Here is a 262130-nt window from a genome sequence, read left to right on the forward strand (position 1 = left end):
AGGTTTACTCTGGGAAGGGCATGAATTTCTGTGAAATTCATAGAATTGATTTAGCTTCTTATGGAACCATACCACACACAATTTTTATACATACATACATGTAAATATACAGGCTACAAAGAAAAATGTGATTTTCTTCATATTTAAAAAAAGGATTCTTCTTTCATTATGTATTTTGTGACTAATAAAGAACAACAGGATTCTGTTGGACCTTTGCTGTGCTGCTCAATATGGTAGCTATATGTGGCTACTGAAATTTAAAATTAAATTGATTAAGATGAAATAAAATTAAGAATTCAGTTCCTCAGTTGCACTTGCTATATGTCCAATACTCAATAGTTTCGTGTACCCAGTGGCTACCATATTGAACATCACAGATATAGAACATTTCCATCATTCCAGAAAGTTCTATTGGACACTGCTATTTGAGAAGTACTTTGACTCTCAGAACTAAATGAGCCTTCCGGGTTTCATCACGGTATTTTCTTAGTGGAACAGTCACATAACTGGAACTGCATTTTTCTCCAGATTCTCATTCTAGCCTGGAGTGCCTACCTAAATTCCATGTGCTCAGATCCAACCATGAACTTCTGTCCTTTCCTGGATAGAGTGAAAAAAAATCCCTGGGTTATCCAAGCCCTGTTGCTAGTGCTCTGTGCCATTACTTAGATTTCTTATCTAAATTTTGCTCAGAATTTTGGAAAATCTTTGGTTCTTGACCCAACCAATTGTTGAGTTCTTACTCTATATTTTTCTAGTTGAGAGTTTATAAACCATACTGCCTGCTTTCCCAAACTCTTGGAGTCTTGCTTCAGTCTACACTGAATTCCTGCATCTGTCCTACTCAGGTCTGACCTTTCTGTACATGATCTGCAGTTAGAGATTCTCACAAGCAATCTGATCCCTTTAATTTGCGAATTAGGAAACAGACTTCCCTGAAGAAAAGTGCTGCACTGAGAATAGAACCAGTGTTTCTTACTTCTTGGTCCATTCAGTGTTCTTTCAATTATAGTATGAAAAACCATTGCAGCAGCTTTGCCTCCAATCTGGCTGTGAGCTTGATAAAGCCTAACATGACACAACAGAATTTTAATACACTGGGACTTCCCTGGTGGCGCAGTGGTTAAGAATCCACCTGCCAATGCAGGGGACATGGGTTCGATCCCTGGTCCGGGAAGATCCCACGTGCCGTGGAGCAACTAAGCCTGTGCACTGCAACTACTGAAGCCTGCGCACACTAGAGCCCACGTGCCACAACTATGGAGCCCACTTGCCACAACTACTGAAGCCCATGCACGTAGAGCCTGTGCTCTGAAACAAGAGAAGCCACCACAATGAGAAGTCTGTGCACCCCAATTAAGAGTAGCCCCGGCTTGCCACAACTAGAGAAAGCTCACACGTAGCAACGAAGACCCAACGCAGCCAAAAAAAAAAAAGAATTTTAATCACTATAGGCCTGTCGTTGTTTTGACACAAGGCAAGTCACAGCAGCAAGCCAAGATAAGACTTGGTGCATACTTGGGCAGCTGAGGGTGATTAGCCAGGTGTACTTATCAAAAAGGCATTTACTATAAAGGTAACATCAATAAATACCTTACAGAAAAATTTAGAAAATAATGAGAAAAAAATACTCAACTATCATCCCACATTATACAACCCTTCCTAGCATTTTGGCACTTTTCTTTCAATTTTTCCTCTCGCATTCTCTCTCCCTCTACACACACACAATCATAACCATACTGTAAATACATTTATTGTGTTTTTTATGTCAAGTATTTCTCCATTTTATAATCCTAACAACCAACATTTTAAACAGATGTTTCATTTTAAAATTAATATGCTATTAAATAGAATTCGGAAAATAGAGGAAAATAAGAAAAAATTTACTCACTTCTCTAACCCAACAGAAAAATCAGGTAATATTTTTGTTAATGTCAGTGTTTATGCATAGGTTTTACCCTCTACATAGTTATATATATACACTCTACTTTATGAATGTTTTCCTATGCTGTTATACACCCTTTGTAAAGATTTAAAATATATATTTTTTAGAATTTATTTTTGGCTGCATTGTGTCTTCATTGGTGCACGTGGGCTTTCTCTAGTTGCAGCGAGTGGGGGCTACTCTTCCTTGCGGTGCGCAGGAGGTGGCTTCTCTTGTTGCGGAGCTCTAGGCATGTGGGCTTTGGTAGTTGTGGCGTGCAGGCTCAGTAGCTGTGGCTCGTGGGCTCTAGAGCACAGGCTCAGTAGTTGTGGCACATGGCATTAGTTGCTCCGTGGCATGTGGGATCTTCCCGGACCAGGGATCGAACCCGTGTCCCCTGCATTGGCAGGTGGTTCTTAACCACTGTGCCACTAGGGAAGTACCAAGATTTTTTTTTTTTTGCTGTGCTGCACGGCTTGTGGGATCTTAGTTCCCTAACCAGGGATCAAACCCGAGCCCTCGGCAGTGAAAGCGCAGAGTCCCAACCACTGGAGCGCCAGGGAATTCCCAGGATTTTTATGACTACATAATATTTCTAAGCGGATACACCATGGTTTACTTAGCTCTGTTTTGGTATATTCAGGGTGTTTCCATTCCTTATTTCCTGCTTTTTCCATGTTTTGAATCATTTTGTCAGAATGAAATTCCAGAAGTAGGTCAAAGAGGTTTTCTTGGTTTTGTATTTTACAGCTCTTGCTAAGTTACTTTTCAAAAGTGTTAACCAATTATATTGCCACTCCAATTTTTGTAGTAATGATGCATCATTGAGAGCATTAGATTTTTTTCTTGAGAGGCATTGCACGCTTTTGACTTTCAAAATTCTAACTTCTTTATCCATAAACCTGAAAGGTTTCTTGTCATATTTTGTAACTTACCTGCATTAGATACCATGAAGATTAGTGAAAACATACATACTGGGAATATTTGAATTCTGATAAATGTGCCTGATCTCTAAATAAGGACATTATTATGGGTAAAATATTTTAATCACATAAACCCTAAAATAAAACCAAAGTCTATATACTCATGATGAAAGACGTCTTTGAAATGTCTTGGAACTCTCATCAGGGATGTCATAGAAAATGATATTTATTGTTACACGAAACGAGAAAGAATCTTAGCTAAATTGCTAGTTTACCCTAAGACAAAATTTAATACATTCTATTCCACATACTCAACAGGAGTTGAGCCTGTAACTCTATAATTTAATAGACCTCCTTAAACAGGAAAAGCTGTCAAATTGTAATCAGGGTATAATCAGCAACCCAATCTTAATATATATATTGCAAATAAAGAATGTCGAAACTATGCTTCAATTTAGTCAGTCATGAACAGCATTTCTTAAACAATGGAATAGAATAGAGAATATCAGAGTGTGTTATACATAGTAAAGGAAAGTATCATTTTGTGAAACTTTTTTTCTCTGTTGTATGCTAGAGTATGTGTACTTTTACTATTGGTTGCAGTAAAAAGCAGCTCAAGATAAGCATAGAAGGAAACTTATATCTTTAAATACTTACACAATAAAACAAGAAAGATCTAAAACGAGTGATCTCAGCTTCCATCTTAAGCTAGAAAAGGAAGAATAAATTAAACTTGGGCTAAGTAGGATGAAACAAATAATGATAAGAATAGAAATCAATAAAACTAAAAGTAGAGAGAGAAAATCAATAAAACCAAAACCTGTAAGATCAGTAAAATTGTTAAACTTTTACCCATACTGACCAAGATTTTTTTTAAAAAAGGCACAAATTACCAATATCAGAAATGAAAGATTATTATTACAGATCCTATATATATATATTAAAAGGATAGGGACTTCTCTGGTGGCGCAGTGGATAAGAATCCACCTGCCAATGCAAGGGACACAGGTTCGAGCCCTGGTCCGGGAAGATCCCACATGCCATGGAGCAGCTAAGCCCGTGCGCCACAACTACTGAGCCTGTGCTCTACAGCCTGCGAGCCACAGCTCCTGAGCCCTCGTGCCACAACTACTGAACCCGGTGCACCTAGAGCCTGTGCTCCACAACAAGAGAAGCCACGACAATGAGAAGCCTGTGCACCGCAATGAAGAGTAGTCCCCGCCCACCGCAACTAGAGAATGCCCACGCTCAGCAATGAAGACCCAATGCAGCCAAAAATAAATAATAATATTTTTAAAAAAAGGATAACAAGGGACTACTGTGAACAATTCTATGCCCACAAATTGAAAAACTTAGTTGTAGTGGACAAATTCATTGAAAAACACAAAATACCAAAACTGATTCAAGAAGAAATAGAAAACCTGAATAGCCCAAAAGCAACTAAATGCATTGAATTCATAATTTAAAACCTTCCCTAAAACAAACTTTGTTCCCAGATAGCTTTTCTGGTGAATTTCTATCTAAGGAAGCAATAATACTAATCCTTCCAGGAAAAAAAAAAGGAAGGGTCACTTCCCAACTCATTTTATGAGGCCAGCATTACCATATACCAAAAGCAGACAACAACATTGCAAGAAAAGAAAACTACAGACAAATATTTCTTATGAACATAGACACTAAAGTTGCAATGTTAACAAAATGTTGGCAATAGAATCCAGAAGTATATAAAAAGAATAATACATCATGACCAAATGGAGTTTATCCCAGGAATGCAAGTGTGGTTTAACATGAAAATGTAATACATCAAATTAACAGAATAAAGGAGAAAGACCATGTGATTATCTCAGTAGCTACTGAAAAACATTTTTTGACAAAATTGTACATCCATTCATGGTAAAAAAAAGCAAAAACAAAAAAAAACTGTCAGCAAACTAGGATTAGCAGGGGACTTACTCTACTTAATAAAGTTCTTTTTTAAAAAACCTACTACTGACACCAAAGTCACAGGCAAAAAGAGAAAAAATAGACAAACTGGATTTTGTGAAAATTGTAAAAATTTGTGCACGAAAAGACAATATTAAAAGAGTAAAGGGAATTCCCTGGTAGTCCAGTGGTTAGGACTCCGCACTTCCACTACAGGACTGCAGGGCAAACGTGTTCGAGAGTCATGGTTGGGGAACTAAGATCTCACGCTGCTCAGCCAAAAAATAAAAAAAGAAAGAAAAAAAAGCATAAAAAGACAACCCAGAATGGGAGAATATGTTTGCAAATCGTGTATTTGATGAGGGATTCAAAGCTAGAATATATAGAGAACTCCTAAAATTCAGCAACAAAAAAACAAACAACCTGATTCAAAAACAGGCAACAGACTTGAATAGACATTTCTCCAAAGAAGATATACAAATGGCCAGTCAGCAAATGAAAAGATGCTCAACATCACTATCATTAGAGAAATGCAAATCAAAACTACAGTGAGATACCACCTCACACCCACTAGGATGGCTACTATCAAAAAACAGAAAACAAATGTTTGAAAGGTTGTGGGCAAATTGAAACACTTGTACACTGTTGGTGGGAATGTAAAATGGTGCACCTACTATGGAAAACAGCGTGGTATTCCTCAAAAAATTGAAAACAATTACCATATTATCCAGCAGTTCCACTTCTGGATATATACCCAAACGAACTGAAAACCGAGTCTTGAAGAGATATTTGTTTCCCATGTTCATAACAGTATTATTAACAATTGCCAATAGGTGGAAGCAACCCAAGTGTCCATCAACAGATGAATGGATAAGCAAAATGTGGTATACACATACACATTCCTTCCTTAAAAAGGAAGGAAATTCTGCAATATGCTATGACATGGATGAAACTTAAGTACATTATGGTTAATGAAATAGCCAGTCACAAAAAATAAATATGAGGTATCTAGAGTAATCAAAATTATAGAGACAGAAAGTAGAATGGTGGTTGCTCGGGCTGGGAGAAAGAAGAAATGGAGAGTTATTGTTTGTAGACTTTCAATTTTGCAAGTTGAAAGAATTCTGGAGATTGATGGTTGCAATACAATATGAAGGTACTTCATACCAATGAACAGGACTTCCCTGGTGGCACAGTGGTTAAGAATCTCCCTGCCAAGGCAGGGGTCATGGGTTCGAGACTTGCTCTGGGAAGATCCCACATGCCGCGGACCAACTAAGCCCGTGCGCCACAACTACTGAAGCCTGCGTGCCTAGAGCCTGTGATCTGCAACAAGAGAAGCCACTGCAATGAGAAGCCCATGCACTGTAATGAAGAGTAGCCCCCGCTCGCTGTAACAAAGACCCAATGCAGCCAAAAATAAAATGTAAATAAATAAATTTATTTTTAAAAATACCAGTGAACAGCACATTTAAAAATGAATGAGATGGTAAATTTTATATGTGTTTTACCACAATTTTTTTTTTTTTTCTGTACACGGGCCTCTCACTGTTGTGGCCTCTCCCGTTGTGGAGCACAGGCTCTGGACGCGCAGACTCAGCGGCCATGGCTCACGGGCCTAGCCGCTCCACGGCACGTGGGATCTTCCCGGACCGGGGCACGAACCCGTGTCCCCTGCATCAGCAGGCGGACTCTCAACCACTGCGCCACCAGGGACGCCCCCACATTTTTTTAAATTGGGGGAAAAAACTGTTACTAACATCACACTTACAATGGTGAAAGTCTGAAAGTTTCCCCCATATAATAGAGAACAAGAAAAGATAATTGCTCTCACTACTTCAGTTCGAAATTGTACTATAGGTACTAACTAGTGGAATAAAGCCAGAAAACATAAAGAAAAAGCATACAGATTAGAAGTTTTAAAAGTAAAATTGTATTTTTACATGACGTGATAATGTGCATATAAAATCCTAAGGAATCTACAAAAAGCTACTAGAACCCATAAGTGAATTTAGCAATGTTACAGGGTATACTGCCAATATAAAAAAAATGTGAGTATACAAAAAATACTAGCAATGGTCAATCAGTAACTAAAATTTTTAAAAATATCATTTACAATAATGTCCAAAAACATGATATCCTTAAGGATATGCTCAATAAAATACGTGCAAGACTCATGTATTGAAAACTACAAAATATTTCTGAAAGAAACTAAAGAAGATGTAAATAAATGGGAATTATACCATGGAAAGCTCAGTATTGTTAAGATGTAAATTATCCCCAAATTGATGTATAGATTCATTACAATCACAGTCAAAATCCAAGCAGGCGGGACTTCCCTGGTGGTCCAGTGGTAAAGAATCCACCTTCCAAGGCAGGGGACACAGGTTCGATTCTTGGTCGGAGAACTAAGATTCCACATGATGCGGGGCAACTAAGCCTGCGCGCCGCAACTATTGAGCTCGCTCGCCTCAATGAGAGAGCCTGCATGCTGCAATCTACAGAGTCCACGTACTCTGGAGCCCATACGCCACAACTAGAGAAGAGAAAACCTGCACACCACAACTAGAGAGAAGCCCGAGCGCTGCAACGAAGAGACTGTGTACCATAACGAAAGATCCTTCATGCCTGAACGAAGACCCTGTGTGCCGCAACTAAGACACAACGCAGCCAAAAAAATAAGGAAATATATAAATAAAATAGATAAATATTTTTTTAAAATCCAAGCAGGCTTTTACGTAGAAATTGACAAGGTGATTCCAAAATTTATATGGAAATGCAAAGGACTTAGATTAGCTAGAACAATTTAGAAAAGGAAGAATAAAGTTGGAGAATTTTTACTACCTGATTTAAAGACTTTAAAGCAACAGTAATCAAAGCAGTATGGTATTAGTATAAGGTAGTCATGAGATTAATGGAACAGAATATTGAGCCCAGAAATAGAGCCACACATATTAAGTCCAATATTAATTGGCCAATATTTTTAATTTTTGACAAAGGTGTCAAGGTAAATTCAATGGAAGAAAAAACTGTCTTTTAAACAAATGGTTGCAGAACAGCTAGTTATCCATATGGAAAAAAAAAAAAAAAAGAAGCCAGTCCTTACTTTACGACATATAAAAAATGTACTCAAAACGAATCATATACCTAAATGTAAAAGCTAAAACTATAAAAAATTTCAAAGAAAACATATGAGAAAATCTTCATGACACTGAGATAGACAAAAGTTTCCTTCCTAGGATGCAAAAAGCACAAACCATAAAGAGAAAACCTATTAACTGGATATCATCAAAATTTTAAAGTTCTGCTCCTTGAAAGACACTTCAAAGAAAATGAAAAAGCAAGCCACAGACTGGGAGGAAATATTTGACATACATATATTCTGACAAAGGATTTGTATCCAATACATATAAAGAAATCTTATAACTTGGTAAGACAATACAATTTAAAAATGGGCAAAAAATTTCAATAGAAACATCATGAAAGAAGATATAAGAATGGCCAGTAAACACATGAAATAATGTTCAGTATTTTTTATCATGTGAATTAAAACCACAATGAGTTAACACCACACAATCACTGCAGTGGCTAAAATTAAAAAGACCAATACCAACAAATATAGGTAAGGATGTGGAGCAATCAGAACTCATACATAATTAGTGAAAATGTGAAATGGCACAACCAGTTTGGGAAAAGTTCTGGCTATTTCTTAAAAGTGTAATATTCACATATGATCCAGAAATTCAACTCCTCAGTATTTATGCATCAATAAAGTTGATTTTTTTCTAAGTTAAAAAAAAGACTGAAAATACCAAGTGTTGCAAAATGTGGAGCAACCAGAACTATAAAATGTACAACCCCTGGGACTTACCTGGTGGCACAGTGTTTAAGAATCTGCCTGCCAATGCAGGGGACACAGATTCGATCCCTGGTCCGGGAAGATCCCATATGCCGCGGAGCAAGTAAGTCCATGCACCACAACTACTGAGTCTGCGCTCTAGAGCCCGCGAACCACAACTACCGAAGCCCGCACTCCTAGAGCCCATGCTCCGCAACAAGAGAAGCCACCGCAATGAGAAGTCCGTGCACCGCAACGAAGAGTAGCCCCGGATCACCGCAACTAGAGAAAGCCCGCACGCAGCAACAAAAACCCAACACAGCCCAAAGTAAATAAATTAATTAATTAAAAAAGAAACTAAAAACCACCCTTTAAAGTAAAATAAAATGTACAACCACTATAGAAAACAGTTTGCCAGTTTCACCCCCACAATCCACTCCTAGGGATTTATTCCAAGAGTAATGAAAGCATATATCTACACAAAGACTTGGACACAAATGCTTACGATGACTTTATTCTTTTTTTTTTATTAATTAATTAATTTATTTTTGGCTGCGTTGTATCTTCGTTGCTGCACATGGGCTTTCTCTAGTTGCGGCAAGCAGAGGCTACTCTTCATTGTGTTGCTCGGGCTTCTCATTGCGGTGGCTTCTCTTGTTGCAGAGCACGGGCTCTAGGTGTGCAGGCTTCAGTAGTTTTGGCACACAGGCTCAGTAGTTGTGGTGCATGGGCCTAGTTGCTCCGTGGCATGTGGGATCTTTCCAGACCAGGGATGGAACCCGTGTCCCCTGCGTTGGCAGGTGGATTCTTAACCACTGCGCCACCAGGGAAGTCCCGACTTTATTCTTAATAGCCCTAAACTGGGATCCTAATTTCCAGCAACACGTGAATAGATAAACCAAAAGCAGTATATACATACAGCGGACTAGTACTAAGCAATAAAAAGGGACAAACTATCATGCACATAACATGGACAAATCTGAAAAACTTTTGCTGAGCAAAAGATGCCAGGTGCAAAAGAGTACATGCTGCATGATTCTATTATATGAAACTAGTAAAAACAAAACTAGTCTATGGTGACAGGAAAGCAGATGAGTGGTTGCTGGGGGCTAGGGAAAGGCGTTGGGGATTGACTGCAACAGGGCACAAGGGAATTTTTTTCAGGTGATATGAATGTTGTATATCTTGATTGTGGTGGTGGTTACACCAATGTATACATTTGTCAAAACTCATTGAAATGTACGTGCACTTTATTGTACATAGACTATGCCTCAATAAAGTTTATTTTAAAAACATTTGGAAGCCACTGGTCTACTGGGTATGGGGGAAATAATCATTAGAGTTGCAACATTTTGTTAAACGATATTGTTACCAAGGCTGTAGCCCCAGAATCATAACCCTGCCCCTCCCTTGAATAGAAACTAATTACTCTTACTAAAGTTTTCGGAGGAAGCTGCAAAGAGAAAAAACAAGAACTGGTTAGAACCACCTAGGCCCAAGATGGTGGAAGATTTGACTTCCAGTAGACCTTGAGCCTTATTATACACTCATTGTAATACATTAGCATGCTAAATGACACATCCACCAAAGCCATGACAGTTGACGACTGCCATGACCACAACCAGAGAAGCCCATACAAGGACTGAAAAGGAGAGTTGCATCAGTTCCAGGTCCAAACCACACCCCTGTTCTGGGATAACTCATGAATATTCCTCCCACTCTTTCCAATTCCCTCCTTTTTAACTTGACCTTCCTGTATATTTGATGTCTCCACAGAAATTGAGTTGAGAAGCTGCTTTGCAAACTAGGTTCTTTGCTTCTCCATTCTTTGGCCACTGAATAAAGCTTGTGCTGTTCCATCCTCAGCATCAGTTGCATTATTGGCTGCATGACTCCAATCAGAAAAAAAACCCACCTGGCTGAGACAGGGGGTCTCTGCCCAAGCTAGGACCCCAGTGCAGGTCCAGTTGACTAATTTTGTTAGGGGAACCACTGACCAAAACTGCCCGCCTTGGCCAGGCCCAATAATTACCACTCACATGAGTTATCTTACAACAGGAGGTCCTGGTAAGGAAGATGTAACTAACAAGCTACCACCAACTCGAAGAATTCGGGAAAGGTCAAAAGGAGAGAGGAGACACCAGTCCATATGTCCTACCAGCCTCCCAGAATCCTTCTCGCTAGAATCCATCTTGGTTGAGTGATGTGTGCAGAGCCAGAAAAGACCCTGAGTCAGGATGATCGGCCAGAGACAACCCGGAAACTAACTCCATCACCATAAATCCCGAGACTGTGACTATGTGTCATAGAAGTTCTCTTGGGTTCCTTTACCCTCCTGCTCTCCACCCGGGTGCCCCTTCCCAATAAAGTCTCTTGCTTTGTCAGCACCTGTGTCTCCTCAGACAATTCATTTCCGAGTGTTAGACGAGAGCCCACTCTCAGGCCCTGGAAGGGGTCCACCTTCCTGCAACAATTTGGTAACGATATCAATAGACAAAATAAGCAAATATGTGTTGCTAATATAGTCAGATAAAATTTAAACAAATTTAAAAAGAAACAGTAATATATGCACATGGTTATAAAATAAATGATAGAGAAAGGCTTATACTGAAAATAAATATCCCTGCCCCATCCTTTCCCGACCTTAGTACTTTTCCCCAGAGGCGTCCACTTTTTTTTTTTTTTTTTTTTTTTTTTTGCAGTACGCGGGCCTCTCTCTGTTGCGGCCTCTCCCGTTGTGGAGCACAGGCTCCGGACGCACAGGCTCAGCGGCCATGGCTCACGGGCCCACCCACCCTGCAGCATGTGGGATCTTCCTGGACCGGGGCACGAACCCGCATCCCCTGCATTGGCAGGCGGACCCCCAACCATTGCACCACCAGGGAAGCCCGGCATCCACTTTTAATATTTTATTTTCCCCTCTCTTTCCTCAATGAACTAGAGTGTAAACTGGTAGATATGGAGCAGTTGATGAAAAGCATTTAATTGTAATGTAAACCAGAAGAGCCAGTAACTTAAGCCCAATGCTGCTGATCTCTCCACATTGCAACAGTAGCCTCTCTGATTTATATGAGATATTTCCACATTCTGGAGTTCTCAAATTCCCCAAAGAGCATTACTGTTTATAACTTGAAAGGCACCTGATGGCTAAACCCTGAATGTTTTAAATAAAAGCTTTGTAATGGAAACACATTCTAAAGAAAACATTCCTTAAGAAGAGCCAAAATGGCAAGTTCCAGGAATGAGGGAGAAAAGAGAAAGAAATTCTCTTCATTATTGTGTAACTTGCTGGGATGCCATCCATAGTTTGCTTAATAATAGTTATGTTTAAGGTGTACCAGTGAATTGCTGGTGGGGGTTGGGATGAAGGAGGCAGAGTAGCCTTGGAGAGGAGATAGCACTTGCCCTTGCAACTGTGTTGTGTGTCAAAGGGCTTTGAAACAGGTAGGGAAAGGGTGCATTTTGGCTAAGAAACCTACAAGGAGTTCACTATTACAAGAGAGGAAAACATGTAGGGTGTATTATGAGAGATAAGGCTGGGAAATAGGGTCCATGTTTCTGTTACGGTTTTTTGGTCATAAGCAAAAAAACTGACTTGGCTAATGTAAACAAAAAGGATTTATTGGAAAGATGAGTGGCTCACAGGATTGATGGGAAAGCTGGAGAACTAGGCTTGGAAATAGGATCAAGGGCAGCTGCAGAACTCTAGGCAGCAGGAACTATTCAACTTTCTGTCAGAGTGACTGAGTGCCAGTACATTTTTTTTTCCATCCCTGCATAATTTGACTCAGGATTCAAAATTCTGAGAGGGCATAATTGACTTTATATCATAAACCCACCCATCCAGGGCACCTTGATTTATTATCCTACTGAGGCAGGCAACACTGTCCACAGTGGGGAAAAGGTAATTCCCAAAGGAATGTAAGTGCACTGAGGATATGTGTTGTTGAGTTTATGTTTTACCCTGTAGACTAAAGGAGACCACTGAAGAATTATGAATAAGAAACTAAGATGATCAGAAATGTAGATTTTAGATAATCCTGGTTTAAATTGGAGGATGGACTGAAAGGGGGCAAGAATAGTATGAGGGAGACTTATACAAAAACTCTTGCATTGATTTGGGGGAGGTGTTGAATGCTTGCATTTGACAGGGATATGGAAGTTGGTAATCTGAAGAGAAATACATTTTTGAAAGATATTTAGTAAGTAGAATGAATCAAAAGACCAACTGAATATGGGTGATAAAGAAGAGGAAGAGTCTTGGTTGATTCCCAGGTTTCTGTTTTGAACATCTGTTTGAAAGTTGGTGCCATTTATAGACAGATTGCACTGAGAGGTCAGTTAGAGTAACAGTGATTCCATAGGAAGTTGAATTTTACATGTTTCCCATTAAGGATACATTTGGAATTTTGAAATGGATGTATCTAATAGGCAGTTGGATATATGTGGATATAGAGCAAGAAAAAGATCTGAGCTAGAGAGATTTGGAATGTATCACTATGTAAATGGTCTTTGAAGTCATGGACATGTACCATATTTTCAAGGTTTTGAGTATGGAGTGTAAGAGAAAAGGAATGAGAATCACATTCCAAAAGGAGGGTATGGAGAAAGAGATACACACAGATACCAAGAAGGAGCAGACAAATAGGAAGAACATTCATGTAAACCAGAAGATAATTCACTGTGGTTTGATGAACACATTGTGAACATATCAACCACAAACTATTTTTAATAGCTTTACTAAGATATAATTGACATACCATACAATTCACCCATTTAAAAGTATACAATTCAGAGACTTCCCTGGCTGTCCAGTGGTTAAGAATCCAGGGGCCACAGGTTCGATCCTTGGGGAACTATAGGATCCCTCATGCTGTGCGGCCAAATAAATAAATATACAATTCAGGTTTTATTTAGTATATTCTCAGGGTTGTGAAACAACCACCACCATCTAATTATAGAACATCTTGTCTCTCCTGAAAGGAACACCATGCCCATTAGTTGTTACCCCTCACCTCCCTCATACCTCTCCCAGACCTAAACAACCAACAGTCTGAGTATTTCATTTAAATGGTATCATACACCACGTGTTATTTTGTGGCTGCCTTCTTTCACTTAGCATAAATTTTCAAGGGTCATACATGTTGTAGCATGTATCAGTACCTCATTCCTTTTTGTTGCTGTATCACATTGTATTATATAGATATCCCATATTTTATTTGTCTGTTCATCAGTTGATAGACATTTGGGTTGTTTCCACTTTTTGGCTACTATGAGTAAAGCTGCTATGAACATTTGTGTATAACTGCTATGAACATTTTGTGTGGACATGTCTTTATTACCTAAGTGTGGAATTGCGGGGTCATATGGTAACTATATGTTTGACTTTTTGAGGAAGTGCCAAACTGTTTTTCAAAGTGACTGCATCATTAACCACAAATTATTTTAAATATTTCTTTAGCTAATACTTTGGATGTGTAATTACTTTTAGGAGATATATATTTTTATAGCTTACTAAAATAAGGTGAACACTCTTTGAGAAACCACCCAGGTCATGCAGTAGGACTTTGCCTACCATCTCAAAAGATCCTTCACACACCCCAACTCCATCACAGTCCCTAGCTTCTCTCTAAAAGTAAGCACAATCCTGACAATAATATTATATCTGTATCTCTTCCACATAAAGAATTCTGGTTCTGAAGGATACAGAGGATGTTAGAATATCCTATAACTATTCCTTTGCTTTATCTACTTTATACATGCTGAAGTGTTATAATAGTGATAGTAGTAATCACTAGTAATCATCACCACCAAGTTATGATCACTGAAAAGAATTTTTTTCTGCATATATTGTCCCCATCCTCTCCACAATTTTTTAAAAAAATATTTATTTATTTATTTATTAGCCTGCACCGGGTATTAGTTGCAGCATGCAGGATCTTCGTTGTGGCATGCAGGATCCTTTGTTGCAGTGTGCAGGATCTTTTTTTTAGTTGTGGCATGCGGACTTCTCGGTTACGGCAGGCAGGGTCTAATTCCCCAACCAGGGATTGAACCCGGGCCCCCTGCATTGGGAGCGCGGAGTCCTACCCACTGGACCACCAGGGAAGTCCTGTCTCCATAGTTCTTGATAATCATATTATATCTGTATATTTTTGCTTTCTGCTTTCCTTGTTAGATCCTGACTGATATAGGGGTGTACCACATAGTTTTTATGTCCTAAGAGGGTACCTGTAGTGCTTACCGCAATCATCTGTGATTTCTCCCAGAGACAGAAAATTACATTGCATGGATTTGTGTGGTCTTATCTGTGTCCTGCCACCCATGTAATGCCTGGAGGTATAAGACAAACCTGTTTTTCAGAGATGCAGTTGGAATTAGATGAGGAAAACTTGCAAGGATGTTTTGGAAAATGGTATATTAATGAATTGTAACTGTAGGAAAGGAAGTGGTCTTTGGAGTAATATCTAATAAATAAAACTAGACAAAATTTGATAACCAGGGAGGAATTAGAAAATTAAAGTCAGGCAGATGACCGAAAAGCTGAATGTACATGGAAAATCTCCCTTCAGTAAGGGGGAGAAAAGGCCCAGTCACGATGAACTGCAAAGAGCAGTACTGTCGTATGACTCATTGCAAATGTTTAAAAAACAACATGGAGGGCTTCCCTGGTGGCACAGTGGTTGAGAGTCCACCTGCTGATGCAGGGGACATGGGTCGTGCCCCGGTCCGGGAGGATCCCGCATGCCGCGGAGCGGCTGGGCCCGTGAGCCATGGCCGCTGAGCCTGCGCGTCCGGAGCCTGTGCTCCACAACCGGAGAGGCCACAACAGTGAGAGGCCCACGTACCGCAAAAAAAAAAAAAAAAAAAAAGGAAATCAAAGCATTGTCCATTAATAGTGCTCCTCATTATATGGCATGGGTTAAATATTCTCTTTATTGTAATTTTTCTAAAATCTCAACAATATATCATTTTATTTTCATTCATCTCCATCTGTATTGCAGGCGCTGAATAAGTAATAGGAATTAGGGAAGAATGAGGAATAAATACATGAATTTCAAAAAATGTTCCTGGAAATCATCATGCAACTCTGATCTCAACCTTAAATAAAATAGTGGAATAAATATTTAAAAAGAAAAAATGTGTAAGCCTCTAAAGGATGAAGGAATTCTGACTAATCAACAGCAATGATAAATAATAAATAGTGGACCTTGCCAGATTGGCGTGAGTGGTTTTCTGGGGGGTTTTTGGATTTTAAATTCCAGGAACAAGAGAAGAAGAGAAGTATTAGATATTCTAGATTGGACTATCAGTAAAGCATTTTGAGCTAGCATCTTGTGAAATCTCAATTACGAGATTAATTTATAGTGATTTCCAGGTGAGAGTGGTAACTGGAAACTTTCAAAGAAGGCTTAGAGGAACAAATGAGCAATGACAGGGAATTTTTTAAAACTTTTTTTTGTTGTTGTGAAATATTCATAGACATGTATATAATGAAAATGCATTGTTTAAAGAAAACTCTAAAATGAACACCCAGTTCGAGAACTAAAGCATTGCCAGTAACATAGAACCTTACCTTGTATCATTTTCCGTCACAACTCCCTTCTACTTCCCCACCCCGAGAGATAACCATTATTCTGACTTTTATGGCAATCATGTCCTTGCTTTTCTTTACAGTGTCACCATCTACCTATGAATTCTCCAGCAGACGAGTAGCTTTGCCTGTTTTTGAACTTTATATACATGGAATCATACTGGATATATTCTTTTGTATATGGCTTTCTTTGTCCGTGCCACGTGGCTTGTGGGATCTCAGGGATTGAACTCCAGCCACTGCACTGAAAGCACTGAATCCTAACCACTAGACCACCAGGGAACTCCCATGTATCTGGCTTCTTTTTATTCAAAATTATTTTGTTGTTATATATATTGTGTGTGTATGTCTCATTTTCATTGCTATATGGTATCCCATTTTTGGTATATACCACAATTTATCTATCCCATTTTTGTGTATTAGTTTTGCTGCAGTAAACAACCCTTTAATCTCACTGGCTTACAGTAACAAACATTTGTTTCTTGCTCTTGATACTTGTAAACTGTATCAGCTTTGGTTCTTTTCCATGTGTTTTCTCATTCCAGGACACAGAGTAAAGGAGCAAACTCTGGGACATGACTTTTTGTGGAAGAGGTAGAAGCAATAGCTCTGACAGAAACTCATGGATATAATATATATTATGTCTACTCTGCCCACACTCTGTTGGCCAAAGCATATGTTATGGCCAAATCAAAAGCTAATTAGGTGGTATGTATACGCCTCCCCCAGGACGCATGACAAGTCACATGGTGGGGAAAGATATATAGTTCTTTGAAAAGGAAATGTGGTACAATTCATCACCACTATCAATGTTCCCATATTTGGTTGTCACAAACAGTGTTACTATGAGTTTCCTTGTATATGTAGCCTGGTGCAAATGTGCATGAATTTCTCCAGGAGTGGAATTGCTAGTTATGTGTGTTTTCAACTTTACTAGGCATGCCTACTGTTTTTCAAAATGGTTTTACATACCTACCAACAGTGTACAAGAGTTCCAAATGTGCCACATCCTTACTGACTCTAGGTAAAAGTTTTTGAATTTTAGGTAACATAATCTGGTAAGTAAATGGTTATAGCTCATTGTGGTTTTAATTTGCATTTCCCTAAATACTAATGAGATTGAACGCTGCTATACATACTAATTGACTAGGAATTTTTTTGTGCCTGTTCAGATCTTTTGCCCATTTTTCTCCTACTCTGTTGTTTCCTTTTTCGCTTATCAAGGTATCCTTCGATGAATAGAAGTTTTTAACTTTGATGATGTCCAGTATATCATTGTTTTCTTTCAGTTAGTGCTTTTTTGTCTTAAGAACGTTTTTACTCCAAGTTTCTGAAGATATTTCCATTGTTATATCCTTTTGGTTTTGCCACTCGCATTTAGGTCTATAATACACCCAGAATGACTTTTAATTTAATTTTATTATTTTTTCATAATTAAAATTTTTAAATTTATTTTATTTATTTATTTTTGGCTGCTTTGGGTCTTCATTGCTGCGCATGGGCTTTCTCTAGTTGCAGTGAGTGGGGGGCTACTCTTCCTTGTGGTGCTCTGGCCTCTCACTGTGGTGGCTTCTCTTGTTGCGGAGCACGGGCTCTAGGTGCGTGGGCTTCAGTAGTTGTAGCATGCAGGCTCAGTAGTTGTGGCTTTCAGGCTTTAGAGTGCAGGCTCAGTAGTTGTGGCACATGAGCTTAGTTGCTCCACGGCATGTGGGATCTTCCCGGACCAGGGCTTGAACCCATGTCTCCTGCATTGGCAGGCAGATTCTTAATCACTGTGCCACCAGGGAAGCCCCTGGGATTGACTTTTAAATATAATATGAGGTATGGATCCAATTTTACTGGGTTTTTTTATACAGATTCCTGATTATTTGGCACCATTTATTGGTAAGGCGCATTATTCCCACTATCTGATATCCAGCGTTGATATACTATGTGCATCCAATGTCAATGTTTGTTGCTGAGTTCTCTCTTCTGTTTATCGGGGATTTGTCTATCTTATGTCAATAACACACTGTCTTAATTATTATAGCTTTATAATAGATCTTGGTATTCCAAAACCACTCATTCTTGTTCTTCTTCAAAAGAATCTTTGCTCTTTTTGGCCTTTTGTATATCCATAAAAATGTTAAGATTGTAAGTGCCACAAAACTTTTAAGAGTGATGATTGGGATTGCATTGAATCTACAAATTGCTTTAGGGAGAATTGACATTGTTACTAAATAATAAATTCTAAACCATGAATTTGGCATACCTCTCTATTCAGGTTTTCTTTAACACCTCTCTAAAAAGGTTAATACTTCTTCCCATAGAAGTCCTACACATCTTTTGTATCTAGAAGATTATGTGGCCTATAAGAGGTACTCTGTGAATGTTTGTTGAATCAATGAATAGGTAGATCCATAGAGACAAAAAGTGGATTAGTGTTTGCCAGGGGCTCGTGGGGAAGAAGAATCAGAAATGACTGCTTATGGACACAGGGTTTCTTTTGGGGGTGATGAAAATGTTCAGGATTTAAATAGTGGTGATGATTGCACAACCTTGTGACTATACTAAAACCCACTGAATTATACATTGTAAAAGGGTGAATTTTATATATACATTATATCTAAAATTTTTAAAAAGGGGTCGCAAAAGAGAGTAAGAAGAAACAGCCTCAGTGAAAACATTTGAGAACTCAACAATAATATAAGAGGTATAAAGATGTTTGAGCCCTTTGGTTCTGTAATTCTACTTAAAAAAAATCAAATCTAAGAATTTAAACTGAAATGTAGGGCTTCCCTGGTGGCGTAGTGGTTAAGAATCCACCTGCCAATGCAGGGGACATGGGTTCGAGCCCTGGTCCAGGAAAATCCCACATGCCGCAGAGCAACTAAGCCTTTGAGCCACAACTACTGAGCCTGCGCTCTAGAGCCTGTGAGCCACAACTACTGAGCCCACGTGCCACAACTACTGAAGCCAGCACACCTAGAGCCCGTGCTCCACAATAAGAGAAGCTATGCCAATGAGAAGCCCGCGCACCGCAATGAAGAGTAGCCCCCGCTGGCCGCAACTAGAGAAAGCCCGCGTGCAGCAATGAAGACCCACCACAGTCAAAAATAAATTAATTAAAATAAATAAAATTTTTTTAAAAACTGAAATGTAGACACATGTGTTAACCACAGCATTATTTTTAATTATGAAAAAATTTAGAAATAGCTTAGGCATTATAAGAAGAGTTAAATTAATTATGGTAAATCTACATGATGCATCTGTTAAAATGCTTATGAAGAATTTTTAATAATGTGGAAAAATGCTCATACTACATGTTTTAGAAAGCAATAATCAGCATTACAAATTAAATTTGTTTTTGAAAATCTGTAGTAAAACAAGATGGGAAGAAAATGCACCCAAACACTATCAGTGGTCATCTCTGCATTGCGGGATTATGGCTGATTTTTTTTTTAAGCTCTTTATCCAATTTTCAGTAATGAACACATAATAATACTTTTTGAATTTGAAAAAGAGCAGTGTGTACTGAAAAAAAAATTCATGTCTCTTGCAGGTAGTGTTAAAACCTGGAAGGAAGTGTATAATGTCAAGTATGTATTCTTAGTTCCCCAGTTCATTACATTCCGAGAAGGAATTCTTAAGTCATTGTAGAGTATGTTCCAGAGAGACCTCGGGATTGGAATTGCAGCTGTTCTCTTCTACACTGAGGATGTTTATGATGGCTGATTTGCTAATGTTTTTCAGGCTGGTAAGTCTCTTTATCTGGGTTGATAGAACTGAGGTAGTTCTTGAGTGAGAGTGATATAGTCGGTTTTCTAAAGTGATTTCCCTGAGGAAGAGGGAGAACTGACAACTCCTACTCAGGTATTCTGTCCTTTAGGAGAACTCTGATGTCCTCCCCCATCACCACCCCAAATTGAGTTAGGAGTGTCACTTAGCTCCCCATGCTTATCACTATCTTTGCACTCACTGCATTGAGTCATACTGATCGGTTTTGAGGTCTGTCTTCCTCAAGCTGCAATCTTTAAGCAAGAACCAGATCTTGCTCAACTTTGTAGGCCAGTTGTCTGGTACATGGTCAATATTTGATATGTTTGATGAATAAAGGGGGAGCGAGTGAATGAATGAATGATGAACAGGTTGTAGGAGATGGCAGGCTGGTACAGTGGAACAGGATTTGACGCTATATCAGAGAGGGGATGTGGCAGGTGGTCACACTGGGGAGTTAAGGGAATGTGTACCAGATTTTAGAGGTGAGACTCTCAGATGGACCACATGACACAAGGGAAAGCATTCCTTGTGATGACGCCCGCCAAGAGGGAATGACAGGAATTTCTACGGGTGAAAAGGTAATGTCTCACGTCTGTGTTTTTCACAGTCTGCCCCAGCACTGCCAGCATCACAGCCACTGTGTGCAGATTTCTGGGCCTCCTTCAAGCCCCTCCAGTTTTCAGAGCTGGGCCTAAGGGATTTGCCTTTGAAAACCTCCCCAGCTGGTACCCTAAAGTGAGGGGGCTCTGGAGTCAGTGATTTAGTGCTAGCATCTGAGCCCCTGTAATAATTTGCTCTGTAAAACTGTGTGTGGAGCCCCTACCCATACAACAAACACTGTGACTTTACCCTCAGTGATTGCTCCTCAGTGAGTTTAGGGTGAATCCTGAGAATACATGTAGTTAAAAAGTAGGTGTAGGGACTCCCCTGGTGGCGCAGTGGTTAAGAATCCACCTGCCAGTGCAGGGGACACGGGTTTGATCCCTGGTCTGGGAAGATCCCACATGCCACGGAGCAACTAAGCCCGTGTGCTACAACCACTGAGCTTGCACTGTAGAGCCCGTGCTCCACAACAAGAGAAGCCACCGCAATGAGAAGCCCATGCATTGCAATGTAGAGTAGCCCCCGCTTGACACAACTAGAGAAAGCTAGCTCGCAGCAACGGAGACCCAACGCAACCAAAAATAAAATAAATAAATAAAAATTAAGAAAAAATAAGGTGTAGGACTTCCCTGGCAGTCCAGTGGTTAAGACTCTGTGCTTCCACTGCAGGGGCCGTGGGTTTGATCCCTGGTTGGGGAGCTAGGATTCCACATGCTGCACAGAGCGGCACACACACACAAAAAGTAGGTGCAAGCCCAGCAAGCACAGAATGTATTTGGACATACCTAGGTGTCCAGTTTGACTGGGGGTGAGAATTATTTTCCCAAGCAATTGATGAAAATATTCTCGGAACCCTCTCATTGGTTATATATTTTGGCCAGTCTGTGATTTATTTACTCTATGCAAAAAATGTGCTAAGTATTGTGAGAAATTAGACTTAGCTTTTACGTTAAAGGCTCTTATAGTTGGAAAAATAAGATGTGTGGAAATAATTGTTGTAATAACACAGCTCTCAGATTCACATGCTGGGACCTTCTAGTAAGGATCTAAGAATGGGGGAGATCAGGATCAAGCAGGGGATGCTGGGATGAAGCCCCATCATTGAGTCCAAAGAACATAATTTTGGGGTTGGTCTCTGAAGATCCCAAAGTGAGGGGTCAGGACATGGTTGCAGGATTTCTTATCAGTGCAGATACTGGCCAACAAGTAGAAAAGAGAGAATTATATGAGTCAGTGTAAGCAATACTGCAAGAAATGATCGTTTGAAACTGTGTAAGGGGTCAGAGCTCCGGCTGAGAAATACGCTCCAGGGGCAGGCTGCAACCCTGGCAGGAAACTGGAGTGAGAACCAGGGACCTAGGCCAGAAGTCTTTGTCTAGACTGCACATTGGAGGGGTAAACAGGAAGACTCAATTCAGTGTTCCTGCAGACATCCAAGACTGTTCACACAAGGCCGAAGGCAGAAGACACATCCCCATTGGAGGAAAAGGAACAGAAATTGTGCCAGGCAAGTTCCTCATTAGTTTGGGGCTGGTGGGGCAAAGTCTGCAAGTAGCAGGCTCTCAGCGCCTACAAATGTCCAGGACGGGCTGGAACAAGCAGGAAGCAGTTCATTTAAGAATGGGACTTTTACATAAGAGAGGTATAGATCCAATTTGACTGGAGTTAACAAGAGAGATGGGGGAATCAAAAAGAGTTTCACGGAGGAGTGAAAATTTGAAAAGAGCTTGAGAAATCAATGCTAAATTTGAAAAATGAAACTTACTGATCTGAGTTAACAAGGTCACATCTGGAGCCCTTCTTATGATTAAAATTATGTAGCAATTCTTCAGAATTGTGGCCTAGTGACAGAGTTAAATTATTTTCATTATTTGTATGCAATTGAATCCTAGAATTTTTCAAAAAGCTGAAACTGAGCAGGACCCCATGGGGCCCTCCTGGGTATAAATCCTGTGTTCCCCATTTCTTGTTGGAAATGGGCTTCAGCCCCCTAGACTTCCCTGAGTTCCAAAGGGCAGATTCAAACAATTGCTAATCATGGAAGTGAAGGGATGCAGAAACAAAGGAGGAGCAGTCAAGAAACAATAGTACACGATGGGGCAAGGTTGTGGTTCCTCCCAAACGAATATACCTAACAATATCTTTGAGTTCTGCAACAACTAAGGCCCCCACCCAGGTGGAGGATGGTAACTTCAGGCTGAGCACAAGACTCCTGGAACACCACCTTGTTACCTCACCACTAACCAATCAGAAGAAAGTCACACACACCCTGCAGCCCTCCCCTCAAATTTTGCCTATAAAAACTCCTCCCTGAAAACCACTGGAGGCGTTTAGGTTTTTTGGGCCTGAGCCAACCATTCTCCTTGCTTGGCCCTGCAATAAACTTTTCTCTGCTCCAAACTCAGTGTGGACAGTTTGTTTGGCCTCACTGTGTGACACAAACTTCTGTTTGGTAACAATTTCTGAATATGTACTGTTTTATTCTAGTGGCTTTTTTTTCCTGGTATAGAGACAGGAAGGAAGGGGGCAGGACACAACAGTTAAAAGAATGACACAGCTGGGGCTTCCCTGGTGGCGCAGTGGTTGAGAGTCCGCCTGCCGATGCAGGGGACACGGGTTTGTGCCCCGGTCCGGGAAGATCCCACATGCCGCGGAGCGGCTGGGCCCGTGAGCCATGGCCGCTGAGCCTGCGCGTCCGGAGCCTGTGCTCCGCAACGGGAGAGGCCACAACAGTGAGAGGGCCGCGTACGGCAAAAAAAAAAAAAAAAAAAAAAAGAATGACACAGCTGCTGAGAATATGACAAAAACTGGTTAGAACCAACTAGGCCCAAGATGGCAGAAGATTTGACTTCCAGTAGACCTTGAGACTCATTATACATTCATTGTAATATATTAGCATGCTAAATGACTCACCCACAGGTGCCATGACAGTTCCAAGGCTGACCATAAAAGGCCAAAAAGTGGGTGGTGGCCCAATTGCTGGAAATCCCTGCCCCTTCCCCAAAATAGTTAAAATAATCCTCCCACTCGTTACTGTATGAAATTGCCCAGCTCATAAAAACCAACAACCCCATACCCCAGGGCCCACTCTCACCTTCTGAGAGGGACCACATTCTGTCTATGGAATGTGTATCTCTCTAAATAAACTTGCTTTCACTTTACTCTGGCTCGCTCTTGAATTCTTTCCTATGTGAAGTCAAGCACACCCTCACTTGGTGGCCCATCCCAGGAACTCACCTGAGACTTGGGAAATAACCATTCTCTCGCTCCCCCTTCTCCTGTAATAGTATCTTACTATAAAAATATCAAACATACACAAAAGTTATTTTACAATGAATACTACATCCACTACCTAGATTCTACAACTGCCACCTTATATATATATATATATATATATATATTTTAAATTTATTTAATTTATTTATTTTTGGCTGCGTTGTGTCTTTGTTGCGGAGCACGGGCTGTAGGCACATGGGCTTCAGTAGTTGTGGCACATGGGCTCAGTAGTTGTGGCTCGCGGCTCTAGAGTGCAGGCTCAGTAATTGTGGCACATGGACTTTGTTGCTCCATGGCATGTGAGATCTTCCTGGACCAGGGCTCAAACCCGTGTCCCCTACATTGGCAGGCGAATTCTTCTCTTTTTTAAAAAATAAATTATTTATTTATTTATTTATTTATTTATTTATTTATTTTTGGCTTCATTGGGTCTTCATTGCTGCACATGGGCTTTCTCCAGTTGCAGCCAGCAGGGGCTACTCTTCGTTGTGGAGTGCCGGCTTCTCACTGTGGTGGCTTTTCTTGTTGCGGAGCACGGGCTCTAGGTGTGTGGGCTTCAGTAGTTGTGGCATGTGGGCTCAGTTGTTGTGGCTCACAGGCACTAGAGCACAGCCTCAGTAGTTGTGGCACACAGGCTTAGTTGCTTCGCGGCATGTGGGATCTTCCCGGACCAGGGCTCAAACCTGTGTCCCCTGCATTGGCAGGCAGATTCTTAACCACTGCGCCACCAGGGAAGCCTGCCACTTTATATTTTGATGGTTTTCAGAGTAAGTTAAAGACAACAGAACACTTCACCCCAAACACTTGAACATACATAATATTAAGCAGTGTTCAGTATTCGGTTATTTATTCATTTTTAGGTAAAATTTACATACCATGAAATGTACAATCATAAATGTACCATTTGATGAGTTACAGCAAATATTCACAACTATGCAACCAAAATCCTCTATCAAGATTCAGAAGAGGGCTTCCCTGGTGGCGCAGTGGTTGAGAGTCCGCCTGCTGATGCAGGGGACACGGGTTCGTGCCCCGGTCCGGGAAGATCCCACATGCCGCGGAGTGGCTGGGCCTGTGAGCCATGGCCGCTGAGCCTGTGCGTCCGGAGCCTGTGCTCCGCAACGGGAGAGGCCACAACAGTGAGAGGTCAGTGTACCGCAAAAAAAAAAAAAAAAAAGATTCAGAAGATCCATAGCATTAGTCCAGAAAGTTCCTTCATACACCTTCTCAGAAACATTGCCTCCACCTTCCAGAAGCAACCTCTATTCTGTTTCTTCCATCAGAGATTAGTTTTGCCTATCCTAGAACTTCATGGAAACATATCATACAACATGTGCTCTTTTTTTTTTTTAATGAATTTATTTTATTTATTTATTTTTTTGGCCACGTTGGGTCTTCATTGCTGCACACAGGCTTTCTCTAGTTGCGGTGAGCGGGGGCTACTCTTTATTGTGGTGCACGGGCTTCTCACTCTGGTGGCTTCTCTTGTTGCTGAGTACAGGCTCTAGGCGTGTGGGCTTCAGTAGTTGTGGCATGCAGGCTCAGTAGTTGTGGCTCATGGGCTCTAGAGCGCAGTCTCGGAAGTTGTGGCATGCAGGCTTAGTTGCTCCATGGCACGTGGGATCTTCCTGGACCAGGGCTCGAACCATGTTCCCTGCACTGGCAGGCGGATTCTTAACCACTGCGCCACCAGGGAAGCCCCAACATGTGCTCTTTTGTGTAAGGCTTCTTTCATTCAGTGTAATGTTTTTGAGATTTATACCCGTTGTCCTATGTAATTTGTTCCTTTTTGTGAAGAACAGCATTTCATTCTACGTTTATACAACAGCTTATATTTTTTGGTTTGAATGTTTTTTTATTTTGACATAATTTCAGATTATAGAAAAGTTGCAAGAATAGTACAAAGAATTCTAGATATCCCTCATCCAGATTTTCCAAATGTTAACATTTACCTATACTTGCTTTATCCTTCTCTTTCGTTCTCTTTTTTTCTGAATCATGTCAAGTTGCAGACATGACATCCCTTTACTCCTGAATACTTCAGTGTATATTACCTAAAAACAAACAAGAAATTCTCTCATATAACCAGAGTGCATTTAACAAAATCAGGAGATGATAGTAGTATAGTACTATTTTATAAGCTAAAGACTTTGTTCAAATTTTGCCAGTTGTCTCAGTAATATCTTTAATAGCAAAAGAAAATCTAAAAATGTGTGTAACATTTGTTATCATGTCTTTTTAGTCTTCATTCTGGAACAATTCCTGAGTCTTTCTTCATATTTCATGACATTGACAGTTCTTGAAGAATATAGGCAAGTTATTTTTTAAATTAGGCTTTTATTTTGAGATAATTGTAGAGTTGCATCAGTTGTAAGGCATAATACAAAGAGATCCCATATATCCTTTACCCATCTGGCCCAATGGTAACATCTTGCAAAACTATAGCACAATATCAAAACCCAGATATTGACACTGATACAGTCAAGAACATTTCCATCACCAGAAAGATCCCTCATGTTGCTCTTTTATAGCCACCCCCATTTCTCTCCCACCCCTAGCCTGATAAGCAGTAATCTGTTCTCCGTTTCTATAATTTCATCATTTCAATGAGGTTATATAAATAGAACTACTGTACATAGTATGCAGCCTTTTGGATTGGTCTTTTTCACACAGCATAGTTCTCTGGAGATTCATCCAGGTTGTTGTATCCATCAGTAGTTCCCTCTTGCTGAGTAGTGTTCCATGGTTTGGATCTACCACAGTTTGTTCAACCATTCACCTGTTGACAGACATCTGGGTGGTTTCCAATTTTTTTAATGTTATGAATAAAGCTGCTATAAACATTTGTGTTCAGGTTTTTATGTGAACACTAAGTCTTTACTTCTCTGGGATAAATGCCCAGGAGTGCAACTGCTGGGTCGTATGGCAATTACATATTTAGTTTTTTGGTTTTTTTTGACCGCACGGCATGTGGGATCTTAGTTCCCTGACCAGGGATCGAACCCGCACTCCTTGCATCGGAAGTGCGGAGTCTTAACCACTGGACCACCAGGGAAGTCCCACATATTTAGTTTTTGAAGAAACTGCCAGATTGTTGTTGAAAGTGGCTATACCATTTTGCTTTCCCAGCTGCAATGTATGAGTAATCCAAACTGTCAGTAACACTTGGTACGTACTGTCTGTAGTTTTTATTTTAGCAGTGTGAGTGGGGTGAGGTAGTACTTCATTGTGATTTTAGTTTGCACTTCCTTAATGGCTAGTGATGTTGGACACTGTTTTATGTGTTCATTTGCCATCTGTGTGACTTCTTGGTTGAAATGTCTCTTCATGTCTTTTGTCTGTGGATTGTTTGCTTTTTACTGTGGAGTTTGTTGTTGTAGGAAGAGCTAGCATTTTTTCTTTTGACTGGTAGATGTTTAGAATGATCCATTCAAGGAAGATTGTTTATTCCAGTTTGATGAAGTCCATATCCTTTGTGTACTGACGTAGACACTGGTGGGACACATGATATTTCCAGATCAAACCGCGCAGGTTTAGGGAGCCCGGCAGCAACAGTGAGAATCTTGACTGAATTTTCATATGTAACTCCAGTAGAACTGCTGCCGACACATCTTGTTTTCATGGATGCAACAAGACAAAAGGCTATTGGTGGGTTTTGAGAATTTTTTTTATGGTCTAGATACTTGTATTTGTTGGATATATGGTTTGTAAGTATTTTCTTACAGTCTGTAGCTTGTCTTTTCATCCTCTTAACAGGGTCTTTCATAGAGTAAAAGTTTTTCTTTTTTTTCTTTTTTTTTTTTTTTTTTGTGGTATGTGGGCCTCTCACTGTTGCGGCCTCTCCCGTTGCGGAGCACAGGCTCCGGACGCACAGGCTCAGCGGCCATGGCTCATGGGCCCAGCCGCTCCGCGGCACGTGGGATCTTCCCAGACTGGGGCACGAACCCGCGTCCCCTGCATCGGCAGGCGGACTCTCAACCACTGCGCCACCAGGGAAGCCCAAAGTTTTTCATTTTGATGAAGTAAAATTTAACAGTTTATTTTATGGATAACAATTTTGGTTTAAAGTCTAAAAACTCTTTGCTTTATTTTATATCCCAAAGATTGTCAGCAATATTTTTTCCTAAAAGTTGTATAGTTTTACAATTTACGTTTGAGGGACTTCCCTGGTGGTCCAGTGGGTAGGACTCTGCACTCCCAATGCAGGGGGCCCAGGTTCAATCCCTGGTTGGGGAACTAGATCCTGCACGCATGCCGCAATTAAGACCCAGCAAAGCCAAAATAAATAAATAATAAATATTTTTTAAAAAACCAATTTACATTTGAGTCCATGATATACTTTATGTTAATTCTTTATGTGACGTGAAACTTAGGTCAAGGCTCATTTTTCTACCTATGGATGTCTAGTTACACCAACACCATTTGTTGAAAAGACTCTTTCTTCCATTGATTTGCTTTTTGCAATTCAGTTGGTGTTTGTGATCTTGGATTAGGTAATGCTTGCCTAGATATCACACCAAAAGCACAAGCAACAAAAGAAAAAATATATAATAATTGGACTTTACCAAAATTAAAATCTTTTGTGTTTCATAGGATACAATGCTAGATTTACACCCAAGTATCTCTTTCTTTTTTTTTTTTTGAGTGGTTTAAATGGTATTGTATTTTAATTTCAGTGTCCATATGTTTATTGCTAGTATATAAAAATGCAGTTGATTTTTTTATGGTTTTCTTGTATCCTGAAACCTTGATGACCTCACATATTGCTTCTTAGATTTTTTTGGGGGGGGATTCTTTGGTTTTTCTATGTAGACAATCATGTCATCTCCAGTGGGACAGTTTTATGTATTCCTTTCCAATTGGAATGCCTTTTATTTTCATTACTTGCCTTATTGCATTTCTTGAACTTCCAGCACTCTGTTGTCTTATATATTTCCTCTACATATATTTAGAACATCAGACAGTGATTGTCTTAGCCCATTTGTGCTGCTGTAAAAAAATACCATAGACTGGGTGGCTTATAAACAACAGAAATTTATTTCTCACAGTTCTGGAAGCTGAAAGTCCAAGATCAGGGTGCCAGCATGGCTGGGTTCTGGTGAAGACCCTCCTCTGGGTTGCAGACACTGGTTTCTCACTGTGTCTTCCCATGGTGGAAGGGGCTAGGGAGCTCTGTGAAGTCTCTTTTATAAAGCTTTTTTTTTTTTTTAAGTATTTATTTATTTATTTAGGTTGTCTTAGTTGTGGCATGTGGGATCTTTTAAGTTGCAGCATGCAGACTTCTTAGTTGCAGCATGCGGGATCTAGTTCCCCGACCAGGGATCAGACCCAGGCCCCCTGCATTGGGAGTGTGGAGTCTTACCCACTGGACCACCAGAGAAGTCCCTATAAAGGTTTTTATAAAGCTCTTTTATTCACAAGAGCTCCCCCTCATGACCTAATCACCTTCTTCTGCTAGAGCCTAAAGACTCTACCTCCTAATACCATCAACTTGGGCATTAGGTTTTCAACATAAGAGTTTTGATAGTTTTATTTATTTATTTATTTATTTATTTATTTACTTGGCTGCTCCAGGTCTTAGTTGTGGCATGTGGGATCTTCGTTGGAGCACTCAGGATCTTTAGTTGAGGCATGCGGGATCTAGTTCCCTGACCAGGGATTGAACCTGGGCCCCCTGCACTGGGAGCTCAGAGTCTTAACCACTGGACCACCAGGGAAGTCCCTCAACTTAAGAATTTTGGGGAGACACAAACATTCAGCCCATAGCAGTGATATAATTTTTGCTTCAACTGTGAAACATAATCAAGAGGAATATGTATGACAAACATACAACAAAAACTGAGTCAAAATCAAGAGTAGAAAGAAAGCCTATTTTATTTACCTATGTTTTAAATTATCATAGTTTTTTTCTTTTTCTTTCTGAGTTTCCATGTTTCCTTCTTTTATAATTTCCTTTGTTTAGAGAACTCCTTTACTCATTCTTTTAGGATAGGTCTGGTGACTACAAATTCTCTTTTTGCAGATGAAGTTTTTCTTCATCTGACAATGTCTTGATTTCCACTTCATTCCTGAAGGGCATTTTCACTGGGTATAGGATTCCGGAGTTGTCAATCTTTCATCACTGGAAAAATATTGTACCACTTTCTTCTGGCCTCCACAGTTTCTGATAAGAAATCCACTCTTATTCGAATTATTTTTTTCTGAAAGGTAATGTGTCAACTCTGTCACCTTAGTGTTGGCTTCTATTGATTGTCTTTTTTCACTCAGTTTGAGATCTTCTTGGTTCTTGGTGATTCTCCACTGAAACCTGGACATTTTCATATTATGTCTTTAAATATGATTCTGGGTCTTATCTAAATGTATTTTTAAAAATTATTTATTTATTTATTTTTGGCTGTGTTGGGCCTTCGTTGCTGCGCGCAGGCTTTTCTCTAGCTGCGGCGAACAGACTCTTCGTTGTGGTGCACGGGCTTCTCGTTGAGGTGGCTTCTCTTGTTGCGGAACACAGGCTCTAGGCACGCAGGCTTCAGTAGTTGTGGCTCACAGGCTTAGTTGCTCTGCAGCATGTGGGATCTTCCTGGACCAGGGCTCGAACCCGTGTTCCCTGCACCGGCAGGCAGATTCTTAACCACTGTGCCACCAGGGAAGCCCTAAATCTATTTTAGTTGGCCTTCTCTGACACCACTCCAGCAAGGGAACGTAGGGGGTGCCATCTTGTTACCGCCAGGTGGAGGCAGAAATCCAGGTTCCTCACTTGGTTTCCATTGATATTAAATGAAGGGGCTCATCATTACTGCTGATTGGGGGACTGTAGTTCCAGATCTTCTCACGGTCTCCACTGATGCCTTGGGGTAGTGATCCTTGTTATTCCCAGATGGGGATGAAAGTCCTGGCTCCCTACTTGGCTTTCTCTGATGTCACCCTACAGGGTTGTTGAGGCACCTTGTTACAGGCTGCAAGGGTGGAAGTCTAGACTCCCTGCAGCCTTTGTTGGCAAGAATATAGGCCGGGCCACAGTTTTCTTCTGTGGTATTTGTCTGGAGTTAAATGGTTACTGCTTAAGAATTTTCAGTCTTGCTAGGTGGCCCCTTTCCTGGTCCTTTAGCTACGAAGCAGGCTTTTGTTGGGGATTTCTTATCTGCACCCATTTGTTTCACCGTTGCCAGCTTCTTCAGATCCAAGTCTTATCCATGAGACAAAAAGAAAATCCAGGGAACTTGCCAACATGTCATTCCTTGGGTCCTGAGGTTCTCTCCACGTTTTAGAATCTTATGTTTGTTTTATATATAGTGTTTAGGGGGTTTAGTTGTAATTAGTACAAGGAATAGGGAAATTTATCTATTCCACCTTTCTGGGAATCCAGTTATTTTGTGAGTTAATGTTTCTCTACCTGAGTTTCTCTGATATTCTCTCGTGATTAGATTTGGGTTACACTAATTTAGCCACAGTTCCACAGAAGTGCATCACAGCAGAAGGCACAGGCTGTCAATTAACATCGTTACCAGTGATACTAACTTTGTTAGCTTTGATCGGTTGGTTAAGGTGATGTTTGCCAGGCTTCTCCACTATGACATTACTTTTTTACTTTTTATAGTTATTAAGTATTTTGTAGGGAGATATTTTGAGACTGTGTAAATATCTTCTTATTCTTCAAACTTTCACCAGCCAGTCTGAAAAACATACATTGATGACACTTGCCTGAATCAATTATTATGATGGGTTTTTAAAAATGTTTATTGAGGGCTTGCCTGGTGGCGCAGTGGTTGAGAGTCTGCCTGCCGATGCAGGGAACACGGGTTCGTGCCCCGATCCGGGAAGATCCCACATGCCACGGAGCGGCTGGGCCCGTGAGCCATGGCCGCTGAGCCTGCGCGTCCGGAGCCTGTGCTCCGCAACGGGAGAGGCCACAACAGTGAGAGGCCCGCGTACGGCAAAAAAAAAAAAAATGTTTATTGAAAAATAGTGATTTAAAATGTGTTAGTTTCAGGTATACAGTAAAGTGATTCAGTTATACATATATATAAATATAAACATACACATATATTCTTTTTTACATTCTCTTCCATTATAGGTTATTATAGATATTGAGTATAGTTCCCTGTGCTATACAGTAGGTCCTTGTTGGTTATCTATTTTATATATAGTAGTGTGTAATGATAGGTTTCAAATGATGATTTTCCAATTCTATCATTCCTTCCTCACTTATTAATTTACATTTAACTAAAGAAAAGCTTTCCCTTCTCGACCATTCATTCACTCATTCCCTCATTTATCTATATATCCATTTATATCATCTTATTTATTCTTATATTGTAAATAATAATCTCTCACTATTATTATTTATTTTGATGCTCAAATCGTCCCATATTTGACCAGTGGGATCCCCCCTTTAGTTACCTTCTGTCTCTCTGCGACGTATCTTTATTCAAAGACAACATGATTGTCTATGTAGAAAATCCCAAAGAATCTACCAAAAAGCTACTAGAACTATAGGTGAATATTATAATGTTGTAGGACACAAGATTTATGTATAAAAATCAATCATATTTCTATATAATAGCAATAAGCAACTGGAAATTAAAATGTTAAAAATACCATTTACAATAGCAAAAAATCACAGAATACTTAGGGATAAAACTAAGAAAATATATACAAGATTGGTATTTTGAAACTACATTGATGACAGAAATTAAAGAAGACTTAAATAAATGGAGAGACATACTTTATGTATTGGAAGAGTCAGTATTGTTAAGCTGTTAATTCTTCCCAAATTTGTCTATTGATTCAACATAAACCCTATCAAAATCCCAGGAGCCTTTTGAGATAGAATTGGTAAGCTGACTCTAAAACTTAATATGAAAAAACAAAGGATCCAGAATATTGTGGAAACAATTGGAAATCCATATGCTACAAAATAAACCTTGACCCTTGCCTTGCAACAGATCAAAACAAACAAACAAACAATCTGATATTAAAAATGGGCAGAGGAGCTGAATAGACATTTTTCCAAAGAAGACATACAAATTATCAATAGGTGCATGAAAAGGTGCTCAGCATCACTAATTAGCAGGAAAATACAAATCAAAACCACAGCGAGAGGCTTCCCTGGTGGCGCAGTAGTTAAGAATCCACCTGTCAACACAGGGGACATGGGTTCGAGCCCTGGCCCGGGAAGATCCCACATGCCACGGAGCACCTAAGCCTGTGCGCCACAACTACTGAGCCTGCGCTCTAGAGCTCACGTGCCACAACTGCTGACCCCGCATGCCACAACTACTGAAGCCCGCGCACCTAGAGCCCGTGCTCTGCAACAAGAGAAGCCACTGCAATGAGAAGCCTGCGCACCGCAACGAAGAGTAGCCCCCGCTCACTGCAACCAGAGAAAGCCCGTGCACAGCAATGAAGACCCAACGCAGCCCAAAATAAAAATAAATAATAAAATTTAAAAAGTAAAAAAAAAACCCACAGTGAGATATTATCTTACACGTTAGAATGATTATTATAAAAAAGACAAGAGCTAACAAGTGCTGGTAAGGGTGTGGAGGAAAGGGAATATTTGTGCACTGCTGGTGGGATCAGAAATTGGTACTGCCACTAGGGAGGGGCTTCAAAAAATTAAAAATAGAACTATATTATCAGTAATCCCACTTCTGGGTATATTCCCTAGGGAAATGAAAATGGGATCTTGAAGAGATGTCTGCATTCCCATGTTCAGTGGCATTATTCATAATAGCCAAGATATGGAAACAACCTAAGTGTCCGTTTGATATTTCCTCTTAGTTAGCTTAGTAGTCAGCTTACGAGTAGACAGAGAAAACTTTAAATGCCTTGAACCTATAATCCGGACCTTTCCAAAGGGCTGTGTGTGTGTTTTGAGGTTTACCTCCAATGTTCCAGCTTGTTCTTCTGGCTTACATACTGTCACCGGCAAAGCCCATTAACAATTTCCAGGAAATAAAAATAGAATCTGGGTAATAAAATAAAACTAACTTTTTTTCCCTTTGTGCTTAGTCTAGTTTCACTTGCTCATTGTGTGCCATGTGCAGAGGCCTTCATAAAGGGGACGTATACCTGGATGAGCCCTCCTTCTCCATCAGGGACCTGCCTCAAAGGGAATCCTGGAAGGTTGTTGGACCCTGGCTTGGAATTTAGTCACACAAATACCACCAGATTCGACCCAAATAAGATTTCTGTTCGGGAGATTTGGAACCAGCCCCAAACTGTTAATGGATTGCTCAAAAGACCAAAATAGGAGCCATCCAAATGGTGCAGACTCTGATATAGCTGGGGGTCTGCCTTGAATTTGTAACAGCCTGTGCTTAAGACAGTCCCTCCTCAGTCAGAATATCCCGCAGGAGGTAAGACCGGACTGCCTCTGGTCCAGAGCAGCTTAGGCACATTAGTTCCTAACCAACTTGGTCTGTTAGGGAGTGGCACAGCTCTCTGAGTCAGGGGTCTTCCCTTTTCTCCTTTCAGCCAAAAAGGAGGTGTTTCAGACTTCCTACCAGGTGAGAGCTAAAAGCACGAGGGATTCCCATGGGGTACTCACCAGACCGCTGGGGCAGCCGGTATTCTGTGCTGATACCAGGAGGAGAGCTCATGGAACCTCAGTCGATAATCACCCAAGGTTCACCTCACAAGTTGAGTGGGGGGGGGCAGTGGGTGTTTCTTGTTCTGGCCAGCAGCTCACAGGTCTTCCAGATATTGAGGTTCCTGGTCTTACAAAGGGCTCACAGGGCTCCCCTGCCTACTTCAGAGAAACTAGCACCAGGCAGCAGGAAAAAAACCTGTCAATTGGAATAAGATAAAGGAAATCATCAGGAGCCAACAGAAGACCTTTCAGCATTCCTAGAGTGCCTCAGGCAATGCCTCCAAATCTATACCACCACTGACCCTGAGTCACTGGAAGGGAATGCAATCCTGAGGTCCTATTCAATTTCTCAAAGTGACCTGGACATGAGGCGTAAGCTTCAGAAACTGGAAATAGAACCAGATAGCCCTGCCTCTCGCCTGGTCGGGGTTGCCTACCAGGTGTTTAATAACCAAGATACAGAGGAGGAAAAATCAGAGGATAAAAAGGTCTGGAGGAAATTCCACTTGCTGGCTGTTGCCCTCCAATGTCAACTGGTCTGGACTAACTGCCCTCAGAAACTCTCAACTCCAGTGAGTGACTGCTAGCCCACACGGAGGGATAGCAAGGCAAGGAAAGCAGACCCAATCGGTGTGCCATATGTAAACAAGAGGGACACTGGAAGGGAGAATACCCTTGCCCCGCCCCGGAAAGCGATGGAAATGGCAGGTACCAGCTATTACCTTCGAAGGCAGATGATCCAAATAGGTGAAGAATGATGGGGCCAGGGGACTCCTAAGCTGGCACTCCAACTGACCCCTAAGGAACCCCTGCTGACATTGGACATAGGGAGAAAGCCCATCAACACCTGTGCCACTTACTTGATTCTGAACACCAGATCAGGCAAACTCAGTCACAAGATTTGTAAAATTATGGGGGTATCAGGGAAGGCCCAAGAATGAGCATTCATAGAACCATTCGAATGTAAAGTGGATGAACACATTCTCACTGATTCCTTCCTGTATGTCCCTGAATGCCCTATACCCCTGCTAGGAAGAGATGTCCTACATATGTTGGGGGCTAACTATCCACCTAATGGGAGACAAATGAGATGGGCGTTCCCCTAGACAGGGGCACAAGGTGATAATGGTAATGGCTGAGGAAAAATCTCCCTAGACAGAGCAAGCGACCTCCTTGGAGTAAATCCTGAGGTCTAGGCACAGGGATGGGTGGGACTAGCTGTAGGAGCCAGTCCCGTGATAGTCCATCTAAAACCCAGACACACACTGCTGTCCCAGATTTAGCTCAAATATCACAAACTAGGGTGTCCTACCTAGGCTTCATTCTCACAGGTCAGAGAAGCCTACCCTAGAAAAGAAAAGAAGCCCTTTGCAGCCTCACCCATCCTAAAACTGGAAGACAGCTTAGGGGTTTCCTGAGGATGGCTGGGTTTTGCTGCATCTGGATCCCTAAATATGGTCTAATAGTGAGGCCTCTGTATGAAGAGTTGAAAGGAAAGGATGATCCTTTTGAATGGAATTCAGAATGTAAAGGGGACTTTCAGGAATTGAAAAAGCAGTTACTTCAAGTCCCTGCCCTGGCCCTCCTAGATTTAACTAAACCCTTTGACCCTTACATTCAGGAGAGAAGGGGAATGGCCCTTGGGGTATTAGCTCAAAAACTGGGACCTCTTACTCAGGGTTGCATTTCTCTAAACAATCCAATCACTATATGGAAGTGCATTTGAACTCATGTGTAGTAGACCCCTTCGCCAAGCCTGAAAGGACACCTTAACTCCCTTGAAATGGAACAACTCAAGTATGCCCTCCAGGTAGGAGAAACCATGAAAGCTCTCTTGGAATATGGTAACCAGGTACTGTTCCTGCCCACCAGGAGACTAGGTGTATCTAAAAACCTGGAAAACTGGAAGCCTGCAAGATCAGCTCACTCCTGAGTGGAATGGACCCCATTTGGTGAGTCTGAGACAGGAGGAAAAGGGGCAGGACACAACAGCTAGATAAATGAAGAAGGGGCGCAGCTATTAGGATGCAATAAAAACTGGCTGGAACCAAGGTGACTTCGAGAATAGTCCGGTCATTGACCTTTAGCTCATTATACCTTCGTTGTAATACTAAAAAATCATACCCCCTTTTATGCCTTGAAAGTCCAAGGCAGACTATAAAAGGCCAAAAAGGGCTTCCCTGGTGGCGCAGTGGTTGAGAGTCCGCCTGCCAATGCAGGGGACACGGGTTCGTGCCCCGGTCCGGGAAGATCCCACATGCCGCTCAGCGGCTGGGCCCGTGAGCCATGGCCGCTGAGCCTGCGCGTCCGGAGCCTGTGCTCCGCAACGGGAGAGGCCACAACAGTGAGAGGCCCGCGTACCGCAAAAAAAAAAAAAAGGCCAAAAAGTGGGCAGTGGCCCAATTTCTCGGAAATCTCCACCCTTCCCTGAAATAGCAAGAATATTCCTCCCACTCATTAGCGTATGAAATTACTCAGCCCATAAAAACCAACAACCACATGCCCTGGGGCCACTCTTACTTTCTGAGACAGACTGCATTCAGCCTATGGAGTGTGTATCTAAGTAAACTTGCTTTCACTTTTCTTTGGCTCACTCTTGAATTCTTTCCTGTGTGATGCCAAGGACCCTCACTTGGTTGTCTGTCTTAAGGACTCTTGTGGGTCCCAGGACATGACATTTTCCTCTCCTGCAACAATGCTAACCACCCATTCTTTCCTGAAGTTGCAGGGGATCACACTGTGGTTACATCACCCTCAAGTAAAGAGGACCCCGGGCCCCAAACTCTGGAGAGACAACCTGGGGCAATGGACCCCTTTGGCTACTCATGTGAACTTCTCTCTGACCTGAAGCTTCTCTTCTGAAAAACAACAGAAGTGTTACCAGGGATATGCAGGTCACAGTAGTGTGCCTCAACATCAGGGCACACTTGCCTACAGGCAAAAGACCTAGATACCTGCATTTTTAGGAAAAATTTGCTCTTGCTAATACTTGAGCCATGTATCTTTAAATTATTTATTTATTTATTTTAATTGGGCCATGTATCTTAAATTGTCTGGTGTCCCTTGTCTACAAAAGGTTAGACAGGGAATTCCCTGGCAGTCCAGTGGTTAGGACTCAGTGTTTTCACTGCTGGGGCCCAGGTTCAATTCCTGGTCGGAGAACTAAGATCCCGAAAGCCGCGTGGCACGGCCAAAACAAAACAAGCAAACCCAAGGTTAGACAAATGGTGGTCACTCAGGGATATGCACAGTCAGGGCAAAGGCTTGGTGACAAACATATGTAAAGGTAGCTGGGGAGAAGTTCTGCTCCTCTACCCAGGGTTATGACGACTCCCCAGATCAGCAGAAAGAAGCTACAGAAGTCGGAACTTCTCCCCTCAGCACCCCTCAAGAATGAGGAGCAGGACAAAAATCAGAGGAGGGATTTGTCACTGGCAAAGACCATTAACAATGCTCAGGAAATAAAAATAGAGTCTGGGTAATAAAATAAAGTCTAACCTTTTTTCCCCATTTGTCTTTACTCTAGTTTCACTTGTTCATAGGCTGCCGCATGCAAAGGCATTGCACCTGGCATTTCAGACCAGAGTTCCTGGTGCCAGATGGCTTCGATGGGCGGGCTGTGAGCAGAAGCCCTTGCCTGCATGACACGGCAATTCAAGATGGTGGCAGCGGCAGCGGGCTGTGTGCAGAGACGCTGCACCTTACAAGTCTGGAGGCACAGCAGCGACCAACAGGAGAGAGCTCCGCAGCTTCCCTGCTGGCCAGAACCCTATAAAGCAGCCCCGCTCACGGCCTGCGGGGAGAGCCTGTGCTCTAGAGCAGAAGCTTGCACCTCTTCATTCTCTGATCAGAGAATAAAGCTCTCCTTTGCTTATGAACCAAACTCTGTCTTTTTCAATTGTCCCAAATGACACGGGGCAGGAGGACACTTTTTGGGGCCCGACTTGAAAGCATCGGTAATAATACCAGGTATGAAACAACTGACTGATGGTATTAACAAAATTGATCCCACTGAGCCACCCCACAGCCGGAAGATAAAATAGGAAATTGTTGAAGCCATTACCTATGCATAGTAAGAAAACTGGCTAAAACCCAGATCCAGTAGCATTTCTGGTTGAAGTGGGGACAAGTTGTCCTAGTCAAACTCTAACATGCCCTGGATCAAGGCATAGAAAGTCACCCATAAGGGCTCTCCACTGAAACAACACTGTTTGAAGCCTTGCGTTGCCTCTACAGCCGACTAGTCACGTTGACAATCCCTATGTCTTATCCTCCAGGGGAAGGGTGGATTGGTCCCATCACTGTAGGTTGAGTGAAGACTGAGTTTCCAAGAGCAGTCACACACAAGTAGAGTGTGCTGAAACATACCCGACAGTATTTTTTTCCATTTAAAAAAAACCTTTTCTACAAAAATAAACAAATGGGACCTAATGAAACTTAAAAGCTTTTGCAGAGCAAAGGAAACCATAAACAAGACGAAAAGACAACCCTCAGAATGGGAGAAAATATTTGTAAATGAAGCAACTGACAGAGGATTAATCTCCAAAATTTACAAGCAGCTCATGCAGCTCAATATCAAAAAATGAACAACCCAATCCAAAAATGGGCAGAAGACCTAAATAGATATTTCTCCAAAGAAGATATACAGATTGCCAACAAACACATGAAAGAATGCTCAACATCATTAATCATTAGAGAAATGCAAATCAAAACTACAATGAGATATCATCTCACACCGGTCAGAATGGCCATGATCAAAATATCTACAAACAACAAATGCTGGAGAGGGTGTGGAGAAAAGGGAACCCTATTGCACTGTTGGTGGGAATGTAAATTGATAGAGCCACTGTGGAGAACAGTATGGAGGTTCCTTAAAAAACTAAAAATAGAACTACTATATGACCCAGCAATCCCACTACTGGGCATATACCCTGAGTAAACCATAATTCAAGAAGAGTCATGTACCAAAATGTTCATTGCAGCTCTATTTACAATAGCCAGGACATGGAAGCAACCTAAGTGTCCATCAACAGATGAATGGATAAAGAAGATGTGGCATACATATACAATGGAATATTACTCAGCCATAAAAAGTAATGAAACTGGGTTATTTGTAGTGAGGTGGATGGACCTAGAGACTGTCATACAGAGTGAAGTAAGTCAGAAAGAGAAAAACAAATACCGTATGCTAACACATATATATGGAATCTAAAAAAAAAAAAAAAGGTCATGAAAAACCTAGGGGCAAGATGGGAATAAAGGTGCAGACCTACTAGAGAATGGACTTGAGGATACGAGGAGGGGGAAGGGTAAACTGGGACGAAGTGAGAGAGTGGCATGGACATATATACACTACCAAACATAAAATAGATAGCTAGTGGGAAGTAGCCACATAGCACAGGGAGATCAGCTCAGTGCTTTGTGACCACCTAGAGGGGTGGGATAGGGAGGGTGGAAGGGAGGGAGATGCAAGAGGGAAGAGATATGGGGACGTATGTATAACTGATTCACTTTGTTATAAAGCAGAAACTAACACACCATTGTAAAGCAATTATACTCCAATAAAGATGTTAAAAAATAAAAATAAAAACAATAAATTATGTTTGAAATTAAAAAATAAAAAAAATAAAAATAAATAAATAAAGTGCATAACCAACAAGGACCTACCGTATAGCACAGGAAACTCTGTTCAATGTTACGTGGCAGCCTGGATGGGAGGGGAGTCTGGGGGAGAATGGATACATATAATGTATGGCTGAGTCCCTTTGCTGTGTACCTGAAACTACCACAACATTGTTAATTGGCTATATTCCAATATAAAATTAAAAGTTAAAAAAACCTTTTTCTTAGGGAAAATTTCTAACATACTTAAAAGTGCAGAAAATAGTATAATAAACCCCCAGACATTACATCAACATTCTATCATTCTTGTTTCATCTATTCTTTTTTTTCTGAAGTATTTTAAAACAAATTCTAGACATCATATAATTTCCCCTGTAAATATTTCAGTGTATATCTCTAACAAATAAGGCCTTAAGAAAATAATCACACAGACTCTTCCATAGGACAAAGAAGACACTTCTAAATCATTTTGTGAGGGCAACATTACCCTGATATAAAAATCTGAAAAGGACATTTCAAGAAAAGAAAAATACAGACCAATATTCCAAGCTCACCAGTTTGCCCATTCCTCGAAATACTTAGTATTCACCATTATCAACAGCAATAATCAGAACAACAGTGTCCATCCAAAATGTTCCTGTAATCATGTTTTCTGTGAGGAGCCTGTGGTCCCTCAAATTTCATAAGGGAGATATTTATGATGATATCATGTTTACGTTCAGCCTTCAGTTTCAGGACTCAGGTGTCTTCCATCTCAGCAGCCTCCTCCAACGCTCAGTGGTTCCCTTCTTGATTTCACCACATTGTAATTCAAGTATGGTGGCCCTATCTGAATCTACCTTTCTTCTGACTTTGATGTTAATGTATTCTTTTCGTTTCCCATTTGTTTATTGGGTGGCAAACCCATGAGAAGAAAGACTCCTCTCATGAACTGGCTTAAATATCTCTCCTCTGGAAAGTTTTCTCTAAAGTCTGTTGACAGTTATTGATGCCTCCTGTCTGCTTCCTAAGTACTTTGTACATACTTCTTTTGTTGCACTTGTTATGTTGTGATTAATCTGATGGCTCCCTCATCAGACTAAATAACACATTGCTTGGCATAAAGCAGTTAGCTTAGTAGATGTCTGCTGAATGAAACAGTGAATAATAAAAATACAGAGCTAGAGTTAGTGTAGATTACTTAAGCCCAGAAGAGTGTGCCTCTATAAATAAAATGTCTTCTAACTTCAACACACATAGAAATCAGAAAGCTTCAAAGGCCCTTACAAAAGGATAGGTATATTTTATGATTTCATTTTTAATATAATCCTTTTAAATTATAAAGGTTAAGTAGATCCTTGTTAAAAAAAAAAAGACTCAAACAAATCAGACGCGTTAAAGTGAGAGGTAGGAGTTCTCTAAAAGGACGCTGCCAGTTTAGACTTCTTCATTAATGTATAGTGGTGTGTATGTCCCTTGGACACTGCCTGTACTAAGCTTAATCTTTGCCAATTTGGTAAGTGAAAAACACTATTTCAATTTGTTAAAAAAATGTATTTATTCTAAGTGAAGTTGAGAATATTTTAATATGTTTACTAAACTTTGATATTTATTTTTCTATGTTGTTTTTCTCAAAGCCACACCTCCAGTGCCTAGAACCATGCCTTGAATACACTAATCATTCAGTAAATACCTATTGAACAACCAAATTGATTTTCTCTTTTTCACCTCTTTTCCTATTGGGCTGTTAATTTTTAAATTTTGGTGTATAAGTGCTCTCTGTATATTAAAGAAATTGGCTTTTTTATGTGACTTATGGTGATTTTTAGGTTGTTACATTAACTGTTTCTGTTATATTTATCAGCCTTTTCCTTTATTTTATTTTATTTTATTTTATTTTATTTTTTTTTTCTTTATTTTATTTTTAAAAAATTCATATTTATCTGTTTATTTTTAGTGAACTTTTAATTCTGGAATAATTTTATTTATTTTATGTTATTATTATTTATTTTTTAAATTGAAGTATAGTTGATTTACAATCAGTCTTTTCCTTTATGACTTCTGGACTCTATGGCAGGCTCAAAAGGGATCTTTCACTCCAAGGTTAAAAAATAATCTATGTTTCTTCTAGTACTTTTATGATTTTATTTTTCCATTTGACACAGTTTTGCTGCTTTGGCTACCCAGAGGAACACCCCATCTTTTTGAAAATCTCCTTCCCCCTCTACAAGCCCATGTGCTGGTAGTGGATGTCTATCAGAATCCATTGTTCCAGTGACTTCCCTGGTGGTCCAGTGGCTAACACTCTGCACTCCCAATGCAGGGGGCCCAGGTTTGATCCCTGGTCAGGGAAATAGATCCCACATGCATGCTGCAGCTAAGAGTTCGAAGGCCACAACTAAAAGATCCCGCATGCAGCAACTAATACCCAGCGCAGCCTAAATAAATAAATATTAAAAAAAAAAAAGAATCCATTGTTCCAGTTCAGCCAGCTGGGGACCAGAAGATCCTGTACATATATAGGAAAAGTACCCTAGCATAACTATAGATACCCAGGAGTTTCCAGTCAGCTTCTGGGTTTCTCCCTGAATGCATTAATGTATACTTTAGCTATGTTTTTTTTTTTTTTTTTTTTTTGCTGTACGCGGGCCTCTCACTGTTGTGGCCTCTCCCGTTGCGGAGCACAGGCTCCGGACGCACAGGCTTAGCGGCCATGGCTCACGGGCCCAGCCGCTCCGCGGCATATGGGACCCTCCCAGACCGGGGCACGAACCCGTATCCCCTGCATCGGCAGGCGGACTCTCAACCACTGCGTCACCAGGGAGGCCCTAGCTATGTTTTAATGGTATAGCTTTGTTCTGCCTGTGTCAGAAGTCTTGAAAAATGAGAGTAAAGGTCTAAACCAAGGCTGCGCTGACCTTTCAGTCTGCTGGATAGCCCATTACCAGCATGAACTCAGTGTCTCCCTGTGCCTCTCACTCCAGACCTGGTTCTCATTGACTGACTCCTTTTCACTAACTTTCCCTCAAATTTACAAGTTGAGTCCAGAGGAAAGAAAACAGAGAACCACAGAACCACAGTTCCTAAGGAAAAAGATGGGACACACGATGCTTCCTTCTGGTTAATGTCCCCGTCCTCTGGGAACTCTGCTCCAATATGTTTTTACAATCCCAGAAATGGAGTTTGGTAGGGCAAAGGGTACTGTGGAAAGTGTGTTGTTGACTGAAATGGAACGAAGTGTCTCCTTGAGTGGCGAGGCCTAGCACTGCCATCTCTCTGGTGAAGGAAGAGCCTGAAAACCAGAAAGGACTTCTAAGAGTTGACTGTGGTGGAGAGGATGCTGGAAAACTGCCTGAATGTTTCATGCTTTTCACTTTTTTCTTTAAATTGAAGTATACTTGATTTACAATGCTGTACAGCATTGAAGTATAGTTAATTACTGCTGTACAGCAAAGTGATTCAGTTCTCTGTGCTATACAGTAGGACCTTGTTGTTTATTATGCTTTTCATAGAATGAGTGGACCGGTTAAGAGCTAGCTGGATTTCGTCCTCTTGGAGCAAGGGGTTTACTCTCCCTGGGACTTGGCTTGAGCACATATCAATGGGAGACAAGCACATGGAAGCTCTTCTAGACCCTGCCCAGTATGCTCCCGACATGGGGAAAGAAAATAGGCTGGTGGTAGAAACAACCTAGAACCCTTGACTGAGTTTGTCTCTTGCTTTAAAACTTGAGGGGAACCTGTCTTCTCCTTCAGAGTCCATTGTGCATACATGGTTCAGTTCCAGCCTTCTTTGTCATGTCACTTCTAGCACTGGCATGAAGTCAAACTGGTTTCTCCCCTTTGTTAGATCTGACACACAACATTCCCCAGGCATACATTGCCTGCAATGGCAAAGAGAAGAGATGATGAGTAGTTATTCATCCTGTCCCTGACATCTGTCCAGATATGATCCAGATTTATGGGGTATGAATTCAGATAAGGATAGGCCTGGGACATGTACAGGTACTCAAGGTTGCTAGGGACCAACTGAGGAATACTCTCTCAGCCTCACAGGACCTTTAGATTTGGGCTAGAACCAGCCTGGTCTCTGGGCTGTCCTATTATCACTTTCTATTTAAGTTCAGTGATAACCATGCTGGGATTATTCTGAACAGCTAAAATGTGGACACATCCACTAACAGATAAATTTAAGAACACCTCTAGTTTTTGTTTTTGTTTTTGTTTTCATTTTGTTTTGTTTTAAGCATTGTCTAAGAAAAAGAAGGGGGCCCTGGAGGATGCTGCTGGGGAGATCTGGTCTCTAAGTTCTTCATGCTGTTCCTTTTCTTTTCTATTTTACAGCTTTATTGAGATACATTCACATACCACACAATACATCAATTTAAAGTGTACAATTCAGCAGTTTTAGTACATTCACAGTTATATGCAACTATCACCACAATCAATTTTACTTATTTATTTATTTATTTATGGCCGCTCAGTGCCACATGCAAGAACTTAGTTCCCCAACTAAGGATCGAACCCGTGCCCCTTGCAGTGGAAGCGTGTAGTCTTAACCACTAGACCGCCAGGGAAATCCCCACAATCAATTTTAGAATATTTTCATCACCTAAAAAAAGAAACTCCGTACACTTTAGCTATTACCACCTCTTCCTACACCCGTCCCTGCCCTACGCTATCACTGATCTACTTTCTATCTCTATAGCTTTGCCTATTCTGGACATTTCACATGCATAGAATCATGTAATATGTGGTCTTTTGTGACTGACTTCTTTCAGTTAGCGTAATGCTTTCAAGGTTCATTCATGTTGCAGCATGTGCCAGTACTTCATTCCTTTCTATTGATGAATAATATTCCCTTGTATGGATATCCCACATTTGTTTACCCATTCATTGGTTGATGGACATTTAGGTATACCTTTGGCTATTATGAATAATGTTGCTATGAACATTTGTGTACAAGTTTTTGTGTGGACATATGTTTTCATTTCTCTTGTGTCTATACCTAGGAGTGGAGCGCTGGATCAAATGGTAGCAATGTACTTAACATTTTGAAGAACTGCCAGAATGTTTCCAGAGTGGCCCCACCATTTCACACTGTTATTGTCCTTTATTTCTTGTGTCCCACTTACCCACATGGTAGTTTTCATACTCTTCCGACTTCAAGGTAGAAACTGAGGCTACCACTTCAGATAAGATATATGAAAGCTCAAACTACATGGAAGATATTATCAGCATCAGAACTATCCGCTGCACCTACCTCTAAGGCAATATTAAAAATTATCCTGCTATAGATATTTGAACACATCCTCATAACAATCTAACTCTCCCTGTTATATCTTTCCTATTATGAAATAACCACAAAGGAGAAAAGAAGATAAATATGTAAAACTATTTGTAAAACTTTCTGTCAGTCATGTTTTATACACTCATGGCTAAATTTATTTATCCTTTTTACATCCTCCTTCTTGCCAGCCTTCTGACTCTAGCACCAACTTAAAAGGGGTCTGTTGTCATTACCATTAAATATATTGAATTTTTTTGGTACTTTGTTTTACCTACTGTCTTAAAATTCTGGCATGCCCTAAGGAGTTAAAAATCTTTGCATTGTGCCTCAGAGCTTTTCACCAGAATGCTCTGAATTTCTTTCACATACCTTGAGTCAAGTCCTGGATTTACTAATGGACTGGTTTTGTGATTTTAGACTTAATCTCCTTGAGGTTCTTTTCTGTCATCTATAAAGCGGAGATGTTCATACTATCACCTTTATAGTATCATATGAGATGATGAATATAAATGCAAATATATAACACTAATACCAGATATATGTGAAGTTTTTAAAAAATCTCTCCTTGCAATCAGTTTAGCTCTGCCTGTCTTATCTGTAGATGTTAAATGCTGAGAAACTTAATGTGGAAGATACTGTTTAGGAATAGTAGTTATTTGCTATTTCCCTTAACTTGGCCAGATTGCTTTTCTAGAAAGAAAATAAATACCTTTAGTAATGAGCTTCTCTAATTAATTCTTTATATTTCTCAAAGATTCTCCCACAGCTGCTTTGTTTTCCTTTTCAGAGGAAGGAGTTTCCTGATGACACTCATTCTAAAACTGTCAGGACATTCCATCCTCCACTCTGAATATGCCTCTCTTCCAGTATAACTTTGGCTGTACCATGATTACCATGTGGTAAAATTCATTTCACTATTTCAATTGGGATGGTTCCTTCATCAAATATTTCTTAAGTGTTCACTACCAACTTACATTTGTGTGGAGTTTTTTTGGCTGTTATTATTTAGAGCACTTTTAGTTGAAGACACATATACCCTATGACTCAACAATTTCAGTAGTAGGTATATACCCTAGAAAGGCTCCCGTAGGTGCACAAGAAAGATGTGCAATATAAAAGAGAAGACAACTCTTACAGTTTGTTTATTACTATATAAGTTTAAATAATATTTGAGAATGTCAAGTAATTAAGAATAAATCTAATGAAAGTGGTCTGAGGCTCCTACAGGAAAAACTATAAAATGTTATTAAGAGGTAATAAAGGGGATCTAAACAAAACTAATAAATGTAGAGTTACCATGTTCACAGATAGGAAGATTTAATATCATGAAATGTCAACGCTCTCTGAATTGATCTATGGATTCAATGAGATACAATAAAACTGCCAACCACATTTTTCATTAAAATTGATAAAATGATATTAAATTTAAATGGAAGAATAAAGGACCAAAAAATAGCTGAACATTTCTGAAGATGAAGGGAGAGTGACTTGCCTACCAAGTATCAGAACTTATTTTGAAACTGTACTAATTAAGACAATGTGACATTGGCACAGGGACAGACAAGTTGACCAATGGAATAGAATAAGTCCAGAAACAGACCATCATAATGTAGAACTTTAGTAAAAACAGAGACAGCATGTCAGAGCAGTGGGGAAGGAGGGACCAACATTTCAATAAATGGATTTGGAAAAAATGGATCTCTCTATGGAAAAAGATGAATTGGATATTTACTTTTCAACATATTAAAAAATTCCAGGATTAAAGATCTAAGTGTTAAAAAAAAAACTCTTAGTAGAATATACTGGTGGATTTCTTTTAGACTGTGGAATAGGGAAAGGTATCTTAAGCAAAACATTAAAAACATTTGATTTAGAAGAGAATATTGATAAATTTGGCTATTAGAATTGAGAACTTTTCTTTAAGGGACATTGAAGAAAGCAAAAAGATAAGTAGAAAACTGGAGAAAGGTATTCACAATAGGCAGAAATAGCAAAGGATTTGTATCAAGAATAAATTAAGAACTCTTTCAAATCAATAAGAAAAGTGCGCGCGCACACACACACCCAATAGAAACAGAGGCAAAAGACATGAACAGGGATTTCACAGAAGAGCAACACAAATGGCCAATAAACGTTTGAGGAGTTGTTTAACCTTATAAAATTTTGGAGATAGTAATCCACAATCTCTCTTTCTTATTGCTGGTGAGAGTGTATAATTGCACAACTACTTGGGAATATAGTTTCCAAATAGTTTTAATTATTTTCTTTACTGGAGCACTTGCATATTCATGATCCTGTAAGTCTACTATTATGTATATGCCAAAGAAAACATCTTGGACATGCATGCGCAAGACAGGACAGATACAAGACTGTTCAGACCGACGCTATTCATAACAGTGAAAACCAGGAAAACAACCCAAATGCCCATCAGTGGGAGAGTGGGTAAATAAACTATGATATAAACAAGGTAATATTATACAACAGTAAAAATTAATTAAATAATCTATAGAGACAGAAAGGTTAAGTGGTTACATGGGTGGAGGTGGGGCTTGGGGATGGGGAGTGAAGCTCATGGGGATGGGCATTTCTTCTCCGGGAAAGGAAAATGTTCTAAAATTAGATTATGATGATGGTTGCACAACTCTGTGAAGATACTAAAAAACACTGGATTATACACATTTCAGTGGGTGCAGTTTTGGGTATGTGAATGAAATCCCAATAAAGCTGTTTTAAAAACTACCAGCTCCAGTGACACGTAACAGTTTTATCAACATTAAGTGGAAAAGGTAAGTCCCAAAAGACTACATATAACAGGATACCCAGACTTCCCTGGTGGCGCAGTGGTTACGAATCTGCCTGCCAATGCAAGAGACACACATTCGGGCCCTGGTCCAGGAAGATCCCACATGCCACGGACCAACTAAGCCCGTGCACCACAACTACTGAGCCTGCGCGCTAGAGCCCACGAGCCACAACTACTGAGCCCGTGTGCCTAGAGCCTGTGCTTTGCAACAAGAGAAGCCACCACAGTGAGAAGCCCATGCACTGCAACGAAGAGTAGCCCCCGCTCACGGCAACTAGAGAAAGCCCGTGCACAGCAACGAAAACCTAATGCAGCCAAAATAATAAAATTTTTTAAAAAATTAAAAAAAAAGTAAACTAAATAGAAAGAAGCCAATGACAGACTTCTGATGCATCATGAACCAAAGATTATGATAAATCTGTTTTTGTGAATCTGAAGTACCCCCAAATTAAAAAAAAATAAAAATATAAAATAAATTAAAGCTATACATATTAACATGGATAAACCTCAAAAACATAATGTTGACTGAAAAGAGCAAGTGAAGATATATATAATTTTTTTTTTTTTTTTTTTTTGCGGTACATGGGCCTCTCACTGTTATGGCCTCTCCCCTTGCGGAGCACAGGCTCCGGACGTGCAGGCTCAGCAGCCATGGCTCACGGGCCCAGCCGCTCCACGGCATGTGGGATCTTCCCAGACCGGGGCACGAACCTGTGTCCCCTGCATCGGCAGGCGGACTCTCAACCACTGCACCACTAGGGAAGCCCAGATATATATAATTTTTATGAAGATATATATATATATATAAAACATGGATGGGTATTGTTAATAACAAATTCAGGATAGTGGTTATCTCTGGGAGTGGTGAGAGAGGAGAAAGGGAATAAAAAGGGCTACCTATGGCATCAGCTATATTTGTAATGTTTTATTAATAAAAACAAATATGACAAAATATTAAGATTTGACAAATCTGGTGGTGGGTACACAAATGTTTGTTATATTTTTCCCTGTATTTTTCTTTGTGCTGGTATATATTTCATAATTTTAAAATAAACGAGTGATAGCATCAAAGATTACAGGTAGACAACCAAGTCAGTAAAGCAAATTAAAATGATAAGAGCGATGTTTGGTATAGTGTAAGAATACAGAACTTGGCCTCTGAAGACCTGGGTTTGAGTCCCTGCTTTATCACTTACTATCTGTGTGAGCTTGAACAAGTTACTTAATTATTACCTAATCAAGTTAAGCCTCAGTTCCCTTTTCACAAAATGGAAATAAAGGGCTTTCATGAAGGCTAAATGTGTATTGCTCCTAGAGCACTGCCTATAGGTGCTGACAAAATGTTAGCTATTATTATGTTTATGTGCTTTCAAAACAGCATTTACTCACCCATGCTAATTAGAACAAATCAGCAAGAGTGACAAATTCAAACAAATAAAAATCTTTTATTGTAGGAACTGCAAGCTCAAATATCTGCAGAAGTTGGGCAGTTGTGGAAACAGTGTCAGTGGATTGGGTTTAAGTAGTGTCACCAGTAGTAATAGGGACTCTGGTGAACAGGAAAGCATATACCATGCTTAAAGGGAGAAGCTACAGTTCACTTCCATTCAGCTATTGGACCAGTGTTGTTAGATATTCTTAGTTTTCAAAAAGAAACTCAAACAAAACCAAACACACACCTGGAGGCCGGTTATGGCCAAAGACCACCAGTTTCTGGCCCTTGCTTTAATGTTTAAAGTGTGTATGCTGCAGATACCAGGCAGAATGCACTTGCTCTTCACCTCCCTGTTTTCCCTGGAATTCCAGAGAGCAGTCAGGACGGTGGGAACTCTCCCTTTTCCGGATGGAGCTGATGGTTGGTGGGGGCAGTTTCACGGTTATTACTGCTCATATAGTGGCCATCTCCGCTACATCTGAGAAAAGGTAACGTTGATACTTCTGGCTCCTCTCAAGTGAAGTCCCCCTATGTCTCCTGTGATTTCAAGTTAGCTAAGGAATTTGAGAAGAGTGTGTCTTAAGATAGTTTTGTACTCTCATGTAAGTTCCTGCATATCCCTAATTTTGTCAAGACCAGAATCCATGAACCAGTGGACTAGTTGCTGTGGTTATAAAAAACTGTCCAAAGTGAAGAAGAAAACCAGGAGAACATTGTGATTCCAAAGTTAAGGGAAGACGGTATTTCAAGAATGGAGATGAGGGCTTCCCTGGTAGCGCAGTGGTTGAGAGTCCGCCTGCCGATGCAGGGGACATGGGTTCATGCCCCGGTCTGGGAAGATCCCACATGCCGCGGAGCGGCTGGGCCTGTGAGCCATGGCCGCTGAGCCTGTGCGTCCGGAGCCTGTGCTCCGCAAGGGGAGAGACCACAGCAGTGAGAGGCCCGCGTACCGCAAAAAAAAAGATGAATACAGTTGAAAAGTTAAGTGGAATTAAAAAAAATTTTAACTTTTTATTTTGAACTAATGTTAGGCTTACAGAGAAGGTGCAAAAAAGATTTCCTGTATTATTTTTCACCCAGCTTCCCCAACGTTAACATCTTACATAAAGTATCGTTATCGAAACAAGGGAATTAACATTAGTACAATATTACAAACTAAATTAGAGACCTTATACAAATGTCAGCAGTTTTCCCACCAATGCCCCTTTTTCTTTACAGGATCCTTTCCAGGACTCCACATTAGATTTACTTGTTATTTCTTCCCACTCTCTAGCAGTCTGCAGCTGTCTTCAGGTCTTTCCTTGTCTTTCATCATCTTGACAGTTTTGAAGAGTATTGATCAATTCTCTTTTGGAAAGTCCCCCAATTTCAGATTGTCTAATGCTTTTTTCATGATTGGAATGAGATTATACATTTTCAGCAAGAATACCACAGAAATGATACTGTGTCCTTCTCAATGCAAAATATCAAGGGGTTCATGATGTAAATATGTCTTGTTACTGATGATGTTTATCTTGATCACTTGGTTAAGGTGGTTTGCTGAGTTTCATCATTATTTTTTTTAATTAATTAATTAATTACTTTTTTTGCTGCTCTGGGTCTTCGTTGCTGTGCGCGAGCTTTCTCTAGTTGCGGTGAGCGGGGTTTACTCTTTGTTGCGGTGTGTGGGCTTCTCATTGTGGTGGCTCCTCTTGTTGAGAAGCACAGGCTCTAGGTGCACGGGCTTCAGTAGTTGGGGCACACAGCCTCAGTAGTTGTGGCTCGTGGGCTCTAGAGTACAGGCTCGGTAGTTGTGGCGCATGGGCTTAACTGCTCCGTGGCATGTGGGATCTTCCCAGACCAGGGATCAAACCCATTTCCCCTTCGTTGGCAGGTGGATTCTTAACCACTGTGCCACCAGGGAAGTCCCTCACCATTATTAAGTTACTATCTTCCCCTTTGTGCTAAAATGTATCTTGGGTGAAACACTTTGAATCTATGTAAATCCTGTTTCTCCTCAAATTTTCACCTACTAATTTAGCATCCATCTGTGGATCGTGTCTGCAAGTTATTACTGCAATGTTTGCCTAGTGGTGATTTTTGTTATCTCTCTTTCCTTCTCCATTTATTAATTGGAATTCTACTCTAAGAAAGAGTTGTCCCTTCTCTCCCATCCATTTAAATAACCAATTATTTGTTTGTATCAGTATGGATGCATGAATACTAAAAATAAATACCTATGGGTCCATGGGTCATAATGCAATATTGTCATTATTTATTTTGTTGCTTTGGCCATTAGGAGCTCTTTCAGGTCGGCTGCTGTGTTCTTGTGACACCCTTTTTTAAGCATTATTTCCTGGCACCACAATATATTCTCATATATGCTCATCTGGTAGTTTCCCTGCCTTAGCCTAGGAATCAGTTATTTCTCCAAGGTTCTCCTTGTTCTTTTTATTGGAAAATGATGTTTAGAAATCAAGATCTGGGTGCTAGGTATCCTCATTGCTTCTAAATACTCTCAGCAGACAGAACTAGGAAATATGTTTATTAATTCACACATACACACCAATCTATATTTTTGTACCTATTTTACATATATTAAAAACCATGAGTTTATACAGATACCTCAGAATCCAATCCAACACCACAGGCTTCATTTTAGCTTTCCCCTCTTCCTTACAGTGAGAAACACAGCTCATGATCTACAATATATTTGCTTAATTCTAACAGTGAGAAACACAGCTCATGATCTACAATATACTTGCTTAATTCTAACATGCATACTGGAGAGAAATACTTACGATGTGGATCACAGAATTTATGTACAGTTCAGTTGGTTTATTCTTAGGTATCCAGTCAAGATACTGTTTCCCTCAGTACTTAGGTTCTTTTCCTCCCCACCCCCTGTAGAGTCGCTGTGTTACTCATCTGTAAAACAGTTAAGTTCGTTCCTTAGTGTTTATATTCAGTTTGGGGTCTGTCCTCTACCCTGACACATAGTGGGTTTTGTTTTTGTTTATTGCTTTATTATTGGAAATAAAATACATATCCTAAATTGACTGCACAGTTTCCTCAAAATTATCATTAAATGATCTGTTTTCTTTATTTTCTAATGTATTTTAAACATTACCCTAATAAAATTAAATACTACATATTGAATGATTTTTCTTAATATTATGAACAGTTTTTAAAGAAAGCCAAAGAGATTCCTTTATTTGGATAGAAAACAGAAAATGTTACAATGAACTGTAAAATAAAATCAAGATATTTCTGGAAAACATTAAATCTCAATTTAAATCCAAATTACAAAGAAATTGTGGATTAAATTTTATGTGAGGTACTAAATCTCTGAGGCAAAGAATGTACAGAGACTTCCAATCAATAATGCAAGATCAGGGAATTCCCTGGCACTCCAGTGGTTAGGACTCCGAGCTTCCATTGCAGAAGGCCCGGGTTTGATCCCTGGTTGGGGAATTAGGATCCCACAAGCCGCGCAGCAAGGCCAAAAAAAAAAAGAAAGAAAAAAAGAATGAAAGACTGTATTAGAGATTAGAAAAAACTGGACTTTAATGTGAAAGTCATAGATGAAGGATGAGAGTTGTACATCAAAAGTTCTAGAACAGGGCTTCCCTGGTGGCGCAGTGGTTGAGAGTCCGCCTGCCGACGCAGGGGGCACGGGTTCGTGCCCCGGTCCAGCGAGATCCCACGTGCCGCGGAGCGGCTAGGCCCGTGAGCCATGGCCGCTGAGCCTGCACGTCCGGAGCCTGTGCTCCGCAACGGGAGAGGCCACAACAGTGAGAGGCCCGCGTACAGCAAAAAAAAAAAAAAAAAAAAAAAAAAGTTCTAGAACAGAACTGGGGGGGGCAAGCAGAATAATAGCCTTCCCCCAAGGATGTCCACAAAATCTGTGAATATATTAGGTTACAGACAAAGGGGGATTAAGGTTGCAGGTGAGCTAAAAGTTGCTTATCAGTTGATTTTAAAATAGGGAGCTTATCCTAGATTATCTGGGGGGCCTGTTGTAGTCACAAGGATCCTTAAAAGGGTAAGAGTTGGTCAGATATGACATGAGAAGGACCCAACCTACCATTGCCGGCTTTGAGATGGAAGAAGGGAGCCAGAAGCCAAGGAATCCAAGTAGCCTCTGGAAGCTGGAAAAGGTAACAAATTCTTCCCTTGGGTCCCCAGAAAGTAAGGCAGCCCTGTCAACACCTTGATTTTAGCCCAGTTTGAGACCCGAGTCAGACTTCTGACTTACAGAATTGTAAGATAGTTAGTTTGTGTTAAGCCACTATATTTGTGGTAATTTGTTAGCACAGCAATAGAAAACAAATACAACAGACAACCTATACGTCTGAACTTTAAAGGACCCTACAACTTGGTCCCTCCACAGCTCACTGACTTTTCCCCCTTTATTCTTTTCCTTTTGATTTATGCTCCAATCAGCTGGTTGTTACTCAAATATTATCGTAGCTGGTTTTAGGTGTCTGTTTTTGGGTATGTGAAACATATGGTTCTAAGAGACAGTCCTATATAAAAATATCTGCCGCTCCTTTGTCAATCCTGCTACCTTGTTCCAAACCTCCCCTTCTTGCCACCCTTCTCATATAGGACATCATTCACCTTAACTTCTGGTTTATCCCTCCCCTGACAAATGAGCAGGTAATTTGTGTGTTTTATGGCCCCTTCTTTCTTTCACAAAGGGTGTATATTATACTTTTGCCTTTAAGCAAAATTAACTTTTCAAAGTCCAGCGAATTTGGCACAAGAAGACTTAGTGACCTTAAGCAAATGCTGTTCTGCTCACATGCTAAGGGCCAGGCTGAAATGAATTAAAACATGAGACATGAAGGAACAGAAATAGAATAGTTAACTTTCAGTAAGTTCTTCTAATCCTTATCTGCAGTTAGGCTCTACACTAGGTACTTCTCATCACAGATGCTGGTAATTGAATTGCATTAACTTTAGTAAATGTGGGTAGTAGGGGGCGCAAACTATGGAGTTGGCACAGACAAGTCAAATTATTCCCTTTTCAGAGGCTCATTGGGTGTTAGAATAGGGAGGCATTTCTGATGACAGGTCTGTGCGTTCCCAAGTGCTTGAATCCTAAAGCCTTCACCATGGCGCCTTGCCCAAATATGCCACAGCATCGCAGTCTTGGTCGCTGAGCCTAAATTGGAGCCCCAAACTACTGTTATGAGAGGTTCTACAGAGCAGGCACTTCCCCACAGTATACAACCCCACCCAAAGGGGCCAAAAACAGGATAAAATATCACACCCGAGCCTATACTTTCCCTCAAGTGAACTCAGCAGTGTTTGGTAGCCCCTAACAAACTAATCACAAGCACCCCCCCAAACTCCTGCCTGCGGGAACGAATATTCCCAGGATCCCGGGCCGTTTCGACTGACGTTACTTCCGGGAACAGTAACCTTTCTTTGGCGGTTGCAGACCTGGAGAGGTCTCGCGACATTTGCTCCCGCGAGATCTGCTTGCTCACTCTAGCGATGACATCCTCCTCCTCCTCCCCGCCGCCTTTCGGCAATCTTCGGCAGTACCAGCCCCGACCAATCTGCACTCAGATGGCATGGATCAGGATCTCCCCCCGAACCCCGGTCCGCGCGGGCCGTCAGGCTGTAGCGGCGGGGTGCGAGCTGCACGAGGCCGACCGCAGCGGCACTGCGGACGGCCACGGGCTGGCGACGAGCAGTGAGCGTGGGCGGGGCAGGGGTAAGCCCGCTGAGTAGCGGCTCGATTGTTCTGGCCTGGCTATGGCGCCTCTCCTCCCCCCCGCCATGGCTCCCCGTGTCCCTGCTCCGCTCCTCTCAGTGAGTGAAAGTGGCCGCCGCCGCCGCCGGCCCAGCGCCCGCAGCCGCCTCAGCGCCGCCGCCATCTTGGGGTCCCAGGAGCCGCCGAGGGAGCGAGCTAGGAGCGTCCACGCCCAACGCAGTCACCGTCCCACGGCCTCAGAGAGCGAACCGCGGCTCCCTCGTCGGCGGGGCGACCCCCCCCTCCGGACCCCGCCCGCACCCCGCCCCCCCTCCGCCGCCGCCGCGGCGGCGGGGCCCGGCGGCCCGAGGTGAGGCGACTAGACGTGGGCGGGCAAACGGAGGGGGGGGTTGTGTAGGCCCCGTTGCGCCCCTCTCTGTGGTCGACGACTGGGCCGCGTCTTAAAGGGGCCGTCGCCCCCGGCCCTTGGATTTGTTGGGGTTAGTAGGGAGGATGGGTGTGGACACTCCCCGAAGGCTTGGGACCTCAGGGACCTGGGCCTCGTCCTTCCCCTCTCCTACCTCTGGAGACCCAGGGTCACGCGGTGACCTCAGACAGCTGAGGAAGCCCGTGGGGCGCCCACACGTGGGGAGTGTGTTAGGCCAGGTGCACGTGGGACCCGGTGGGGCGGTGTCGGGCTAACACGTGTGTGGGTTTGGGGTGGGGAGGGGCAGGGCGGGGGCTGGTTGGGCTCGAGTGGGAACCTGGTGAGGGTTGCTGTATCTGTCCTTTTAAACAAATGAGCTAAAGGGCTTGATAGTGTGTCAGTTTATGGTGAGCAAGTTGGGATCTGGGTGAATGGTGCATGCTGCTTGTTGGTGTTGGGTGGGGGCAGCCTAACACGTGCACAGACTTAGGAGTGTGTAGGTGTCACCCCTTCTAGTCTTTTTGGCTTTTGTAGGGCGTCTAGGCAAATGTCATCCAGTTTGACGTTCCTTCTTGAGCTTGCTGTTGAAAACAACTACTTCCGTAAGTGGAAGCCCCCTACAGTTTAGGAGTGGGAGATTCTAAGAAGGCACTCACTATTTTAGTTTAACAGCCAACTGTGCCGAATTCTTTGATTCAAACACTGTCTAGTTTTATGTTCGTGTACTTGTTGGTAGAATGGGAGAAGAAATAGGAAGGAGGTTGACTTTGCTAACATCACAGATAAACAGCTTACTTTTCCAGTCGATGATTTTCATAATTTCCTTTCCCAAGGAAATTTTCACTGTGGTTTACAAGTGGCGGCTTTTTGTTATTTATCTTTAAAGTAACACCTTTATTGAGGTATAATTCACATACCAAAAAGCTCAGCCTTTTAAAGTGTACAGTTACATGATTTTTAGTATACTGATAGAGTTGTACAGCTGTCACTGCTATGTAACTCATCACTCCAAAAAGAAAGCCCCCTTAGCAGTTACTCCCCACTTCCCTTCCCCCAGCCCCTAGCAACCACTAGTCTCTTTTCTGTCTTTGTAGATTTGCCTATTCTGGATCTTTCATATAAACAGAATCATACAATATGTGTCCCTTTGTGGCTGTCTTCTTTCACTTAACCATGTGTTCAAGGCTCATCCATGTTGTAGCATGTATCAGCACTTCGTTCCTTTTTATTGCCAAATAGTATTCCAACTCTGGTTGTGTTTTATGCTTGGAGTTCTCAAGCTCTTCCTATAAAACATTAAGTTGAGATTATTATATATGGTAAACGTCGCATACTTACCAGATTCTAAAATGAATTTGTATTTTTAAGGATTAAATTCCATTATTTTAGTTTACTATGTTCTTTTCCTCTACATTTTGTTTCAGAAGAATCAGAATCAATTTTCAAAGGTCTGTGTTTTTTAATAGGAAATAACTAACTGTAAATAGCACAAATATTAGAAAGTTTATGACTAATAAAAAAGTTTCGAGTACATCAAGGTGGAAATGTGATTAAGTCTCAGCAACAGACCATAAACTATGGTGTTACAGCTTCACTTAGTGAAAGTTTGTCATAGTACTACCAAGGGAAGGTATCATAACCACCTTTGACTACTGTTAACTTGTGTAGACATAGGACTAGGGAAGTACTAATAGACGTCTTTTCTGCCCACAATGTTAAAACTGGCTTGGAGATTTAACATGTCAACATAAAAGTTCACACAAAATACAAATGCTGGGATGCAGTGAATTTTAGAGTGGACAGAATGGGATAAGGCTAATAGGAACCTTTGTGTAGGAAAATAAGTGAAGTTGATGACAAGTTTTAAAGTTGCATCATAAACATAAGGATTTTGATATGATAGGCTGTAGCTTGCAGAAGATAAGAGCTTATTTGTTAATACTTACTAAACACCTTATATGGTCACTGATCCCAATCATGAGGGCCTCTGTTCTACCTAATTCCGTCACCTTGGAGGTTAGGATTTCAATACATGAGTTGGGGAGGTCGGGGGACACATTTGGACCATAGCTGTACATTAAGTCAGAAATTCATTTGTACAAGCACTGGATTCACTTGCTAATCATAATACAGTAGGTTTGCTTAGGGTTGAAAAGTTGGTTACAAAGAAGAAGTTTAATGCCTGGGTTTAATAAGTACATAAGAGAGATTTCCATGTGTGTTAGGTTAGAAGTAGGAGATCAGTAATAGCAAATGTAATTGACAAATTAGACACGAAAAAATCACTGGGACTAAATGCTATCCTTTTTGCTGTGCCATGCAGCTTGTGGGATTTTAGTTCCCTAACCAGGGATTGAACATGCACCCTTGGCAGTGAAAGCGCAGGGTCCTAACCACTGGAGCACGAGGGAATTCCCCATATTTTTAACAAACTAGAGGACAATGAGTAAACTGTGTGACATGCCTTTGTAAAGCTTCGTTACCAAGGATTGACAGATTGTGCGATGGTCTCTGGAGCAGCATTCTTACATTATTTATGTGCCCTAAACTCCTTTGTAGTCTAAAGAAACCTGTGAACCCCTTTTCATAAAAAGAATATGACTTTTTAACTGTGTGAAATAATAGTTCACATTAAAAAAATGTATGATGTAAGAAATTTGCTTTTTATTACTAAATAACAACTAGTGATAGTCCTGCTAATACTGCTGTGGTATGCTACCTACATTCAGAGTTGAAGGAAATGTTAGTTTCAATTATAGGTTAGTGAAAATAAGGATGTACGTTTTTTTCCATCCAAATTCTTGGACCCCAGTTTAAAGAGCCTTTGCCCTGGAGAGTCCCGGACACATAGCTAAGTCATTTAATATGCAGCAAACCTGGGGTTTCCATAAGAAGTAGTAGGATTATTGGCTCAAATTCACGTTCACATGAACAGGACTTCTTAGGGGAAGAGCAAGTGATAATTTAGCTGAAGAGAAACTTGGTAGTATAATAGAAAGAGATTGGTTTTGGACTTAAAAAGACTTGAGTTAGAGTCCCGCTTAGCACTGGGTAAGTCAATGAACTTTTTTTTTAAACAAATTTATTTACTTTATTTATTTATTTTTGGCTGCATTGGGTTTTCGTTGCTGCACGCCGGCTTTCTCTAGTTGTGGTGAGCAGGGGCTTCTTTTGTTGCAGAGCATGGGCTCTAGGCATGCGGGGCTTCAGTAGTTGCAGCACGTGGGCTCTAGAGCGCAGGCTCAGTAGTTGTGGTGTACGGGCTTAGTTGCTCCGCGGCATGTGGGATCTTCCCGGACCAGGGATTGAACCCGTGTCCCCTGCATTGGCAGGTGGATTCTTAACCACTGCGCCACCAGGGAAGCCCTCAGTGAACTTTTTTGAGTTTCAGTTCTCCTTATCTGTAAAACGGGTACAATAATTTTCACTTCTGAGATTAAATGACATCAACTATAAGACGGCATATTGAGGAATGTTAGTTTATTTTCATCTTTGAAGAACATATCAAAAACTTTGACATACATTTAGTTTTGATTTGGAAGAGGGGAAACTTACAGTATGAAAGAACAACATGTATGTCATATAGGGTTTTCTCAGGGTATTCATGTATAGTGTTCACGTTTTTGTAATGATACTAAAATTATTCATATTTCTTGTAAATATGAAGAAGTAAACTGCCTCTGGTTTTGCATGTGACAGCTACCTTTTCTGGGCAAGAAGTTAGCTGGGTAGAGGATAAACTGTGGGTAAATCTTTCATTCCTTGTGCATGAACAGAAAAATGGCTAGTGAACATCAATGTGGTAAAAAGCATACTAGGCCAAGTGGTCAGTTTATTGCTGAGATTGTTGCCTGAATATTACCAGAAAGTCCATCAAAATGTTAGTCACTCTTGAGAGAGGTATGAAAAATAAAATTTAGAAATGGACTGTATTATCTTGGTAGGAAACCACAATACATCCACTCTCAGACTATTAAATTATTGCACCTTAAGGAAGAACAAATTAAGCAGGGGGGAGGTTTCCAGTATAAATGATGAAGGCGACGGTAATGCTTTCATACGAAGATAAAGAAATTTGACTCCGCAGTGGAGTGATGAAGACTGAGATGGACTATGATTAAATTGTATTAAATTAGGAAAAACGTGAAGAATAATCTGAAAATTAGAACTAGCTTGAAAGATGAATATTGTTTGACAGGTGTGTAATGAGTGGTTTGTTTATGAAACTTAATAGCACAGAAAGTGGTTAGAGCTCAAGAACAGACCAGACCCAATGTACAGGTTGCAAAGCCAGAGACTTTTTTCCAGCCCTAGTTCATTTCAGGCCAACAAACCATTTAATGATACTTGAACCTAATGGTTTATGAAACTCCTTATTCTCTTCATTCATTCACTCAATAAATATTTATTGAACACATAGTGAATGCTCTTTGATCTCCCAGCAGTGATTTGTTGAGCATCTGCCACACTCAAGGGACTGTGGTAGACTCTGTGAGGGGTGTACAAATGAGTTAAACCAGTTGTATGTATATGTATGGAGAGTAGAGTTGCTCTACAAAGAGAAAGAGAATTATGCAAACTCTACGTGCCATAGAGAAGTATAAACCTAAGTGTTTCTCTTGAAGCGCTGATATAAATTACACGAGTACTTAGTTTAATTTTGTTTTTTTTTAAAATATATTGAGATATTCTTTTCATTTGTTTAAAGGCCCTAATCTGCCTTGTTAACAGAAGCATTGTAATCCAGTGATCTTTTAGTGTAGCCAGACCCCTTCTAGATTCTAGAGCCAGATGACCTGGGTTTGAATTTCAGCTCTTCCTCTTATTAATTGTGTGGCCTCTGGAGAGCTGTTTAAGCCTCAGTTTATTCATCTGTTAATTTAAGATAATAGTAATACCTACTTCATTAGAGGCCTGAAAATGCTTAGAATGGTGCCTGGCACATAGTGCTCTCAACAAGTGTTAGGTATAATTATAAGTACTATTTTGTTTTGACAGTTTGATCTAGAGTTTTAGTTTGTAAAGTATTGAAATCAGAACCTTTTTTTTTTCAGCTTTTTTTTTTATTTTTTACTTTATAACAAATTTAATCAGTTATACATATACTTATGTTCCCATATCCCTTCCCTTTTGCATCTCCCTCCCACCCTCCCTATCGCACCCCTCCAGGCGGTCACAAAGCACCAAGCTGATCTCCCTGTGCTATGCGGCTGCTTCCCACTATCTATCTACCTTACGTTTGGTAGTGTATATATGTCCATGCCGCTCTTTCACTTTGTCACAGCTTACCCTTCCCCCTCCCCATATCCTCAAGTCCATTCTCTAGTAGGTCTGTGTCTTTATTCCTGTCTTACCCCTATGTTCTTCATGACATTTTTTTCCCTTAAATTCCATATATATGTGTCAGCATACAGTATTTGTCTTTCTCTTTCTGACTTACTTCACTCTGTATGACAGACTCTAGGTCCATCCACCTCATTACAAATAGCTCAATTTCATTTCTTTTTATGGCTGAGTAATATTCCATTGTATATATGTGCCACATCTTCTTTACCCATTCATCTGATGATGGACACTTAGGTTGTTTCCATCTCCGGGCTATTGTAAATAGGGCTGCTATGAACATTTTGGTACATGTCTCTTTTTGAATTATGGTTTTCTCAGGGTATATGCCCAGTAGTGGGATTGCTGGGTCATATGGTAGTTCTATTTGTAGTTTTTTAAGGAACCTCCATACCGTTCTCCATAGTGGCTGTACCAATTCACATTCCCACCAGCAGTGCAAGAGTGTTCCTTTTTTTCCACACCCTCTCCAGCATTTATTGTTTCTAGATTTTTTGATGATGGCTATTCTGACTGGTGTGAGATGATATCTCATTGTAGTTTTGTGAAATCAGAACCTTTTTATTATGAGTAGAAAATAAATCTTTTTTAGATAACTCAGGTAAAAATACATCAATAAAGAAACTCATTATAATGCATTAACCTTTGTGTTTATGTAATAGATAGAAATGTTTTTCTATTTAAGATTATAACTCAAAGAGATAATGTTTTACAACATTAAACTTTTTAGTTCAGGGTTTAAATATTTCTGTCCAGGTTGTCATTCTAATGTTAGTAATAGTTTGCCTTTTTTAGAATCATTCTTAGAATATACTAGTAAACCAGACTGCAGCAGGGCTTGCAAAAGGTTTTCTATAAAGGGTCAAACAATAAATCTTAGGCTTTGCTGGTCATGCCTTCTCTGTTGCAGCTACTCACTCTGCCACTGTATTGCAAAAGCAGCCATAGTCAATATGTAAATGAATGAGTCGGGCTGTGTTCCAATAAAACTCTATGGGCACTGAAATTTTAATTTCAAATAATTTTCATATGTCCTGAAATATGGTTTTTTTCCAATTATTTCTTAGCTGTCAGGATTTATAAAAATGGGCAGCAGGCTGGATTTGACATGCAGGCCATACTCTGCCAACTCTTTTTTTTTTTTTTTTGCGGTACGCGGGCCTCTCAATGTTGTGGCCTCTCCCCTTGCGGAGCACAGGCTCTGGACGCGCAGGCTCAGCGGCCATGGCTCATGGGCCTAGCCGCTCTGTGGCACGTGGGATCCTCCTGGACCGGGGCACGAACACGTGTCCCCTGCGTCGGCAGGCGGACCCTCAACCACTGGGCCACCAGGGAAGCCCACTCTGCCAACTCTTGCTCTACAGTCTTGGCTCTGCAACTCCCTGACTAGGTGATCTTGTGCTAGTTAATATTATTAAGCCTTTAATTCTATCTTTTAAATAGGGATAATACATAATATTTTTTTACTTTATATATAGAGTTGTTGGAATATAGAGTTGTTGGAATAAATGAGATAATCTATGTGAAGTGCTTAGCACCATCCCTGACACAAAGTAAGTGTTTAATAAATGCTATAAATTATCACCATCTAGTTGAATCCCCCTCATTTTACAGTGAGGCTCTTGGGACTCTGAAAGTATAACTGTTAGTCCTAAAGTCTGTTTGTGGCTTGTCAATAGCATTAAACTTATAGCTCTTCAGCTTCTCTTTCTACCCAACAATGCTGCTTCCATAGAGAATTGTAATACCATTTAATTAAATTAAAATGCTGCTTGATAAAACTATTCTATTGGATATAGTAGTGGTGGATGGATGACATTATGCATTTGCCAAACTCATAGGGCTTTATAGTACAAAGAGTAAACTTTTTTTTTTTTTTGCGGTACGTGGGTCTCTCACTGTTGTGGCCTCTCCCGCTGCGGAGCACAGGCTCCAGATGCGCAGGTCCAGCAGCCGTGGCTCACGGGCCCAGCCGCTCCGCGGCATGTAGGATCTTCCCGGACCGGGGCACGAACCTGTGTCCACTGCAGCAGTAGGCGGACTCTCAACCACTGCGCCACCAGGGAAGCCCAAAGAGTAAACTTTAATATGTCCAAATTAAGGGAAAATCATTTAGGAGGTTGAAGGATTCCAGGAAGGAATGCAGATTGTGACAAGAGAATCTAATGATATTACAAATGTATGAAACAACCTTACTAAAATGGGGAGGAAGGGAGTCCTGAACTGAGTAACCTTGGAAATGAGTGGAATCTAAGACAAGGAACTACACGTGAACACTGCAGTCTAATTCATAAAATTGTGTTCTGTGGGATTGCCACTTAATTCTGATACTGAAATACATATATACCATAATTGAACAGTTAAGTAAATGGAAGGCTGGAGACAGGCTTTGCACTGTTAGAGTGAGAATTTACAGATAAGCAAGGGGAGGAGGCTACAGTGTTCCTTGTGGTGATGGATTAGAGTTGGAGACATCAGTATGAAACCATGGTTAGCTTAATACAGACACAGATGGTTGCGTATTGAAACATTTATAGACATGTACATACATGGGTTTATATACACACAAGTGTATTTCTGTGCTCTGTCAGCTGAGAAGGTTAAAAGAAATCCAGGAGCATACCTAGTACCCAAATCTTGTTTTCTAATACCATTATCCAATAAAAGGAACTGGAGCTCCTTGGAGAAATAGCTAATTGTAGGTTTGGGACAGGAAATATACAAGATGAGCCCGGAGCATCTGTTGTGCCAGAAGGTAAGGAAGTGCTCCAGCTACTACCACCACCACCACAACTCCACATTGATGAGGATATGTCAGAGGAGCACGGGGGTCAACTGAAAGAGCTCCCAGTGACCCAAACTGGAACGATTTGAGCAGCAAAGTGAACAAAGCATCATTGAATTATAACCTATAAAATAAAATCGATATTTGTGAATCTGTGTTGGTCTAAATAAATGATTGAATAAGTGAATATACTGCTTGGAATATACTTCATTAGCATGGCTTTTTATGCCCTGGGAGCCTCTGGCTTGTGGGAGGTCCTTCAGATTAAATATTGGAGTAGTTAAGTATGTGGGACTTTGGAGTCAGACTTCTTGGATTCCGATCCTGGCTTTGTCACTTTTGGCTGTGTGACCTTTGGGGGGACCTTAAGCTTAACTTTTTTTGTCTGTAAAATAGGGGTTATAGTAGTATCTATGTCATAAAAGGATAAAATATGTGAACGTATATATGAAGTGTATATGCAAATAAAATATTCTGGCATGTGGCTCGCAATAGAAAGTGTGTGCATAGTCTCCTTATTACAGTTGCATTTGATACAACAAAATCAAAAATTTGGATTCCCAGTTGGAATACTTTGTGATGAAGTCCCCCCACCCCCAGGCTTCTTGAATAGTGGAAAAAGTGTTTATTGAACGCCTAGTTTGATGTAAACATACCTGCCTTGTTCAAATTAACTGTGTATATTATATAGTGAAGATAATGAGAGTAATTATATTTGGTGTTAATAAAATCATCACATGTCTAAGTGACCAAAATATCTGACAATTGAAAAGCAAGATCTATTTAGTGTACAATTCAACTCATGCTTATTTACAGATGCTTCGTCCCCAGGATGAATTACCTGAACTTTGACTTCTCAGACTTCCTATGGAGAACACAGTTTTAGACAACTTCTCTGTTACCACCCACACTAGATAGTGTCTTCACTCCAAAAATGAAAACTGACTTTTAGTATAGGAAAACTAAATAGAAAAGTGAATTTTGTAATATTGGCTATTTATGAATGTCTCTTAGTTTTTATTCTCAATAATAAACTCTCACCATCACTTTTGTAATACTGGACAGTTAACTATATGGAACTGATAACTAAATGAGTGCAGCTCTTTGTGTGAATCTGTATTTTCACAAATATCTATCAAATAAGCTAATGTTAACTTCACTGAGGAATGAACTGATTTGCTCAACATTTTTGGGCTGTGGATTCAGTCCTTTAGTTTCTCTCTTACAGGAGCATATTTTTCTCAGCTATCTCATTCCCTGAAAAAGGTAGGTGTTTTCATGGGTTTAGCTGTACAAGTTGTTGAAGTCACTGATTCTTCAGTAAGAGGGATCTTTAGCAGTGTTTTCAAATTTTTAATTTGATAAATTGTTATTAATTCAGATTGGGTGCTATTCACCAGAAGAGTTATGAAATATACTAGGGACCTCTAACATAGCCTAACTTAAATTTAAAACAAGTTAAAAAAAAAAGTTATCATGTGAAAGGTCCACTGGCTACCTCAGGAAACATTTCCTCCCTTTTATTTTTTATTTTTTTGCGGTACGCGGGCCTCTCACTGTTGTGGCCTCTCCTGTTGTGGAGCACAGGCTCCGGACGCGCAGGCTCAGCGGCCATGGCTCACGGGCCCAGCCGCTCCGTGGCATGTGGGATCTTCCCGGACCGGGGCACGAACCCGCGTCCCCTGCATCGGCAGGCGGACTCTCAACCACTGCGCCACCAGGAAGCCCTCTTTTATATTTTTTGATTTAATAATATTTACACCCTAGATGCTTAATTAATGGAGATTAAACTTGATGCTGTGTCTGTGGTGTATACTACAGAACTCCCTGGAGGCAGTTGTGCTAGTAAGCTATTTCTTTTATTATTCTGATAAAAAGTAATTTGTTCTCCATCTTGGTGAAGATACTCTTCTAGGAAGTTGAAATTGTTCTTACCTAGAAGAAAGCCAATACATTGTAATTGATTTTTTGTTGTTGTTATCCTTGGAAACATATTTCATTTGGTATGTATTCTCATTTCAGTGAGGAAAGAAAAGTAGGGAAGGGAAAATGTGGATAAGCACATTTTTCTTTCTCACAATGTACCTATGAGGTAAGCCAAAATATCTTCTCTTTGCCGTTTTAGAACTCACTGAAAGGGCCATCCTTTTTTAGCCAGGAGTTCTTCATTCCATTTAAAATGCAGGTGTAGGGACTTCCCTGGCAGCCCAGTGGTTAGGACTCTGTTTCACTGCCGTGGCTCGAGTTCAATCCCTGGTTGGAGAACTCAGATCCTGCAAGCTGTGCAGTGTGGCCAAAAAAAAAAAAAAAAAAAGCAGGTGTAATTTTTGTCTCTGAAAACTTTGTGCTTGGGCTTCCTTGGTGGCACAGTGGTTAAGAATCCGCCTGCCAATGCAGGGGACACGGGTTCGAGCCTTGGTCCAGGAAGATCTCACATGCCGCGGAGCAACTAAGCCCGTGTGCCACAACTACTGAGCCTGCGCTCTAGAGCCCGCGTGCCACAACTACTGAAGCCTGTGTGCTTAGAGCCCTTGCTCCGCAACAAGAGAAGCCACCGCAGTGAGAAGCCTGTGCACCTCAATGAAGAGTAGCCCCCACTCGCCACAGCTAGAGAAACTCCGCGCACAGCAATGAAGACCCAACATGGCCAAAAATAAATAAATAAAATAAATAAATTAAAAAAAAAGAAAAACTTTGTGGTTTGGGGAACTCTGGGCTTATTAAATTGTTCCCACGCTCTTACAGTAAGGAACTATTCCTTTGGTTGAGGAGGTGGTTTCTGGCCTCAAAGTTGAGGGCTCTATCAGCCTATGCTCTTTGAAGGCAAGGTTTCCCCTCCTGCTGTTTAGTTCAGTTCTTGTACATAGCTTCTTTAGCTTCTTAGTGAATATGGATGGTTTGAATGGAAAGTTTAGGTTCAGCTAGAATATATAAAGAGTGCTTAATGATTTATTTACCTCTTGCCACATGTAGGGTGACCAAAAATTTATTGTTCTAACAGTAATGTGTTCAAACAAAACGTGGATACTTTTGGAAGTGAGAAGAGAGAGACTATTAGTAATTATGTTTCAGACAACAGGCATAAACTTGAACTGTTGTGGGCAAACCAACTAGGAGGTAGGGTCACCCTAGTCTTTTTGTTGTTTTATCATAGCAGAGTGTGGTAAGGAATTGGGTGGTGAAGAATTGGGGCTTTTGAGTCACTGATAATACATCCAAGTTCTAATTCTAGCTTGGGCAAGTTAATTAACCTAACTAAAATGAGAATACGGTTTAAATTACTGTGAGGATTAAATGATCTATTATTATTATTATTATTATTATTATATTTTGCGATACACGGGCCTCTTACTGTTGTGGCTTCTCCCGTTGCAGAGCACAGGCTCCGGATGCACAGGCTCAGCGGCCATGGCTCATGAGCCCAGCCGCTCCGTGGCATGTGTGATCTTCCCGGACCGGGACACGAACCCATGTCCCCTGCATCGGCAGGCGGAGTCTCAACCACTGCGCCACCAGGGGAGCCCCCGATCTAGTATTATTAAAGCACCTAGGACAGAAAACTCACACTAGTGTGCTCTTATTCAGTGTTAAATCCCTTGTCCTCTCCTCTCATCATGCCATAACGAGACTTTTTACTTTCAGCTGAGACTGGCTTTGAAAGCTTTTTTTATGGTTAAGATTATGTGAAACACTTCAGTGAATGCAGAACTGTTTTTTGGCTGAGCCATTGAGCTTACTTTTTGTTAAAGTTGTATAATTATGGTGGGCAGGAAATAATAGATCCTAGTTACTCTTACTCTTTCTCAAAACATTCATGAAAAACTTTTTCCCCGATTATTTTTTGTAGAATTGCTAAAAGATATTTTAATAGTTTATAAAATATAAACTATCTGTATATAATATTTAATAGCAGTAGAAAGAAGTCACTGGTAACCTTTATTTCAGCTAAATGGAATGATACAAGTTTTTTTGGTTAGAAGAAAATGGTTTAAATGAGAATTTTATTAAGTTTCTTGTCAATATTTATACCATACAGAATTACATATTTTCTTTTGGAATTTGAATTATTTTTTCCCCTGTATTTTTTATATTTTGCTACTTTAATCCATTTTAATTACTTTTGATTTTAAAATTTTATTTATTTATTTTTGGCTGCGTTGGGTCTTCGTTGCTCTGCGCGGCTTTCTCTAGTGTGGCGAGCAGGGGCTTCTCTTCACTGCAGTGCACGTGCTTCTCATTGCAGTGGCTTCTCTTGTTGCGGATCATGGGCTCTAGGCATGCGGGCTCAGTAGTTGTGGCATGCGGGCTCAGTAGTTGTGGCACACAGGCTCTAGAGCGCAGGCTCGGTAGTTGTGGTGCATGGGCTTTGTTGCTCCGCGGCATGTGGGATCTTCCCAGACCAGGGATCGAACCCATGTCCCCTGCATTGGCAGGTGGATTCTTAACTACTGTGCCACCAGGGAAACCCTAATTACTTGTGATTTTTAAAAAAGGAAACTAAAGCAGTTTTTGATGTACTTTGTGCATTAATACGAAGATCTACATTGTGAACCAAAGGGAAGTATTCTGGTACTAAAACTTCCAACTACTTCTGGTATTGCATATGATTCCTTACTTAGTAAACAACAGATAATAAGGTAATGCAGAAAGACCTAGGGTAAAGAACAATCACAACGGTAATAGATCCAACTAAGAAAACTAAGAGAAATGGGGATTATTTAGTATGTCCATTTAAGTATACAGTAAATTGTTGCTGCCTGTAAAATACTGGAGAGTTAGGGAAGATACTCTTGCTAATTTTAACAGCAAGAGATGCTGGTTAAGCACAGCATATGTTATGGGAGCTTTTAGTATCTACTTAACTTTTTAGTATGTAGTAGCTTTTAGTATCCTGGTACTGGAGAAATACAAAAAATACTTTTAAGTGCCATGGCTAGAAATCAAATCCTAATCTAAGCTGCAAAAGGGAAAATGTAATCAGGATTTGCTGGAGTAATTCTGGGTGGCCTTGGAACCCATCAGACTTCATGAGAATCCTGGTAAGGTTACAATGTTTGTGTTAAAGGGAATTTGCACCTTTATTTGGCATGGATATGGCAGAGAGGACCACTACCTCGATTACATATAATTTGCCGTAATGCCCTCTCTCTACAGACTGATTTTTTTAATACCCTTGCAAACTGGTAAAGAATGAAACCAAGCAAAGAATGATTAACAATTTTTTTAGTGTAGAAGTTTTTAATTTTGATGAAGTCAGTTTATCAATATTTTCTTTTATGGTTAGAGCTTCCTGTGTCCTATCTAATTTTTACCTACATCAGGGTCACAAAGATATGTTCTTACGTTTTCTTTTAGAAGCTTTATCATTTTAATTTTTTATTTAAGTCTGACTCATCTCTCACTTCACTTTTGTGTATGGTATGAGGTGTAGGGGTTTGAGGTTCAATCTCTCCCCCTCCCCCTCCTCCATATAGATGTCCAGTGTTCCAGCACCATTTGTCAGAAAAACTTTCCTTTCTCTGTTGAATTGTTGTAGTGCCTTTGTCAAGAACAGTGTGACTGTGTAAGTGTGGGTCTCTTTCTGGACTCTATTCTGTACCATTGATTTGCCTATCCTACGCCAATGCGGTACCATCTTGATTACTGAAACTTTTAGTTAGTCTTGAAATCAGTGTAAACTCCAACTTTGGTCATCTTTTCCAAACTTGTTTGGACTACTCTAGATCCTTTGTATTTCCTTAAAAATTTCATTTTATTTTATTTTATTTTATTTTATTTTTGGCTGCATTGGGTCTTCGTTGCTGTGCACAGGCTTTCTCTAGTTGGGGTGAGTGGGGGCTACTCTTTGTTGCGGTGCACGGGCTTCTCATTGCGGTGGCTTCTCTTATTGCGGAGCACGGGCTCGGGCTCAGTAGTTGTGGCTTGCGGGCTCTAGAGTGCAGGCTCAGTAGTTGTGGTACACAGGCTTAGTTGCTCCGCAGCATGTGGGATCTTCCCGGACCAGGGCTCGAACCCATTTCCCCTGCACTGGCAGGTGGATTCTTAATCACTGCGCCACCAGGGAAGCCCTATTTTATTTTACTTTTTAAAAATATTTATTTATTTGGTTGCACCAGGTCTTAGTTGCAGCAGGCAGGCTCCTTAGTTGTGGCTCACGGGCTCCATAGTTGTGGCATGAGACCTCTTAGTTGCGGCATGCATGTGTGATCTAGTTCCCTGACCAGGAATTGAACCCGGGCCCCCTGAATTGGGAGCATGGAGTCCCAACCACTGTGCCACCAGCGAAGTCCCCATATAAATTTTAGACGGAGCTTGTTAGTTTCTTCAAAAACCCTTCTGGGAATTGATTGAGAAATCTATAGGTGAATTAGGGGAGAATGTACATTAAGGATGTAATAGTAATACGTATATCTGACAAAAGAATTACATCTATGATACATCAAGGACTTCTATAACTCAGTAATAAGAGGACTAAAATTTTCTCAAATGTGGTCAAAAAACTTTAACAGACATTTCACAAGGGAATTTATACAGATGGCCATTAAGCGTGTGAAACGATGCTCAACTTCATCAGTCATCAGGGATGTACAAATGAAAACCACAGTGAGATATTATAATACCAAGTGTTGACAAAGATGGGAAGCAAGTAGAATTCTTGCTCGTTGGTGGGAGTGTAAAATAGGAGAACCACTTTGGAAAATTGCTTGGTGGTTTCTTATAAGGGTAAACATGTACCTACCTATGACCTAGCAGTTCCATTGCTAGGAATTTACCCAAAGAGAAACGAAAACCCAAATATCCATCAACAGGAGAATAGATAAACAAATTGTGGTTATATTCATTCTTGTAATGGAATCTGATTCAGCAACAAAAAGGAGTGAACTATATGTAGTAACATGGATGAATCTCAAAAGCATACTAAAAGAAAAAGAATCCAGACACAAAAGTATACATGCAGTATGATTCCCTTTATATAATAAATTTCTAGTCTTATAGCGGTTACAGGTGAGGACTCAGGAGTCAGATTGTCTGGATTCAAATCCACATTCTGTATTAAGTGGTATGACCTTGAGCAAGTTACTTAACATGTGTAAGCCTTTGGTTCCTTATCTGTAAGTGGGATAATAATAGTAACAGTCTTTTTAAACAGAAAATTATCGGGTGGGTTCTATGTGTTGGAGGTATTATGCTACTGTTAGAATGTTGTAAGAACCCTCTATATGAGATTTAAATTTGTAAAGTGTTGCAAATATTTTTCACAATTTATCATTTACTTTTTTTTTTTTTTTTTTGCGGTACGCGGGCCTTTCACTGTTGTGGCCTCTCCCGTTGGGGAGCACAAGCTCCGGACGCACAGGCTCAGCGGCCATGGCTCACGGGCCTAGCCGCTCCGCGGCATGTGGGATCTTCCCGGACCGGGACACAAACCCGTGTCCCCTGCATCGGCAGGTGGACTCTCAACCACTGCGCCACCAGGGAAGCCCTATCATTTACTTTTTAACTGTATTTTTTTTTCTGTGCAGAAATGACACAGTTTAACATGTTTATTGAGATATAATTCCCAGTTGATAAAATTCACCATTTAAAATATATATGGTTTTAGTATATTCATTGGTTTTAATATGTTCACAGAGTTGGAACAGTTAATCTCAGTGTCAGTTTAGAACATTTTCATCAGCCCCCAAAGAAACTCCTGCTTATTAGCAGTCACACCCCGTTCCCCACTTAACCCCTGTCCCAACCCTCTGTCCCACACAACCACTGATCATTTTTTTGTTTCTATAGAGCTGCCTTTCTGGATAGCTCATAAATGTAACCATACAGTATGAGGCCTTTGTTTACTGGCTTTATTTAGCATAATATTTTCAAGGTTCATCTACGTTATAGCATCTGTTAGTATTCCATCTCTTTCTATTGACAAATAATATTCCATTGTATGGATATACCACATGTTATTAATCCATTCATCAGTTTGTGGACATTTGTGTTGTTTCCACCTTTTGGCTATTGTGAATATTACTATGAAGATTCATGTCTAAGTTTTTTTGTGGACCTATGTTTTCATTTCTCTTGGGTATACCTAGAAGTGGATTTGCTCGGTCAAAGGTTAACATATGTTTAACCTTTTGAGAAACTGTCAGACTTTTCCCACATGGCTGCACCATTTTACATTCCCACTAGCAATGTATGAGTGTTCCAGTTTCTCTACATCCTTGTCAACCCTTGTTACTATCTATCTTTTCTATTATAACCATTCTAGTGGGTTTTATTGTGGTTTTTTTAATATAAATTTATTTATTTATTTATTTATGGCTGTGTTGGGTCTTTGTTGCTGTGCGTGGGCTTTCTGTAGTTGCGGTGAGCGGGGGCTAGTCTTCATTGTGGTGTGCAGGCTTCTCATTGTCGTGGCTTCTCTTGTGGCGGAGCATGGGCTCTAGGCACGCAGGCTTCAGTAGTTGTGGCACATGGGCTCAGTAGTTGTGGCTTGCAGGCTCTAGAGCGCAGGCTCAGTAGTTGTGGCACACGGGCTTAGTAGCTCCGTGGCATGTGGGATCTTCCCAGACCAGGGCTCGAACCCGTGTCCCCTGCATTGGCACACGGACTCCTAACCACTGCGCCACCAGGGAAGCCCTTTATTGTGGTTTTGATTTGTATTTCCCTGATGGCTAATGATGTTAAATCATCTTTTCATGTACTTATTAGTCATTGAAATGGTACCTTGGGAGAAATATCTATTCACATCCTTTGGCATTCTTAATTAATTAATTTCTTTAAAAAAAATTTTTGGCTGTGCCATGTGGCACGTGGGATCTTAGTTTCCTGACCAGGGATTGAACCCACGTCCCCTGCGGTAGAAGTTCAGAGTCTTAACCACTGGACCACTAGGGAAGTCCCCTTTGCCCATTTTTAAATTGGGTTACTTGTCTTTTTGTTACTGTGTTTTAAGAGCTTTTAGAAATATATTTTGGGTATCAGTCCCTTATCAGATATATGATTTGCAAATATTTCCTCCTATTTGTGAGTTTTCAATTTCTTGATAGTATCATTTACAGCACTAAAGATACTAAGTCCAGTTTATCTGTTTTTCCGTTTGTTGATTTTGCTATTGGTATATATCTCAGAAGCCATTACCTCATCCAAGGTCATGAAGATTTACCCTTATGTTTTCTTCTAAGAGTTTTATAGATTTTGCTCTTAAATTTAGGTCTGTGATCTCTTTTGAGTTAATTTTTGTGTGTAGTGTAAGGAAGAGTTCCAACTTCATTCTTTTGCACGTTACTGTACAGTTGTCATGGCACCATTTGTTGAAAAGGCTGTTCTTTCCCCATTGGATTATCTTGACCCCCTTGTGGGACATCAGTTGACTATAAATGTAAGGGTTTATTTCTGGACTCTCAATTGTTCCACTGATTTATATTTCTAGCCTTACATCAGCACCACACATCTTAATACCTACTACAGCTGTGTAGTAAGTTTTTTTTTTAAGTGAGTTGTGTCTCCACCTGTTTTTTTCTCTCTTTTTAAAAAAAATTTATTTATCTTTATTTATTTTTGGCTGCATTGGGTCTTCGTTGCTGCGCGCAGGCTTTCTCTAGTTGCGGTGAGCGGGGGCTGTTCTTTGTTGCGGCGTGCGGGCTTCTCATTGCGGTGGCTTCTCTTGTTGCGGAGCACGAGCTCTAGGTGCGTGGGCTTCAGTAGTTGTGGCATGCAGGCTCTAGAGCGCAAGCTCAGTAGTTGTGGTGCCTGGGCTTAGCTGCTCCACGGCATGTGGGATCTTACTGGACCAGGTCTCGAACCCGTGTCCCCTGCATTGGCAGGTAGATTCTTAACCACTGCGCCACCAGGGAAGCCCCATGTAGTAAGTTTTGAAATCAGAAGTATGAATCCTCCAACTTTGTCATTTTCAAGATTGTTTTGGCTGTCCTAGGTCCCTTGCATTTACATATGAATGTTATTTTATTTTTATTTATTCTTTTGGCCATGCCATGGCTTGCAGGATCTTAGCTCCCTGACCAGGGATAGAAACCAGGTCACAACAGTGGAATTGCTGAGTCTTAACCACTGGACCACCAGGCAATTCCCTGAATTTTATAAAAATTTATTTATTTATTTTTGGCTGCATTGGGTCCTTGTTGCTGCGTGTGGGCCTCCTTTAGTTACAGCGAGCAGGGGCCACTCCTCGCTGCGGTGCACAGGCTTCTCATTGTGGTGGCTTCTCCTGTTGTGGAGCACGGGCTCCAGGCGCTCGGGCTTCAGTAGTTGTGGCTCTCAGGCTCATAGTTGTGCCTTATGGGCTCCAGAGCGCAAGCTCAGCAGTTGTGGCTCACAGGCTTAGCTGCTCCACAGCATGTGGTGTCTTCCCAGACCAGGGCTTGAACCTGTGTCCCCTGCACTGGCAGGCGGATTCCCAACCACTGCGCCACCAGGGAAGTCTCTCCCTGAATTTTAGAATCAGCTTGTCTATTTCTGCAAAAAAGGCAGCTTGGATTTTGATAAGAATTACATTTGATCTGTATATTTTTGACATGTTAAAAATGTTAAATCATTTGATCCATGACCCATGGGATGTCTTCATTTATTTAGTTCTTTAATTTCTTTCAACAATGTCTTGTAGTTCTTTTGTTAAGTATTTTGTTCTTTTTGATGATATTGAAAATGGAATTATTTTCTTAATTTCATTTTCAGATTGTTCATTACTAGTATATAGAAATATAATTGATTTTTGTATATTGATATTGTATCCTACAAGATTACTGAGCTTATTTATTAGTTCTAATCATTTTTTTTAGTGCATTCCTTAGGATTATCTATCTGTGTACAAGATCATATCATCTATAAATAGAGATAATTTTACTTCTTTCTTTCCAAGCTGGGTGCCTGCACTCCCTCCCTCCCTTCTTTTTCCTAATTGCCCTGGCTAGAATCTTCAGTCAGTTTTGAATAGAGGTTGTGAAAGCAGACAACCATGTCTTGTTTCTGATCTTAAGGGGGATAGCATTCTGTCTTTCACTATTAGGTCTGATGTTAGCCATGAGTTTTTCATAAATGTCCTTTATCAGGTTGAGGGAGTTCTCTTCCTTTTTTTTTTTTTAATTTTTTTTTTTTTGGCCACATCGTGTGGCATGTAGCATCTTATTTCCCCAACCAGGGATCAGACCTGTGCCCCCTGCAGTGGAAGGGCGGAGTCTTAACCACTAGACCACCAGGGAAGTCCCGAGGGAGTTCCCTTCTGTTCCTAGTTTGTTGAGTGTTTTTATTTTGGAATGGTGTTGGATTTTGTCAAATCATTTTTCTGTTTCTGTTGAGATGATCAAGTGGGTTTTATGCTTTAATGCAGTATAGCACATTGACTGATTTGCAGATATTACACCAACCTTGCATTCCTAGGATAAATTCTACCTTAGTAATGGTGTATTATTCCTTTTATATGCTGCTGCTTTCAGCATATAATACAGTTGACCCTTGAACAATGTGGTTTGTAGCATGGGTCTACTTATATGTGGATTGTTTTTCAATAACTGCTTACTACACCATCTATGGTTGATTGAATCCATGAATGCAGAACTGTAGATATGGAACCTTAGTTATGGAACTGCACATATGGAGGGCTGACTGTAAAGTTATATGTGGATTTTCAACTGCAAGGAGGGTCAGTGCCCCAAACCCCCATGTTGTTCAAGGGTCACCTGTATGTTGTTGAGGATTTTTGTGTCTATATTAAAAGGGATATTAGTCTGTATAGTCATACCTCGGTATCCATGGGGAATTGTTTCCAGGACCCCCTGCAGATACCAAAATTTGTGGAAGCTCAAGTCCTTTATATAAAATGGTAGAGTCAGCTCTCCATATCTGTGGGCTCTGCATCTGTGGATATGGAGGGCTGACTGTAGTTTTCTCTTGATGTCTTTGCCTGGTTTTGAAATCAAGGTAATGCTGGTGTCATAGAATTTTTTTTTCTATTATTTGGAAGAGTTTGTGAAGGATTGGTATTAATTCTACTTTAAATATTCAGTAAAATTCACTGGTAGAGCCATTAGGCATGGGCTTTTCTTTGTGGGGAGTTGGAAGCATTAAATTTTAGATGATTGTATTCATCACACTTCTCGTTTTCTGTTCATTTGATCATACAGAAGGATCCATATCCTAACCTGCTGTTTCCTCATTCAGAGTTGTAGGTGTGTGTAAATAATGCACATTCCTCACTTAACATTAAACATAGTCTGACACTCATGAGTAATACTTTTTTTCTGAATTCCCATGGCACTTTATCTGTATGTCTCTTAAGTGACTTCCCATGTGTGCTTTTTATTGTGGTTATTTGAGCCTTAAATTCCCTATTAGACTAAATTCTCTGAAGGAAATATCTTTTTCTACACTACACTTAGAGTTCAGCAATTGAATAGCTGAATGAGTGAAATGTTGCTTTAATATTCATGTGAAAATAGCATCTCCATTCTTTTTTTGGTCTTATTTCTGTCTTTTAAAATATTATGGAGTTTACTTATTTGGCCTGATCCTGCTATTTGTGCCATAGCTCTGCAAATTATCAGTGTAGCCTGTAGCTCTGATTCAGCAAATCACATTCAGTTGTAGCAGGTTTGGGTCACAGATTGCCTGAGTTATGGGGGAGTGCAGGTGGGAAAGCCAGTTATTTTGTTACCTTAATACTTGGCCTTTTTTGTGAGCTACAGCCTATAACCTGCTACAGACTGTCTTTAGTCCTTTAAATGCTTTAAAGCTATAGTTGTTCCCATAAGAGCTGTACCTTTACTCAGGCTTTTCTGTGCTAGTATTGATAAATTTAGGAATTACTTCTTTTTTTAAAAATTTATTTAATTTATTTTATTTTTGGCTGCACTGGGTCTTCATTGCTGTTCGCCGGCTTTCTCTAGTTGCGGAGAGCTGGGGCTACTCTTCCTTGCGGTGCGCGGCTTCTTATTGCGGTGGCTTCTCCTGTTGTGGAGCACGGGCTCTAGAGTGCAGGCTCAGTAGTTGTGGCACATGGACTCAGTAGTTGTGGCTCGCGGGCTCTAGAACGCAGGCTCAGTAGTTGTGGCGCACGGGTTTAGTTGCTCCGCGGCATGTGGGATCTTCCTGGACCAGGGATCGAACCTGTGTCCCCTGCATTGGCAGGCAGATTCTTAACCACTGCGCCACCAGGGAAGCCAGGAATTACTTCTTAAAGGCAGTTATGATTAAACTCTCTTTAGATATCTGACTAATTCAGTGAGTCTCAATCTGGTCTTCTCTGAGATATTTCAATGAGTATTTTGCCGCAGAATGGTCAAATAAGTTGGGAATTCCTCTTGGAGAGAGACTAAGAGCACATTAGCATATTGAAGACTAAAGAATCTTAAGTCTGACTTCAATGCATTAATATTTTTAATATTCATGGTCATTTGTTAATATCTTGACGTCATACTCAGAGAAGCAAAATTTGGGAAATGCTTCTCTAAATGATTGGTATGAAACCAATTTGGGGTAGCATTTATAAAGAGAAATCAGAAGTGAAAATAGCGTTAAGTATGGAAAGTCTAAATGTGTAGGTCTTAGGACAAATACTTAATGGTCATAATTGTGACTGAGTGTTTTATTAGGTGGTCATGATATATCATGTTCTTAACCATTGCTGTTAGGAGAAAAAGATTAAAAAATAGTTAAAATCCAAACTAAAAACAGTTTCTTAGACTAGGCTACTGTTTGAACGGTGCCTCTTAGCTCATCTCTATTCAGAGATAGGATGGCTTTCCCTCCAAGTAGATATCTTTGTTAGGCTTTTCATTTGGAGAAAGATGGAAATTCTGTCCTCAGCTAAGAATTGGCAGTTGATGCAGGTGTCCTTCAGGTTCTTGTCTAGAAGTAACACCTTGATCTCTCACCTCCCCATACTTATTTAGGCTTGCCTGAGAGGCAGATATTAAGGAGGATTCCCTGAAACATACTCAGTTCATGCATTCTCCTATTCTTGTTCAACAAGGATGGATAATGAATGATTGAACACATTCTGCTTAAGTTACCCGACTTTTGTTATCTTTTGATTTGTCTTATTTAAACTTTTGTCCCCAAATCAGGTGTCCAGGATATGAGTAGAGACCTGTGGTCATTGACTACAGATTGTCTTTATACAGAAAGTAACATTAGAACTAGAGTTTTGTAGCCTTGACATTTAAGACTGTGCTTTGAAAAGCAAATTAATATGGTCATTTGTAAATATCAGAACCAAATAGATTCATGAGATAGGGACTCTTTGCCCAAATAGTTTAGTAAGTTTGTTTAGTAAGGGAGCTAAGGTGTGCATGCATACAGTTAATAGACTGTAAGATCATATAAGTGCCATGCTTTCCATAAATAACCATACAGATGTTCAAAGAAGAGAATAGTCTTAGCTAAGAATAATCTAAAAGTGTTTACTGGAACAGTGTATTTCACTCATTTTGACTTTGAAGGATTTCATTTCAGCTTGGTGAGACTTTTCTTACAGAGACATTATTCATAGGATAAGGCAAGACAGCATCCATAAAGGCATAGCAGTAATTAGAGAGTGCAAAGCAGTTCAGTCCAGGACCATATATGGATACAGGTAGGTAAGTCTGATACATGTGAGTATGATTTGAAGGCAGACACTTTACCATGGATATCAAGCTTAGTCAGGGGACCTAAAGGGTGATCATAGTCCAGCTGTAGGATAATCAGGATTAAAGAGCCAGAGTTCAGGGTATGGACCAGGCCAATCAATGGTGAATTGCTCTAACATCATGTATTAATCCTTTGAAATGGCAGTAAGACCCTGTGGTTGGAAGGGTTTTAAAGAGCTCTTCACGTGAATATTGGGATGGATCTGAGAGGAAGTTAAGAGACATTTTCAGGGTATTCTTAATTTGTGTCGAGTATAGGGAAATAGTAAAATTGGAAAAGTAGCTTGAAGCCAGATGATAAAGGTCTTTGAATCTCTGGTTGAGGAATTTAGACTTCATTGGATTTTGGAAAGCTATTGTGGGATAACAACATAATCAGAGTGATGTTTTGGGAATACTGATCTGGAAGTAGCTGCAAAGATGGATCAGAGGGAGAAGTACCTGGAGGTGGGAAGCCAAATTAGGCAGCAGTAGTCTGGGTGTGTGAGTACACGTGAATGTACTTAATGCCACTGAATTTTCTACTTACAGATGATTGAAGTGGTAAATTTTATGTTATGTATATTTTACAACAGTAAAAATCTAATCAAACACTTTAAAAATATTCCTTGACTTTCCAGATATCATCATAAGACTTCTTGTGGAGATATGTCATGAACTTCATGCACCTCCTCCTTTAGCCTTGTGGAAATAAGAAAGTGCTATTTCATGGCTGCTATTTCAACTATCAATGGTGATATGCTACAGAGGTGATTCTGGGAGAATCAGACTATAGGATTGATGTGTACTTGGTGTCACAGGGGGCACAGTGAGCATTGTAAGACCATACAAGTAACTCTGATCTTTCCTGGACAAATTGGTTTTGACTTCATGTTATTATGCAGCCCAGATACTAAGGAATTATTTTAAAAAGTAGTTCCTTTTGGGCTTCCCTGGTGGCGCAGTGGTTGAGAGTCCGCCTGCCGATGCAGGGGACACGGGTTCGTGCCCCAGTCTGGGAAGATCCCACGTGCCGCGGAGCGGCTGGGCCCGTGAGCCATGGCCGCTGAGCCTGCATGTCCGGAGCCTGTGCTCCGCAACGCGAGAGGCCACAACAGTGAGAAGCCCGTGTACCACAAAAAAAAAAAAAAAAAAAAAAGTAGTTCCTTTTGAATCACCCAGTATTTCTTTGTAGTCATACCTTCATACCGCCTTAATTAGGACCATTTTTATTATCAGCTAAATTAAGTAGGTAGAGCATAATATCAATTTTTTAAAATAAATTTATTATTTTTATTTTTGGCTGCACTGGGTCTTTGTTGTTGGCACGTGGGCTTCCTCTAGTTGCGGCAAGCGGGGGCTACTCTTCGTTGCAGTGCGCGAGCTTCTCATTGCGGTGGCTTCTCTTGTTGCAGAGCACGGGCTCTAGGTGCGCAGTCTTCAGTAGTTGTGGCACGCAGGATCAGTAGTTGCGGCTCGCGGGCTCTAGAGCACAGGCTCAGTAGTGGCACATGGGCTTAATTGCTCCACGGCATGTAGGATCTTCCCGCACCAGGGCTCGAACCTGTGTCCCCTGCATTGGCAGGCGGATTCCTGACCACGGCGCCACCAGGGAAGCCCGAGCATGATATCAGTTATTTTGTAATAAAATCTTAGGAGGGTGCCAAGCAACAATTTTTTTTCTTTTTTTTTCATTCAACTATAGATGATTTACAATATTGTGTTAGTTTCAGGTGTACAGCATAGTGGTTCTGTTACACACACACACACACACACACACACACAATAAATCCTTGTTGTTTATCTATTTTAATATAGTGGTGTGTATCTGTTAATCCCATACTCCAAACTTATCCCCCTCCCCCCTTTCCCCTTTGGTAACCATAAGTTTGTTTTCTATGTCTGTGAGTCTGTTTCTGTTTTGTAAATAAGTTCATTTGTATTATTTTTTAGATTCCATGTGTAAATGATGGCATATAATATTTGTCTTTCTCTATTTGACTTCACTAGTATGATAATCTCTAGGTCCATCCATGTTGCTGCAAATAGCAATATTTCACTTTTTCTGGCTGAATAATATTTCATTGTTCATGTATACTACATCTTTATCCATTCATCTGTTGCTTCCATGTCTTGGTTATTATAAATAGTGCTACTGTGAACATTGGGGTGCATATATCTTTTCAAATTAGAGTTTTTGTCTTTTCTGGATATATGCCCAAGAGTGGGATTGCTGGATCATATGGTAACTTTATTTTTAGCTTTTTAAGGAACCTCCATCCAACAGTGTAGGAGGGTTCCCTTTTCTCTACACCCTCTTCAGCATTTATTACTTGTAGACTTTTTGATGATGGAGTTTGTGTCTTTTCTGGATATATGCCCAAGAGTGGGATTGCTGGATCATATGGTAACTTTATTTTTAGTTTTTTAAGGAACCCCATCCAACAGTGTAGGAGGGTTCCCTTTTCTCCACACCCTCTCCAGCATTTATTATTTGTAGACTTTTTGATGATGGCCATTCTGATGGGTATGAGGTGATACCTCATTGTAGTTTTGATTTGCATTTCTCTGATAATTAGCATTGTTGAGCATCTTTTCGTGCTCCTGTTGGCCATCTGTATGCCTTCTTTGGAGAAATGTCTATTTAAGTCTTCCAAGCAGCAATTTTATATGCTTTAATTTGTATGTATGTATATCAAGATGAATTATATGTATTCTCTAAGATAGTTTTGCTTTATTTTTAAAACCAAGTTTCTTTGAAATCTTCTGGAATGGGTACCTGTTAGGTCTCATTTTGAAAAGTAGAATTTATTGAAGTCGTTTATAAAAGACTTATTAAAAAGTCTTTTATAAAGACTTTTATAAAAAGTATTTAAAGTATTTTTTTAATTAATTTATTTATTTAGTTTTGGCTGTGTTGGGTCTTAATGGCTGTGCGCAGGCTTTCTTTTTAGTTGAGGCGAGCAGGGGCTACTCTTCCTTGCATTGTGTGGGCTTCTCATTGCAGTGGCCTCTCTTGTTGCGGAGCATGGGCTCTAGGTGCACGGGCTTCAGTAGCTGTGGCTCACGGGCTCTAGAGTGCGTGCAGGCTCAGTAGTTGTGGCACATGGAGCTGCATGTGGGTTCTTCCCGGACCAGGGCTCGAACCCATATCCCCTGCATTGGCAGGCGGATTCTCAACCACTGCACCACCAGGAAAGCCCTAAAGTATTTTTTAACCTTTTTTATTTAACTGTTCCCAAGATTGATATTTTATATACCATGAAATTCACCTCATTTAAATATACAATTCAGTGATTTTTAGCAAAATTACAAAATTGGGCAAACATCACCACAATGTGGATTTACATTTCTACCTCCCCTAAAGAAGATCTCTAGTATCCATTGGTAGTCACTCCCCCTTTGTACCCACAGTGAACCACTGATCTACTTTTTGCTCTATAGATTTCCTTTTCTGGATATTTCATATAAATGGAATTCTACAGTATGTGGTCTTTTGTGTCTGGATTCTTTTACTTAACATAAAATTTTGAGGTTCATTCATGTTATTGCATGTATCAATTGTTTATTCCTTTTTATTGCTGAATAGTATTCCATTGTCCAGACATGCCATATTTTATTTATTCATTCACCATCTGATGGACATATAGATTATTTCACTTTTTGACTATTATGAATAATACTGCTGTGAACATTCACATAAAAGGCTTTGAGTGGTGGACATGTGTTTTTATTTCTCTTGAATAGATAACTGGGAGAGGAAGTGCTAGGTCATATGGTAACTATATTCAAATTTTCAAGCAACTGCCAAATTTGTCTATAGTGGCTATAATATTTTACATTTTCACCAGCAAGGTATGAGGGTTTCAGTTCCACATCTTCCCTAACAATTGTTTTTGTCTTTTTACTGTAGCTGTTCTAGTGGGTATAAAGCGGTATCCCTCTGTAATTTTAATTTGCAATTTTTTTTTTTCTTCTTTGGTACGCGGGCCCCTCACTGTTGTGGTCTCTCCCATTGTGGAGCACAGGCTCCGGATGCGCAGGCCCAGTGGCCATGGCTCACGGGCCCAGCCGCTCCGCGGCATGTGGGATCTTCCCAGACCGGGGCACGAACCTGTGTCCCCTGCATCGGCAGGCGGACTGTCAACCACTGCGCCACCAGGGAAACCCTTAATTTGCAATTTTTGATGTTGAGCATCTCCATGTGCCTGTTAAGCCACTTGTATATCTTCTTTGGTAAAATGTCAGTTCACAGTCTTTTGCCCATTTTTTAATTGAGTTATCTTCTTACTGAGTTGTAAGAGTTCTTTATAAATACATATCTAAAGTCATGAGGATTTTTTTTTTCTTGTAGAAGTTTTATATTTTGGGGTTTTACACCTGGGTCTGTGATCCATTTTGAGTTAATTTTTGTGCATGGTATGAGGTAATGGTTTAAATTCAACTTTTTTTTTTTTTTAAGTGAGAAAAGGACCTATTTCATTGGTCGCTGTGCAGATTTTTTAAAAATTAATTAATTTATTTATTTTTGGCTGTGTTGGGTCTTCGTTTCTGTGCGAGGGCTTTCTCTAGTTGCGGCAAGTGGGGGCCGCTCTTCATCGCGGTGTGCAGACCTCTCACTATCGCGGCCTTTCTTGTTGCGGAGCACAGGCTCCAGACGTGCAGGCTCAGTAGTTGTGGCTCACGGGCCCATTTGCTCCACAGCATGTGAGATCTTCCCAGACCAGGGATTGAACCCGTGTCTCCTGTGTTGGCAGGAGGATTCTTAACCACTGTGCCACCAGGGAAGCCTCTAAATTCAACTTTTTTTTTTTTTTTTTTTTTTTTTTTTTTTTTTCTTTTTGCGGTATGCGGGCCTCTCACTGTTGTGGCCTCTCCCGTTGCGGAGCACAGGCTCCGGACGCGCAGGCCCAGCGGCCATGGCTCACGGGCCCAGCCGCTCCGCGGCATATGGGATCCTCCCAGACCGGGACACGAACCCGTATCCCCTGCATCGGCAGGCGGACTCTCAACCACTGCGCCACCAGGGAGGCCCTAAATTCAACTTTTATATGTGTTATATATTCCGTTGTCCAGCACAGTTTGTTGAAGACTGTCCTTTCCCCCATTGAAATTGCCTCGGCACCTTCATTGAAAATTAATTGACCATAAATGTAAGGGTTTATTTCTGGATTTTTCAGGTCTATTTCATTGGTCTGTGTGGTTATCCTTATGCCAGTACCACACTGTCCTGGTGACTGTAGCTTTATGATATATTTAAAATCAGAAAGTATAAGTGAGTAAGCCCTGTACTTTTTCAAAATTATATTTACTATTCTAATTCCTTTGTGTGTCCATATAAATTTAATAATCAGCTTGTCAATTTCTGGGGGGAAAAAAAAAAGAAAAGCCTACTAGGATTTTAATAGAGATTATGTTGAATCTGTGGCTCAATTGGGAGAGAATTTTTAACATTCTGTTAAGGAGAAAGATTGTATTAGGAAATTAAAAAAATTTGTAATAAAAAGAAGACAACCTAAGTTAAAGATGTTCTGGTTTCCTTTAAAGATTATACCTTAATTTATTAGATTATGAACTTTTACAGGTAATTTACTATTTACTGAGTACTCACTGTATGTCAGATGGTGGGCTAATTGCTCTGTGTTGTCCCATTATTTAATCTTGGCTCAGCCCCTTAACTCTTTAAAGATAACCAGTTATAAGGTAGAAGATGTTACATGAAAGACAGTTGGGGGGAAGGTTGTTACACTGATTGATTCTCTAGTTGAAGACGTTCTTAGTCTAACATTGTCCTTAACAACATAAGGTAGCAAAGAGAATGCTCAGGTTTCTCACCCTCAGTTTTATTCTCTTTGTTCCGGTTTTCTAAATCATCTCTAAATTTTTATACTTTATGACTTGTTTATAAGAGATTGTAAAATACTCTGCCAGTATATCTATTCCCTTGTAAGTGGACTACCTCACACATATGTATGAATGTAAATACAAAGTGAAAAAGGGAGCAGCTGTTTTGAAGGGTGATGCTGAGAACATGTGCTCCTCTATGAGGTGTACAACAGTGAACTTGTGGTACAGATTTGGATAGTTGTGAGTAATTATTAACTGTAAGATGAAAGAGAATTGAGTATAAATTTTAAGGCACTGCTTCAAAAAAGTATCAAGAATTTTCATTGTGACAGGTGACAGTATTTCTATAGTTTGGTGTTTTTCTCATCCTTTTAACTTCTGCATTTGCATTAGGAGGCAATGCCTAACAAGAGCTTTATCATGGTCTTTCTGTAGACTGCTGTATTCTCTTCTTGTGTCTAGAAGGTCTGATTTCTCTTCACATTGATAGCAAGCAGGCAAAATAAAGGGAGAATGAACAGCATTTCATCTCTCACTACTTATCTCCATTCTGCAGCCGTGCAGTCGGAAACCCTTGTGCATGAAGACAGATTTGTTCTATGGCCTCGGAGTTGGGTGCCGGGGACGATGGCGGCTTCACTGAGCTGGCAAAGCCCCTCTATCTTCAGTACCTGGAGAGGGCCCTCCGGTTGGACCATTTCCTGCGACAAACATCAGCCATCTTCAACAGGAATATTTCTAGGTATGGTATCCCATCTTCCCAATATAACGTTTCACCACATTTCTGATTCCCATCATTCCTGTAGATTTTATGGTTCAAGTATCTTATGGGTTTTGGGATGTTTGATTTTTTTTTTTCCTTCTTTCTTTCAAATAAAATACAGTCAGCTTAATCAGAGGATCAATTTCTTCTGTAAAGTGTTCAGTCTACTAACCATAAATTATAATATTTTGCTGGGTCAGCTGTTACTGTGGATTCACCATTCTTCAATTTATAGTGATGAAAGTGAAGATGGACTGGATGACAATAATCCTTTATTACCCCAATCTGGGGATCCCTTGATACAAGTTAAGGAAGAACCTCCAAATTCATTGCTTGGTGAGACTTCTGGAGCAAGTAGTTCTGGAATGTTAAACACATACTCATTGAATGGAGTTCTACAGTCAGGTCAGTGTGGTGTGAGATCCCTCTTTGGACTATCAGTTCTTTTGGGGCAAGTGTCCTTTCATTTTTTTATTCTCTATGTTTCTTTACACAGAAACAAAATCTGACAAAGGGAATTTATATAACTTCTCTAAGTTGAAGAAAAGCAGAAAGTGGCTAAAGGTAAGAGATAAGGCAGAATGTTTATAATTCAAATAACCTACTAAAATTACAAATAGAAGGATAAGTTACTGACTAATTATGGCACATTGGCAGAGATTTTCCTAGACGTGAGTCTTTTATTCTGGGTGTGGTTTTTCAAGAGATTATAGAGAAAAATCTAGAGGACTCAACGAAGTTCATTTTAGCAAACATTTTTGGGAATGAAGCCCTATACTGAGCAAGGGAGTACAGAAATATATCAGATAAGATCCTTGCTCTCACTGGCTTGTAATCAGGATTATTAATCTGTTTGTTTTATTAGTCACTGAGTAGTTCATTCATTCAACAGATGTTGATTGGCACATACTGCCTTGGGAGATACTGTTGTAGATAGATAGGGTTCCTACCCTGAGGAGCTTACATTCTAATGTAGGGAGGCAGTGAGTAAGCCTGTAAATAAGAAATAAATACAGTTTCTTTAAAGAGGTAACATTTCAACTGATTGCTGAATGATCAGAAGGAACTATGTGAAGGTTTAAGATAAGAGCATTTCAGTCAGAAGGAACAATGGCAGAAGTCCTGAGAAAGGAAGCAACTTGGTATGTTTGGGGAAGAAAGGAGGTTGGTATAGCTGGAGCACAGTAAATGAGAGGATAGTAGAAATTGAGGTTATTTAGCTGATCACGTTGGGCCTTGTACACTATGTTACGGAATTTGTATTTTCACTCTTGTCACAGTGCTAAGCAATTGGAGTGTTTGTAAGCAAGGCAGTGACAATCTCGTTTATACTCTTACAAGATTACTGTCATTAGCTAGACTGAATTAAGGTTAGCATTTCTTTTATTGAAACTAATTATTTCTCTATTTTATACTTTTCTTATGAAGAGCTCAAAGTAATTTAAAGGTAGTAGTCTTTCATTTTTATCACCAGACCCTTTAAAAGGCTCATGTGGAAAAGGCCTGATAAGCTTCACATCAATGAGGTTTTAAACTGTTGGGAATGCAGTAACCTTATGCTTGGCCATCACATTTTTAAAAATTGAGATGTAATTCACATGCCATAAAATCTACCCTTTTAAAGTGTATAATTTAATAATTTTTAGTACTTTCATAAAGTTAATACAGCCATTACCACTATCTAATTCCAGAACATTTTCAACACTCCAGGAAGAAACTCTGTTCATTAACAGTCACCCTTTCTCTACTTTCCCCAGCCCTTGGGAACCACTAACCTGTTTTCTGTCTCTGTGGATTTGCCTATCCTGGACATTTCATATAAATGAAAACATAAAATGTGGCCTTTTATGTCTGGCTTCTTTTACTTAGCATAATGTTTTCAGGGTTCATTCATGTTGTGGCACATGTCAGTACTACTTCCTTCATTTTAATGGCTGAATAATTCTTCGCTATCTGGATAATACCACATTTTGTTTATCCATTCATCTGTTAATGGATTTTGGGGTTGTTTCCCCTTTATTAGGCATCACTGCTTGCTTTCTATATTATACCTTTATGCCCTATAGTAGTTTTTTAGGTTTTGTTTAGTTTTTTGCCTTGGTATTTAACACTTATTTAAATTACCTTATGTGTAGCGTATGTACTAAGTGAAATTTAGCCTTGTTGCTGTTGATAGCATTTCTCATGTTTTGGCGCTCTTTCATTCATGACTACTAGGTTTAATTGGTATCTTTTTGTGTTTTAGATGAATTGGTAAAGAATAGTATAAGGGAAACTAGAATGACTATCCTCCAGCTGTTTTTGTCATTGTTTTGGGATCTGGAAAAAACCCTTGGATTATAAAAGGAATTGCTTCATATCAGAGGTTCCATTTCCATTTCCTCCCTTTTTCAGAGCATTCTGCTAAGTGATGAATCCAGTGAGGCAGATTCTCAGAGTGAAGACAATGATGATGAAGAAGAAGAAGAAGAAGAAGAAGAAGAAGAACTCAATCTCAGCAGAGAAGAACTTCATAATATGTTGCGACTGCACAAATATAAGAAACTTCACCAGAATAAGTATAGTAAAGACAAGGAGGTAAGGGTTTCAGGAGAAATCTCAGATTTTCATGCTGGGTATTTACCCTCTGGTTTATATTAATTGAAAATACATCATTTTAACTTTATATTTAGATGGTGGTTGTGGTTGTTCTGATAATTGAAATATACTTCACATACCAAAAAAATTCAGCCTTTTAATGTGCACAGTTCAGTTGGTCTTAGTATATTCATAGAGTTTGTAACTATCATCACTTTCTAATTTCAGAACATTTTCTCACCCCAGAAAGAATTCTCTTAGCTCTTGCCCCTCATTCTCTCTTTTTTTTTTTTTTTTTTTTTTTTTTAATTTTTTACATTTTTAAATTTTTTGCCGTGTGGCTTGCAGGATCTCAGTTCCCCTACCAGGGATTGAACCTGGGCCACAGCAGTGAATGTCTGGAATCCTAACCACTAGGCCAGCAGGGAACTCTCCCCCTCATTCTCTTCATTCCCCTCAGCCCCAGACAGCCATCAGTCCACCATTTGTTTCTATAAATGTGCCTATCCTAGACACTTCATACAAATGGAACAACATGTGTCCAGCTTCTCTCACTTAGCATAAGGTTTTCAGGGTTCATTCATGTTGTAGCATGTATTAGTACCTCATTCCTTTTTATTACCAAATAATATTCTATTGTATGGACATAGTGCATTTTATTTATCCATGCATCATTTGATGAACTAATTTGATTGCTTCTACTTTTTGGGTTTTATGGATTGTAGCTACGAATAGTGACTTGTTTCACTTTTTGGCTCTTATGAATAATGCTGCCCTGAAGATTTGTTTGCAGATTTTTGGTGTGGACATTATTTCTCTTGGGTATATACCAAGGAAAAGAATTGCTGGTTCATATGATAACACTATGCTTACCCTTTGGGGGAACTGTCAGGCTGTTTTCCAAAGCAGCTGCACCATTTAAAATTCTTGTGGTTGCTTTTTAATGCAGTTGTTCTTTGGAAGTGTTCCTATCTTGGAAAAACCCCCTTTCTTCACATACTAACATTAGATTGATGATAGTTTTATGTAGCAACTATTTGAATGCTGTTACAAACGCCTTCTGATTTTTGTCAGGAGTGTAGCACTTTGTACATAATGAGCAATAGAATATTTGAAGACCTAAAACTTTCCAGCAATTAGTTAAGGTCCAAAGTCAGTTCAGAAAGCTTTGAATAATATGCTAAAAGTTATAAACCTGTAGAAGTAATAAATAGTAAGACGTATGAAGATGTATGACTTTTGACTTAGACAAGGAGTTCCTTTTTAAAGTACAGTGCTAAGGCAGTTGGTGCTCAAAATAATTGGTCTTTTTAAAATTGAAGTAAAAGGCACATGTGGGAAAGTCCACAGATTTTAAGTTTACAGCTGTGCGAATGCTTTAACAGAGGACCTTGTAATAGTTCTCCATGTCACTCTTCTATCCTAGTTTCAGTCTTTGAACAACTCATTTGCCTATAATTCAGGAAAGAGATTCTGCAGTGGACTACCTAATTTTATTTATCTTCGTATTTACTCGTTAGTAATAGGTCAGACAAAATTTGAGCTTTGGAGGTCAATTTGAATGAAATGTTTGAAAAGATTAAGTGCTCTCTGGACAGAAAAAAAATAGATTATTCATATGTTAGAATTCTGGTAACAAAGACACTATAATACACTATAATATTGTCAGACTCTTAGTGGGAAATGAAGAGAGAAGACTTCAAAGATTGAAGAATTGTGATGGCTGGGGACTATTCAAACTAAATATAAGACTAAGAGCTGGGAAAGCAGGCATTAGAAACCTTAGTAAATCTGGGGACCTATTGGTAGTAGAAGTATGGTTTATTTCTTGTTGATGAATTGAAGAGGAGACCTTTCTGCAATGACAAATATGTGTCAGGACAAAGTAAATATTCTGGTGGAGAATCAGAATCATGAAGGGTTTTTTTTTGCTTATTTGTTTTTTTAAGTTATTTTCAACAACTTTCCATGTGCATGGCCAATGAACCCATTTTGTTCTGAAGTTAAGGAAATAATTCACTTCGATGTATTAAACGTTTATTGGTCTCTTGGTGGGAAGAATACTGTATGTAGGAACTATGGTTTTTCTCTGGATCAGCTTTCTTTAGTAAAGATAATTTGAAGGCTGTTCTGTAGGAAAGACAGGCCCTTCTAAACATCACTGTCTTTGCCTGCTTCAGTTGCAGCAATACCAATACTACAGTGCAGGACTGCTCTCCACATATGACCCTTTCTATGAGCAGCAACGGCACCTTCTTGGACCCAAAAAAAAGAAATTCAAGGAAGAAAAGAAACTTAAAGGTGAGCATATTGACCTGCCTTCTACCTTTACTCATTCTTAGTTCCAGGTACGTTTGGGCTTTGAACATAATCCATGTAGTAGAAATTTGCTTTATCTGAAAAACCCTAGTCTCCCTTATCCGATTACTAGTTGTAAATAGTATTAAATTTGTTTTGTATTTGGTTTATGATATTTTCTAGAATTATGAAGACATGCGAACTATAGATTCTTTGCCAGAGATTTAAGCCAATTAGGTTATTCCTTTTTTTCTTCTACATACTCTTCAAATATTGAAAATGTTCTGGGGCAGAAAGAAGTTAGTTATACACAGGGAAGTATGAAGAGTCACCTGAAGTATTTGGAATAAGTTATAATTGTTGCTGTATGTAGTGATTTAAAATAGACACCTCCTGATGATCTTCTGTAGTGCTTGTTTGCACGTTTGCCAGGAAATGTCTTTTCCTCTCTGAGTTCCAAGCAGCTGGAAATCAGGAAGGAAATAGGAAAGGAAAGTTTTAGACTATCTATACTAGGCAGATTTTATTCCCCTAAAGGCATGAACTCTGTACAGAAACACTCTTTTCAGCCTTCTTCCCTTATTTCTTCCACGTCCTCCTTGTTTATCTCAGTATTTTCTCATCCTTCCACCCTCCCTCTCAAACTAGATTTTTGTTTCATGTGCAGTTTTTTTTTCACAGGTGTTAGTGTCATATCAGTTAATGCATTTTTTTTCTTTCTCTGTTATTTTTCTTTAGTCACCTTACATTGCTACCAAGTAGAAAAGTTTCCTTCCTCTGATCATGACTTGAGCTCATGATACTTCATAAGCCTCCTTTCCTATTGTTGGGTTCAAAAGAAATACAGTTCTTAGGTTCTCTTCTATTTCTTTCATGTAAACAGAGGGAGTATCCAGTGTTCTTTTTTGAGGTAGTGTTAGCTTCTTCTTGGAATATTCATGGACCTGAATAGATAAAAAGAAAAACATTGCCAGTCTCAGTGGAATGAGAAAAGAACCTTGATTTTTCTTGAAGTGATGAGGTTGTTTTGTGACTTTCTCCTGTGGAAGGGAAGAAATGCAACCTTCTGAGAGTCTGTTTCCTTTGCAGCTAAGTTGAAAAAAGTGAAGAAAAAAAGGCGAAGAGATGAAGAACTTTCCTCTGAAGAATCCCCTCGTCGCCACCACCACCAGACCAAAGTCTTTGCCAAGTTCTCTCATGATGCACCTCCTCCTGGCACCAAGAAGAAGCACTTATCCATTGAGCAGCTCAATGCCCGTCGCAGGAAAGTATGGCTCAGCATTGTGAAAAAGGAACTACCAAAGGTAAGTGAGTGCCTCCAGATAGAATGTTTTCTCTGTCTGCCCTCCAAAGAGAAGATGTGAGAGCTAGATACCTTCACACGCTTCAGAAAGAAAGCTAATCGTTTGGAATTGGAAAATCCTGAATAGTACTCTCTTCAGTTAACTGATTTTCTAGAATTTGATCAAAATACATGAGATTGTTGTGTTATGCTCCTTGGCCAAAAAAATGGAGGGAAACCTCTTTGAGGAATGCAGTTTTCTTACATAAAGAAAGAGATTTGACAGCAAATTGATAGGTCATAATGCAGGAAATTAAAATAAAATGATGGACATGTGTTTCTTAGACTTTATAAACATTTGGATGTTACTGAATAATCACAGCTATTAGAAGAAAATGTGAATGATTTAGGAAAAACATGTATAAGCATTCATTTTGCTCTTTTAATTTGCTTGAATGTTTTTTTTTGTTTTGTTTTTTTGTTTTGCGGTACGTGGGCCTCTCACTGTTGTGGCCTCTCCCGTTGCGGAGCACAGGCTCCGGACGCTCAGGCTCAGCGGCCATGGCTCACGAGCCTAGCTGCTCCGCGGCATGTGGGATCCTCCCAGACCGGGGCACGAACCCGTGTCCCCTGCATCGGCAGGCGGACTCTCAACCACGCGCCACCAGGGAAGCTCTGCTTGAATGTTTTGATATACTAATTTCAAACTTAAAAGTTGCAGGAATAATGTCCGTATACCCTATTTATTTATTTGTTTATTTATTTATTTATGGCTCTGTTGGGTCTTAGTTGCAACATGCGGGATCTTTGTTGTGGTGCGCAGGCTTCTCTCTAGTTGTGGCGTGTGGGCTCCAGAGTGCTTGGGCTCTGTAGTTGCTGCACGCGGGCTCTCTAGTCATGGCGTGTGGGCTTAGTTGCCCCGAGGCATGTGGTATCTTAGTTCCCCGATCAGGGATCGTACCAGCGTCCCCTGCTTTGCAAGACCAGTTCTTAACCACTGGACCACCATGTCCCCTTATACTCTTTACTTAGATTCACCAGTGGTTTGCATTTTACCCAGTTTATTGCTTCATTATAAATTGAGTGCAATCTTAATAGACATATGAACAGGATATTTTATGAATTTAGAGAAGATGATTCTAAACTCAAAGTGGAAAAAGTTAATATGCGAGAATTGCTAGGGAAACAGTAAAAAAAGCCTTCCCAAACATTAAAACATACTATAAAATCTCTACAACTGACACACGAATGGGCAGATAGACCAGTAGTACCTTTAATAAATGGTGTTGGGACAACTAGATAGCCATTTTGTAAAAGGTAAAATTAGGTCTGTATCTCACACATATATTCTAAATGGATTTGGCATCTCAGTGTAAAAAAAATCATACAAATATTAGAATACGACTGCATTTCTATCTAACGTTTGTGTAGGAAAAGAGTTTCTAACTATGATTCAACATCCAGAGGTAATAAAAGAAAATACTTCTAAATTTGGCCACATAAAAATAAATTTTTGTATGACAAAAGACAACTGACAGGGGCTTCCCTGGTGGGGCAGTGGTTGAGAGTTTGCCTGCTGATGGAGGGGACACAGGTTCGTGCCCCGGTCTGGGAAGATCCCACGTGCTGCAGAGCGGCTGGGCCTGTGAATCATGGCCGCTGAGCCTGCGCGTCCGGAGCCTGTGCTCCGCAACAGGAAAGGCCACAACAGTGAGAGGCCCGCGTACTGCAAAAAAAAAAAAAAAGACAACTGACAAACTGGGAGATACTATTTTTTATTTTTTTAAATTTTTTATTTTTAAAATTTATTTTTGGCTGTGTTGGGTCTTTGCTGCTGCATGCGGGCTTTCTCTAATTGCGGCGAGCGGGGGCTACTCTTTGTTGCGGCGTGTGGGCTTCTCATTTTGCGGAGCACAGGCTCTAGGCGTGCGGGCTTCAGTAGTTGTGGCACACAGGCTTAGTTGCTCTGCTGCATGTGGGATCTTCCCGTAGCAGGGCTTGAACTCATGTCCCCTGCATTGGCAGGCATATTCTTAACCACTGTGCCACCAGGGAAGTCCCCATTATTTACATTGAATACTACAGTCAAAGGGCTGTTACCTCTAATAATATGGAAAGAACTATTAAAAATTGAGGGACAGGGACTTCCCTGGTGGTCCAGTGGGTAAGACTCTGTGCTCCCAATGCAGGGGACTTGGGTTCGATCCCTGGTCGGGGAACTAGATATGCCACAACTAAGAGTTCACATGCCGCAACTAAGAAGCCCACGTGCCGCAACTAAAGACCCCACATGCCACAACTAAACATGCCACAACGAAGATCCTGCATGCCGCAGCTAAGACCCAGTGCAGCCAAAATAAATAAATATTTTTAAAAAATGGAGGGACAAATGACCACAGATTCAGTAGACAAATGGGAAAATGTCAAGAATAGACAGTTAGCAAAGAAAGATATAAAAATGGCTCTCAAACATTTTTAAAAGGTTCAAAGTCTCTCATAATTGGGGTAATACAAATTAAAATAACACTTAGACACCATTTGTCACCTATCACACTGGCAAAAATTTTTAAATATGACAACACATTCTGTTAAGGAGCCTGTGGGGAAGCAGGTGCTCTCATAAATTACTGATAGGAATACAAATTAGGACTGTGTTGTGGGGAAAGTTGGCAACACCTAGCAATCTACAGATGCACTTACCTTTAAAATCAGCACTGCCAGTTCTAGGGACCTACCTTAAAGCTAAAGCAACCATACAAAAATACATGTAAACAAAGTTATTCATTGTATTATGTGTAATTGCAAAATAACAGAAACAATCTAAAAGTTCATACACGGGGCTTGAATTAAATGATGGTAGGTCTATCCAGTGGATTATTATACTGCTGTTAAAAATAAAGAATGAGGAAGACCTCCCTGAACTGATATGAAGTAATTTTGAGGATATACAGTTAAGTGAAAGAGGCAGAACACAAAAAAGTAAGTATACCCTTCATGTAAGAATAAAGGGAATACAAGAAAGTACACAAATATCTGCTCATTTGTTCAAAAGAAATTCAAGAAGGATGAACCAGAAATTAAAGTGATTGGTTCCGACCGCCTGGAGGGGTGGGATAGGGAGGGCGGGAGGGAGACGCAAAAGGGAGGGGATATGGGAACATATGTATATGTATAACTGATTAAATAAAAGAAAAAAAAAAGAAAGAAAGTGATTCCTTAGCAGCAAGGAGGTCGGTGAAGAGCCACACAAAGTTTGGGGGGGCGGGGGGGAGCGGGTGCAGAATAAATGTCTGTTCGGTCTGCAAAAAATAAAAAATAAAATAAAGTGATTGGTTCCTTATAGAGGGCAAGTGGGAAAAGGGTAGAAAGGAGGGAAGAAATGGGAACAGGGTAGCAAGGATGAGGAGGAAGGAGTCTTTGAGTATATTTTGTATAAGGCTGACTTTTAGAACCATAGTAATGTTTCACAGATTTCTGATATACCTCCAATATTAAACCAACCAGGATGTGGGTGGAGAGGGAGGTTGGGGGGATGTGTGGTTGAAATGGAATAAAAGTAGGAACAAATGAACTTAACTGTATTAGAAATGAGTGACATGATCAGGTTGCAGGGAGTGGGGAAGAAAGAACTCATCTAAGTAACTGAGGAGAACATTATTTTAATTGGATATGTAAGGCTAAAGACTGATGGAACTATGCGTAAATGCCATGATTGACATAGTAAAAGTGTTTCTCATAGGGGAATGAATAGGTTAGCAATTTTGAAACTACTTTATATGTATACTAGGATTAAACAAATAAGTAAATATATTGTAGATGAGCCAGTTTCTCACTGCTGGAGAAAGAAGTTATAAGTAAGGAGAAGGGGAAAGCTAAAATGAAGCCCATGAAGTTTGACTGGGATCAGAGGTATCAGTATAAATTCATGGTTTCATATATATCTACACACATACAGATAGATAACTGAAATGTACTTGGGTGTGTATGCATGGATTAGCATGCATATGTATATTTTTTCTGGTTCTGTTTGCTGAGAGGGCCTAGAAGCAGTGACACCCCAGTAACAACGAAGATACCTAGCAACCAGGTCTTGATTTCTTACTTACTTATTTATTTATTTTTTGTTGTGTTGCATCTTCGTTGCTGCGAGCGGGCTTTCTCTAGTTGCGGAGAGCGGGGGCTACTCTTCATTGCGGTGCGCGGGCTTCTCATTGCAGTGGCTTCTCTTGTCGCGGAGCACGGGCTCTAGGTGCGCAGGCTTCAGTAGTTGTGGCATACGGGTTTAGTTGCTCTGTGGCATGTGGGATCTTCCCAGACCAGGGATCGAACCCATGTCACTTGCATTGGCAGGCAGATTTTTAACCACTGCGCCACCAGGGAAGTCCCTGGGTCTTGATTTCTAAACAACTTTTATTCTCTAATAAGAGGAACCAAGGCTCCTTGAAGAAGTACCTTATTCCAGAACTCAGCAGGGAAAATACAAAATGAACCTTAGGGAATTTTCTGACGGTCCAGTGGTTAGGACTTGGTGCTTTCACTGCCAGGGCCTGGGTTCAATCCCTGGTCAGGGAACTAAGATCCCGCAAGCTGTGCAGCACAGCCAAAGACAAAATGAAAAACATTTTTAAGTGGTGCCAGAAAGTAAAGAAGTTCTGAAGAAAGATCAGGGGGAGGTGGGGCTTGTCAAAAGAACACAGGAGCCAACCTGAAGGAGCGCCTCATGGCCAAAGTTAGAATAATTTGAGCAACAAAATAAATAAGAATAATATTGGATTTTGACCCATAGAATAAAAGAAATATCTGTCAGTCCATACTGTTATAAGTAAATACTTGAATAGACAAAGTGTAGAAGGAACAACTCTTCCTTTCAGTAGGAATTCCAGTTAGTAAGTGTAGAAGGAAAGAAGGAAATAAAATTATCCTTATGCAAACACCACAGTAATAATTGTTACAGACTGCATCCATTTATGAATGCTAAAATTAGAGGGCAAAAGTTAGAGGAGAAACAGAAGTTGCATAGCTTCAAAACTGGCAGAGTGCACCTTAACCAAATGATCAAAGTAAACATCACTAGTAATATAAATTTTGATATCACGAACTCCTTGATGTGATGCACTGAGAGGAGCACATCATCAAAACATCATTTCTCTGGTATTCTTGCCATAGTAAATGATGTCATTCCCATCATGAAGAAACAGCAGAAAACCACACATTTTGGGACACTTTACAGAATAACTGATTGGTGCTTTTCAAAAGTGTCAAGGACATGAAAGAGAAGGATTGAGGAAATGTTACATACAGGAAGAGATTAAGGAGAAGAAAAACTAAATGAACACATTGTGAGATCCTGTGTAGGATGCTGGAACAGTGAAAGGATATTAGTGGAAAAGTTGTTGACATTCAAATAAGAACTATATATAATTTGGTTAATACTTTACTGGTGTTAATTTCCTTGCTTTTTTTTTTTAAATTCGTGTCAAGAAGCATCACTTTTTATTTATTTATTATTTTTTAAAGGGAACTTTAATTAATTAATTAATTTTTAATTGGCTGCATTGGCTCTTCATTGCTGCATGGTTTTTCTTTAGTTGTGGTGAGCGGGGGCTACTCTTTGTTGAAGTGCATGGGCTTCTCATTGTGGTAGATTCTCTTGTGCAGAGCATGGGCTCTAGGCACATGGGCTTCAGTAGTTATGGCGTGCGGGCTTCAGTAGATGTGGCTCACGGGCTTCAGTAGTTGTGGCTCATGGGCTCTAGAGGGCAGTTAATTTCCTTTCTTTTTTTTTTTTTTTTTTTTTTTTTCTTTTTGCGGTATGCGGGCCTCTCACTGTTGTGGCCTCTCCCGTTGCGGAGCACAGGCTCCGGACGCGCAGGCCCAGCGGCCATGGCTCACGGGCCCAGCCGCTCCGCGGCATATGGGATCCTCCCAGACCGGGGCACGAACCCGTATCCCCTGCATCGGCAGGCGGACTCTCAACCACTGCGCCACCAGGGAGGCCCAATTTCCTTTCTTAATAATTGCACTATGGTTATATAAGTTGCTAAAATTAGGGAAAGCGTGGGTGGGGAGTAGTAAGGGAACTCTACTATTTTTTGCATGTTTTCCATAACTCTAAAGTTAGTTCAGTTTCCTCACACCGTATACAAAAATAAACTCAAACTGGATTAAAGACCTGAGAAGATCTGATAAGATCTGAAACCATGAAACTCCTGGAAGAAAACATAGGCAGAACAACCTTTGACATAAGTTATAGCAGTATTTCTTTGGATCTGTCTCTTGAGGCAAAAGAAGAAATAAAAGCAAAAGTAAATAAATGGGACCTAGTTAAATGTAAAAGGTTTTGCCCAGCAAGGAAAACCATTGACAGAACAAAAAGATAATGTATAGAATGAGAGAGGATATTTGCAAACAGTATGACTGGCAAAGGATTAATATCCAAAATATATAAACCGCTCATACAACTCAGTATCAAAAAAACAACCTAATCAGAAAATGGCCAGAAGACTTGAATAGACACTTTTCCAAAGAAGTCATGTAGATGGTTAACAGGTACATGAAAAGATACTCAACATTGCTAATCATCAGAGAAATGCAAATCAAAACAAAAATGAGATATCACCTCACACCTGTTAGAATGGCTGTCAATCAAAAGGACCACAAATAACAAATGTTGGAGAGGATGTGGGGAAGAAGGAACCCTAGCACACTGTTGGTGGGAATGTAAATTGGTATGGAGGTCCCTCAGAAAACTAAAAATAGAACTACCATATGATCCAACTAGAGAAAGCCCGCGCACAGCAACAAAGACCCAACACAGCCAAAAAATAGATAAATAAATTAATTAATTAAAAATTAAAAAAAATATATGGCAAGAATAATGCAAGGAACTGCCATGTATCTTTTACTCGTATTTAGCACCTGTTTGCCTCATTTGCTTTTGCCATATAAATGCATACTTTTTCCTCACTCACTTTAAGGGTTAGTTTGAGATTTTGTGCTAAATTTACTCCTAATAATTGTGTGTTTCTGAAGAAAAAGGAAATCATCTAGCGCATAACCCCAGTGCAGTATTAAAAATTATTATCTGACTCATAGGTTTTCATATTTCATCACTTGTTTCAATAATGTCCTTTATAGCACTTTCCCCACCCCTGAATCAATCTAGGACTACATGTTGCATTTAATTGTCATGTCTCATTAATCTCCTTTATTCTGAAACAATTCCTTAGCCTTCATCTTTCCTGACATTGTTATTTTGAAGAGTACATCATTTTGTAGAATATTTTTGAATTTGGGTTTATGTGATGTTTCCTTGGGATTAGATTTGAATTATGCATTTTTGGCAATATTACTAGAGAGTGATATGTTCTTGACATATCTCATCAGGAGGCACTTGATACATTTGTCCCTATATTGTGATACTAGCTTTGATCCCTTAGTATGATGATGCCTCTGTACTGTGCAATTACTTCCCCTCCCTCCAAAGCAATTAGTAAATATTTCTGGAGAGAAGTACATGTTTGAGCATTCTTTTTTTTTTAAATTGAGATATAGTTGATTTATAATATTAGTTTCAGGTGTACAGCGTAGTGATTCAAAATTTTTATACATTATACTCCATTTAAAGTTATTATAAAATATTGGCTGAGTTCTCTGTGCTATACAATATATCCTTGTTGCTTATTTATTTTTTATACATAGTAGTTTGTACCTGTTAATCCCATACCTCTATCTTGTTCCCTCTCTTCCCTCTTCCCACTAGTAACCACTCGTTTGTTCTCTATATCTGTGAGACTGTTTCTGGTTTGTTATATTCATTTGTTTGTTTTATTTCTTAGATTCTACATGTAAGTGATAACATACAGTATTTGTCTTTCTCTGACTTATTTCACTAAGCATAATACCCTCTAGATGCATCCATGTTGTTGCAAATGGCAGAATTTCATTCTTTTTTATGGCTGAGTAATATTCCGGGTTGTGTGTGTGTGTGTGTGTGTGTGTGTGTGTGTGTGTGTATCACATCTTCTTTATTCATTCATCTGTTGTTGGACAACAAGGTTGCTTCCATATCTTGGCTATTGTAAATAGTGCTACTATGAACATTGGGGTGCGTGTATCTTTTTGACTTAGTGTTTTCATTTTCTTTGGATGTATACCCAGGGGTGGAATTGCTGGACAATATGGTAGTTCTGTTTTTAGTTTTTTGAGGGCCCTCCATACTGTTTTCCATAGTGGCTGTACCAATTTACATTCCCACCAGCAGTATGCTAGGGTTCCCTTTTTCCATATCCTCTCCAACATTTATTTGTGGTCCTCTTGATGGTAGCCATTCTGACAGGTGTGAAGTGATATCTCATTTTTGTTTTGACTGAATTTCTGTGATAATTAGTGATGTTGAGCACCTTTTCGTGTGCCTGTTGACTTTGTATGAACATTCGTGATGGGAAAAGTTACAGAAAAACTTGTTTCATACTTAGTGAAGAGGCTTCAGATGATGCCCTCTGATGATAAGGAATTCAGTGGGAATATTTGAGATTTTTATCTTTAAAGTGGCAATAGTTGCTTTAGAATTAGAGAACGTTTTTGTTAAAAGCCCTAAAAATTCCCTTAATCAGACAGTCTGAGGTGGGATTATTATAGAACTGGCTTTCAGGCCCTTTGTATAACTTCACACCCATTGTTTCTTTACAGTCTTGGGGGAGATCTCTTTAATAGTCAGAGAGCCACTCAGCTCTGCCTCTTCTTTCCCACATCAGATAAATGGACCATCATGGTTAAAATCAGGTTTCTTTATTGAAGCTAGTTTTTTTTTAACTGAAGTGGTAGACATAGTAAGCAGCTTGAGACTTGGTTGTGGGCTGCTGAGTCATCTTGTGTTAGCTCTGCCTTGGAATTTTTGTTGAAGAAGATGAGGTCAGGTGGTAGTAAAAATTAAGTAACGGTGGCAGTGGGTTTGCCTTGGCTGGAGGTAGGGCTAGAATCACAAACTAAGAAGCTAGTTTACCTTTTTCTCCTAATGAGTTTTGTGTCACTGCCCTGCTGTCGCAGCTTCTTTGAATACTGGCCCTAGAAAGCAGTGTTCTAATCAGGGTGGTGCTAGGATTAGGGTATGTTGTTACATTTTCCTACTTCACTTCAAGCCTTAAATATAGCTTAAATTCTTTCCAGAAGGATACAGAAGACTCAATTTAAGGCAGATACAACACCAGTTTATTTTTTTTAATGAGGCTTTAGGAGCTTTATGTGTGGTTCTGGGTTGGTACATTTGAGTGACTCTTAGAAGTCATGTATTTTATTTTAATTGAAAGAAGTAATGTATTTTGACTACGCTTGGTTTGGCATTTTATTTTTTAATCTTTGAGGAGATCAGTAAAGTACGGTGCCAGTCTACACAATCGTATTTCAAAAAAGAATCCTAAATATTGTTTTTAACTATTTTAGGCCAACAAGCAGAAAGCTTCAGCTCGTAACCTGTTTCTCACCAATAGCCGCAAGGTACGATTATATTTCCCATTTTATGTTTTGCTGGAATGTGTTCTTATTATTTAGATCTATGGTTGCTGCTCTTGTCTCTTGTGACCTGTTGATACTTAATCTAATAGTACTTAAGAGAGTTTCTAAATGTTCTCAATCTATTTTTTTAACATATTTATTGGAGTATAATTGCTTTACAATGTTGTGTTAGCTTCTGCAGTATAACAAAGTGAATCAGCTCTATGTATACATATGTCCCCATATCCCCTCCCTCTTGTGTCTCACCCACCCTCCTTAGCCCACCCCCTAGGTGGTCACAAAGCACCGAGCTGATCTCCCTGTGCGATAAAGCTGCTTCCCACTAGCTATCTCTTTTACATTTGGTAGTGGATATATGTCAATGCTACTCTCTCACTTCGTCCTAGCTTACCTTTCCCCCACCCCGTGTCCTCAAGTCCATTCTCTACGTCTGTGTCTTTTTCTTTTTTTAAAAAACATCTTTATTAGAGTATAATTGCTTTACAATGGTGTGTCAGTTTCTGCTTTATAACAAAGTGAATCAGGTATACATATACATGTGTCCCCATATCTCTTCCCTCTTGCATCTCCCTCCCTCGCACCCTCGCTATCCCACCCCTCTAGGTGGTGACGTCTGCGTCTTTATTCCTGTCCTGCCCCTAGGTTCCTTAGAACCTTTTTTTTTTTTTTTAGATTCCATATATATGTGTTAGCATACGGTATTTGTTTCTCTCTTTCTGACTTACTTCACTCTGTATGACAGACTCTAGGTCCATCCACCTCACTACAAATAACTCAATTTCGTTTCTTTTTCAATCTATTTAAAAAATAAAATTGCTGTTCCTCGCATTTCTGGTTTTCAAATTTTGGGGGGTAAGACCATAGCCTACTGTTAATTCCTTGGGCAAATCATGCAGTCATCCTGTGCTGTCTCTTCATCTAAGAAATGATGGTATTAATACTTTCCCTTAGAGGGAATTAATGCAACTTTCTTTGGGTATTGTGAGAATTAGATGAGGTAACCTTACTAGTTGTGTTTCCCTGGGCTAGTTACTCATCCTCATTTCCTCATCTATGTATAAAATATCAACTTCATAGGGTTTTTGTGGAGAATGAATTAGTTTAATATATGTTAAACTTAGAATGGTGCCTAGCATCTAATAAACACTGACAGTTATTATTATTATTATTATTAAAAAAATTTTTTTGGCCATGCCACACGGCTTGTGGGATTTTAGTTCCCCAACCAAGGATTGAACCCCCCGGGCCCTTAGCAGTGAGTGTGCAGAGCCCTAACCACTAGATGGCCAGGGAATTCCCGAAAGCTTTTATTATTAATGTGTATGATAATATTTCAGAACTTCCCAGAACATCTTAGGTTATTATACCTTTTTTTCATCTTCTAAGGCAACGTGTCTATAGGTTTCTCATCCCTGATATTACTTTGTGGTCTGGGACTGGCTCACGGGACTGTATAGAGACATTAATCAGATTAGGGAGAAAAAGATGTGGCCATAGGAGGACTATATGCCCTGAACAGGTTGAGGGATGCTGTGGTTTAGCGTCCAGGGAGAACTGGCCCCGGTGTTGGTCCTCCTCCATTGTGATAACATTGTTGTCACTTGCAGCTCGCCCACCAATGCATGAAGGAGGTGCGTCGAGCTGCCTTGCAGGCCCAGAAAAACTGTAAGGAGACCTTACCTCGTGCTCGCCGCCTCACCAAGGAAATGCTTCTATACTGGAAGAAGTATGAGAAGGTGGAGAAAGAACACCGCAAACGTGCAGAGAAGGAAGCCTTGGAGCAGCGGAAGTTGGATGAAGAAATGCGGGAGGTAGGGCAATAGCATGAAATTTTGAAAACCACAATTGCTGCAGCCATATTGGTTAGCATTTCATAAGTTATAAATCTAACCAATGAAATGGTTGAAAACATATTTTAAGACATAACTTTGAGTATAGTGATTTTAGTCCCGTAAACCAGTTCTGTTTTTATTCTTTTAGTAAGGCCCTCTCCCTGGCCTTCACCTCTCTTTTATGCTCATTTCCTCTCTTCTTCTTCTTTTTTTTTTTTTTTAATTTTATTTATTTTTGGCTGTGTTGGGTCTTTGTTGCTGAACGTGGGCTTTCTCTAGTTGCGGCAAGCGGGGGCCACTCTTCGTTGCGGTGTGTGGGCTTCTCATTGTGGTGGCTTCTCTTGTTGCAGAGCACGGGCTCTAGGCATGCGAGCTTCAGTAGTTGTGGCGCACGGGCTTTGTTGCTCCACGGCATGTGGGATCTTCCCAGACCAGGGCTTGAACGTGTGTCCTCTGCATTGGCAGGTGGATTCGTAACCACTGTGCCACCAGGGAAATCCCCATTTCCTCCATTCTTTGTAGCCTTATTCTTTTGAATATTTCTGGAGGACACCCTTCCCCAGCCTCCCCCCCCCCACAAAAAAAGAAAAGGAATGAAAGAAAAAGAAAACAGCTTAGAGCTTATCTGGGCTTGGTTCCAGATGCTGGCTGTAATTTCGATTTGTTGGAAGATGAGGACTGGTTGCCAAATTTAGGGCCAGATAGGGACAATGGACAACTAGCTCAGTTTTCTGAGACACCTCCCCCATCCCCACCCGCTGCTGCCTACTTTTCTGTTTTAACTTGCAGTCAGTTCTCTTGCTAAGAGATATCAGCTGAGAGTATTATTCAGGGAAGCAAGAGGAGAGATTAAGAGGACAGAGTTATTATGTTGCCCTTGGTAAACCCATTGGGATGAGTGGAAGGACAGTTGAGGTCTGGAGAAGGAAGGGAATCAGGATTGAATGTTTTCTTTCGGGTATAGGTAGTACTCCTGTCAAAGCAGAGCCGTGGAGACTCTTTGGAGTTCTTGGTCTTCCCTCCTGTCGCATGGCTTTGAGGGGGAATATGGATTTTGCCCACTTCTCTTAAGTCCCTGGGTGACTTGTTTCTTTGCATGGAAGATAAACGTATTATTGAGTTAGTAAACTTTTGATGCTAATGGAAATATTTGCTCACTGAGTTTAGAGGCATTTGAGTTAGTCACAGATCTTGAAGTTTTGAAACTGACTTGGCTTATGATCTAGATTTGTGAGACATTTTCTCAATTATGTTGATAGCTAACTGATGAGACTTTCATCTGTGATTATTTTGACTTATGTGTCTTTTTCTCTGAATTTTTTAATTAAGACATTTTTGATGTATCCTTGTTCCCTTAATTTGCCTTCTTCATTTAGACACATAGTAGTTGACTTCCTTAAGGTTAAAGGAAATGTTACTTTTTATGGTTTAATTTAGAAAGGTTATCTTTTAATTTTTGGCCACACCGGCCTCCTGCGGGATCTTAGTTCCCCCACCAGGGAATGAACCCGTGCCCACTGCAGTGGAAGCACAGAGTCTCAACCACTGGACCACCAGGGAAGTTCCTAGAAGGGTTTTCTTGACAGTACTTTAGCTTTAGAACATGAACATCTGTATCCTTTATGAAAATAAATCAGTTTTCTCTCAAACTCTCAGATTTTTTTTTCTAATCTGAATTTGGCTAAAGTGTTATAAAACCTTAAGGAGAAAGTCTAGTTTTGTGTAGCATACTTTGGGACTTATGTCCTTCCTGGCCATGTTCCTTATTTTATTGTTGTTTTTCTTTTGTGGAGGTGGATCAAGGATAAATCAAGTATACTTCATATGAATTTTATTATAAAATAGTTCATGCAGAATAATGATTCTTTTATTTGGTATTTATTGTATGTGCTGTATTTCATATAATTCAGTCTTTTGAATCATTTGCTTACTCATTTTATTGTTTATCTTGAAGAATGATTTTTACTGACATAATGATTATTTTTCTTACTAGATTATTTCAGAGGCACTTTGAATTTAGCTTTCTCATATTTTAAAAAAAAGGTATATGTGTTTGTGATTTTTGTATTTGGTCTATATTCATGTTTTATAGCTATCATTATCAACAGATGAACAGTAGGCTGTTATGGGGAGCATTTTCTTTTTTTCATGGACTTCTTTTTTTTTTTTTTTTTTTTGCGGTACGCGGGCCTCTCACTGTTGTGGCCTCTCCCGTTGCGGAGCATAGGCTCCGGACGCGCAGGCTCAGCGGCCATGGCTCACGGGCCCAGCCGCTCTGCGGCATGTGGGATCTTCCCTGACTGGGGCACGAACCCGTGTCCCCTGCATTGGCAGGCGGACTCTCAACCACTGCGCCACCAGGGAAGCCCCTTTCATGGACTTCTTATTCTCAGATACCTCCTGCATTGACTTTCAGAATAATTTATAGCTCTTCGTCACTTATTTTGCCTTTTGGTGTTAAAGAAGAGTTTTGAACACATTTATGTTTTTAAAAATAAAGCTGTACATGTGTATTTATCACCCAAGTTATTAAGTAAAGCATGTTGTTTGAATTTAGTTGGTATCTCAGTGCCATTAAAGAAAAGTAATACAGTAAAGAAATAAGCATTTTAGACGGAAGCCTAATGGAAAAAAATTTTATTTTGTAAAGGAGAGTAAAACATAGGTTATTATTAGGCTATAAATGAAGATTATTCCTTGCTTTTAGTACCACTGACTTAGTTATAATAAAATTTGTTCATTAGCAATTTTTACCTTTCTAAAGGTAAAGAATTTGTAGAGGAATTGTTTGCAAACTATGTATAGGTTTAGTGAGTTCTGTTGACTACCCTTGTATGTGATTGGTGATTTGACTCTTTTCACTTTCATCTTTTTTCGCCTTTAGGCCAAGAGGCAGCAGCGAAAACTGAACTTCCTCATCACCCAGACAGAGTTGTATGCCCATTTCATGAGTCGCAAACGAGACATGGGTCACGATGGGATCCAGGAAGAAATCTTAAGGAAACTGGAAGATAGTTCTACACAGAGACAAATTGACATTGGTGGAGGGGTTGTAGTTAACATCACACAGGAGGATTATGGTGAGTCCTGAATCAGGAGTGGGAGGAAGGAGATACCCCAAATTTTTTCATATCTCAGGTTATACTCATCATTAATTCTTGCAAGTTTTGTCTTGATCGATAGGTAATATTGATCAAAAGGGGAATTTATTTTATTGGAGTAGGGAAAGTGTGAATGTTTGTATAAAATAAGCATATAAAAAACTTTTATTAAAGAATTTGAAAAGGAAAGGGTGTGGTTATATGATCTTGCAAATTTGGAAATATTTTGTGTGTTGATTTGTTAGCAGAAATAAAAGGTATTGTATCAGAAGAATTCAGTGAACATATCTAATTAGAGAAAATCATCTCTCACATAACAGGATTCTTGGTGATGTGAGTAAAGCATGAGAAGAGACTGTTTTGGTATTTTTGTGACCACACAGAGAGGGAGGAATTGGGGTAAAGTTTGAGAGGAAGTTCATAGAGAATAGTGGTCAAGATCATGTTGAGTAAGAATAAGAGAAAATGAGAGTGCTTCAGATTATGTTGGGATTTACACAGTCTCTGTTTCTTCTTTAGGAATAGTTTCACCCGGTATAAATATATTACAATTTTGAATCCTCATTGTCTTGCTTTTCCTGGCTTCGTCATTGCTTCGTGCAAGAAACGCAGGATTGGGAGACTGGGGCTCAGTCTCCTGGTGACTTTTGTGAGCTGGCTTTGGCTCCTAGAGACCATGGCAGCCCTCTGCCTTCATTGCCACTTCCAGGTCCTTACCTCTGTCAAGTAATTTGAGCCTTTCTTCTCCCTCACCCTGTGTGAACTTAGGGATAAATAGAATGTGGGCATCAGGGATCCACATATGCTAGTATAAATTGCATCCTTAAAGGAGATCAGTTAATGAGGTGTTATAATCTACATGTTTCCCTTTTCAGACAGTAACCATTTCAAAGCCCAGGCCCTGAAGAATGCTGAAAATGCTTACCATATTCATCAGGCTCGGGTGAGTCTTAAAAATGAAATGTTGGGCCCTGGAAATACAACTTTTTACTTAGGTGGTCTTCCTTTAATCTTAATCATATTTTCAGTTAAAAACATTAATGGATGTGTACGTGTGTATGTGACTGCATTGGGGGGGGTGTCTCTATTTACTTTAGAGTAATAGAGGAATACCTGAGGAAAGGTGGGAAACGAGCATTCACTTGTCTGAGCTTTAAGAATGTGTTGATTGACGCTAAGACAGTTTGTCTATTTTTTTTCTTCTGTCCTCCCTGGTAATCATGGGTAATACAGAATGAAGTGCATCATGGTGGTTTAGTGAAAAAGTCCACACTGTTGCTTGTTAAGAAAGTGGTATCATGTGTTAAAACTGCTAAGTTAGCACCTTCTTTCACTTTAGTAATAACTTGCTTGTTCATGACATAGTGACATTTAATGAAATCAGAAAGAAACTGCAGTTAGATCAAATTAAGTAAGGAAAATACAGTTTAATATACTGCATAGGAGCCCCTGTGTAACTTTGACAGGGTCCAAGTCAAGGATAGAGACAAACTCAACCTATTCCTCACCAACCCCAACCAATCAAACAGGTTTTATATCAAATCTTTAATAAATTCACTGATGAAGCAAGTAATTGTGTAATATGGCTTAGTGCCTGTCTATCAAAAGTGTATTCTCAATATAATTGTTAAAATAATTTTAAAATATTAGTAATATACTTTACGCTTGACCCTTGAGTAACTCTGGGAGTTAGGGGTGCCGACCCACCCTGCAGTCAAAAATCTTTGTATAACTTTACAGTCAGCCCTCCATACCTAGGGATCCACATCCACATATCCAGCCAACCACAGGATCAAGTAGTACTCTTGCACATACTTAGTGAAAAAACTTCATGTATCAGTTGACCCAGACAGTTCAAACCCATGTTGTTCAAGAGTCAAGTGTATTAGGCTTACATGTAATATATTACATTATATTATCAGAAAGTTTGTTCCAACTAGCACAAGTTACCTATATTGGCATTATGAATTTTATTTGAATTTAATTATTTTCCTCTTATATATTTCCTCTAAAATATTTTTATTTTCCAGACAAGGTCATTCGATGAAGATGCAAAAGAAAGTCGAGCAGCTGCCCTACGGGCAGCAAACAAGTCTGGCACTGGGTTTGGGGAGAGTTATAGCCTGGCAAACCCATCTATCCGGGCTGGTGAGGATATTCCACAGCCTACAATTTTTAATGGCAAATTAAAAGGTTATCAGCTGAAAGGCATGAATTGGTTGGCAAATCTCTATGAACAGGTGAATTTTAGAACTATATCATACCCACTCTGTTTTGTTTGTTATCTGTTTTCCTAAAGTCATTGGTTCAGTGTATTGTGAAATGAGCACAAGATAATGTTTTAGATTTCATCCTTTTTAAAAAGCTTTATCGTTTGACAAGAATCAGAAAGATGTCTCCATATTTCTAACCTGGAGATTTTATTGGGGATTATTTGCCTCATGTATAAAGTTTGTCTTAAGTAGTCTTAGTAATAAACCTGATTGCATTTGTACCTGGATTAGATTAGCTGAAAAACTGGCTTTGGCGTGTTTGTCTCATGATTCAGAGTTGTAGCTGTGGAATTGGCAAAAGGAATCATTACAGGAGTAATAGTGCTGAAGCTGGTATCTCTAGTCACTTTCATTTGAACAAGTCTGACATTTTGGGTAGTTCTTTTTGGCAGTAAGTTGAACCCTGTGTAATGCAATGTGAGAGGTGTTGACTATGTGTATTTTTTTTCCAGGGTATTAATGGCATTCTTGCCGATGAAATGGGACTTGGTAAGACAGTACAGAGCATTGCCCTCCTTGCCCATCTGGCTGAGGTGGGTAGATGCATGCAGTCTTTTCTTCTTCCTATCTCTCCATCCTAGGGTCATTTTCTATTGAGAATCAGCCATTATCAAGCAGTATGCTAGACTCTGTAGCATACCAAGACAGTAGGACTTGCTCCTTGCCTTCAAGGCCTTTACAGGGTGATACAGTGTGGTGAAACATTCTGGTTTTCAAGAAGACTAGGACAGTTTCTAAGCATGTGTGTTTTCATTCTCCATCTCCCACTTCTGTAGAGAACCACCACTGTAGTGGCAAAAACACCGTAGTTAAGTTAGATCAGAAGACCTGGTTTCACACCTCAGCTCTGTGCTTACTAGCAGTGTAAACTTGGACAATTCACTTAGCCTCTTTTGACCTGACTTCACTTTAACTCTATGAGGTTTAGTTTCCACTTCTGCAAAGTGGGGATACTATCTACCTTACAGGAAATTTGTGAGAATTAAATGAGAAGAAATGCGTGAAAGCATTTTGAAAAATGCAGAAAACTCTATACCAATTAAATAATAGTAAAATAGTTGTGATCATCTAGTATAAGGAGAAGCAACACGTACAAGTCAGTATGTCATAAGTGCTTTGTGAATGATATAAACTAGGACCTGTAAGGATGGGTGGGGAGTAATTGCTTGGTATTTTTTTCTCAGGGTGTGTGTGAGCAACTTCCTTGCCTGTGTTATTAACATAGAATATTATTTTTCTTAACATAGGATATTATCATTGAGTGTGCAGGTATGGGGGATACGAACCATTTCTCTTGTAGTAATGCATCTCCTATTCTTAAACTCCTCTTGTGGTTAATTATAATTTTGAATTAAATTTCTTCAGTTTTCCTGCAGTTGGCTGACCCAGTTTTTCTGTTTCAGAGAGAGAACATTTGGGGACCTTTCTTAATAATTTCACCTGCTTCTACACTTAACAATTGGCACCAGGAGTTTACTAGATTTGTTCCTAAATTTAAGGTAAAAATCAACAAAATTCTCTTGCTTTTTAAAAGAAACTTTCTGACTCCTTTTTTGCTGCCTTACTTACTTAATTGCTCATAATAGCTTTTAATTTATTGCATTTTTTTCAAAATAACCTTGCATACATTTCCTATCAAAGTTACTGATGGGAGCAATAAGAGAGCGTATTACATCCTTATGTTTTATGAGAAAGCCAAAGTCCAGTTTGAGTGATTTGCTGCATTGACCACATGAATTGTAGCTCCTAGTTGTACTGCCATAATAGAAAATGTCTACCTTGCTGGCTTAATATAGGTTTTGATAAATCAAGGTACATATACTATAATTTATGGCATTGTTGTCCACACTCCTCTCCCCCAAATTTATTCATAGATTATCTATTTTCTTGACACTCCCAAGCCAGCTCTTCAGTCTTGGTCCAGATTATAACGTCTAAGGTAGATAATGTGAAAGTTGCATTTAACTAATTCAGAGGAAAAGAATTGAGATTTAGGTAGGATGTGATCAGCAGGGAAATATGCTGCATCAAGTATGGACAAGATTTAAATAAGGGTTTAATTATGCAGAGTTGTTGGGATGTAAGAAAGAATGGATAGGATTTTTTATATTATTTGCAAGTAAAAAGAAGGAAATGAGTTAACTATTTGTTTTGTCCCTAAAGGAATATAATGATAATGAAGTTGCATGGTAAGGAGGATTTTTTGGAGATACGTATCAAGAGATATTGACATGATCTCTGATCTTGGGTCTCCATAATAATCATGGGTTCCATGCAATTTAAGAGGTCATGGGAGGTGTTTCTCTGGCTTATACTTTATAAGGAATAAGGACGTGTCTGGGATATTCCACTTTGGGGCACCTTTGTGTCTGTGGCCCCCACCTTTGCGGCTGAATTAATAGATTTAGGAACGGTTTACAAGGCACATTAGGTATATGGCTTTTAGCTTGGCTGACTCATTCTTAACTTTCTAAGGAGGTGAGATCGTTCTAAGGCAATTTATTGAATATTTTCTCTAGGGTTTTTTCACATTGAATAAGGAGCCCCTCATCTTTTTTCTGCTTTCTTGTTGTTGTTATTGTCGTTTAGTACATGTCAAACAATTAGGAGCTTGAGAAATTAAGTCTTAAAATTTTCTTCCAAACCACTAAAGTTTTCAATATTTCCTTCACTGGCCGATAGATGGCAATGTAGTACTACTTACATCATTGGTACCTCTCCTTTGACTTTATACCCATGCCCGGAACTGAGTTTTCATTTGCATGTGGAGTTTCCTTTTGAAGCTCTAGTCTAGGGGTCAGTAAAATATGGCCTGTGGGCCAATTCAAAGTGTACAATTCAGTAGTAAGTACATTTACAGTGTGGTACAATAATCACTGCTATCTTATTGCAGAATTTTATCATCATACCAAACAGAAATCTCCTTCCCATTAAGCAGTCACTCCCTATTTCCCTTTCCCTCTTGCCCCTGGCTACCACAAATCTGCTTTATGTCTCTGTGGTTTGGTTATTCTGAATATTTTGTATACCTGGAATGTGGCCTTTTATGTCTGACTGCTGCTTTTCACTTAGTAGGTTTTTCAAGGTTCATCATGTTGTGTAACATGTATCAGCACTTCATTCCTTTTATGACTGAATAATATTTCAGTCATAATATTATAACATATAATATTATAGTGAATAATATTTCATTATCTGGGTATACTGTATTTTGTTTATCCATTCAGCTGTTGATGGGTATTTTGGTTGTTCCTTTTGGCTATTGTTAATAGTGCTGCTATAAACATTCATGTACAGGTTTTTGTTTGAACACCTGTCCTGTTTTCAGTTCTTTTGGGTATATACCTAGGAGTGGAATTGCTAAGTCACTTTATATTTAACTTTTTTGAGGAATCTACCACGTGTTCTTTTGTGCAGCTTATGAGCTAAGAATAGTTTTTACTTTTTAAAATTGTTGATTAAAAAAGAATATTTCGTAGCAAATGATATATGAAATTTAAATACATGTGTATTGGAATACAACCACACCTTTGATTATTTATTATTTATGGCTGCATTCACAGTACAACAGCACAGTTGAGTAGTTGTGGCAGAGACTGTGTGGCCTACAAAACTAAAATTCTTACTATCTGGCCACTTATAGAAAAAGTTTAATGACCTCTGCTCTACTGATTCATTGTTTCTATTACCATTACTCCTTTAAATTGTCAGAAATGTGTTTGCTTCCCTGTAGAACATAGTTAGAAGTAGACTCTGCTCAGATTTATAGTCTGGTTACATTCAAAAGATACTTAGATCTATGATGATAACATCAGAAAGTTTATTTTATTTGGCAGGTGTCTGAGTAACACTCATTTTATGGTTCTAGTATGATTAGTGCCTCTGACCTCCTCCTTTTCCTCATGAAATAAGATTTACATTTTTTCTCTAGTTAATGTACCACTTTTCATTCCTGAAATTGGCTATTCTGTATGTTTTCTATTTCATTTATTTCTGCTCTTTTATTATTCTTGTCTACTTTTTTTGTAAACTGTTTTCTTTTTCTGTCATCTTGAGATGGAGCTTAGATTGTTGATTTTCAGCTTTTTCTAATGTATATTTAAGGGTATTGCTTTCTAAGCATGACTATAGCCATCCAAAGGTTTGATGTGTCACATTTTCATTATCTTACAATGCAAAATACTGTCAGCTTCTACTGTAAGTTCTTATTTGATTCATGGGTTATTTAAAAGTGTTGTTTTTACTCTCTACACAAAGGATGATTTTCTAGTTATCTTTTTGTTATTTATAGCTTAAATCCACTGATAAGAAAACATGCTTTTTATTATTTTAATCCTTTGAAATTTGTTGCTTTGCTTTCATGGCCCAGCATAGGGTCAGTTTTTATAACTGTCCTGTGTGTGTTTGAAAATAATAGTTATTCTGCACTTGTTGAGTACAGTGTTGTATATATGTTGATTAGGTCAAGTTTGTTAACTTGTTCAGCTCTTTTGTATCTTTACTGATTTTTTTGTCTGCCTCTCCTATTACTGACTGAAAGAGGTGTGTTAATATTTACAACAATTATGGATTTATCCATTCTGTTTTCTTGTTTTTGCTTTGAGGCTGTGAGATGTATACAAATTTATAATTTTATCTTCCTGGTGAATGAACCTTTTATTATTATTAAATTCCTCCTTTAAGACTTTTGCCTTGAAGTCTATTTTCTCTGATATTAAATAGCTTTCTTTTGGTTAGTATTTGCATGGTATCTTTTTCATCTTTTTACTTTTAACCATTCTATATCCTTACATTTAAGGTGTATTTCGTGCCTTTTATTTGGAATATCTGTGCTTACTTTTAATGTAATTATTGATATATTGTGTTTAAATCTGCTGCCTTGCTCTTTGCTTTCTACTTCTTTTTTTTAAATAGGGTTGTTATTGTGTTTGTGCTTTTTAGTTTTTACTTTTAAAATATTTATTTATTTATTTGATAGTGCCGGGTCTTTAGTTGCGGCTCACCAGCTCCTTAGTTGCGGCATGCATGTGGGATCTGTTTCCCCAACCAGAGATCGGACCCGGGCCCCCTGCATTGGGAGTGCAGAGTCTTAACCACTGTGCCACCAGGGAAGTCCCTGCTTTCTACTTCTTTAACCTGTTCATCTTTACTTTTTTTTCCTTTTGGATTGATTAGATTTTATCATTCCTTTTTTTTTCTTCCCCTTTTAAACTTGCTAATTATAGGGCTTCCCTGGTGGTGCAGTGGTTGAGAGTCCGCCTGCCGATGCAGGGGACGCGGGTTCGTGCCCTAGTCTGGGAAGATCCCACGTGCTGCGAAGCGGCTGGGCCCGTGAGCCATGGCCGCTGAGCCTGCGCGTCCGGAGCCTGTGCTCTGCAACGGGAGAGGCCACAACAGTGAGAGGCCCGCGTACCGGAAAAAAAAAAAAAAACATAAAAAAAACTTGCTAATTATATATTCATTCTGTTATTCAGTAGATACCCAGGAGAATACCACATGCACCCTTAACTTTTTCAAAAGTAATATAAATTAGTACTGTTAATACTTTCCAGACAGTACAAAGACCTTAGTATAGTACTGTAACTACATCCCCCTTCTCTAGACTTACATGCTGTTGTTTTTGTATGTATTTTATATTTTAAACCCCAGAAGACATTATTTATATATTTAAAACTTACTTAGATTTATTCATATTACTCACATACCCATTGCTCATTGGTCTTCATTCCTCCTTGCATGTTTGTGCTTCCATTTGGCTGACATTTTTCAAAAGAACAAAGGACATCAAGCTACGGATTCTAGAAGCACTTTGAGCCCCATAACAATAAAAAGAATGAAAGTCACACCTAGAAACATCACAGAAAAGTGCTGAATTTTGCATTCTTTTGTTTTTCCATGCTTTAGTCTGGATATTTCCTTCTGACCTCTCTTCTAGTTCACTAATCATCTCTTCAGCTGGTACGATCTGCTGTTAAACTCGTCACTGAATTCTTTTTTTTTTTTTTTAATTTTAAAAAAAAATTTTGTACTTTAAAGATGTTCTTTGTTTTCCAGTTCTACTTCTTATGGTTGTTTTCCTGTATGTTATGTGTCTTTTTTCGCCCCCCTCTGGCTACTTTTTTTTTTTTTTTAAATAAATGTTTTATTTATGTATTTATTTTTGGCTGTGTTGGGTCTTCATTGCTGCACGCAGGCTCTCTCTAGTTGTGGCGAACAGGGGCTGTTCTTTGTTGCAGTGCGTGGGCTTCTCATTGCAGTGGATTCTCCTGTTGCCGAGCACGGGCTCTAGGCACATGGGCCTCAGTAGTTGTGACACGCGGGCTCTAGAGCACAGGCTCAGCAGTTGTGGTGCATGAGCTTAGTTGCTCCACAACATGTGAGATCCTCCCGGACCAGGGCTTGAACCCGTGTCCCCTGCATTGGCAGGTGGATTCTTAGCCACTGCACCACCAGGGAAGCCCTCGTCATTGAATTCTTAATTTTAATTATATTTTTTCAGTTCTAAAAATTCCCTTTGATTCTTTGATAGTTTCTAGTATACCACTGAAATTCTCAATCTTTTAATTCAATGAAGAAACTTGCTTTTTTTTTTTTTTGGCAGCGTTGGGTCTTCGTTGCTGCATGCAGGCTCTCTCTAGTTGTGGCAACGGGGGCTACTCTTCATTGCGGTGCATGAGCTTCTCATTGGGTGGCTTCTTTTGCTGTGGAGCATGGGCTCTAGGCACGCAGGCTCAGCAGTTGTGGCTCATGGGCTCTAGAGCGCAGGCTCAGTAGTTGTGGCGCACGGGTTTAGTTGCTCCGCGGCATGTGGGATCTTCCCGGATCAGGGCTCGAACCCGTGTCCCCTGCACTGGCAGGCAGATTCTTAACCACTGCGCCACCAGGGAAGCCCCAAACTAGCATTTTTCAAAAAGTCTGTTTCTAAAATTTTCGTTATCTAGATCTCCTGTGGGTTTGTTTCTTTTATCTATATTTCATGTTGGTTTTCAGTTATGTGGTCTAGTCTTTCCATATTTGATTTTTTTGTTTTGTTTTGTTTTTGTTTTAATGCCAGACATTGTATAGGAAAAATTGTAGAGATAATTGTGGGCTCTGGATACTGTTTTCTTCTTCCTGAGAGAGGATTAATGTGTGTTTGGGGTTTTGTTGTGGATTTTTTTGCCTATAGTAATTTTTTTTCTGGGGCAATAATAATCCAAAGCCCCCTTAATCTAGTCAAGAAGTGAGATGATTTGAAACCAGGATTCAGTACCTGATAAAGCAAGTGTATGTATAGTTTACCTTTACTACCGGTGTGTATCTATCTTTTTTTTTTTTTTTTTTTTTTTTTGCGGCACGCAGGCCTCTCACTGTTGTGGCCTCTCCCGTTGCGGAGCACAGGCTCCAGACGCGCAGGCTCAGTGGCCATGGCTCACAGGCCCAGCCGCTCTGCAGCATGTGGGATCTTCCCGGACTGGAGCATGAACCCGCGTCCCCTGCATTGGCAGGCAGACTCTCAACCACTGCGCCACCGGGGAACCCTGTGTATCTATCTTTTGATTCCCAACTTAAGGCCAGGGAGGTGGGTGGTTATCAGAATCCCTCCTCCTTGAACTACAGTTTTTGTTTTGTGGGTCCTATGTCTCCTTTTAAAAAAAATACAAACAAAAACAACTTTTCAGTTTCTTAGCCTCTCAACTCAGACTTTTGGGAAGGATCAGCACCCACTGGGGGAACGTGTTCCAGATGCCAGGCTTTCCTCTCTTTTCTAGATCTGGGCTGTATAATTCTCCACTGGCTCAGTAGCTCTCTGATGCCTTCAAACAAATGTTTTGTATCTGTATTTTAACTTGGTCAGTAGGAGGAGTGCTAGTCCAGCACCTAGTGCGGCAGTGACAGAAGAGGAACTCTTATATTCATTCTATTAGGTTTTTAAAAAATCATTCTGAATAACGTATTTGTGATGATACTTTTAAGATTATCACTAGGAAATAATCTGTATATTGGTCCTTTTTTCAGGTGCTACCATATTGGGGAAATCCTCATGATAGAAAAGTTATCAGGAGGTTCTGGAGTCAGGTAACTTTCAGCTTACTGTACACGCATGCACACACACATATACATGCTCACACATATGTGCAGTCATTATTCCTCCAGTTGATTTGAGTAATTTCACTTTCATAAAATCTTCTTATATGTTTCTGGACACTAGGCAAGTGTACTTTTTTTCTTTTACAATGCTTTTCCTGTTATAGACAATCAGCTGGACTTGAAGTCCAGGATTAAATAAGAGCTTTTTTCTTTAATAAGCTGAAGACTAGTTTTTAACAAGGTTTGTGGTTAAGGTAACTACCTTCAAAACAGTTATGCTTTTAATTCACTGCACATCTACATTGGAGAAGTATATCTTTAGAGCTATCTTAAACTTCTTGGCCTTAGAAAATAAATTCCATTCCTCATTGTCTTATTATGACTTGTTAGGTATCTCTTTTCACCCTTGCCCTCTTATGTTTACAGAAGACCCTCTACACTCAGGATGCCCCCTTCCATGTGGTTATCACCAGTTACCAGCTGGTGGTGCAGGATGTAAAGTATTTCCAGCGAGTCAAGTGGCAGTACATGGTATTGGATGAGGCTCAGGCGCTCAAGAGTAGTTCCAGGTAACATGAGTAGTAGAAATAAAGTCTGTGGACTGAGGATGTATAGATATATAGATATGTGTGTCTCATGTACACACACATGTGAATGAAGATCAGAGAGATTTGAAAACATGGTATATGGCTTATATATGGTCTTATGATCTCTTCATAAGCTATATATCTGACCAGAAGGCATAAATTCTCTTTTGCATTTTCATGGAATATGCATATTAATGTTTAGAGTATAAAGATTTTCCTCAGCTTTTTTCTCCCTATTCAATAATTATGGCATTTTAACTGATTTTTGTTCTTCAAGGAAACTTTCTGTGGAGGAAGGGGTGTCTGCTCTTTGCTTCAGGGATTATTTTAGACAGGAGGTCTTAGTAGGAAGTAGAATGTTACATTATGTGGATTGTAGCTTCTACTGTTTTATGAAGGTTATCCTAGTCCCTGAATGGTTATTAGACGCCCAAGAATCCTTTTATTGGAAGTTACATGTTTAAAATGTTCTAATACCTTTAAGTTCCCAAACTGAATAGTAAATGAGTGCTTGGCTGTAAAGTGTTACTCAGTGGTATTAGACCTTGGGTTTGATGGATTTTTATTAACTCTTGGTGAGCCCATAGGGCTTTCTTAGAAGTCCATGTTAACTGGCAGGATGGTATTTTCCATGGAACTTTCCAGCCTCTAAAGAGCATTATTTCATATATTACTCTTTTGAAGTAGGGCATTCCTGTGGCCAGGAGCAGTAGACTCACTTTGCGTTTTCTTCTCACACCCTTTTTCTCTCCATTGCTCCCTCCAAACTCACACTGGAAGCGCATAGAGTAATAATTTAAAAACCTACTACTGTAGATAATACTTTATAATTATATGGTCTGTATGAACAAAACTGACCAAAGGTAGTAGAGGACTTTTATCAAGCCAGAAAGGATCCTACTCTGCTATTCGAGGGCTTTTTTATATATATACCCTAATACCACGTTTTCAGTATAGAGTCAGTTCCTTTGAAATTTCCTGTCATCAGCTTTGTTGAGTAATATTTTTCAATTGTGTTCATGGTAGAGTATTGATACTTGATTTTGAGTGTTTGTTATTTTTTTGAAAAGCATTTTTAGAAATAAGGGGTCTCAATAGGGTGATTATTTACTGCTAACTTGGAATTTGTAATTCATCTCACTGGACAGTGTTCGTTGGAAGATACTCTTGCAGTTTCAGTGTCGGAATCGGCTTTTGCTAACTGGGACCCCCATTCAGAACACCATGGCAGAGGTAGGCACTAGTAAAGACCTCAGTTTTATGTCTGCATTAAACAGAGTGGCTCCAACACAGAATAAAATTCTTTACCCATGCCTACCTGGAGTGTTACGGCTTTGTATAAATTACAATCCCCACATAAAAGGAAGAATTTGACCATGGCTTGCCCTAAGTGGTTTTTTTGGGGGGGGACATCATTACTGTTTTCTTATTCTCTGGCAAAAGGGAAATAAATTCCTTTATTCCTTGGTTACTTATATAATAAATCGTGATCACATTAAGAATGCTACTCATCTAATGCAGAGATATTTTTATACTAGAATAAAAAGGTAATATTCTTTGACACTGAGAGGAGCTAAAATTCTTTCTTTGGGGAAGATAATTTTATCTTCTAGAATAGGGGTCAGAAAACTTTCTGTAAAGAGCCAGATAATAAATATTTAGACTTTATAGGCCGTATAGTCACTGCACAGCTACTCAACCTTCTATTGTAATGTGAAAGCAGCTATAGATGATATATAAATGAATAGGTGTGACTATGTTCCAATAAAGCTTGATTTATAAAAATAGATGGCAGACCAGACTTGGCACCACAAGGCGTAATTTGCTGACCCCTGATCTAGAGTTATTATTAGCAAGTTATGCTGCCTCAGACTGTGTTCAGTTGTGGAATGGATCTTTATATAAGATCTTCAAAACTATCTCACTGCACAAGCTGAGCAGGACTTGCACTTTCAGACTTTCAGTGGGAAATTAATTGAAAAATAGTTTTTTGCTATAGTACCTTATAGAATTAGAGTTGGTTGATGAGGCAGTGTGCTTACACATTCATTCTCTCTCACTTACTCACACATACACATGCTCCTAGACACAGATACAGAGACCTGCAACTTCACTCTTTCTCCAAACTCTCATCCTGTCTTCACATACTGTCGTTTTGTTGCTCTATAGTTATTTTGCTTTTTGTTTGTTTCCAGCTCTGGGCTCTGCTGCATTTCATTATGCCAACATTATTTGATTCACATGAGGAATTTAATGAATGGTTTTCCAAGGACATTGAGAGCCATGCTGAAAACAAATCTGCCATAGATGAGAGTGAGTACTTTTATGAACTTTCATTCTTTCTGCCTATTAGTGTAGGCAACTACATAATTCTGTATTTTCTTGTATGTAAAGAATTTTTCTTCTGGTATGCATAGAAGGATCTGAGAGAAAAGTTTTTTCTCTTTTAAAATATTATGTGCTTTGTGCATATTTAAAAGAGTCCAAAAAGGACTAATGCAGGTGATGTTCCTTTAGTGTTGACTAATCAAGGCAGAACAGGCAAAATTCACATTTTGGATTACGAAATCCTCATTTTCCACGTAGATCCTGAAAAATTTTATATTCTTTGTGGAATGGGGTAAGACTTTTTGCCTGTGATAAAACCAGAAAATATTAGAAGGATAATTTTTGTTATTTTCGCTATATATTAGGATTTGTTTCTTCTGTAAACATTTTTAACCTTGTTTATCAGTTTTTTTTACCTCTTGACTAATATTTTAAGAGAGTTATGAGGTATTTATTACATAACATGAAGTGCCACCTACTATCTATTAGAAAAGTTCTTAAGTAATTTCTTATACTACATGTTGTGAATTTGCTGATATACTTTGAAAAAATGATTTTTGGGGAACACTGGGAGTCCCAGGTAGCTTGCATTAGACCTGTCTGAGAACCCTATTATTGATAGAATGTTCCTAAAACACTCTAAAGGTGAATTCTAATAAAAATAAAGCCATCCTTACTGGTTTGAGTAAATGAGAGCAAAATGCATTTGCACAATTGACTCCAGGAAGGTGCTGTGGAAAGTTCAGATCCCTTGGCTTCCTCCTTGCAATTGTTGCAGGCTTCTTTTAGAAAATCATTAAGCCAAAAGGTGTTAGAATGGTTTAGTGAAGGGTGGTGATGATATTTCTTTTGTTTGTGTTAAATTGATATAATGTATTATTTGTCGGTGGGACTCCTGGCATTTCAGATCAACTCTCTCGCTTACACATGATCTTGAAGCCATTTATGCTGAGGAGAATCAAGAAAGATGTGGAAAATGAATTGTCTGACAAGGTAAGGAAAGAAGACCTTGTGAGTTTATGCCTTAATAGGCACCAACCTAGGGTTCCAGGGTGAAAAGAAATTCCTTGGTAAATGTTTACTTGAAGGGTAATTAGTTTGATTGATAGGAGACCTTTAAACTTGAGAGGGTCAAAGAAGACTTAAAATGAGTCAAATAATGAAGGCAAGTAATAGTTCTTTCTTCTTTTTGTTTTATACTTTTTATTACAGAGAGTTTGAAACATTACAAAAGTAGAAAAAATAGCATAATGAACTCCATATAGTTTAAATGATCAATCATGACCATTTTTCACCCCTCTACATTATTCTGAAGCAGATCCCAGATGTCTTTTGTTTCATTTATAAATATTTTCATAGGTGTCTGTAAAAGATTTGGTGTTTTTTAAAATACACATTCACATATCATTATCACCTCTACTAAAAAAGGCAGTTATTTCATTGTAGTATCACATATCCAGTCAGTGCTCAGATATTCCCAGTTGTCTTTGTGTATGCTTTTTTCTTTCTCTCTCTTTGAAAAAGTATTCAGTTTTTGAAACCAGAATCCAAGCAAGGTCCACGGAACATAGTATTTGGGTGCTATGTCTCTTAAGCATCTTTTAGTCCCACCCTACTTTTTCTCCCCTTGCAATTCTTTGTTGAAGAAACCGAGTTGTTTGTCCTGTAGAGTTTTTCCACATACTGGATTTTGCTGGTTGCATCATTGTGGTGTTGTCTAACATGTTCCTCTGTCTCCTGTATTTCTGCAGACTGAGAGATAGATTTAGAAGTTTAATGTGCTTTGGGTTGTAATATTTTTTCTCATAAAAAGTCAGTAATTTTGGTTTATAAATAATCTTTTTTTGGATCTTACCAGACTTCTGTAGTTTTCTGTTATCTCTTGTGAATCCTCCCCATATTCTCCTTCCTTCTTTTTTCACCCAGTTCCCAGTCCTTTGGGGTATTTTCCCATCTCCCATAGATCGCACCTGTTCCTCACAGTTCTGCTGTCTATATAAAAGGCATCTTTCCAGGTTCTTGATAATATCAGGTGATTCTCTCTGTCACTGCCAGAAGACTGGATCATTTTGAAATTAGTAACTCTCTTACAAGATTGTGGTGGAGATGTACACCTTCAAAGAGAGGAATAGAAGTGTACTTTTGTTTTATTCCTTTTAAAAAAATCTTTATGGCTGCTTTGTGAAACTGGCTGATTTTAACTGAATAGCAGTTCACACAGATGTGTACCTGATAGAAAGAAAATACTTAATAAAAAAATGGATCCTTAAGGCTTTTATATCAGAAACAGCTTAAAAACAATAGCAATATCATAATGTCTGTTATTTAGTGGTCATTAGGGAGGTGATCAGAAGACATGGTTCTTAACCACTGTGCAGAGTATAAATTTCTTAAACATCAGTAATGTTTCTAATCTTAATTAAATAGTATATTATTTATAATATAATAAATAATAGTATTTATAGTATAGTTCAATAGTATTTGTAGTATAGTTCAGTAGTATTATTGAACTCTTACTGTCTGCCAGCAGCTGGTCCGTAGAGATGCAGCTTCCAGGTTCTGTTCAGATTTCCAAGGGGGATGAATACATAAATAGCTAGTACTGTATCATAAGATATGCAATGATTATCCATGTGAAATATAATGGGAACATAGATAAGGGAGTAGTTCTATTAGGGAAGGTTAGAGAAGGCATCAAAGCAGAGATGACATGTGAGCTAGATCTGGAATGATGAGTTGGCATTTACTAGGAAAATACGGTAGGAAGGGGGTGCTAAGCAACAAGAGTGAACAAAGGTAGAGCAATATTCAAATAGGTAGCATGTTTGGCAAACATTATTCAGACTGTTGTAGCTAATATATATAGGAGGACTTGATGAGATTGGGATAATATGGTGAGTTAGATTATGGGAGGCCTCTGCCTACAGGAGAATTTTTAATATTTTACTATAGGCAGTAACTTACATTGAAGGTTTTTCAGCAGTTGAGTACCTTATAAGATTTGTATGGAAAGTTTCTTGGAACCAGGAGAGACTAGAGGCAGGAAGCTCCCACAGTAATAGCAGTATAGATTAGATATGATGAGATTCTGTATTAAAGCAATGGGAATGGTCAGAAAAGGTGGTTAGAGGTAGATTTCCAGGTTGAGTTGAGGGACTTAGGAAATGATAGAACATGGGGTATGAGAGAGAAAAAATCAGAGCTGACTGAAGTTTCTGTTTGGGCAACTGAGTGATAATGCTGTTAATGAATTAAGTAAATTGTGAAAGAGAATTTTTTTCTGATATGTCACAAATGCAATTGCTGCAGACTCTGAGTGATACTATTATGGTAGGTAGTTGGAAATATTGGGCTGGGGATGTTGGGAAATATATTTTTGCAAGTCACTGTGATGGACGGTAGTTGGTGTTATTAGAAATGGAAGAGGTCGCCCAGGGACAGCATGTAGAGTGAGTGACAAGGGAAGAGGGTCAAAGAAGGCACATTTTTCTGGATAATTAGCCATATCACAGGTTTATAGAGATACTGAGTTTCTAGAGATATGTATATTGTTTTTTTCAATCATCATCTGCCTTGCATGAGTTTCCAACTTTACGCTGATACTGAGTTATCTTACAAACTGTTTTCAAAATATAAATGTCCTTATTGATTTTTAGATTGAGATTCTAATGTATTGCCAACTGACCAGCCGACAGAAGCTGCTATATCAGGCACTAAAGAACAAAATTTCCATTGAGGATTTATTGCAGTCTTCTATGGGCTCTACCCAGCAAGCACAGACAACCACCAGCAGCCTCATGAATCTGGTCATGCAGTTTAGGAAGGTAAGAGCTTAGGTCAGCTGCCTTGGAGTTGTCTCTATTATTAACCCACTTCAAGAAAAAAGGCTCTATCTTGCCTTGATGCCAAATAAACAAAGGCAGTTAAAAAAGGATGAAAATGGGAAAGTATATATTCATAAAGGTAAACATGCAGGGTTTGGGATTCCTCCATCGTTTCATAGAGTGATGTCTGCACATGACAATATTGTCTTATCATTTCCTTTCCTGTTAGGTGTGTAATCACCCAGAGTTATTTGAACGACAAGAAACTTGGTCTCCATTTCATATTTCCCTAAAGCCATACCAGATTTCAAAGTTTATCTACCGTCATGGACAGATCAGGGTCTTCAACCATTCACGAGACAGGTGAGCAAATATTAATATCTGTTTGTTCTAAGAGTGTTTTTGTATAATTTGGGGTTTTGTGGCTTAGTAGATAAATTTAATTGAGAGTGAGTTCCACAACAATGAGGTATTTAAGCAATGGGTGGACAACTATTTGTTGAGGGATCTTGTGATAGGATCTGTGCACTCTCAGGAGTTTAACTGGCGCTTCCAGTTGCCTTTCTGAGTGAGGAATGTGCACCTGTGTGCAAATATGTACTTGTACCAAGAGAGATCAGCAAATGTCTCTGTCTCAGTACTGAAATTGCTTTGTGATGGTTTATACACTTGGAATAGCACTTGTGGAAGAACTGATTGGATTTCAAATTAATCAAATTTATCTTCTTCCCAGAATCAGCAGTCACAGATTTGGTAAAAGTGAAGTGATTGTTAATGGTAATATGCTAGAAACCACTTCCATTCAGAAAATGGCTATGTATGTACATTCTGCACTTCCGAGTGAGGGTGGCCCCGGCTTCTGGATTTTTTAACAAGCTCCCAAAGGATTCTTGTGCACACCTGCACTTGAGAACCATAGATTTAGAACGCTGCTTCTGTAGAGAAACAATATAAACAGTACTTTCAAAATAATCATCAACAACATCTAGCCTGATGTTACTGAAAGTGAGACACATTTCTTGGGTTTAATTTTAAGAATTCTTTGTCTGTGATAGCTCCAGGCTAATACTTAACTAGATGGGCAGGGGGAAACAGACCAGAGTTGTAGTGCTTTTTGTTTAATATAGTATATAGCAACTTTCAGTGCTAGAATTGTGCTTCTTTGAAATAAAATGAGACCACTTTGAACTTGTATTATAATCTACTACCTTTATTAAGTACTTAGTACTTTCTGACATATATGTAATGATTTTGTCTGGCAACAAACTTCTCAGAAGTAGAAAGTTTCAAACCTTAAATGATTCTTTTAGTTTGGAACCTCCAGTTTAGTTAAGTTCCTGATATTTATATTTGGGTTTGGATTTATTTTATTTACTTACTTTACAGGTGGTTAAGGGTTCTTCTTTCTCCATTTGCACCAGACTATATCCAGCAGTCTCTGTTTCACAGAAAAGGTAGGTGTTTTGATCTTTGAGGAGGAAAGAATGCCAAGGATTTATCAGGATGCTCTTTGTTTTGCTGAGTTGGAACTAGTAGTGGCTTTGCCTGAATGCTAGGCCTTTATTTATAAAGTCTTGATAAGATTTAAGTAAATTAGTTGTCTTCATCTATAGATGCTAGGCTTTTTGGCTATAACAGGAAGCAATAAAAATTTTTTTTGATTAATTGTTTTCCATTTTGATTGACCTTCCATCTTTATTTTATACCTGCCTCTTAAGAATTTCTTATACCCTTTGAATAGAGGTGTGATAGAGACAATGCAGGACTCTTGCTAGTGTGGGACTCTTAGATACCTCCTCCTTAGTTTAAGGAAAGGAAGCTGCTCAACTTTGAGCATTGTCCAAAGTATTAAGTCAGAGGTTCAGAATTTTTCACCTCTGTGTTTTCCTTTTCTTTTTTCTTTTTCCTGGCACGATAAAAAGAGGAAGGCAGTTAGCCAAGAATCCAAAACCCCAGAGGTAACTGATGAGCCAACTCCACTCTGGCCCATATATGCCATATCTCATAGGTCTGCCTCTTCTACTTATGATTGTAGTACAAAAATATGACACACTGTCTTATATCAAAGTGGCTGTATTGGAACCTTTAGAATAGTTTTTGATTCTTAAGTCAAAATTCAGCAGTTCAGCAGGCTTTAGTTGAGTATTGCCTCTTGGTTTTCTGTTGGGTTTAACTTTGTCCTTTGATATTCCAGGTGTTAATGAAGAAAGCTGTTTCTCTTTCCTTCGCTTTATTGATGTATCTCCAGCTGAAATGGCAAACCTCATGCTTCAGGGACTTTTGGCCAGGTGAGAAGTTTGCTCATTGTTTGATGAGAGAGCAGTTGGGAATAAACAGAGGCGAAGGTCGAATACTGTGAAATTAAATATTTACTATTATATCATCTTACAGAGCCTCTCATTCTTTTTTGTATTGTTAGGAATTAAAATTTTTATAAGGAAATCATACTTTTGATCCTTTAATAATTGCGTGATGCTTCGTGATATACCTTAAATAAAAACTATTTAGGCTCTTCTCCCAAATGCTACCAGAAGGTCTTCAATTCTTCATAATTTCTAGGTAGACTACTGTATTTGTTTCTACAGGGCAAATGATGACTGATGATTCCTCTAGTTAGTAGTGATTGCAGCATAGCCTGCCTTACATATTCAGGGAAACTTAGTTCTCTTTTCTTATTCTTTGGAATAATGGCTTTTACTTAATTTATTACTTTGTATTTGTGTAAAAAATAGTAACCTCATTAGGAGAGGCTGTCTCCTTAGTATGAGGATGTTTTTATGACAGTTTTTATGATAGAGTTGAATATTCCTTAATACTGAGAGGAGCTTTACAGAGGATTTTCGTTTTCATAGTAGCAAACCAATTCATGCCAAAGATAGAATTTATAGAACAAAAGTATGAAATGGCTTTATCTGAAAGTAGGAAAGAGCTGTGTCTAAAATGTTCAAGATTTACAGAAGAGACATGTTAATGAGAGACAAGGTTCCTCGCTGCTATGAACTACCCTCAGCCCTCCATGGAGCACTGAATAAGCATGTCTGCTGTGGTTTGTTTCAGATGGTTAGCTCTTTTCCTGTCTCTGAAAGCCTCCTACAGGCTCCATCAGCTGCGCTCCTGGGGAGAGCCAGAAGGGGAGAGCCAGCAGAAATATCTGAGAAACAAGGATTTCCTTCTTGGGGTTAATTTTCCACTCTCCTTTCCCAACCTTTCCAGCTGCCCTTTGTTAAAGGTAAGCAATTATTTCAGCATCAGTTATCTGTGTAGTACTCCCTTCCCTTTTCTTTGAATCAATAAAAGTAATAAAGTAAATGAAGACCTGAGGGAGCCAAAAAGTTCCCAGAGGAGTGGGAGCAGTGTAGCATTTTATAGCTTATTACATATCACTTAATAGACATTTTATGTGTGTGTGTATGTGTGTGTATATATATATATATATATTTTTTTTTTTAATATATGTTTTGTATATAACTTTACTGTGAAGTACACAGATCTTAAGTGTACAACTCTTTGAATTTATACATGTGTATACACTTGTGTAACAACTGCCTAGATTAAGGTATAGAATATTTCCAGCACCCAGAAGTCTCCCTCATACTTCTTCCCATTTGAAACCTCTAGTTCAGAACAAACCAACAAATAAAAATAAAGGTAATCACTATTCTACTGCTATCATCCCAGATTATTTTACCCTGTTTTTGAACTTAATGTAAATGGAATGATCCAATGTGTACTCTTTTGTGTCTGGCTCCTTTCCCTCAATTATTTTGTCTGTAAGATTCATCCATGTTGCACTGTAGCATTCTTCTTTAATGCTATGAAGTGTTCCATTGTCTGTTTCTAATCACAATTGATTAATCTACTGTTTTTTATTTTATTTATTTATTTGGCTGCATCAGATCTTAGTTGCGGCATGCAACTAAATGGGATTGCTGTATCATCACGTATACGTATGTTTAGATTTAGTTCCCACTGCCAAACATTTTTCCAAAATGGTTTTTCAAAGTTAAACTCCCACCAGCAATGTGAGAGATTTATTCTTGTAAATCTTGCCTACCCTTGGTATTGTCGGCCCATTTTTGTTGAATTTGTGATTTTCAGTTGCATTTCCATGGAAAGTAATGATGTTGAGCACTTTTTCATATAACTGTTTGCCATTGTATAGTAGGTAAGGGGAAAAGGGATAGGAAATAAGTGATAGGTGATAGGTGCAGATTCAGATCATGTGAGGCCTCATAGGTTAATGCTAAGGATTTGGGTTTTATTCTGAATGAAATGGGTGTAACACTGGAGAGTTTTAATAAGAGACTTGATGTTTATATATTATAGTTCTTCAACTAGATTAAAAGTTTAGAAGGTAGAACTTTTTCTTTGTATCCTCTAGAAAATTTAATGTGTCATCAGTCATACAGCTATCGAATGTAGGCTGTTCTTTGGCTGCATCTGGTTATTTGCCCCCTGTATACTGAAGAACCTGTATGATTTCCTTTTCTTCTGTTTTCCCAGTTGGTTTCTCACGCATTGCTCCATATACTTTTTTGGACTCTGAAGATAAGATCGTTAATGCAGAAGGAGAATAGAATTGGGTTCCAACCTGTTTGGAATAATATAGTCAGTTGTGGCAAGGTGACTTCCTACTAGTGAATACTGATATGTCTAATGAAGAGTTGCTTAACCTCTGTAGACCAATTTCCTTACATTTGGTACTCTGTATTACTACAGTTAAAATTTTTTTACTAGTTTTATTTTTGGTACAGAGCGCACCATTCTACCAGGGGTTTTTTATGCTCTATTATGTAGATAACTGCATCTTACTTAACACTGAAAGATAAGCTTCACTTATTTGTAGTCTTCTCCTTTATGAAAATACAGTAGTGTGTTCAGAGCACCTGTTCAGTGAGGTCCTTATATCAATTAATTTCCTGAGAAATTTAGATATGGGCAATATGCTTTATGTGAAACTGGTTTTTCCAAAGTTAGTTTCACTTCCATGTCCTCTTTACTTTTATTTTGTGTTATAGATAGACCTTTGCTCTTGTAGTGGCTTAGAATGTACACCGAGTTACTGAGCCACAGGTAGCTGAAAGCTAATCATGTATTTTGTAGAGATGCTGTTCTGCTTTTGGTCTCACCATCCTTATCTCCAAAATACATGTGTTGAAATACCAATGTATCTTGCCAGAGTTGGTTGATATATCTGTTCTAAGAAATATTTGCTTTCAACTAAGCAGAATAATCTTTACATGATATCTAGCCTTAAAGGTTAGACTGGGTTCTGAATGAAGAATCATTTTGTTGAAGCTCCATGTGTAACAATAAAAATATAATAAAGCCCATTATATCTGTGGCTTTTGAAGTCTGACCATGACTCACAAGAATATTTTACACCACCTGTAGTTATGTAGATATATCAGATATTACATACATATATAAATATTACACATCCATAAATTTTTAAGACAAAATATTCACACAACAGTATTTACCCTCCTTCAGTGCACAGTTTTTTCCTTTTGTTTTTCTTAATGTTAGTTGGAACCTACTAAAAAATGATTTCATGACCCTACTACTCACAGTTTGAAAAATACAGCATTCAGTGACTGCATGATATTAGAATAGCAAGGGGACTAGGTAAAGAAAGTCACCATATAGAAAGATTCTGGATCATTCTTTTTAATAGTAAGAATGGAAAGAAACTGACATTTTGGGACTTCAGGAAGGTCTCACTTTCTGAATATGAAAGAGACCACCAGAAGTCACTCAGAGAGCAATATGCACATTTCATTGCAGAGTTACCCTGACATGTAGTTAGTGATCAAGGTCCATCTCTGTCTTAGTATATTTTGGCATATACCTGTTATATCCCTCCTATTCAGAGATAATATAAATAAAGTGAAGTAATTTTGAAAAAACCCAATTCAAACTTGAGCAAAGTAGTTTATTATGCGAACTGTCCCCCAAGAATGGCTTTGTTAGAATATGCCTATTACCACTATTGTACTGTTTCTCACACTAATTTCTCCAAACTGAGTCTTTCTTTCTCTCTTCCTCCCTCCCTCCCTTCCGTTTATGGCTGCGTTGGGTCTTCCTTGCTGCGCATGGTCTTTCTCTAGTTGCAGTGAGCGGGGGCTACTCTTCATTGCGGTGCGCGGGTTTCTCATTGCGGTAGATTCTCTTGTTGCGGAGCCCGGGCTCCAGGCTTGTGGGCTTCAGTAGTTGTGGCATGCAGGCTCAGTAGTTGTGGCTCACGAGCTCTAGAACACAGGCTCAGTAGTTGTGGCACACGGGCTTAGCTGCTCCGCGGCATGTGGGATCTTCCTGGACCAGGGCTCAAACCCATGTCCCCTGCACTGGTAGGCTTATTCTTTTTTTTTTTTTTTTTTTGCGGTACGCGGGCCTCTCACTGTTGTGGCCTCTCCCATTGCGGAGCACAGGCTCCGGACGCACGGGCTTAGCGGCCATGGCTCACGGGCCCAGCCGCTCCGTGGCATGTGGGATCTTCCCGGACCGGGGCACGAACCCGTGCCCCCTGCATCGGCAGGCGAACTCTCAACCACTGAACCACGAGGGAAGCCCTAGTAGGCTTATTCTTAACCACTGCGCTACCAGGGAAGTCCCGAACTGAGTTTTTCTTATTCAAGAAGTATTTTAGAGAATATTACATTGTCTGTTTTGCAAAGAAGGATAGAGAAGGAAATTTTGAACACCTAATCCTTCACAACAGATTTCCAAAATTCCTTTGTTAGGAGTATAAAGTAAAAGCTAAAACTTAAGATGCATGATATTTTAGCATACATACACACATCGGAAACACACTTCCAGATTTCATAGTCTGCTGTAATCCTGCCAGTTTACAGTTTTTCACAAAAATATGATTAACAAAAATGAGTCTTTTTTCAAAGGTAACTCTTCAAGTATGGACAGCAGTGGTGAGACTTAAATATAATAATTATCTGTCTTGCTGATGTTTGGATTTGTCAGTTGGATTTAGATACAAGGTCTTGGATTCTTTTTGTTTGTTGCTTTGTGTGGGATAAATTCATCATGTATGTGCTTTGTGCCTTTTCCTGACATGACTTGTTTGTTGTCATTGAAATCTACAAAAATACTTCTGGCATTATTAATACAATTTACAGATCCTCTGGAAGATTCCTTTGCTTATACAGGGACCCTACTACTGTGGAATCAGAGAGAAAAATTTTTATTTTCACAGAAAACAAACTTAAAATTCTGCTTACTAGTTTTAGCAAATGTCCTGAAAATATGACTTGAGAGGTATTTGCTATCATTCATATGGTGAATTAGAACCTCAGGAAGACAAAGAAAAGTCTTGAAAGATTAGAAAAGGACTGACATATAAATGTGGGTCCATTAAAGCTTGAGGAGGTAGGAAGAAAACTTGGAAATGATAACCAGTACCCTAATCAATTATTAGAGAGTTAAAAAATTTTTCTAATGAAATTAATTAACAACCATTTGAATTCATGAGTCTAAGAAGCAGCTAAGTTGATTCTGAAAATATGACCATTTGCTTTCCTTTAGTAAACAACAGGCCAAGGAGATTAGAGAGACAGAGAGAAATAATAGGTACAATATATTTTTAAAAATATAAGCCTTTTTCTTATTGCCTTGGCTATTCTTCTAGAGATACTAACATACATATAGGAAAGTGCACAAATCATAAGTGTACATACAGCTTGATAACTTCACAAAACACTGTCAGAACTCTACCTCAGAGGCCCCTTTGTGCCCACTTCCATTCATTGTTCCTCCTCAGTGTCCTCCCCGTAAGAGTTACTATAGGCAAATATTTGGGTGGCTTATAGTTTTTATTATTACAGATAGTGCTGCTGTGAACATTACTGTACACACCTTTTAATGAAAATTCATATGTATTTTGTGGGGTATATATATCTAGTAGTCAAATTGCTGGGTCATAGGGTATACATGTGGTCATCTATAATAGGTTATGCCAGACAGTTTTTTAAAGCAGTTGTGCCCATTTTCATTCCCATTAACAGTGTATAAGAGGTTCTAGTTGCTCCATGTCCTTGCCAGAATGTGACATTATTTTGTCTGTTCATTTTAGTCCTGCTATGTGGTAGTATCTCACTGTGGCTTTAAATTATATTTCCCTTATGGATAATGATATTGAGTACCTTTTCTAATGCTCATTGGCCATTTGGATAACCTCCTTTATGAAATGCTTATTTGAGACCCTTGCTTATTTTTCTGTTAGTCTGTCTGTATTTTTCGTGGTGTTTTGTAGTTCTTTATGTATTACAGAGGTCTTCTACTCTGTAGCTTACTTTATCACTCTAAATATTGTCTTCTGTTGAATCATTAGTATTTTTTGTGTTCTGTTGAAGAAATCCTTGCCTTTACCAAGGTCATAAAGATAATTCTGTTTTTCTCCAAAGGTTGTTTTGATTTACCATGGATCTACAAGAAACTGGGTTTTCAGTCTGTGTTATGGGTTGTCAATTTTTTTACTTACAGATATCCATATCCATTTGACCCAACTTCATTTGTTGAAAAGACCATCCTTGTTGCCCTGCAGCATCACTTTTGTCAAACAGGTGGCTGTATATGTGTGGGTCTGTTTCTAGACCCTGTTCTATTCCATTAGTCCATTTGTCTACCCTTGACCAGTACCACTTTATCTTAATAACTATAGCTTCATAATAAGGCTTGATAACTGATAGCACCGGTCCTCTAGCTTTGTTTTTCTTCAATATTGCCTTCACTATTCCTGGCCTTTTGCATTTTCATGTAAATTTTGAATCAGCTTATCTATCTTAGTTTAAACTCTTTTCAGCAATGCCAGTAGCCCCGTGTTTTTTGATTATGTTCCCCATTATTAAAACATTCTTTATCCATTTTGCCAATACCTATGCATTATTTCTTTTAAAATGATACATAAATAATAGCATATTAATATTATTTACATTGTGAAGCTTGCATGTAATTTCTCTGGAGACCACTGATCCCGGCAGTTAAAAGAAGGCTAATTGAATAAGGAATGTTAATAGAGGGGAGGACACACTATTTACTGGAGAAAGTACTCTTTTTGTTCCAAACACTCTTCACTCTTTCCCTCCTGCTGTTTTCACTTGTTTGATCCCAAGGGCCAATGGGATTGAGTGAATGGGTCCATTAATTTGTATGTATATCAGAAGAGCTTATTGATTGAATGAATCTCCAGTGGTTGAATGTGATCTTGGCTTAAGGGTTGGGGTTTTTCTAATGTTCTTTCATAATAGCCTCCTCCCAGTGTCAGTCTACTCCCACAGAGAAAAAGCACATGTAATTAATGTTGTTTACAAACCTGTCACGCATCAGTGCCTGTTGTGGGCAAGGTGTGTTAACAGTCATGGTCTCTTATTTTCTGGTTTGAAAACTCATTCATGTATATAGTAAAAAGACATGCACAAGGTTAAAAGGACTTTAAAAATAGAAATGATTCAAGATCAGAGATGAAAGAAAACATAATTAACTGCCAAAATAATGTTAGATGATTAGTGGTAAAGTTCAGGATAGGAGATCACTTTAGGTTAAAATGGACAAAAAACTCTTTTATAGAAATGGTATTGTTTAAGTTGGATCTTGAGTGGTAGGGACCTGGGTAGAAGGAAGGATTTTCCAAGTTGAAGATTTGAGCCAAAATACAGAGCAGTAGTGAGAAAAAAGGCCAGAAAGGTAAGTCACCTTTTCTCCCAAAGAATCTTTGAATGCCAATTTATTGGGGTTTAGATACTAAACCAGGAGTTTCAGCCCTTTTTTGGCTCACCTTCTTCAATAGATGCTACAGTTGTAATCCTGGGGGAATAAAGTTTTGGTGGCTACTATCAAGCCATGGGAAGGAATAATCGGGTAGTTGGTTTTAGGAAGGCTGTTAAATCATTCAAGTCATTACAGCACATCAGTGGGAATCTCTGCCATTGGTACTTGATGACTAATCTCAAGAGTGTGATAACAGGAAAGATTGGATGTGGGAATCCATGTTAAGGAGGGTATTAAACTAAAGTTCCAAGTATCAGGTACAAAGGACCCAACAGAAATAGTTGTAACCAAAAGATGGTGAAGAAAGGGTGAATGGACTCTGATTGATTTGGATATGGATGAGCACTGGCAGTGAAGGAGTAACTTCCAAAACCCAGAGTTCAAGAGAGAATTCAGAGGGAGTGCTGAATTCTATATCAAGTTTAAAGTGAACACTTAGGAATGAGATTAGGAGCTCTTTGATGTTATGAGTGCAGATATAACAGAGAAGGCCCAGGTTCAGGGATTTACAAGGAGAAAGATTCTGGTTAGGAAATAGGTAATGAGATGTGACAGTTAAAAAGAATAGGAAGACATTTCAGGAGGGACAGTTGGTTTTAACTAAAAGCTGAGTTTGTAAGAGAGAGGAGACTCAGATTTGAAGACGAAAGAGGAAGAAAAGGCAGCTAAGAGGGAAATCAAACATGCAAGAAAGATGATTGATAGGGGATGCAAAAGTGGTTAACTACCCTTTTTGTATGGTAGAAAACCAGTGAATACAGGTAGGAGCTCTATAATTAATAGAAAGATATTTCTCTAATACAAAGAATATTTTACAATGTCCAGAAAGACTGAAACCAAGCTTAACATGAAAAAAAAAAAAAAGTGCTGTTAAACAGTTCTGTCATTTTGGACTTCCTGGTGGTCCAGTGGTTAAAGCTCCATGCTTCCAGTGCAGGGGGCACAGGTTCAGTCCCTGGTCAGGGAACTAAGATCCCACGTGCTGCATGGCAGGACCATAAAAACCCACAATTCTGTCATTTTTTTTCTTTCTTTTTTTTCTTCATTTCTTTTTCCCCCCAAGTGTGAGAACAGAATTTAGATGTTTGGACACAGTCCCTCTTGTCTTTGTGGTCGGGTTATTTTAAGCACCTTGCACTTACAAGGTTAAATAAATGTTTACTGAATGACTTAGTAAGTCTTGGTGCATTGTATTAGTGTTGTTTTTCCCTTTGGAACTTTGTGTTTTGTTATCTGAGGGAATGTCCTCCACCCTAAAATTAGAAGTATAGTCTTCCTCTGTATTTAAAATAGAATTTTGTGAAGAGTTCTAACTTTTCCTTGGAGGTTGGGAAATATGGGTGGCATTGCTAATTTGTTTGATCATGCATTGAGTTTATTGCACATTAGTTATTTTTGCCCTGCATTTGAGCTGAGAACTAGAGGCATTTCTTGGGAGTGAGAAATATACCAGCAGAAAGAAGCTAATTTTTAGACATCTTCAAAAAGGGCGTCAGTTGTGGATATTAGCCCCTGTAGTAGTTATCTATACCTATATAACAAATTACCCACAAATCTAGCAGCTTAAAACAATGAACATTTTTAATATCTCATAGTTTATGTTGGTTAAGAACTTGGGAGCAGCTTAGGTAGGTGATTCCGACTCAGAAAATCTTATGAAGTTGCAGGCAGGATATCAGCTAGGGTTGCAGTTACCTGAAAGATTGACTGAAGCCATAGTTTCTGCTTACAGGTTAGCTCACTTATATGCCTGGTTAAGTTGGTGCTGGCTGTTGGCTGGAGGACTCTGTTCCTCAATGTGTGGACTTTTCCATGGGGCTGCTTCAGTGTCCTCATGGCATGGCAGCTGGCTTCCCCCAGAGTGGGTGATTCAAGAGAGAGAGCAAGGAGGAGCCTCAATGCCTTTTGTATTAGTTACTTCATTACCACGTTTGTTTGGGTATTCCCTGTTCTGAGATTTTGGCTTAGGCGACAGATGGGTTCTGACTGTGACACTATGAAAGTTCTTAAATTGGAAGGGATGCTGGTATCACCTCTCCTTGTTCTCCATGTTACCTGTCTGTTCACAGTTTTATTAGCTACTGCAAATGCAGTATAATATGTGTCATTCATCTTCAACCGGAATTCATTGCTCATAAGCCCTAACTCCTTGTGAGCAAATTTTTTTTCATTGCAAGCTCTGTTTTTTTCTGTATCTTGCATTTTCATTTGATTTGCCAACTTAGTTCTGATTGTGTAACTTTGATTATTTGTAAACATAATGCTGAAGAGATGCTGTTTCTCCAAATCCTTGTTTTGCTTTCTTTTGTGATACTGTGAAGTAGAGTAGCCTTGTTTAATACGCAAAGTAAACACAAATTTATGTTTCAGTGTTTTGATGGGAGAACATGAATCCGGCTTCCATGTTCAAGATCAGTCTTAAAAGTAAAGTTGGGGATTATTCTTAAGCAGACAAACCTGAGAGAAGAGACAAGGGGAAATGCTAAAATTGGAAGCGAGTGCCAGGTCTCTTTTACTATTCAAAAATAATTTTGAGTAAAATTCCTTTGGAGCTACCAGATTAACTTTGAATTAATTTTTCCATATTCACCTTTATCCTCTTATTGCAGAAAACCCTTCATCCTGTTCTCTTCTGCGCCTTCATTTGTTTTATGAAAAGTAGTAGGTATTGTTCCAGCAGCCTGTCTCCTAAATACAGCTTCCTATCATCAGATCAAGGTGAAGGCTTTGTTCTTATTCCTCTGAGGAGATAGTTAATGAATGTTGACTTACCTACATGTTGTCATCTTGTTCTTGGTAAGCTATCTTAAATCACATACTACCTGAGTTATATTCAGCAGTCTAACCCAATCCTCTCATCTTCCTTGCCACCCATGGACGTGAATGAATCTGAACAGTGAGAAGCTCTTCCCGCCACTGAGCGTGCCTATAAAACTCTTCTTACCCTGCAGTGAATATTAAATTTGAATTCTGTGTTACAGAGTTCAAGGAAGTACCATTCTCATAATGCTGGCTTTGGGATGGTACAAAAACATCAGGGAACTAGGAACTAGGCTAAGGACATGGATCAGATGACACTTAGGGTACTTTGAACGAAGTTTAGGGCCTTTTAAACTCTCTTACTTGATGTGAATGCTTTTCTGATATTTCCTTTTCTTGTGATGCTTGTAGAACAAAAGCCAGCATGATTCTGTGTTGTCCTCTTAACCTCATTGTTCTCTACCCTGCTTTACTGGTGATGAGTTCAAGAAGGAATAGCATTTAGTTAAAAAATTTTATGAATTCATTCTCACACACCTCCCTCCCCACTGTAGGCTCTGACCAGAGCTCCTTTCTTGTACAGGTTTACAAGGGTTAGAGTGCAAGTCTCACACATATGAATTTTTTTTCTTTTTAATCTTATTTTGCTTAGAAGAATAAAGACAAAAACCAGAGTCTGTAGGAAATACACCATTTAGCCATCTTTTGGGGAGGCAGAACAGATTTTATACTGTATCCAGTTAAATACTATGTTAAAAATGATAATTGGCAGAAACAGTACCAGCATTAATTTCATTTCCTGTCCCAGTCTTAGTGAAACTGTTGTCATGGTTATGGTCTGCTTAGGCATTACATGTGTTGAAAGCTTTATATACTCTACAACTCTAGTGAGCCAACTAACTCATAGAAATTGAGGGCATTTCAGATTTTGCAATTTAAAATATACAGGACTTCCCTGGTGGTCCAGTGGTTAGGACTCTGTGCTCCCAGTGCAGGGGGCCCAGGTTCGATCCCTGGTCAGGGAACTAGATCCTGCATGCCTCAACTAAAAAGATCCTGCAGGCTGTAACTAAGACACAGCACAGTCAAAAAGAAAAAAAAAAAAAAAAGATTTAAAAATATATATACAAAAGAATCTAAACATAAAGAGTTATTTTGAAAAGAGTGGTATGTGTTTTAAGTTTTAAACACTATACTCTATTAAATGCTTAGAGAGCTTAGAATGGCTATTGATGAAGAATCTCCCAAACAGGAAGTTTCCAAAAACTCTTCTACTGGAGGTTAATTTGCAACTGCAGTATCTATATCATCATTTCCTGGGATCATGAGAGCTGCCAGTACCCCTTGTGGAAAGCTCTGGGAATCCGTTGTTTTCAGAGTTTTTCTGTATTTTATTTCCCCCTTTTTGTTTGGTTACTTAGAATATCTGTGAAAATAGAATCCATGCAATCTTAGCAATTGATCTATAAACCTTACACCCTTTCATTTTAAGTGAGACCTTTTCTCTATATCTGAGTTTGACGTGTTCTTTAAGAGCAAAAACAGAAAATTAATTTCTAAGTAATGAAGACCTAACGTTAGCATAAGTATTCTTTTTAATTTTAAATAAGGCTTGGAAAGCAAAGAACGGCCCCTTGTTAAGTGGACAAGTATGTATCTGAGGGGAAAACATCTGTGTGTTCTCTGTGCTTCACTGTGGCAGGTAGTGTACAGCTGAGGGGCCTATCATACTGCCCTGTTGTTTTTCACTTGAGACTTTTGCATGGTGCCAAAAGACTCTACAAAAGCCTTCCTTCGCTGCTGTGTGTATATTGTAGTACTGGCAGCAAGACATACACAGTTGCCAGTGCCTACAGGGTAGTAAGATACTCAAGAACATGAGGAAGGGACAACAGAAGAGCAAAAACTGTGACCACATTATTACCAAGTCACATCTCTCATTGTGTGACATTGTTTCTTTTTTTCTAATTTGTTTTAGGCCAAAGTAGACTAAAGAAGTAATGAATCTTCTTTTCTGCACCCTCCTCCCGGCCCCCTGCATCCTACACAGTGGTGCCTAAGGTGTCCTTTGTGTTCTTCTCTATTAAGCATTAAAATTTTCTGTATCTAGCAGTACCTAGCAGTTCATGTCATTATGTGAAGGGAATGTGGATAGTATGGTACCAAGGACCACCTGTGCTAAGGAAGATTTGATGGAACCAGTGTTAAGAGAAAATGATCTAGAAAAGTATAGATTGAGTGAAGCGTACTGGGGGTAGTCAGGGTTTCTCTACAGCTAAGGCTTGTGTATGTTGAGCTAGTGAATCATTTTTTAAATCTGGAATCAGCTACATATCACCTTGATTTAGTGACTGCCAATGAGAAGCCTGTCTTAACCTAGCTGATATAAGACAAGTGAACATGTTCTAATTTAGGAATGACCACCCCGGAAATAAAATTATCATTAGACTTTTTCCAGAAAGGTATCACAAGCAAAATATTGTGTTAAAAAGACTCCCTATCGTGATTGTTGTATCCCTTATTAATAACTACAATGTTGGAGAGAAAATAATTGAAGGAAATGGTCATTCTTTCATCTCTTATCTGTTGGATTTTGCCATTTAAGAATACTGAAAATGAGGTTGACTTTAAGAGATCCCTCCCTGAGACATTGTTTAGATACTGCTCTTTAGGAGTATAAGAAATAGGAGTATAAGAAGCTCCTTTTACAAAGATAAAGTGATAACGGATACTGCTCTTTAGAAGTTAGTAAAGAATTCAGAAGTCTCTAGGCCAGCCACTGCTGCTATCTCAGCCGCCTGGGTGGCAGTGGACCCCCCAGCTAGCAGCCCTGAACTACGACAGATACGAGCAGCGGTTGCTAGGCTTGTGTCATCTCTTCACCCTCAGGAGGAGCAAGAAGAGCTATTACTAATAATCAGAAGTGAACTTTCGGAAAACAAGAAAATTGGCTACTTTTTTTTTTTTTTTTTTTACTTTCATCTATGTATCAGCAATAGGATTTTTTTAGTAATGATCCTAGCTCGTCAGTATTCAGTATTGGAAGAACAGGGTGACACCTGGTCTATTGATCTTCATAATGATCCTCACACTAGGCATTCAGATGATAATGGAGATAAACATGTAGAGAGGTGGATAAATCTCAGTGCAGATGCTACCCAACATAAAGATGAGAACACAGATACTGTTGAAAAACGATATCAGAAGATTAATGTTCTTTTCTGGTTAATGATGGGACCTAAACATCTAGAGGAAAATGTCAAACATATCAAAGCTACACGAGTCCAGCATTGTACTAAAGTGTTGTAAAGACTTCCATGCAGTGTGATTAGAAATCACTGAAGACGTCCCAACTCTGCGGGAAACATTTAAAAGCCTTTCACTTCTTTCATGCCCATTATTTAGAAGGTGCTGATTGCTTCATGAAAGCAGATTATGATACACCTGTCCTACTAGGCAACTTGAAATGGCTTCTTTCAAACTGTGATCCTGAAGAACCCATGTACTTCAGGAGGAAATATATACTAAACAAAGAAGCTTTGAAGAGATTTGGTACTGGACACTTTCGGTATTGGAATTGTAACTGTTATTCTCCTGCAGAGGGTCCTGGTTACTGTTCATCTTGCAGTTTTTTGTATTATCTTCATTCATATGATTATTTAGGTTACCAACCTGTCTTGAGAAACCAGTAAGACAAATAAATGAAATAATTGAGAATGAAGGTCCAAAGATAAAATGTCTAATATTGAACTGAATAAAGAATTGCACCTGCAATATATTGATACAACACTGTAATCCCACTGACAAATTCTTTGTATGTGAACATTCCATACTTAAAAATCTTTCATATGAATGGCTGCAAACTGAAGCTTTAACATGAGCTTTAAGTCTGTTAAAATGAATTGATACAGTAATGTAAGTTTTTAATTTTTTAAATGGTAGTTAGGTTAGAGGAACTAAAAAGATATTGTTTCCTGTTCCTGACCACTTTTATTGATGTCTCCAAATAAATAGAACTTCTAACCTTGCTAGAACTATACTGCACTGTTGTACACACGTGAAATACTAGACAGATCTGCCTAAAAGAAAAATTTAGGAGGAAATATTATTGGTCATCTTTTTTAACTCAAGACAAATGGGTTTGTATTCACAGTTTAACAAATGAACCAAACTTCCCCTGGCATACACAAAATGTTGTTTTGTCTAATGAAAATTTTGCTGTAACTATTTATAATAAACAGAATCTCTTCCAGAAAAGGCAGAATTAGAGATGACATTTACCTAAGGTACATTAATAAAAGCACAGTTTGAAATTAGAATGAACCTTGACTCTATGTGATATTTTTTCTGTTTTGCTTACATTAAATAATTGTCAATAGCACTAATTTGCATTTTTGTTTTGTAGTCTCTGGTTTTCAGCAGCCACTGTAAAGCAGTGAGTGGCTACTCAGACCAGGTCATCCATCAGCGGAGATCAGCTACCTCCTCGCTTCGTTGCTGCCTGCTCACTGAGCTGCCATCTTTTTTGTGTGTGGCCAGTCCACGAGTAAGTGCCACAGGAGGGAAGAGATAAAATAGATGGTGTTTGAAGAAATAAACCAGTTTTCAAGGGATCCATTTCTTAACCAGAACTGTTTTAAGCTATTTGGACCTTGAGAAACATATAAATGCTCGGTATTTAGAAAGGGCATCTGTGGTCCTGGCTTTCCCAAGACAGCACTCCTCACTTTGAATTGTGTTGGTTTGAGAATAGTTGTATGGTAATAGAAGTGACTTCTTTCCCTGATGTTGCTTCCGTGTAGTTCCTCTCATTTAGCCTGGGGCTCTAAACTACCATGGGAGCAAGCCATCTGTTACTAGGTAGGTTATCACCCAATAGCAGGGACAGGAACAGTGGAATATTTGAATAGAAGAGGGAGCCATTTGTCACCTGTGTTGAGGTTTTTGAGGGTTTTTTAGAGGAGGGGGCCCGATTGGGAGGGAGATTTGATCTGGCCTTATCGCCTCAGTACAGTCTCCAAATAACAAAGGGAAACATAACACTCCGGCATCAAGAAACTTCTTAGATGGTATTCTCTCGCTTTCTTCAGCAGCTCTGCCTGGACTGTGGTTCACAAGTATGTTCCCTCTGAAAAGTGACTATTGGGCCATATCCACCAGTCAGTGGTAGTAGTCTTGTTCGCAGATTGGGAGTAGTTTCTATTGTGGTTTCGACTTTGAACAGCTGTTAGATCCTTCCTGATACCCTGTTTATCAAAACAGGGCACTCTTGTGATTGCCAACAGTGTCGCTGCAAAGGCTCCCCTTGGCACGCTGTGGCTGTTTACTTCGCTTACATCTTCCACTCTTTCATGTCTCTCTGATCAGAGCCAGACAGAAACTCTCTTACAACCATGAAGCAGTACATGAAGGGGGAGAGGCAGAGTAGAGATGTGGCCAGACTGCAATTAGAGCAAAAACGAGTTTGTCTTTCCAGCTTGTTTCCATTTGCTCTAAGGGCAACTTTCAGTTAGCCAGGAGACTCTAAGAGGCTGACTTTTCTTACCCTTCTGTGTTTTTATCTTGTTTTCTTCACTCATCCTGGCAAGTCTACTGTTTTCACAGTTCCATTCAAAGAAGGTGGAGACTTTTAATTCTTCTTTGTGGTGATATTTCTCTACCATTATTTATATCAGCTTACATCCTTGACTTTATTAAGTTATCAAAGGTCAGAATCTGGCAGAGGGTCCAAAGAAAGATGATGAATGGAAATGAGATGACAGTAGAGTCCCATTGTTTCCTGCCTGCCTAGATTTCTCTGCTTGTTCTGTGCTACACAAACTTGATTCGCTAACCACTATCCACTTTGTTTGATTTATATTGATTCTCCAGAAAGTATTTGGGTTTTGTAGGTACCCAGTTCTTCCAAAGCATTCTTGGTCTTTGAAGCTTAAGTTTATCAGGGAAAAGCACTTTTTCCAGAAAACATCTAAAGCCAAGGGCTTGCATAGAAAGCTGCCTTCAAGCTTCATATTTGTATGGTTTTTTCCTTTTTACTCTCCTAATCTGTTACGTACATGGAGAGGCCTATAAGAGGAAGCCTAGATTTTTGAGAGCGGGATGTCAAGACATTTTTTACTTTTCATATTCCCCGTGTTTTATAGAGCCAGTAAAAAGTGAACTTCCCGGGCTTCCCTGGTGGCGCAGTGGTTGAGAGCCTGCCTGCCGATGCAGGGGACACGGGTTCGTGCCCCGGTCCGGGAAGATCCCACATGCCACGGAGTGGCTGGGCCCGTGAGCCATGGCCGCTGGGCCTGCGTGTCCGGAGCCTGTGCCCCGCAACGGGAAAGTGAACTGCCCTGGACTGTAACTGCATTTATGGACATAATAATTCTTCATTTATACTACTCAAAGCTCTATAGCCAACCACTCTGAAGAATAACCCCACTCTTCTGACATACTTACATATACAAACCCCCACTGTACTACTAAAGTATTGTTTCTGAGGAGCCTGACGTCTAAACTATCATGCCTGGTACTGATGTTTCCCTAAAAAACAGTAGTAACTTGAAGAAGACTGTTAGCCTAAAGGTGTGGTGGCAGGCAGGAAACAGGAGGAAGCTTTTCTCATCTGGCTGAGGGGCTCCTCCCCAGCACCCTTTCCTGTTCAGCCCCTCTTCCCACATTTGTAGAGTTTCTTCACGTAGCATGTGCTAAATCTGAAATGGGAGTAATCACCCCATAGTTAGGAGGACAGGAAGAAGAGTTTTAAACATGTCTGAATGTTTTATACACACACAAGATCTGTAGATCAGGCCAGGGGTGTGAATAAGGCAACATTTTATGAGGTATTTTAATGATCTTATATTGATTTCTAACCCATCTGCGGTGGAGAGAAACTGATTTCCTTTGACGCCTCAACCCTGGCATTGAGTTAAGACATTAATTTCCATGGCATATGCTGTGAAAACTTTAGGGTCAATTCAGGAAGAACTGTGTCACTAGGAAGGAATTATCATTAGCTTAAGAAATCATTCTGCAGGGTTAATAAACTAAGACCCTGGGAATTCATCACACCAAGAAACTGAAGCGCTTGGAGCGGTCACGCTTCCTAGAGCTAGAGCAGGAATATACATGTCCTCAGGAAGGACGCGCTGATGCTTGAGGAGGCAGCCCCTGAAGATACTATAGTTTAGGAAGTTAATGAAGCAAGAAACAGGGGTTTGCTCATGTGGGACTAAAGGGAGTATGCATTTCCATTTGTGGGGAGGCAAGAATGGGTATGTCATGCTTCATCTCCCCCTCCTTCTGAGCAATCAGGAAGGCCACTTGGGGTTAGCAGAATGGGTGGAGGCTGTTTAGGATAGAGCTGACTTAGAAAGCACAATTTAAGTAGAAATGGACCTGTTTGCCTCCTTTTGGACCTCATGAGTTCACTGCTTGCGTACTTACAACATGACACTGTATGATTCTGTATATATCTTGATCCAGGGCTCCTGCCAAATAAGCTTATCAAAACATTAAAAAATATTTCACTAAGAGCTGTGCCTTGCAAACCTCCTAGTTTTTAATCCTGGACTTGGAAGGCTATCGGCAAAATGAAATTAGAAAATAGGTGAAAGTTTATAACTGGAAAAAGTTGTCTTGTTTTTAAACTATCAGAGTGTCTAGAAATGACACTCTTTCCTGTGTCACTGTTCTCCCCCTATTCCTTCATGATTTGCTAGCTTTTGATTTTTCATCTCAAGAATATGGGCCCGAAGTTTTTATATATAACTCCAGTATATATTCTGCTTTTCTTCAAAAAAAAGAAAAATCAAAGTAAGAGGTCGGGGGGGAGGGAGGGAAGGATTGAGAGTTTGGGATTAGCAGATGCAAACTATTTTATATATAGGATTGGTAAACAACAAGGTCCTACTGTATAGCATAGGGAACTATATTCAATATCCTGTGATAAACCGTAATGAAAAAGAATATATATATGTATAACTGAGTTACTTTGCTATGCAGCAGAAATTAACACAACAATAATAGATCAATACTCAATAATCAATAATCAATCTATACTACAATAAGATTAAAAAAAAGCAGTTATCTTTGAGTGTAAAATTGGTCCATATGAGTCTCTAATTAGAAAAGATTAAGTATGCTTACTCATCTAAGAGTGTGCTTGCTGTTTGAGCTATATAGAACTGGTCATGCTTCTGTGGTTCAGACCGCTGCTTCTCAAACCATTTTTGTGGAACTATAGCCACTATTGATTGTCAGGTTCTGAAACTCATATCCTAGGTGGCAGATGTCTGCTCTGGTTTAGTATCTGCTGGGCTACTGTAGCCAGGACAAGCCATGGTGGGAGAGACCCAATTTTTTTTTTTTTTTTTGCCATATGGAAATTTATTGCTATCCTGCTTTCATCATCAAAACTTAATGATCTTGGTCTTTCCTTCTTGCCTTTGTATAAGGCCAAAAGGGAGACATTGGCTACTTTGACGACCTTAAGAGCAGACTCCAGGAATGTCACCGAGAGCATGACCTTTGCGACCAAATCCAGCAACCAGAACTTCATTATTTTCCTAAATGATGAATAAAATTCAAACAACCATCACTGGGTACAAAGGCTCTGATTTTTTTGCCATTCTTGATGAGCTGAACCCTGACACACTTCCTGATGGCAGAATTTGGCTGTTTGGCTTCAACCCCTACTTTTTCAAGCACAATTCCCTTGGCATGAGAAGCACCTCCAAAAGGGTTGGCCTTCAGGGCTGTGCCCAAATGGGCTTTCTTGTACTGTTTATCATGCCACTTCTGGTCTCGTCGGTGGCTATGGAGCTTCCTGGCAGTGCAAACACTGCGACACTTGCCCATCTTGCCAGCACCACACGCCTGAGTGAAAGACAAAACTTATTTATTTTTATTTTTATTTATGTAATTTATCCTGGTTGCACCAGGTCTTACTTGGGGCATGTGTGCTCCTTAGTTGTAGCATGCATGTGGGATCTAGTTCCCTGACCAGGGATTGAACCCAAGTCCCCTGCATTGGAGGGCGATTCTTAACCACTGCACCACCAGGGAAGTCGTGACCCAATTTTTAATCACCTACTTTGTATTTCGGTCTTTATTTGCCTGTGCTCAACTTTCGGTGGGAACGATGAATAACTTGGAAGCAAGAGAACAAACTCCTTTTGGAGTGGGTAAATGTGGTATGAGACTACCAAAACCTATTCCTAGTACTAAGTAAGCTGATTTAATGCGTGAGCTTTTCTGGGTTTTGGAGCGCCAGGGGACCCAGCTTGCTGTGACCCACTGTAGTTTTGGATCTGGACCATAGATGGCACTGCTCCCTAGCAAAATGAATTTAGCTTCATCTGTAAGCCAGAGTAGTATAGTCTTTGGTTATTGGTAAATGATGCTCTTTCTCGTTTTGGTGTTCTCTAGTTTCCAGCAGAGGTACCTGCAGCCCCACAGTCAGCTAGCTGATTGTTTATGTACCCCAAGGCAGTATTTCTCAAGGCTTGGCCTGAGATGCTGGGGTGCATGTTAAAAACCTAGAACTAGTGACTCCTACCTTAGGCCTGGATCAAAATCTGCACATTAGATAGGCTCCTAAGAAGGTTCTTATGCCCACCAATACTTGACAACCACTGCCCTGAATATTGGTGGGCATGAAAATAGAAAAGTTAGTAGCAAGGTAGATTTTTCTAAATGTCTAACTTCCAATAAATAATAGAAAGAATAGAACTACCTAACTACGTACAGCCAGTACGTTATGTTCTGATCTTTCCCATACCTCTGCCCTTGCTTCTTATATCCACATTCTTCCTATCTCTTGGTCTAGTTCCATGGTTCTTCTGAGCAATTCGCTGCTAATAATGGGACCTTAGCATTTTTATCAACCTGGGCTTACAGGTAATCACAACCTCCAAATTTTAACAAAAGGTAACCTCAGACTCCTTAACAGATGATTTCACAGACATCTGAATGCATAGCTACTTATTACAGTGGGTATAGACCCAGGTCATTAAAGAAGGATAAAACCTGTGTTTCTAAATTGGCAGGAGCCTTCTGTTCCTTTGGGGGGCAGCATTTGAATGTGAGATAAGAATTTGTGCAAAGCCTCTGCCCTAGCCAGGAAATGAATTCACTACTCTCTGGCAATTGCTTTCTCTAATCCCTACCCCGTAACGCTCCCCCGCAGCTTATGGCCTGAAAGAAAGATTCTCTTATCTTCCATTACGTTTGTCAGTCAGTAACCTGGTCAGGGAAGAGGAAAAAGAAATGTTGACAAACTTGGGAGCTTTTCCACAGAAGCCTTAAAGATAGCTTCAGATGCACCAGGAGGATACTCTTTAGTTCTTTAATGATGACTATCTCCAGCTCCCTTTATGGCCTCACCATCCTGTGTATGGCTAATAGAACTTTGCCAAAAGCACTGTCTGGCAATGAAGGGAGATGACAAAGTGATTTTATATATATATATTTGTGATGGAATTATTCCTGACCTGGTATCCCAGTTTATCTGTGAACTCCAGCACTCTTTGGATCTTTAGTTTGTTGAAAATTCATTTTATGGAGGTTGGCTTTTTACCTGGGGAAGCTCACTAAGTCAGTTATTAAGGACAGGTTAGTTTGTCAGAGCAGGGAAGTTAAAACCGCTAGTATAAGAATTATCCACATTAGTCTGATTTCAGAGTCAAAGTTCCCAAAAGGCTTAGTGGGTGTGGAAAATGTGAAAGAGCCATCTCACGTGAATCTTTCACTGCAGGTCACCGCAGTGCCATTGGATTCTTACTGCAATGACCGAAGTGCAGAATATGAGCGGCGAGTGCTGAAGGAAGGAGGGAGTCTGGCAGCCAAGCAGTGTTTGTTGAATGGGGCCCCTGAACTGGCGGCAGACTGGCTAAATCGACGGTCCCAGTTCTTTCCAGAACCAGCTGGAGGACTGTGGAGCATTAGGCCTCAGAATGGCTGGTCTTTCATCAGGATTCCAGGTGAGTCCTCCTTTCTCTTGGCATATGTTCCCAGCTTTGGCAAGGGAAGAACCAGGAAGATACTCCATGTGGTGGTTTCAGATATTCAGAATTCAAAGTTCTTGAGGTTTCTATTTCCTCTTTTACCCTTTGTGATTGTAGGTAAGAATGCTTAAGTAATTTGTGACTTGAGTGGAAATAGAAATTTTTTTTAGATTTCTGCCTAAATGCTCTCCTGTGACAAGCTTACAGCTGAGAGAGGAATACCACTCTTAGGGGTGGGGGCAGGGGTGTAGGGAAATAAACTTGGTAGGAAAGGCTTCAGGTCGAGTGAGTACAGTCGTCTTGTGCCATTGCCAGTGGAATGAATGAGAATGTCGTCACTCACAGAAAGCCTAGTTTAAGTAGCATAAACAGTGTCCTGCACGAAGCACTAGAGATCTGAATGATAACCAGAAGAAAAACAGTGTTTTGTGCCAAAATGCTAGCGGATTCCCAGACCTACTAGAGTCAAGGTCGAGGGTTGAAAGGAAACTAGGTTTTCATTTTTGCTTTAGTGAGACTACTTTTAAGGAAACCGAACACAGGGTTCATAGGCTTGTGTTCCTTGCTTACACCTGCAGGCACACTGGAGTGGTAGCTTAAAGCTATCATGTTCGTTTCAGTTGTCCAAATTCTCTGATGCTTTGATTGTATTCATCTTACTGGCACATAAAGGAAGTAAACTAGAGTTAAGGGTTCAAAAGAGAGGCTCTGCTATTTCTAAGAGATAACTGGGTTCTAGGCTTTAAGGCCTGGCTTTTCCATTTAATGTTAACTTTGTCAAGTGTCGAGGGACTTTGGGTCAACCTGTTAGTTGCTTTGGGGGTGCTTTGAACTGGAAGATACCATTTTGTGTACAAGAGCAATATGTATATGGCCTCATATCTGACTTAAAACAGAGGAAAGCAGTGGGTGAAGGTATATTGTTAGAAAATAAGGGGAAAGCCCAGGTGTAAAGCAGGCCTGAATAGTAGTAGGAATAGAGGAATAGAAGCCAGCAGGTTTGGAAACCACAGAGTCCCCGGCAGAAGATGAGCACAGGTGTTAAAAGAAGCAAGATAACAACTTATTTCTTCTTTCTCCCTTTTTCATTTTGACTCCTAAGTTCCCAGTACAGAAGGAGAAGGCTTATTGCTGGCGCTGTGGGAATCTCTTGTGGCTTTTCCTGTTCTTTGAAAGAAAAATGGACCTTGTTTAAATAGCAGGAAGTGTCTGAGTTCTTTTTGCATCGATAAAAAGCACCAGCCTCACTGGCTGTTTACTGTGAGAACCAACCAGCTCCTCACTGACCCCATTGTGCTCGGTAGACTGGCTGGGCAGGGCAGTGGGGGGTGGAGGGGTCACTGGAACCTGTATTTTATCTCTTTTTCCTCTATACTTTTACATTTTCTGTTTCCCTGGGAAGGGTTGGTTTTATTGTATTCCTTGAGAGACTGACCAAAATCTTCTGGATTTCACACCTTGAATGTCTCTCTGTGTTTCACCAAGAGAAGTGTGTACAATCCCTTCAGAAGTCTCCTCTCTTTGGAAAAAGGAGATATTATTTTATCTGTTACCCTAATTTTACTGCCATTGGATACATTCATTTTGTCGGTGACCAGGATCTTATACTGTGGTCAGTAAGAGCTTGTATCTAAGTGAAAATACTGTAAGATTGTACTGTAGGATTGTAGGAGAGATTGCAAGAAAGTAGCGTAGGTCTTTTCATTTCAACATTTTTTGAGCTTCTGTTTGAAAGAAAGGGCTGGGCACAGGTTTGACTTGGCAGAGTCAGCCTAATTTCTAGGGAATTGTGCTCTTCTTGGCTCTATGCCCTGCTTAGCAACAGGTGGTGCTCTTGTCCAGTGCAACTTTGGTAGCTCCTGAAAATTGGGTAATGGATGCCAGGCCCAGAAGGCAACAGTGTGCAGTGAAAGAAAACTGGGTTTTTTTCTGCTTAAGTGTTTTAAGGCTGTTGCTGATGTCACTTTCTTCTTGGACCTTTTCCTTCAGGCAAGTCCAAAGAAATTCAGTCCATCCACTTCCACCTCCCCCACCTAAACAATAACAAGCTAACAACAGGTGCGACTTCTTGCTTCTTTTAGGTGCATCAGAGTTCTCTTCTAAGTGTACATCTTCATCTCTGAGTTTTTCTAATCCTAGCATCAGTTTGTTCTGCTTGCAAAGTAAAGTAGATGTGGGAAGCAGGAAGGTGTGAAAACCATTAAATCATGATTTCGAGATGAATTGAAGCTTCCGAATATTCAGACACAAGACAGATTTGTATATGCTTAAATATTTGTGTTGAGGGACTATATACGAATGGAAAGAGAAGATAAGCAGGCTGCAGAAATCTGATGTGCTTAGCTTGCCCACTCTCACTCAGTGACTGAAAAATATATGGGTTTCTTTTTTTCACTTTCCTGTGCTTTTAATGAGAAAAAAAGAAACTTACTGTCTGAAGCTGATTGGTACCTCTTTGGGGGATGTTTAGGAGCTGTCAAAATTGAGGGACCCCAGGGAACCCAATTAAAGGAGAAGGGTAATTGGCAAGAAGAAACCCTTGAAGTTGTTGCGAAAGCATTGCTGCCTGATCAGACTGGGAATTTATATAGGCCTCCTTGTCCCGTGCCAGCAAGAGGGCTTAGCAATCGGTTCTGTCCCAGCTGCAGTCATTTGATTGCGTTGGTAAGGAGACCAACAAGGAGAGCATTTCAATAATCTAAACAGGACCAAACAAAGAGGCTGAACAAAGGTGTGTGCCACAGTGTCAGGGAGGGGGTGGTGGAGGAAGAAATGTGGCCTGGCAATGTTCCGAAGGTGGGAAAAGGCAGGCTGCAGTGCAGGGGAGTAAACATCCAGGACCTGTAGCTTCGTAGCAGAAGCAGTGGCCGATGATTTGTTGTGGTGCTGTCAGCACATCTGTTCTCATTCGGTTTATACAGTTAATTGTGCACTTGGCAGATAGTGGCGAGAACAGAGAAATGACCGTTGAAAACTTATGGATTGCTCTCAACAGTCAGCTTCTGTAGTTCAGAGGAAAAGCCACAGGTTCAAACCCGAAACTAAAGGTAGACAGTATGTTTTTCTTAACAGTTTTCTTTTTTTACTTTTAGTAGTTAGCTGTGTATGTGAACTCTCTAGCCTTTCTGTCTCTCTTTTTGCATCCCACAGCCACTTGCAAACATACTCTTACATCTCCCAGCCCCTTAAGTTTCATCTCTTCCCCTCCTAGTAGCAGCAATTGTTTAGGGTATGTTTATGGACCAGTCTGCAAACAGGAAACTCTACTTCCTGAAATGTGATGGGAGTTGAATGATACTGAATGGATAAGATGAAAATTTGTGAGTTAAGTGTTCTCTAAAGATCTTTGGCTGAAATGCCTTTTTTTTTTTTTTTTTAATGGGAAGAGGAAGGAGGAAGCACAAATGAGTGAGTGAAAGCAGCTTCCATTTCACAGAAACCCAAAGTCAGTCTTTCTGAAAAGCTGAATAAGCCCTAGTGTCTTTATTAAATTACAGCTTAGGATAATGACATTTACCAGCCAACCTATTTGAAATCATCCAAGAGAGAGGGTTTTTGTTTTGTTTTGTTTTTGTTTTTGTTTTTTAGTGCATTTCTTGGTGTTCAAGTGTCTTTAGGGGCAGGCAAGAGCAGCCCTTGTTTCTCTACATTCTCATGCCTTTGGGAGGTAAACCATGTAGCCACAGGACTAGTAGAAACAGATACCTAGAGATAAGATGAACAAAGGAAAAACAGATTTCTCAGGTCACTTACAGCAAGTTTGGCATGGATATTACTCTTAGATGTCCACATAATACCTGCTGTCTCTTCAATAAAAATGTGGAGCAGTGAAACTTTCAGATGCCTTAGCAGCAGATTTTTGATTGGGAACTGTCAGTTGGGAGGGGACCTACACCTCCCTACTTCAGGATGTTTCTTCCCAGAGCACTACTGGATATGATTTAACAGTGCTTTGCATTCTTCTCTAGAGTACTTTCCTGCTCTCATGATGACAGGCGTCCTGGCTGCAGTAATTTTGGCTGCATACAGCTTTGCAGTGAGTGATTTTGCTGCTTCAATTAAATATAATTTCCCGCTTCCCCCCTTTTCTTCTCCCTAGGCAAGGAGAGCCTCATCACTGACAGTGGAAAGCTGTATGCCCTTGATGTCCTGTTGACTCGGCTCAAGTCTCAAGGACATAGGGTCCTTATCTACTCCCAGATGACCAGGATGATAGACCTGCTGGAGGTAGGAGAAAGAACCTTGGGGACTAGGACGCTTTGACATTTAAATTGCAGGAATCATAGGTGTATGACTAATGTCAGTCCTGCTTAATGGGAACCCAAAACTTGTCTTCGTGATTTGACCATCTATATTGGGAGGAGAAGCAACTCCTGGCGGATATGAAAGTGTGCAAAGGACTTCTTCCTCCTTCCTTGTATCAGTGAAATAGAATCCCCCTCCTTCCTTCCTTTACTAGTGAAGAAATTCCCGAATTTTAAAGCAGATCAGATCCTAGGAATTTCTTAAAAAGTCCTCTGAAATTCTGTATGGAAAACAAGATTTGGGATTAGTTCTCTATTAGAGAGCAACTATTCATCCTGAGTTAGTGTAGTGATTCTCAACCTGACTACATTTTGCAGTCTTTGGGGGGAGCTTTAAAAAATACTGATGTCCCATCCTCAGAGATACTTATATAAGAAGTATGGAATGAGTCCTAGGCATTAGGATAAAAAGCTCCCAAGGTGATTCTAATATATAACCAAAGTTGACAACCATTGGGTTATGGTGAAAGATACAGCTCTGTCTTACTGTGCAGGGCAGATTTTGTTTCTTTTATTACTTCTGAGTTGATATTCTCTCTGCTTTCTTGTTGTTGAAGTAGTGGCTTATTATTTGAGGGAGAGAAAGTCATGGACATACAAACAGAGGAGTGAAAGTGAGGACAAATAATCACAGACCACTAGAGTAAGTTTTTCATGCAAGAAAGTTGGAAAGCCATCTGTTGAGAGGCTAAAGCATCTGGATGTCAGTAGTGTATAAATATTCTCATGTTTTTTTGTGTGTTTTACATATTTAAGCCTTTAAATTTTAACCCTGCTATTCCAGGGACTAGTTGGTAATAAATAAGTGGAAATTGGACCATGATTATCCCTATCTAGGAATAAGGGAGTAGAGATTCTATCAGTACAGAAGGAATGAAGGGTAGCAATAGGGGAGAATTTTAGGTTCTTCAGAAGCCAAGGCTGGCTCGCTGAATTTTGCAGTGAGTTTATCTAAATTCGGTGGCAGGCTCTTAAATAATCAGGCAACTTCTTTTAGCAAGAGACATAACAAATAATATTTGAGGTCAATTTAATCACTGTTTCATGTTTAATAAAAAGTGTTTAGCCTCTGGAATGCTGTCAACAGGCAGAAGTTTCTGCCTTTTTGTATTGTGAATAGGTCATCTATTTCTAAATGATGGAAAAAATGCTTATAAGTGACTGTGAGTCACCATAAGAGGTGATTAAGCCGTTGTGTTTGATGTAAATCTTGACTATGTTAAAGTTCCTAACAGCAATAATCCAAAATAAAAGGACTGCCTGCATCCTTAATATTCTGTTCAGGGACTTCCCTGGTAGCAGAGTGGTTAAGAATCTGCCTGCCAATGCAGGGGGCTTGGGTTCGAGCCCTGGTCCAGGAAGAGCCCACGTACTGCAGAGCAGCTAAGCCCGTGCACCACAAATACTGAGCCTGTGCTCTAAAGCCCGTGAGCCACAACTACTGAGCCCATGCACTGCAACAACTGAAGCCTGTGCACCTAGAGTCCGTGCTCCACAACGAGAAGCCACCTCAATGAGAAGCCCACGCACCACAACGAAGAGTGGCCCCCACTCACCGCAACTAGAGAAAGCCTGTGCAGCAACGAAGACACAATGCAGCCAAAAAAAAAAAAAAAAAAAAATCTGTTCAAACTAAATGATGTCAACAGCCAAAACAATATGAGTAACTTTCTTTCAGTGGGACTCTTTTTAGATAAAGTGCACTTGCCTTTTCCTGAAGAGTCAGGAAAGTATAGATGAAATAGTAATCTTTCACTGATAAGAATTATAGAAAAGGTAATATAATATGCTAAGGATTTTGTAAGGGAGTTAATAATCTTTTTTTTCCCAAGGCTATATATCAGTATATTATAGAGTCTTAAAAGCTGATTCACATTATAAGGGAAGTTCCAAGGAAAAGGGGGTGGGCCACCAAAAAATAAGCTAGCTCTGGTAGATGAAAGGCGAGTGTGGGTAGGTGAAATGACACAGTCCTGCATTTTAGTCCCTTATTCTGTATATTGCACACTTCTAGGTACTCATAAGAATCACTAAGATAAGTAATTCAAAGTATGATAATGAGTTTTGTTCAGGATGAGTGTTGTGAACACTACCCACCAGGGTCACTTCCTGTCTGTCTATAATCCAGCAGGATTTTTCGAGGGGATGTGGACTTTGTGGGTAGGCTTAGCAATGAAGGCAGCTTGAGAATCTTCTCTAAATGTAGTTGCATTGCTCTATGGGGAATTCTAAATTAGGGAAAAGCAAATTCAAAGCCTGAATTTCACAACTGCTAACATTCCTTAGCCATGTGTGTAACATGCTTCTAGGATGTTGAAGCCAGAAAATGTTGCAACTGTTTGTACTGAATAATTAAAATGAAACTGTTGTCTAGTTTCCTTACTACTATACTATTCTTTTTCCTTCAACATTAAATTTTAAAGTTTCTTCTTTTTCAGTCTATTTATTTGTTTTAATATTATTTACTCAAACGAACCACATTTTATATTCCAAGAGTTTAGTCCTTCAAATATATATATATATATATATATATTTTTTTTTTTTCACGGTACACGGGCCTCTCGCTGCCGTGGCCTCTCCTGTTGCTGACCACAGGCTCCGGATGCGCAGGCTCAACGGCCACGGCTCACGGGCCCAGCCGCTCCGCGGCATGTGGGATCCTCCCAGACCGGGGCACAAACCCGTGTCCCCTGCATTGGCAGGCGGACTCCCAACCACTGTGCCACCAGGGAAGCCCCTCCAAATATATTTTGTGGGCAAAGAATTACAGTGCCCACAATGTTTAATATTTGTCTAATCATTTATAGAAATGTAAATGTATTGTGGATTTTAGGAAAGTGCAGGATTAGGTCTACTTTTCATTATCTTTTCAAAGAGTATTATGGGTTTTTCAGTCACTTTCATGATGGAAGCTTTCATTGTAAACATTCATTAGAGCCATGTTCCACTTTAAAACATGACCTAGTATTAATTTAAAAAAATACCTTGACCCTTGGCCTTGCTTCTTCATTCTCAGAGTGTTGTGGTTTTTGTTTGCTTGTTTGTTTTTTTAGATTAAAAAATTTTTTTCAGGATTCTCTTTTTCCCTTGACATCTTGTACCCTGTATATCAAAGATGGAAGAAAAACTTCCACTAGAGCAGGAATTTGAGCTCACATGGGGCTGTTGAAGCTCTGCTGTGTAGCTGTGGAGCATGTCAGCATCTCTTTTATCTAACAGCCTTTTTGGGTTTTTTTTTGTTCTGTGCCTTAGCCTTGGCTATGTGTTTGTCTGTTTCTGGGACTCAGAAGAACTAAAAGATAGTAAAAATTCACACACTTTTGTATGACCAGGATTCCATTTTGTGAAAAATACTAGTTCTAAGCACTTTGTATTTGCTCAGTATTTTCTAAAGTGATTGATAGCCTCCTTCTCTTGGGCAAAAATCTGACTTTAATTTAAATTTCAAGCGAATATATCAGATCTTCTTCCAAATAGAATTCTATATTCAGAAATATTTCATCTTGTCCCATGGTATCCAAATAGTATTTCCAGATAGGGGATTTAAAAAGGAGATTACTTAATTTCTAGGGCCAGGAATTTTTAGTGTGCCATGGGTAGAAGTCAAGGACGTAAATAAGGGAGGATATCACAGGTCACTAAGTTATGTTATCAGTTTATTTTTTATTTCCTGAGTCACATACAGGGTCTTGCCTGATGGGAGTACTATGGACACAGACATAGCCCCTATGCCTTTGGGATGGTGGCATCCAGCTGGATGTCAGACAAAACTTTTCCCACCACCACCATTTTACCCTATAGTTTGGGATACTTCCTGTCCCTCCCCATAGTTTAGTAGTTGCAGAGAGCTTTTAACTCACTACAGATGACTTACATTATCTCTGAGTCATCTCTTTTGAGATTCATTCCTATTGCATCAAGCAACTGAGTCTGTAGTTCAAGGAAATAAGCCTCAGTATTTTCTATGCAATACAAAAATACTTGGAAAGGGTCAGCCAACTGGTGCTGTATGTGTGATTGTTAAGTACCGAAACCCAGACAAATCTTGCACTACACCAATATATGAAAATAATGCAACACAGAATTAAATACAGATAATCCATAGCTAATGATGATATATGAGACAGTGGGTTGTGTAACTTGCCTAGTCAGCAAGTACCTCACTGGGGAAGGATTCATCCCAAACAGACATTCTGTCATTTATGGGCTGGCTTTTCTTAGAACTCCAAGTAACCTTTGGGAGCTGTGATTCTGAACATACAGGGAAACTGAGTATTTTAAAACTGCTCCGTGGAATGAAAAGCAAATTGGGGTTACTGTTAACTAGCATTTTCATTAGGTCTTAGAAGTAATAGAAAGAAATATGTTTGCTTACAACCACACTATATTTATTCTGTTTAGTTCATTTCTTTTTCATGCCAACTATGAGCGAGGCACTGTGCTAGGCAGAGGTAAATACCAGTTAAATGTGGTCTTTGACTTTAAGAGATGAATCTAGTGAAGGATTTATGTATGTATGTATATATATGTCTCACACAAATAACTGTCAAGTGTACCCTGACACTAATGCCAAAAATAAAGCATAAAGAGAGACGAAGATAGCAAGAGGGATGATACATTTACTTCCAACTGGGTCACTTTGGGAAGGCTTCACATATGGTGACATATGAACTGAACTTAAATAGAATTTCAACCATGAGGAAAAAGGGCATTTCCAGACTAAGGAAGCCAGATGTAGAAAGGCACAGACGTGGGAAGGTACAAGACATTGGGCAGTGGGGAGTAGTTTAGTGTAACTGGAGCATATGGTATAGAAGAAAGGGGAATAACAAGTAGGGTGAAGGCAGATTATGGTGGGCCCATGAATGCTTTGTGATTGCTCCAGAGGGCTCTATATTAGATAAGAGAAGGATAACTATCATATTTCACTTACTTGGTGCAATTTGGTTGGACAAAAGAGAAGTTGTAATAGACATTGAGGGGAGCCTCACTTTTTGCCGGTGATAAACACCAAAGATAGAAAGGGGCATGTCCAGGAAAATTAAAGTTACACTAGGTCTGCAGGTTTGTGGATCATACTGAGTTTTCCCCTCAGATTTTTTTGTGACAGTGAAATTGGGTTAAAATGAACATCAGAGACAACTTTGAAATAGAGAAGAAGTCTCAGAATGGAAGGTTTGCGTTAGGGATACATAAACATTAGCCTTTACTTTTTCAAGTGCCCAGTTACCCTTTCTTTATGATCATGATGGATGGGGGTTATAGTCATAATATATTAAGAACCCTGTGGGGCTTCTCCTTCCCCTTTTTTTCCGCTAGTGGTAGTGAGCTTCTGTTCTATCTGGGAAGCAGTAGGTGGAGGGGTTAAGCTAAAGGCTCTGGATCTAGTCTACTTGAGTTCCCATCCTAGCTCCATGCCTACTGCCTGTGTCACTTTAGAGACCTTGCTTAACATCTGTAAGATATGGGAGTGACAATGATACCACCTACCTGAAAGGCTATAGTGAGGATTAGATAAGCAAAACCAGGTAAAATACACAGAATAGTGATTGTCACTTAGTAAATGTTCAGTAAATGCTAGTCATCATCACTATCACTACTACAAGGTGAACCTAGACCCTTTGTATTACGCCCCTGGGTGTGTGAATGTTTGCTTTTATTTAGTATACTTTAAAGGATTGAGAGGCACTTGCTGAAACTATTTTGAGTTACGCTAATAGCTCTGTTCACATGCTACTGCTTAAAAAGTAGGACTTAGGGATGTGTTCCAGAACTGACCTGTCTTCTCAGTTTGTATTCTAAGACAGTGGTTTTTCAACTGATGGGGTTGGGTACAGGACAGGAGACCTAGGTGTAGACATTAAACAGGTGGGGCCTGGACTCCCTACCCTTCTTTGTTAGCTAGAATAGTAATTTTTTAAAAAATCTATTTTATTATATTAGAGGGATTCCATATAAGAGTTTTCTTGAAAAAAGTGTTCCACTGCTTTAGAAATAGCATAAGGGTATGTTCTATAACAGTGTAAATGTACTTACAAGTCACACCTGTTAAACGCAGATTTCGATTTACTAGATACGGGGTGTGCCCCTCAGTTCTGCATTTCTAACAAACTTCATGTGTTGCTCATCTGAGAACCATGCTGAGAAAGCATGATTCTAAGGGACCCTGCCCTGCCTTCCCTCTGGAGTGGTTGTTCTCAGCTCTAGAAATAGGGTGTCTATTGCAGTCATCTTTGGAGCTTTTTAAAAATAAACCGGTCTAGGCCCTAACCCAGACCTACAGAGTCAGAATTCCTGGGGTGGGACCCAGGAATTTTAATCCCGGCTGAAAATCACTACTCAGATGCCAAGAGTACATCTTGTCCATAACCCCTTTGGCTTCTACAATAATTTTTAAAAATAGTATCTACTAGAACTGTATAGGTCTAAAGACTTCCTGAATGTTAAAAGCCATAATTTTTATTTTATTAGTTCAAGCAGAATTAGAGCTTACTTTGGTTAGTGGTTATTGATCCACTTGAGAATACTGGTGTTCATATTTATTTAATTAAGGGAGGATACTAAATTATGAGACTTCTGGGAGGGGAAGGTCTACATTTGGTTTCTCTTTTCTCTTCGCTGCTTTAAGTGGAAAGGAATTCTTGGTTTACAAGGTTCCAAGAAATTTGATCATACTGATGGATCATTTTCTGAGCTTTTCCTAAATAACCCAAGTAGACTTGGGTTAGAAATGCCCTTGGTTTCTACAGAGTGCCAAGTGTCAGGAAGAACTGGGTAATGGTTGGCCTTCCTGTACCATAAGCCCTTCTTAATGCACAGGAGTGCTAACATGACACGGTTCCTACAAAACACAGTAAAGTCATCCAGCAAGCAGTAGTCATCCAGCAGTGGTCCTCAGGCATGGGAGTGAATTACAGACTGTTGGGGGATGAATGAGAATGCTGTGCCATCCTTGAAAGACATTTAAGGGACTTCAGTGGTGGCGCAATGGTTAAGAATCTGCCTGCCAATGCAGGGGACACGGGTTCAAGCCCTGGTCCGGGAAGATCCCACATGCTGCGGAGCAATTAAGCACATGCAGCACAACTACTGAGCCTGCCCTCTAGAGTCCGCGAGCCTAGAGCCTGTGCTCCACAGCAAGAGAAGCCATTGCAATGAGAGGCCTGCCCGCGCACCACAACAGAGTAGCCTCCGCTGGCCGCAACTAGAGAAGCCCAGCGCGCAGCAAAGAAGACCCAACGCAGTCATAAATAAATAAATAAATAAATAAATAAAGTTTGTTTTAAAAATAAATAAATAAAAATAAAAGACATTTAACTGCAAAACTCAACAAATAGTCACTAATTAACCAGTCTCAGCTGCTGGCTTTGAAAAGAATATATTAAGCAAGACTCTTAAGATGGATATTAGAAAACCATTAGAAAACCTTTTGATATAGAGATTGTTAAGTGGGGATGGATTTTTTAAAATAGATTTTTAAACTAACTTTTCAAAAGTGCTATGACTACTATCAAATCATTTGTTGTTAGAATTTGTCTTTTTATTTTAAAAGATAGAATTAAATTTTATGTTAAATCATTAGGTGTTTTTAGGATCATAGGAGAACTGAACTAAGAATGGAACAGTTCTTGAAATTAACAATTGGAAAAAATAAGGCTTTTCTTTCCGGATGAGCATTTGATTAAATTAAGTATCTTTCCCAAATAGCCTAGAGTTCTAGAGAGATGTCTAGGAAAGCTTTGGTGTAGCCAGAATTTGTGAATGAAAGAAATACTGAATTGCCTTTTTAGCTCAGTCTTTATCTTATAGATGTTTTTCTGTATTGTCAGGATATAGCTATTCCTCTGTTCTGCTTTTAACGGCTGTTTCCATGTCCATTTACTTGTTGTTTTGAAGCTATTTACTGAAATAGGATCTAAACTCAACTAAGCCTTCTGAAATCCCCCTATTCCCCTGGGTGAGAGAGCAAAGGCTTAAAGCAGCAAATGGGAAAGATTCACTTCCGTTGCCTCAGTAACAGGTTGTCTATGATCAGTGTTGGTTTAATTATGGCCTAGGATTAATATCTCTAATGTTGTTCTGACCTTGATATATAAATGATATGAACAGCAAGATCTACAAGAAGGTTCATTCATCAGTCCTGTCACTAAAGTTGGAAGTTCTGGTTCAAAAGGCAAAAGAGTGCAGTGCCTATGCAGGAAGCCCACCTTTTGGTTAAAGTTCAAATCTGTGGACTGTCTCTCTATAATCTAGGTATTTTGTTGTTCTGGATGGCAACATCTCCTGATTGGATTAGCTGCCCAGGTATAGTGAGCCTCTAAAGACCATCATCATGCTGTCATTTTTCATCTTCTTTCCTGAATTCCTCATCCAAAACACCCCCTACTCTTCTGCCATTAACCCATTCCCATTATAGGGCTCTACCACTAAATTTGAAGCTTGCTTTGACTGAATATTTTCTGCCCACCCTGTGATTACCAAAGCCCTTAAAGAACCACCTGGAGACAGAAGGAAATAGTGAAAAAAGGAAGAAAAAAAAATATACACACACACACACACACACACACACATATTTTATATATATATATCAACTTGCTCTAAGAGTGCTGCCACATACACTGTACCAGTCATACCAAACTGTAACAACCTTCTGTGCTGAAGTACCCAGCCAGGTAGAAGAGGTCCATAATGAGAATACTACAAAGGAAGAATATTCGACCACAGAAAATTAATTAATAGAAACATCTCCCAAATGTAGAAATGATTAGTATTTTTCAATAGGAAAAAAGTTTCTTTGAACTGAAAAAACTGCTTCATGGTGTTTCTTATAAATAGGCAGCTGTATTAGCTTTCTATTTTTTGGTTGCCTTGGGTCTTTGTTGCTGCGCGTGGGCTTTCTCTAGTTGCGGCGAGCGGGGGCTATTCTTCATTGCAGTGCACGGGCTTCTCGTTGCAGTGGCTTCTCTTGTCGTGGAGCACGGGCTCTAGGCATGTGGGCTCAGTAGTTGTGGCACACGGGCTTAGTTGTTCCGCAGCATGTGTGATCTTCCCGGACTGGGGCTAGAACCTGTGTCCCCTGCATTGACAGGCGGATTCTTAACCACTGCGCCACCAGGGAAGTCCCTGTATTAGGTTTTGGTAACAGTCCCTCTGCAAGTGGACTTTTTGAAACATAATCCATATAATCGGGGTAAAGAAAGGAAATCAGTGCTCATTTGGACATATCTGTAAGAGGAATTGCAACTTCCAAGAATGGAGATACATCCCCTCTATTGCATCTCTTGAAATCTCTTCTCTGTTCTTAAAAGTTTTAATTCCTCTTACAGATAATGCCAAGAACATTCTCTGCCTTGGAAAGTTACCTTGTCTTCTGTTCATTCTGATGCTTAGGCCTCCCTTAACAGTGATGTATGCTGTGCTGGGAGAAGGGAGCTTAGGTTGTAAATTCAAGGACTTGGTCAGCAAGAATTTGCTGGAGAGAAACCCATTGGGGTGGATGTTGCTGAAAGAAAACTGGCTGTTCCATAGCCATGAGAGACATCTGGTTAGTGACTGAAAAGCCATTTTGGTTTACAGATTTCATTTTGTTTAGCTTGTTTTTTTACAAAAACTACAGAAATCTGCAGGAATAAGATTAGTTTCTAAGTTGAAATTGAGAGTCGTTGTAATCTTCAGGGTACCCTCTATTTTCGCACACTGACAATAAACTCATTTACGAATCAAATTCCTGTACTTCTGAGATTGCTTTCTCCTCATTCTGGGTAGAATGACTTGCCCCCAGTATGGATGAGGTGGGTAGATGCTTGTGGAAATTAGAACGCAGTAATTTGCATCAAACTTATTATATCTTTTTACTCTGATTGGCAGGAATATGTGGTTTACAGGAAGCATACCTACATGAGGCTTGATGGCTCATCCAAGATCTCAGAGAGGCGGGACATGGTTGCTGATTTTCAGACCAGGTAATGTTAATAGGAATTACAAAAATGGTCATTTGATTTTCCTCTAGTTGAGATGATGAGTTAAAAGAAATACCAACACATCTCAGATTGTTAAGCAATCATGATATTATTTCTGCTATTTTATGAGGTAGCTAGATCTGCTTATAGTGGTTTAGATTTGTGTGTCTGAGAAAGAGAGAGGAAATGAATAGTTGGTAATTTTAGTGCCAAATCAGTGCCTGTTTCTTTGGGCAATAAAAGAAATGATTTCTGAGTATGAACCAGGATCCTTCTTATGTGAATAATATGTACATAGAAAAAAATCCACAAGGCTATATTCCTAAGTGTTAACAATGGCTATCTCTGGGTATTGACTTGCAGTTGATTTTCTTTTTGTTTTTGCTTACCTATTTCATTTTGTATAAGTTTAAAGAAAAATACCTCCTTTTTCCTGCTTTCCCTCTAATATTGTAGTAGTACAGTGCAGTATGACAAATTGCAGTAGTTTGCAATCTATTCATCTGGCAGCTCTCAGTTATAGTACTTCTCCCACCTGATAATGAGCCTATGAAATTTCAAATACTGCATGCTGGATGCTGATGGCCTACAGAACCATAATTATCCCAAGTACAGGTTCTCATTGTAATAAGCACGGTCTGCTTACTGCTCTCTCCAAGGAGAAAGCCAGGGTCTGCTAGTGACAGGTCTCCTGAACTCCACCCTTAATTTTCCTTAGACCTGGAGAACTAAGGAATAGAGTAGATCTTAATGTTCTGTAAGTCAGAACAGTTCTGAATTTTTGGCCTTTAATTGTGTTGTCTGTTAATATTTAACTTTCGAATTCTTGGGTAGAAAATTAAGCACATAGCCATTTGTATTTAGGTTGCAATTTTTAGTTTCTTTCATTTCAGTTTTAAAGCATGTTTTACTTCAGCATGAAACAAATCCATAGTTCAACATAGAATGTCCTCTGATTGAGAACTTTTGCTATTGCACGGTCCTTTATAACACAGCATGGGTAAGGAGATACATCCTGATGTTTTGGTTTATAGTATATACTCAGACCAATAACTCCTAGGTTGAAACTACTTCTGCATTCAGGTGCCTGTTTGACCAACAATGGAGGGTAAGAGCTGCTTTGGACCTATTTTAGTTTGTTACCTGAAGCAGCTGGTAGATGACCTAACTTAGCTTCTTACCTAGCAGAAGCTTTTGACCGATTCTTAACTTGATTATCTGAGTGAGACATGTATAATCATAGTAGTGCCTCCTAGCACTCCATACTGTGTGCACCTCTCCCCACCCCCAAAAAAGTTTACCAGCTGATTTTTATCTTTCCTTGATTTTGAAATCAAATGAAATACATTTCACTGTGTCCTTATCTAGTCCAACCTGCAGGGCTCCAAATGACAAGAATCTTACATACAAGATCTGTAGACTGTATGTTTCCCCCAGGGTGCCTATGTTTTCTCCAGGAATGCCAGCACTTCAGTGATTTGGGCACATTGGTATGAAGGCAGCATGAATTGTGTGTTAGAAGAAAAGCCATTAAGTAATAGATCTTTTGCCTGTTACTGTTTGTGGTTTTTTTCCACTAATATGTTCGATATTGTACATTTGAGAATCTCATTTATAGCAAAGCTAATTTTTTTTTCCAGTAACAGTTGGGGCCATTGTATATTATATAAAATGCCTATTGAGGAAAATTTGAGAAATATTTGATGAAGAAAGTAAAAGTCACCCACAATCCCATCACTGTTAACATTTTGGTTTATTCCTCTTGTCTTTGATGTGTGTATGTAGTTAGATTTATATGTTGATACCCATATTGTAGAGATGACTATGTCCTCATTTCTTCCACTTAACAGTATATCATAAAGGTCTTCACATATCATTAAAAAAGAGTCATTGTAATCATTATTTTTAATGATCAATATTCCATTACATTCGATATACCACCTTTCTGTTGTTAAAATGTTGAGTATCTTTGTTACAAAGCTTTGTCATCATTTTAGATTATTTTCTTAATATAGATTCAAACAAAAGAGATTATTGAGTAAAGGAATATGAATGTTTAAGACTGTGCATATTGTCATATTGCTTTGTAGAAAATTCTAGTGGCTTAGATTCCAATCAGAGCTGCATTACGTTGACTTCTAACAGTTTGGGCTTCTGAGTTGTAGAGCTACAATTTTTCTTCTAGCTGAAGCAATTCCCAGGAAACTGGACTGTGAGATCCAGGGCTCACTACATTTTACAGTGACCTTTTAGTGGAAAAAAATCAGTAGATGTATCTAATTTACTACTTCTAAAATCTCTTATTTAACTTGTGATTACTTGGGCAATCACAGTAGCACACATTAGTCTTGAAAAGCTTAGCTTTAAAAGGGTATTTTCACCATTAACTTATACTAGATCTGCTTAGTAAATATCTTGTTTTTATGCTTTCCTGGAAAACCTTACTTGAGCATCCAAATTCTACAACTAAGAATTACTTAGGGAGTAATGAGTTTTATTTAGATACTGAGTAACAATCATTTTAACATCTGCATCTGCATCTAATGTTAGGTAAAATGAAAAAACAGACTAAAGTCTTCTTCCCTTCCTACATATGAGCTAGATGGTAGAGTTAGGATTGTGGCTAGGAAATAATCTCCTACCTCTCACGTATAGAACCTGAACTGTGCCTATGCTGATTAGAAGCTTGTCAGGCAGGTCCCTCCAAATGGGATCTAAATTTACAAATTTGAATGGCAACAGTAGCCCAATATAGAGAAAAAGGCAGGTGTTTTTGAAAACAAAAAAGCATGACTTGCCAAATATTTTCATTATTATTAATGAAAAGACATCAAAAGAAAAAAATGTAGTTTCAACTGGAAAGCCCTGTGGCTCAAAGGTCAGCCAGAGTAAACAAGAACTCCTATAAAAAGCCATTTACATTCGCTTTATACAAGATTTATTTATGAGGGATCCTTCCAGGAAAGAGTCTGACTGAGACTAAAGACTGTTTGGCCAGGATGTCCTGACTGGGCAACATTTAGAACACGTGACCAGTGCGTGATCCTAGAAGCCATTCACAAGGCCTTTGCTCTGGGTTGCCTTGGCCTTTGCTTCCCTTCCTCCTACCCCATGACGTTTGCCAAATGGATCCCCCTGATTATCTGATTACTCGGGTGACCATTTGGAAAACATGAGAAAAAATGAGTGTAGTGTGGATTTTTCCTTCTTGGTGAGAGTATAAAGCTCCAGTATCTTTAATTCTGGCTCTTTTTCAGTCATTCAGCAAGTCTTCACTGCAGTCAGCTACGTACCTAGCACTATTTGAGTATTTTGTTGCATAGTAGCCTAAGAGTGAGACTTAGGCATGTCTTTGCTACATGATTTCATAGGCTTCTTCACAGATCCCCCTGAAACCTCGTCTTTATGGCCCCTTCCAATAGAGACCCTGAGTTGAGATTCCTTTATAGCCCCCTAGAGGGCACCCAAACCATCATGTTGCCTTCTGGGATTCTGTTTTCTTCCTTTTAGTCAGCTCCCAAAACATTAATTCACATTATCAATACTAGATTTATTAAGTAGAAAGGAACTTCTTAACAGTTCAGTTTAGATGTGTTTTTGTTTACATATGATCCAACAGTGTGATCCAGGATGGACACTAATTTCTTTGATTTTTAATCACCCAGGGTTCCCATAATCCTTATTTTTCCATTACAGTATGATGAAATTACATTGAATGCAGCCAAACGTTGCTACTTACCATCTACCTCATCATTAAAAGCATCTTCTCAATAAATAGTTAATATCCTCAAAGAAACATTTTCCACCGTTAATGTTTCTAAGTTTTGGTACTAATTTATTTTTATCTATATTCCTTTCTCTAGTGTTTTTTTCTGTATATAGTCCTTGTTTGTGAATGATTACCACATCTGGGGTCTTATCTCTCTGACTGTCCAGACTATGGAAATGACCCATCTTTTTGCCTCTACTCTTTTACTACAGATCCCAGCTGCCTTCTGTTTCCCTCCCCTGTGCCATCCCTGTTCCTCCATCCCCACACCAACAAAAAGTCCTAGGCATCGGGTGACTCCATCAGCTCTTACACAGATATCGGAGAGAAGCCTCTGACCCCTGCCTCTGTGTCCACAGAGCAGGAAAGAGAGATAGATGTATGGGACTGAGCAATCTTCCTAAGGCCAGAGTGGGAAGGATTATTCTATAGAGATTAGCATGGCCCTGGAAAGCTACATCAATTTTTATTTGAAGCCTTATTGTGGTTAAATATCCTCCTATGGGCTGTGAGGTATCAAGCTTCCATTTATATCATCCCATATCTATGGGAAAATGTGTTTGTAAACTGGCAGATGCCTTTTAACTTTTTGGTTTGCCCTTTATGATTTAACCGTGAAAGATGACATCTTATAAATAAAATTCTGAAATATTAAACTTTATGATAAAATTCAAGCATAAACGAGCAGAACTTTCATTAGGGTACAATACTTTTGGAATTATGCCCTACAAGAGGCCTCCAAACATGATCTGTTATCCATGTCTGCCTCTAGGAAAGCTGTGTTTAATTGAAAGCAAATTAATGGACAGATTTCTACTAGGACCTACCCAGCTTAGGGATTAACCAGGATACTTATTTCAGAATAGTTCCTTCACTGGTATTCATGTTTGCCATTGATATGTCATCATTTAGTCACTTCAATTATATTCAGAGCATCCTCATTTTATAGCACAGGAAACAGACCTTTAGCAGCCAAGTGACTTTACCAAGGAAGAACAGCATCAAGGGATGAGAGCATCCTGATGTCAGTGTGTTTCTTTTTTCTTTATTTTTTTTTAACTGGAACCCACAGAATAAAATTCATCTTACATTGGGATTTAGTACATATCTACCATATCTGAAATCATAAAACAATACTTATCCTTATGACCTTTGTTGTATTATAATATTTTCTAATCTGTTCTATTTCTTTCTTTAATTTATGTGGTCCAGACCCACCAAACTGATTTCATGACCAATGATAGGTGTGACCTGCAGTTTGAATAACAGTGATATAAATGAATTTCTACTTTTATTCCTCATTATAGTCATGGAGAAAGGGGGTGAGCAGCTTGATTTAGAAGGCTGTAAAGTTTGTTTACCAGTATAAGGCAGTCCCTTTCCCTTAGAAGTGTTCTGGAAAGTAACCTCAGGTGGCAGGAACATGAAAATGCAAGATAGTCTTAAAATATATTTATGTTATCTGCAGGAACTGGGCTCAAACCGAGCCCCTAGTTGTATGTGTATACATAGATAAATCTTACAGTCGAAGACTGCTCTTTGTGATCTGGCATGGCCCTTGTCCCTAGAAGATATTCAGTGAATATTTGCTGCCTGAATGAATGACAGTGGCACCTACTGATTTATTTGTAATTCGGGTTTCTTTAATAGGATGTAGGATGTAGAGGGAAAATGAGAAAACTGTCTTGTTTCTGTTAAGGGTTATGTTGGCATTTGTCAAAAAGTACTTTAATTTCAGCCTGTCTTCATGGATTGATCCTAACTTCAACGTAATACTTAAAAGTCATAACCTGAGTCTTAATCCCAACCTCAGGTCATTTTTCTGGGACTAACTTTCTTCATATGAATTTTAGTGCTTTGGAGTTAAAATCATTAGTTCCCAGATTGTTGGAAGTCACGATTCTTTGGGGAAACACCAGGAAATACTGACTTATTTGTCCCCTCTGTATGAACTGGGAATAGTTTGACTTGCTAAAAATATGACTGTTACAGAAAGAGAGGTCTCTACTTCCATAGCATATTTTTCTGTTACATTTGTCAAATGTTTATAATTATATTGCCTATCAGTCAATATTAGCGGGCAGCAAAAGTTTATCTGCAAATTGGAAGGTGACTGCCATGGTTTGATTTTAGCAACAGAGCACCTTTGTACAGTGTGTCAGAGAAACCTGGATCAGGTCTGGGTAACCACCAAAACTCTTTCTAGGCCTAGACACTGTTCTTTGTCCAGAGATCCCTCTCTTTTGCCACATGCCATTTTTCTTTTTCATTTTTTCCTCTTAAAATATCCCTCCCTCTTCTGCAGGAATGACATTTTTGTGTTCCTGCTAAGTACACGAGCTGGAGGACTGGGTATCAATCTGACTGCGGCAGATACAGTAAGTAATAAGAGCACAAAAATACACTGGATATGCGGTTTTTCTACTATAAATATGTTGTTCGGTTGGCCTTATCCTTTATTATGTGTCACAGACTTTTTATTTCTTTGTCTCTTGTTGTGTTAAAAGACAATAGTGGCACTTTGCCTGGAACTGAAACATTTTAGCTTTCCTTTTGGGCTTTTCTCTCCATTCTCTTATTCTGAGTTTCTTACACATTCATTCAACACATATTTAGTAAATGCCCCCTATATGTCTGATAGTGTTTTAAACACTTGGAATATGTCAGTGAATAAACAAACTGGAAAAAAAACCCAGTCAACTAACCAGATGTGTTTGTTTTAGGAGCTATAACTGAAAAAATCAAAAAGTTGTTTTATTACTCTTATGCATTATTCCATCATAGGAAAAACTCATATTTTTGTATCCCGAACTTATAAACATGGTTGGAGAGCAATGAAATTGGTGATTTAAAAAATAAAATAAAAAGACATCCCATCAAATTATCTATCCTTTTATGCCCAATCTTCTTGGAGGAATACTTCAGCATCTGAAAGGGAGAAGAAAAGATCATTCCTTTTGTATCTCAGATTTATACCCAGGTTACAAATATATTTAAAAACAATATCAGTAACCCTGAGACATAAAAATGCATAAATGGGAAATTGTTTTGTAGAAGGCATGATTCTGCAAATGTCATTTAATGTGATCATTGTGGTACCTCTCCGTGAAATACAGAGCATCAGAATCCCCACAAATATAAGGAGGATGCAAACTCTGGAGGGTCATGGAGAAATGAATGAAGTACAAAGGTGAAGAAGCTTGAATAAATTCACAACAGTAGAGCTGGAACTAGATCCCATGTTTCCCAGGTTCCACTTCTAGGCTGTGTTCATTCTTTCTCTTTGTTAACTGCTACACTGTAGAACTGCCTGCCTTCAAGAATGAAAAACAGATTCTGTAACATCACCAAGTAGAATATCAACTATAGGACTCAGCTGTACCTTCCTCGGCATCTAAACCACTTCAGCCAATTAACTGTGCTGGGACAGGGTTCCAGGGCCTGGGGACTGCTGGAGGCATAACTGGGTAGATTCTGTATCTTATGTGCACATCATCAGCCTCAGTCATCTTAAGAGAAGGCAGTCATTGGTGGTAGTGTTGTTCTTGTGGGTTCTCTGATGAGGTAGCTCACTTGGTGTCATACCAGCAACGTTTCTCTTTTGCTCCTTGGTTTTCTGCTCTAGTTTTCAAGCATACTGTCCCAGTTAGTCATACTCTTTTTTTTTTCTTTTTTTTTGATGAATTATTTTGGTTGTCAGTTTGTGGGTGATAGAGGATAGATTCCATAGTTTTGGGGTTTCTTCAAATTAGAGAAATGAGACCTGGGTTTGAATCCCAGCTCTGCTGTTCACTATGTGAAAGTGAAACAGTTGCTTGACCGCTCTAAACCATAGTTTCCTCCTCAATAAAATGAATATAGGGACCTCCGTGGTGGCACAGTGGTTAAGAATCTGCCTGCCAATGCAGGGGACACGGGTTCAAGCCCTGGTCCGGGAGGATCCCACATGCCGCGGAGCAACTAGGCCCGTGAGCCATGGATGCTGAGCCTGCGCGTCCAGAGCCTGTGCTCCACAACGGGAGAGGCCACAACAGTGAGAGGCCTGCGTACCGCAAAAAAAAAAAAAAGAATATAATAATCCTTCCTTCTCTCATGGTTGTGAAATGTTACCTAGAAACATGTGACCCCAGTGCCTGCACATTAATAGCCCTCAAGGATCCTGTGACCCTTGTAGCCCCAAATGAGAGAGCCAGGTCCAGGACTTCATTATTTATACTGGGCCCCAAATACCCCTCCTTTCCCCTAGGCCTTGTCTGCCTGGCTCTGTGCTCAGCTCTGCTGCTATGGGAAAGCTGGGGATGGGAGTCCAGGAAAGGCTCTGGATTCCCAGGGCGGGTGAAAACAAATTCACACATGATGTGGATTGAAGGGCCAGAGTTGGGGATTGGGAGCCTCAGAGGAGGAAGAGAGCCGATTGGGGAGGAAATACTCCAGAGCCTTGCACTGGTTCAGCCCTGCTGTGTCCTGGAGGCATGGCTGGAAGAGGGGTGGAAACTCTTAGGGGCTTCCCAGGGGGCAGTAGCTTCTTCTCTGGCACCTTTGTTCCCCTCCAGGGTTGGTTGATATTCCTCTCCTGTGTCTCTGCACAGCCCCCAGGAACTGGGCCTGAGTTTATCTCTGTGTCTCCTGCTTCCCCTCCTCTCCACCCCCGACCCCAGGAAGCCTTTGTCTCAACATCCCAACCACAGTTATCCTTAGAGAGGCCCAGGTACCTGTGTGAGAACGCCAGGCAGGTGGTGATCAAGCTAGGCCGTGAACCCAGGAGTGAAGACTGGTAGTCCTGCCACACCAGGGTGCTTCCCTCATACCAAGAGGTGACCGATGGGGAAAGTTGGGCACAGATTGGAGGACGAGTTATTTGGTTCCTGGAGGGGTCTTGAGACACTGTTTAGCATGTGGGTGGTCTCAGTCATTACATTTATCTAGTCTGGAAGTCCCCACAGCACCCCCCTGCACATCCCAAGCTTTGCTCCAGCTGAGTGAAGCCAATGCATATTTTTTGTTTTGTTTTGTTTTTTTGGCTGCGTTGGGTCTTCGTTGATGCGTGTGGGCTTTCCCTGGTTGCGGCAAGCAAGGGCTACTCTTCATTGTGGTGCGCCAACTTCTCATTGCGGTGGCTTCTCTTGCTGCAGAGCACGGGCTCTAGGTGTGCAGGCTTCAGTAGTTGCAGTGCGTGGGCTCAGTAATTGTGGCTCGCGGGTTCTAGAGCTCAGGCTCAGTAGTTGTGACACACGGTCTTAGTTGCTCTGCGGCATGTGGAATCTTCCTGGACCAAGGATCGAACCCGTGTCCCCTGCATTGGCAGGCAGATTCTTAACCACTATGCCACCAGGGAAGTCCCGCCAATGCATATTTGAAATAGAGGGAGGAGCACGTAGGAACTGACCCAGACACAGATTCAATTCAGCAAAGTGAAAGTTCTCTCCCAGGTTATAGGGGACTCTCTGACAGCTGCCTAGGAGTTGGCAGCAGTGGGCCCAGTTAGTCTTACTCTTAATGGGAGTACAAGATTCATCACTTTCTGCTAGCTGATCTTTTGGACTCCAGTCTCAGTCCCTAGCCCCATACCTCCTCTGTTAGTTTTTATACCCTTCTTTATTAACCATGCTACTCCCTGGCCTAAAACTCTTTAGGGAGTCTCTGTCATCTACAAGATAAAGTATAAGCTCTTTTACACATACAAGGCCCTTCATTTTGTGGCCTTTATCTCCCTTTCCAGCCTAATTGCCAGTCTATTACTCCTTCCAAAATTTATGTTCCAGAGGCAGGGAGAGGTTGGGGGCCTAGCGTGGAAGAATGGTGAAAAGAAGGGGCTTTCAACAGTTGCCTACAAGGCACTGGGAGAGTGAGAACCTGCCCAGTGTGGCGCCAGGGCATGGGCCGCCTCTGCCCATGTCTAGGGGAGGTACTGCTCTCTCTCGGGGTCAGTGGATTTCCCGGCAATGCGACCATCATTTTGAGTGGGGACTCGGAGATCTTCATTGCCACTCGCCGCCTCACCAGGCACCAGATTCCAGCCCACCCCCCTTTCTCCATATGATGAAGTCCATCACCTCCCACCTAGATCCGGTTTGGGTCCACTTGGCGTCTTGCCACCAGGTCCAGCCATCAGTGTGGGGGCAGTGGGTCAAAGATGGCGACACAGACTCTTGAGATCCGGAACGTCAGTAACCTGAGGAGGGGAAGGCTGGCGCACCCTCCCTACTTCCCACCATCTCCCTCTGTTCTCTCCCTCCTTTCCAGTCCCAAACCAGCTCACCGGAGTTGAAGCCAGCCCTCCAACTGCGTGAGCGCGGGACACGGGCTGGGGGTGGGGTGGGGGGCTGACTTCACAATGACTAGTAGGTTTGCTAAGGGTTGGGTCTGTTAGGCTCTAGGGATCTGGAGCGCCCTTTGGCGCTTGGCAGGTACAGGTGAAAGCTGTGTCCGGTGCTCTCTGAAGGGCCTGTGGCCTGTGACTTCCAGTGGTCCAGTGGATGGATGGATGGATGGATGGATGGACGGATGGATGGATGGGATGAAAGAAGTGTTCCCATATTGGGGTACAGGGAAATCATTCTGGCTCTGACATGATTTCTGTGCTAACTACAACAGCCTGTTTTGTGGCCTCAAACATACATTACACATGTGCTTTAATTGTTAAAGAAAAGCGTGCAGTGTCCAGAAACAAAGACGTCCTTTTTCAAGGAAAAAAAAAAAAAATTATGTTCTGGTAATAACAATTGACTTGTTTCCTGAACCCACCATACTGTATCATAATGTTACATTAACAGCTCCCTCATCATAGATCTTTGTCCTGGGCACTTTGTCTTCTTCCACCTGGTAAACTTCTGATTGTTTTTTTTGTTTTTTGTGGTTTTTTTGCGGTACGCGGGCCTCTCACTGTTGTGGCCTCTCCCGTTGTGGAGCACAGGCTCCGGATGCGCAGGCTCAGCGGCCATGGCTCATGGGCCCAGCCACTCCACGGCATGTGGGATCTTCCCGGACCAGGGCACGAACCCGTGTCCCCTGCATCTGCAGGCGGACTCTAAACCACTGCGCCACCAGGGAAGCCTTTTCTGATTGTTTTTCAAAACCCAATTCAGGGTTAGGGGCTGCTGTTTTAAATGGGCTGGTAAAGCCTCTCTGATAAGGTGACATTTGAACCAAGATCTGAAGAAAGTGAGAAAAGCAAGCCAGTTATGCATTTGGCAGAAAAGAATAGCATTCCAGGGAAAGGAGATAAGTACAGAACAAAGCCCTGAGGTGAGAACATCCTTGGCATAATCAAGCAATGAAGCAAGCCCTTTGTAGGTGTAACAGAATGAATGAGGGCAGAGTGGTATAAAATGAGTGGCAGAAGCAGATTGTGTGGGGCTTAATAGGCCATGGTTAGGATTTTGAGGTGGGAGGCTACTGGAAGAACTTGAACAGAGGAAGAACTTTAGCTTGAGCTTAAATGTGTCCTTCTGGCTTCAGGGGGGTGGGGTGGAGAAGACTATAGGGAGAGAAGTAGAAGCAGGAAGTTCAGTTAGGAATTAGACACAAGACGATGGTGACTTGGACAAGGATTGAAGTAGTGGAGGTGATGAGAAATAATTGGAATCTGCACGTATTTTGAAGGCACAGCCAATGGGGTTTACTACTAGATTGGATGTGGATCATGTGGATCAAGGAGAACTCCAAGGTGTTCAACCTGAGCAACTGGAATGATGGAGATACCAACGACTGGTTAAGGGGAAGGTGTGGGGAGGAACGGGTTTGAGAGGGGAAATCAAGAGTTTGGTTTGGGGTTTGTTAAGTTCAAGACTCTTAACCAGGCATTAAGTGGCATTGTCACCCAGGTGGTAGAGTATGGAATTTAGGAGAAAGTTTGAGGCTCAAGATGTATTTTGGAATCATCAGGTCATAGATATAACATTTAAGGCCATGAAGATGGATGAGGTCACCTGGGGAGGCCTAGCATTTGGTTCATTTGATTAAAATATCTTTCCCTTCTTCTCAGCCTGCCTATGTCAGGTTTGGCCTGTGGTTTCTTAAGGAATAGTTCACCTAGTCATTCATTTGAATGGCCAAAAAATAAGCAGGTTTGAGGGGGGCAAATCTGCATCATGCTTTTGGTTTTCACAGTTTGTGTTATGCAGGTAAGCTGCTCCTGCCAGTCAGAAAGAACCAAAGTAAGCCCCTAACCCCATAGCTAGAGGAGTAGAAGTAGGAATTCTCTTTATATCCTGGGGCATAGAGAGAGGCTCTGAATATTCTGAGTCCCCAGTTCCAAAATAATTTACATTTAATTTTGATGGGAGGGCTAAGGGACTCAAATTAGAACCTTCTGGAATACTCAGAAAAAATGAGACCACAGGATTGAAATGAGTGGGCTTCCCTGGTGGCGCAGTAGTTAAGAATCCGGCTGCCAATGCAAGAGACACGGGTTCGAGCCCTGGTCCGGGAAGATCCCACATGCTGCGGAGCAACTAAGTCTGTGTGCCACAACTACTGAAGCCCGCACACCACAATTACTGAAGCCCACGCACCACAACAAGAGAAGGTACCGCAATGAGAAGCCTGCGTACCACAATAAAGAGTAGCCCCCGCTCACTGCAACTAGAGAAAGCCCACGCACAGCAACGAAGACCCAATGTAGCCAAAAATAAGTAAATAAAAGATGTAAATGAGTTGCTAGTAAAGCTTTGTGTGGAGTTAAGTTATACTCGCTGTGTGTGTATTATTAGAGAAACAATAAGCTTAATTGCTTGCCTGGCATTTTTCCTTTGTCCTGAGATTTGTTCAGCTTTGGAAGATCCCCAGAACCATTTATGGACAAGGAAGAGGTTAGTCTGCCTAAAATGTCAGGAAAAACTTAATGTTTTATGATTGAGAGTGCATTTATAAATGTGTATTTGTAAACATTGGGATTCTGTCTGGCTCACTCTATTAGTAAAAACATGATTTTAGCATGAAATTAATGGCAACTGCCCCTCACTGCCTGTGTTGTTCTTTGTGTATTCTTCTTGGAGTAGGGATCTCTTTGCATTTGACATTGTTTAGTGAGAAATTGCTACAAACTGCACTGTTGGTTTTGTTTGTGTCAGATCTGTTTTAAATGTTTATGTGTAGAGATTGAAGAGCTTTTGTCCCTTAGTAACAGTGTGAGAAGTCTTATGTCCTGTGAGACAACATGGGGCAGCTTTCAGCCCTCCCAAGGGACTGAACTTCCACCCGTTCTCTTGGGGGAAAAAGAGTGAGTTCCACCCTCCAAGTGTTGGTCAGCTTTTTCCAGTTGTTCCTCTAAATTTTCCTGTTTTCCATTTCACTCCCACATCCCCTGAAACTCCCTCTCATTGACCTGTATAGCCAGGCGCCTCCACCCCATCTCAGCTCTCACCTTCTTCCCTTGCTTCCCCTCCCAGTGCCCGCCCAGCTTGGTGTTTACAACTTCATAAAGGTGCTGACAAGTAATATATTTCCCCTTAGTCATTGTTGGGCCACACATTGTGGACTGACTAGCTTTAATCTTTCCTAGTTAAGTCAGCTGTTGTAGTTCTTTGTTATTTTCTCTAGAATGTCTCACTGAGCTCCATAAACAAAGATGTCATCTCTGTCCTATTCTAATGGACGTGGTCTCCCCTGACTCCCTCTCCCTGAGTTCATGTCATGGTTGATTCAGTGTTCATTTTATTGTCAAGTTATATAATAACCATACATCGAACTTGGTTTTTAGTTCTCTCTGTTCTTGTCTTAACCCACTAGCTTACACATATTTCATATTCTTTTTCCCTGGGTCTTTTTCTAAGTAGAATCTTTCTTTTTTTTTTTTTTTAAACATCAATAACTTATTGGATAGGGTTAAGTAGAATCTTATTTTATTCTCTCTTTCTCCCCAGTTCCTCACCTCTTTTAATCCATTTGAATGATACATAGCCACTAAATTGGGGGAAGGGGGGACTTTAAAGTTAAATTGAAAGCCTGTCTCTTAGGCTTTAATCTTATTGTTTATGATCTCAAAAGAACCCAAGCTGAATCAGGTTTGGTTGCCACTGAGACTTCCAGGAAAAAAATTTAAATATGGAGGAAACACCTATGAAATGATTCATAATATAGGATTCCCCATTATGAATTCATGCTGAACCATTGCCTTAGGCTTGGACTACTAAGGTACTATCTTTGGGGTGTGACATCAACTCTCATTTTCCACATATGTAAGTCATGTTAGGTATGTTGGGCAAATAATGACCCTCCCCCCAGTCCAATTAGAGGTCTCATTTTCTTTTTTTTTTAAAGATTAATTTTATTTTTGGCTGCATTGGTTCTTCGTTGCTGCGCAAAGGCTTTCTCTAGTTGTGGCAAGAGGGGGCTTCTCTTGTTGCAGAGCACAGGCTCTAGGTGCACAGGCTTCAGTAGTTGTGGCATGTGGGCTCAGTAGTTGTGGCTTGCAGGCTCTAGAGCGCAGGCTCAGTAGGTGTGGCATACGGGCTTAGTTGCTCCACGGCATGTGGGATCTTCCCGGAATCCACTGCGCCACCAGGGAAGTCCGGAGGTCTCATTTTCATTAACTCTGTCTTCTCTTCCTTTCTCCTCCCTGAAAGTTTGAACTGAATTTTCTAAAATTTTGCATATCCTGTTGAAGCTCCAGAATATCCTGTGGCTAAACTCCTCTACAAGTGACAAACATTGTGTACTTCCAAATCCTAGATCTGTGGACACTGTGGATTAACAATAAGCTTTCATAATGATTTTCTTTCTTTGGCAGGCAGTTTGTAATTTTTTCCTCAAGGATTCTAACCTACACTATAAAAACTGAGGGATTATACCTCATATGAAAGCAAGACAAAAGGAGCACCAGAAGAAAGAGCCAGTGGGGGTCCTTATTAGTGGAGGCAAGAGCATTGAAAATGCTGATGCCTTTTATCCATCTTTACCTGAAGTGAATTCTGAAGAAAATGGCGGAAGAATTGCTTCCATTTTTAAATAAGAAAATAAATTACTTAGGAATGATGTTAAGCAAGGGAAAAAGCATCTAGAGGAACAGTGTCAAGAGAAATGAATCACTCTGCAGCCTACATTTTAAGGCTCTGTCTAGTTTTGATCACACCTTAGAGATTCTAGTATCAATTGACTAATATTTGTAGAATTCTACTTTGTACTGGTGGATGGTGTCTGTCCTCAAATAAGACTAGACAGGAAGATTTTTAAAATATGTAATACGCACAAAACAATTGGACACCTTTAGAAGGTAGCAGTTGAGTGGGAACTTAGACCAGGATAGGTGATGCAGCATTTTGCTAATAGTGCACGTTGTGGAAGGAGACTATTAGGATTGTGAACTCAGGCCAGTCTCTTCCTAATTTATAAGATGAAGGAAATATATAAGGTTTTTTTGAAAATTTAGTGAGATATGTATGCACATCTGTTTTAAGTGCTCAAAAGGTTTCAGCCGGTGTTACTTCTAATAGGAATTCATGAGGAATAGGAAAAGGAGACGTTGTTACAGGCAAGAGAAATCAGGGAGGTCTTCCTGAAAGTGGTGAAGCTTAAACTGAACCTTAACCAACAGAGAAGAGTTGAAGGATTGATTGTTAGTCAGAAAATCAGCTTAAGCAAGAAGTAGTACAAACAAACGTAATATAAGTGAGGGATACCGTAGAGACCTATCTGACAAAAGGGAAGGGGTGCTTTTATATTAGGAAAGAATAAAAATGAAGTTGTCTTAGTATAGCAGGACCTGATTATTGAGGGGAGTTTGGACTTGGTGTGTAACAGCATAATCGACAGAGAGATGGAGTGGTCTCCAGTGGTATCCAAAGTAGACTGAAGAAGAAAGAGACAGATCTCAGAAGCCTGCTGGTCTAGAAACTAATGAGCCAGATGTAGGTGGTGAGGGCCTGGTCAAGGAGGACAGTGGATTGTAGAAAGGATAGGTTTGTTTCTGAAGAAGCACTGGCTGGATTTGGTGACTTGGTTGAATGTAGAGGAGGACGCATGAGAGATGAGGGTCATTTTGAACTGGCTTTCTTTTAGGAGGTCTACTGTATTGATAGTAGCCTCAGGGCTGAGGACCCAGGAGTCTGTTGGTTTTAGGATCACTGGTGGGGCAGGGGAGGGGGGAGTACATTTTGTTGTTGTTTGTGTTTGCTGTTTAGCAAACTAGAAGTATCTTCCAGAGAACCCTTTAAATATTTCTTGCCTGGAATTCAAGAGACAGGAAATGACCCTGTTAATGGGAACCTGAGAATGCCAGGAAAGCCATGTCTCTCTCTTACAAGGTAGGCCTAGGGTTAAAGAGAAGGCTTTCACATCCCTCACATCCCAGGTCCACTGCTTATTTAGGCAGTGTGATCTTGGATAAAATCTCTTATTCCTCTGTGTCTCAGTTTCCTCATCTATAAAAAGGGGTTTTTAAATAGCACCTAAATCATAGTGGTAGTGGGATTTAAGTGAGTTAATACACATAAAGCACCTAGTACAATGACTGGCAAATAGTAAGCCCTGAGTGTTAACTATTAATATTGTTGCCACTCCCTCTTTTTAAATGAAAACCCTGAAAAACTCTCAGAGTATGTCTCTTTTGCCCAGGGCAGATGAGGGAATGGCTTGGTTTTATGAGTAGATAGATACCTGTTCATCTTTATATCGTAGAAAAAAATCTGGCATCAGACTATTGAAATAGATGAGTGGCTGGGTTGCTGTCAGAATTCCTGGTGTTGCCCTGAGAGTGCCTCATCTTTGCTGTATTCTTGTCTTGCCTATGCAGGTGATTTTTTATGATAGCGATTGGAACCCCACTGTGGATCAGCAGGCCATGGACAGGGCCCACCGCTTGGGGCAGACAAAGCAGGTTACCGTGTACCGACTCATCTGTAAGGGCACCATTGAAGAACGCATTCTGCAGCGAGCCAAGGAGAAGAGTGAGGTAAGCAGAAGGCAAAGGAAGTATTGTGCTGGTAGAGAAAATAGTCCAGCCACATTGACTGGACTAAGACTAAGACTCTCTTGGCTTTCATTGGTCATGAAAGCACTAAAATTTCTCGTGAATAGAAAATAAAATGAGGTCCCGTACAAAAGCAGTCTACTGCCCTGGCCATTCCTTACTCCTTTTCTACCAGAATGGTGTCTCCAACCTACATTCAGCTGTTGTTCATGTGAAGAGGACCCCAAGTCGTGGCCTTCCTGTTTGACATGGTTTCACATTCAGGGGAAGAAGGAATGGCGTTTGCTCTCACCCTAGTACTCTCAGTGTGACCGACCTCTGAGTTGTGTGACAAATTTGCTGGTTTCTAAAGAAATGATCATTTTGGGTTCTTTTCCTTCTTGATTCAGTATTATTGGACCTTATAGCTATCAATTAACAGTTGCAAGCAAAGAAGTTCTCATTGTCCTTTCTGTTGGACAAATGACCTGGATGAGCCAGTCACACGAATGAAAAAGAAGTAGGAAATCCAGGGGCCTCACCAGAACAACAGATTAAGAAAGATGTTCTTTCTTTCTGAATATTTGCCATAAGGGAATGGATGCCTGATGGTGGTGGTTTTTGATCTGCTTTGATATTCAGATTCAGCGGATGGTGATTTCTGGTGGAAACTTCAAACCGGATACCTTGAAACCCAAAGAGGTGGTTAGCCTTCTTCTAGACGATGAAGAATTGGAGAAAAAATGTATGTACTCTAGACCTCTTATTAACGCTCTCTCCTCCTTACACAGAGGTTTCTTTAGCCCCACTCTTCTGGAAATGAAAGGCGCCCTTGACTGTGACGGGGAGGCAAAGCCAAAGACTATCTGGGGAGAAACATTTTTTTGGTTAATATTTTATATTAAAACCCAAAGAAGGATGTATTATGGAGCAGAAGGAAAAATTCCTGTGTATTGTTAGAGTAATATGACTTCAAATAAATGTGTACCAGGAAGGCTATATCCCTTGACTCCTCAGCGGTAATGAATTTACTCTGTTCTATCCAGAGAAATGTTTTCATGGAAAAGTTGGAAAAGCACACTGCTGTATGTAACATACAAACGCTTCTCCCAGTACTTCTGGCTTTTGAGAACAATGGGTTTCAGTTTCAGACTTACCTTGTAAACCTCTGAGGACTTCGACAGCATCACATCAGAAAATGTGATGAAGTGCCTTTCTTATGGGGCTCACATTTGCCACCGCCTTCTAAAAATCTTTCAGGACTCTGTGCAATGCAGAGATATTAAAAGGCTGAAAAGAAAAGGAAAAAGAATAAAAGGCAAGGAAAGGCCCATGACAGTGTCACTGAATCGTGGTTTGAACCCCCAAACTGTTAAGAATCCAAGGAACTCTGTTCGTTCTCCAAGTTAGAAAACCACCAGTTACCTGCCTTAGATGGATAGAAGTCATACCTTCAATCATAAATATAAAAGAATATGGCCACCTTAATTTCAGAGAATGAGGATTAGGATTGCCACAGGTACTTCATCAGATGTTTTTAAAATTTTCTTGACAGTGAGACTCCGACAGGAAGAGAAACGGCAGCAGGAGGAAACCAACCGAGTTAAAGAGCGCAAGCGCAAGCGGGAAAAATACGCAGAGAAGGTATGTCAAGTTTGGGGTGGTGGACAGGGACTGATGAGGGTGCGGAGTGGTCCTTACAGAAGAGGCTTCAGGGTACAGGCTTGTCGTCTTGGTTACTGGTTGGTGTCCAGCTCCATCTACGTGTGCTATACAGCAGTTCTGTCCTGATAGAGAATCAAGCAGGAGAAATGCAGCCTTGGTAGAACTGTACTCCCCACACAGACATAATTACACGTGTCTGTGGTTACATGTAATTATGGAAACCATTTGTTGGGACTGTTAACAAGCATTAAGTCTAATCAATGTAAGATGGATGTTACATTATTAGATTCCATAGAATCTTAGAAAGGACCTAGGAGGTCATTAGATCCAGTCCTTCTGCCATCGTTCTGCTAGTGCACCATTCAGTGTCATCTACTGCTGGAAAAATAAATCGTTGGCCAGTCTGTTCATCTTTTTCTCCAAGTCATGCCAAGGATTTGAGTTGTTTTTATCTCCCTTCTGACATTTCCTACTTGAGCCCACCAGGCTAGCTGCAAAGTGAGATGTAGTTCCCCTACATTTCTCCCTGTCTTGCTATTTCTACCAAAGTATATCAGTAATCCTTACCCCTGATCTTTACTGATATGTAAATCAGAAATGAGGTCTCCAGGGCTTACTCTTGTTTCAGGAGTCAGCCCATTAGTTCTGACTAGGTTCCCAGACTTAACCATGCCTAAAGACTGTTGGTTTGAACAAATAAATAATTAATTAATTAATCTATAAATAAATAAATAAATAAAGGCTGTTGGTTTGAAACCATTTTATTACCTTCAGAAAGTGACTCCTAATTTCTTCTGGTGGGTTTGGCTTACCTTTGGGTTGTGCTGAACTTCAGACATTGCCATAGCTCTGGGCCCTCAAGTCAGACATTTGTCCATGTATCATTTCCTTGGACTGTTTGGTTTGTCTGAAGCATGTTGTCACATGTTAAAGCTGGTTGTGTTTTAAGTGGAGGTCCACTTCTTCCTCTTACGCAAGCTTGTATAGGGCCTTGTGTCCCTTTGGCTGTATGGCCCTGATGGTCAGCAGCCTAGGAGCCTGTCTATATTATATGTTCATCTTCTGATAGCCACACCAGCTCAGTCCACACCCTCAATTGTACCTTCTGCTAAGCAGAACTATTTCTAGCCTGAAGGATGTCCTTGGTACTCACTATATTTACAAAGTTGAAAAAAAATCTTAGGAATGAAGGCTCACGTTCTTCCTAGTCTGGGCTGCTATTTCTACCCATGTTCTCAGGTTCTCTTTTATGACTCCACTTTCAAATCTCTAACCCATTGCTTACTACTATTCAGAAACAATATCAAAGAAGAAAGGGTGGTTTTCTTCAACAGGACATTGTAGGGTTTACTGAGTTTGCATCAGGTGCCATCCCTACTCTGAATAAGAAGTTTCACATAAATACCCAGTGAATAATATAAACTACACAAAGACATACCGTATTAACCCTAATATAGGTCTAGATACAAATGCCGTTAGGTGCCGTGGATGGGTGTGATCCCCAGAATTTTCTAAGCACTTTCTGTGCTTCTACATCTCTCATCTGTGACAAAGCCCTACTGAACTTGGCTCTAGAACTGTTTAGTGTAGCTTAGTCGCTCAATCCTTAAGCATAAGTTGAGGAAATAATGAAAAGCCACCTCAGTATTCCTTGTGTGTAATAAGAACCTTCATTCCCCTTATACATATTTAAAAAGAAGGCAGAGTGAAAACAGATGTGCGGAAAATATACTAAGAGCATGGGCCCTCCCTCTTGTGGGGCTGCATCAGTTCAGCCCCTGAGAAGTGCTGCAGCTTGGCCATGCTGGAAGCTGACCATGCACCCCGCCCTGTGAGGATTAGGTTTGGCACAGCTCCAGTTCAGTGTGACTGGCCTTTCAACTCTGTATTATTGTGCCAGAATATGCATAAACTCTTACTAAGCCATCCCTTTCCTCCTTCCTTAGGATTTTTTCTTCCTTTAATAATATGCTAATTGAATAAAATGAAACTTAGAAGTTTACAAAGAGTCAAATTTCTGTCATCACTTTCTTCTCCAACCCCACTTTTCTCTTGGTGCCTGTCCTCATCCTTTTTCCATATTTCTTGATTTGTGTGTTCCCAGAAGAAAAAGGAAGATGAATTGGATGGGAAAAGGAGAAAGGAGGGTGTGAACCTAGTGATCCCATTTGTTCCTTCGGCTGATAACTCCAACCTCTCTGCAGACGGGGATGACTCCTTCATTAGTGTGGACTCAGCCATGCCCAGCCCTTTCAGTGAGGTGAGGCTCCTTTTAGATGCCTTCATCACAGCAGTGGGGACTGTGTCCTGACCTGGTAGCCTTTGCTTTTCCAGGAGTTCTCCTGCCTTGTAGAAGGGGTTAATATGGAATCCATGGGAAGAAAAGCAAGTGAGGACAGGCTGCCTTCTTTGGAGCCAAAGCAGGGGGTCTAACTCTCAGGAGTGAAGCCAGGCAGGAGAGGCAAATGGTGGTGAGACCTGAGAAGCACATCCTGATGTAGGCACGAGGACCATGGGCTGCGGGCGCTAGGAGTGGGGGTGATCATGACCCTTTTGCCTCTAGATCTCCATCAGCAGTGAGCTGCACACCGGCTCTATTCCTCCCGATGAGAGCAGCAGTGACATGCTGGTCATTGTGGATGACCCAGCCTCCTCAGCCCCTCAGTCTCGAGCCACCAACTCTCCTGCTTCCATAACGGGCTCCGTGTCAGACACTGTGAACGGTAGGTGCTGCTGCTGTCCTGTACAGCTTGGGTGAGGTCCTGATTCCTTCTAGGCTGATGCCGTTTTCTGCTTTCTTTAAAGAAGAGTGGGGTAGAGCACGAAGACTTTGCAGCCTCACCTTCCATTAGCCGATTCAAGTGACGGGGAGTGAGAAGGTTTAGGGAGTGCAAAATAGGAGCTTCATAAAGATTTCAAACTTCTTTGTTCTCTAGCCATTCCTGTCTTTCATATTTCACCCTTATTTTTGCCAGTTTTTAATTATAGTTAGCTTTTCCAGGCCTTTCCTCACTTGGTACTGTGGGGCCCAGTGTTGCTGCTATTTCTTGAGGACTTCTAAGTTTAAAACCTGGGAGTAGGGACTTCCCTGGTGGCGCAGTGGTTAAGAATCCGCCTGCCAGTGCAGGGACACGGGTTCGAGCCCTGGTCTGGGAAGATCCTGTATGCCACGGAGCAACTAAGCCCATGCACCGCAACTACCGAGCCTGCGTTCTGGAGCCCGCAAGCCACAACTACTGAGCCGGTGTGCAGCAACTACTGAAGCCTGCATGGCCTAGAGCCTGTGCTCCGCAACGAGAGAAGCCACCATACTGAGTAGCCCGCGCACCACAACGAAGAGTAGTCCCCGCTCGCTGCAACTAGAGAAAGCCTGCGCGCAGCAACGAAGACCCAACACAGCCAAAAATAAAACATAAATTAATTAATTAATTAAAGCAAACAAACAAACAAACAAAAAACCTTGGGAGTAAAAGTTGATTCTCCAAGGCAGGAAAACATTGGATTGTGCAGGTGAATCACAGGTGCACGTCTCGAGTTCATTTAGTAATGATCTAGTTGAAAGAAGAAATTCAGGAGTAATGGCACCACTCTTAGAGAATGAAAAGCAGCTTGAGGTGTCAGGCTGTTGTAGCTATTTACAGTTCTTACTAACGCTGTGTGACGCTGTGTCCCAGCCATTAAAGTGAGGCGTAGACCTCCCTGGGAGTCCTGAAACAAACACCCTGAAAGCCACCTTCCCTGTCCAGGAGAAGATTCTGTTAACATATGAAGAAATAAACTTTTTTCCCTCTTGGCCCATTTGTTTCCATAGGAATTTCCATTCAGGAAATGCCAGCCGCAGGACGTGGTCATTCAGCCCGAAGCCGAGGCCGCCCCAAAGGTTCAGGAAGCACAGCCAAAGGAGCAGGGAAGGGCCGGAGCCGGAAGTCCACCGCAGGCAGTGCTGCTGCAATGGCAGGAGCCAAAGCAGGGGCTGCCGCGGCCTCTGCAGCTGCCTATGCTGCATACGGGTACAACGTGTCTAAAGGTGCGGAGGCCCCAGGGGACTACGGGCTCCATTCTGGTCGGGGACAGTCTGGAGGGTCTACTGAGCATTCTGCCAGGTAGAACAAGTAGGACACCCCCAGGCCCAAAGCTCCTTCCCAAGCCCATGTTGGATTCTGCCTCAGCATTGAGTGGCCCTGACTCTCTCCTTACCCTTGTGACTTGGCACAGTACTGCCTTCAAAGTGGAAGTAACTGAAAACAGAGAAAGCTGAATTTTAAACAGAATTTCTCCTGCTTTGAGAACTGATTCCCCCCCCCCCCGCGGACCCACATTTTAATAATTACATTTCAGTAGTCAAGGCTAGCATAGTTAACTTTTACCCAGCCTTGTGCTCCATCACCTTAGGGTTAAACACCTGCTGTAGGGAATTCCCTGGTGGTCCAGTGGTTAGGACTCTGTGCTCTCACTGCCAAGGGCCCAGGTTCAATCCCTAGTCGGGGAACTAAGATCCCACAAGCCGCGTGGCACCCAAAAAAACCAAAACAAAACCAAAAAAACAACACCTGCTGTGTGCATAGGAGTATAACACATGGACCCCGCACCTGAGTGTATAATGAAAATGAGAAGGGGAAGCTGGGCATAGAATTTGTTTAACAGCAGTACAAGGCAGTATGCGTGTACTGAATGAAGGAAGAGGGAAGGCCTTAATTCTGGTTGTAGATCAGAAGAAGGAGGAACCGTGGATTTGATGACAAAGTTGCCAGGCTAATTCAGAAGGAAAGAGAAGGATGGTGAAGGATTTAAACTGGCGACAGAGAGTTAACAGTGACCAAGGCACGTTGGGGGTCACCGAGCAGGTCAGTCAGGCTGCGGGAGTCAGGGTTAGAAAGACCTGCTGGGCGGGAGCTTACCCGGTGTGTGACCAGGGCCTCTGGGAAGTTTGAGAAGAGAAGTAGCTAGCTATTGTGACCATGAGCTGTGGAGGATAAGGGTAGGGGTGGAATGTAGGACATCTGAGAGCAGTGAGAAGGGCACCCTCACCATGCACAGACCTCTCTCCCCATTGGAAACGCAGGCTTAGGATTTAGGGTTGCTGCAGCAAGTACGGGCATCGTTGGATAGAAAGTTCTCAGTAAGCGTTAGGCTACCTCCCCTTTCTCCTCCTGCAAGGATAGCGGCCTTCATTTATCTGTTCATTCAGCAAATAGAAAGTATGATAACTTACCCCAGTGTTTCTTAACCTCTTGCCAGCTCATCACACCCTTGGAAAATAACAATCATGGCAGTGGTCAAGGCTGCCATGGCAGGATTTCACCCACGGATGGGGCAAAGCATGACACTCATCATGCTTTCTCCCGGAGGCAACAGCGGGTAGAGTGTCACAAGAATAATTGACAGTGCTTGGTGACTGGGAACGGAAAACAAGGGAAAGGACTGATCTGGACATTACCCACAGCTCCACTGTGGATGAGAGGAGACACGAGTCTGCCTGCTGAGCACTTAGAATTGATTCTTAGGAATGTTCAAAAGAGTTGTTGCCCAGGAAGCCATCGCTGGAGATGGGAGATTTGAACCGGGTCCTTAAAGTGGCAGGGCTCGGAGAGCAGGGGTAGCTGCCTCCAACACAAGGAGAACTGCATGAGTGTAGACACAGGATAGAGTGGGCAGCCTTGTGTCCTCTGGCCAGACTGGGGAGTAGAGGACATCTTCTGAAATTAAGAAGGAAGCAGCTGGGACTTCCCTGGTGGCGCAGTGGTTAAGAATCCGCCTGCCAATGCAGGGGACATGGGTTCGAGCCCTGGTCCGGGAAGATCCCACGTGCCGCGGAGCAACTAAGCCCGTGAGCCACAGCTACCGAGCCTGTGCTCTAGAGCCTGCGAGCCACAACTACCTAGCCCACGTGCCACAACTACTGAAGCCCTCGCGGCTAGAGCCCGTGCTCCGCAACAAGAGAAGCCACCGCAGTGAGAAGCCCACGCACCGCAAGAAAGAGTAGCCCCCGCTCGCCGCAACTAGAGAAAGCTGGCACATAGCAACGAAGACCCAATGCAGCCAAAAATTTAAAAATAAATAAATAATTTTTTAAAAAAATAAAGAGGGAAGCAACTAATCACAAGTGGTGTCCTAAAAAGGAAGAAGGAATGTGTAAGAAAATACATTAGTGCCTGTAGGTTACGGCTCATCCTGCAGCCTTGGCTTTCCCATGTTATATAATGTGTGCTCTGCCCTTGAGTGCCAAGGTGACATCTTACTCCTTGTTGATGCGGTAATGTGGAGAGAGCCGGGTAGGTATCATTTTTCTCTTACTGAAAAAACAGTTGACAGGAAGAGCAAGCAAATATGCTAAGAAGAGTGGCAGGGAGGGGGTTCCCGACGACCTCATCTCCAGACCAGACTCCAGCAATCGAAGTCAGGCACTGAGGCACTCAGACAGGACTGGTGCTTATGCTTGTCTTGCCTCTCTTTCCCTCCCCACAGGAATCTCCGCCAGCAGTCCTCTGCAGACATCCCTTGTTCGGCCTGCTGGCCTTGCTGACTTTGGACCTTCAAGCGCCTCTTCTCCCTTGAGCTCCCCTTTGAGCAAAGGAAATAGTGTTCCTGGGACTCCCAAGAGCCTCCACTTGACCAGCAGCCTAGCCCCAGACTCCCTGGTCCGGAAACAGGGCAAAGGCACCAACCCCTCTGGAGGACGGTAACCACCTGGCCCTCCAGCTTCCTTCAACCAAACCGGGGGCTAGAGTCCTGGCCTGCAGATGGTCTTGGATGGCTTGCCCAGTGCAGCATCTTTCATCCCAAGCCAGAGGGCAGCGATGACCAGCTGCAGCAAGGGAAGACAGGCAGGTGGTTGGCGTGAGCACTTTGATCACCTGTGTCTCAAGAGGAATGCTCTGGGGTTGCCTGTAGGAAGAAGGCCCGAGGACAGGGATCAGGCCCACAGCATCTCAAAGGAATTTATAGGCAAGTCTTAAACCTCATACTGGGGAAGGGCCTGACAGAGACCCTGTTTAGATGCTCAGGCACACAGTCTCCATCCCCATTCCACTCTTCGGCTCTGGCCATGTCCCTTGCAAAGGCTCTGCAAGTGCTGTGAAGAGCCTTCCACAGTGGAGACTTCTCTTAGGGCTGTGATTTCCTGTGGGGCTAGGAAGGGAGGAAATCATTATGTGACGTCCTCAGTCGTGGGCAACTCCCCAAGTTTCCAAACCCCATTTGCCAGAGTGTCACGGTTGAGGAGAGCAGCAAATGCAGAAGAAGGTAGTGGTCTGTGAGGATGACAGAGGGCTAGAGGAAGCATGCCTGGAGGCAGTTGTTTTCCCAGCATTTCCTCCCCTGTCCTGCATGGTTCGCACCAGAGAACCTTCAGGTCCCACCAGCAACAGTAGCAGCAGCTCCCACCCCGGGACTCCCAGAAGCCAGTAAACAGACCAGGAGCCACCTCAACCAGCAGGACATCCTCACTGCCCCTCTTGCAGGCTCCCCTTGCCCTTCCTGAATGCACAGCCTCCTCACCCTTGCCCTTCAGCCCCCTGCTTGGCTGTATGCACTGTCTGTATTGCACTGAGAAAGGAAGGGATGGCGGAGTGAGCTGGAGAGGATGGAGGGAGGGCAGGCTCAGCACCCACCCTCCCAGCCCGGCCCCACCAGCCTGAGCTTGCTTCCCTCTAAGAGAGGCAAAGGGGTGGTGTTGGCATGGGTGGTGTTTCTGCTTGCCCCCAGCCTGATGTCCCTGGTGGAGCAGGTGCTTCTGGGCGGGCCAGCCTCTAATTTGCACACCTGAAAATCGCGGAATTGAGTTTAGATAGATTGATTTTTAAAACTTTTTTGGGGGAGTAGGAGTGGTAGGGGAATCATTTAATTTAAATCATTAAGATTCCCCTGCCCAAACCCAGACTCCTGTGTACAGATGCTACTTAGAGGGAATCAGAAAAATGCCAAGCCTTTTTTCTCTTTGAATGTGCTGTCTATTTTTATAACTGAACTTGTACATATGTATAAAGAGAGACACATCTTTCTTTTACTAACTGGAGAAAAAAAATCTTAAATAAAATGGAGTGAGATAATTTTATGTAAATTGAGGTGTCTGTGGTCTTTGCAGCCGCCTCTCCTTGGGGGCATTGTAGGGCTCTTGGGGGAGTGTGGCAGGATGAAGGGGAAGCAGAGCCCCAACATCGTCATCGTTCTTGTGGTCAGGACACGTGGTCAGTGTGACGAGGAGTGCCCTGTGGGCGTTAATTGGGCATAGGAGTTCGCCTCCAGCCGTCAGAGAGGAGGCTTGACCAAGTGCCTGTCGGGCCAGGGCCTAGGTCCTCAGGGCGTGGGCTCCTTATGACTCCAGACCTTGCCTCCAGGACTTAGGCGTAGGCAGCTTGACCTGGCCCACCATCAGGCAGTTACATAGTGGTCGTCTTAACACTGACGGATTCTTTCCCCAAAAACCACAAGTGAGAGATTATCCTGGCAGTGTATAATATATAAAATCCCCAATTAATAGAAACTTTATTGTCCCAGTTTCTAAAACTGTGATGTGTGTACAAATGTGTGCATATAAACCCCAGAAACCTACCCCGTTTGCAGTTCCAGTACCCACTGTCAATCAGTTAAGCCAGCAGAAATACTAAGGAACTGTGAAACGAACTCAGTGTTACCAAAGTTAGCTGTACTTGTAAGAATCATGAAGGAAAACAGTGAAATATGTTACTAGGGATTCCAAAGACATCCAGCCTTTGAAAACTTAGCGCTCTGATCGGTTGGAAAAAGAATGCGTTCCCAGCCTGCACGGGCAGTGTTTCTCTGATTGAGTTAAATAAAACACTCATATATGCTCTTGCGTCACCTTTGAGCAGGGCTCATGCTGTTCCGAACGTGCTGGCTGTGTGGCCTCCCAAGCCTTGGCTCACCCTGCACACCCTTGACTGGGGTGGGCTGCCTCCTGGGAAGCTGCTGCTCCCCCCGTCACAAGGGTGATGAGCCTTGTCTTCATTTTGTTGATCTTAAGTAGCACTGCCATATATGCTGGGTCTTGTTTTTCTTGCTGGTAAACTTGACCAAGGCCTCACACACAGCAAGCCAGTGTCAGTTTCCCAATTAGCCATGCCCTATTGTCGTCACCACTGTGGCTCCTGGTCCACAAGCCCTCTAGGATGGATCCTCTCCAGTTCTCATTACCCAGTGACAGGACTTTAGAACCTTGTCAAGGTCAGCAGTGGTTGCCTCTCTAGGGACCTGACAACTCAGATCCTCACATAGCTTCACCCAGATGTGGATAGGCTAGTATCCTGAAAAGCATGTAAGTCTTGGGTCAGAGCTCTCCCGTCTTCTGTGTCCCCAGACATGGTGCCATACCCCGCTTTTACCCATTTTCAATCCAGTCCCTGAAGAAACACAGCTAACATTTCATATTGAGGGGTGCTCGCAGCCTTAATGTTCCTCCTCACCTGTCCCTCCCTTACCTGAGGGTTCACAGATGGGGCTTGAATCTTAAAAGCGAAGGCTTCAAACTCATTATCAGCTGGAGTCCTGTCCCCAAGTTATGACTCATGCTAGTCTGTGCACTCTCTGAAGACTGCGGCTCTCATGTGGGAGATGGACAGCTCTCACCTATGAACCCAAAGAGCCAGTCCCTTAACATAGAAAAAGACTGGGGAGGGCTCCTGCCTGCTAAAAGGAGCATCCCTCAGGGAACCTGGAGGTCCAGTCCTCCAGTGCAGATCTCACTGGATCACAGTGAGGCCGTCTTTTCGACCAGGTTTCCCTTGCCACGTGAGCCAGCTCTGGGGCCCTAGGTAAGTAGATTTAAGATTGTGGGCTGCCCCATGAGCAGCCCTGGAAATGTGGAGTCTGCACTGGGCTTACTATCAGAGTTTCCATGCCTAGGGCTTTGTTGAAGCACTCAGGAGTCTCTGGAGACTCCCTGGACGTGGAGTTTCAGAGATCCCCAGATGTGCCTCAAGGGCTGTTGTGAGTGATAAACAAAAAGGGATATGGGCCACCCAAATTAAACAGAGCAGCTCTGCTTTTACTGCCAGCTAAAGATTTTGTGTGGAGTTAAACTAAGTTTAAGTTAAATTTTTTTTTTGAAACTTCTGAATCATCCCTTTAAGTAATGCTTATCAAACTTTAGTATAGACATGAATCACCTCGGATCTTCTTAAAATGCAGGTTGAATTTCAGAAGGTCTAGGGTGAGACCTGAAACTGAATCTCCAACACACCTCAGGTGATGGCTGCTTCGCCTTGGACCACACCCGGCATAACAAGGCCTTGGGCACCCTCCAGCCATGTCAGTCAGAATAAACTCTGATCTCTGCTTGTATGCCCCCACTCCAGCCAGGAAGCCCTGTGCAGGAAATACAACTTGATTTTTTAGGTTACTCAATCCACCTGATGAAAGAAAATGAAAAACTAACATTTCCAGGAAAACTAGGTCCCATACATGTTTTCTCACTTTTCTCATTTTAAACCTATCAACTCATGATTTTCTCCATCGCCTTTTTCCCCCGGGTAGACCTCTGTTAACATGTTAGGTATGAGAGAAGATCTCTGATCTGCTGCTGCCCCTCTGTCCTGTGTAGCCTCCACCAAGTTGTAGCCTCTTTAATTGCTGGAGGGTCTACGATCCCCGGACTCACTATTTTCTCTGCCGCATGTGTCTCCTTCTTGTGACTACCAGACTCCTCAGGGCCAGTCAGCCTTCTGAACTAATTCCTAAGCCCTTTACATGGGCATGGTGAAGTTTGGCAGGTCTCCCATGCTTCTCTGAGACTGCCAGAGTTTGGGAAGCCGTGCAGTTTGGGAGGCAGCCATGGCCACTGCTGGCTGCCCAAATCAGCCATCTTCATGGTGCCTTCAAACCACTTGGATGTGGAGGGCATAGGGAGGGCAGGCTCTGTTCTAGAGAAAGCAGGGCCTCTGGCTGTCTTAAAACTGTGTGTGCCCAGCTACTTACTCTGTGGTAGCAAATGGTGCTGCTAAGAAAGGCATCTGCCTGGAAGGGAGGCCCCTGCATGGAGGCTTCTAAGGACTCTGGGGTGGCAGGAGCTTGAGCTATGTCAGCCCTCATGGAAACAACCCCTTTTGTCATCCTGGAAGTGTCTGGGGCAAACAGTGCCATGGCTGGACTACGGAGATGCCAATCCCTGGTGACAGTCCCCAGGGCTGGGTGTAGGGGGAGGTAGAAGAAAAGGGAAAGAGGAGGGAGGACAAGCCTGAGGCCCACTTCCTGGGTCCCTGAGGAAGCTGGGCACCTCCCTTGTCACCAGGCCCCTGAACTCTTCCTGTGCTCCCATTTCTTCCTTGCTTCAGGTCCTGAGACTCAGCTGGCTTCCCCTTCCTTTTTAAAACAGCCACCATCCACTCTCATTCCAGTTACCCCTGTTTATGGCAAGCTGCTGGGGGATGTACTCCTGGTCCTCTCCTAACTGCTGCCAAAAATGAGCATCTTGCTTTTTTTTTTTTATATTAAGGGTTTTCTTGCTCATCGAAACAAAGACACCACGTAAAAGCAGAACTGGACATAGGGAGTTACAAAGCTCAAGATCTTTTTCACAGTTCTCAGAGTCCCTGGTCTACAGTTCCTGGCACCTTGGTTAAGAGAAACAAGGATTCCTGAGTGAGAGGCTCTCTCTTAGAGAGGTAAGAGTTTCTTCCTAAACGCCAGGGAACGGGCTCTAGTGGTCACCCCTGCAGGGCCCATGCCTCTCTCCTCTCCTGCCCTTTGGGATTTTGAGGTCCTGGGACCCAAAGCCCAAGAATGAATGCCTGGACCAAGGGCTGGGGTGACCTCTCTGGGTCTGACCTGGACTATGGATTGGGCTGCACAGCCTCTGAAGGGAAAAGGAAGCAGGGGCACAGAGGGTCACAGTTGCAGGAGACAGTGGGGAGTTTTCTAAGCTCCCCCCACCCAGCTGACGGTCCTGAGAGCCGCTCTCTGGGAGAACGCCCAGGACACTCAGAACGTCTCATGCCCTCCATTACCACCACACAACCCCAAGCCCCACCCTGAATCAGGCCTACCTGCAGCTGTTCCTGCCACCAGGGAAGAGGGAAGGGGCTCCCTTCACATTTCCCAGGTGAGGTGTCCTGGAAGACCCCAGGCAGCTTCATGCCTTGCACCCTTGAAGTCACTTGCCTGGGAATGTCTGAGGAGGGCAGTGGGGTGTGTCAGGGGTTAGGGGTTGAATCCAGTGAGTTGTAAGGGCCACGCGGCTTCAGTGGTCTCAGTTTGTCCTCAGTCCCGTGGATTTGGAAAGGGCAGCATGAACTCTATCATGCAGAATCTTTCTGAATAGCTTAAGTCTTTCAGAGAGCTGATATTTAACCCTTTGAAACACCGGAATTTATCTTGGTTAGGACTCTTTTTTAAGAGATTTTATGAATATCACAGCTTAAACCCTACTGAACATATCTTAACCTTTCCTGAGAACCTGGGTCACATGAGCATCTGGTGCTCAGGCCCCTGCACTGTGACTACCGAGTGCCCGATGCTAAACCACACGGGCAGCTACACTGGTATGCATCTCAAGTCTGCTTTGAATAGGACCTGTGTCCCCTTAGTGTTTTTGTGCTGATATCTAACTTACCTCCCTCTTCTAACTTACCTTTTCCAAATTCTTGGGGGCTTGAAAATCATTTATCCTGATTCAGAACTTCTGAACCAGAGAAAAGTACTCCGAAGGAGGAACTGCGGGGTCTCCTAGGAATAAAGTGATTGAGCTTCAGTGCGTGCCTCTGGCCTCTGCTGGGCTCCAGTACCTGAGTTCTGGATAAGCCCAGTGTTCTAGATAGGCGTGTTCTGGTTTGAACCAGTTCTCTAAAGCTTATGGATTTTATTTAACTCTCTCTCTTTTTTAAAACCAAAAAAAGTGTTGATTAACTTAAATACCTAGGAACAGTTCTGCCAAGGAAGAGCTGGAGGCAATCTGAAGGCAATGTAAGCAAATGTAGTCCATCATCAGGGTTCAGTGAGAGCAAGGAAAACGAACTGTGTGATCTCAAAGGCCAGTGTCACTGAACCTGATCTCCTGATCTCCATCCACTTCCCCGTGCTTCACCTTTATGGTGACAGGCTGGTCGTCCCTAGGGACTGTCCAATTACAGATCTCCATGGGTTGGGCGATAAATCCTCTGATCAAATAATGTCACTGCTTACATTGGTTAGGGCAGCATACACTCTGTAAGAGAGACTCCAAAATGCAACTGCTCAAAGCAGATGTAAATCCACATATGTCTCCCTTAAGAATTTGAATTTGTTCTACACAATCATTTAAGGTCCCAGTTTATTTTCATCCTGTTTCTCTGCCATCTCCATGCTTTGTTCTCATCTGCATGGTTAGTGCTGGTTTGCAGAAACATCTGATAGGAAGGGGAAAGTCTGGAGAGGAGGTGCCCGTGCTGTCTTAAAAGTTAGATCCTTAGGGCTTCCCTGGTGGCGCAGTGGTTGAGAGTCCTCCTGCCGATGCAGGGGATGCAGGTTCGTGTCCCGGACCGGGAAGATCCCACATGCCATGGAGCGGCTGGGCCCGTGAACCATGGCCGCTGAGCCTGCGCGTCCGGAGCCTGTGCTCCGCAACGGGAGAGGCCACAGCAGTGAGAGGCCCCGCATACCGCAAAAAAAAAAAAAAAAGAAAAGTTAGATCCTTAAATGGCTCACAGTACTTTGGCTCACATTGTATCAGAGAGAGCTCTAGATGCAAAGACCCATCCAACTGCAAAGGAGGCTGCCATACAATTAAGGAAGAAGAGAACAGATTTTGAATGGACAGCTCTTAGTCTTGGACACAATGCCCCAAAGGAAAATGGGGAAAACCACTTATTTGAGGTCTATTTATAAACACTTTCTGTATGCTAGGCACTGTACATGCATAGAAAATGCACACGAACGCAAATGGGTAATAATCATATGGGGAAATGTTTACCCTCATTAATAATCAAAGAAATGAGAGCTAAAACAATGAGATTCCAAGCTTTTCCTATCAGATTGGCTGAGGTTTGCTTTTAAATAACAATTGCCAGGGACTTCCCTGGTGGTCCAGTTGTTAAGAATCCACCTTCCAATGCAGGGGATGCAGGTTCGATCCCTGGTGGGGGAACTAAGATCCCACATGCCATGGGGCAACCCGCGTGCTGCAACTACTGAGCCCGCGTGCTCTGGAGCCTGCACACCACAGCTAGAGAGAGGCCCATGCGCCACAACGAAAGATCCTGCATACCGCAACTAAGACCCATCACAGCCAAATAATTAATTAATTAAAAAAAAAACAAAAAAAATTGCCAGAGTTGGGGAAGATATACAAAAACAGGCGTTAGCACCAACTCCTGGTAGAATCAAAGGCTGATTTACTATGAAACACTGTAGTTTAAGCTTCCGGACTCCTCACTTTGTAGGCCTCCTTTGCACAGATGGCATGGAACACTGTTCCAGTCTGGGGGACCCCCTCTGTGCCTTGGAAGAGGTGGTCCTGGGGCTGTTCCTCTACCTCCAGTGACAATTTGCCCTTGGTGGCCCTCATCCAGCATCCAGACCCCATTGTTGACCCCAAGGAGAATGATCTAAACAAGACACTGTCCCACTATGGCCCAGGCTTCATCGCTAGTAAACCCCCAAAGACTGGCATGGTGGGATCACCAGACCAGTGAGGACCTGGCTGGCTGGACCAGCTGCCATGGGAGACCATGCCTCCTGAGATCAGTGAGCAAGGCCTAGCCTGAACAGGCATCTCTGAGGAAGTTACAGAGATGGCAATAGGGCACTTTCTAAAACTATCAGTAATGAAAAATTTATATCAAATATGCTATTTTAAAAAGACTATACTACATTTTCTTTATATTCTTTCTATAGAAAGTGAAATTGCAATATTATTTCTTGAAGCCCTTCACACCCACTAGGCTGGCTACAATAAAAATGGTAATAGGGCTTCCCTGGTGGCACAGTGGTTAAGAATCCGCCTGCCAATGCAGGGGACATGGGTTCGAGCCCTGGTCCGGGAAGATCCCACATGCCGTGGAGCAACTAAGCCCGTGTGCCACAACTACTGAGCCTGCGCTCTAGAGCCCGCGAGCCACAACTACTGAAGCCCGTGTGCCGCAACTACTGAAGCCCACGTGCCTAGAGCCCGTGCTCTGCAACAAGAGAAGCCACCACAGTGAGAAGCCTGCTCACCGCAACAAAGAGTAGCCCCCGTTCTCAGCAACTAGAGAAAGCCTGCGTGCAGCAGCGAAGACCCAATGCACCAAAAATTAAATAAATAAATAAAATTTTTTAAAAAACGGTAATAGTAAGTGTTAACGAGGATATGGAGAAATTGCAATCATTCATTGCTGGTGGTAACGTAAAATGCTGCAGGTGCCTGGGAAAGCAGTTTGGCAGTCCCTGAAAAAACATATACTGTTACTGTAATGGTTAATTCTATGTATCAACTTAAGTGGGCCACAGAGTATCCCGACATTTGGTCAAACAGTATTCTGGGTGTTTCTGTGAGTTCTTTTGGATCAGATTAACACTTAAGTCAGTAGACTGAGTAACGCAGATTGCTCTCCCTAATGCTAGTGGGCCTCCTCCAATCAACTGAAGGCCTGAATAGAATAAAATGGCTGACGCTCCCTCCAGTAAGAGAGAAGTCCTCCTGCCTGACTGCCTTCGAACTGGAACATTGGCTTTCTCCTGTCTTCAAGCTGGAATTGAAACAGCAGCTCTTCCTGCTAGCCTTTGGACCAAACTACACCACTGGCTCTCCTGCTTCTCCAGCTTGCAGACTCATCCTGCAGGTCTGCAGACCTTGGGACCTGTCAGCCTCCAAAGTCACATGAACCGATTTATTTCTATCTATCATCTACCTATCTATCTATCTATCATCTATCTATTTATCTATCTATCTCTTCTATTGGTTTTGTATCTCTGGAGAACCCTAACAATATGACCCAGCAATTCCACTTCCAGGTGTACCCAAGAGAAATGAAAACATATGTCTACAAAAAAACTTGGACATGAATCTTCATAGCAGTATTCACAAGAATCAAAAGGCGGAAACAATGCAAATGTCCATCAACTGATGAATGGACAGATAAAATGTGGTATATCCATACAGTGGAATATCATTCAGCAGTAAAAAGGAATGAAGTACTGATCTGTGCTACAAATAGGATGAAGCTTGCAAACATTATGTTAAGTGAAAGAACCCAAACACCAAAAGACCAGGTATTATATGATTATGAAATGTCCAGAATGGGCAAATCTATAGAGACAGAAAGTAAATTAGTGGTTGCATAGGGTTGGGGGATTGGGTAATAAGAAGTAAAGGGTGTGAGGTTTCTTTGTGGATTAATAAAAATGTTATAAAATTGATTGTGGTGATAGCTGCATACCTCTGTGAATATGTAGTAAAAGCCATTGATTGTACACTTTAAAAGGTGAATCGTATGGTACATGAATTATATTTCAATGAAGTTGTTAAGAAAAAAAAAGAAGATGCAGCCAGAAATGTACAGGAAAAGTTTTAGGTTGAGCAACATAAAATTGCTTTTTAATTTACAAATATGGCAGTTTCATATGTTTCAATCTATTGATAAATAATAATGTTATTTTATGATTTTTTAGGTATTTGTAAGCTTTTTCTTTTTCTATTCTAAATATTCACTTTTGTGCTTAATTTTGTATTCTTTTTCTTAAAGAGGGCTTTCCCAAATTGTAAAAGCTTTAGGCCTCACACACCCAGATCCAGGGTGGGAATGTAAAGTGTTAGGGCCTTGTGTAGGACAATCTGACAGTCTGTGTCAGGAATTTTAGAAATATCCATGCCTTTGACCCAGCCACTCTAGTTTCAGGGATCTATTTTCAGGGAATAATCAAGTTTGCTGTAGGGCAAGGGTTCTCAACTTTGAACCTTGGGTAATGGAGCAGGAGCCCAGACTGAGCCTTGTCAGAAGTTCTGTTCCTCCTAACTTTTTTTTTTTTTTTTTTTTTTTTTTTTTTGCGGTACGCGGGCCTCTCACTGTTGTGGCCTCTCCCGTTGCGGAGCACAGGCTCCGGATGCGCAGGCTCAGCGGCCATGGCTCACGGGCCCAGCCGCTCCGTGGCATGTCGGATCCTCCTGGACCGGGGCATGAACCCGCATCCCCTGCATCGGCAGGCGGACTCTCAAGCACTGTGCCGCCAGGGAAGCCCCCTCATAACTTTTGAGTTTCACCAATAAGTCCTTGGCTTGAGCCCATTGGAACTGGATTTTCTGTTATATGCAACTAAAACAAAGGTTTCATGGCAGCGTAACTGAACCTAGCAAAAAATTGGAAACAACCCAAATGGAAACAATATAGGATTGGTTGAATAAATTTTGTACATCACTATGTTGAACTATTAGGTGGCCATTAAAAATCATATCTTTAAGAATATCTGATGACAGGAAAAAATGCTCACAATTTAATCTTAGGTGAAAAAGTAGGACACAAAATAATTGATGAGGTTTATTTTTTACCTACATATGTATATATGTAGGTTTTTTAATAGAGTAGTAAGAAAGAGGAATAGAAGGAAGCAAACTTTCCTGGATGGAGGAATTATGAATGAATTTTAATTCTTTATACCATTCTGTATTTTCCAAACTTTCTACTATGATCATGTGTTATTTGATATATAATTATAACAAGCACTTTAAGAACAGAAGTGTGGGGGTTTTTTTGGCTGAGTTGGGTCTTCTTGCTTCACGCGGGCTTTATCTAGTTGGGGCAAGAGGGGGCCACGCTTCGTTGCAGCGCGCAGGCTTCTCACTGAGGTGGCTTCTCTTGTTGCGGAGCAGGGGCTCTAGGCGCATGGGCTTCAGTAGTTGCAGAACGTTGGCTCAGTAGTTGTGGCTTGCGTGCTCTAGAGCGCAGGCTCAGTAGCTGTGGCTCACGGGCTTAGTTGCTCCATGGCATGTGGGATCTTCCTGGACCAGGGATCGAACCCGTGTCCCCTGCACTGGCAGGCGGATTATTAACCAGCATGCCACCAGGGAAGTCCAAGAAGTATGCTTTTAAGGGAAAATTAGAAAACACTCAAAAGCAAGAAGAAAGTAAGATATTTCCCACAACGAAAGCTTTCTTACAATATGTCATCTGATTTCAATTCAGTTCTCATGATAAAATGATAGCATCCCCCCAATACACCTTAATAATTTCAAGGGGACTTTAGAGAAGCTGTACTTCAGGGAAAGGCATGGGCTGGAATTTCAGACACTATGGAGAGATATTTTAAGGCAGGTATGTCTTTTCTGAGCATCAATATCTGCTCCAGTTTGCAAGCCTGGTGTTCCAGTCTGGGCCTGGGGCCAGCTTTTCCTCTGGGTAGAAAAGGGAGCACCCTGCATGGCCACCACCCAAATCAGTGCTCTTAACCTCTGAGGGGATGTCCAGAGCCTCTTTGTGCCCAGGCCTTTTCTTTTCCAGATCTGCATTTTATTAAATATTTGACTGACTTATGAATAAGTAATAAATTTACACAGTTCAAAATCAAAAACATACAAAAGGGCATAAGAATAAAAAGTCTCTCTTCCATCCCCTCCCCTGGCCCCCAGTTCCCCTCCTGGGAGGCAAACTGTGTTGACAGTTTCTGGTAATTCCTTCCAGACATATTTCTATGCTTTTTAAATACATGATTGTATTCATACTATGTGTCTAACTTTGTATGCTTTTTTTTTCACTTACACACTGATGTTAAGGAATACTGTAAAAAGAGTAAAATGTTTTCTGAACATTAATAAATATTCTTCCTAAACATTCATAATTACTCAAATATGCCATGGAAGGGAGATGGGCCATTTGGTTTCCTATTGCTGGAAATTTTGGACGTTCTCCCCCTAAGTCCCCTGAGTCTGTCCAAATGAAACTGTCCTCCTGGGTTCAGCCAGCAATTGCATTTGGTTTGGGACCTGATTAGCCATTGGCTCCTTGGGGACACAGAGCTCAAAGGTCAGGAGGAGGCCCAGGGCCCAAGCCAGAGGGAAGAGCGGGTGGTCCCTGGCCTTCAGGAGCTGGCTGTGTGGTCCAGGCCAGCAGAGGAGATATATTTAGCTGGGTCAGATGCTGCTGGCTGTATCATGACCCAGGAGGACTGTGCTATTGCTAAACAAACCACAATGGCCTGGCTTTCAGTCAGTCCTCCTTTCTCCTCCCTTTCCCCACTTGCTGGTAGAGCAGGAGCTGTGAGAGGTGGAGGTGGGCACTGACCAGGGAGAAGGCTTATCTGGAGAGGCCACCTGCAAGGCACCCAGCAGAATTGTGTGGCCTTGTTCTCATGGCCCCACATTTATTTTTTCTGTCATTTCCCCTCCTGCCTTTCTTCACCTACCCTCCCCAACACAGCAGAGTGGGGCAGCCCAGGGAGCACCCCCTTCCTCCTCTGCCTCCACCCCCTTTTCCCTTTCTCCCTCTACCCATCAACTTGATTTGCCCTCAGTGCTCTGCTAAGTGAATAGAGTTCATTCATACAGTCATTCAGCCAACTTCATTTATCCATTTATTTGGCCAGCAAATATTTTTTGAGGGCCTGAGATAAGCCAGGCTCAGTGCTGGGCACCAAAGACACAGCAATGAACAGGGAGGTGCTACCTCTGGCCCTCGTGGAGCTTACACTCTAGTGAGGTTAAAGATAATCCAGTAACTAATTAGGTGCTGGTGAAAAATAATAGTGTTAAACAATAACCAACATTCACCTAGTGCTTTAAAGTACATAGGGACTTCCCTGGTGGTCCAGTGGGTAATACTCCTCGCTGCCAATGCAGGGGGCCTGGGTTCGATCCCTGGTTGGGGAAGTAGATCCCGCATGCATGCCGCAACTAAGAGTCCACATGGCACAACTAAGAAGTCCACATGCCGCAACTAAGACCTGGCACAACCAAACTAAATAAATAAATAAATAATTTAAAATAAAAGTATATAAGGGTCTTTCACCTGATAGCACATCTAATCCCAAGAATCTAAGAGATAGTTATGATTATCATTCCTGCTTTAAAGATGAAGAAATTGCAGCTCAGAGATATTAAATAACCTGGCCAAGGACTCACAGGGTACATGGAGCCCTGGTTCTTGAGCTCAGTCCCTCCGACTCCAAGTTCATGTCCCTCCTGAAAAAGAGGAGCCACTGGAACTGGATGGGAGCAGGTTTCTGGTGCAGCTTTTCATTTTACATTTGAGGAGACGGAGGCCCAGAGAGAAGAAAAGTGCCTTGTCTAAGACACAGGCTTAAAACAGGACTGGAACCTCTGGATCCCAGCCCAGTGCTCGTTCTTTGCATCTGAACAGCAGTTCAATGTCCTGACCAGGGTATGAAGCCCTGGCAGATTTGGGGTGGGGGTAGTCATGGTAGGTCCGCCTCCTCCCCTCCCCTGCACCCCCCCAGCCCCACCCACCTCTGCTGCATAGTCCCTTTTGTGAGGAGAGAGCACAGAATGCCCTCCGCAGTCCCCATCCTCCCCTCGCCAGTGCCTGCTTCTTGCTGAGTGTGTGGGCTTTCGTTCAACAAACACAATGTGAGCACCTACTGTGTGAAGGCTCTGGGAAGCACCTCAAGGGCCCACAGTCCACTGGGGAGGCCAAGAAGGAACACAGTGCCATCAGATCTGCAAGATAAAAAGCAGAGATGTCAGAGATGTGTAGCAGGGCCCCAAAGCCAGGCCTCGGTGGTCGGGTAGAGAAGGTTCAGGGAAGGCTTCCCGGAGGAGGGACATCTCAACTGAGCGCTGAAGTCTGAGTGATGAATTAGCCAGGCCAGAGCTGGCAGGGAAGAGGCTTTCAGGGTGGGGGAATGGAGGGTGCAAGACAAAGCAATAAGTCACCCTGCACGTTGCAGGCATTTTGCAGGCTTCTGTCAGGTCCATACAAGTAGCCTGTGAGCAGGAACTTGGTCTCCCTTCCTATGGAAACCTCCACGGGTGAAGACCTACTCCTGTGGATGGATGACTCGGGTACCCCACGTGAGCAGCTTTCACCACCATGGACTCAGCATCCTCCGAGCCAGAGCCACCCTCCTGACCTAGCATGGACATGACAGCCCCAGGAGGGGCTGTGCCTGGCAGGAGTCTTTGACTGCAGCAGGGGGGAAGCCACAGGTGGGTACATTACTGTCCCCTTCTTCCCCCAGTCACCAGCACCCTCAGGTTGTTCCCAGGAGGGTCCAGCTCCCCTCCCGTGGGGACAGGGAGCACCACTCCATGAGACAGGCGCAAACAGCCCTCCAACTTAGCGCCCAGAGCAGGAAAGACTAGCAAGGGCACCGACCCTGCCCCTGACATGCCTGCCAAAGGGTGGCCCTTCCTCTGGTGTGTGTTTAGGGCCTGACCTCTCTCAGAACAACGGAGGGGCTGAGAGGGGGCAGCCCAGGGTGGGTCAGTACTGCCCCAGTCAGGCGCGTGCTGGGTCTGCCCTCACCCTGGTGGCTCCCAGTCCCACATTCCTGGGCTGTGCACAGAAACATTCACTTTGAATATTAGCCCGAGGAGGCGGCTTGGCACTCTCCCTTGGTGGTGACAGGTTTCCACGGGTCCTTTCCGTCCAAGGGGAAGCGTGACATTGCGTTCAGAAGGGGTGTCCCATTAAACCCGGTTCCGCATAGGTCCCCTGAGTTCCTGTGGGGCCCCAGAGCTGGGCTACGAGCTGGGCGACATTCAGTTCCTGCCCTGGGGAAGGGGGGGCGTGCTGAGCCTAGTGGGGACAAATCTGCAAGCAGGTCACGTCAATACAATGTGCTGGGCTCAAAACAGGAGGGGGGGCGGGGGGTTGGCCACGAGGTGGGGCACCAGCCAGCCCCGGCCCAGGTCCACAGCAGCTTATGCAGGCACAAGGCCGACGCTGAGTTCAGAGGGACGTGAGAGGGTTGGGCAAAGTGGTTAGCAGAGAGCAGGAGTAGAGTAGTAGAGTAGGAGCAAAGCCTTGGTGAACCAGAATAGCCCGAGGTGGGAGGAGACAGCAGGCAGGCGGCGGGATGGAGGGGCGTGGCGGGGCGAGCGCGAGGCCGAGGCGGGAGGGGAGAGCAGGCGCCGGGGCCCGAGTTGCATTTTACATTTTGTAGGAAATGTACCAAACTGGGGAAGGCGGATCACTTTGGAGGGCATGACTGTCGTCCAGGGAAAGAGGGTGAGCATTAGGGCGGGGGAGGTAGGACGGGACAGGGAGCCCCAAGGTCCGGTAAGACAGCGGAACGCCTGAAGGTTTGAGGAAGGAGACTGGGCCCACGTTTAAGGTTTGGTGAGGGGGGCGCTCACTCCGGGCTCTACCTTCCTGGGGGGCGGGAAGGACCGGGGAGCCGCCGAGCCGGAGGGGCGCCTGCGGGGCAGGGTCCCCGGATGAAGCGGGAGGGGCGGGCACAGCAGTGGGAGGGCGCGGACGCGTGCGGTGCCCTCTCCTTGGAGGGGTTGGGCCGGTGACAGGAGAGCGGCGCGGTGGCGGAGCCTTCAGGGTGTGTCCGCTCTCCCTCACAGCCCAGGGAAATGCCCCGGACCGGCCTGGCGGGACTCTCCAAAGGCACCCGGGAAGGGCAGAGGAGAGCGGCCTCCACGGGCCCCTGGGCAGGGGTTGAGGGTCCAGGAACAGGGCAAGGAGGGCAGAGGGCAGGTGTGGTCCGGGGCTTTGGTCAGCCTCTTCTGACAGGCGCCAGATAAAGCAATCCTGCTTGGGGACTTCCCTGGCCCTCTTCCCTGGCGGTCCAGTGGTAAAGACTCCACGCTTCTACTGCAGCGGTCAGGGGTTCGATCCCTGGTCGGGGAACTGAGACCCTGCATGACGCATGGTGCAGCCAAAAAAAAAAAGACAATCCTGCTCAGTCCCAGTTTCCACAGACACCATGCCATTTAAACACTCCAAACCTCGAGGCTTTTGAGAGTGAAAGTAATAATTACCTCAGGACAACAGGAGTAAACTAGGCCCATCCTGGGCACACTGGGATATATGGTCACCCTAGCTGTGGGGCAGGAGGCTGGCCCTCCTGCTTTGACCCTGGCCCTCAGGGACACTCTCCTTGTGACAGGGCCCCCCCAACCTGGCCCTGGAGCACCCTGACCCTCCTCAGAGCCAGGCCTGGGGAAAGACAGGGTCTCCCCCTTTTGAGGTCCATCTCCCCACACCCTTTGGTTCTCTGCCACCACTGTCTTCAGGGAACGACAGCCCTCAGAGGAACGTGGTCCTTCCTGGAAGCCAGTGGGGGGAAACCTGGAGAACCCCTAAGAGCCTGTCAGCCCTAGAAAGGTGCTCAGAGGCCGGAGTTGTGTTTGCCCACATGCCCCTGAACTGCTTATGCCCCCTCTCGGCAAAACCCTGGGGTTCCCTAGTCTCCTCCCTCCTGCCTGTCCCCCGTTTTCAACTGGCTGCCAGGCGATGTCCCCATGTTCCCTGCTCCTGCTTTTAGTTCATGCCTCCCCAGCACCTGCCCATCTTGCAGCCTTCCCCTGCCACCAGCACAAGCCTCCTTAAGCCCAGACCTGAACACAACACTTGTCTGCTTGACAGGCAGACAAAACAAAAAGAACAAAAACAAACAAAGACCCTTTTGTGGGAGGAAAAACACATGAAAAAATTAAAACATGACCACAGAACTCAACTTCCCTACAAGATAAAGTCTAACACTTCCTCCAAGAACTGACTCCAAGTGTACAATGGAGTTTTCCAGAACTATATGTGAATTTGCAACAGAAGGAATGCAGGAACAGCTGAGAATCCAACTGCTTCTATTAAAGTCAGACATTAAAAATATAAAACAGGGGCTTCCCTGGTGGCGCAGTGGTTGAGAGTCTGCCTACCGATGCAGGGGACACGGGTTTGTGCCCCGGTCTGGGAGGATCCCACATGCCGCGGAGTGGCTGGGCCCGTGAGCCATGGCTGCTGAGCCTGCACGTCCGGAGCCTGTGCTCCGCAATGGGAGAGGCCACAACAGTGAGAGGCCCGCGTACCGCTAAATAAATAAATAAAATAAAACAGTGCCACTCCTTTCACTAAATTTGTTCTGGAAAATAGAATCATTTTTCCTTTAAAATAGGTTTACATATAATGGATTTATTTTTTAAATTTAATTGATAAATATGTTTTAAACTTCTCAATTCCTAATACACTAAATGCTGTCAATCGCTATATCACACATCAACAAAAGCTCTTGGGGTCCTGAGTCTCCTACATCCTCCCCACACCTTCAGTTACCCCTTGGCTTCTCTCTCCTCTTAGCAGCCAACTTTCTTGAGAGCTACTTTCCTCCCACTAGCTTCTCAGCCCTACCTTGTGGTTTCCCACCACTGATCCTGAAACTGCTCTCACTGAGACCACTGAGGACCGCCTGGCATTTCATCCAGTGGACACTCCTGTGTCCTCGTTTTCCTTAGCATCTCAGCAGCGTGACCCTGGCTCTCAGAAAACCACGCTCTCCTGTTTCTCCTCCTGCCTCTCCAGCTGCTTGTTCCCATCTCTTCTTCTTTTTTTTTTTTTTTAAAGAAGATGTTGGGGGTAGGAGTTTATTTATTTATTTATTTATTTATTTTTGCTGTGTTGGGTCTCTGTTTCTGTGCGAGGGTTTTCTCTAGTTGTGGCAAGCGGGGGCCACTCTTCATCGCGGTGCGCGAGCCTCTCACTATCATGGCCTCTCTTGTTGCGGAGCACAGGCTCCAGACGCGCAGGCTCAGTAGTTGTGGCTCACGGGCCTAGTTGCTCCGCGGCACGAACCCGCGTCCCCTGCATCGGCAGGCGGACTCTCAACCACTGCGCCACAAGGGAAGCCCCAGTATTCCTTTTTTTCTTCTTTTTTTTTTTTTTTGCTGTACGCGGGCCTCTCTCACTGCTGTGGCCTCTCCCGTTGCGGAGCACAGGCTCCGGACGCACAGGCTCAGCGGCCATGGCTCACGGGCCCAGCCGCTCCACGGCATGTGGGATCTTCCTGGACCGGGACACGAACCCATATCCCCTGCATCGGCAGGCAGACTCTCAACCACTGCGCCACCAGGGAAGCCCCCCAGTATTCCTTTTTAAGCAGTCTCTTCCCCACTCAGAATCCACAGGGGCCCCCAGCAACCCAGGAGGAATGCCTCCTCCACAGCACAGCTCACCAGAGCAGCCAGCAGGATGAGGTCCTGCCACCTGTCCCGCCCCATATCCCCTTCCCCATGCCACTCTGTCCCAGCTGGTCTGACCTTGCACCCCCCCTCTGGTACAAGTTGTTCCGTGCCTCTGATCACTAGAGACCCCCTCTCAGCCCCATCATTCCCTCCCCTGGAAAGCCTACCCTGACCTCCCTCAACCCCTCAGGGTTAAGAGCCCTTTCTAAGCTGAGTGCCCTATTCCCACCATGACACTTTTCATGCTGAATGGTCACAATTCAAAGTTCCTTGAGGAGGAGGATTTCTTCTCTGCTCTGTCCCCAGTGCCTAGATCAGTGCCTGGCATGTAGCAGTAGCTTAGTAAATACCTGCTGAATGAATGGCTGGAAGTATGCGAGCCCATGTGCAGCTGGCAAGCAAACTTCCGAACCCCCAGCGCCATTCATATAGAGCATGGCTCTGCTCTGAGCACCCAGACTGGCTGTCTGGCCCTACCCTGGCATAGAAGGTGGCTGTCCAGGGCTCCCTGCCACCCGCTGCCTCCTCTGGGTGTGTTGTCCTAACCGAGCTCCCAGAAGAACCTGGCTGGACTCCACACTTTTCCCATCAATGGCCAAGACATGAGGCTGCCAACACATGGGAATCCTCCCCAGGCACAAGGGCTGACCCTGCTGGGGACACCCAGACCAAACCAGGGCACCAGCCACAACAAGAGGGGCAGCAACACATACCACACAGCATCCCAGTGTAAACTGAGTCTCAGAGGCTGAATATTTTTCTAGAGGTCACTGGGCAAGTGAGGGATGGGCTGGATTGGAGCCAGGCTCTACTGCTGCAAAAGCCTTGTCTGGGCCCTGCACCCATTCTGCAGGTCCAGGAGTAAAGGCTGAATCCACTGAGGGGCCACTCCCATTTGAGGAGCCCAGGGCCAGACTGAGACTTTGGGGGCTGGCATTTGCACCTGGAGGGCCAGGTTGAGGGAAGAGTAGCCAGGGGCAGGCAGATGGTGAACAAGCAGCAATCCAGAGGGTGCCTGGCAGCTCATCCCTTCATGGGCTTGAGTCCTGGTGGGTCAGGGTAACAGAGAAGGCACAGCCCACACCACAGGCACAGGAGGCAAGAATGAGCACCTGGACCTCGGAAGTCAAAGGGCCACCAGGTCCTCCAGGCCTGCACTGTCAGCATGGTCTCACAAGTTGTCATCACCTTACCCTTTAAGCTCCTTTAACCCACATGGCTCCTTTAGCAGGAAGCCAGAGGTCTAGCCTCACTGTCAGGAAGAGGCAGCTGCTGACCCTGCAACTGGAGGAAGACCTGGTCTGAACTGCAAGCCCGGCAGCCCCTTCAAGGCAGCTGGGAGGAGACACAGGGTACCAAGTCGGTGGCAAGGACTCCTCACAGGCCTGCCAAGTAGAGCTGCCCAGGCTGAATTTGCCTGCCTCAGCGGGGGCATTCTTTGTGTGCACTAAGACGTGAATCGTGATCACAGGAGCGATGTAACCTGGTAGTCCTGCCTGCTCAGCTGCCCCCTCTCTGGGACAGAGGCATGGGGCTGAAGAGGGAGCCCTTTCCCCTCTTATAAGCCTTCCAGGGCTTCAGCACCTCACTCACCCCAAACCCCCATCTGAAGAAAGAACCACATTCCAGCACAGCACCGATAATGAGATCAGTTTATGGATTATAGTATGGGACAGACTGGGAAGGTGCCAGGGCCTATACCGATGAGCTTCCCAGAAATAGACTGACAGACAGGAGTGGCCCAGACAGACAGACAGAAGGACAGGGAAACAAAGCCAAATGGGTAAGAGGCCTAGGCCCAGCCTCAGCAGCTGTGTCTGGCCTCCACATCCAGCTCTGCCCTGGGGACCTGGGGGATGAGCAGGGCCGGCAGGGGCCTCAGTTCTTGTAGGGCCTCCTCTCCTCACTCCCTCCTACCCTCACCAGCAAGCTGGGACCTTTGGCGGGTGTTGTTTCTGGGGCTAGGGAATGGTTGGTCTGGAGTGGGGGGCAGTGGGTCAAGGCTTTTGGAGGCTCCCTGGGGAGGTGGAGGCCTGGGTAGTATGGGGATAGCAGCAGCACTGGGGGGAATCTGGTCAGGCACCAGGCGCCTGGGGTGGGGCACCGCTCAGCAGGGCCCCTATATCTAGGGCAGGCCCCCCACCCTGCCCACCACACCAACATGGTGCAATAAATAAAGTTTCAAGTAGTAGGTCAGTGTCAGGTAGGAGATCTGGGGGCTGGCGGACAGGCAGGGGCTTAAGAGAGGCCCCTGTTGGCCCACCAAGTCTTCTCAGTGGGCTCCAGCTATATCAAGTCTGTCTGTGTGCACTGGAGTGGGGACCTGGCCCCTGTGTCCGTGTAGGGGCTCAGCCCCTCAGACCAGTGCCAAAGCCTGCTCAGCGGGGCAGAAGCAGGGCAGCATGGTGCCTACAGCATCCACGATGGCTGCTAGGTGCTCGTCCTGTGCCTGGGGCCCACAGAGCTGCATGAAGTCTGCCAGGCGCAGCAAGTACTCAAGGTTGTGGCCAGAGAAGCCTCGGCAGGCCAGGATCTGCGTAGCGATGGCCTCCTCAGGCGCAGGGCCCAGGTAACCAGGGTTCTGCGGGGTGGCCACGTAGGCCAATGCCTTGAGTGGTTGGTCAGGGGTATCTTGAGGGTAGAAGGTGACCTCCTTGGTATCATAGCTGCCAAGCACTGCCTCCCGCACATTCAGGTACTTCAGGGCCTCATTCACCTGCTCACCTTGCACCTGGTACGCCACACCCCAAGTGCAGCCCTAGGAGAAAACATGGGCACTGGGGTCAGTCACACAGCTGCTTCTGGTCCCACTCCAGTACTGTGCTTGTAAGGGAGGTGGGCAGAGCGCTGATGAGCCCTCTAGTAGCAATATATCAAGCCCTCATCCTCCCTAAACACAGGTTGATAAGGTGGTCTAGCCCCAGAAAGAACAGAAATCCTATTCAGAGTATGGTCTGAGAAACAATGGCATCACCTGTAAGCTTGTTAGGAATGAGTTTCAGGCCACTCTAAATCTTATTAAAATCTGTATTTTAACAAGATCCTCAGGTGATTCTTATGAGAAGCACTTAGCTAGACCCACCCTTCCCCTCAGCCAGCGGGGCATCCAATCTAGCCTGCAGCCAAGGATCCACAAGCTCTGTCTGTCTGCACCCCTCCATGCTGGGTCTCTTTCTTGACTCTGGCACTTACCTCACGATCTTCAAGGAGGGTCACCACACGACCAGGCTGAGGAGGGAAGAGAGATTTTGAAAAAAAACAAATTAGAAATGAGCTCTGCCATCATTGGTAGAGAAAACTCTTAGTAACCCTTCTGTCCCAGGCCTCAGAGAGCCCCACTCATCCAGGGGGATGATGCATAGATGTAACAAAAGTAGACACATGGCAGTGGCCCAGACTGATAATCAGAAATATTCATCAACACGGTGATCCACAGGATCAGCCTATAGCCATCACACAGTGACCCACTGGGCACACAAATTTAAGCCAAAATATGTAAGCAAGGTTTACATATTTCCCCCATCGGGACGGAGTCACCGTCTGCCCAGATAGACCCTGACATTCCAGGGCACCAGCGCGGTGCCCACTATCCTGTCCCCACCCCCGTCATTCACCCGGGCATGGGCAGATGCTCACCATCTTGTCGCTGCCCCGATGGAAGGTGTCTCCCTGCCAGAAGCGGCGGCTGTAGCCGCGCACGAAGCCCACACGGCTGTCGCTGTAGGCGAAGTCGGGCCTCCACACCAGGGAGCCGTACCCGAAAATCCACAACGCTTGGGAGTCGCAGTCGTCCTGGGGGTGCTGCGAGGGGGGCGGTGAGGCGGGCGGGGTGTTCTGAGCTGCAGACTCCTGCTTCATGGTGCCGGACACAGGGTCGGGCCCGGGCGGCCTCCGGGGCTTGTCTCCGGCGCGGGCACGGAAGGACCACGGACGTACCCACCTAGCCTGGCACCGCTTGGCTGCTCCAGCTGCGCTGCCCGGTCCGAGGTCCCCTTTAAACCCTCCGGCCGGGGAGCCCCACCCACCGCGGCCAGCAGCCGCGGTTAGTGGGGCGGGGCAAATTCCCTTTTGGCCAATCACCTTAGGATTGTGCTGCCAGGTTAACCGCGCCGCCCCCTGAATGGGTAACTGCGCGTCCTGCGCTGGCCCAGCGCGCCCGCTGATTGGTTCGGCTCCACCTCTGTGGCAAACCTGGCAGGAGTGATGCAACGGCTGGGGAGGTTTCCCCAGCTCAGGCGTGCAGCAAGGACGCCCCAGATTGCGTCAGGCGGCCGGCCGTGGGCACGGACGAGGGCACCGGTCGTCTCCCCATCAGCCCCTTTACGGCTTGCCTTCAAGAACCATGGCGGGCCGGCCCCAGGAGGGTGTCTCTCAAGCAGTCCTGCCAGTGCACCTGGCCGAGTCACTGCCACCCCAGGCAGCACGGATTCTTTACCAGGTCCAGTGCAGAACACGTCCAGAAGGAGGGCTCTGGGCGGCGTAAATGCCCGTTTCTAGGGTTTCGCCTGGGAGCACATACTCTGGAGAAGCGTCCGAGGCACCTCCGCCTTCCGCACAGGTGCCTCACGCTGTTGGCGCGCGTGAGCAAATGGAGAAACTGAGTCACGGGGCTGACGAGGTGTTCTGCGGAAGCTGAGAGACTGAGTCAGACCGGGCGTTCAGAGCTTGCGAGTCACGTGAGGGCTACGCCCCAGGCCAGGTGTGGGACTTGCTGAACCCAAATAGGCTCCGGGAAAAGCCGGTCAGAGCGCTTGGAACTGCCGTTGTCACTTTGGCAGTGGTGTCTCGACGTGCGGAGAGAAGCCATAAAGACAGGAAAGTCAGGTCAGTCCTGCCCCAAGGCGATGGGTTTAGTTCTGTCCGATCAGGAGAGTGTTGCAACAATGGTTGGATTGATCTTAGGCACCGAGGTTCTGGGAGTGGAGGGCAAGAAGGGCCCAATTAAGGCCCCCCAGAGGGCTGTGAGCAGCTACCGGCCTTCGCCCTTGGCTACTGGCTTCCCAACCCACAGAAGGTCCGCAGGTCTCCTGGGGTTGACCCCCTAAGCAGCGGCCAGGGGAAAGGGAAACAGAGGCAGCAGAAGGCCTGCACCTCGAAGAACTGGCTCCGAGGGACTGCTGCTGAGGTCAGGGGACTGCTGATGAGGAACAGGGAGAGCCCTCTGGCAGGGAAAAGGGGCAGTATTGCTTCTCATTCGATTCTAATTAGATATTTAAACTAAAAATTATCTGCACACTTAAAGTAATCATTCCAAAGGTGCCTAAGATATAATCTCCAGTAGGAATGTTTCACTATGTTGTGTATAGTATGAAGCTAGATCTTTAAAAACAAGCTATACAATAATATTAGTAAAAGAAATAATATGGAATAATATACATAAACTGTTAGCAGAGCCTGTCACCAGAGGAGGACTTTCCATATTAAATGTAAATATTTATGGAAAAGTTTGGGTTTTTTACAAGGAGCGTGAATTACTTTCCCCACTGGAAAAAATTACAGGCAAATGGTTGTTTCTGGTTATTCCTTTCTCCTTCCCTCCATTCCCCATGTTCACTCTCCCCTCTTCTCTCTCTATCCTGTCTCCTTTAGTCCACCTCCTTTGCTGCTTAGGGAAAATATCCCCCCTCCATCTACCACCTTTGAGAGTGGGGTGGGAGGTGAGAAACTGGTACTAACACATTGCTGAAAGTATCTGAATTGGCACAAACAACCCTTTGAAAAAGCAGCTTGGTGATACAAATCAAGAATCATAAAATGTCCCTGCCCTTTGACCCAATACTTCCACTCCATGAAATTATTCAAAATATGGGAAAAGCCATATTCCTCAAGGTTTTTCAATGCATTGTTAGTTATTATAGCTAAAACAAAAGAAGAAAAGCTACTTAAATAACCAAAAACAGCTAAATGTTTAAGTAAATTATCCACGTGGTGGAGAAGTACACACACATGTATACACGACTTGAAAATCCTGCAATAAATGATTAGTTACATAAATTTGATATAGACATAAAATTAAATCTGTGCAGTCATTAGAAACAATTATGTATGACTATACTTATTGACTTGGAAACCTATCTACGATGCATATATAATTATGTGAAAAACAGGTTATAAAATAACCTAAAGGGCCTCCCTGGTGGCGCAGTCGTTGAGAGTCCGCCTGCCGATGCAGGGGATGCGGGTTCGTGCCCCGGTCTGGGAGGATCCCATATGCCGCGGAGCGGCTGGGCCCGTGAGCCATGGCCGCTGGGCCTGCGCATCCGGAGCCTGTGCTCCGCAACGGGAGAGGCCACAACAGTGAGAGGCCCGCATACCGCAAAAAAAAAAAAAAAAACCTAAAATAACTTTTTAAACTTAAAAAGTATATATGTGTTTATTTCCAAAAAAAAATCTAGAAGAACACATAAAAATGCTCAGTGATTATCTCTGAGTAGTAGGACTACTGAGATTTGCACTTTCTTTTTTATACCAATTCAGACTGGGAATTTTTTAAGAGAACATAAACCACTTATATTTAGGAAAAACAGGTTACAGTAAAAATCCATTAGGAAAACAATGTAGTGAACATGCTTGTGATTGCATAGTAAGACAAAAATGCAAAACAGGAACTATCACACGCATTATAATTAAAACGATTGGGATTTCCCTGGTAGCACAGTAGTTAAGAATCCGCCTGCCAATGCAGGGTACACGAGTTCAAGCCCTGGTCCGGGAAGATCCCACATGCCGTGGAGTAGCTGAGCCCGTGCACCACAACTACTGAGCCTGTGTTCTGGAGCCCGCGAGCCACAATTGCTGAGCCTGCGTGCCGCAACTACTGAAGCCCAAGCGCCTAGAGCCTGTGCTCTGTGATGAGAGAAGCCACCACAATGAGAAGCACGCACACCGCAACGAAGAGTAACCCCCACTCGCGACAACTAGAGAAAAGCCCTCGTGCAGCAACGAAGACCCAATGCAGCCATAAATAAATAAATAAATAAATAATTTTTAAAAAAACGATTAAAACAACAAAAACAAGATTCATGAGGAAAAAGATGGGGCATCATATACTAATGATAGATGGATTGGGGTATGGTGATTCTTTTCTCTATTTTCAAGGCTTATGAAATGTAATTTTCAACAATAAAGAGTTACTTTTAAAGAGTAGTTAATGGTTCTTGGTGGCTCAGGGGCAGATAGCATATCAGAATCACCTGGGCAACATCTTCAAGATGCCCATTCTCTGACTTCCTCCCAACTAGACCGAAGCCCCAGGTTTAAATAACTCCTTTGGTGAGGTCATCAGTAACCAGCTCTTGCTCCAGGCAGAGTCAGGCACTCCTTCCTCTGTGCTCCCAGACCCCTTACCTCACTTCTGTCCCTTCCCCTTCATGCTTATAACAGAAACATTTATTATCGAGTGCTTACCATGAGCTAGGCAGTTTGCTAAGTGCTTTTACATCCATTCTAATTATAAACTTCTCCGCTGCTTTGTGAGGTAAATATCATTTCACAGATGAGCAGACTGGAACAAAGGAAATTTAGGTAACCTGCCACAGTGATGTAGCAGCAAGTTGTATAGCCTGGGGCCCAAGGCAGGTAGTCCAACCCCAGAGCCTCCTTGTTGATGAGCATTTGACATCCTACCTCCCACAAAGTTGAGAGCTCCCAGAGAGCAGACTTCATCTTTGAAGGCCCAGGGGAACCAACACAGTCCTGGCTCATGGAAGGTTCTCTGCAAAGATAGGTAGAAGAAGTAAAGCTCTTGAAAAAGGCCAGGGCACCCTGGGGTTCAGAGGAGGAGGAATCCTGCGAGACAAGGACTCAACCTTGATCCTCTCAAAATAGGAATCTGCACAAAAGTTGGCCCTGAGGTCTTGGCCACCTTCCCAGGAACTTCTCACCCGTTCCCATTCCTTGCTTATCCTTGCCAACATCTATCTCCTTCCCTCCCAGTGGGACACTCCCAGACAGTAAACCACCCACCTCAGCCAGTTCCTCTCCAACATCAGCAGCAACCATCCCATCTTTCCTCCTAAAATCCCCTCAGGGAGGGGCTGCAGATGTCATGCCCACAGAGGTACCAGCTCACAAGAGGTGATGAGAGAGTATCATTTCCATCTTGCAGAGTTGCACATGATTTGCACATGATGTACACATGGCGTCTTCCTTCAGTGAAACTTTCCCAAATTAATCTTTCCTATTGTTCCTTCAGGTGGTCACTTCTAATTTCCTTATGATCTGTTCCTCCTCCTCATTCCAGTCACTGTAATCAACTCCTGGTGTTAGTGGGAACCACTGTCTGAAACAAGGGAAGGGTGCATTTTAGGAGCCAGGGGATCATGCGAATTTTTTTTTTTTTTTTTTTTGCGGTACGCAGGCCTCTCATTGCTGTGGCCTCTCCCGTTGCGGAGCACAGGCTCCGGACGCGCAGGCTCAGCGCCCATGGCTCACAGGCCCAGCCGCTCCGCGGCATGTGGGATCCTCCCGGACCGAGGCACGAACCCACGTCCCCTGCATCGGCAGGCGGACTCTCAACCACTGCGCCACCAGGGAAGCCCGATCATGCGAATTTATTAAGCTAAATGATGAAGTTGCTTCATGAAGCTGTTGATTCCAGAGGGATGAAAACCTTCTCAGACATGGGCTCTAAGCCCAGCTTGTCCAGATTTGAGCCTAGTTCCACCATATACCATCTGGGTGACCCCAGGCACCCTGTCTCTGGTCCTCAGTTTTCTTAACTGTCAAATTGGGAATAACAGTACCACTTTGTAGGTTCTGATGAGGATTGAAGGAAATAAAACCTTAGCCAGCACCTGGCATGTGTGAGCACTCAATACATGTTGCTCCATATTATTTTTACTCCAAATTTTTCACTTTCCTTTCTATCCAGGGTATTACCATGGTCTATGGTGATATGGTGATTTATAATAAGTACATATTTGGGTTTTGTTATATCATTTTTAATAAGCAGGTAATCTAGTAGTAAACTGTGTTCCTGAGTTCTGTGATCCACTCTAGCAAATTAATCTAACCCAAAGAGAGGGTCATAGGAACCTGTGATCTACAGCCATTCGGTTGGAAGGACAGGTAACACCTGGACTTGCAATCGGCATCTGAAGTGGGGGCAGTCTTGTGGGACTGATCTGTGGGATCTGATCCTATCTCCAGGCAGATAGTGCCAGGCTTGAGTTAAATTGTAGGACACCCAGCTGGTGTTGCAGAATTGCTTTCGGTGTGGAAAACCCCCAGGTCTGGTGTCAGAAATGAAGTAGTGCTGGTAGGGGATTGAGAGTGGAGGAGATGCACAGAAGAGCGTGTTTTCCTTTGCCTGACTTCTCAGTCTGACACAGCTCAGAAGAACTGAGTGGGTCAGGAAAGCGACCAGGGTATTTTTTTTTTTTAGTATTAAACATTTTATTCAATTTCTTTTTTTAATATTTATTTATTTATTTTTGGCTGCATTGGGTCTTAGTCGCAGCACGCGGGGTCTTTCGTTGCGGCATGTGGGCTTCTCTCTAGTTGTGGCTTGAGTGCTCAGTAGTTGCTGCATGTGGGCTCAGTTGCCCAGCAGCATGTGGGATCTGAGTTCCCGGACCAGGGATCAAACTCGCATCCCCTGCATTGGCAGGCAGATTCTTAACCACTAGACCACCAGGGAAGTCCCCCAGGGTAAGTATTTTTGATTCAGTAGTGGAAGCCTCCAGCTCTCTCACCCTCCATTCTTACCATACAATTCACAGATTGTACCAGCAAATAGGATGTTAAATGAGAGTTTTTAAAAGGCAGAATAGGTGATAGTATGCCCCAAGCACACTATTTTTTAAATTGAAGTATAGTTAAGTTGCAATATTGTATTAGTTTCAGGCATACAACAGTGATTCAGTTTTATTTATGTATATATATATATATATATATCAGATTATTTTCCATTATAGGTTATTACAAGATACTGAATATAGTTCCTTGTGCTATACAGTAAATCCTTGTTGGTTACCTATTTTATGTATAGTAGTTTGTATCTTTTAATCTCATACTCCTAATTTCTCTTCTTTCCCCTTAGGTAACCATAAGTTTATTTTCTATGTCTGTGAGTCTGTTTCTGTTTTGTATATAGATTCATTTATATTATTATTTATATTCCACATATAAGTGATATCATATAATATGTCTTTCTCTATCTGACTTACTTAGTATGATAATCTCTAGGTGCATCCATGTTGCTGCAAATGGCAATATTTCATTCTCTTTATGGCTATTATGCCATTGTGTTATATATATGTATATATCTCACATCTTCTTAAACCAGTTGTCTGTTGATGAGCACTTGGGTTGTTTCCATGTCTTAGCTATTATAAATAGAGCTGCTATGAACATTGGAGTGCATGTATCGTTTTGAATTACAGTTTTCATTTTTTCCGGATATATGCCCAGGAGTGGGATTGCTGGATCATATGGTAGCTCTATTTTTAGTTTTTTAAGGAACTTCCATACTGTTTTCCATAGTGGTTGCACCAATTTACATTGCCACCCACAGTGTAGGAGGGTTTCCTTTGCTCCACACCCTCTCCAGCATTTATTTGTAGACTTCTTGATGATGGCCATTCTGACCAGTGTGAGGTGATACCTCATTGTGGTTTTGATTTGCATTTCTCTAATAATTAGTGATGTTGAGCATCTTTTCATGTGCTTGTTGGCCATCTGTATATCTTCTTTAGAAAAATGTCTATTTAGGTCTTCTGCCCATTTATTGTTTGGGTGGTTTGGTTTCTTGATATCGTGTTATATGAGCTGTTTGTATATTTTGGATGTTAACCCTTTGTCCGTTGCACTGTTTGCAAATATTTCTTCCCATTCCATAGGTTGTCTTTTTGTTTTGTTGATGGTTTCCTTTGCTGTGCAAAAGCTTTTTATAATTTTTTTTTGTTTTTTTGTTTTTGGCTGTGTTGGGTCTTCGGTGCTGTGCGCAGGCTTTCCCTAGTTGCGGTGAGCAGGGGCTACTCTTCCTTGCAGTGCATGGGCTTCTCATTGTGATGGCTTCTCTTGTTGCAGAGCACGGGCTCTAGGCTCATGGGCTTCAGTAGTTGTGGCATGCAGGCTTCAGTAGTTGTGGTTCACGGGCTCTAGAGTGCAGGCTCAGTAGTTGTGGAGCACGGGCTTAGTTGCTCTGCGGCATGTGGGATCTTCCCAGACCAGGGATTGAACCCGTGTCCCCTGCACTGGCAGGCAGATTCTTAACCACTACGCCACCAGGGAAGTCCCTGCAAAAGCTTTTAAGTTTGATTAGGTCCCATTTGTTTATGTTTGCTTTTATTTCTTTTGCCTTTGGAGACTTGATCTAAGAAAATATTGCTATCATTTATGTCTGAGAATGTTTTGCCTATGTTCTCTTCTAGTTTTATGATGCCATGTTTTATATTTAGGTCTTTAAACCATTTTGAGTTTATTTTTGTATATGATGTGAAGGAGTATTCTAATTTCATTGATTTTTAAAAAAAATATTTATTTATTTGGCTGCATCAGGTCTTAATTGTGGGATCTTCATTGCGGCACACGGGCTTCTCTCTAGTCATGGCACACAGGCTCCAGAGCACACGGGCTCAGTAGTTGTGGCATGTGGGCTCTCTAGTTGTGGTGCATGGGCTCTAGAGCATGCAGGCTTAGTTGCTCCATGGCATGTGGGATCTTAGTTCCCCAACCAGAGATTGAACCTGCATCCCCTGCATTGGAAGATGGATACTTAACCACTGGACCACCAGGGAAGTCCCTAATTTCATTGATTTATATGTAGTTGTCCAGCCTTCCCAACACCACTCACTGAAGAGACTGTCTTTTCTCCAGTGTATATTCTTGCCTCCTTTGTCATACATTAATTGACCATAGGTGTGTGGGTTTATTTCTGGGCCTTCTTTTCTGTTCCACTGATCTACATGTCTGTTTTTGTGCCAATACCATGCTGTTTTGATTACCGTAGCTTTGTAATATTGTTTGAAGTCTGGGAGGGTTATGCCTCCAGCTTTGTTCTTTTTCCTCAGGATTGCTTTGGCAATTCTGGGTCTTTTGTGATTCCATATAAATTTTAGTATTATTTGTTCTAGTTCTGTGAAAAATGTTATTTTGATAGGGACTGCATTAAATCTGTAGATTGCTTTGGGTAGTATGGCCATTTTAACAATATTAATTCTTCCAATCCAAGAGCACAGGATATCTTTCCATTTCTTTGAATCATCTTCAATTTCCTTTATCAATGTTTTATAGTTTTCAGCATATAGGTCTTTCACCTCCTTAGTTAAGTTGATTCCTAGGTATTTTTTTTAAGTACCTTATTTATTTTTTTATTTTTTTATTTTTGGCTGTGTTGGGTCTTCGTTGTTGTGCACAGGCTTTCTCTAGTTGCAGCGAGTGGGGGCTACTCTTCGTTGCGGTGCGTGGACTTCTCACTGCAATGGCTTCTCTTGTTGCGGAACATAGGCTCTAGGTGCGTGGGCTTCAGTAGTTGTGGCACACGGGCTTAGTTGTTCCGTGGCATGTGGGATCTTCCCAGAACCTGTATCCCCTGCATTGGCAGGCGGATTCTTAACCGCTGCACCACCAGGGAAGTCCAATTCCTAGGTATTTTTTTGACACAATTTTAAAGAGGATTTTTTTTTAACTTTCCCTTTCTGATATTTCATTGTTAGTGTAAAGAAATCCAAGCACACTATTAATAGAATAGTTGCTTGAGCAAAGAGAGGGATTTTCTTTGTATGCTTGGGGGGCTGCTAAAATAAACAAATAAATAAAACAATCCCCATCTATGAGGGACTATACCTCCGGCAAACCACTGAGGTCCTTGGCCCATGTGCAAAAGGGACATAGGTCTCACCAGTTCTCTGGCAAAAGTATGGGAAGGAGTAGCTGAATGCCTTGATACAGTCCACCTCAGAAGAGGGAGAGAAGAGAAGACAACTGCTCTGCTGGTTATACCAATTGAATCCAGAGCCAAGGTGGGGAAGACTACTTGGTCCCCTGCCCACAAAAGCAGGGACTGTAAGGGTTCACTCACGTCCTGGCAGAGGGGTGCATGGGATAGTGGGAAAATCTGGCTCCTTGCCCATTTCTAGTTGCCGAGGAGGGAGGAAGACACAGCTGATAGGGTGCCCTGACCTCAGGCCTGGTCCTGGAAGGCGAGGGACCAGGGTTCCAACAGAGCATTGGGATGGTGGGGCCCCTCTCCCAATTCCAGGGAGAAAGAAAGGCGTAGTCTGTGGGGGCAGGAAGTGGCTGGCTCAGGGCTGAGAACTGCAGTGGGGAGCACTTCAGTGGAGTGACAGGGCTGCACAGAGGGGAGACCCATGGAGTCAAAGTCGAACATCAGACCCCACAGAAATGCTGGAGTGTGGTAGGACCTGGCTTTATAAGAGAACCTAGAAAAACAGCCCATGTGGAGAAGTATGACTGCACAAAATGGGCCTGACTGTGGAGGCAGACTCTGAGAGCCAAGGAGGTAAAGCCCCTTAAATGACAGCAGCTAGGACACCAACCCCAGGGGCCCACTGCAAATGGGCAGATACCAGAACTTTTGGGATCTCTTTTATCAGAGAGTTAGAAGAGGACGCCCTGAGTGAAGGGAGTCACTGGTGGAGGTGAAACTGAACAGTCCAGGCATAGTAGGACGGGCCTGGCCCAGACATCTGCCCCTGTGGGAAAGGGAAAACAATCCTCTGACAGGTGCAGTGGCACACACCTGTCTGCCTACCCCCAGGGCCTTCTTTGCCTCCAACCTGAGTCAGGAGGAGGGATCACTGGAGATAGACAGCTGGCCATGCCTGGCAGGGCTTTGGCTCTGCCCTGCAGGGGGTGCCATGACACAAGACAGCCTTGGGCCCAGAGCCGACCTGTTGCTAAATCCAGACTCCTGAGATGCTAGTTACCCTGTGTCTGACCGTAGCCACAGCTGGCTTTTTTTGGACCCTGCATCATGGCCTGAGAGGGTCTTTGGGGATGAAGGGAGCGTGCTGAGCGCACTAGGGCCAAAAGCCACTTGTGGCGGATCTCCAAGGGGATGGGGACTCTTGAGGACTTGGGGTCCTGCTGTCACTTCCCACAGCCTGGGTCTCCCTTCCACTACTCCCCACATCAGAGGAGGTTGACCTAGACTAGTGGTGCTCCTTAAAGACAGGGACACAAAGAGAAGAAATGGTGGAGGCAAGCCGGCATCTCAGCTGCCTTCTTGGTCCTAGGGCTACTGCTGGGACTATCCAGCCAGACTCCAGGCTCCTCTCCAGCCCACCCCCATTCTGTGAGCTGGATTGTGAAAGCTCCCGAAAGTTGTTTGCTGTCATAAATTTAAGGATTAAACAACCTGTGGGGGGGGACTCGTTGCTCACAAATAGTTTTTCATACACTAACTCATTTCAACCTCATAGTAACGTGCAAGAAGTATTATGATCCTCTGAGAGGTTAAAGATAATTAACTAGACGGCCAGCTTCCTTGGGCAGAGACCATGTTTCATCGCCGATGCCTGACATATAAAAAGGTGTTCAATCAGTGCGGAAGGAATGAAGAAATGGATGGACTTGTCCCAGGTCACCTGGCAATGAGAGGTGGTGCTAAAAGGGAGCTTCAGCCTCCCAACTCAAACCCGGTTCCCTTCCATTCAAGGTGCGGGCTGGGATGGGAGGGCGCAGAGGACCGCGGGGTGGGGAGGGCGCTGGCTGCACCGACAGCTCAGAGTTTGGTAATGGGCCGCTTCTCTGGACACCCTCTAACATATTTAGGGGAAAGCATCGCTCTGAGCTTTCTCCAGTTTACTCCCTCTGCTTAGGGGCCCGGGGGCCGGAGAGAGCTCTGCGCGACAAAGACTATCACTGAACTCGCGTCCGGCTGCTCCCTCTCCGGATCGTCCCGGTGGCCCCCAGGGCCAAGAAGGGCTGACCCCGTGCCTTGCGGTGTGACGGCGGTCCCGGTCCGGGAGCAGCCCCGCGGCCGCGCAGCGCCCCCTGGTGCTGGGCAATGGGGCCCGGGCGGTCCCGCCCGCAGGCCCGCCAGCTACGCCGGCTTCCCGCGGCAGCGGCCCGGCGCGGGATCCCAGGCCGTGGGTGGGATTCGGGGTTGCAGGAGGCGGAGCCGAGCGGGCGCGGAGTCTCCGAGAAACTCGCGGCCTTCGGTGGCTTCCCGGCCCGGGAAGTGAGCCGGGGTCGGGAGGCCGCAAACAGGAAGTCGGGCTGTAACAAAGAGCCCGGGGTGGGGGTGCGGGGCGCGGGGAGCCGCGGGACCTCCGGGGCGCCCGGGGCGACGGCAGGTGGAGGGCTGACCCGGGCCAGCGCGTCGCACTTGCCTCTTCCGCCGCCGCTGGGGGTTCCAGGCCCGCCGGGATCCGGCCGTGCTGTGCGCCCTGGGCGCGAGGGAGGGCGCGGCCGCCTGAGGGAGGCCGCTGGGACCTCCCAGGCGCATCCTCTCCCCGGGAAGGGACACTCACAGTTCCCTGAGTGAATCACTTCCATCCCTTCCCGGAATGCGGCGGGCCACGTGGGGTGGAGGGCTGGGTCGCCAAACTGCGGACCCGCGGGGAGAGGCGGGGAAAGCGGCAGGGAGGGGAGAGCTCTGTGGGTCCCCGTGAGAGGTGGAGCGTCCGCGCGACCTGAGTTTAGTGACCTAGTGGCCTTATCTAGCCCGGGATGGGGGGAGGTAGGAACCACTGTCCTTCTTTTTCTATCCCCTGACCAGTCTGGCCCTGAGGCAGGAGAGGGACCCCTAGCTGAGCCAGCAGCATAAAGGCATTCTTCACAGCCTCTCCCTGCCTCACGCCCCACAGTGATATCCAGGTGGTTACCAGCCAGTGGGCTCTGGAAAAGCAGCTGTCCTCAGAGCTGGCGGTCACCGTGGGGTCAGACTTGTCCTTTAGACAGGGCACTGCTTCCAGGCTAAGGAACTGCTATGCTCTGAATTCTCTTATGAAATACCAGTGCAGATTAAATATGGGTATTTGCTAAGCCAGGGAGAGCACTTCACAGTGAGTCTAGAGCTATCATCTGGCCTTGTTTCTGCCAAGCCTAGGACCTCTCCCGTACACCTGCACACTCCATCAGGAAAGTCTTGGGTACCTTACCTATGAGAAGGGGCTGGACCCTCAGGGAGTGACCTGGAAATCCTGGAGAGAGAAGCGCTTCCACTGTGGCCTGTTCACACCCCAAGTGCCTGGCCCAGCTTTTGCCATGTCACTAGAGGTGGAACCTGGCACAAGCTACAGGTTGGAGCTGCCCAGACCAAGTCCATGAAGGGATCCCCTCTTTTCCCAGAAAGCTGGCGCGGTATCAGAGCCGGTGAGTGGGTTTAGCCAGCCAGCTCCCCTCCAGGGCTCTCTTCTCTGAGGAGCTGGCAGCCTGTGCAGCCCAGCACAGCCTGGTGGTGTGGACGTGCAGACCCGCGGGTGTCCTACCTGTCCCCCACATGGGAGCCTCGTCATCTCGCCTTCGTGTCCCAGCCCAGTTTCCCCCGCCCCCCAGGGCCCGGGAGCTGCTTTCCTGTTTCATTTTGGGCAGGAAGAGTGAGGTCGTGTTGTTCTTCCCCCTGCTGCCGGCTCAGGCTGTGGGAACGGTTCCCTGAATGCTTTCCTGTTTGATACCCTGTGTGTGCAGTGAGGGGAACAGGGAGCAATGGGTGAGGCGTGGAACGTGTGCACTTGGGTGAGTGTGGATGAGCCTAGGTCTCTTGCTCCCTTGTCTCTGGCATAAGCACCCAGATTAGGGGCGGGCATGCTCTATGTGTCAGGGAGAGAGGAAAAGGGAGGCAAGTAGCGCTGCATATACTTGGACTCCACTGGGGGCATCTGCTGGGTCTATTTTGCTTTACTGGATGGGCTGAGAGCTGGGAGCATCTGCTCAGCTTTTTGTCGATGGCTCATTTTTTCATCACTTGCTCTCCATGGGGTATTTTTGTGGCTGTAGAGAGAAGACTGTGGCACCCTAGGGACCATCTTACGCCTTAGAGGAAGTAGAGACTGGAAACTCTCTCAGTAGTGCCTCAGCCAGAGAAACCCGGGCTCAGGGAAGCCTCCCTCTTCTTCCTCCTCCCCTCTCTACAGTCTTCAATCAACTCTAGCAGCTCCGGGCAGACCAGGCGCCCAGAGCCAGCTCTCTTGCCCAGCTGCAAGGAGGACAGACCCGAGGCAGATCCCCCTGGCACAAAGACCAGTGCCCTGCCGGGGCTTAAAAATGAGCAGGGTGCCAGTCCATCTAAAACCCTGCAATAGCAGGAGGAAGAGGCCAGATGTCATCATGGTCAGAGACCCCGCTCTCTGACAAGAGAATCCTTTTGAAAAGAGGAAAACGGGCAGGTTTGTCTCCTTCCCCCAAATTCCTGTATCCCCCAGGCTGACTAGGGTGTCCGTAAGCTTTTTCAGGCTTGAAGAGAGAAAAGGGGGATAGATTCAGGTCAGGGGGCATAACCGCCAAGGAATGGTGGGAGCATGAGGGGGAAGGGGGGCCGCAGCCAACCTCAAGACATAAGACAGAGGAGGCTGGCCCAGGCTGGGGACTAAATGGGTGAGGCCAGGTTCCCCAAGAACTAGAAGAGGACAAGGGCCTAGAGCACAGCAGGCCAAGTCCAAGTGCTCCCAGGTGCCAGGGGTGTGGGGGGCAGCCGGCAGCAATATGAAAAGGGGAGTCAGAAGGATTCCCACTCTGCCATCACAAAGACAGGACCCAAGAAGTACTAAACTCCTGTACACATCTGTTCCATATTATAAATACACATTATATACAAAATAATGTTATAAAATGTAGAAAGGTCAGTGCTTCTGATTCTTAAATTATCGAAATACTAGACTCCAAAATAAACTACAAAAAAAAAACAAACAAAATAAAAACTCATATTATTGATTTCTGAAGATCGGCTTCAAGGGTAGTCTGGGGGCAGTAGTGGGTGTGGGCGGAGCCCAGGCTCGAGGCCTTAGGAATGGGCTTGAGGAAGGAAAGGTCCTAGGTGGCGACAGCACCCAATTTCTCCCTCACTGGAATTTCCATCATCACTGCCCTGAGCTCCCCAGTTAGGCCTGTTGCCTCTGGCTGGGAAGAGGGGCAGGCCCTCCACCTATCTGCTCACAGGAGCCCAAGGCACCCAGGGCCAGAGGCTATGGAAGCCAGGTAAGGCTTACCAGTATCCTTCCCCAGAGAGCCTGGGCCAGGGAGAGGCAGGGATGGTGTTAGGAGCGAGGCCCACGTGCAGCGGCTGGAGGCACGGGCAGAAAATGCTTCTCCCGCTCCTCTCAGGGCACTCACCTCACCTGCAGGGACACTCCTGCCAAGAGCTGCACCAGATGGTTTCCTGGCCCACAGACGGCCCTGCCCTTACTGGCCTCCTCTCTCCTCTCTGATTTGGACCCAGCTGTCGCCATGGAGCCTGGGCCAAGGCACTTTTGGAAACACAGATGCCAGTGGAGGCCACAGCAGCTCCAGGCCCCACGGGGCCACTGCCACTCTCTCTGGAAAATAGGCCAGAGCCCCAAAGGAGCCCTCTGAAGGCCACTGCTGGCAGGGCGGGTCCAAGTGGCACCTCTCCTCTCCTCTGTTCCCCTGGCTGGCGTGGCTGCCAATCTGATGCCAGACAGACACCCAAAGATGTGGAAGGGTACTGTATCTCTTGGCAAGTTCACAGTCTGTCCAGTTCATGCCATTCCCTCTTCCTCCTGAGAGCAGCACGTTGCATATTAAAAATGTCCCATCCAGGATGCAATGTAAACAATGCAGAAGGAAGGTCCAGCTGCTGGGGCAAAGCTGGGATGTCCTGGGGAGGCTCCTGCCTTATACCTGGGGAGCATGTGGAGAGCAGAAAAGTGGGTTACCCTGGGGTACAAGCACTCCCTCCATGGCTGCCCTGGGCCTCCCTGAGAGAAGCCAGTGAGGCAGGTGGGGTGAAGAGGAGGTGGGAAAGCCCTCCCAGTCTTCTGCCCCCAACACATACACATGCCTGGAAGACTGTGCTCATGAGGTGGGCCAGTGAAGGAAGCCAGTGAGCAGGGGCAGGAGGGGCACAAGGCAACCACCCTCACCCACCAGCAGCTGGGAAGCAGCGCCTGGGAGCTGGCCGGGTGCCATGGCCGCCCAGCCCAGCACTAACACAGCAGGAAGAGACCGGGCTGGCTCACCACCACGGCTCCTGTTTCACACCCTCTGTGGCAACGAGGCCAGCAGGGATCCGAGAGCCACTGAACCCAGCCTGCCAAGGAGGGGTTCCGACCCACCCTTCAGGAGCAGCCCCTAAGGTCAAGAGTAACCGGACCACTTTCTCATCCCTTAAAGGCAGGAGGGAACATGCTAGAAGGGAAGGAGAGCCTAGCACTCACCTCTGTGGCAATGACACATTCGTTCCTCTCTTCTGATATCAAACACACAGACTGGTACATGGAGTCCCTGGGGGAGCATATCGCTGATATCCGACACTCTGGCTTTTCACTGAGGGAACACAAGACAGGCCGGTGAGGGAGAGATGAAGAGAGGGCTGGAGGGAGGTGGGGCGCTAACCTGGACCCTGGAGAGCCAAAGGGAACTGGCAGAGGTGACTCTGGGAGAAGACACGGGGACTGGGGATGCCCAGTGCTAGCCTGGCAGACAGTTAGCTACAGGCCTTAAGAGAGCCACAGGACCCCAACCTTCCCAGAGGGTCTAAGGCCTGGAAAAGGCCAGTTTGCCACTGGAGGCAAGCCATGCCGTGGGAAGATGGGGGTCACAAGTGACACAGTGTGGACACTTGCCATTTGTGAGTGAATGAACCAGTGAATGGGAAGGAGGGACAAAGGGAGCCTGGCAGAAATCTTGTCGGAGCATCCTCCTGTCAGCAGCAAGAGCCCCTGTTTGCTTAACAGCGGTCAAGGGCCTGGTGCTAGCCTCCCACCCGTCCTGGGGGAGCCCAGGCAGTACCGTGAGGGGGTCCCTGGTGAGCCCTGGGCCTCTGGGTGCTGCTCACCTGTGTATCCGCAGTGGCGCCTTCTCCCCTAAGCTCTTGTCACTGTGGGGATACTTCCCGGGCAGGATCCCCCGCCCCAGGGGTCCTGGGGCCAGATTATAGTCCAATGTGTGGTTCTGTTGTTTGCCACAGTTGGACTTGTCCAGGCCACAGTCCACTTCCAGCTCCTTCTTCTGGTTTGTGTTCTTGAGCTGGGCGGCGGGGATCAGGTTGTCCTTCTGGAAGTCCGACAGGTTGTTCATGGCCTCCCTGCTGCCATCGTCGGGCCGCCGGAGCCGCAGCTGCCGCACTGCCACTGCCACCATGCCCAGTAGCACCAGCAGCCCCACCAGCCCCACGCCCAGGGAGACGGCCACCCAGGGGAAGCCGGGGGGCATGCGCATGGGGAACTCGCAGCGGCTGCCCACAAAGCCGTAGGGGCAGGTGCAGACGAAGTTGTCCGGGGGGAGGCTGGCGTAGCACGTGGCCCCGTTGAAGCAGGGTCCCGAGGCACAAGCGTCGGCGGGCATCCGCACCTCGCAGCGCCGGCCAGAGAAGCCAGCGGGGCAGGTGCACGCGAACCCGTTCTCCAGGTTGCGGCAAGTGCCGCCGTGGACACAAGGGCTGCGGGCACAGTCGCTGATGTGGATTTCACAGTGGGCGCCTGTGAATCCAGGACGGCAGCGGCACATGCGGTTTGGACCTCGGTTCAGGCACTGGCCCCCTGTGGGTACACGTGGGCCACAAGTCAGCAACCTCCTTGGACCCCCCCCCCACGCCCCCACCACCGGTGCAGAGGGTGCCCCATCCCGGGAACCGAGGTCGTCCAGGAACTCGGCCAGCATTCACAGATCCCAGTACAAAGAGCTCTGCCCAAAGAGTCAGGAGACCTGCCGTTGAGGGTGAGCCTGGTCCTCTGTGCCTCAGTGGGCTCGTGTACAAGAACTACCAGCACCTTACGAGCTTTACAGTAGAATCGAACAGGTATGCTTGGGTTTGAATCTCGGCTGTCTCTCTCTAGCTGGGGATTTGGCACCCGTTGCTTTATTTTATTTCTAAGCCTCATTTCCTCATTTGTTAAACTGGAGTAGAATGCTGTCTCCTCTATAGGAGATCTCTGAAGGTTAGGTAAGGTGATGCATGAAGGCAGGAGCACATGCCTGGTGTACAGTAAATGCTCAGATAGATCTATTACTGTTTAATCTTCACAACATGAAAGACAGAGGACGGGTTCTATATTTTCCCATTCAGTGATGAAGAAACTGGCTCCAGGGAGTTAACTAAGTGATTAGCCGGAGAGCAGATTCCATCTCAGCCCTTCCAATCCCTCTGCCACTCCTAAGGCTTCTCTCCTGCACGGTGCTGTCTGCCTGCCTCACAGAGGGTCACCAGTAGACCAAGGAGACAAAGATAACCAACATGCTTGGTGCCCCCCAAAATGCTGAACATTCCAGACGCCTTATGCTGTGCCAGGCTCACTGTAGCCGTGGGGCGAGGTGAGGCCTCCAGGAGCAGGGCCCTCACCATGCTAGCCTCTTTCAAGGAGGGACACGAGGCCTCCAAGGTCCCTCTCTCTAGCCCAGGACTTCCTGGGGAGGGTCAGAGGCCACCCCAGCCAGGTCAGGACATGGGAATAGGAATGGAAGCCAGGCAGGGTGCATACTGCTCCATCTCCAAAGGCCTGCACCCACTGCTAACCTGCTCCTCTTCCAAAGCCACCCAGGTGATCAAGCAAGCTCTTCACCATCCAGAGCAGATGGGGGTCCGTCTCAGCCTGCCCAGAGTGACAGACAAGGCCTCTCTCCTCTCTTGACCCTCCCTCACCAGAAAGTTCTCTTGGCCCCAGGGCCAGTCCACCAGGTTAGCAAGGCAACAGGACGCACCATTGGCACACGGATTGCTGGTACACCTGTCCACTTTCTTCTCACAGTTGGAGCCAGTGAAGTTGGGGGGACATTCACAGGCATAGCTGGTCCCCTGGTTGCGCTCCCGACAGGAGCCCCCATTGAAGCAGGGAGAGTCAGCACAACTCAAGGTGCTGTGTTCGCAGTGCAGGCCATAGTAGCCCGGGGGACACAGGCAGCGGTAGCTGTCCTCCTGGTCCTGGAAAGAGAGCAAAAAGGGGCCAAAGTCAGACCCTTGGGGGCAGGGATTCCTGGCGGGGGGCTAGGCCCCACCTGCCCACAATGTCTGCCCACGGGTGCACATCCACTGGCCGCCTGGGGTGGGGATGCCTGGGCACCGCCTGGCCAGAACTCTGCCTTCCTGCGTTGGCCTAGGCCTCACCTTACAGCTGCCTCCATTGCGACAGGGGCTGCTGTCACACTCGCTGAGCTCCAGCTCACAGTCCACACCAGTGTAGCCTGGGCGACAGGTGCAGGTATAGCTCCGCTGCCCACTGTTGGAGCACGTCGCCCCATTCTTGCACGGGGAGTGATGGGTGCAGTAGTTGAGATCTGCGGAGACAGGAACCGACCGGCTGAGCAGAGCCAAAGAGTGGTCTCAACCTCCAGGCTCCTCGAAGTGCAAGTTCACTGTCCATGTTTGGCCCAGAGGCTTCAACTCAAAGTCTTCTGGGCCCAAATACCCTTCCTCTTTCCCCAGTGAAATCGGGTATATTGAGGCACCTAGAACCACATCTGAAGAGTACAATCAATCAAAGTTGAAAAAACACAGTTGGACACAGTTAACTGCCCAAAGGTAAGCTCACAAGCACTGCAGCCAGGGGAGAATAAAGGTAAAGAAGAGGAGGCACAGCAAGACCACATGTTGAGGAGGAAGTCAGAAAAGGCTTCGTGGAGGAGGGGCAGCTGAGGTAAGCCTGGAAAGGGGCTACAGTTTTAACAGGTGGAAAGAGTAGAGGGGAGGCGAGAGCCAGGATAAGTGGTTGCTAGGCGTTTTTTAAAGGGAAATGCGTTACGAGGGTATTTTGAAATATAAGTATTTGTTTTCTTATTTGGGAAGGACAGGGAGGGAAAACCAGACAGAGCAAATACAGGGACTGTAAGGGCTCTGTTTGAATAAGATGAGTATATGACTGTGTCACCTGGGAGCAAATGTGGTGAGAGGAGAGAGAGAGGGCAGGAACCAGGTGTGTGTGTGTGTGTGTGTGTGTGTGTGTGTGTGCGTGCGTGTTTGGGGGGATTGCAGTGGGGAGAAAGTGACACACACACACACATACGAAGAATACAGGGGCTGAATTCCAAGCCCCTTGTTGCCAGCCAGTCAGGGCCCACCCCAGGCAAGTCCTTTCCATCCTGGCAAGCGTCCTGCCCACCCGACCCAGGCCTGTGCTGATGTCTCCATGGCAGCAGCCACCCCATTTGACCCTGAAAATGGGAGGCACGTGCTGCAGCTGGCTCTGAGGATGAAGGAAAAAAAGGCGCCCTCCCCCATCATTGGGGCTGGCAGACCCCAGTGCAGCCAGAAGAGTGACCAGCCCCCTGAACACCAGGAAGACTGTGGGCTTGGGCAGCTGCCTGGCAAGTGCTACTGGGGGAAACAAGGGAGGCTGTTTCTGCCCCACCGAGAAGGCGGTTAGATGTCACTCCGCCCAGAGGCCCAGCTCACCCACAGCCTCAGAGCAGCCAGTGGGCACACCCCACCAGACAGCTGTTTAGGGGAGAGCTGCTCAAACAGCCCTGGTAGGTAAGCAAACACTTAGGGGGTTAATAGGTAACTACAAGGTAGAAAGAGGAACTGAGCCCGGCATCCCTCTCTCTGGACTTGCTCGAATTTATGAGTGCAACCTTCAGGCTGCCAACCTGTCACCCTCCTGGCTTCTCCAGCCACCCTTCCTCCCCAGCACCTAAGGAAGAAGGACCCACCATCTCGTTCTAAGCCAGTTGTTAAGATCCTTACAATCCCAAGCTCCTTGAAGGATAATGGGAAAGCCGACTCAGCAGTCATCGAGTAGGAAGGGTCCAGGTGACAACTCTGGTTCCCATGCCCTGCCCAGCTCTCCGTCCCCTCTCTTTGCCCTGACTCACCTTGGTCACAGAATAGGCCTCCCCACCCCTCATCACAAGTGCATTGCCAGGGGGTGCTGCAGGTGCCATGGCGACAGCCGTTGTGGGGTATGCATTCATTGCACAGGCGGCCCTGCCAGCCTGGGCGGCAGCTGTAGAACAAAAGAGAAGCTGAGGGTGAGGTGAGGGCCTGGACAGGGGACGGCTCCCCCCGTCACCGCTTCCTGTCCACTACTCACATGCACTCTGCTGGCTTGCTGCAGTAGCCATTCTGTTCATGACAGCCCGAAAGACAGACAGCTGAGGAGAGAAAGCGGCCCTGGGTGAGGGTGGGATGACAACGACTCTGAAGTCCCACTCTCCCTCTCCTGGCCCTGGGGGTGCCCCCCAGCTCTCCTGGGCTCACTTCCCACTCCTGGCTTCCCAGAGGAGCCATGGATGTCTTAAAGAGAAATGATGGCACAGGGAAGGAGAATCCAGGCTGGATGGAATGCAATTATGGGGTCTTTGTGGGCTTTAGCACCATGGGGAGGAGCACTAAGAAGAGGGAGGGCAGAGTCCAAGCCCATCCTAAGCATCCCCAGCTGTTACTGAGGCCCAGTTAGTGGACAGCCCAGACCTGCTCTCCAAGGGAGGCAGGCTGCTGCCGAAAAGATGCCACTGTGTTTGTTCCGGGGACCCCCCTCCAAGCAGGTGGGAGCTTGGCTGCTTACGCTGTTCGCAGTACTCCCCAGTCCAGCCGGGCAGGCAGGACAGGCTGCCATCTGGCTGGCACACGTAGTGGCCGAAGTGGTCATTGCGCTTCTTGCATAGCCGTGAGCAGCTGTCCCCATAGTAGTTGTCACTGCAGATGACCCGGTAAGAGTAGCGCAGCCTTGTGAGAGGGCTGGTCTGCTCATCCGGTAACCAGTTCTGGCCCACAGCTAGGGAGCCCTGGATGGTGATCTTGCTGATGAGCGCGTCTGGTGGCAAGGCCTCTGAAGGGGCAGAGGGCCAGGTCAAGGAAGGGCAGCCAGTCCCCAAGGGTGCCAGCAACTGCTGGATCAAACCAGTTGTCCAGATGACCCCACCTGCCAGCAAACGCAGGCCAGAGGAACCCAAGTGTCCCACTGCTTAGCTGCTCTGTGTGTGCATGTGCAGAGGGCCTGATACCATTCAAAAAGGGGACAATAGAAGGATGTTAAGATATCCCAATGTTCTGGAGGCAGATAGGCAGGGGAAAGAGGAAAAGAGGTCAAAATGGGGTGGGGGGGGGAGAAAAAAGAAAAAGAAAAGCTCTCCAGGCCTTTGAGGACCCTGGGAGCAAGGGGTCCTCTGGTGCCCATTCAGGGGTTCTGCCCTCAAAGAGATGGGTAATGCTTTTCTTTTTCCTTTGCAAAGTGAGAATTGTTGTGCTGCTGAAATATCCTTTTCCTCTGTGTCAGAACAACATCCCAAAGCCATTATTCCCTTTCCAAAGGAGCGGAATTCGAGAAAGGTGTAAAATACAGGAAGGGGCCCGTCAGCGGCGCTGGCAGCTTCGGCCTTTCTCACCGCCGTGCTCCCCGCGTTCCCACGCCAAAAATAACCCGCAGGAAACGCAATTGTGCTCAGAGTCCAGGCAGCGGGCGGAATCCGAGCGTCCAGCGCGGGGCGCAGCTCCAGGCCTAGCTAAGCGTCCTGCCCCCCACGCCCCCACCCCGCACTTCCCCCGCCTATTACAGATTAACTCTTTCGGCGCTGCGCCGTGTCGCCCCCCTGTGGCCGCGGAGCGAGCTACTCACCTGGCCGCAGGTCGTCTCCTGGCGCGTGCCAAGCTTCAATGATGAGTGAGAAGGTACCCTGGGAACGGAAAGGAGGGGGCGGGGAAAGACAGAGAGAGCGAGATGAACAGGGGATGGTGGGGGTGCCTTTCGGCAGCCGGTTTAATTAATCTAATTGCAGGATACAGTTACTGCGCCCGGGTCTATGTAACGGGTCTGCACTCAGCATCGCGCGCGAGCTAGGAAGGCGAGAGAACCCCGGGTAGGAGGAGAGTTGAGGGATGAGGGAATGAACACGAGTCTTTCTGAGATGGAGCACGCGCCGGGGTTGTAGGTGATGAAAATCGTATCCCTAGCGCTGGGAGAAGATGGAGCGTAGAACTGGGAAGAGAGAGACTGGTGAGAGCCTACAGGAGGGTGAGGTCCCAGGAAAGAGTCGGAAAGAAGGATCAGAAGAGAGTGCCCGCCCCTTTTTTTGGAGGGGAGCGAGGCAATCTAGGGAGAAGGCTTTGGTCCCAGGGAAACCCCTTCTCTCGGCTTCCGTGACCTCCCAGGGCGCCCAGGCTGTGCTCACCGGCCAGGTGAAATTGAAGGGCAGTTGGAGAGGGTTGCGTCCCCCGCCGCTACTGTCGTCGCCGACGGCGAAGGAGTTGGTGCCCAGCACAGGCGTGGAGACGCTGCCGAAGGTACAGGGCCCGGGAGAGAAGACCGCCTGGAAGTGCTTAAGGCAGACACGGAAGAAGGTCCGGCAGCCGGGTTCGCACGGCCGCCCGCTGGCGAGTACGCCGCGCTCGTTGGCAAACTCCTGCAGCTGCAGCTGGAAGACTCCCGAGCCGGCCGCGCGCTATTGCACAGGGACCGAGGGAAGGAAGGAGAGCGGTCAGCTCGGTGGACGCCAGGGGCTCAGGCCCAAGGCACGGTGGGAGGGGGCGGAGGGGGCGCGGGAAGTTACCTCCTGCCAAAGTGCCACCAGCAGCAGTAGCGCCCAGCCAGAGGCGCTACGGGTTGCGGCTGCCATTCCCTGGGGCGTCGCGCTCTCCACCCGCCGGTCGTGAACCTTTCCCGCGCGTCCAACCGCCGGAGGGGTCCCTGAAAAGCCAGGCTCCGCTCGGGTTTTTCCTCCCGCCTCTCCTTCTGGCTAGCTCCGCTCCAACTGCCGCGGTAGGTAATCCAGGTGAGGGCGGCTGGGTGGCGGCCGCGCGGAGGACGTGTCCTCGGACTAATCCTGAGGCTGTAAGCAGGCTAGTGTCCGGGTACACTGCACTGAGGCGGCTTGAGCTGCAGCTCTTGGCCTCGCGTTCCCAGCCTGCGCTCAGCGCCGCTACTGAAACCTGCGCTCTCGGGAGCTTTCCTTATATATATTGGCTCTTCTCTTCACCCGCCTGTCACTCAGACTCGTGGTCACTCTCCCCTCCCCTCGGGCCTCTTGCTGTTACAGCCCCAGCGCCGCCCGGAGGGGGCCTCCGCCCCCGCCTTCCCCCCTCCCAGCCAGCCAGTCAGGCACAGGTCCCCGCCCCTCTGTGCCGCTCTCAGCCCCTGGGTCCCCCAGCTCAGCGCGTGCCGAGGTGACCAGTTCTCCGCAATCGCGTGGATACAGGCCGAGACCCCGGCTGTGGGAGGCCAGGGGGAGGGCCAGGGGGAATGGGGCGGGAGGTGAGCGAGTGGTTCCCGGATGGTCGTGGGGGCGGAGACACGGGGGAGTCCCCGTCGGCGGTGTGACCACGGCCGGAGTTAGTTACCTGAAGCCCTCGAGAAGGTAAAAAGAGCTTAAGCTCAGAAAGCGAAACCAGTGCTAAAGGACTCCGGTCTCCTTCACCTTCCCGGAACTTCGGGAGCCCTGGCGTCGTCGGCCCCCAACCTGTGAGCGTCCACCCCGCCCCGACCCCGCCGCGCGCAGCAGGGAAGCCAGAGGACGCATTAACCTCTCTGTGGCCACTCCGTGCTAGGCGAGGGGCCAAGCATCTAAGACTCGGGGGCTCGGCCCCTCCACCTGGTGGGCATCTCCCTCCCCAGTTATGGGGGGCGTGTCCAGCGCGTGCCTCCTCCCTTCTGCCTCCCGCCTGGGCTCAGCGCGTGCCAGTCCCCAGACGCGCGGTACCCGTGCTGGGGGTAGGAGGGCGTGGTCCCCGAGGTAGAAGAAGGGGGGCGCGTCCTCAGCTGTATGGTAATAAGGGTCTGGCCCCGCCTTCAGCGCCTCTCCTCACCTGGGTTTAGCCTCAGCTCCAGAGCCCACCTTCTCCACCCCCCAACAGCCTCAAGCCTCGGCCCGCGTCCTGTCGCTCCGTTGGGACAGGGAGGAACTCTCCTGACTGCAGATTTGGCTCGAGCCACCAGAGAGGCCAGGGGCTGAGGCCGGGCAGACCCGGGTCCTCTCCTCATAGGACAAAATGTAGGGTGGAACTGGAAGCGCGCGGACTCGTATGGGTTTCAGGCGGCTTCACCCGTCTCGCCTTCTCGGCTCCCCCGGGTGGCCCCACTTCTCCGAGCGGCGGCAGTGCAGCTGCTTTCCCGGAACCGGCGTGATCCCCGGAGGCTTTAGACCGGGGAGGGCCGGCTTCTCTCAGTGTCGGGGGTGCAGAGGAGCAGTCTCTCTCCGCGACGCTGAGGGCGGCGGGGGCCTTGTGGCTTCAGCTGTCAGCCCGCCCGCACAGCGATGGCTGTCGTCGGGCGATAAGATCGGCGCTGGGGGGAGCAGGGACGCGGCGCGGGCCCGGGGGAGTCTTGCGGGGGGCGGGGGGCACGGCGCGGAGCCCAACAGCTGCCTAGGCCGAGCATGGTCTGATTTTTTTTTTTTTTTAACTTGGTGGTGGTGAAGGATTGAGGGAGAAGCAAGAGAAACAAGAGGTTGGGAGCGTGGGTTGGGGGAGGGGTGAGGTGAGGAGACGGGCTCCGGGGTCCCCCACGCACGGCCACCCCTCCCAGCCACCATCTGGCGCGAACGGGTTGGCGTGGGGAACCGAGGTGGGGCGGGGGCCGGCAGATGGGCCCAGGCTGCGCTCCAGAGTTAATGTAGGTTATGGACAGGCGGAGTCCCCAGGCCCGAGGGAGGAGGAGCCCAGGACTTGCCTCCCAGCGATCCTGACCAGTGGGTTCAATGCCCATCCTCTACGGATCCCTTAGTCCTGCCTAGGGTGCCAAAGAGTGCCCCCTCGCTTTCCTCTGAGCTGGCATCCAGCCCTACCTAGCTCTGTCCGCTTCCACCCCCAAATCCTGGCCTGCGAGTTCATAAAAAACTCGCTCCTTTTCTGGATCTGGCTCTTGCCTGACCCTCAAGGGAGACATCCAGTCCCACAGGAGACATCTCGCTCAATATTGGTAGATCTGGAACACTCTCTATCCCTCACACACATCCGGACTGATGTGCCCAAAAGCACTTTGCAAACAGTCAAGGACCAAACACAAGTATCATCATTACCCTCAGAGTCAAGAATTCGTGAAAGGGATCCCAGAGATAGAAATCCTCTGACCTGTAGGGGGAAAGGGTTAAATTCTCTTCACCATCAAAAGGCATTCATGAAGCACCTTATTTGCTACCCGGTGCTGTCCCAGAAGTTCATTTACTCCCCTAGGACTCTAGGACGCCGCCCTTGGCCCTGACTACCCACTAGCGCTCCAACCTGCTGGGGTCCAGCTTTGCCCATATTTGCTGAGCAGGAGAGGGTCGCTTTGCAGGCAGGGAATAGAAATGCGAAGGCTCCACAACTGGGGCTCCTCCACTTTTCTCCCACTCGTGACTTCTGGAAGGAAAGACCCAACACGTGTCCTGGAGGCCCCCAGGAACATGAGACTGTGAGGCTATCAGAGGCCGCAAATCACAGTGGGGTTGGACCCACGTGGACGTCTGACGACCCTGCGCCTCCGCAGACACTCGGCCACGCCCTGGAGAGGGGGCATGATTGCAAGGTCCCACCAACCTGGGCTTCCCCGGACTGACTGTGGGTCCTCTGATGGTCCACAGATCCTCATCCCCACGAGCACCCGCAACACTGCCCAGCGCCTGGAGCCACAGGGTCGAGGCCTGGCTTCAGGCAGGCCCACAGCCTCCGCCCCAGGGGCCTTCGGCTTCGGCCGTCCTCTCCTTTTGGCCGCTGCATACAGCCCCCCAGCAGGCAGAACCCGCACCTGGGGCCCGGAGGCGCAAAGGTTGTCTCGCAGCCTTGCACCCAAGCTGACCCCTGGTGATTAGGGTGCGACTCGGGCCGAGCAGAGCCTCGGGGCCCCTCCCCCACTTGGTAGCCTACGCGCCCTCCTCAGGGCACATCTTCCCGGCCTCCAGTGCTATTTTGCACCCCGACCCCCGGGACAGCGTTCTCCGCGGGACGAGCTGCACCCAGGTAGGAGCGCGATAGGGGCCGGGCTACAGCGCCCGCCGGGCAGGCCAGGGGAGGGGGAGCTAGCCAGGCTAGGGTGGGGCGCTTAAGCCTTGAGGGGCGCCGCTGCGGTCGCTGCGGGGAAGGGGCCACGTGCAGGGAGCGGCGGCCAGGGAGCTGCACAGAAGGCGGGGAGATTTGCAAACTGTTGCTGCCACATGGCTGCTCCATTCGATCCATTCACATTGAAATGAGGCCGGCGCGTGCCTCATCTGCCGCAGGGCGCTGCCACGCGTCAGCCCGGCCCGCCGCATGCCAACTGGGGCAGTGGGGCTGGCAGGGCCTGGCAGCCGTGGGGGCGCAGCCCGGGCCCTGAGGCCAGGCGAGGGCGGGCGGGGGAGGGGGGCGGCGCGCAGCGAGCTACTCTAGCCGCTCGGGCTCCGCAGCTTCGCGGACCTTGGCCCTGCAGTTGGGAGCGAGCCGACGTGAAAGGACCAGGGACCGACGGGTTTCGGAGGGGGGCCAGGATCGATGCCGTCGCTCCCCGCAGATGCGCCCCAGCAGCGCTACTCTCCATCTGCCGCTGCTCGCACCTGCCGGTCAATAAATCGATTTTACAATTTAATGCAGCAGCTTCCCGCCCGCCTGGGACAGATGCCGCCGCAGAACCACCTCCGCCCTCCCCCCTCCCCTCGAGGGGCGCCAGCGGTTAGGGCCGGGATTCCCGCTCGGCAGGCGGCGCCCCGCCGGGCCGCGTTCACCTCTCTCTGGAGTCCTTACCAGGAACTGCCTGCTCTGGGTCTTTCCCGCGGGACAGAGTGGGTTCCCCACAGGACAGGCCTGAGGCGGGTGGAGGAGAGAGGAAGATGATGACTTGGTGGTGGCCTTGAAGACTCATTTGGGGGCTTCACAGGGGGAACAGAATGCAGTGGCTGATGATAAGATGTGAGAGCCCCTGTGAGAAGGAGGAAGGGGTAGCACCTGGGGCATGGGCGCTGATAGCCGCTGAGTTCAGAAGAATCTCCGCGAGGCAGCCCAGGAGGGTTGAGATGGAATGGAGCCTCTCCCCACCCTCTGCTTGAGTCGAGTGAATAAGCATGACATAAACCTGGCTCTTGGCACTTCCCAACCCTGGGGTCTTGGACTTGTAATTTAACTATAGCTCTACACCTCAGTTTTCTCATATGTGCAATGGGGATAATAATGATAGCCACCTGGGAGGGTGACTGATTATGCATTTGCAAATGAGTTCCAGGAGGAAAGAAAGGAAAAAGGAGAGCTGAAGGCAAACAGTTATAAAGGATGAGGCAAAGGAGCAGAGGGTGGAAACAAAGAGAGGAAAGCTAGGTGGGGCATGGAAAGGAGATGGACACTGGAAAACCTCCACTGTTAAAGGCCCTGTGAAGGGCCTTTTGTGGGAAGAGGCTGTGACACGGTTCTCAACTGGAAGGAAAAGACTGGAGCTTTGAGAATGGGTTTGGATAAGAGGTGGTTTGGAAGAACCAATTGTCCATGGCCAGATGACCCTCCAGCCAGGGCCAAATGTAGGTCTCAAGCTGGCACCCTTCCTCCTTCACGGTGATGTTTCAGAGCAGAGGCATGTAGGAGGAGAAGTCAACTTCTGAACTGCCCCGGTTATTGAGGCTCCTGGCAGCTCAGGGGTCTCAGCCTTCCCCACGTCACCAAGAGGGCACACAGACAGGGCTGGGCTGTCCACTGGCTTATGGTTCATGACTGATGACCCAAATGTCCCAAGGAAAGGATGTCCAAGTGGGTGAGACCATTAAACATGAGTCAGAGTGCCTGCTCTGCCTTCTCATGAGATCAGGAGAGCTTCCCACCTTCTCTCTGCCAGGCTCCCAGGAGCCTGAGGGCCTAGGCTAGCCCCATACTCTGTCTCCTTTACCTTCTCAGAAGGCCGGGGCAGATGGTGCCTGAGGCTGAGGCAGCTGCTGTGGACTGAGCCCTCTCCTTCTCAGTGAGAACAGCTTTGGCCTGAAGAGACCAAGGGTCCAAGAGAGAAGCAGCTGAGGGCCCCTGACCTGAGAAGCCTCTTTTAACTGTGTAGGAAGGAAGTGCTCCGTAGGCCTCCTGTGTGCTGGTTAGAAGGAAAGAAGGCGAGAGTGGAGGGGCAGGGTAGAGACCTGCTGGCTGTAAGCAAGGGCCTTCATTGGTGGTGACCCGGCAGCCTCCCCAGCTTCATTTGCCAAACCCAGGGGAAACCTGGAAAGCTAGGGCCAGGAGCCACGCAGCGGGTATTTCCAGCCACAGAGGAGTCCGGGGTTTAGGGCAGCCTCCACGGCAACTTTCCCAGAGCCCCTGGCTTCCCCTTCCCTAGCTCCTTCCTGTCCCCACCCTAGCAAGTGAGGAGGGAGGCCCAGGGGAAGGGAGAGAAGGCTCAGGGAGGCCTCTGTGCGGAGACCCTCAGGCTGCAGGCCTTGCCCAGCCTGCCCTTGCCTCCTGCCCCAGTCTCTCAGGACAGAGGGGACTCTGAGAGGGCTTACAGGGCTAGAGAACAGAGGGCGCAGGGCAAAGGCATTGCTGAGAGTGATGGGGCCAAAAGAGAACCTTCTGCCAGCCATACTGAAGGACAGGGTGCGGTGGGGGAGCGGAGCCTGAGTTGAAAGTAAAGGTTCAGGCACCCCCTCAGTCCTCCATCTTGGACTGGTTTCTCTACCCCAAGGATTTGCTTCCTTCTCATCCACTCATCCTCTGCCCTGACTGTGTTAGCCTCCACTGTCCTCTGTTCTTGTCCCCTCCCCAGCATACAGCTCACCTGTCCCTGAAACCTCTCTTCTCTGTAAACTCTGACAGATGGGAAGCTCCCTCCAGCCCCACCTGCCTGCTCAGCCTTCACTCCCCTCTTCTGGCTCTGGCCTCCCTTTAGCATCCAGGCCCAGCACTGCACCTGACCCCTCCGTGTCTCCGGGTCCTTGGCGTGCACTTCACCTTCCTCCGCTGAACAGCTCATCTCCTGGAAGAAACTCTGACCTGTCCTCATTTCTCCACACAACCTCTGATCTCTGATCCCAGCTGCCACCCAGGACTTGAAGCAAGTAAGAGATAGCGGATGGGGTCACACTTCTCCCTCTCTGCAGCCCCAGAACCTGGGAGTGGGGATTACTCAGATGGGCCATGGTCCCCTGCAGCCTCCCTGGGAGGAAGGGTCAGGGCAGAACCAGGAAGTGCTGTGCTTCAATACTCTCATGCACAGAGAAAGAAACCGGGGACACGTGCCAGCTCTGTGAATAGCTGCCTGAGCAGGCAGGTTACTGTTCCCTGAGGAAGGCTGAGGAGGAATCTGACTGCCATGGTCAAGTAGGTGATGGGTCTTAAGCAGAGAATGGTGACCGGCTGTCTCCTTCTCCCACCACAGTCAGAATGAGAGGAAATGGGCTTCAGTTGTGGCAGGAAGGATTTAGGTTAGACATATGGGAGAACTTCCTGTGACAGTGTCTACACTATGTATTTCAGTTGTTAATCCAAGTTGAACTCTCCCCTGGAGTTGATGAGAATTGCATGTTGATGCTTGCTAATGAGTAACTTGCCTTGCCTGTGATTAGCCAAGACCTCCAACCCAGAGGATTCTCCTTAGGTCTAGACCATCCCCAAGGAAGAAATCCAGAGAGGCCTGAGAGGCACCAGGACCTGGGCCTCCTCTCAGCCCCGAGGGGTTTTTGGGCAGTGTTAGGCCACTGTGAGTCCATGTCACTTTGCCTCTCCTGCCCCCAGCCCTCTGGTTGCTGCTCTCAGAACAAGCCCTGCGGAGCTGTCCAGCCACGCTAACTTTGCAGCAAAGGGACAGGCTTAATTTAAGGTCTGGGAGCTCACAGAGAATTTCCAGAGCAAAAATGAATACTCAGGGTTTCCAACACCAGGGGCTTCAGCAACAGCCTCAGCTGTCTCTGTAAGTTTAGAAACAGACAGGCTTCAACCCGGTTTTATGCCCATTCACCCCACTCTCATGAGTGCTATTCGGGCATCATGAACATTCCCATTGCTGGAGTCATTCTGCCACTGAGATCCCTGTGTTGCCCTGTGGCCGTGGCCAACTCCTCCGTCTCTTGCTTCCCCTCCTCTTCTAAGAGGCTTGATCCCTTACCCCCGTTACCAGAACCCTTCTCCAGGTAAGAAGGAAGCTGGGGAGACCTGGGGTGAGTCTATCAAACTGCCATCAGAAGAAGAGAATGCAGTCAAAAGATGCATTCCATTTGGGGCATGGCTCTGTGCACCCCCATAGTTAGTTTTCCTGGGTCAGGGCCTGTGTGTGTGGCCACATGCATACCCAGAGTTTGGTCCATTAGTCAACCAGTTGTGAATGAGGTCGACCATGTGCCTAGCACTGGGCTAAGGTCAGTGAGGCCAAAAGGAACATCCGATTCAGCTCCTAATGGGACATGGGGGTAAAATCGAGGGTCATGAAAAGGAATGTGATGATTTTCAGAACCAGGGTTCAGAGAGGGATGGGGGAGGCTTTGTGGGGAGTGAGGGGAAGGCACTGGACCTGGAAGAAAGAGCAGAACTTAGAAAAAGAGAAGAGAGGGCATTCCTGCCAGGCGGAATGGAGAGAGGAAAAGGATCAGAGTGGAAATGAAGTAGGTATAGCTGGAGCAGACTTTGCGTGTGCAGAGTTGGACGTGAGGTTAGACAGGTAGGGTATGGAGATCCATCAGACAGATGAATTCGGACTTGATTGATGGGCTTTAGGGAACCTGTGGGTTCTTGAGCCAAGGAGGGTGTTCAGCCACCATCTGGCAGTGGGGTGCAGGGTGGTCTGGAGCAGGGAGGTACAGAGGAAAGGCCAGAGGCAACTAGGAGCCTTCTGCATCTGTGGCTGGTGGCCAGGTATACACCGAAGCCTGGGTCCTGCCCTTGAGATGGCTGGGCCCCTGAGAATGCCAGACCCCTGAGGACCTGTTGGGACAGGCCCCACATTTTCCTTGCCAGGAGCCACTCTCTTCTTCCACCCCTGGCTTTCTAGATAGAGCCCTGCAAACACGACCAGCCTCAGGGCTTCCCTGGCTCCTATACTGAGAGTGGGGGCTGCTTTGGCCATACCTCTGTCCACACCCCTCCCCCCTCCGCCCCACCCCCCGGCCACTTTCCTACTCTTTCCCTCAGAGTCCTGAGGCCCTGCCTGGCAGCCTGGCTGGAAGAGGATAAAGGATTGGATCAGGCCTAGGTTCATCCGATCTCGGGCCTGAAACCCACAAAGGGAATCCAGAGGTGTCTCAAGGGAATGAGCTGGGGCCTTACACCTAGAAACTCAGGGTGAGGTGAGCTCTCAAGGGCACCTAGACCAGCCCCATATTCTATAGCCAAGGGCTTGAATACCTCCGGAGATAGGACCCTCCCTCCCTCTTCAGGCTGTTGCCTGCTCTTTAGATGGTTCTGGGTGTAGAAAGTGCATTCACTTCTTGATCTAAAAGTCCTGCTGTGGCCAGTGTGGGCTGGTGGTGTGGGAGAGCTCTGTTTGGGCCTTGCCGAGGGGCTTCTGAATTGGCACCGCTAGAGGGAGGGTCCACAAGCCCCTCGGGTCTGGGGTGGCTTGCTGGGTCCTGTGGGCCCCCCTGCTGCGCCTGTTGGGTGCCCTCGGCGGGGGCAGTTTAAGCGTGAGAAGCGCCGGTCAGTTCCCAGCTCAGCCCAGGGGGTGGGGCAGCAAGGGCGAGGCCGGCCCCGTCAGCCCTTCTCAGCCTCACCAGGGCGGCCAGGCCAGGGTCAGCCTGTCTCACAGGCCGGCCCTCCCCAGGCTGAGATCATCGCCCTCCGGCCTCCATGGCAGCCCCCACCCCCAGCTGAGCTCACTGCCCTGGCCCGCTGGGGGACATTGTTGTCTCCTGCGCCCCTCCCCCGGGCTCAATGAGCTGTTTGTTGGCATGTCCGGCGCGGGCAAGGGGAGGGCGGGCACAGGGCGCCCGCACACAATGGGGATTCCGTCCATTCTGAGGTGGCTGCGGGAACCAGGCTGGCTTTGTCCCTGGGACCCTCATTCCCACCATTTAGCGGAGCCGGAACTCCAGGCGGAAGGCCCCGTATAAGAACAACAATGTTGTCACCCCTGTCTGTGGGGGAGGGCGCTGCAGGCCAGGCCTCCTGGGCCCCAGGGGACCCACAGTTCGGGGCAGCCTGAGGGGCACCTAGGACAGGTCCTAGGGCCTAGGCTGTGACTCACATCTAAGGGAGACTCAGGAGGCAGACGCCCCCCACCCACACCCGCCCTGCCGGTCCATCTGCAGCCCCCAGCAAGTGTGGAAGGGGGTTCCCTGGCATCCCTAGCTGTTCTCAGCTCCTTCATGTGCAAAGATGAGCCCTAAGGTGCAGAGGGGGTGAATGCACCCGGTAAGCCCCGTTTGGGTGGTGTGCTGTAGAGGGGCTGAGTTCCGGGGCAGCCTGACCCACAGGCCTTTCTGCATGCATCTTGGGCAAAGGCCTTTGCTCAAAGCTGGGCTCAGGCCCGTTTCTGAGCCTCTAGCCCGGCCAGCCTGCCCCTTCGGAAGTGGCGCTGGCCACTCAGACAACAAGTGTTTATTTTCCAGGGTGAGGGGGGAACAGGACGTCACGGCGTTTCCCTCCTGCCTGGTGCTGCAGTGGTTCTCACAGTCTGGGCACTGGTGACATCACCAGCCTTTCTTCCTCAGCCCTGGCCTCCTTGCCTCCCCCTCCCCCCAATCACATGCTCTGGCCAGGCTACACAGTTCTGAAGCTCCTGCTTCCGGTGCGGGCACTTCTGAGCAGGTCCTCTTGGAGGGCGTGAGGGCAGCCGGGAAGTACTGGACCAGCCCCTCTCACTGCCCTTGGCATTCAGGCCAAGCCTAGGGATAGCCCCTCTGTGCTCACCCTCACCAGAGCGCTTGGTGTCCCACCTGGCACGCTCCTAGAGCGATGCTGGCCCTTTAAGGGTCTTGGGAAGCCAGAACAACAGGAAATCCAAACGGCCTCATTAGGCAGCTCGGAGCTCAGCACAGTAATTAGTGCCCTGAAAACAAAACAAGGAAAAGCAGGTGGTGGTGCTCCCCCCCAATCTCGGCTGCCCCCAGCGTGGCCTGTTAGTACCCAAAGCGAGGCAGCTGGGACTGGAGCCCCTCCCTTCTAAGCCCCCTCACCCCAAGCTCCTGAAGCCTGCTGCCCACTGCCCAGGCCAGGGGTCAGATCCTTAGCTTCTGGGGAGCAGGCAGTGGCTTCTCGGCCAACCGTTTCCCCCTGGGGAGGATGAAGCCCCAGGGACAAGCAATGGGGCTTCCCCTCTCCCGTAGCCAGGTGGACAAGTGTCCACAGCATCCTCCACCTGTTTGGAAAATGCTGTGATGAAGGCTGGGAGCTGGGATGGTCTCTTCCAGAGGGAAAGGGGAGACCCCTGGGAATCCCAGGCCAAGAAGGCCCCCTTAGGAGAAGGAAGAAGCCTGCTCTGTGGTCCTGCCTCTCAGGATCTCTGGTGATTCTCCAGGTGGGCAAGACAACTTGGGCAGAGGGACTGGTAAGCCACTGGCCCTCTGAACAGACCTTGGGGACCTGCAAGCCCCTCAGTTGGTAAAAACCTGGCCAGGAACAAAAAAGGACCCTAGTGAGTTCTCTTCAGCCAGGCCCCGGGCCCCAGCTCATTCTACCCTCCACTCTCCCCCATTTGATGCAACTGGAATGCCGTCTTATCCCTGACCCCTGAGATATCTCCTTTTATGTGTACTGCTAGGGGAGGGACATACTGTGCTCCACTTAAGAAACAAATATTCATTCAACAAACAGTTCTGGAGTGTCCAAAATACTCCATGCACTGTGCTGGTGGGGAATTCCTGAGAAGGCTTCAAGGAATTCAAATGGCGCTACCTTGTGATAGCTCATTACAGTCCTTCCCTCTGTATTGAGAAGGCCTTTGAGGGGAGGGGCTGTGGCTCCTGCGTGTACGTATCCCCCTATAGACACAGCACGTAGGAGACTGGAACATGCTTATGAACAATCAAAAATGAACCAGGAAAATTAAAAAAAAGAAGAACCAGGAATAGTCTGACTTCAGAGTAAGCCCATGTAAGCTCAGTATGTGGCATGGCACAGCAGCAGCACTCTGGCGGGGCGCCCCCAGGCTTTGGGGAAAGCCACAAAGGCTCAGAGCCTAGATCTCCCTGAGGACCCTAAGTTTTGTACAGAGCAAGGGCTAAGGGCATTGTGGAGGAAAGAATCTCGGGTCCTGCTGAGAACAAAGCTGGAGATGACCCTGGGATGTGGGGAGGAGCTGCGCTGGGCTTGCCTGGGCTACAGGCTGTGGGGAGTGGGGGATGCTGAGCGGGAGAGCTGGGCAGGTTGAGTGTGGACCGTGGCCAGCCTAGGGCCAGTGAATGGAGCTGTAATTAAGCTGTGGGTAGGTTTCTGGTCACACTCTTATTGGCTGAGAACAAAGGCCCCAAGCGTCATTGCCCAGGGGGAAGAAGAAGGAGCAGAGGGAGGGGGTGGGGTAACCCAGAACCTGCTCTTGGGCTGGGCAGCTGGCCTCCAGCTGGTCAAGGAACTCTGCAGGCACCTCTGGACGCCACTGGCTAGGTGGTAAATTCTGAGGGGCTCTAATCTGAAACTGAGAGGCCAGTGCTGATGCTAGAGGTGAAGGGGACCAGCCAGCAAGTGACCAAAGGGTCACAGGTTCATGGAGCGGGGAGTCCTCAAGAATCCCCCGCTCCATGAAGCACACAAGAATCACTTGAGCAGGGACTTCCCTGGTGATCCAGTGGGTAAGACTCCACGCTCCCAATGCAGGGGGCCCGGGTTCGATCTCTGGTCAGGGAACTAGATCCCACAGGCCACAACTAAGGGTCCACATGCCGCAACTAAAAAAAGATCCCACATGCCACAACGAAGATCCCGCATGCCACAACTAAGACCCGGCGCAGCCAAAATAAATAAATAAATATTAAAAAAAAAAAAAAAAGAATCACCTGAGCAGCTCCCTAGAGATTCTGATATAATTGGTCTGGGATGAGGCCTAGGAGGCACTGGTATTTTCCAAAAGCCTCTAAGTGACCCAGTGTGCAGTCAGAGTCGGAACTACTGCTCTCTGGGAGCGTGCCCCTCCCCAGAGCCCATAGTGCTCAGAGGCCACACCCACTGGACCAAATGGTGCAGGTGCCCTGGGCCGAGAGGGAAATGGGCAACAGAGTCCCCTAGGCCTGGGGATGGGGCCTTTGGAGAAGTCCTCCCCTTCTTGAAACCCCCCCACCCGCAATGGAAAGTTACCCAGGGAAGCAGCTGTGGGCAGACAAGGCAAGAATACTAGGAGAGGCGCACCCATGGGGTGCCCATGGCCTCTCCAGGCGCCCAGGAAGGGACCCTCCTGCCTCATCCCCAGCCCCCCAGATGGGAGGGACAGCACCCAGGAGAACAGGCTGGGGACTGGGAGGGAAGAGAGGTAGACTCAGAGCACCTGAGCTGATGGGGCCTGATCCCATTTAGGGACGTGCACCGGTCCTGAATCATTTCCCGGATATAGCTCAACAGCCCAGACTTCAAGGTTTTGGGGGGGAAATCTTTTTTCCAAGTTCCTCGATCTGTCATCCCCCTCCCCCGCCGGCCGGATAGGCCTGGACCAGTGTCCTCTCTCAGCTCCCCCTCAGCCTCCCAGCTTGGGCTTCTCCACTGAGCTCCCTGGACATTGTTTCCCGCCTCAGGAAGTCTCTGATGCCCTGCGCTGGATTTTGTTTTCCTTGTTATCGGGACAACTAATATTTTTTCCTGTGCGGAAAAAAAAGAGATTTTCCCAAGCAGATTACAGCTGTCAGTGAGGGGGGAGGGGGTTGGAGGTTGAGCCCTCCCTTCACCCTCCCTCTCTGCCACCCTTACAGGGCTGGGCTTTTGAATGAAGGAGGAAGCGCTGGCCCCAGAGCCAGCCAGGCCAGTTGGAGCCAGTGACAACTCTGGCCTTGGCAGAAAAGTCAGGCCCCTATCCTCTGCCTGAGGGGCCCCTGCTCCCTGCTAAGAGGGCTGATCCATGGGCTGGGCCACATATCCAAGAGCAGGGAGAGGGTCCTGGGCTTGCCTTCCCTCTAGTGGGGTAGAAAGGGCAGGCCACCCCGCAAGCAAGGGGGCAGGTTCCGCCTGAATGGCACATCCCAGGCGCGCATGCACGTGTATGCACACACAACACACACACACACATCCTGGGTCTCTGTATTCTTCCTTGATAAACACTCACTTTCTACATCAGGTGCTGTGGTTCTAGGGACGGGCCTCTGGGGTGGGGAGCTGCAGCATAACCACGACTGCAGCAATAGGGTCTTACCTAAGATGACCAAGTTTGTTTTCTTTCTTTCTTTCTTTCTTTTTTTTAAGTTTTTTGAAGCCAGTCAATTGCTTCTTTTATTTATTTATTTATTATTTAGCTGCACCGGGTCTTAGTTGCAACATATGGGGTCTTCGTCACCCCGTGCAGGATCTTCAGTTGCGGCAGGCAGGATCTCTACTTGCAGCATGCAAATTCTTAGTTATGGCATGTGGGATCGATCTAGTTCCCTGAACAGGGATCAAACCCAGACCCCCTGCACTGGGAGCGCAGGGTCTTAGCCACTGGACCACCAGGTAAGTCCCCAAGTTTCTTTTAAAGTTCACAACAGCAGCAAACAGAAGGGCTTCGGCTGTGGGTTACTCTATTGTCTGTGGTTTGCAAATGTATTAAGAAAACAAGTCCCCCCCCCAACCCTGTACCCTCCTGCAAAGTGGATGGTGAGCTCTGAGAAGGACTGTCCTACCTTCACCTCTCAGTGTGGTGGGCTCTTCAGTGGTCTGCCTGCAGGAGTGAGCAAGGCCATCTGTCTGGGGGGCTGGAGGAAATAGGAGAATTTCAATTTAGATTCATTGTTTATCTAAAAAGTAAACTGAACTTTAATAATATTTATTATGTGTTTTGACTATAGTGTCTAATCTATACATAAATATTCATAATCAAAAAAGTTTGGAGACCACCACCCCAGGAGATCAGTGAGGGCTTTATAGCCTATCAGAAGCCTGTTTCAGATTGGGTGCTGGGCGAGGGAAGGGAGCTATGGAGGAGGGGCTGGTGAGCTCTGGATGCAGAACCACTTGGGCCCGGTCAGACTCCCAGATGTTACCAGCAGCGTGGACTTTCTGGGCTATCACTACCCCTGCGGCCTCCCTTCTCCCTGCCTACCCTCTCGGGCCTGCCTATGTCCCAGTTGGGTTCTAGGACCTTTGGCTGCCATGTTTCCCACAAGGGAGAGAGTGGTCCTGTGTGCTGCTCCCCTCACCCCAGGCTGGCTGAAGTGCGGCTGGGGTCCCTGCAGCTGCCCTGTATGCTGTGTCACCCCCAGGAGAAAAGTCCCTGGCGGGAGGCGGCCCTCTGCCGGGAGGCTGTTTCCTCAACCGGCCAAGGTAAGAAGTGGGGGATTTCCAGCCCTGTCCACGGGGCTGACTTAGTGCTGGGGGCTCCTCTCCTTTCTCATGCAGCCCATGCCCGGGTGAGGACAGAAACTCCAGAGTTAGGCCCAGTTGTAGCGAAAGGGGTGTGAGGGCAGCAGAGTCAGCTAAGCCCACAAGCCTCCCCAGCTGCTACTCCCTGATCCGGAAGGAGCCAAGCCCAAGGCAGAACCCCAGGACTGCACCTGGGACCAACAGGGACCCAGTCTTGGAAGACCCCGACAGGCATCTTGGTGGGGAGTAGAACCTGGAAATCCAGAGTCACTCTTACTCATGGGCCTGTGGGGAATGACTCAAATCAATGAATGCCCCTGCCTAACCCTAGCCTTTCCTGGTTCTGGTGGTAAGGGGAATGGCAGGTCTGAATCTCACCCTTTAAGGCTCCGCTAACTGGCCGGTACTTCCAAAGGTGCTGGAGAGTCGAAGGAACCAATGTGAGCCCCTCGGGAGCTGGGAGCCAGGAGCCTCATGTCCCAGACAGCTTGTCCTGAAAGCTTGATCCCCAGGAAAGGGGAGCCATACCCTAACAGCATTCCCTGTCTTCCTGCACTGTGGTCAGCTGGGCAAGGAGGGTGGGTGTGATCCTGGGGGCTGTTTGAGAGAGAATTAGACAGTTGTGGCGACCTGGTGATGGTGGTACACACAGATGTCCCAGCTCCAGTGTCGGCTCACTTAGGCCCAAGTAATGGCTTAGGAAACAGCTAGACTCTTCCTCCACTTTCATGAAGATTCTCCTGTGCCTCAGACACTTGTGAGTTTCATTTCATTACCTGGTTTGTATGCATTTGCTGTGTGTATACATACACATGCTTGCAGGCTAGTGTGATTGAGGCGTGTGAGGCAGCGGACTCACGCAAGGTCCCTGAGCATGAGAGCATCTGAGAGGTGAAATAATAGATCCAGCCACCATCAGTGCAGGCTAGCAACATGCCATGATAATGTACATGCATTATCACCAATCTACATAGCAACCAATCCTCTGAGGAAGGTGTTACAATCTCCATTTTACAAATCAATAAACTGAGTGAAATTTAGAGAAGTTAAATGACCAGGCTGAAGTCACACAGTGAGCAAATCCAGGCGAGGATTTGAACCCAGGTCAGTCCAAGGCCAAGCCAGAGGTCTCTCTACCAGGCTCTCTCAGCATGGTCCTCCTCAATTACGCTTTATCTGTTCCTTGTCTCTGAGGCTCTGGCTGCCCTAGTCTGAGGCGACAGGCTCTTCCCCTCCCTCCCTCCCCTCCAGTCGAGGTGGCAAAGCAGAGCCTGTTCAAGGCTGTGTGGAGCCCAGACGCTGTGCCCAGACCTTCACACATCAAACCAGTGCCCAGTTCAGAGAGGGTCTGGCTGGCCCTGGGCGGGATCAGCTAGGGCAGAGCTGGGGCAGCTGTTTACAGTAAACAGAAAGCTCCCGAGGAAGGAAGGAGGGGAGGGGCTGGGGTTGTCATGGAGACAGGGAAGAGCAGCAGGGCCTCGGCCCTGATCCACAGCTACTGGTAACGCATCCCTGCCCCTTCTAGAGCCGGAGGAGGCCCGAGGAAGGTCCAGACAGGCAGCCTAAGCAGGAGAGGCAGAGGCAGATTGGGCCTCAGAGCAGTGCCTGCTGAGAACACATTCCCATCTCATTATGTATGTCTACTTATTGTTAACAATAACAACTACTGTTTATTGAGCTTTTTATTTACAGCATGCCTGACACTAGGCCCTTGAGAGTATGTTTTCTTATTTAACTCTAAAACCGGGAGATAGGCAGAATAATAATCTCTAATTTATAGATGAGGAAATTGAGGTTCAGAAAGATTAAGCCATTTGTCAAGGTCACGCAGCTTGTAAGTGAGGGAGCAAAATTTTTGGATCAAAAACTGTTTTACCAAGGCCGAGAGGAGCTGAGCTAGCAGGTGAAGGTCTGAGCCTCTCAGCTCGTGGGGAAACTGAGTCCCCTGGATACCAAGGGGACTTTCCCAGGCTTCTAGCGTTAGTCAAAGAGATTGCTGGGGACAGAACCCGTGTGTTTCAGCCCTAACCACTAGACCACACAGCTTCTCCATGGCTTGAGCTGGGAAGGTCCAAAGAGAAACTCCCTTTCCAGCCCCAGCCTGGATCCTAGACTCTCCCGCAGCTAACAGGCTGCCCCTGAGGAGGTCAGGACGAGCCAGGGTGCTGCGGGGGATGCTGGGGGCTTTCTGCCCACACATATGGTTTCCAGATTCCAGGGGATAAAAAGGAGGCCATTGGGGGCGGAAATGGGGGATGTGCGATGACAAATTTAGACTGATTGCTTAAAAAAAAAAAAAAAAAAAAGGCCGAGAAACGCTAAAACATAAAAGCAAAAAGTCCACTAGAAAAACCAAAGGGAATTATTTGATTGCGCAGCCGAGTGCCGTGAGGCGCAGCATGGTTTAATGTGGAACAGTAACAAGGGCTCTTCTAACTTTGCTCAGAGGATGGCGGCAGAGGAGGAGGGGCTCTGTCTGCTGTTGCTGGCTTCACCCCCTGGACTTTGGGACAGGGATAAAGTTGGGCACGGCACCTGGGTGGATGTCTGGAGTTCAGGAGCACTTGTTGGGGGGGCTCTCCTATAAGGCTTGGGCCCTTCAGACTCCAAGGATCCTGCTGGCCTGTGGCCAAGGGTCCCCACTGGCTCACAGAGGGAGCTGCCCTAGGGGAGGCTCCAGCTGGTCTGTACTGAGAGCATGTGAAAAGATGAGCTGTAAGGTGGGGGTCTGGGGTGTCTCTGAGTTCCAGCCTTAAAGGGAAATGGCCAGGAACAGAAGGTAAAAGGGAGGACAGCTGCCTGGAATTCTGGCCTGCAGCAGGCCCAAAGGGTCAAAGGTCAAGGGGGGGACAAGGGGGACTTCCTGAGGCTCTCAGGGGAGTGCCAGCCAGCCAGGCTGTTGTGCAAGCTCTGGGCTGGACCATAAGGGCAGGCTGGCAGAGGAGCCACGCCTGGCCCAGTCCCCTCAGCCTCTCCTAACTGTCCCCTGGAGCTGGAGTAGTGCCCTCTCTCCTCCAGGAAACCAGGACCCTGTCCCCCAAGGTAGCACCCCTGTCCCACCTCAGTGGCCACATTCTATATGCCTGAGTGCTTCCTCTCTCATACTCATCCTGAACCTCTCTTCCCCAGAACGACCATCTTTTGAGAAACCAGAAAAACCTTCTCAAGTAAGCCTCTTTCTTCCAATTCCACTCTGATTTCCCACGAGGAGATCAGAGGGGTTTGTGAGGAGAGAACCATGATAGGGCTCACAGGGTCCCAGCCCTAGAGGAACAGGCACAGAGTAAAGTGGAGGAGAAGCAAGCCATTGGGGACGTGTGGGTGCCAGGCCCTGGGCTAACCACAGATGTGCTGCACTGCTCTCCCTAAACTTCATGTGAGCCTCTCAAGGTCTGCTGTTTATTCACATTTTACAGGTGAAGAAATGGAGGTTCTGAGGGTGTGATTAAACTGACAGCTGGTAAATGACAGAGCAGAGACTGCTCTTTCCAGATCACCTCCCTGTCCCTCAGCTCAACCCACTTGACTGGAGATGGAAAGCAAGCACAGTGAAGGGTCTAGGACTGCGTCTGGCTCCCAGGGGACGTGGGATCATTGCTGACCGATGCTGAATCTCATGGAGAAGGGACCGGATCCTGGATGGAGCCTCATGTCAGCCACAAATTTCTCTTCAGCATCTGTAAAATCAGGAGGTGGGATCAGCAGCTCAGTGGTTTTCAAACTTGGTTCCTGGGCATCCTGGCATCTCATAGAAATTGGGATGGAGGAGGAAACGACAGTGAGTAAGGTGATCCCTGCCCTCTGCCAGCCCAGCTCCCACCAGGGATGCTCAGCATGTCAATTTCAGGTAACGGACATCCATAAGGGATTTTTTTTTTTCTTTTTAGATGTTGGGGGTAGGAGTTTATTTATTTATTTATTTTGCTGTGTTGGGTCTTCGTTTCTGTGCGAGGGCTTTCTCTAGTTGTGGCAAGCGGGGGCCACTCTTCATCGCGGTGCTCGGGCCTCTCACTATCGCAGCCTCTCTTGTTGTGGAGCACAGGTTCCAGACGCGCAGGCTCAGTAATTGTGGCTCACGGGCCTAGTTGCTCCGCGGCATGTGGGATCCTCCCAGACCAGGGCTCGAACCCATGTCCCCTGCATTAACAGGCAGATTCTCAACCACTGCGCCACCAGGGAAGCCCCCATAAGGGATGTTTTTATTTGAATAAAGGTCCCACAGCACTCTATGGCCTCGATCTGAGGTCTCTGCAGCTCTGACCTTCCGGGAGCTGTGATCTAGGCAGTTTCAGGTCCTGGGCTGGGGAGAGAAGCCAGAGGATCTGTTGAGAGAAATGGAGTAGACCATGTCTGGGGTCCTAACCCTGGGGGAGGAAGCAGGTCAAGGTCAGAGCCATGAGACCACGCCTCGGCAGAGGAGGTGAGCTGGAGATACACAGCACCTGCCTCTCCACCTGGGAAACACAAATAGACCTTTGGCCACGGCAGCCTGGAAACCAGAAGTAGCACCCACCTTCCTAGGGGCCAAACCAATGCCCCTTTCTCCTTTTCTGCCAGGCCTGCCCGGGCTTGTTCTCAGTGGACATCGGTTGCTGGTCACCAACCTAGGGCCACCCTAACCTCCCGTGACCTCATGGCTCCTACTGCTCAGCTCAAGGGCTACTTCAAGGTGAAAGCTGAGAAAAGGCAAAGCTGCTCAGGGAGAGGAAAGCACCCAATAGGGGCATTCAGCGAGCAGGGGCTAATCCCCTTGAAAGAAGAACCCTACTTTGTGCCCCTTTTATGGCCCATCCCTAGCCAAAGGTTGTCCCTCTGCCTCACTTTGTCCTTTTGGAAGCTGGGCATAAGAATGGTGTCCCTCTCCTGGTGGCTTCAGCACGTATAGCTCCCTGAATATCGTCATCTCCATGGTCCAGGTGGAGGAGAAAGCTGAAGGTGGCCCAAGGACTAGAACCATCTAGCATCCTCCTTCTGTCCTACTGCCCATCCCGGGCCTGCCTCTGGCCACCATTCACCCTCAACCTGCTGCAGGGCCCAGCCTCGCTCCACGTAAGCAAAGCTGCCAGCAGGGTCCTTTGTGGGGCTGCTCCCCTGTGGCGCTCCCTAGGGGCCCCACCATGGGGCAACAGATGGACCTATGGTCTCTACAGAACAATGGTGGGGGAGGGGCCCTGGCATCGCCTGCCCCAAACAGGAAGCGCTGCATGAGCTTCAAAGAACTGGCAGGGCCAAGGGGCTGAGTGGCTGGAGCCACTGCCAGGACTGGCGGCTGCCTGAAGAGATGCCTGCCAGCCTCGGGATGCCCAGCCTTCAGTGGGGGTGGGGCTGCAGTGGCAAGGGCAGCTGGGTCTTGGGCAGAGGATGCTCTGCGCCCTCAGTGCAGCAGCCTCTGACCTGGAAGCAGGCTGAGGGAAGGGGGCTCCGACACAAGGCTGTTTCCCGGCTCTGCTGCCACCCGCCAGCGGGACTGCAGGTTCTTTCCCAGGCCACAGTGGGTCTGGCCCTCCAGCAAGTAACCGTGAGGGGCAGGGCTGGCACCAAGCCTGCCGCCCACTCCCTGCCTCCTGCTCCCAGCTGCTCTGCTCAGAGCCTTTTCCTCTCCACTTCCTGTTCACACAGGGGGGGGCGGGAAGTGGAGGGAGGAAGTTGGGGGGAGGCGTGTAGGGGGGACCCATTGAATAAAAGGAATTAACCGTTTCCCTCCTCTGACCTCTGGGAATTTCCGCCTGTGAAAGTGTCTCGAAGAATCTGCAGAGCTGGGGCAATGGGGAGGAGGTGCGCCCCTCGTGGCCCCCTCCCCTTCTCCCTCCCCCGGTGGTAGTGGCGGGGCCCGATAACTCCCTCTCGGCCCCCTAACCTTTTGTTTCCCTGGCGCCAGGGGGGCCAGCGCCAAGGGCAGCCTGGAGCCTGGAGGCCCCCTCCCAACCAGTGGGGTTGGGGTGCCCGGCCTATGACCCGAGCTCGGGGCAGGGGGGCGCTGCGCAGGAACTGCGGGAGTTGGTGGTCCTGGGGGAATGAGCTCACACCCGGGCTGGCCAGGCTCTGAGCCCCACGCCCTCCCTGCCAGGGTTGATGCCTTTGGCCAGTCTGCCCTGGGGACAGGAGAAGGGCGGCGAGCGGGTCACCCGGGCCTCAGACGTAGGGCGGGCACACCCTCCGGGGGCCACTCCCCCCTGGAGCGGAGGAAAGGAGCCGGTGAGTTCAGGAAGCCAGTAGACAGCGCCCCCTAGTGCCCACCGCTGACTCGGTCAGGCGGCCCCCCAGGGCCCTCTCAAGGGCGGGCCTCAGGAAGCACCTGCTCTCCAGGACCAGTGGCCGCCCTGCATCTCCCCCAGGTGGCTTCCTTGTTTACAGGCCTCCTGCCCTGATCCCAGCGTCACTGCCTGTGGCCACTCCTCCTATTTCCAGTGACCGCTCCAGGAGCAGCTCATTCATCTTGGCCCCTACCCACGTAGCTGCTCCCCCACCCCACCCCCTCCTGGCCCTCCCCCAGGCTTAGGGCCAAGGCCCCGAGGGCCGTCTCTCTCCCCTCCACTCGAGGCCTTGCTTGGTTTCCAGGGATCTAAGAGCTGTGGCTTCCCGTTGCCCTGACTCAACGGAACCCCATTCTGTCAGTGCCAGAGAAGACTGGGGCCTTTTTCCAGGAAAGAGGAAGCAGCCTAGGACCAGATGGGCAGGCTTAAGAGAGGACAGAAGGGGCAGGGGTGTCCCAAGCTGTCTTAGCCAAGTCCTCCGGGAGGAGGGAGCAATAGGGCAGTGTCTGTTTAACTAACATGTATTAGGCACCCATTATGTGCAAAGACAGAAGCCCCAAGCTGTTCTAAGTAAGCAAATGACCATGCCAGTGGTGGGCCAAGGTTTACACCTAGTACTCACTGACAGTGGGGAATACGACCCTGAGCCCTCTACTGGGCATGTCTAGGTGTGAGGGGAGCCTTAGGCCACATGGGGAGCAGGAGCCCTCCAAATCTTCCTGGAACGGGGGAAACGGAACAGGATTAGGATGCCCTCTACTCACCCAGTGGGACGCTACCCCCATTTGCTTCCACTCTGGCTTCTGGGGCAAGATGGGGAGTCTGAGGCTCATCAAAGATGGGCAGGGCTTCCCTGGTGGCGCAGTGGTTGAGAGTCCACCTGCGGATGCAGGGGACACGGGTTTGTGCCCCGGTCCGGGAAGATCCCACATGCCGCAGAGCGGCTGGGCCTGTGAGCCATGGCCGCTGAGCCTGCGCGTCCGGAGTCTGTGCTCCACAACGGGAGAGGCCACAACAGTGAGAGGCCCACGTGCCGCAAAAAAAAAAAAAAAAAGATGGGCAGCTTCTGGCCCTATCCCTAGGCAGGGGCCATGAAGAGACCCCGTTGTTCTAGTGGCTGGAGAAGAATAAACAGGGCAAGATTCTCCCAGGGCTGCAGAAGATAAAAGTCTTGGAAGAGGATTAGGCTGCAGGGGCAAGAGAAAGGCCTGCAGTCACTAGCCAGGTGACCTGACCCCAGCCCATTCCAGGAACACTCACTTGTTATTTTGTTTCAGTCTGGGCGGCTGATAGACCACACCCATAAACCTGGGCAGTGGACTGTGAACACCAGTCCATGGAGCAAAGGGTGCTCAGCTGATGTCATGGGAAGGCCCTGCTTCAGGACTCCCTAGGGCTTAGCCTCGAGCCACAACTAAAGAACTGTAAGCTGGGGGGATGGGCAGGTCAAAGGAGATAGATGGGGAGAAAACATATCTGCCAAATGCCATGGATGGGGGCAGTGGTAGTCTCGCCTCCATGTTGGACCTCAACATTATGGTTAAGGGACTTCCCTGGTGGTCCAGTGATTAAGACTATGCGCTTCCAATGCAGGGGGCACAGGTTTGATTCCTGGTCAGGGAACTAAGATCCCGCATGCCACGCAGCTTGGCCAAAAAAAATCATGGTTTAATGCCAGACAGTGGTAGGGCAGTATCAAAACTGGGCAGAAGTTGAGAAGGCAGGGATGCAGGCTGGCAAAGAGAGGGGCAAGCAAAATCCAGCATGCGTAAGGGCCAGTGGAGGGAGGAAGAATGAGGGGCTTAGATTTATGGTTAGGCAGTGGAGATTACCAGAAAACTCCTGGGAACAACTAGGGAGGGAATAGACCAAGGAAGCACCAGTGGAGAAAGTGACTTGAGAAATCAGCGCCCCCTGCTGCCGGAGTGTGGAGGGTTCTGTGGGGAGCAACACCGCCTGCTGGCCAAAGGGAAGAACAGTCCCTGCTCCTAGACTTGGGAGGGTGGGCCCTAATTCCCAACGGAAGCCTGGAGTCAGAAAGGATACAGTGGAAGGCAAAGAAGTGAGCAGAAAATGGCAAAATCATCCTGTCACATCTCCAGGAAAAGGAGCAAGGGCCAAGGCTTGAACATGCAGGGCCCTGGCAGCTTCCCCGTGACACCTTAGCCCCTCTTGGAGATCACTGACACACCACTCTGCCCAGCATCAACACAAAGCCATCAACTCCACAGTCACCAGTGCAGACAGTTTAATGCTCTCCACGCCATCAGCATCTCCCACTGTCCTCCGTGAGGCCCTCTGCCCCAGGGTACGCCTCACACTGGAGCCCCAGACTGTGTGTACAAGAGTATGCCCACCATCAGCACCACCTTTCCCCCCACCCCATGCCCAGGACTTGGAGGGGTTGTCTTTTCACCTGTGGGACCTAGAAGCCAACAGAAGAGAGGGCTTCTGAGGAAGAAGAGCCACAGAGTGAAAAGGAATAATGGTAGGTAGTGCTCCAGAAAGAGAACATGATGTGTGTGAGGAGGGAAAAGGAAGAAAGAGCTGTTAGACGCAGGGGGGATGGTAATGGGGTCAGAATTCTGACTTCTCCAGGCTAAGGCCCTCTGCTGGGAAGCAGGCTGACGGCCTGGCAAAACAGCAGCTCTAAGGCAGCCCTGAAGAACAGCACAGGCAGCTGGCAGAATGCACTCATAGCTCACCCCTCGAGGACAACAGCTATAATTCCGCTCCCCCCACCACAGTCCCAGCCCAGCAGCCTCCAGGAGACCAAGGACAGATGACGCTGTGGCCTTCCCAAGAAGGGACAGCCCCCAACCGCCTGCCCAGCTATCGGGGTTGACACATTCCTATAACCAACTGAGGTGCTCCTCCTCGTAGCGCTGAGGGTCGATGAAGGGCCGGTCAATAGAGCGGATCATCAGCTCCCCACAGTACACGCACTCAGCGGCCACCAGTTCATCCAGGTCAGCCTTGAGCTGTTCCCGGCTGGGCCCCCCGGTGGCAGTGCCCCCCTCGGCCTCCTTAGCCCGGGCAGAGCCCTTGGCAGGGGGTGGAGCGGCGCCCAGCTTTCGCTGTAGCTCCTCGAGCCGAGCCTGCTTGTAGGCCGGCAGGCCAGGCCGCACGGCCTGCAGCAGGCAGTCAGCGTGGAACATGTGGCCACAGAGGAAGAGGTAAAAAGGGCGGTTGAGCAGGGGGAAGTCGCAGGTGGCACATTTGTCCTGGGGCTCCACGGTGCCATAGCGGCCCCGCAGCTCCTGCAGGTCTCGCCGGATGCGCTGGGCGCTGGCCGTGGCCTCTTCCATCTCCCGCTGCAGCTCTTGGATGTGGTGGTTGTAAGCCTTCAGCGAGCTGCAGATCGCCTCCTTGAAGTGGTCGATGGTGACGAAGTCAGGGAAGAAAGGCAGCACGTCCTCGATCTTGAGCAGGGGGCAGCTGGCCAGGCAGGCCATGGCCGTCTGCACATCCTCCTCCTCCTGCACCACATGCCGAGCAATCTTCAGCCACAGCTTCTTGCGCAGCTCCTCATCTTCCTCGGGCAGGTCAGCACACTGCTTGGCCAGGTCCACGTCCACCTGTGGGGAGGCTGAGAGCGTTAGGGTCAGGCCCCACTCAGGACAGGGTCTGTGGGAAAGACAGAGGCCCAGCACTCCTGGCAGCAAGTGAGACGGGGCTTCTCAGGGCTGGGAAGGAACCTGTCTCAGTAATGGGCCTGCCTCTGTCAGAGCTACGCAAATGCTACTTAAGATGGTGGGCCTGCAATTTTAGTGAATTTACAAATCACCTGGGGAGCATATCCAAAATACAGATTTCTGGGCCCCACCCACAGACATTTTGATTTAGTAAGTCCTGGGTTCAGACCCAGGAATTCCATTTTTTTTTTGGCCTCGCTGCGTGGCTTGCGGGATCTTAGTTCCCCGACCAGGGATCAAACCCACGCCCTTGGTAGTGAAAGTGCAGAGTCCTAACCACTGGACCGCCAGGGAATTCCCTCGAATTTTAAATAGCACTTCACACAATCCTACACAGGTGACAATTCATGATTTGAGCAATGCAACTCAGCACTTTCCCCTTCTGCAATTGTGGCTGGCAGGTATGCAGAACTTACCTGTGAGGGAAGTACCATAACATCATCCCCATTTTGCGTCTGAATAATCTGAGGCAAAGAGAGGTTCAGAAACCAGCCTGAGGTCACACAGCTTAGTAAGAGGCAGAACCAGAATTCAAACCCTGACTTGGGTCTGTGTTCTTAACCTCTATACTACAGTTCCTCTCTGGGAGAGAAGCCAGCACCCCCTAGCCAGTGTCCCTCCGACCCTTTAGCACCTGAAGCTACTGCTCTCCAGGCCCCTCTCCTGGACAGGGTCAAGGCTCATTGGCTCACCTGCAGGGCCAGGTCCACAGCCTCCTCATACAGCTCCAGGACCTTGTAGACGTGGACGCAAGCATGGTGGTGGCCATGCTCAGCACAGAGCCGCAGCGCGTACTTGAGGTCATAATGCACCCGGTGCGGGCTGGCCCCGGCCTGCTCGAGGTAGGCCAGCAGCGAGGCTGGCTGGCCTCGGGCATAGAGCGACAGCAGGTAATTGTGAATGGCCTGCTCAGTCTCACCCAGCACGTTCACGCAGAACTCCATGTAGCGGATGGCCTGGCTCACCTGCTGGGCCTCGCCACCCTGGCTATAGTTCACCAGGGCAGGGATGAGCTGCCGGGCATCCAGCCGGCTGCCCAGCTCAATCCAGGCGTCCACCAGCTGGCGAGGGATGTGACGGATGAGGATGGGTGAGAACTTGTAGAAGAGCTGGGGGTCGCGGTGGCGGGCCAGCACGGCCAGGGCCTCCTCGTAGGCCTCATGCTGGCAGTGGTATGCCACCACGCGCTCGTAGTCCTGCATGATCACAGCGAAGTATACCATGTGCTCTGTGTCCCCGTGGCTGGCGAGCAGCTCGTGGATGGAGGCCCGGCTGGCGAAGAGCCACTCCTTGTGGCGGGGGCTGCTTAGGAAGGCGCGGAAACGCTCCCGGGTTTCCCGGTAGAGGTTCAGGGCCTCAGGGTCACCCTGCAGGGCCCCGAGTCGGCTCAGGTAGAGCTCCGTCAGCCAGGCAGTAAGCAGCGTGGCCTGGGTGCGCTCGGCAGGCTTCAAACTGGCCAGTTTTCGCTGCAGGAACTCGGCCAGCGCCTCTTCCTGGTGGGCCTCCAAGAACTTGAGGGCAATCTCCTCAAAGTAGCTCTGAGTCAGGGCGTAGCAGCGGGCACTCTCCAGGTAACGATGCTGGCGGAAGCAGAAGTCGGCCTCCCGGGCCAGGACCGTGTCCAGGCAGTCAGGCCGCTCTCGACAATACTCTTTGGCCAGGTCAAAGCGGTTCATGTCCAGGTAGGTGCGCCAGACATCCCGGGCCTCCCGCTGTACCTGGTAGCGGAAGACGGCCCGCTCGGTGTGGGCCCACAGGTGGCCCGTGGAGGAGTCCTTCACCATGTGCTTCAGCGGCCCAAACTTCTCCAGGAAGTGGTCCCGCAGCACCACCTGCCCCGTCAGCGTGCACACCGCCTCCACCCGGTCCGCCAGCAGCAGCAGGAAGTGGAACTGGGTCAGGACGATGGCCAGGGGTGGGCTGGCCCCAGGACCCACCCCCTCTGGGTACTCCCAGACCCGCTCCTCGCTCAGCAGGGAGTCGGGACGCCCGCAGTCCAACGAACCATACAACACACCATCCCCCATCATCCAGGCGAAGGCCCGGGGCGCAGAGCGCAACTTGGGGGTGTAGAAGGCCAACTCACTGTAGCCCAGACTGCTGGGGAACTCACGGAATGGGGGTGGGTGGTCAGTGTAGGCAGCAAAGAGCCCCGAGAAGCCCTGGGCCTCAGCTCCCTCGGCTGCTCGGCCTATGAACTGGAAGAGGCGCTGCCGAGTGGTGGCGATGACAAAGCCACGCCCTTCAGGGCCCCGCTCCGCCTCGAGGGAGCACACAGGTGCTGGGCCCCCTTCTTCGTTTAGCACATACAATGGACGGAAGTAGAGATCCGGGGCAGGGCCGAAAAGCCCACCCTCGCTGGCCGAGAGCTCTGCTTCAAAGATCTGGCCTTGGGCAGTGCCGACCAGGATGGGGCCTGTGCTGCTCTCGGTACCGAGGGCCTTGTTCCAGCCCACACTCTCCACCAGCTGCCCCTTCCAGCGTGCCAGGGGCCGAACTTTCTGTCCATTACGGTTCACGTAGAGGACCTCAGTGCTGCTCAGAGCGATCAGCAGGTGAGAGCCTGGAGTGGGGGAGAGCATGGCACCCTAGAGGATGCTGCCATTCCCACCCTCAGATCCCACCCACCCAGGCAGTGACCTACCCTCAACACCCCCCACCCCCTACCCCCCCATCTCAGAACTCTACCACCACTTACCAGTAGGGTCCAGGAACATCTTGTGAACTTTGGCATCATCCTTGCGCCCCAGCTCCATGTGGTTGGGTTCATTTGCTTTGCCTAAGTCGATGCTGTTGGGACAAGAGTCACAGCCTCACTCCAGAGAAGGGCAGATCCTTCTGTTGAATCACAGACCTCTTTATAATCTGATGAAAGGCACAGCCTTTCTTCCCTGAAATCTACACAGACGCACAAAATTCTGAATACAATCCCAAGGGAACTCTGAAACACACGTGGGGTCCTCCTTAAGAACGCTCAGCTCTGAGAACACCCCCACTTCATTCTGAGAAGTCACTAAGCAGAAGTCTTTTCCTTCTGCTCAACATACCTCCAGTGCATCTAGGAAGATAGGCAGGGGTATCCCAGAATGCTGGGGTAAAAAGGGAACAACAAGTAGTAGCTAATGGTTACTGAGCACTTTCTATATACCAAGCACCATGCCAAGAGCTTGAGCTAGTATGACCTCAATTAACCTTCACAATAACCTTGAGGGGTGCTCCCTTAAGATTATTTCCTATTTAAGGTATTTCCCTTACTAAAGTCTTTTCAAATTATATGCTCATTCTAACTAAAGAATCAATACAACAGTGTATGAAGAAAAAGTTAATGATTTTCTTCCCAAACTCCTATTATTCCCAACGGAAAAAAACTGATGTTAACATCTTTCTCCATGTTCATAATATAAACAAGCTTATTTTATCAGTTTTTACAAAAATATTTTCACATTGTATACATGTGTGTGTATGCATATTAATTATAATTTGCTTTTCTCACTTAATGATATTTCATGAACATCCCACTGGGTCAACAGATACAGCTAACTCATTGTTTTAATAACTGCATAATATTCCCTTTTATGGGTGAACTATAACTTAATCATTTTCCTATTGATGGATATGCAGCTTGGGTCCAGTTTTTCCTACCACAAATACTGCTGGAATCAACATCCTTGTATCTATACCTTTGCAAACTGGTACTTTTCTTTCTATGGTATGTATTCCCCAAAGTGGGATTGCCAGGTCAAAGTTATAGATATTTCAGTGTTTAACAGACATTGCCAGATTATTTTTCCAAAAGATGGTGGCAATTTATACTCTTTCCAGCAATGTATGAGAGTCCATCTCTGTGTATCTTCACCAGCATCATATATTACTGTTTAAAATTTTTGCTAATCTGATAGGTTAAAAAAAATGGTATCTTACTGTGATTTTGATTTGCATTTCCCACAGGTTGAAAATTATTTTCAGATGTTTACTGGAAAATTTGGAGTTCCTCTTCTGTGAACTGCTTGTTTATCTTGTTTACCCTCCCTTTTCTACTGAACTGTCTTTTTTCTTTTTCTTTCTTTTTTTTTTTTTGGCTGCACCTCACAGCTTGTGAGATCTTAGTTCCCCAACCAGGGACTGAACCTGGGCCCCAGCAGTGAAAGCGTCGAGTTCTAACCACTGGACCACAAGGGAATTCCCTGGACTGTCTTTTTCTTATTAATTTCTAAGGGCTTTTTAAGGAACAGGAATGTAAATCTTCAGTCATATGTGGAAAAACATTATTTTCCCACCATCTTTTGTCCTGACCTGCTTCATATGCTTTTTTATTTTTATTTTGCCATAACAGCAATCACTACGTGGTCAAATCTATCTACCTTTTCCCTTGTGGATTCTGGATTTTCTAGCTTGAGTAAGAAGGTCTCTCTTCAGCCCAAGAACATAGAAATTTATTAAATATTCTTTTAATATGCACACTATTTTTTATATTCAAATAATTATTCCACTTAGAATTCATTTTTATGATACAGAGATTTAGCTGTGTTTCATCCCAGATGGTTATTCTGGATAAACAATTTTGCTGACACCTTCGTCATATATTAGTTCCATTTACTTATACTATTTATTTCCAGTTTTATTGAGATATTTTATTTCCATTTATAGTGGATTTATTTCAGGACTCTAGACCGTTCCGCTTATCTACATGACTAACTTGTGGGTTGGTACTGTCTTTAACAGATGAAGGGACGTGTTCAGAAAGACTGGGTGACTTGCTCAAGATTCCATCCCTGTTAAGTGGGAGAGCTGAGCTCAGAGTCCAGGTCTACTATGCTACACTGGTTCTCTTTAGGAAGGGATAGGATATTTCCTGAAAATTCCAAATCCACTGTTTAACCTGCCCTGAGTGGAAAAAAGGCCCGGTCAGTCAGTAGTTCCAAAATACCACCAATCCACTCCCTACTCCTAAACCTTTTGGGTCCTCACTTACCGGAGTAGTGTATCCTTGCCCAGGCTCATGCAGAGCTGATTGCAGGAGACGACAAGACTGGTGATTAGCTCAGAAGGGGTAAAGTCAATGCGCTGCCTCGTGAAAATGGGCACTTCCTTCTCTAGCTGGGCATTCACATATCCTAGGTGAGGAGCCAAGGAAAGGTTAGCTATGGAACAGAGGGAGGAAGGGCAACATATTCCTCTCCACCCTCCCAACATATTGCTACCCCGGGACCTTGGTTAGCCAACACTTGAATACCAATATATCAAGCAGTTTGCTAATCACCTCTACATTAGTCCTAGGCTACATTAGGGGTTCTGGGCTCTTCCCACATCTCTGAAAGCAGTGAGGGGTTGATTCTTTGAACTCCTGGGATGCTGTTACACCATGATATACCTGCTCCCAGTGGTAATGGGGTCGGCGGGGAAGGGTTGGGTGTTCTCCCTTATCAATCTTTGGCCAAGCCATCCCAGCTCAACTAAAATAGTCTAGTTCCGCTCTCTCCCCTCCTCCTTGCCCATGCAATAATACTCTCAGTGAGTCTCCAGAAGAATGAGGGGGGAGGGATCCTTGGGGAATGCTTCCAATCAGTTGGTTAACAAACTGCTGCAAAAATTTCCCCTCAATGCCCAGCTGCACACAGCTCTAGCAAAAGCCTAAAGTACTTCATCTTCCCCTGTTCAGTGACAAAGTTCCCTCTAGGACCATCCCTCCTTCCCCTACGACACTCCCATTTCACCAGTTCTTTGCCCACTCTCTTCCTCTCACCTCCAGAAGGGGCCTGGTGGGGAAAACACTGAATCAGATGAAGCCTATTCTCATCTGAGCCTATTCTCAGTTTTCCCAACTGCGGCCCTCTAAGCAAGACACTTCCTTATCTGAGTCCCAGTTCCCTCTTAGAAGGACTCTAGTGGCAGGGCCTAGATCACGCGGCTGCTCTTGCTGCTCTTTCAATCTTCGACCATCCACCAGCTGGGGGCCATAAGAGCCTGAGGAGAATCAAGGGCCTAGACCCAGACTGCACGTCCAGGAGGTGAACCCGAGCTCCTGGAGCCACCCCCTCCGCTCCTCTCTTGCAGATGCCAGGAGAGCTAAGAGGTGCAGCGGCGCCCTCACTTCCCTTACCCGAGTGGGGGATGCCGACGCTGGGGCAGCCGGGCTGCAAGACGGCCGAGCGGGAGAGGGAGTCCTCGTATTCATCCAGGATAGACGCCATGGTGCCCGGCCTGTGGGTCCTCCGTCTTGGGCCCAGGGATTACAACAGGGCTCCCCCCAGGGATCCCCGTCTCCCCGGATTGGAAGCTGCGACCCCCCAGCCTCGACAGGGATCTGACAGATCCTGGCAAGCCGCCGCCGCCGCCGACTCCTCCTCTTTAAAATCCTAAGGATCTTCTCACTCTCGCCTTATAGAGCGAGAAGACCGGAGAGCTCTCCCCCTTGAATCTGGCGCAGTACTGCACCCAACTCCCGCCCCCAGGAGATCACCGGCTCACCCTAGCCGATCTCAGGTGACTCCAACCTCGCCCGAGCAGCTCAGCTGACTCCCGCCCCCGGGACGCGCGCCTATAACGTAACTTCCGGGTTCTCAGAAGCCCATGTTTGCTCCAGCAGGAACTTCGCGAGGCCGGCCCCTGGGAGGTGCGGTGAGGACTGCGGCGGGAGGGCGGGGCCGGGGTGGTGGTGGTGTGGGGGGCTGGGCAAGGCCTATCCCGCTCTCGAGGGGAGTCGGGTGGGGGAGTGTTGCACATGTCCGAGCTGTAGACAAGCTGGGTAGTGGGCGGGCCCCGCTGAACACAAGCCCCTCCCTTCTGGACCCTACTGCGGTTCCAGGCTTTGACACCAGGAGGCAATCCCAGCTCTCTCAAACCCCCTTCCCCCACCCGCCCAGCACAATCCAGCCCCAGACAAGGAGCGGGTCCCCAGCACCTTTCAGGCCCAGACTTCCCCCCCTCAGAAGACTGCTCAGCCTCTCTGTCCAGCTCCCGCTCCCACCTTTTAAAACAGCCTGTTGGGG

At 44.2% G+C, this 262130-nt stretch overlaps 4 protein-coding genes, 3 long non-coding RNA genes and 1 pseudogene across 10 annotated transcripts; 2 read left to right on the forward strand and 6 right to left on the reverse strand.

Moving 5' to 3' along the window:
- Positions 1 to 52347: 52347 nt before the first annotated feature.
- LOC309802074 lies at positions 52348 to 54955 on the reverse strand. The gene is made up of 3 exons (XR_014293712.1): positions 54658 to 54955; positions 53626 to 53689; positions 52348 to 52466 (listed from the first exon to the last, which is right to left on the reverse strand). It is a non-coding gene; the product is annotated as an uncharacterized lncRNA (long non-coding RNA).
- A 575-nt stretch (positions 54956 to 55530) lies between these two features.
- INO80 (INO80 complex ATPase subunit) lies at positions 55531 to 188180 on the forward strand. Of its 3 annotated transcripts, none has more exons than XM_082618417.1 (36): positions 55531 to 55615; positions 84819 to 85004; positions 85261 to 85430; positions 85522 to 85589; positions 87420 to 87602; positions 89783 to 89903; positions 90990 to 91204; positions 100624 to 100677; positions 102303 to 102506; positions 105412 to 105607; positions 106504 to 106571; positions 107659 to 107868; positions 108354 to 108434; positions 109305 to 109400; positions 115900 to 115959; positions 116398 to 116540; positions 117707 to 117791; positions 118754 to 118871; positions 119794 to 119879; positions 122543 to 122710; positions 122940 to 123073; positions 124097 to 124164; positions 124905 to 124998; positions 125768 to 125939; positions 139656 to 139796; positions 145992 to 146217; positions 150341 to 150468; positions 160413 to 160507; positions 166579 to 166651; positions 177004 to 177162; positions 177802 to 177904; positions 178715 to 178803; positions 180929 to 181084; positions 181388 to 181547; positions 182636 to 182851; positions 185290 to 188180. In XM_082618417.1, the coding sequence occupies exons 2-36, from the start codon at positions 84862 to 84864 to the stop codon at positions 185505 to 185507; spliced, it is 4701 nt and encodes a 1566-aa protein (XP_082474543.1). In that variant the 5' UTR covers positions 55531 to 55615; positions 84819 to 84861; the 3' UTR covers positions 185508 to 188180. The 3 variants fall into 3 exon arrangements, with proteins under 3 accessions (XP_082474543.1, XP_082474544.1, XP_082474545.1); XM_082618418.1 differs by having other exon boundaries at positions 180932 to 181084; XM_082618419.1 differs by having other exon boundaries at positions 184063 to 185389.
- LOC309802261 (small ribosomal subunit protein uS12-like) lies at positions 140248 to 144109 on the reverse strand (annotated as a pseudogene). The gene is made up of 2 exons: positions 143613 to 144109; positions 140248 to 140265 (listed from the first exon to the last, which is right to left on the reverse strand). The product of its transcript is annotated as a small ribosomal subunit protein uS12-like (transcript).
- Positions 188181 to 196350: 8170 nt separating the features above from the next.
- On the reverse strand, positions 196351 to 199567 carry LOC309802670. The gene is made up of 2 exons (XR_014293851.1): positions 199319 to 199567; positions 196351 to 196810 (listed from the first exon to the last, which is right to left on the reverse strand). It is a non-coding gene; the product is annotated as an uncharacterized lncRNA (long non-coding RNA).
- Positions 199568 to 205504: 5937 nt separating this feature from the next.
- CHAC1 (ChaC glutathione specific gamma-glutamylcyclotransferase 1) lies at positions 205505 to 207807 on the reverse strand. Its single transcript, XM_082617904.1, has 3 exons — positions 207503 to 207807; positions 207059 to 207094; positions 205505 to 206624 (listed from the first exon to the last, which is right to left on the reverse strand). The coding sequence occupies exons 1-3, from the start codon at positions 207722 to 207724 to the stop codon at positions 206223 to 206225; spliced, it is 660 nt and encodes a 219-aa protein (XP_082474030.1). The 5' UTR covers positions 207725 to 207807; the 3' UTR covers positions 205505 to 206222.
- On the forward strand, positions 207725 to 211007 carry LOC309802387. Its single transcript, XR_014293790.1, has 2 exons — positions 207725 to 208690; positions 210552 to 211007. It is a non-coding gene; the product is annotated as an uncharacterized lncRNA (long non-coding RNA).
- Positions 211008 to 221546: 10539 nt separating this feature from the next.
- Positions 221547 to 230799, reverse strand: DLL4 (delta like canonical Notch ligand 4). Its single transcript, XM_082617903.1, has 11 exons — positions 230432 to 230799; positions 230054 to 230323; positions 229501 to 229558; positions 228451 to 228714; positions 227977 to 228037; positions 227759 to 227889; positions 226056 to 226225; positions 225653 to 225872; positions 223791 to 224493; positions 223171 to 223279; positions 221547 to 222634 (listed from the first exon to the last, which is right to left on the reverse strand). Exons 1-11 carry the CDS (start codon positions 230495 to 230497, stop codon positions 222629 to 222631), a joined length of 2058 nt encoding a protein of 685 aa, XP_082474029.1. The 5' UTR covers positions 230498 to 230799; the 3' UTR covers positions 221547 to 222628.
- A 22314-nt stretch (positions 230800 to 253113) lies between these two features.
- Positions 253114 to 261764, reverse strand: VPS18 (VPS18 core subunit of CORVET and HOPS complexes). Its single transcript, XM_082617902.1, has 5 exons — positions 261242 to 261764; positions 260114 to 260255; positions 257840 to 257931; positions 255834 to 257704; positions 253114 to 255024 (listed from the first exon to the last, which is right to left on the reverse strand). The coding sequence occupies exons 1-5, from the start codon at positions 261330 to 261332 to the stop codon at positions 254299 to 254301; spliced, it is 2922 nt and encodes a 973-aa protein (XP_082474028.1). The 5' UTR covers positions 261333 to 261764; the 3' UTR covers positions 253114 to 254298.
- Between the last annotated feature and the right edge of the window lie 366 nt (positions 261765 to 262130).

Source organism: Mesoplodon mirus (genome assembly GCF_964341445.2).
Source record: "Mesoplodon mirus genome assembly, chromosome: 4".
Taxonomy (NCBI): Eukaryota; Metazoa; Chordata; class Mammalia; order Artiodactyla; family Ziphiidae; genus Mesoplodon; species Mesoplodon mirus.

What these genes read in the sequence shown, in the direction of transcription:
- INO80 (XM_082618417.1), top strand. Translation starts at nt 84,862, where the DNA reads ATGGCCTCGGAGTTGGGTGCCGGGGACGATGGCGGCTTCACTGAGCTG. An exon ending in CTTCAGGGACTTTTGGCCAG is followed by an intron (nt 124,999 to 125,767) that starts GTGAGAAGTTTG and finishes GGTTTGTTTCAG; the next exon opens with ATGGTTAGCTCTTTTCCTGT. An exon ending in GGATGATAGACCTGCTGGAG is followed by an intron (nt 150,469 to 160,412) that starts GTAGGAGAAAGA and finishes TCTGATTGGCAG; the next exon opens with GAATATGTGGTTTACAGGAA.
- CHAC1 (XM_082617904.1), bottom strand. Translation starts at nt 207,724, where the DNA reads ATGAAGCAGGAGTCTGCAGCTCAGAACACCCCGCCCGCCTCACCGCCC. An exon ending in ATCGGGGCAGCGACAAGATG is followed by an intron (nt 207,095 to 207,502) that starts GTGAGCATCTGC and finishes TTCCCTCCTCAG; the next exon opens with CCTGGTCGTGTGGTGACCCT. An exon ending in CCCTCCTTGAAGATCGTGAG is followed by an intron (nt 206,625 to 207,058) that starts GTAAGTGCCAGA and finishes GTTTTCTCCTAG; the next exon opens with GGCTGCACTTGGGGTGTGGC.
- DLL4 (XM_082617903.1), bottom strand. Translation starts at nt 230,497, where the DNA reads ATGGCAGCCGCAACCCGTAGCGCCTCTGGCTGGGCGCTACTGCTGCTG. An exon ending in AGGAGACGACCTGCGGCCAG is followed by an intron (nt 228,715 to 229,500) that starts GTGAGTAGCTCG and finishes CTGCCCCTTCAG; the next exon opens with AGGCCTTGCCACCAGACGCG. An exon ending in AGCAAGCCAGCAGAGTGCAT is followed by an intron (nt 227,890 to 227,976) that starts GTGAGTAGTGGA and finishes TTTGTTCTACAG; the next exon opens with CTGCCGCCCAGGCTGGCAGG.
- VPS18 (XM_082617902.1), bottom strand. Translation starts at nt 261,332, where the DNA reads ATGGCGTCTATCCTGGATGAATACGAGGACTCCCTCTCCCGCTCGGCC. An exon ending in GGCAAGGATACACTACTCCG is followed by an intron (nt 257,932 to 260,113) that starts GTAAGTGAGGAC and finishes TTGTCCCAACAG; the next exon opens with CATCGACTTAGGCAAAGCAA. An exon ending in GATGTTCCTGGACCCTACTG is followed by an intron (nt 257,705 to 257,839) that starts GTAAGTGGTGGT and finishes CCCCCACTCCAG; the next exon opens with GCTCTCACCTGCTGATCGCT.